General features: G+C 42.8%; 3 protein-coding genes across 7 annotated transcripts; 1 reads left to right on the top strand and 2 right to left on the bottom strand.

Moving 5' to 3' along the window:
* Nucleotides 1-7,005: 7,005 nt before the first annotated feature.
* Nucleotides 7,006-34,061, bottom strand: trmt44 (tRNA methyltransferase 44 homolog). Of its 2 annotated transcripts, XM_063045009.1 has the most exons (11): nucleotides 33,715-34,061; nucleotides 31,316-31,439; nucleotides 26,249-26,468; nucleotides 24,456-24,524; nucleotides 21,657-21,764; nucleotides 19,625-19,696; nucleotides 15,837-15,943; nucleotides 14,933-15,116; nucleotides 12,722-13,124; nucleotides 11,715-11,831; nucleotides 7,006-7,279 (listed from the first exon to the last, which is right to left on the bottom strand). In XM_063045009.1, the coding sequence occupies exons 1-11, from the start codon at nucleotides 34,046-34,048 to the stop codon at nucleotides 7,065-7,067; spliced, it is 1,953 nt and encodes a 650-aa protein (XP_062901079.1). In that variant the 5' UTR covers nucleotides 34,049-34,061; the 3' UTR covers nucleotides 7,006-7,064. The 2 variants fall into 2 exon arrangements, with proteins under 2 accessions (XP_062901079.1, XP_062901081.1); XM_063045011.1 differs by lacking the exon at nucleotides 21,657-21,764.
* A 163-nt stretch (nucleotides 34,062-34,224) lies between these two features.
* On the top strand, nucleotides 34,225-191,908 carry acox3 (acyl-CoA oxidase 3, pristanoyl). Of its 4 annotated transcripts, XM_063046351.1 has the most exons (19): nucleotides 34,288-34,335; nucleotides 42,519-42,735; nucleotides 66,758-66,944; nucleotides 70,868-71,098; nucleotides 73,007-73,081; nucleotides 79,603-79,692; nucleotides 86,270-86,413; nucleotides 89,463-89,551; nucleotides 100,279-100,375; nucleotides 102,160-102,330; nucleotides 104,313-104,435; nucleotides 108,050-108,170; nucleotides 108,654-108,776; nucleotides 111,976-112,086; nucleotides 152,639-152,754; nucleotides 186,788-186,962; nucleotides 187,646-187,713; nucleotides 189,841-189,927; nucleotides 191,772-191,908. In XM_063046351.1, exons 3-19 carry the CDS (start codon nucleotides 66,780-66,782, stop codon nucleotides 191,889-191,891), a joined length of 2,106 nt encoding a protein of 701 aa, XP_062902421.1. In that variant the 5' UTR covers nucleotides 34,288-34,335; nucleotides 42,519-42,735; nucleotides 66,758-66,779; the 3' UTR covers nucleotides 191,892-191,908. The 4 variants fall into 4 exon arrangements, with proteins under 4 accessions (XP_062902422.1, XP_062902421.1, XP_062902423.1 ...); XM_063046352.1 differs by lacking the exon at nucleotides 42,519-42,735 and having other exon boundaries at nucleotides 34,225-34,335; XM_063046353.1 differs by lacking the exon at nucleotides 189,841-189,927 and having other exon boundaries at nucleotides 191,772-191,901.
* Nucleotides 191,909-239,537: 47,629 nt separating this feature from the next.
* htra3b (HtrA serine peptidase 3b) lies at nucleotides 239,538-276,339 on the bottom strand. Its single transcript, XM_063046346.1, has 10 exons — nucleotides 275,949-276,339; nucleotides 275,290-275,772; nucleotides 269,497-269,596; nucleotides 265,544-265,769; nucleotides 263,794-263,988; nucleotides 256,497-256,529; nucleotides 256,155-256,269; nucleotides 252,398-252,455; nucleotides 242,890-242,985; nucleotides 239,538-241,257 (listed from the first exon to the last, which is right to left on the bottom strand). Exons 2-10 carry the CDS (start codon nucleotides 275,735-275,737, stop codon nucleotides 241,092-241,094), a joined length of 1,437 nt encoding a protein of 478 aa, XP_062902416.1. The 5' UTR covers nucleotides 275,738-275,772; nucleotides 275,949-276,339; the 3' UTR covers nucleotides 239,538-241,091.
* Between the last annotated feature and the right edge of the window lie 12,019 nt (nucleotides 276,340-288,358).

Genomic DNA, 288,358 nt, shown 5'->3' on the forward strand with positions numbered 1-288,358 from the left:
ATGTACTCCTGTGCCCACCCAGTACATTATGTAGTGGATGGGAGACATTGTCCAAGATGGCATGCAACTTGGACAGCATCCTCTTTTCAGACACCACCGTCAGAGAGTCCAGTTCCATCCCCACAACATCACTGGCCTTACGAATGAGTTTGTTGATTCTGTTGGTGTCTGCTACCCTCAGCCTGCTGCCTCAGCACACAACAGCAAACATGATCGCACTGGCCACCACATTCTGACAGCCATTTAACCGCTCATACTGGAAACAAGCGATTATAAATAAGAGCTTTGATCAGCGACCAATCTGGATGTCGGATGTTTGAGGGAAACAGATTCACTCAGGTCCACTGGCCGAGTAGAAAAAGGAGCAGTGGGCTGCGGCAGCATAATAGAGCTTTGACCAGCCGCCAGTCTGTGTTTGAGATTGATTAGCAGGGGCAAATTAAAGAAAAGCAGGGGCAGGCGCAAGGGCTATTTTCTGAGTGGACAGAATCAGAGTGGTGATCCTGAGGCTTTGGTGAAGAGAGGCTTCAAACAGAGAAAGCAAAGAAAAGCTTTCGGTTAAGACTTTTCCCCTTCCTTTTGTTAAGTCTGCTCAGCTAGGACAGTACAGATGCCAGGAAGGATAGTGGAATGCTGCTCTCCTGGGATGTGGGAAGGCAGGGAGACCTCTAGTGTCCCTGATGATGGGAAGTACATCCAGCTGCAACTTCTAACAATGCACTTTAAGGAGCTGGAACTGGAATTGGATGAACTCCTGTTTCATATGTGCAGGCTTCCTTATGTTGGGGGCCTTGCTGACCGGGCTTATTGAGGTAGAGAAAGCAGGAGGAATGATGCATCACTGCCTGGCTGCGAGCTGACTATCAGCCATTTTAGCAAGCTCCCCATGGTCCTTCTCAGGTGCATTAGCGAAGGTGATGTGAATTTGATCAGGCATTTGCTACATGAAAAGTTCATTACAAATAAATCAAGGATGGTGATTTCCCACGAGAGACAGCATGTGATCTATTAGCTCTGAAGGCCTAGCATTGCCAAGGCCGGGCAAGCAGAGCAGCTGTTTGGCGCGCTCAGACTCCGATAGTCCAGAAGGCAGTGAAAAGTGAGTTTTCAGCGATCGATAGTTATCGTGTTCGGGCGGGTGTTCCAGTAGACTCACCACCTTTGCAGCCCTGGAGTTACTGAGCGAAGCTACCACCTACTAGAATTTGCTGTCAGCGGTGGAGATTGCTCGCAGAGCAAACTTGTATGAACCAAGCGACAGCATTTTGCTCCCAAAACTCCAGCAGTTTCAAAGTGACTGCATTAGCCAACATGTTCAATAACTCTGGAATCATCCTAGAGCATTGGGGTCACCATGTAGGTTTTCACAATTAAAACAAAGTGAAGCATTTTATGTTTAATGAAACCAGTAACACATTTTATTGAACTCCAAAACCTAAACAGAGAAGAGCACTAAAAACTCCTTATGTAAGAAACATCACATCAGACCAGGTGCATAAAATGAAACCCCAACTCAATGTTGGTGGTTGTGAATTATGTACATTTCCCTTACAGAGTACCCCTGAGGCAATCCCCCTCAACAACAGGTATATCACTGTAGGGGGTGTAGACCTTGCAGAGGAAAGTCACAGTGGTCATGTCTCTGGCACTGAGTCAGGCTATGGGAGTCAGAAGGAAAGTGGGGGAGAAGAAGCACACTGTAGTAATAGGGGATTCGTTAGCTGAGGAATGGACAGGAGGTTCTGTGGGCAAGATTCCCAGATGGTATGTTGCATCCCCAGCCCTAGGGTCTGGGATATCTTGGATTGAATTTTTAGCATTCTAAAGTGGGAGGGTGAACAGCCAGAAGTCGTGATCTATGTTGGTATCAAAGACAAGGGTAGGACGAGAGACGAGGTTCTGTATAGAGAGATCAGGGAGTTAGGTGCTAAGTTAAAGGGCAGGACCTCCAGGGTCGTGATCTTAAGACTGCTATCCATGAATCATGCTAGTGAGGTTAGAACTAGGAATAATATACAGTTTAATACATGGCTAACGAGTTGGTGTAGGAGGGAGGGCATAAGATTTTTGGATCATTGGGCTCTCTTCCATGGAAAGTGGGACCTGTACAGAGGGGACTGTTTGCACCTGAACTGGAGGGGGACTAATATCCTAGTGAGAAGGTTTGTTGGTGCTGCATAGTGGGGTTTAAATTAGAGTTGCAGGGGGGTAGGAACTAGAGTTAGTAGAGAGGTTTTGGAGGCAAATGTTGATTAAGACCTCAGACAAAGTTAAAAATCAAAAGGTTGAGCATGGTGTGACTAGTGTCCTGAACTGTGTATATTTCAATGCAAGAAGTATCGTAGGAAAGGCAGGTGAGCTCAGGGCATGGATCTACACCTGGAATTATGATGCTGTAGCCATTAATGAGACTTGTTTGCAGGAAGGGCAGGACTGGCAACTCAGTGTTCTGGGGTTCTGTTGTTTTAGACATGACAGAGTGGGAAGGGTTAAAGGAGCAGGGGAGGCATTACTAGTCAGGGAAAATGTCATGGCAGTGTCCAACAGGATAGACTAGAAAACTCAACTTGTGCAGCGTTATGGGTGGAACTCAGAAATAAGAAAGTTATGACCATGTTAATGCAGCTATATTGCAGACCACCCAAAAGTCCTAGGGATTTAGGGGAACAAATTTGTAGAGAGATCGCAGACTGTTGCAAGAAACACGAGGTTGTTATAGTAGGTGATTTTGACTTTCCACATATTTTGACTGGGAATCCCATACTGTAAAAGGACTAGATGGGATAGAGTTTGTGAAGTGTGTTCAGGAAAGTTTCCTTCATTAGTACATAGAAGTCCCAATGAGAGAGCGTGTGATACTGGATCTGCTAATAGGGAATAAGACAGGGCAGGAGACACATGTTTGTGTAGGGGAATATTTTGCATCCAGCAACCACAATGCCATTAGTTTCAAAGTAAGTATGCAAAGAGATAGGTCTGGTCCGTGGGTTGAGATTCTGAATTGGAGAAAGGCCAATTTTGATGGTATCAGGAATGATCTGGCAAGTGTGGATTGGGACAGGCTGTTTTCTAGCAAAGGTGTACTTAGAAAGTGGCAGGCCTTCAAAAAGGAAAGTTTGAGAGTACAAAGCTTGTATGTGCCTGTCAGGATAGAAGGTAATGTTAATAATTGTAGGTATCCTTGATTTTCAAGAGATATTGAGGCCCTGGTTAAGAGAAAAAAGGAGGTGCATAGCAGGTATAGGCAAGTAGGAACGGGTGAGGTGCTTATGGAGTATAAGAAATGCAAGAAAACACTTAGGAAGGAAATCAGGAAGGCTAAAAGAAGGCATGAAATTGCCCTAAAAGACAAGGTGAAGGAGAATTCTAAGGGATTCCACAGAAATGTTAAGAGCTAAAGGATTGCGAGGGACAAAATTGGTCCTCTGGAAGACCAGAATTGTAATCCATATGTGGAGCCTAAACAGATGGGGGAGATGTTAAATGCATTCTTTGCATTTACTCGGGAGATGGATACAGAGTCTATCAAAGCAGACCAACTTCATGGACTCTGTATAGATTACAGAGGAGGGGGCATTTGCTACCCAAAGGAAATCAGAGTGGATAAATCCCCAGGGCCTGACAAGATGTTCCCTCAGACCCTACGGGAGGCAACTACCAAAATTGCCAGTCTGACATCTGTTGTGGGAAAGTTATTGGATGGTATTCTAAGGGACCGGGTATATAAGCATTTGGATAGACATGGATGGATTAAGTATAGTTAGCATGGCTTTATATATGGTAGGTCATATCTAACCAATTTTATAGAGTTTTTCAAGGAAGTTACCAGGAAAGTGGATGAAGGCAAGACAGTGGGTACTGTCTACATGGACTTTAGGAAGGCATTTGACAAGGTCCCTTATGGGAGGCTGGTCAAGAAAGTTCAGTCACTGGACATTCAGGATGAGGTAGCAATTTGGATTAGATATTGGCTTTGTAGGAGAAGCCAGAGGGAGATAGTAGAAAGTTGCCTCTCTGACTGGCCTGTGACTTGTAGTGTGCTGCAGGGATCGGTGCTGGGTTCTTTATTGTTTGTCATCTATATCAATGATCTGGATGATAATATGAATTTAATGCAGGCAAGTGTGAGGTTTTGCTTGTCAATAGGACCAACTAGGAGAGGTCTTACACAGTAGGGCATAAAGAAGTGTGGCAGCACAAAGGGATCTGGGAATACAGGTCCATAATTCATTGTAAGTGGTGTCACATGTGGAGAGGGTCATAAAGAGGTCTTCATAAATCAATGTATTGAGTACAGGAAATGGGATGTTATGTTGAAGTTGTATAAGATGTTGGTGAAGCCTTACCTGGAGTATTGTCTACAGTTTTGCCTGCCTACATGAAAGGCGCAAGCAAGTTTGAAAGAGTGCAGAAATTTACAAGGATGTTGCCAGGTCTGGAGGACACAAGTTTAAGGAAAGATTGAATAGGTTAGGACTTATTTAGAATGCAGAAGAATGAGAAGGTATTTGATAGAGGTATACAAAATTATGAGGGGTATAGATAGGGTAAATGCGAGCAGGCTTTTTCCACCGAGGCTAGGTTGGACTACAACCAGAGGTCATGGCTTAAGAATGAAAGGTGAGAAGTTTAAGGGGAACATGAGGGGAAACTTCTTCACTCAAAGGATCATGAGAATGTGGAATGAGCTGCCAGCACAAGTGGTCTAGGTGAGCTTGATTTCAGCGTTTAAGAGAAATTTGGATAGGTACATGGATAGTAGGGATATGGAGGGCTATGGTCCTGGTGCAGCTTAATACGAGTAGGCAGTTTAAGTGGTATCGGCATAAGCTAGATGGGCCGAAGGGCTTGTTTCTGTGCTGTACTGCTCTATGACCCTAATAATAAGAAGAATCAGTTCACCAGGAGATCAAGACCTGCCCAGAAGGTGCCACCTCAGTACTCCAGAACTGATCTGAAAGCATGGCCCGAGAGCACATTCAGAGAGGTGGCTCCCTGCGATTACCGCATTAGTATTGATGAATAAGAGAGATCGGTGACTGTTTGCACAGAAAAATGCATTGAGGTCATTATCGTGATTAAACACTACATTGTCAGGCAAACCAGAAACCATGGCTGATTGCAGAAGTTCGTGTTCTGCTTCCGGATCAGAAAGATGCCTTCAGATCGGCGGACAGGGTGACTCTGTCAGCAAGAGCCATGTTCTTCTGTGCTATCTGGAAGGCAAAGTGTGAGTACGCACTGAAAAACTAGGTACCTTTGTGACACCAGGGACTCGTGGCATTGGTGGCAAGATATACAAACCGTAACCGATCACAGGTCTACCTTGTGCATCAACGACAGCGACACCTCCCTTCCTAATATGCTGAAAGCTTTCTATGCATGTTTTGACCAATTGAATGATGAGACATCGAGGAAAGCTTCCTCTCTTCCTGAGGAACAGGAGCCCTGTCTGGCCGCAGCTTAGGTGAGGAGGACCCTAGCCAGGGTAAACCCCTGCAAAACTTTGGGGTTAGACAACGTAACTGGTCAGATGCTGAGGGACTGTACAGCCCAGCTAACAGAGGTCCTAACAAACTTCTTTAATATCTATCTGCACCAGTCCACTGTCCTTGCAGGCTTCAAGGCAGACTCCATCACTCTGATGCCCGTGAGAGTGATGGTAACTGGCCTAAATGATTACCGCCTAGTGGTATGAGATTCAACAATCATGAAGCACTTTGAGTGGCTGGTAATGGAGCGTATAAAATCCCAGCGTCCAACTTTATTGGACCCTTTTCAGTGTGCCTACCATTCGAACCAGTGCACTGATTACGTCCTTCTACTCTGACCTGTCCCACCTAGAAAACGATGCCTCATACACCAGGATGTTGTTCGTTGACCTCAGCTCAGCATTTAACACGGTCATCCCTCAGAGGGACTTAACACCCCTCTCTGTAACTGGATCTTGGACTTCTTGACGGAAAGACCTCAGTCAGTGCAAGTTGGCAGCAAGATCTCAAGCTCCATCATGCTAAACACTGGTGCCTGCCACCCAGGGCTGTGTGCTCAGCCCACTGCTGACTCACAACTGCACTGCCGGATTCAGCTCACACCACATCAAGTTCGCTTATGATACTACAGTGGTTGGCCTCATCAGTAACAAAGGTGAGTCAGCATAGAGAGAGAAGGTACAGGGGCTTGTTACATAGTGTGAAAACAACAGCCTGAGTCTCAATGTGGATAAAACAAAAGAGATGATTGGGGATTTCAGGAAGGCACAGGTTGACAACACCCTTTTGCACATCAATGACTGTCATGGAGTGCAGAGCACAAAGTTGCTTGGTGTGCACGTAAAAGACCCTCTAATCTGGATCCACAACACTGCCTCACTAGTCAAGAAGGCTCAGCAGTGTCTACACTTTCTGAGGGAACTGAGGCTTGGAAGGCTCCCCACCCCCATTCTAACAATTTTCTTCAGGAGCACCATCAATATCTTGTCTGGCTGCATCATGTGGTACGGAAGCTGCAAGGCATTGGACTGCAAGACCCCACAAAGAACAGTAAAAACTGCCAAGAGTCTCCCTTCCCCCAATTTGTGACATTTACCAGAAGTGTTGCAGATGAAGGGACCAAAGCACTCTTGAAAATCCCAACCACCCATCCCACAATCTCTTTGACCCACTACCATCAGGGAGGAGGTACAGGAGCATCAGGACTAGGACTGGCAAACTGGGCAACAGCTTCTTCCCTCAGGCTCTGAGACTAATGAATACCCTGCCACCACCGAGGTCTCATATCTTGTTACTAGGACAGCGAGCTGTTTACTGTTTATATATATATAGGCACACTATTGCTTGACTTGTTCACTTCGTCCTATAAGTTAGTTTTCATTCAGTGCACCACTTTCAGCTGGCACATTCAGAAGTTAAACGCGAGGGGAAACCTACCCAATGGCAGACAGCCCCGCCATATAGCTCATTACTTAACAGAAAGGAACAAGTATTTTGTATAAAATGACTCTTTATTCTTTAACTGCTTTATTCCATCCTAGTATCCAAAGGGAACAAAACACGGTCAATGATTCACTTCCTTGCTGCAGCTTGAGGTCGCAGTTCCTCTGCTCCATGTGCAAACGGGCAATTTTCAGTGCTTCGAGGACATCCATCAGGGTGGTTTACAAAGAACCAGCAGAGACGAGTCTTAAATGTATCTAATATCATTTTCCTTGCACCTGATATCTGCTTTCTAGTTTGTTTCGCCTTTGTCCAATCTCGAATCTGAACCTGACCATGGATAACTATGTATTGGAGAAAGAATAAAAGTATTTTTGTACATTTTCAACATACATCAATCTATTTTGTGTTCCGGTTGACATGCTGAATATAAGTAAAGTCCTACATTGATAAATCATAGTTCTTTTGCATAAACGTACTGTCTGTTAGATTCAAAAAGAACTAAATATAGCATATTTAGAGGTCTAAGAAACTAAGTGACTAAGACTGAATCATAAACACGGTAAATTCTGCAAATGCTGAAAATTTAAAGCAACAGACACAAAATGCTGGAGGAACTCAGCAGGTGTGGCACCATCTATGGAAAAGAATAAGCAGACGATGTTTCCGACTGTGACCCTCTTCAATCCTGAAGTCCGATTATTATTCATTTCCATAGATGCTGCCTGACCCTCTGGCATTTTGTGTGATTGAATCAACCTCACTATTCAATGGCATCGTCGATGCTGAGCTCCCACTATCAATACCCTGGGAGTCCAGAGACACCACTGGAACTTACAGTAACAGAAAGACAATATCCTACACCATAGACCAAAAATAATTCATGCTTATAAGAGATAGGACCAGAATTAGGCCATTTGGCCTATCAAATCTGCTCTGCCTTCTTTTAGTTATTGATTACTTAGATATGAAAAATGTATGAAACAAAAAACAACAAATACAGGCTGCAGAAGATCTGATTTACGGAAATCCAATGTTACACAAATTCTCCTGGACTCTGCTCTCAGGCATAGTACTCAGATCTCTTCACCAGGGGACAGTGCAGGAGCTACACATAGAGAAAGCCACGGCCTTCTCCAAACTCTTCTTTGCGTAAAGTCAAATGTTACAAACCTTGAGGCACCACTTGTTGGCACACAGTTTAATTGAACTGCCAATAACCTTCTTGCTGATTAACACCATAATACAAATGCAGGCCCCCCCTCCCCCGATGAGCTTTCTCACCACCAGGTCCCATCCGCTGACCCTGCAGGGAGGCCTTCACCTCCACCCCCCAACCCTACCCCTACTTCCTAACCCTTCACCTCCACCTCCCGACCCCACCCCTACTTCTAACCCTTCCCTCCACACCCCAACCCTACCCCTACTTCTAACCCTTCCCTCCACACCCCAACCCTACCCCTACTTCTAACACTTCCCTCCATCTCCAACCCTACCCCTACTTCTAACCCTTCACCTCCACCTCCCAACCCCACCCCTACTTCTAACCCTTCCCTCCACACCCCAACCCTACCCCTACTTCTAACCCTTCACCTCCACCTCCCAACAACCCCTACTTCTGACCCTTCCCTCCACACCCCAACCCTACCCCTACTTCTAACCCTACCCTCCACACCCCAACCCTACCCCTACTTCTAACCCTTCCCTCCACCCAACCCTACCCCTACTTCTAACCCTACCCTCCACCTCCCAACCCTACCCCTACTTCTAACCCTTCACCTCCACCTCCCAACCCTACGCCTACTTCTAACCCTTCACCTCCACCTCCCAACCATACTCCTACTTCTAACCCTTCCCTCCACCCAACCCTACCCCTACTTCTAACCCTTCCCTCCACCTCCCCAACCCTACCTCTACTTCTAACCCTTCACCTCCACCTCCCAACCCTACCCCTACTTCTAACCCTTCACCTCCACCCCCCAACCCTACCCCTACTTCTAACCCTTCCCTCCACACCCCAACCCTACCCCTACTTCTAACCCTTCCCTCCACACCCCAACCCTACCCCTACTTCTAACCCTTCCCTCCACACCCCAACCCTCTACTTCTAACCCTTCACCTCCACCCAACCCGACCCCTACTTCTAACCCTTCCCTCTACACCCCAATCCTACCCCTACTTCTAACCCTTCCCTCCACCTCCCAACCCTACCCCTACTTCTAACCCTTCCCTCCACACCCCAACCCTCTACTTCTAACCCTTCACTTCCACCCCCAACCCGACCCCTACTTCTAACCCTTCCCTCCACACCCCAATCCTACCCCTACTTCTAACCCTTCCCTCCACCTCCCAACCCTACCCCTACTTCTAACCCTTCCCTCCACACCCCAACCCTACCCCTACTTCTAACCCTTCCCTCCACACCCCAACCCTCTACTTCTAACCCTTCACCTCCACCCAACCCGACCCCTACTTCTAACCCTTCCCTCTACACCCCAATCCTACCCCTACTTCTAACCCTTCCCTCCACCTCCCAACCCTACCCCTACTTCTAACCCTTCCCTCCACACCCCAACCCTCTACTTCTAACCCTTCACTTCCACCCCCAACCCGACCCCTACTTCTAACCCTTCCCTCCACACCCCAATCCTACCCCTACTTCTAACCCTTCCCTCCACCTCCCAACCCTACCCCTACTTCTAACCCTTCCCTCCACACCCCAACCCTCTACTTCTAACCCTTCCCTCCACACCCTAACCCTACCCTACTTCTAACCCTTCCCTCCACACCCTAACCCTACCCTACTTCTAACCCTTCCCTCCACCCCCCAACCCCACCCCTACTTCTAACCCTTCCCTCCACACCCCAACCCTACCCCTACATCTAACCCTTCCCCCACCCCCAACCCTACCCCTACTTCTAACCCTTCCCTCCACCTTCCAACCCTACCCTACTTCTAACCCTTCACCTCCACCTCCCAACCCCACCCCTACTTCTAACCCTTCCCTCCACACCCCAACCCTATCCCTACTTCTAACCCTTCCCTCCACCCCCAACCCTACCCCTACTTCTAACCCTTCCCTCCACACCCCAACCCTACCCCTACTTCTAACACTTCCCTCCATCCCCAACACTACCCCTACTTCTAACCCTTCACCTCCACATCCCAACCCCACCCCTACTTTTAACCCTTCCCTCCACACCCCAACCCTACCCCTACTTCTAACCCTTCACCTCCACCTCCCAACCCTACCCCTACTTCTAACCCTTCCCTCCACACCCCAACCCTACCCCTACTTCTAACCCTACCCTCCACACCCCAACCCTACCCCTACTTCTAATCCTTCCCTCCACCCCCCAACCCTACCCCTACTTCTAACCCTACCCTCCACCTCCCAACCCTACCCCTACTTCTAACCCTTCACCTCCACCTCCAACCCTACCCCTACTTCTAACCCTTCCCTCCACACCCCAACCCTACCCCTACTTCTAACCTTTCCCTCCACCCCCCAACCCTACCCCTACTTCTAACCCTTCCCTCCACCTTCCAACCCTACCCTACTTCTAACCCTTCACCTCCACCTCCCAACCCCACCCCTACTTCTAACCCTTCCCTCCACACCCCAACCCTACCCCTACTTCTAACCCTTCCCTCCACCCCAACCCTACCCCTACTTCTAACCCTTCCCTCCACCCCAACCCTACCCCTACTTCTAACCCTTCCCTCCACCTCCCAACCCTACCCCACTTCTAACCCTTCACCTCCACCTCCCAACCCCACCCCTACTTCTAACCCTTCCCTCCACACCCCAACCCTACCCCTACTTCTAACCCTTCCCTTCACCCCCAACCCTACCCCTACTTCTAACCCATTTCCTCCACCCCCCAACCCTACCCCTACTTCTAATCCTACCCTCCACACCCCCAGAAAATTGGTCTGCATACCCCGACTCACAGCACCCATTTCCTGCATTAAACCCCTCTAACATTAAGCATAAGTAATAACTTTACCACCTTTATAAACCTAAACTTCATAACGGATGTAATGATGAGGAAGATCCCAAAGTGTTGTACCTAGATAATGAAGGCATGGGCCAGAACAAAGTGACAGGGTTGTATGACAGTGAATCTCCAGTAATGAGATTTACAAACACAAGAGGTCTGCTCCGGGGTTCGGCTCTGAGGACTCATTTTGGGTCAGAATGCTTTCGTTTGCTTCAATTGCTTGCATGGCTTGTTTTTCCCCCCTTTCTTTTGCATATTGGATGTTGGTCTTTTTACTTTTTTTTTCCCTTTTGGATTCTCTCGGGTTTCTTGCCTTGTGGCTACTTGTAAGCAAACAAATCTCAAGATTGTATAATTTATGCATTCTTTGATAACAAATATACTTTGAATCACCTTCACTCTGCCTGGGCTGCACTCAGACAAAGAACTGCCACAGATCACTTGCTGGTAAAACTGCTGCCACCTACACCAACCTTCCCTAGTCTATTTTTTGCAAAGTACCTGCACCTGCTAAGGTCTGCTGCAGTTAAAGATTTCACCTTACTACTTTTTGGAGCAATTGTTCATTTTTGACTTACAGAAAATTTGGTTTATGTATAGGGAACCCTTATTTAACCTGGCATGCCCATGTAGAGAGTTATTGTTAGTGACTCTGGAGGAAATAGCTTTGATGGAGAGTCAATAAAAAAAAATCAATGGCATCCTTTCATTATGTGAGCAAATATGAGACTTGAACAAGGTTAGGAAGAGAATTAATAAAGCTGCAACCCATACCTTCAAATACCTGACAATTGTTTCTTAAGAGAGTCTTCAAACCACCACACTCATTTTTTAGTCTCTGTAATACGCTGCTGCCTAGAAGATCTGCTACATCCTTCAGCGGCAGGCTTCCTGTGGGAAAACATACAGAGGCAGAAACTGAGAGGAAGCAAGAAATTCTTATCTTTATATGGTGTTAATCATGACTTATGCCATTGCAGTAGGTGAAGTTTTGAAAACAGTCACTGTTATGTCTAAGGAGTCTAGGGGCCTAATTTACAAACAGAAAACTTGCAAAAGTAGCAAAAGAATAACATTACACAATGTATTTGGGGAATTAATATTGACAAAGGCATAAAGATCTGCCCAGTTTTTCTTCAGACAGGGAGATGGAAGTATTTTTCTTCAGTCCTGCATCCAAAAGACAATGTATCCAACAGTGCAGTGCCTCCCTGTATCACAAACGCACACCTCTGGAACAAGGCTCAAAGAACATTCCCACCCCAAAAAAACTGTTAACGGCAACCTGGGAAAGGCAGTTTGTTATTTAGGCCGTGATTAAAACTGGAACTATTTCCCTAAAGGTGAGACAACAATGCCATCAGTTTAATGGTCTGCATTCTACTGTGACTTTCTTTACCAAATATCATGCATTTTGTGAAATTTCTCATGTGCAGCCATTTGCTCTTTGCACTTTTAAAGAGTCAGGAAACCAATCATAATGTGCTACCGATTTAAAAACACTTGTCCTATATGAAGTAATCAATATTTAAAATACTATTTTCAATTAAAAACTTTTTCCATCCGAACTACATCCCACACATAACAGATGACGTTTACAAGACAATATACTGGCCTATCAGAAAGACAGAATTACCAGTTACTACAATGGTTGATGAATGAATTAAAGCAATAAAATGAATTACTGCAATAACCATCATTGGAATCTCTGTTATCCAGAAAATCCAACAGATTCAAAGCAATTATAGAACAGAATAATGCTTAAGAACACAAAGTCCTACCTCCCTTGTTCCAATATGCTGCGCTGTCTTCAACATCACCACTTGTACAGGGGTCCTGATTTGTCTTCAAAAGTGCTTTAGCGACTTGAAGCACAACACGATCGGTGAAATCCCTAGGCAAAGAAGCACAATTCCTAATTTTTTGCACTTTCTCCCTAGGTTGGAAACCAGCCAGCCACTTGCTGGATGCAAATGAATCATCTTCAGCCTTGGTATCTAGTACCACAGAATGCTCGACATTGGAACAATGTGACACATCATGAGTAAATAAAGGAATTGCCTCACTAAAATGATTATCTTCTGTTTTCAAAGGATATCTTTCTCTAATATACAGTGTTCGTTCTTTATCCAATCTTTCTTCATTAAATTCAGGATACATTCTTTGATTACCAATCAAGCAAACCTACAAAAAAAATGCAAATCAGGTAATATTATTGCTTTTCCAACTTGGAAGACACAATGAACAAGCTACTTTTAAGCCAATAAAAATCCAATCAAATTCAGAACAGTAAATTTCTAGTCGAAGAGTATGGGTTGAACCAATTACAAACTATACAAATATTAAGGCAAGAATATATTGCTTTAAACATTTTGCTTGGCATTACAATGAATAAGGCATATATTGATAATCCATTTCTAAAAATCTGTCTTCTGCAGAGCCTTTTGAGCAAGGTTTAGATAAGCTTTGAGGTCCAAAATGTCAGCATAGGCTTTCATATTAGTACTTCATGCTGATTGACTCTATGATCAGTGCACTCTCCCCAGAACGCACACTTTTTGAAAACATGCAAAGTGTGTTAATGGCTTCACAAATATCTTGCTTGGTGTGACTTGTACATTCCAATCTTTTTATTTTACTTCACTGTTGTGCCTTCAACTTTCAAGATCTTGAGCTCCAGAATTATTTTCTTAAGCCTCTTCACTTCTGCCCGTCACTCTTAAAAACTATCCCTCTTGGTCAAGATCTTTACTCATCTTCCCTAAATCTCCTCTTGTTATATTTTGTGAACTGCCTAGGGATGTCCATGTTTCAATAAAGACATTACAGAAATAGAGGTTACTTCTGTTGTAATATGATTCTGCAAAGGCATGCTTAACACTAATAGAACAAAAAATGGAGCATTACTATTGAAGTCTGAAATTTAAGACTTCTGTGAATAATTCCTCTAAAATACACAAAATATTTTACTGTTTTTAAATTACAAACACAAATCCATAACATTTACAAAAAGGGAATAATATTTCTCCGTAAATAATTTAGTCTACCCAATTTTCTTGGTATTCTGTCAGATTACACATCATTTGTAAACAAAATGTTTGTAACAGGAACATTATAAAAGCAGTGCATGGGATCTCAACAGTTAATTACTAAAAGATTTGGACTGAAAATGTCAAATAATAGGAGGAATAGGCCACTTGGCCCCTCAAGCCTGCCCTGCTGTCCAATATGATCTGCCCTAGTCCTTATCATTTCCTCTGTGCCAGTCCAGTTCCAAATAGCTTTCAATTCCCAGGTCTTTCGAGAATGTACTGCATCAATCTCCTCTTCAAATGCCCCCAGTGATCGAGCCCTCACAACCCTCATAAGATTTGTCACCCGCAGCAAGAAACAAATTCCTATGCAGTTCAGTTTTAAATGTCCACCCCCTTATCTTGTAACGATATCCACTCATTTGAGATTCTCTCACTAGTGGAAACACCTCAACATTTATTCATTATACCCCCTTTGAATCACATTTCTGATCATCCTTATTCAGCAGGACTGCAAAGAATAAAGATCTAATATTTTTTAGCCACTGACATGTTTAGACTCTGTCAATATCACCATAAACATATTTGAAAATACAGAGAGAAGGGGGCAAGCCTACAAGTAAATTAAACACAACTATTTAAAATATTGTATTGAAATATTTTTGCAAAGTAATGTCCTTTAAGCTATTCAAAAATATTAATATTCTATTATTGTTTAACAGTGTTTGTTTTTAATCTCACAAATAATGTTAAAATACTGTATTTAACTACTATTCCAAATGTGCAAACAAAATTAATAAGAAACTCCCAGTCTTTATACGGCATTAGTGCAATTTTGAAACATGCATATCAATTTTTTGAGAAATTTTTGAAAACAAGTTCACCGCAATCATTTTGTAAAGTTCATAAAAACTCATTGATAAAACACAAACACAGAAATTACTTAAAGCTCATCCTTACCCGTTTTGTAGATGGAATCCGAAGACAGTCCTCCTCAACTTTAAAACCACAAACAGAACCCACTTCTGTAATGAAATTCAAATACGCTCTATACTGCGTGTTTGTGGTTTCCCTTCGACAGTATTTTCCATAGAAATCATAGAAGCAACACGGCAGAACAAAGTAGCAGCATGAATAGGAGGACCTGCAGCAACAATTAACCAAACTCCTTTGAGCCTTATACTTCTGCAAATGTGTTGAACACATATCGTACGTACTAATTATTACACAAGTGGCAACCAAATGCTGGAACTGTTGGGCAGTTATTTGCAATTAAGTCCTTATCGTTATTAGAGCAAACAGGGATATTACAGCAGAGCAGAACTTTGGGTGTTGAGTCAGTCAATACACGTTCTCGTAATCTGATTCTGTGAACATTTCTTTGCACTAGTAAAAGATTACCGGAGAGTTAGATTAGAACTTTAAAAATAATTCTGATTTTATACACTACTAAAAGCAGTGTTTTTACAGCATAAATTACTGCAAAAATAAATTTATTTATTCATAAAAGAAAACACATTAATAATTTTTTAATAAAAAATACTGTATTCAGGGCTCAAAATGGCTGCCACAAGAGGGCACAGGTTTAAGGTGCTTGGGAGTAGGTACAGAGGAGATGTCAGGGGTAAGTCTTTTACGCAGAGAGTGGTGAGTGTGTGGAATGGGCTGCCGGCGACGGTGATGGAGGCAGATAAGATAGGGTCTTTTAAGAGACTTTTGGATAGGTACATGGAGCTTAGAAAAATAGAGGGCTATAGGGTAACTCTAGTAATTTCTAAGGTAGGGACATGTTCGGCACAACTTTGTGGGCCGAAGGGCCTGTATCGTGCTGTAGGTTTTCTATGTTTCTAAAATGGATAGTTACCTTGCTGCAATAACAGGAATCCATGGTGTAAGCTCATCTGAATGGTTGCCAATTAGCCAATCCACATCAGGAAAAAGGAAATCTTCACTTGGAGTAAAGGTATGTTCCTATTAAAAAAGAAGCAATTTTTTAAAATTTCAATTGTTTTTTCAGCAACCACAATGATCTACTGTATGAATTTTGCATTGTTGTGTGACATTGGAGCTTTGTCTGCTACCATGGTGGAACCTGCTGGTTTTTCAAGATCAGTATCACTCAGTTTTGAGGGCTGCTCCAACCACCGATGCCTAACCGCGAGAAACAGGTGAAGTACAAATTAGTCACAGTGGGCATAAGGCTTGAAAGTTGTTGGAGTTATACTCACTCAGGCAAGTGGAGATTATTTGGTAACATATCCAATTTGTGGGCGTTAAGAAGGCTAAATTTCATCAAGGAGTGCGTTTCCACAAGATGTACAGTTTCTGACCCACCCTTACAGCTACAATATTTAGGTGGCCACTCTGAGTTCCTGATCAATGGTGACTCCCAGGGTATCGATAGTGGACAACTTGGCAATAATAATGTCACTGAAAGTTCAGGTAGTAGATTAAAAATCTCTCATTGGACATGCTAATTACCTGGCACTTTCATCATGCAAATATACTTACCACTCTATCCATCTATGCTGAAATGTTATCTAAGTGTTTCCCATTAAGGCATTGTCAGGTTTGGCTGCTTAGGGGTTGCAAATATATGCAGTCACCTATGTTATATAGACCCTCCACCCCCATTAGCCGAGAATTGGAGGAACAGTTGTGTAGACAGATTATAGAAAAGTATAGAAAACAACATCATTTTCACAGCATTGATTGGAATTCCCTTAATACAAGTAGCTTAGATGGGGCAGGATTTCTTTAGGGTTTCAAAGCGAGGTTCTTGAAACAGTAGGTCGAGAGTCCATCTACGGGAGACAACATACTGGATTAAGATTTGAGAAATGATCCAGTCCAGGTGACAGACCTGATGGTAGGTGAACACCTTGAGAATAGTGACCACAACTCATTAGGGTCTTAAGATAGTTATGAATAAGGATAAAACTGTGTCTTGCAGGAAGGTACTAAGTTAGAACAGGACTACTTGCGATAGGATAAAACAGGAGCTAAGAGGTTGTTGGAGTAGACTGTACAATTGTTATTTCTTTGTAGTTTAACTTTCTTGTGCTTGTTTATATTTTAATATAACTACCTATGAAATATATTTTGATCAGTGTATTTTTTCGTTGCAGTTGTGGGTATTGCGTCATTTGAATAGGGACTATCTGGTTGGTTAACTCTATTAAATCTATAAATGTGTATGGTATTTATTACTGTTAACAAATTGGTATAAGAAAGCTAAATCACGCTGCCTCAGCCTCTTCTGTACCTTCACCTTCTCTCACTCCTACGCTCTGCATTCATTACTCTTCTTCCCTAAACCCTTTGTTCTCTTAGCGCTTAATAAACAACATAAGCAACAAGTTTTATGCCTCATTCTTGACTTCTGAAGAACTTCTGATCAAAAACATCAGCATCCAATAATTTTGCCATAGTCGCAGGATGGTTGTGAAGATATTAAATCTCAGAAGAATCCCAAACAAAGTGGAAATTTTTAGTGCTCAAATTTTAAGAAGAGGCAAGATCCTCTTCATTTTCCAAATCGTCTGAGAAAGTGCCTGGTTCTTGCTTCAATACACCATCTAGTATAAGACTAAGAGTGAAGGAAAACTGTAATACATTGCTATTCTGAAAAAAAAAATCAGAACGGCATTGAAATTAACATTGTGCTCAAATTAAATTTGTACAAGCTGGTGGAGTACCTAAGAAATCTTCTAATTGTAATCTGGTACTTAAAAAAACATTTAGATTGCAATCAGTGAAGAAAATGTTCTCATTTGTAAACCAAAAATACCAATTACAATCCTATAAAGTTCTGATTACATTCCACAAAGTTATGACTACAATCCTGAAATAGAAGTCCAAATGCAATCTTAAAATAAAAACCCATTGCAATCCTAAAACAATATTTCAATTATGACCCAAAGAAGATAAGTTTGATCACAATCCTGTGATATATCGATTGAAATCCAATAATATTTTGACGCAATCAATGATATTTTGATCGCCGTCCAAGTGATAAAAAGTGTTACAAGAGATTGAATTAAGACAATGACCAAAATCATAAATCTTTCTACAGAAAAAGTGAGAGTTTGACCTTCAGTAGTTACATATGAACAGACGACAGGTTTTGAGTTCTTACCTGAATAAAATATTTAAATTTGTTAAGATTATTGAAAAATTCTAGATGAAATATACCATCAATGTTGAGTCTATTAAGACTCAATTATGCATGTGATAAGATGCAGAGAATGCCTGAGGGAAAGGAAAAAACTGGGAATTGTGAGTTAAAGATACAAACAGTGCTCAGTTGGATTGAAAGTGTGAATGACTGAAAAGGTTATCTGAGCAGGTGAAGAAATTTACTGATCAATTGGGAAAGGAGAAATGTAACAAACTACAAAAACAGTATGATAGAGACAGTAAAGTGTACAAAGAGTAAATAACTGAATGAGTGAAAAACAATGTGATAGGTGTGATTGAATCAAAGAGAAGAGTGCGGAGCTAAGAAGCAAACTGAAGCAGTATCAGTAAGCTCAGCAGGGACCATTAGTGATCAATTCTGCCACTGATGCTTCTTCTAGGGAAACAGTTGGAGAGACCTTCGAGACAGCCCTACCATCCAAACTCCAAGGAATTACAGCATGGACATGACACAGACCCAACAGCGGTCTCCAGTGAGGATGACAGTGATGAAAGAATTGAATAGGCAGCTCTGTCACAGCTTGCTCCAATAAAGACCAGAGAGTGAAGTCATGCAGAACTGAAGATGAAACCTATGAAAGGAGACAGATGGTTTTCCATCAAAGAGCCGAAACAGAAAAGATTGATAAATGGTCCAAGAAAGCTCCACATCCTTAAAAAAAATGTAAGTTTGAAGACTTGGGGAGCAACTTCTTCATTTTAACCAACATATACAAACTGCACCCACTGATGGCAACCAAATTTTGACTACCATGTTGCCTTTTCAGCAAATCAGACAGCTGACTTATAGAGTTGATAACAACATGGGAGATAATAAACAAAATGTACAAGATGGTTGTAACGCTATTAAGAGGTAGTTGCAAGAGCAGGCTCCAATATAGAGTGATTGGAGGAAAGTGTAGGTTGCAAGCAAAAAATTTCTGAGGATACTTCTGAGGAACGCTATGGGACAGAGTGGTTAAGTTATTCAGGAGTTCCAGGAATAAATGAATACAATATTGAGGATGCTACATATTGTCCCTTGAAGTCAACTTTTATGGATGGCTTGAAACCAGATATTGCCAAAAGCTGACAAAACTGAATTGGAGTGAAGTTGGTGTTCCATAGAGTGAGCCAGCGGAATGAGATACCGCAATCTGAGTAGGATTATTACAGGCGGGTCAGTAACCTGCTAAACAATAGCCACAGACCATGGGTCAACAGCCACAGCTGTTGGTAAGTCAACAGCCAACACCTATTCGCCATGTGTATCGCAGCAATCTCAGTCTGAGCCACACCTCCGAGGCCAATCCCCTAAACAATGCCACTTTTGTGGTAGGAAAGGACACTGGGCTGGAAGTTGTTGATAGAGGAAGCATGATGGACAACAGGAACAGGAATTTAATGTGGAGCAGAGTTAAGTGCTATATGGGAAAGGAACATATTGTACAGGTAATCAATTTTCATTCTTACCTCAAGGTGTGTCTGTGGACCATACTTGTCCCATATCTTCCGCTTTCTCACATCTATACCTCTACCAGGGTGCTGAAAGGGAAACATGCAATATTTTTATTCAAACATTATTGCTACTATCTTCTTTGCACAGTATTCTTTCCTTTTTTGACAACAAAATCCCAGAAATTGCAGCTACACATTTTAGCAACAAATTTCACAACTCATGCCAGTGATATTAAATCTGATTCTGATTTAAAATTCCGAAAATAGTATTGCATAGAGCAATACTTAGAACTTAAAAGTGGTCATTCACAACAATAATTTTGTCATTGCAGACCTAAAGCAGTTTCAGGGAATTCTTATGTCCAGATAAATTTCAGAAATATGTAATTACAAAATCAGAATACAAGCATTAAGGGATTTCAGCTCCATTATATCTCTTATTTAGTCTCCTCGCCAATACATCATACCACTTCCAATAACATTCCAAAGCTCTGACTTATAACTTGTTCTCTCACAAATCTGAGGCACTACTGATCTTCTGCCATACACTTACAATTTCAGAAAATTCTGTAGCTTTCTAGCTCTACAGAATAATTGTAAAAGCTGTTAAACTTTATAGTGCTTCTTGAAGTTCACTCTATATTTTCCAGTCAGAAGTATGTGTGGATAAATTGGCCCAGTGGGTTACAATTTTTTTTTACAAAAAGCAGTAAAATCAGCCTAGTATTTCTCAATTGAAAGAAGGCTGCATATACAGGATGGCTTGACTCAAAGATACATACCGAATGTGAATAAATTTACACAACAGAAGTTTTATGCACACTGGGACCCAAAGTTACTAATCCCAGTGTTTTATAAGAATATTTTAAAAATCATTTTTGTTTATCAAGATACACATTTTACTGTTCTATCAATGAATTATTTTTAAATGTACACAGCAAAAACAAGAGCTGTGACTTATCCAGCAGTTTTTCCAGCTGTCATGAGATTCTTACAGGATGAAATTTACAAATACAAGGCAATGCTGTTCCAAACCTTTACCACCGAGGGTCAAACCAGCTTGGGAATGCAAATTAACAAACGGCAGATCTAAGTGAAAATTCAATTAAAAATCACTACTAAGAAGAACCTCCAGGAGGCCCACAACCTTGTCATGGTTTGGAGGCTTGCGTGCCTCAATGATCCAGACAGCTATGTTGGCTGGAGTCAGGGCTTTATGCTTTGGCTCTTGGCAGGGTCACCCATGCCAAACAGGTCAAAGGGTAGAGGCCAGACTAAGACTGTTCCACTAGTCCTCCAGGTTCAGGGGTTCAACTCAGGGCTAACAATCCTGTCTGGTTAAAAAAAAACTGTTACGTAAACAGGAATAAAGATTCCTTCTACATCTGAGTGTGATAGTATTCCTGAGTCTCCACCCAGAACTTGCATGACCGACAGTAGTGAAAACCAAGAGGAAGCTACTACCACGATGAAGGAATCCTTGAACATCGCCAGAGATGGAAGACCTTCATGTTTGCCCTAAATGCCCATAACGTGCAGTAAGTAAGTACTGAGAGGAAATTCAGGCAATGCAATCCATATAGGAAACTTGTCCTGTTGAACTTAATCATACAGTGAGATAGGTGACAGAATACTATTTTCACATGTGACAGATTTTCACTATGCTTCCAATTTGTAAATAATGAACAGCAAGCATTGTTAGCCTTGTCACCTCATTTTACAGTAAAATGCAATCCATTAAATTCAGTTTCCCCTGGTGTAGCTTGTTCCTCAATTTAGCAAATCAATTGAAGAACGAGTATTAGTATGTGTGCATAAACTTCTCAATAGACTACAAGATTAGTGACTTAACCCCAACACTAAAATTTCCTTAATTGACAAAAGTAAAAATAATTTATTCTAAAATTATGTTTGCCCTAATTATATGCACGGAACTTCAGGAACTATAGTAATAATAGGAGGCTCTATTGTGTGTCTTATACAGCAAGATATCTTTAAATAATTTTCTGATACAGATATCAAATATTATTGGTTCAAATTCATTTACCCCTTCATTAGTCAAAATATGGACCAGTAATCCATTTCCACATCCCAAATCTATAAAGGACTGTTTGTCAGTCCGGCCTTTCTTAGCACGCTCATCTTCCCAAAGAATCTGAAATACAAGTTAACACCATTTCACTTTTTGGAGGGAAGTGAACTATATTTTAGTGAAAATAAATCAAAATACTAATGTAACATTTTATGCTGCTATCATATTACATATGGCAGTAGAGAATGTCTTATCATCACCAACACAGAAAAATCAATCAAATAAAGTTCAGGATCACTAAATTGTACAACTGGAGAGAGAAACCTATTCATCTCTCAAGCCCATTTTTACACCGTATCAGATCATGGCTCACATGTACCTCACCTACTTAATCATCATTACTCCAAATCATTGGAAGTCTGTAAAAACGTAAAAACTATGACTCAAGTCTTGAAAATTTCCATCTACTCAGCACTCACAACCTTGAGCAAGTGTTCTTTTTGGACAAAAATATTTCTTCCAAATCTCTAAATGCAACAGCTGAATTTTAACTATGTTCCTTTTGTTCTGGGCTTCCCATTAGATATACAAACCCTCTGGACTCATATTATTGAACTTATTATTTTAAACTTTCAATATTCATCAGATCATTTCTCAACCATTGAAACATACTGCAAAATAAGTATCAGTTAATGGAATTTGAACAACAAATAATTTGCTGGAAGAACTCAGCAGGTTGAACAGCAAACAAGAAAAAAATCTGCAGATGCTGGAAATCCGAGCAACACACCCAAAATGCTGGAGGAACTCATCAGGCCATGCAGCATCTATGGAAAAAAGTACAGTCGACGTTTCGAGCTGAAACCCTTCGGCAGGACTGGAGAACGAAAGCTGGGGAGTAGATTTAATAGGTGGGGGCAGGAGAGAGGGAACCACCAGGTGATAGGTGAAACCTAGAGGGGGAGGGATGAAGTAAAGTGCTGGGAAGTTGATTGGTGAAAGAGACAGAAGACCATGGAAGGAAGAAAAAGGGGGGGGGGAGGAGCACCAGAAGGAGGCGGTGGGCGGGCATGGAGATAAGGTGAGGGAGGGAAAAGGGGATGGAGAATGGTGAAAGACAAGGTGGTGGGGGAGGGTTGGTTGGGGGCATTACCAGAAGCGCGAGAAATCGATGTTCATGCCATCAGGTTGGAGGCTAACCAAATGGAATATAAGGTGTTGTTCCTCCAACCTAAATGTGGAACAGCATCTGTGTGAGGAAAGGAACTGTCAACATTTTGGATCAAAGCATCAGTACAAATGTAGGATTTCATCCAATCTATTGATTTCTTCCAGCAGTTTGTTTGTCGCTCAAGGTCCCAGCATCTGCAGTCTTTTGCATCTCTACGGAAACTGACCGCAAAATTTAGCCGTTCAGATATTTTGCAGTTTATTTCTTCTATCGCATTTATTTCTTTCGTATGTCAAGGCGCTCAAAAGTGAACACACGGTGTATGATGTAGATCTGAACAAGGCTAGATATGACTGAAATATAGTAACTGTTCTTCCATAAGTTCATGTCTGACCTGACAGAGTATCAATGATGCTCTTTGGAAGGGCACAACCCTCCTCCTCCATTGCGATCACACCTCAAGGAGGAGTAACATTAAAGACCCTCCCCATTTGGGATATGGCCTCTTTGTGTTACTACCATCAGAGAGGAGCCTCAAGACCCACACTCAACGTTTAAAGAGCAGTTTCTTCCCCTCTGCTATCAGTTTGCTTGAATGGTCCATGAACCAGTGATAACAAACCTGATTTGAAGTGTGAAATTATTTTAATCTCTGGTGAGTCATAGGAAAATAATACAGTCAGATAAAGTACGGATGTTACATTATTTCACTTTTAATGGTGTCACAGGAAACTAAAATCAAGTCTGAGCTAAATACATTTCCCAAGGGCAAGATGAGTTAAAAGTAAACAGAAAAATGTGTATTTGCTGACAGAAGACCATAAGATATAGGAGCAGAATTAGGCCATTCTGCCTATCGGGTCTGTTCTGCTATTCAGTCATGGTTGATATATTTATTTATTGAGATGCAGTGAGGAACAGGCCCTTCTGGCCCTTCGAGCCACACTGCCCAGCAATCCCGGATTTAACTCCAGCCTCATCATGGGACAATTTACAGTGACCAATTAACCTACCAACCAGTACATCTTTCATCCCTCTCAACCTCATTCTCCTGCCTTATCCCTGTAACCTTTGATACCCAACTAATCAAGAACCTATCACTTCTGCTTTAAACATCTCCAATGATCTAACCTCCAGAGCCATCTGTGGCAATGAATTCCACAGATTCTCTATCCTCTGGCTGAAGAAATTCCTCCTCATCCCTGTTCTGAATGGACGTCCCTCAATTCTGAAGCTTAACACAGCGCAGGAACCACACCTCCATTCATCCAAATAGGGAGGAATGACTGTGGCACCAACTATTAAGAGATTTAAATTTTTGAATTAAGTTCAATAATATTTTATTTTAATTAACTAATTTTTAACAGTTTCATGAAAATATCTCTGCAATTACACCTACTTGCTTAACACTTAACACTCTTCTATCCTTCAAAAGTTATCCTTATAGTAGGCTTTCCTTATACTTTGTATCAGTTTCATATGAAGACTTTCTGAGATTAAGCACAGGATTTTCTATCTGACTCCTAATCCTGACAAGCACCAATCCCTAGCACACACTAAGGTATACATTATTACTATCATTGATCACAATCCCCTCCAAGACCAAGATATCCAAGTTTATGAAATGCAAAATATTACCTTACCAATAAGTATGCTGCAATGGCAACATCTTCATAGACATATTTTTCAGGATTTGTAACTTCAGGCCAGATCTAATTAAAATTGAAACAAAAATATGTTAGGCGGGTGCCAATACAAAGCAATTTTTAAACACTTGATAGATAGGAGTACACAGAATGGACTTATGATGTGCTTGATGTTGTGTCAATTCTTCAACTAAGCCCAAATTGCCATGCAAAACTCCTTAATATAAGCCAAAACAGAAAATTACCCCTGACGATGAGTTTAAAAGACTCTTGATTGAACAGACCATTCTCCAGAATCTCCGAGGAGAGTGATTGCCAGGAAATTAGGCTTTGTGCAACATTGACTTTGGTTCACTGCCATTAACTCTATTGATGCATGAAAATCTGTGATCTGCTGTCAGCTGAAGCCACACATTTGCCCTACTCTGCTTTAATGCCAATGATATATCTTAATAATTGCTTTGAAAAAGTACTACAGTAATACAGCCTCTTGCTTCTTCTCTCTTATGAAAATGAACATTGATAATCATAACATTTTGTACTCTTATGTGCTACAAGAAGAGTTCAGAAATATAAATCTTCTCAGAGCAACTTTCAGTGTCATTTCAATTGAGCTATGTTCAGGAGGAGCCTCTATCTCTATTAGACAGAATAGAGATTTCCAGAATGGAAGACTTCTTTATGTTGGTCTACAAATTTGATGACATGTAAGTACATGCAGTAAGAGGGCTTATCAACTGGCTCAGCTTGATTCAGGAAAAAAATACATATGTCTATATCACAAAGAGCTTCAAATCACAACAAGCAAAGTCTTTGGAGGGTTCATTCCTGAAGATATTTGTGTTTGCTTTTTTAAAATTTATAGTTCTAGATTTGGTATAGTTTATATAGAGCATCTTCTTAAAGTGTATATGGTGAATTTCAGTTAATTGGGCCATCGGTTAATAAGGGCAGCCACTTATTTGTAACAACTCCTAACAAAAAACTAATCAAGAACATAGCCAGGATTCCCATTGTTTATTTGGGGCATTATGTCATTTAATTGGGGCAGGATTCTGTTGCCGAACAGCATCTAACTAGCATCAGATGCATACCCTTGTGTGGCTGTTAAGGCACACCACCATGCCTAGAGGAACAGGTTTTAAATTGTGTCAATTGCATGCACTTGTGTTCTAAATTTCTGTCACTGATCGATGATGAGAAATAGGCAGTAAGACAATTCAGAACTGTTGCGCTCACTGCAGTTTCAAGCATTCAGGCTTGGAAATGCCAGAAAAGCTAGGAGTGAAAATGAAAGAATTTCACTACTTAGGAACTACAAAGAATTTGAAGGTCTTCACAATCATCTTGAGTGTTATAATGAAAATGAAGATCTGGGTGATGCAATTGTCAAAAATTGTATGAAGGCAGTCCATTCATGGTGCCTGCACTGACTTTGTTCATTTACAACCAATCAAAAGAACACAGCAGCCTGGATCTGTTGATAACTATTAGGCATTAACACGGTTTCATAGTACTGTAGCAGTATTGACAGAGGTCTAATTTGATCTGTATTTCATTTAAATACATATTCTGTTACTCAGTTAACCATGTTTGTCTTTTTTTTATACCTTTTTACCCACTGCTAATAAGGCCAAAATATACTTGTCTTGATGTACCCCAATTAACCGGAATCCACTGTACTGCATTTCTCATTGAATGAAGTGACAAATGACAATACCCCACAAAATTAATTCAGGTAAACGCACACCAAGGTTATCATTATTTTAATTTTTTCCTCAGATTCGTACCTTGACTATTTCTTTGTATTTTGCTTTCAAATTATGGTAATATTCACTATATTTTTCCACAGAAATGAGAGAAAGTGTGTTCTTAAAATAACTCTTCTTGCTCTCTGTAGACCATCTCACAATCTTTGTAAGCAAAACATCTGTAAGCCATGTTGTTTTAGGATACAAAATCCCATCTGCATCCCATTCTTCAGGGTACAATATGGAAACGGAAACAGACCTTTAACACGGGGTTTAAAAAGAACTGTTAAGCATTACATAAACACTAAAAATAACAGTTTTAAAACAGAAACAATCCAAAAAATCTACAGATGCTTACTGAAACATAGAAAATAGGTGCAGGAGTAGACCATTCAGCCCTTCGAGCCTGCACCGCCATTTATTATGATCATGGCTGATCATCCAACTCAGAACCCCGCCCCAGCCTTCCCTCCACACCCCCTGATCCCCGTAGCCACAAGGGCCATATCTAACTCCCTCTTAAATATAGCCAATGAACTGGCCTCAACTGTTTCCCAGAATTCCACAGATTCACCACTCTCTGTGTGAAGAAGTTTTTCCTAATCTCGGTCCTAAAAGGCTTCCCCTTTATCCTCAAACTGTGACCCCTTGTTCTGGACTTCCCCAACATTGGGAAAAATCTTCCTGCATCTAGCCTGTCCAATCCCTTTAGGATTTTATACGTTTCAATCAGATCCCCCCTCAATCTTCTAAATTCCGAGTACAAGCCCAGTTCATCCAGTCTTTCTTCATCTGAAAGTCCTGCCATCCCAGGAATCAATCTGGTGAACCTTCTTTGTACTCCCTCTATGGCAAGGATGTCTTTCCTCAGATTAGGGGACCAAAACTGCACACAATACTCCAGGTGTGGTCTCACCAAGGCCTTGTACAACTGCAGTAGTACCTCCCTGCTCCTGTACTCGAATCCTCTCGCTATAAATGCCAGCATACCATTCGCCTTTTTCACCGCCTGCTGTACCTGCATGCCCACTTTCAATGACTGGTGTATAATGACACCCAGGTCTCGTTGCACCTCCCCTTTTCCTAATCGGCCACCATTCAGATAATAATCATAATAATAATAATGTGTCTAGATACAGTGAAAGTGGTGGAGAATAGATAGGGCAAAGGAAATATCTCTAGTAGGCTAAAGGCAGGGCTGCTGCGAGGATAGGTTAATGGAAGCAGCTGGAGGGCATGTAAAATTGTGATGTACTACATTGAAAACCTACAGAACAATACCGGCCCTTCTGCCCACAAAGTTGTGCTGAACATGTCCCTACCTTAGAAATTTCTAGGCTTACCTATAACCCTGTATTTTACTAAGCTTCCTATACCTATCTAAATGTCTCCTAAAAGACCCTATCGTATCTGCCTCCACCACCATTGCCGGCAGCCCATTCCACAGACTCACCACTCTCTGAGTAAAAAACTTACCCCTGACATCTCCTCTGTACCTACTCCCCAGCACCTTAAACCTGTGTCCTCTTGTGGCAGCCATTTCAGCCCTGGGAAAAAGCCTCTGACTATCCACATGATCAACGCCTCTCATCATCTTATACACCTCTATCAGGTCACCTCTCATCCTCTGTCGCTCCAAGGAGAAAAGGCCAAGTTCACTCAACCTATTCTCATAAGGCATGCTCCCCAATCCAGGCAACATCCTTTAAATCTCCTCTGCACCTACAACTAGCATGTTAATGGAAGGGGAAAAAAACTGAATCGTTATCACAGAAGAGCAATTTACAGCAGTGTGGAGAATTGGTGAGATCTTGGGGTGCATGTCCATAGTACACTCAAAGCTACTACGCAGGTTGACAGTGTCGCTAAGAAGGCGTATGATGTGTTGGCCTTTGTCAACTGTGGGACTGAGTTCAAGAGCTGTGAGGTAATGTTACAGCTATACAAGACCTTAGCTAGACCCCACTTGTAGTGCTGTGTTCAGTTCTGGTCACCTCATTACAGGAAGGATGTGGATGCTATTGAAAGGGTGCAGAGGAGATTTACAAGGACGCTGCCTGGATTGGAGAGTATGCCTTATGAGAATAGATTGAGCGAACTTGGCCTTTTCTTTTTGGAGCGACAGAGAATGACAGGTGACCAGATAAAGGTGTATAAGATGATGAGAGGCATTGATCGTGTGCCTAGCCAGAGGCTTTTTCCCAGGGTTGAGATGGCTAGCATAAGGGGGCATAGTTTTAAGGTGCTTGGAAATAGGTACAAGGGGGATGTCACAGGCAAGTTTTTTTTAACAGAGAGTGGTGGGTGAGTGGGGGTGGATACAATAGGGTCTTTTAAGAGCCTCTTAGATAGGTACATGGAGCTTAGAAAAATAGAGGGCTACGTGGTAGGGAAATTCTAGGCAGCTTCTAGAGTAGATTACATGGTCGGCACAGCATTGTGGGCTGAAAGGCCTGTAATGTGCTGTAGATTTTCTATGTTCTAAATGGCCATCGCTCCTACACTGTTACACAGATATCAAACGTGCACCAAAAATTTCCACCAGGATTGCTTGTCTCCCCTAAGTTGCTGATTAAATCTAAGTGTTTTTATCAATCTACCACTGGGATTACAGAAGATTGGTAACCCTCCTAGAAGCCTATCCTTCTCTAACAACTATCATACAGTGTACAGTTGCAAGAAAAAGTTGCTGAACCCTTTGGAATTACTTGGTTTTTTTTGCATTAATCAATCATAAAATGTGGTCTGATTTTCATCGAAGTCACAATAATGGAAAAACAAATCTGCCTAAAAAATAACACACAATTGTACTTCTCGTCAACACCGAGTACACCATTTAAACAACTACAGTCTTTGTTCAAAAAAGTATGCAAACCTCTGGGGTAACGCCATCCACAAACACAATTTGGAGTCAGGTGTTCCAATCAAAGAGATGAGATTGGAGGTGTGGGTTGCAGAGGTGTCCTGCCCTATAAAAAAGTCAGGTTACTGACTGAGCCTGTTCTTTAAGAAACATCTGCTTATGTGCATCATACCTCAATCAAAACAACTTTCAGGGGTCCTTAGAAGAATTGTAGAGACATATGAAACTGGAAAAGGCTATAACAGCATTTCTAAGGAACTGAGTGTTCGGACAAATGGAAGAAACTCAATACTGTTGCTGCTCTCCCTAGGAGTGGGTGCCCTGCAAAGATCACACCAAGGGCACAAGGTGAAAAAGAACCCAAGGGTAACAGCAAAAGACACGCTGAAATCTTTAGAACTTACTAAATTGTCTGTTCATGTGTCCACCATAAGAAAAACACTGAACAAGAATGGCGTTCATAGGAGGAGACCACAGAGGAAACCATTGCTCTCCAAAAATAAAAATATTATGCATATCTCAAGTTTGCCTTGGATGTTCCACAATGCTTCTGGGACAGATGAGACAAAAATTTAACTTTTTGGCAGAACTGCACACCAGTATGTTTGGAAGAAAAAGGGCAATGCATACCAACATCAAAACTTCAATGGCCAAGTCAGAATCCAGACCTTAACCCAAATGAGATGCTGTGGCATGATCTGAAGAGGGCTGTTCATGCAAGGTATCCCAGAAATACTGATAAACCAAAACAGTTTTGTCTGGAGGAACGGTCTAAAATTCCTCCTCACCATTGTGCAAGTCTGATCAGCAGTTACAGAAAACGTTTGGTGGAAGCTATTGCTGCTAAAGGAGGCTCTACCAGTTATTAAATTCAAGAGTTCACATATATTTTCCACCCTGGACTGTGAATGATTAAACAACGTGTTCAATATAAGAAATGCAAAGTACAATTGTTTGTGTGTTATTAGTATAGGCAGATGGTGTTTGTCTATCATTGTGACTTAGATGAAGATCACACATTTTATGAGTAATTAATGCAGAAATCTAGGTAATTGCAAAGGTTTCACAAACATTTTCTTAAATATTAAAATGTTTGGTTATGAACTAAAGCTGTATGGTACGTAGCCTTTCAAGGTGAAGTACAAAATGCAATACGAGCAGAACATGCGTAGGTCACACCAACCAACAAAGCTCAAGCCTAGGATACTCAAAATTAAACCATTAGCATATTCAGTTAACTTATTTAAAATATTTGAATGGTGTTGGTTGTAGTAACTAAAAAACAAGAATGAAGACCCAACTGTAGATACTAGATTCTGGAGTAACAAACAATCTGCTGGAGGAACTCAGTAGGTCAAGCAGTATCTGTTGGGGGGGGGGAAGAGGGTGAGTATATTGCAGAGGAATTGTTAAATTGCCGACATTTCGGGTTGAAACTATACATCAAGCCTGAGAGGGAGATGATCAATATAAAAAAAGGAGTGGTAAGACAATGAAGTATGAGAGAATTGGTGGACTTAGAAGGGGTGAAAGATGACAGACATGTTGAACCAGGCAGGAAAGGTAGGGTGGATTTGGGAGACAACGGCAGCTGGACGATGTTGGAGGCAAAGAGGGAGATAATGATGAGAGGAAGGTGGAGTGAGGTGGGACAAGCAGAGGGTGAAGACTGGACAGAGATACTGGAGTAAGAAGCAGGAACACAACTTGTTAGCAGTGCAGAAATCTGATAAGTAAAGGAGTGGGGCCTATGGGTGAACTGTGAGTATCTGGAACCAGGATGGTTGATGATGGGGGAGCTGGCCACTGCAGGCAGAGCACACACACCTAGTCTGCACTTGGTCATGTTGATGTGGAGGGGCACTGAATGCAGTAGATGAAGTTGAAGGAGATGCACGTGAATGTTTACCTCATCTGAAAGGGTTGCTTAGGTAACTGGGTGGTAGTGAGCAGAAAGGTGTAAGAACAAGTGTTACCCATGGTAGCTCTTTGTTTTTCCCTCAGCTCAAACAAAAAGGCACAACACAGTTGTCGAGAATTAAGACAAAATTAAATGACTACCTGCGGAGGCCCAAGAGAATGCAGATGCTAGAATCTGGAAGGAAAATTTGCTGGAGAAACTCAACAGACATTTTTGTTACTGAAGAAACACTACTACCAAGGATATCTATTTTCAATAAAATGGTATTTTTAGCCTTTGACTTCCCTTTTTCTGCAGTTCTGCTGTCTGGCTGAGAACTCACCATGATGATTCATCTCCTTTAACTTGCTGAAGTTTAAATCTGTATATATTGCTCTTCCTGAAGGTACAACTTTTTGCAATCTGCCCATCTACTGGTATAAATGTTGCTGTGTTGTTTAGGAAATCTGCAGTTGAGAAAAACATACTAAAAAATGGTTCAAGAACAAAAATGTATGAATATTAAATCACTTCAAAAACTGTTTTTTTTAGGTGGTGCATTCAGTTAGAAACCTTTTTGGTTCGAAGCATTACTTTATATCCAGTTCGTTTGTTCGTTAAGGGCCACATTGTATGATGTGGGCGATCATGGTCTTTCCGTAACCATGATTATTCTTGGCAAATTTTTCTACAGAAGTGGTTTGCCATTACGTTCTTCTGGGCAGCAACTTTACAAGACGGGAGACCCCAGCCATCATCAATACTCTTCAGCGATTGTCAGCCTGGCTTCACTGGTTGCAAAACTAGGACTTGTGATAGGCGTCAGCTGCTCATACGACCATCTACCACCTGCTCCCATAGCTTTGCACGACCCTGATTGGGTGGCAGTGGGCTAAGCAGGTGCTACACCTTGCCCAAGGGTGACCTGTCGGCCAGCAGAGGGAAGGAGCACCTTATATCTCCTTTGGTAGAGATGTATCTCCACCTTGCCACCCAATTCTATTAAGTATTCTTCTATAAAATAACTGGAGCCATTTCTGCCCAGTGAACCTCAAGCCATTTAAAAATGAATGTTGTTTAAAAAAACTTAGACTATACTAACTGATGTTAATAATAAAACAAAATGTTCTGAGTTTGGGATCAAAATACATTGCCTGAGTAATGGATAGAGCAAAAGGTTGCATCAATTCCCCACCATTTCTGTTGGAAAATTCACATGAACAGTCTGCTCCTGACCAGACATATCAGGGATAAATTTTCCATTGATTTCAATACGAAGGTATGGTGCCAAAGAGTGTATACGCACTAAAAGGTTCAGTCTGCTGTGGTCCACAAATTCCCTGTGGAGGTACCACTCATGTCCAATTTGGAAACGATAGCTCAACAACTGTCTGTTGCTGGGGATAATGAAATGGAACACACTGGGGCTATCTTCCAGCTGAACACTATGATAATAAATGAACCTTTGATTCTGAGGTAATGACAGCATAGTTCTCTTTCGGAACAGCTTAGTTACAGATTACTTACAAGACAAAAGACTCGAAGGGCATGAGGATTGTCTAGGAAAAGATCCAATTTTGTCTAGGTGGCAGTGCAAAAGATCAATTGCAATTATTGAAACGGCAGGGCAGCCACAACTTGATTGGCCTATTACTTCCCTTATTCTCATGTTGCCTTAGTTAAGTTTAGGTGGGATGAATATATCTGCAAGTCTAAGATGTCAAACATAACTGCATCATCATCACATTATGCAAGCATTATTTCAGCACCCTGCAATTTAAAGGAGTAAACAAAATTTATTCTGAAGTAGAAAGGGATTCTAATGGGACAGACACCCCAGGGGATAAATTACTAGTGAACCAGGTAATCAGGACAGCACAGCAGCCTTAGTGGTTAGCACAATGCTTTACAGTACCAACAGCTCAGGTTCAATTCCTGCCGCTTTCTCCAAGGAGTTTATACCTTCTCTCTGTGACCATGCAGGTTTCCTCTGGGTGCTCGTTTCCTCCCATACACCAAGGGACTGGTTGGTTCGTCATTGCAAATTATCCTGCGATTGGGCTGGGGTTAAATTGGGTGTTGCTAGGCACCGCAGCCCAAAGGGCTGGAAAAGCCTCTTTCACAAACAAGAAATCTGTAGATGCTGGAATTCCAGAGCAACACACACAAAATGCTGGAGCAACTCAGCAGCCCAGGCAGCATCTATGGAAATGAATAAACAGTCGAAGTTCCACACTGCATCTCAATAAATAACCCAAGATGATGGTGGGCAAGACAGGCAATCTCTGGAATGAACTGAGAGTTTTACCTCATTCTGATTTTCCTTATGTGCTTATGTATAGAAACCATACAAGTTTGTGAAAATTTTATTTTTAAGATAACATGGATGAAAAGGGCCAGCTTGGATCGAGCTCGTTTACTCATTCAACCCAGAGGCTACCTGCAGTTTGACTGCTTGCTGATCCTGGTTACATGTTGACGGCTCAGAAAAAGAACCAACTGGTCACCAGCCTCAGTCCAAGACTTTCGTGGAGGTCTCCACGAGTCAGATGAGATGCGATACTACCTATCTGATGGACATTTAAGACTGGAGACCAATCTGATCAGTCTCCCAGGAAGGGTGGACGGAAGAATTAGCACAACTTCATTCTGAATTGCGCCCACAAGGGTAACTGCGAATCAATGGGGAGGGGGGAATTCAGAGAGGAGCCTGTTCGCTCTCCCTAGCCCAGTCCACTCTACCTTGGAGAACTATCTCACTGCCAGTTGCCACCCCGCCTTTGGGAATGACAGTCCGCAACAGCACCTTGATCCGCCCGACGCCGCGGGGTACAAGCTCGTCCAGCTCCGGGGCCACCCCAGCGCTCAACCCCGGCAGCAGCTCAGCCACCACCGGCCCCAGCCCCACAACCGCGCCGCCGCTAGAGCAGGAAACCTCCCGTTCGGCTTCCAGCCGACAACCGCTCAGCCGGCGGTTCGCAACCTGCGGCTTCAGTGTCCACACATCGACCGCGGTCCAGAAGCCAGCCGGGACCGAGGCAACGACTGAACCTAGCGACAGGCAACGCTCCATCATCGGCGCCACACGAATTACGTACTTCCGCCCGCGCAGCCATGTGACATTGAGAAGAAACGCTAATTGGTGGTTACTCTGAGTTTACGGCACGCTGCGGGACGGAAGATATTGGGCTATTACGACTGAGACTGTTCGCGCAGCCACGTGACATTGGCGCAACCTGTCGCAGGTGGGAGTATCACGTGACATCTGAGAGAAACGCTGATTGGTGGCTAGTCCGAGTTCCCTCCACACTGAGGGGCGGAAGAGGCTGAGCCATTACAGCTGTCACTGTGAGGTGCTGCGCGGTGAGTAAAGAAAAGGTTACTCAGGGGCGGAGGGGAGTGCCAAGCTGCCAGCCGGTGTTCTGTAGCATCCTGGAGAGAGCTGATGCTCTAGATCTGGGAGGACTGATCATTGCAGTGAAGGAATTACTTATGAAACCAGGTAGATGGGGGAAAAAATATCAGCCATGGTTGAATCATAAACAAGAGAAAATCTGCAGATTCTGGAAATCCGAGCAACCCACACAAACGGCTGAAGGAACTCAGCAGATCAGGCAGCTTCTGTAGGAAGAAGTACAGTCGACGTTTCGGGCCGAAACCCTTCGGCAGGACTGGGAAAAAAAAGCTGAAGAGTAGACTTTAAAAAGGCGGGGGGTGGTGACAGGAGAGAGAAACACCAGGTGATAGGTGAAACCTGGAGGGGGAAGGATGAAGTAAAGAGCTGGAAAGTTGATTGTTGAAAAAAAACAGAAGGCTATGGAAGAAAGAAAAGGGGGTGTGGAGCACCAGAGGAAGGCGATGGGCGGGCAAGGTGATAAGGTGAGAGAGGGAAAAGGTGACAGGGAATGGTGAGGGGGGTGGGGGGCATTACCGGCAGTTAGAGAAATCAATGTTCATGTCATCAGGTTGGAGGCTACCCAAACGGAATATAAGGTGTTCCAACATCTCGAGTGTGGCCTCATCACGACAATGGAGGAGACCAGGAAAGGACAAATGGGAATGGGAAGTGGAATTAAAATGGGTGGCCACTGGGAGATCCCACATTTTCTGGTGGACGGAGCATTGGTGCTCAGCGAAGCGGTCTCCCAAACTACGTTGGGTCTCACTGATATACAGGAGGCCACACTGGGAGCACCGGACACTGTATATGACCCCAACAGACTGGCAGGTGAAGTGTTTGGGGCCCTGGATGGTAGTGAGGGAGGAGGTGTAGCACTTGTGCTTCCAAGGATAAGCGCCAGGAGTGAGATCGTGGGGAAGGACGAATGGACAAGGGAGTCTTGTAGGGAGTGATCTGCAAGGAAAGCACAAAGTGTTGGGTGGTGGCGGGGAGGGAGATGATCTTGGTGGTGCAATCCTGTTGAAGATGGAATTTTCGGAGAATTATGTGCTGGACGTGGAGGCTGGTGGGGTGGTAGGTGAGGACAAGAGGAACCCTGTCGAGCTGTAGTCCATCTCTTCAAAGTTCGACATGTTGAGCATTCAGAGATGCTCTTTGGCACACCACTGTTGAAACGCGTGATTATTTTAAGTTGTTGTTGCCTTCCTATCAGCCTGAACCAGTCTGGCCATTCTCTGACCTCTCTCATTAGAGCACTTTTGGCCACAGAACTGCTGCTCACTCGATCTTTTTATAATTTCTTGCACCATTCCCTGTACGCTCTGGAGACTCGTGCATGAAAATCCCGGGAGATCAGCAGTTTCTGGGATGCTTAAACACCCCATTGGGCACCAACAATCAATCTCTCCACAGTCAAAGTCACTTGGATCACATTTCTTCCCCATTCTGTTTGCTCTGAACAACAACTGAACTTCTTGACCATGACTGTGTGCTTTTATGCATTGAGTTGCTGCCTCATGGTTAGATATTTGCAGTAAGGAGCAGTTGTACAAGTGTACCTAATACAGACCACTGTATGTATCATATTTTCTTCTGGAATCGATGGTTGGGCCATTGTCCTGCTTGTCTTTATCACTCAAAGGAACATGTATTAGCTGTAAATCTTGTAATTTTTCCCCCAAGTATTAACCATTCCTATTCCATTCTGGTACCCCTACAACTTCACCCTTTTTTGATGAAAGAATTTCTCCACATCTCAGCCATATATGGATTATCCCATATCTGTAAACTTTAACTTTTATTTCCAGACTTTCACACCAATGTGAATATCATTGAGGTCAGTACCACGGTATTCTAAAGGAGTAGGCTGAGCAGACAAAAGTCATGGTACATATTAGTACCAATGACATAGATAGGAAAATGGAGGATGTCCTGAGTATAGTGTGTTGGGTAGAAAATTGAAAAGCAGGACCTCCAGAGTAGTAATCTCTGGATTGCTGCCTGTGCCACATGCCACTGAAGGCAAGACTAGGATAACTTAACAGACAAATTGGTGCAGTGGGTGGGGTTTCAGATTTCCGGATCATTGGGATCTCTTCTGGGGAAGGTGTGAACTGTACAAAAAAGGACTGGTTACACCTGAACCTGAGATGACTAACATTGTTGCGGGCAGGTATGTTAGAGCTGCTGGGGAGGGGTTGAACTAATTTGGCAGGGGGGTGGGAACTGGACTGATGGGGTTGAGGATGGGGCAGTCGGTGCACAGCCAGATGCAGTGTGGTAGAGAGATTGGGAGGAAGGACATGCAGATGATAGGACAAAATTGCAGTCAGCGGGATGAGTTGAAGGGAAATCTACAACAACAACAGAAATATCAGTGTGGGTGGAAGTGAGAAGCAGGAAGGAAGCAATACTCATTTGGGAATATTCTTGAGATGCCTCAATAGAAACAGAGACACCGAGGAACAGATCAGGAGGCAGGTTTTAGAACATCTAGTCAAAAAGAAGGTACTACTTCAGTTAAGGTTCCGGATGCAAGGATCAGATAGAACTCTTGAGAGTTGCAAGGTAGCCAGGAAGGAGCTGAAGAATAGATTTAGGAGAGTTAGAAGGTGGCATGAAAAAGCCTTGGTGAGTAGGGTTAAAAAACCGCAAGGCATTCTATACATATGTGATGAACAGGAGGGTGGCCAGAGGGTAGGACCAACCAGGGATAGAACAGGAAACATGCCTGGAGAAGGGATGGAGGTACTTCATGAATGCTTTGCTTCAATATTCACTAGTAAGAGGGACCTTGATGTTTGTGAGGACAGTGTACTGGAACATGCTGGTGTTAAGAAAGAGGATTGGTAGAACTTTTTAAAAAAAACAGTACCATAGGAAAGTCTCCAGGGCCAGACTGGATTTAACCCAAGTTATTACAGGAAGTGAGGAATCAGAATCAGATTTATTATCACCAGCATGTGTCATGAAATTTGTTAACTTAGCAGCAGCAGTTCAATGCAATACATGATAATATAGAAAGAAAAATATAAAAAAGTAAATCAATTACAGTAAGTATATATATAATACATTAAAAATAGTGCAAAAGACAAATAATATAAAAAGGGTGAGGTGGTGCTCATGGGTTCAATGTCCATTTAGAAATCGTACAGAAGAGGGGAAGAAGCTGTTCCTGAATCGCGGAGTGTGTGCCTTCCTGTACCTCCTTCCTAATGGTAGCAGTGGTCCTGGGTGATGGGGGTCCTAAATAATGGACACCACCTTTTTGAGGCACCACTGCTTGAAGATGTTTTGGATACTATGGAGGCTAGTACCCAAGATGGAGCTGACTAATTTTACAACCTTCTATAGCTTTCGGTCCTGTGCAGTGCTGCAGCCTGTCAGAATGCTCTCCACGGTGCATTTATAGAATTTTCTGAGTATTTTAGTTGACAAACCAAATCTCCTCAAACTCCTAATGAAATGTAGCTACTGTCTTGCCTTTGTAACCTTCAGGTTCAGCAAGCTGTGTTAATCCAGGGAAGACAGCCGCCGGCCCAGTCAAACTTGAGAAATCTTGTTTGTGTGAATGCTGTGTGATGTGTTCCCCTGTTACAAATCAGTACCACAAAATAACAAACAGTACACAATATGTGATTAAACAATTGAACTTTATAGTTCTTAATTTGACTGTAGGGTTAGTAAAGAAAAACTGCCCATTTTAATGAAACAGTGTAATGTGTCTAATGTGCACGTTGGAGCTCACGGTTTCCCGTCTGGTTCTTCTCCATCGATTTCCTCCAGGTGTCGTTGACAACCGACCCCATTCCAAGTCTGCTCAGTTCTGCAGTCTGTGACCTCTCCGTTCTGGCACCTTCCCTCTCCATCTTCTCTCGAACAAAAACCCACAAATTCCCTTCTCTCAGGCACACAGGAAAGAAAAACACTCCCCTCATTGGCCAGTGCACATTCCAAAGCCCCTGTTATCTCTAGTCATAACCCAAACTCTGCTGCTACAGAACAACCATTACATTAGCAGTAAAACCTTTCCCAGGGTGTTACACTCTCCCCTTCCCCCCCACCAAATTTAGTCATGTCCTTGTGACTTTGAGATAATTTGCCAACCCTTCCTGCAAAACACAAAGTCCAACCCGGGTGTAAAAGTCAGTGACATAGCTCCCCAAAGCATTAGGGGCCACATTCTGTTCCCCCAGTGCTATATAGGCCAGCCATTCCGGTGGTGTCCTGATCCTGTGAGTCCTCTATACCCTCTCATCTACCTCTTCATGTTCCAACACTACTGGGGATACTTCTGGTCTACCTGGCGAGGCCTCCCCCAGCCTATCACTCATGCTTACCTGCAACTCGACCCCTCTGTCCCTGGCTAAGTCCCACTTCATACTCTTCCAAGGTGGACCCAAACACTATGAGGTCATCCAGATACACCAAAACCTCAAGCAAGTTCATATCCCCCCACCGTCTTCTCCGTGACCCACTGGAAGGTTGCTGGGGGTCCCGATATACCCTGGGACATCCTTTTGAACTGGAAGAATCCCAGTGGACATATAAATGCCATCTTCTCTTTGTAGGCCTCACTCATGGGGATCTGGTAATATCCTCAAGTCCAGCACACTGAACCACTTTGCACCACTCACGCAGGCCAGTGCGTCTTCAATCCTCGGGACGGTATACTGGTCAGGGACGGTGTGGCTGTTTAGAGTCCTATAGTCCACACACATCCATACCTTCCCATTCTTCTTTCTGGCCACTACTATTGGGGATGCATAAGGGCTCTTGGACTAAGTGATGATCCCAGCTTCCTTCAACTTCCCCAAATGCTGCCGAGTGTCTTGCACCTCTGCAGGGGCCAGTCGCCGTGACCTCTCTCTGAACAGGTAACTCGGTCACCCAGATAGTGTGACAAGTGCTCTTGGAACATCAAACTCATCAGTGGAAAAGACACCTTCCAGCTTCAACATCTTCTCTACCAACCCGCAGGAACCGGGGAGTCCCCGAAGTTGAATGACTCAGCGGTCAACTTTCCCTCCTTTTCCAATATTTTCTCCCCGGCTTGTCTCACAGGGACACTAGATTACCGTCACCAGGAACAGATGCGCCAGGGGCATCCCCCGCTTGAAGGTGACCATTCTCTTCGTACTGTTCCTAACAATCACTGCCATCCTGTTTGCCTATACAATCGAGGGCTTCTGCAGTTCAGGACTCACCAGTATCCCAGCAGGAAATCCTGACTACCCCTCGTGGATTTCTGGAGCGTCCGCTAAGAGGGCCTCACCCTCAGGCACTCCGGGAAATTTGGGGGACCCCATCACTCTCACTACTTCCCTGGGCTGTACCACCATTGACTTCGACTGGGAGAACCACACAGTCCCTCATTTAAATTCGGTATCCAGCCTAATGCAGCCATGCACTTCCTCAAAAGCAGCTTGAAACCCCGGGTGCATGGACAATGTTCCCAGAAAGCTCTTGCCAGCCTTCTCCTTGCAGGCCCCCATGAGCCTTCTCACCAGAGGAATGTTGGTCCCCACCAGGACTGACATGCCGCCCTTCTCAGTGGGGTCTGGACAACCAGCACTAATGTATCAAGGACCTCGGACACTCCCACATTGACCTCTGAAAACTCCAGCTTCACTGACAAATAACCATCGTATGGATAATCACCAACACTGAGACCCCAGTATCTCCAGTGCACTGAATGGTGTCGATGGTAAATGCGTCAGATACCGATTGTAAAATGAATGGTACAGCAAAGTGACCTGTGACCCGGTATCAAGTATGGCCCTAGCATAAATACCCTCTATCCATAGCGATACACTGGAGCATGTCCTCACTAAGCCTTCAGGAATAGGGTCTTTCACTTTTGGGGGTTCTTTGGCATATTGCTGGGAACGTACTCCCCCAGAGACACGAGACTAGGGGGTACCGGGACCTGAGGCTCTCACAATGTCAGTTGCCCGCCCAGTCAAACTCTCTACCAATTCCTGTCGCTTTACGTAATCAGAGCACTGCCACTCATCTAACAACTGAGGAGTCTGCTCCGCCCAAGACTCATACTCCTCTTCCCCTTTAGGGGTGGCTATTATTCCACAGAATAATAATACCATAGCTGGGACTTTGAACCTGGGCATCTTTCCATTTATTCGCCAGAGAGGTAAGAGTGGATACTAACTCAGAATTCTCACTCTTCCCTGGGGGACGGGAACTAATTGGACATTCCAAATCCAACCACTCCTTCTCCTCACTCCTCAGAAATGATAGAACCCTGCCTTTGAAGTCTCCACCCCCAGCCACGGGAAACTCTACTTGTGTGCAGCCTGCTCTGCTCCCGTTACATCAGCACTAGTCTGCAGTAAAAGGATCTCTGTGCCCGCCATTTTATCGAACCTCTGCCCTACTCAACACACATGCCGGTAACCCCCGTGGATGAACACCACCGCTCCACCCCAGCAGCATCCGTACTAGCACAGACTTAAACACACAACCCACTGGTTCAATGCTCAGGGCAACCACACAGCAGCCTACAAATTCAATCCCGGATGAGCCCCCACAATTGTAACCCTCAGGTTCAGTCGGAGGTGTTAATCCAGGGGGAGACAGCTTCCGGCCCGGCCAAACTTGAGAGATTTTGTTTGGGTGGATGCTGTGTGATATGTTCTTCTGTTACAAATCAGTACCATGAAATAATGAACAGTACACAATATGCAATTAAACGATTGAGCTTTATAATTCTTAATTTGATTATAGGGTTAGTAAAGAAAACAAAAAGAAAAAGGGCCCATTTTAATGAAACAGTCTAATGTGCACTGTTTTCCTGTCTGGTCATTCTGCATTGATTTTCCCTGGTTGGCAACCCCCCACCCCATTCCAATTCCGCTCAGTCCTGCAGTCTACAACTTCCCTGTTCTGGCATCTTCTCCTGAACCAAAAGACTGTGAATTCCCTTCTGTCAGGCACATAAGAAAGGAAAACACCTCCCCTCATTGGTCAGCGCACATCCCAAAGCCCCCGTTATCTCTAGTCATACCCAAACACTGCAGCTACAGAGAAACCATCGCATTAACGGTGAAACCTTTCCCAGAGTGTTACACTTTCTTTATAGCTGCATCGATATGTTGGGACCAGGTTAGATTCTCAGAGATCTTGACACCCAGGAACTTGAAATTGCTCACTCTCTCCACTTCTGATCCCTCTGAGGACTGGTTTGTGTTCCCTTGTCTTACCCTTTCTGAACTCCACAGTTAGTTCTTTTGTCTTATTGACGTTGAGTGCAAGGTTGTTGCTGTGATACCACTCAACTAACTGGTATATCTCACTCCTGTACGCCCTCATCTCCACCTGAGATTCTACCAACAATGTTTGTATCATCAGCAGATTTATAGATGGTGTTTGAGCTATACTTAGCCACACAGTCATGGGTATAGAGTAATGGGCTAAGCACACACCCCTGAGGTGCACCAATGTTGACCATCAGGAGTGCAGATAATATCATCAATCTGCACAGATTGTGGTTTTCTGGTTCAAAAATCAAGGATCCAATTGCAGAAGGAGGTACAGAGGCCCAGGTTTGGTAGCTTATCGATCAGGACTGTGGGAACGGCGGTGTTAAATGCTGAGATAAGCTATAGTCAATGAACAGCATCCTGACCTAGGTGTCTGTATCATCCAGGTGGGCTAAGGCTGTGTGGAGAGCCATTGAGATTGTATCTGCCATCGACCTATTGTGATAGGCAAACTGCAGTGGGTCCAGGTCCTTGCTGAGGCAGGAGTTCATTGTAGCCATGACCAACCTCTTAAAGCATTTCATCACTGTTGATGTGAGTGCTACTGGGCGATAGTGATTAAGGCAGCTCACACTACTCTTCTTAGGCACTGGGATAATTGTTGCCTTTTTGAAATAGGTGGAAACTTCCAACCGTAGCAGTGAGAGGTTGAAAAATGGGCTTGAATACACCCTCCATTTAGTTGGCTCATCTAGTAGTGAAGCATCGCTGCCACTCATGCTACTGGGTTTCGCTTTGGAGGAAGTAATGTCCTGCAAACCGTGCCAGGGTAGATGTTCATCCAATGTAGCCTCCAATCTCACTTGGAATTATTTCTTCACTCTTGAAATAGCCCTCCACAAGTCACACCTGGTTTTCCTTCACAGGCCTGAGTCGCCAGACTTAAATGCTACAGATATAGCCCTCAGCAGACGGCGAACCTCCTGGTTCATCCACGGCTATTTGGGAATGTACAGCACGTGTCCGTAGGCACGCACTCATCCACACAGGTTTTAATAAAGTCGGTAACAACTGCAGTATGCTCATCCAGATCCTAAGATGAATCCCTGACTACAGTCCAGTCCACTGATTCAACACAGTCCTGTAAGTGCTCCTGTGCTTTCTTTGTCCATACCTTCTTGGTCCTCACTACTGGTGCTGTCTCTGCCTATACTCAGGGAGTAGAAATGCAGCCAGGTGATCAGACACTGATGTGCGAGCTGGGAACAGCACAGTAGTCAGTGTAACAGTGGTCCAGTGTGTTGTTTCCTCTGGTACTGCAACTGATTTGTTGTTGTGCATATGGATTTGAATAAGCCATAGTAGGGGAATTCAGAAAGTCAGGAGACATGGGATTCAGGGAGCCTTTCTGTCTAGATATCAAATTGACTTGCTCGTAGGAGGCAGAAGGTGGTAGGAGATGGGGAGTATTCTGCCTGGAGACTGGTGACTTGTGGTGTTCCATTGGGATCTGTTCTGGGACCCCTGCCCTTTTATAAATGACTGGATGAGAACGTGGAAGGGTGGGTGACACAAAGGTCGATGGAGTTGTGGATAGTGTGGAGGGTTGTTGTAGGCTGCAATGGGATGTTGACAGGACGCAGAGCTGGACTGAGAAATGACGGGAGGAGTTCAATGCGGAAAAGTGTGAGGTGATTCATTTTGGAACTTGAAGGTAGAGTACAAGGCTAATGGCAGGATTCGTAGTGTGCAGGAACAGAGGGATCTTGGGGTTGACCTCCTTAGCTCCTTCAAAAGTACCACGCATGTTGATAAAAGGTGTATGGTGTGTGTTGACCCACATTATTCAAGGGATCGAGTTGAATTGAATTGACTTTATTACTTACAACCTTCATATACATGAGGAGTAAAAATCTTTACGTTATGTCTCTATCTAAATGTGCAATTTATAATGAATAGTATTACAACAGGACAGTTAATATAACATAGAAATACAGTTGTGACAGCATGAATTAATCAGTCTGATGGCCTGGTGGAAGAAGCTGTCATGGAGCCTGTTGGTCCTGGCTTTTATGCTGCAGTACCATTTCCCGGATGGTAGCAGCTAGAACAGTTTATGGTTGGGGTGACTCGGGTCCTCAGGGATCCTTTGGGCCCTCTTTATGAAACTGTCTCTGTTAATGTCCTGAATAGTGGGAAGTTCACATCTACAGATGCGCTGGGCTGTCCGCACCACTCTCTGCAGAGTCCTGTGATTGAGGGAAGTACAGTTCCCAAAGCAGGCAGTGATGTAGCAATTATGCCCCTGTAGAAAGTTCCTACGATTTGGGGGCCCATACCACACTTCTTCAACCGTCTGAGGTGGAAGAGGCACTGTTATGCCTTTTCACCACACAGCTGGTATGTATAGAGTTCCAGAGTTGCAAGGTAATGTGTGGCTCTATAAAATCCTGGTTAGTCCACACTTGGAGTATTGTGTTCACTTCTGATCACCTCTTCAGAGGAAGGATATGGAAGCTTTAGAGAGGGTGCAGAGGAGATTTACCAGGATGCTGTCCAGACTAGAGGGCGTACCTTATGAAACTAGGTGAGCAAGCTGGGAGTGAAAGAGGATGAGAGGTGACTTGGTGAGAGGCACAGACAGAGTGGCTAGCCAGAGATGTTTTCCCAGGGCAGAATTAGCTAATACAAGGGGGTTGGAGTAAAGTATTGGGCAGATGTCAGAGGTAAGCTTTTTACATAGAGATTGATGGGTGTGTGCAACACCCTGCCAGGGTTAGATTGTAAAGGTACAAAGGAGCATTTAAGAAACTCTTAGATAGCAAAATGGAAGGCATACAGATCAAATCGTTACACAGTGCATTGAGACAGAACAAGGTAAAGTAATGCAGAATGAAGTGTAACAACTACAGAGAAAGTACAGGTAAACAATAAGGCACAAGTTCTTAATGAAGTAGATTGTGAGGTAAGGTCCATCTTAACATGCTAGGGAACCATTTAATGTTCAAAATTCAAGGCATATTTATTCTCAAAGTATGTATACAGTGCTTATTGAAAAGTATTCACACCCCTCCCCCCCCGGGAAGCTTTCATCTTTTATTGTTTTACAACATTGAACCACAGTGGATTTAATTTGGCTTTTTTGACACTGATCAATAGGCAAGACTAGTGTGTCAAAGTGAAAACAAATTTCTACACTTTGGTCTAAATTTGTTACAATTATTAAACACAAAAATAATTGATTGCATAATCGCTCACCCCCTTCAAGTCAGTATTTTGCAGATGCACCTTGGGCAGCAAATACAGCTTTGAGTCTGTGTGGATAGGTCCCGAGAGGCTTTGCAATTTTTCCCCATTCTTCTTTACAAAACTGCTCAAGCTTTGTCAGATTGCATGGGAATTGTGAGTGAACAGCCCTTTTGAAGTACAGCCACAAATTCTCAGTTAGGTTGAGGTCTGGACTCTGACTTGGCCACTCCAGGTCATTAACTTTGTTGTTTTTAAGCCTTGCTGTGTGGCTTTGGCTTTATGCTTGGGGTCATTGTCTTGCTGGAAAATAGATCTTCTCCCAAGTCGCAGTTCTCTTGCAGACTGCATCAGGTTTCCCTCCAGGATTTCCCTGTATTTTGCTGCATTCATTTTAGCCTCTGCCTTCACGAGCCTTCTAGGGTCTGCTGTAGTGAAGCATCCCCACAGCATGATGTAGCCATGCTTCACAGTAGGGATGGTGCGTTCTTGATGATGTGCAGTGTTTAGCTTATGCTTAGTCTGATGGCCAAAAAGCTCAATTTTGGTTTATAGAACCTTCCAGCTGACTTCAGAGTCTCCTACATGCCTTCTGGCAAACTCTAGCTGAGATTTCATGTGAGTTTTTTTTTTCTAACAGTGGGTTTCTGTTTGCCACTGTCCCAGAAAGCTGCGACTGGTGAAGCAACTGGGCAACAGTTGATGTCTGTCTCATCTCAGCCACTGAAGCTTGGAACTCCTCCAGAGTTGTCACAGATCTTAGTGGCCTCCCTCACCAGTCCCCTTCTTGCACGGTCACTCAGTTTTTGAGGACGGCCTGCTCAAGGCAGACTTACAGCTGTACCACATTCTTTTCATTTCTTGATGATTGACTTAACTGTACTCCAAGGGATATTCAGTGACTTGGAAATTTTCTTGTATCCATCTCCTGACTTTTCAATAACCTTTTCACAGAGTTGCTTGGAGTCTTCACGGTTCAGTTTTTGCCAGGGTTCTGACTCACCAGCAGTTGAACCTTCCAGATACAGGTGTATTTTTACTACAATGAATTGAAACACCTTGACTACACACTGTGATCTTCACTTAACTAATTATGTAACTTATAAAACCAATTAGCTGCACCAGTGATGATTTGGTGCGTCATATTAAAGGAGGTGAATACTTATACAATTACTTCTGTTGTGCTTTATATTTGTAATTAATTTAGATCACTTTGCAGAGATTTGTTTTCACTTTGACACAAAAGAGTCTTTTTCTGTTGATTGGTGCCATAAAAAGCCAGGTTAAATCCACTGTGATTCAATGTTGTAAAACAAAAAAACATAGAAACTTCCAGATAGGGAGGAATACTTTTTATAAGCACTGTATGTCACCATGCACCACTCTGAGATTTGTTTTCTTGCAGGCATTTATGATAGAACAAAAGAAAACAATAGAATCATTGGAAAACTATACACAAACCAAGACTGACAAACAACTGTGCAAATACAAAACAAGTAAATAAATTTTACCAAGAACATGAGTTGTAGAGTTCTTGAAAGTGAGTTCATAGGTTGTTCCAAGTTCAATGTTCAAAGTAAATTTATTATCAAAGTACATATTTGTCACCAGCTACAACCCTGAGATTCATTTTCTTGTGGGCATACATACTCAGTAAGTGTGGCATTTGGCGTGATGAGACATGAAGGGACAATACCCTGTCAATGGCAAAGCACTTAACAGTGTTGATGTGCGGAGGGATCTCGGGGTCCAAATCCATAATCAGAATCAGGTTCATTGTCACTGACAAGTGTCATGAAATTTATTGTTTAGCAACTGCAATACAATGCAAGACATGAAAATTACTATAAGTTACAAAATAGTGTAAGGGGGTTTCGACTTTTATATTACTGTAGAGGCTGATTAAAATGGCGTCTTTGTTATGTTAATCTGGGGAATGCGGCTTTGTTGTGTTAAACGTTGAGAAAGTTTGCGCTAGCAGCTTGTTTTTCTTTAGAGTGTAATAAGAGAGTGCTATTAACCAATTGGGATAGTTGTTATGTTTTTGGTGTATTTGAAGATACTGTATGCGCGGGGTTTTGGGGCAGAAGGCGGGAGAGTGAGACAGAGGATGGACGATGTGCTGTGAGTCCGCTAACAGGGTCGGACCCCGAGGAGGGCGTTCGGCGAGGAGATGGAGACGGACTCATGTGGAGCGTCTGGTCGACCACCGTTGTTGGTCCCAGGCGGCCAGTCGAGGTGGTCCGAGGGGGTCGCAGGGTGAAGAAGAAGGTCGTTGACCTCCAACGGTTTCTGTGCACGAAGAGATTGAACTTTGATAAGTGTAGCGCCTTTTATTTTCCTTTTATATTTTATTCTCTCTTAATTATATAGTTCCAGTAATATCTATAAACTGTAAGTCATTTAATTGCATCTGGTGTATTGTCTGTTATTTGGGTGGGGTGGGGTACCTCACACAGCATCCACACAAAGGAATTACCCAGTTTGCCGGGGCCGAGGCTGTTTCCCTAGATGACAGCGAGCCGAGCGACCCTGAGGGTGGTCGGGGGGGGGGCTACATTGTGTGGGCTTTGTCCGGGATTGAGTCTGCTGGTATGCTGTGTGGGTGCCCTATTTAAATCTGTAATGTATGTCTTTGTGGGTTACTTGCTGGTGATTGCTGTATGCATGGTGGGTGCGGTCTTTGTTCGCGTTCAGGCTGGCATTGTCGAGTTGGAGGTGGAACTCGGGGCTGCCCATGCGGTTGGGAGAGATAGGGAAGAGTGGTCTGATTTGGAGGTAGGGTCTGCGAATAAATGTTCTAGCTCTGGCAGTCTCTGCCTGGCACTTGAGATAGTGTCCACCCCAAGAGGGGCGGAGCGGATCTCTCAGTTGTTAGATGAATGGCAGTGCTCGGTTGAGGGAGAGCGACGGGGATTGGTTGAAAGTTTGAGTAGGCAGGCTGGTGACGGTGTTAGAGCTGTCAGGTTCACTTACACCGTAGTGACAACTTTCAGTTATTTGAAAGACGGGGGAAAGTTTTCAGTTTTCTCTGGCTAGTAGGGCGGCTAAATTGCTTGCAGTGCCAAGGGGATCATTTCAGGGGATCAGCCCCTCCCTCAGTTGTTCAGCTGATCAGAGAGGGATCGAGAAACTTAGTGGAGGCCCAGTGGGGAGAACGGCTTGGGGTCTCTGGGGAAGCATGTTCCCAGCAATGTACCAATGAACTTCCGAAAGGAAAAGACCCTATTCCTGAAGGCTTAGAGGGGCCACGCCCAGGGTGTCGCTATGGATAGAGGGAAGCGATGCTAAAGCCATCCTCGACCCCGGGGCGCAGGTCAAGTTGTTGTACAGTTCGTTTTACAACCGGTGTCTGAAGCATTTATCCTTGACAACTGCAAGGGCACCGGAGACTTTGGGTACTAGTGGCAGTAGTTATCCAGAAGACGATGATTGGTTAATGACCCTGGAATTCATAGGGGCATTTTCTGGGCACCCGGCGTGTCGAGTTGCTTCTGAGGACGTGTGTAGCAGCCTTGAGCCGGTACCAAATTTAAACAAGGCCCAGCAGTGGTATGGCCTGGGGAAAGTAGCTGAGGGTGAGACCCTCTTAGTAGACGCTCCGAACTACCACGAGGGAGGGGAGTTGACCGCTGAAGACACCTCAGTGAGAGACAGGTCGCGGCAACTGGACCCTGGCGGCGTGGAAGATGGAGGCAGCGTGTGTGGATTATGCGATGTGGTTTAATGTGCTGGATCTGAGGAGTGGATGTTGTCAGATCCCGAGGAGTGCGGCTGTTGAGCCGAAGACGGCCGTTACTAGTTCCCTAGGATTCTTCCGATCGGAAAAGATGCCCAAGGGCATATCTGGAGCCCCTGCATCCTTCTCGCGGGGCATGAGGAAGACCATGGGGGAAGTGAAGGCGTGTGGAGTTTTGACATATGTGGATGACCGCCTAGAGCTTGGATTCGCCTGGGGGGACTATGAAGCGAGGCGAGTGGCTGAGCCTGGGCGACTGAAGCGAAGTGTCAAATGTGGAGGAGTTTTTGGCCGGAGGAGTTTGGTGCAATGTGAGAAAAATGACCCGACATACCAGTTGAACTTCCTGGTGTTGGGACAGATGGTGGTGGACCAGGGGATGGAAACCCAGGTCGTCAATCTAACTGAGACACAGGGAAGAGAGGGGATTTGCACCACACTGTGGTCATGTACTGATGAATTAATCCAGCGAGAAGAAACAATGACCCACCTTCCAAGGGATCAGCAGAAGCTTAAGACGTCGATTCAGAACAGATTGGAAGACTTACAAGGTGGGGAAGATCAAGGAAGCGTTCTGACTAAGGTCAACAGAAAACCGAGAGCCCAGGGAGAGGAGTTTGACTACACTCCCGAGGAGGTGAAGAAATGGAAGACAGATCTCAGAAAAGGGTGGCGGACGCTTGAAAGGAAACTGAAGATGACTATCGACAGTTTAAATGAAGTGGAAAAATTGAAAGTTGACCTGGAAGACGTCATCAGGAAGAAACAACCGGAGGCTGAACATTCTTTAACTGCTGCTTTTCAGGTCAGGGTGGAAGAAGCTGGTGGGGTAACTGCGTCCCAGATTGAGATGGCCAGGAACCCTGAGTCAGAACTGCTGAGGCTGTGGCGAGAGTTGAAGGAGTCCCCGAAGAAGCTGACGTATCGACTGCAGGAGGCTGAAGATGTAGCCCCAGCTAAATGTTTCAGTTTGGAGAAACTCAAACAGCAGCTACCGATCGAGGGAATGAGGAAGAATACGGATTCGAAGGATGATGTACTGGACATGTGGTACATGCTGCCTTTCGCTAACTTCCCCGTGATTGAGGAAGAGACCTTTGGCCCTTCTCCCACTGAGTCAGGTGTAGTGGGGAGGGTTAGTCTGAGTTACGGCAGGATCAGGAAGGAGGAGAGGCGGGGCCCCGGACACGGGACAGGGGGCTCTGATCTGTAGTGGTGGCCTGACTGAGAGAGGAGTTGGCAAGCAGGCCCGAGGTGTCCCTAGTAGTGTCTGAGCCTTTTGGGTTTAAGTGAGGGGGTACGGAGGTCTCAGAGGGTTAAAAAGCTCCCAGATAGGTTGGCCTATGTAGCGCCCGTGGGACAGGAGAAAGGTCCACTGTTTGGGGAGCACTGTCACTGTGTGTATCTGTGTGTGTGTGTGTGTGTGTTGTGTGTCGGCAGGACTGGCTGGCGAGTTATTTAGAAGTCATGAGGACAAGACTTTATTTGGTGGGGGGAGAGTGTAAAGGGGTTTTGACTTTTATATTACTGCAGAGGCTAATTAAAATGGCGTCTTTGTTATGTTAATCTGGGGAATGCGGCTTTGTTGTGTTAAACGCTGAGAAAGTTTGTGCTAGCAGCTTGTTTTACTTTAGAGTGTGATACGAGAGTGCTATTAACCAATTGGGATAGTTATTATGGTTTTGGTGTATTTGAAGATACTGTATGCGTGGGGTTTTGGGGCAGAAGGCAGGAGAGTGAGACAGAGGATGGACGATGTGCTGTGATGTCCGCTAACGGGGTTGGACCCCGAGGAGGGTGTTCGACGAGGAGACGGAGACAGACTTGTGTGGAGCGTCTGGTCGACCACCGTTGTTGGTCCCAGGCGGCCGGTCGAGGTGGTCCGAGGGGGTCGCAGGGTGAAGAAGAAGGTCCTTGAGTTCCAACGGTTTTTGTGCACGAAGAGATTGAACTTTGATAAGTGTGGCGCCTTTTATTTTCCTTTTATATTTTATTCTGTCTTAATTATATAGTTCCAGTAATATCTATAAACTGTAAATCATTTAATTGCATCTGGTGTATTGTCTGTTATTTGGGTGGGGTGGGGTACCTCACACAGCATCCACACAAAGGAATTACCCAGTTTGCCGGGGCCGAGGCTGTTTCCCCAGACAACAGCGAGCCGAGCGACCCTGAGGGTGGCCGGGGGGGCTACTATAAGTATATAGTTCAAAAGACAAAGAACAAGGTAGTGCTAATGGGTTCATTGGCAATTCAGAAATCTGACGGCAGAGGGAAAGTAGTAGGTGAGTGTGGGTCTTCAGGCTGTTGTACCTCCCACCTGATGGTGGTAATACAAAGAGATGTGTCCCAAATGGTGAAAGATCTCTAATTAGGCCTGCCACCTTCTTGAGGCACCACCTCTTGAAGATGGGGAGGGTTGAGCCCTTCCTTGATGGAGCTGTGGTGGATCTTCAATGCTTTGCAGCCTCTTGCGATCCAATGCATTGGATCCTGTCACTGATTAGTTTGGTACAACATCATGGGAGGAAGGACCTGTTCTTGTGCTGTACTGTTCTGTGTTCTATGGCATTCTATTTACGTAATTAATTCATCCTTCTTATTGCAAATACTCTACCCATTGAGATGTGAAATCTTTACCTTTGCCTTTCATTATTCTTCGAACCCTAAGCATTATTTTGCAGTGTAAATCAGTTTTGCCTTGGATTTCTCTGCCTTTCCCTTTTGCTTCTCCACTTGTTGTTTCTGTCTCCCTGCATAGGTTCCCCTGCTTGTCCATTTTAGTTTTAGGTCCCCTCCCCCCAAAAGCACTAGCACTTCGTCAAGGACATCAGTCTCATTCCTGCCTAGGGTCACCACATCCAGTTTGTACTGGCGCTGCATCTGTCTATGTCCCAGTAATATGAATCCCTCTTTTAGCCATGTAATGGATGCCATCCAATGTATTTATCTACTGTATTTAGTTAGTACTGATTTACTTCACAATAGTTTAAAACACACTTGGACAAGTTACATGGATAGGAAAGGATTAGACAGAGGAATTAAGGCCAAACAGGGAACAGTGGCAAATGGGATTAGTTTAGTTGGGCACATTGGTTGGCGTGGATCAGTTGGGTTGAAGAGCCTTTTTCTGTGCTCTGTTGTTCTGACTGTATGAGCTGGCTCTTCACCCTCCTTCTCCGCAGTGTGCTGCAGCCATGCAAACGCATCCTCTTGACCCTTCGGAAGTCATGTTACCTGGTCACGGAAAGAACTGTCTGCTTGCCCTTATAAATTATTTCAGCATCCCTGGCATTCTTTTGACTCCCCCTCCCCACCCCCTTTCCTGAGCAGCAGATCTTCCTGTGAACCTGGTACTGCTGCCTTCCCCGGAAAGCCGTTAATCCCAATATCCAAAGTAGTATATCATTCAGAGAGGAGACGACAACCGTGAGTTCCTGCACTACAATTCAGTCACCTTCTCCTTTCCTGCCTGTACACTCATAATCTGTGTTGACACGACATCTTTAACTAGGCTATTCACAAACATTTCAGCACCATGGATGCACTGCAGTGAATCCACCGACAGTTCCTGCTCTGTGATGCATTTACCCAGTAGGTGTAACTGATATATTTCCTGCACGTGTTGGAATTGCCCCTGACGGGAGGATTAGCACATGGGTATGAGCTGTCCTGCCGTGATTTGCCCTTTAATTACTTGGAATTAAATTAAAGGCCACTATTTACACTTGGGGCTTACCTTACTCAAAGTATTCCCCACACAATCATTGGACATTTTCAGTCCCTGTGCCATTTTTCCCACTTTGATTAAATTCTCCCTGGGCCTCAGTTCTAGCTGTTTTTGAACTTACCAGGTCTCTGTTCCAGTTCCTCTCAAACTCTCCAACCCTCTTTTCCTACTCCTCCCACGCGCTGTCCAAGCCTTGTTTCTGCCCATTTAAAATTCCCTAAGTTTTTGGTTCCATCCTTTTTAAATCTCCTGCCTTCTGTCCAGCTTCGAGCCTCTCAGTTCTCCTTCTACCTGGATCAATGGTATCATACTGAACTGTAGCTTAACATTCAAGACACGAAAGGCTGCAGATGCTGAAACTTGCAACAACAAACAATCTGCTGGATGAACTCTGTGGGGCAAGCAGCATCTGTGGGAGGGAAGGAATTGTTTGCATAGAGTCACTGTATCATCACTGAGTTGTCCCTATGGCCACAGATGTCAGTCTACCCTCCTGACAGAGGGTAGCCTAAAGTGGAGTTTGATGGTGAGGGTGTCACAGGTTATGGAGAGATGTCAGCAGAATGGGGTTGAGAGGGATAATAAATCAGCCATGATGGAATGGCGGAGCAGACTCGATGGGCTGAATGGCCTAATTCTGCTCCTACATCTTATGGTCTAACTGATATCCTTATGCAATTGTTCTCTCCAACCTGATGACATGAATATCAAATTCTCCTTCTGGTTTAAAAAAAAATTCCCTTCCCCTCTCTGACCGGTTCCCTCTTCTCACCTGCCCACTACTTCCCCTGGTTCCCCTCCTCCTTCCCATTCTCTTGTCGTTTATTCACCTCCCCCATCAGATTTCTACTTCTCCAGCCCTTTATCTTTCACTCCAACATGGCTTCACCTGTCACCTTCTAGCTAGCCTCCTACCATCCCCCCCCACCTTTTTATTCTGGCGTCTTCCCCCTTCCTTCTCAGTTCTGAAGAAGGGTCTCTGTCTGAAATGTCAACTATTTACTCTTTTCCGTAGATACTGCCTGACCTGCTGAGTCCTGGCATTTTATATGCGTTGCTCTGGATTTCCAGCGTCTGCAGACTGTCTTGTGTTTGTGATTGTTCTCTCGTTCTTCTTCCTTCTCTCCTGTGCATCTGAACTATTTATGACGCCACGCTTCTAGTTTTGCTGCACTTCACCTTCACCTATACCCATAAGGAGTAACCTCTTAGCAAGATGTACTGAGAAGCCACCTGGACTACTCGCCTGTGCTCCTAGTGTGCCTGGCAGTCATCCATTCCATTTCTCTCTGCACAGTCTCAAACTTGAGTCTGACCATCTCCGAGAGGTATAATCCACAAAATTCCCATCCTTGCGGATCTGCTGCAGTGTTTCACACTGCTGCTCCTGCTCCGAAACTCAAGAGTTCAAATTGTGGCAGTTAGAGATACTTCTTATATGCGCAGTTGTCCATAATTTTTCACATGGCACAGGATGCACATTTTACTTGGCTGAGGTGCTCTGCCATGCCTCATCTTTACTGATAACAAATTTGTCAGAAAATAACTCTCTAGTTGCACACTGGTCAGCTGCCTCACCTCTGCCAGTGTTACTTTTGTATTGGTCCCAGTATTGAGTTGCCTGTATGAACCTTGCTCATCAACCCAGCGTCACCAACACCTTCACTTCATGGTCCGTGCTCTCCAATGGCTGTTGTGCTCAAATAAAAATTTCTTCTGATAATACCTGTAGACACAAACATTCGGATGGCTAAGAACTCCAATCAACAAATACAGTTTTCACAATAATCTATTGTTCTTGATGCTTTATCATATAGCATGAACTCAGCTGCATAATCTCTGCTTCCGTTCATTCTTGAGAGAGAGCATCTATCTTTATGCCTCTGCATTCTCTCTCTTCTTGTTTTCTAGCTGACTCCCATTCCTCTCCCTGCATTTTTCCACATTTTGGCTGTCCCTTTTGAAGGTTTAATATTGTGCCCCAACTTTCCTTCCTGTGGAATGTCTCCAAAGCCTTCAACAGTACATAACTGCTTTCAGCAGGTCTTGCTGAAAACCTACTGAACAAAGTCTAACAACAAGGTACTGGGCTGACATTAATAAATCTAAATATGCTGTTACTTCCCTCGCTGAGTCTTCAGAGATATAGAATCAGCTTCACAGATCAATGCAAGCTTGTCTTAAATCATTCAGCTCAACCTACGGTCTTCCCCAGAGCTCAACACTTGTCTTCTCCACCAACATTCTCTACGCCACTCTCAGTTAACATACCATGAGCTTTAATGACATGTTCTCAGTGAAATTAAGTATCTTTTGAAAATATAATGAAAGTAACCACTTGAGGGAGCAGTAGGCAGCACCTGGTTTTGTGCCCAGTCTCTTACGAAGTAGAATTCGAATCTCCAACCATTTGAATGCTCCCATACACTAATGCTGACAACCTTAGGAATCAGGTTTTATCACTGGTGGTCAAATCTAATGAATGGAAATTTAAAGAGGTTGAGACACCAAATTTGCACAATTACATGACAATATGTGATTTCATGTTTGGACATTCCCTAGATCATTAACATTCTATCAAGACCAAGAACTCTAAGAAATCTTACTGATTCTACTATCTTCTAGTGTGATTAGTTAAATTCTGGTGAATTGTTTGCAACATGTTTTTGGGAGACCCAAGAAAAATAGAAGGAGAAAGGTAGATTCTGAAAATGGTGTTCGAAGTTCTTGGCAGACATCCTTGGATTCCTGTTTTTCATTACTAGTTTTATCTTTCAGTCAGGGTGTGTATATGTAAAATTCTTGCTATCTATAGGTTGAGTAATTTTGGAAAGACATTAAGCCTGCATAACTGGAACATTATTTGAAGTAAACAGTTTAATAGCAAGTTGGATTACTGTGTGACTCCTAATCTAATTTGGGGAAGGAGATCTACAACTTCGGTTAAAGGCTGACGGGACCTTACACTGAGTGGATTTGATTTTGGTCAGATCAAATGAATATGCTGATAAAGCATTTGCATTTCAATGAGTCAGGCGTTGCATTGTGTCAGTCTGGCTGAGTTCTTCTTTTCCCTTGGCATTGCAGTATGTGATTAACATTTGAAATTATTGTATTTATAATGATAATTGGGTCAGGCATGGAAAACATATGTAATTGGGCTCAGATTGACCTGCATAAAATTAGGCTTTAATTTTACACTTAGATTAATTAGCAGCTAACTCTGAAGCCAGAGCCCTAACACACTTAAGTCAACACAGATAAACTGAAGAAAATTTACTCTATGCTGGTTGACACTGGAATCTTCATTAAACCCGAGCAATTAGCTGGAATATATTTAGAGACCTTCAAACCATAACACTGATTCATAGCTATACTTTTTAGAGGAATAAATGTTCTGTAAGCCTGCAGAAAGCAAGGTTGTACAGGTCCTCCAGAGCTTACTGACACCTGACTTATATTCAGCCCGCACAAACAAAAACCATTTTGGAGAACCTGCGAAATATTCAGGTTAAGAACCGTTCACAGGAATGAAACCCTGCTGTAATCTGCCATAAACCTTGATGATCTGTGGAGTGTGATCTGTAGCCATTCCCCTGAATAATAAGTTTACCGTCCTGGATACTGTTGGCGGGGACGACCGACCAGGTGTGAGCCATGGTGGCAGGGCCTCTGGCACTGAGTCTGACCCTGTGGTGCAGAAGGGTGGGACGGAGAAGAGGAGAGCTGTCGTCATTGGAGACTCTATAGTCAGGGGAGCAGACAGGAGATTTTGTAGACGTGAGAAGGACACCTGCATGGTTTGTTGCCTCCCGGGTGCCAGGGTCCGGGATGTCTCTGACCGGGTGCACAACATCATGGTACGAGAGGGAAAGCAACCAGAAGTCGTGATACATGTTGGGACCAACGACATAGGCAGGAAGAGGGATGAGGTCCTGAAGTGTGAGTTTCGGGAATTAGGCAGAAGGCTGAAGAACAGGACCTCAAGGGTGACGTTCTCAGGATTGCTGCCAGTGCTACGTAACAGAGATGGTAAGAATTGGAGGAGATGGCAGTTGAATGCGTGGCTGAGGAGTTGGTGCAGGGGGCAGGGTTTTAGATTTTTGGATCATTGGGATCTCTTCTGGGGAAAGTGGGACCTGTATAGATTGGATGGGTTGCACCTGAACTCAAGGGGGAGCAATATCCTTGCAGTTAGGTTTGCTAGCATGGTTCGGGAGGGTTTAAACTAATTTGCGAGGGGGATGGGACCCGGAGCGATAGAGCAGTGAAAGAAGTGCATGGAGTAAAGCCAGATCTAACATACAGAGAGGCTTTGAGGAAAGAGAAGCAGAATAAACGGTGTAGAGACAGTAAGGTAGAAGGGCTGAAATGTGTGTACCTCAATGCAAGAAGCATCAGGAACAAAGGTGATGAACTGAGAGCTTGGATACATACATGGAATTATGATGTAGTGGCCATTACAGAGACTTGGCTGGCACCAGGGCAGGAATGGATTCTCAATATTCCTGGATTTCAGTGCTTTAAAAGGGATAGAGAGGGCGGAAAAAGGGGAGGAGTGGTGGCATTACTGGTCAGGGATACTATTACAGCTACAGAAAGGGTGGGTAATGTAACAGGATCCTCTTTTGAGTCAATATGGGTGGAAATCAGGAACAGGAAGGGAGCAGTTACTCTACTGGGGGTATTCTATAGGCCCCCTGGTAGCAGCAGAGATACAGAGGAGCAGATTGGGAGGCAGATTTTGGAAAGGTGCAAAAATAACAGGGTTGTTATCATGGGTGACTTTAACTTCCCTAATATTGATTGGCACCTGATTAGTTCCAAGGGTTTAGGTGGGGCAGAATTTATTAAGTGTGTCCAGGACGGATTCCTGTCACAGTATGTGGACAGGCCGACTAGGGGGAATGCCATACTAGATCTAGCACTAGGTAATGAACCGGGTCAGGTCACAGATCTCTCAGTGGGTGAGCATCTGGGGGACAGTGACCACTGCTCCCTGGCCTTTATAATTATCATGGAAAAGGATAGGATCAAAGAGGACAGGAAAATTTTTAATTGGGGAAAGGCAAATTATGAGGCTGTAAGGCTAGAACTTGCGGGTGTGAATTGGGATGATCTTTTTGCAGGGAAATGTACTATGGACATGTGGTCGATGTTTAGAGATCTCTTGCGGGATGTAAGGGATAAATTTGTCCAGGTGAGGAAGATAAAGAATGGTAGGGTGAAGGAACCATAGGTGACAAGTGAGGTGGAAAATCTAGTCAGGAGGAAGAAGGCAGCATACATGAGGTTTAGTAAGCAAGGATCAGATGGGTCTATTGAGGAATATAGGGAAGCAAGAAAGGAGCTTAAGAAGGGGCTGAGAAGAGCAAGAAGGGGGCATGAGAAGGCCTTGGCGAGTAGGGTAAAGGAAAACCCCAAGGCATTCTTCAATTATGTGAAAAAAAGAGGATGATAGGAGTGAAGGTAGGACTGATTAGAGATAAAGGTGGGAACATGTGCCTGGAGGCTGTGGAAGTGAGCGAGGTCCTCAATGAATACTTCTCTTCAGTATTCATCAATGAGAGGGAACTTGATGATGGTGAGGACAATATGAGTGAGGTTGATGTTCTGGAGCATGCTGATATTAAGGGAGAGGAGGTGTTGGAGTTGTTAAAATACATTAGGACAGATAAGTCCCCGGGGCCTGACGGAATATTCCCCAGGCTGCTCCACGAGGCAAGAGAAGAGATTGCTGAGCCTCTAGCTAGGAACTTATGTCCTCGTTGTCCACGGGAATGGTACCGGAGGATTGGAGGGAGGCGAATGTTGTTCCCTTGTTCAAAGAAGGTAGTAGGGATAGTCCGGGTAATTATAGACCAGTGAGCCTTATGTCTGTGGTGGGAAAGCTGTTGGAAAAGATTCTTAGAGATAGGATCTATAGGCATTTAGAGAATCATGGTCTGATCAGGGACAGTCAGCATGGCTTTGTGAGGGGCAGATCGTGTCTAACAAGCCTGATAGAGTTCTTTGAGGAGGTGACCAGGCATATAGATGAGGGTAGTGCAGTGGATGTGATCTATATGGATTTTAGTAAGGCATTTGACAAGGTTCCACACGGTAGGCTTATTCAGAAAGTTAGAAGGCATGGGATCCAGGGAAGTTTGGCCAGGTGGATTCAGAATTGGCTTGCCTGCAGAAGGCAAAGGGTGGTGGTGGAGGGGTACATTCAGATTGGAGGATTGTGACTAGTGGTGTCCCACAAGGATCTGTTCTGGGACCTCTACTTTTTGTGATTTTTATTAACGACCTGGATGTCGGGGTAGAAGGGTGGGTTGGCAAGTTTGCAGACGACACAAAGGTTGGTGGTGTTGTAGATAGTGTAGAGGATTGTCAAAGATTGCAGAGAGACATTGATAGGATGCAGAAGTGGGCTGAGAAGTGGCAGATGGAGTTCAACCCAGAGAAGTGTGAGGTGGTACACTTTGGAAGGACAAACTCCAAGGCAGAGTACAAAGTAGATGGCAGGATACTTGGTAGTGTGGAGGAGCAGAGGGATCTCGGGGTACATGTCCACAGATCCCTGAAAGTTGCCTCACATGTGGATAGGGTAGTTAAGAAAACTTATGGGGTGTTAGCTTTCATAAGTCGAGGGATTGAGTTTAAGAGTCGCGATGTAATGATGCAGCTCTATAAAACTCTGGTTAGGCCACACTTGGAGTATTGTGTCCAGTTCTGGTCACCTCACTATAGGAAGGATGTGGAAGCATTGGAAAGGCTACAGAGGAGATTTACCAGGATGCTGCCTGGTTTAGAAAGTATGCATTATGATCAAAGATTAAGGGAGCTAGGGCTTTACTCTTTGGAGAGAAGGAGGATGAGAGGAGACATGATAGAGGTATACAAGATAATAAGAGGAATAGATAGAGTGGATAACTAGCGCCTCTTCCCCGGGGCACCACTGCTCAATACAAGAGGACATGGCTTTAAGGTAAGGGGTGGGAAGTTCAAGGGGGATATTAGAGGAAGGTTATTTACTCAGAGAGTGGTTTGTGCGTGGAATGCACTGCCTGAGTCAGTGGTGGAGGTAGATACACTCGTGAAGTTTAAGAGACTACTAGACAGGTATATGGAGGAATCTAAGGTGGGGGCTTATATGGGAGGCAGGGTTTGAGGGTCGGCACAACATTGTGGGCCGAAGGGCCTGTACTGTGCTGTACTATTCTATGTTCTATGTTAAGCATTTATGATTTGATATAACTTTCTAACGCCACCTTCTAGTCACTCCTCACTCAATGAAAAATGCAGTGGTGCACATCAACAGCAGCATCAGATACAGCAAGCCCATCCTGGTGAGGTTCAGGACAGACCATGTGTGTTGAATAACAGATTTGTATTACGGACAGAGTAGTGTTACACCTGTAGACGGATTTGGAGCTTTGAAGTTTTGCCACACCATATCCGGTCATGAATAATGGTAGTTGGTAGCAATGTGGTTATGTTATTGATTAGCAGGCTGCAATCTGGATCATTGATGCAGAGACGTGAGTTTGAATCCAATCATGGCATCTGAGAAGCTTAAATCAAGTAACAAAATATTGGAAATAAAAACATGCACAATAAGTATAAATGTACTGCAATAGATCACTATAGACTCTGTTTGATCCACGTCTTTCAGAGGAGAAAACACATGAGATTATATGTCTGGTCTGTGTGTAATTTCAGAACTGTAGTTGATTCTGAATCACATCCTCACTTCAGGAGTAATTAGAGATGAGCAATAATTGCCAGTACTGAGAATGCCATTCATATTCAGTGAACGAAGAAATGTTCAATGTGAGGAGCAAACCCCAAGAACATCCCCTCATTCAGAACAATGACAGTGCCAGTATGTGCGTCGAACAGATGAGATTGAAGTATTTCCATCAATTAAATTGAATTGACTTTATTACTTACATCCTTCACATACATGAGGAGTAAAAATCTTTACATCACGTATCCGTGTAAATGTGTAAGTTATAGTAATTTATAATAAATAGTACGTACAACTGGGTAGTCAGTGTAACATAGAAATACAGTTGTGTCAGCATGAATTAATCAGTCTGATGGCCTGGTGGAAGAAGCTGTCACAGAGCCTGTTTATGCTGTGGTACCATTTCCCAGATGGTAGCAGCTGCAGCAGTTTGTGGTTGGGGTAACTCGGGTCCCCAATGATCCTTCGGGCCCTTTTTACACACCTGTCACTGTAAATGTCCTAAGTAGTGGGAAATTCACATCTACAGATGCGCTAGGCTGTCTGCCCCATTCTCTGCAGAGCCCTGAGATATCTGTCATAAAAGCATATTGAATGAACCAGCTTGACCTCTGTTTCTGTTCTTTACCATTACTGAAGCCAGTCTTCAGTCAACCCTGGAAACAAGATATTGAAAATTAGGGGAGTGTACTGAATATGGAAATGTTCCTGAGAACGCTTGTGATAAAGCTCTATTTTCTGCTCGAAGTGCATCTTGGCCTTCTCTAATATTCAAGGTTGCTCTAATAACCAGCAAGTAATGTCATACAAGGCAAAACATGCTCCAGTAACAGAAAGTCTGACTACTTATCCTTTCTTGCATTACTGATGTCAAGTCTTTCACTGAGAGCACACTAGGGGGTTTGTCAGTGGCCAGAAACTTAGGAGGACCACAAAGATTAATACTGTGGTTGGGAGAGAGGTCTGCGAGAGTGATGTCCCTCCTGACTCCAAAGCATTTTGATCATCCTGAAGGCACAAGTTAAGTGTGGAATGAAACATCTCCACTTGCCTGGATGGACAGCTCATGGACAATGCCAGGAAGAGCAGTGCCTTAAAGGACAATGCTGCTTGGCCAGCATCCCATCTAATTGTGACACATTGTGAACTATCTGGAAGGTGCACTGCAGTGATCCCAAACTACTATTGATTACAGTTCATAATTCTGAAATCCCTTACCGAAAAATGCTATCCAACTCACTGCCCAGGCAAGCAGCTCATCGCTATCCTCGTGGGCAACTGGGGACAGGCAACAGATATTTGTCTTCTCAGCTACACTCAGGGATGCTTTGAAAGGAAAGTGTCAAAAGCTAGTTGGCTGGGTCAGAGCAAACACTTTTTCATCCATGTGTTTATCTAAGGGTCTCTTAAATGTCCCTGATATATCTGCCTCATCCACCTCCCCTGGCAGCAAGTTATACACAACTATCACTCTCAGTGTTAAAAAAAAACTTTTCTAAGTCAAAGTACATTTGTTGGCAAAGTTTGTATGGAATATACAACCCTGAGATTCATTTTCCCTACAGCCAGCCACAAAACCAAGAAACAAAATGGAACCCATTCAAAGAAAACATCAAACACCCAATACACAATAAAACGTGTAAATGGCAAAAAATGAGCAAAAAACATAGAATATAAAATATCAACATCAAACCATTGAAACAATCTGGGAATGTTCATAAAGTTTAGTTCAGTTCAATTTCTGTCTCTTTCGTTGAGTGTATGCCGCAGAGCCAGTCCATCCCAATCAAAATTAGACAACATAGCAATAAAAAAAGAGTAACCGGGCACCAGAAACACATCATAACATGAACTACAGAGCCCAATGCTTGTCCAACCTTGTGAAATGCTTCACTAAAGCCCATTTACACCACATCCACTGCTCTGCCTTCATCGATTTGTTTTGGCATTGCCGCAAATAATTCAATCAGGCCCATGAGGCATGACCTGCCCTCACAAAGCCATGTTGACTATCCCTAATGAGACTATGCTTCTCCAAATACTCATAAATCCTATTTCTAAGAATATTTGAATTGAATTGACTTTATTTCTTACATCCTTCACATATGAGGAGTAAAAATCTTTACGTTATGTCTCCATCTAAATGTTTTCCGCCACTGACATAGACTCACTGCTCTATAATTTCCAGGGTTTCCTGAACAAAGGAATAGCATTTGTCACCCTCCAGTCTTCTGATACTGCTCCTGTGGCCAGTGAAAATGCAAAGATCATTGCCAAAGGTGCAGCAATCTCTTCCTTTGCTTTCCATAGTAACTTTGGGTATAATCCATCCGGTCCTAGAGACTTAGCTATTGTCATGTTTTTCAAAAGTTCCAGCATGTCAACATTAAAAGAAGAGGGTGTTTTATGCTGCCTCGCATTCACCAGTGAGAGAGACATTGATGAATGCTGAAGCAAGGTATCCAATAAAGACCTGCTCTTCCTCTGACTCCTGGCACGTTTCCACTTTATCCCTGATCCGTCATACCCTCAATATAATTCACTTACTGTTCTTCACAGCAACAGTATGTAGAAAGCCTTGGGGTTCTCCTTAATTCTACTCACCATGGCCTTTTCATGTCACCTTTTAACTCTCCTAAATCCATTCTTAAATTTCTTCCTCCTTGTCACTCTAGACTTCCTAAATTTTAAATATGCTTTTCTTTCGCTTGACTAGATGGGTCCCATATGGCTGAAGTGCTCCCTAAACAAGCTTCACATGCATTTCCCTGATTACATCTGCTCCCACATTCCTATCAAATAGCGTCTTAATCACTCCCTCATCAACTAAATACCTTCCCAAACTGTCTGCTGCTAACCCTGTCCAAGGCTATGATAAATGTCAGGAAGTTGTGGTCACTGCTCCGAAATGCACACCCGCCAAAAGATCTGACACCTGACCAGATCTTGTATGACCTCTCCTCTGGTCAATTTCTCTACATGTTGTGTCGGGAATCTTGTTGGCAATTTTGTTTTTTTTTCGTCTTTCCAAAATCTATCTCCCGCTCTGTTCCTGTGTTGCTTTTGCTGTTGAGGGGTCTGAATAATACTCCCAAATGAGTGTTGCTCCTTTCATGACGTCCAACAACACTGACTCAGTAAACAACTCCTCCATGATGTCATCCATTTCTGCAGCTGTAATAAAATCCCCGATCAGCAATGCCACTCCCCGACTCGTTTTACCTCTTTCCCTGTCCCTTTTGAAATATCTAAACCCAGAACATCCAGCAGCCATTCCTGCTCTTGTGACAGCCAAGTCTCTGCAACATCATAGTTCCATGTTCTGATCCATACTGTAAGTTTATGACCTGTGTTCCTCATATTTCTTGCACGAAAATAGAGACACACAAATCAATCCAATTGACTGCATTTACAGTTGAAGTCAGAAGTTTACATACACCTTAGCCAAATACATTTAAACTCTGTTTTTCACAATTCTTGACATTTAATCCTAGAAATCATTCCCTGTCTTAGGTCAGTTTGGATCACTGCTTTATTTTAAGAATGTGAAATGTCAGAATAATAGTAGAGAGAATGATTTATTTCAGCTTTTATTTCTTTCATCATTTTCCCCAGTGGGTCAGAAGTTTACATACACTTTGTTAGTATTTGGTAGCATTGCCTTTAAATTGTTTAACTTGGATCAAACATTTTGGGTAGCTTTCCACAAGTTTCTCACAGTAAGTTGCCGGAATTCTGTTCCATTCCTCCAGACAGGTTTGTAACTGAGTCAGGTTTGTAGGCCTCCTTGCTCACACATGCTTTTTCGGCTCTGCCCACAAATTTTCTATTGGATTGAGGTCAGGGCTGTGTGATGGCCACTCCAATACCTTGACTTTGTTGTCCTTAAGCAATTTTGCCACACCTTTGGAGGTATGCTTGGGGTCATTGTCCATTTGGAAGACCCATTTGTGACTGAGCTTTATCTTCCTGGCTGATGTCTTGAGATGTTGCTTCAATATATCCACATAATTTTGCTTCCTCATGATGCCTTCTATTTTGTGAAGTGCACCAGTCCCTCCTGCAGCAAAGCACCCCCACAACATGGTGCTGCCACCCCCATGCTTCACGGTTGGGATGGTGTTCTTCGGCTTGCAAGCCTCACCCTTTTTCCTCCAAACATAACGATGGTCATTATGGCCAAACAGTTCAATTTTTGTTTCATCAGACCAGAGGAGATTTCTCCAAACAGTAAGATCTTTGTTCCCTTGTGCACTTGCAAACTGCAGACTGGCTTTTTTAAGGGGGTTTTGGAGCAATGGTTTCTTCCTTGCTGAGCAGCCTTTCAGGTTATGTCGATACCGGACTCGTTTTACTGTGGATATAGATATTTGTCTACCTGTTTCCTCTAGCATCTTCACAAGATCCTTTGCTGTTGTTCTGGGATTGACTTGCACTTTTCATGCCAAAGTACGTTCATCTCTGGGAGACAGAATGCATCTCCTTCCTGAGCGGTATGATGGCTGCATGGTCCCATGGTGTTTATACTTGCGTACTATTGTTTGTACAGATGAACGTGGTACCTTCAGGCGTTTGGAAATTTCTCCCAAGTATGAACCAGACTTGACATCATTTTCTGACCTCAATCTGATAGAAAATTTGTGGGCAGAACTGAAAAAGTGTGTGCAAGCAAGGAGGCCTACAGACCTGACTCAGTTACACCAGTTCTGTCTGGAGGAATGGAACAAAATTACCGTGAAAAGCTTGTGGAAGGCCACCCAAATCATTTGACCCAAGTTAAACAATTTACAGGCAATGCTACCAAATACTAACAAAGTCTATGTAAACTTCTGACCCACTGGGAAAGTGAAAGAAATAAAAGCTGAAATAAATCATTCTCTGTACTATTATTCTGACATTTAACATTCTTAAAATAAAGTAGTGATCCTAACTGACCTAAGACAGGGAATGTTTTCTAGGATTAAATGTCAGGAATTGTGAAAAAATGAGTTCAAATGTATTTGGCTAAGGTGTATGTAAACTTCTGACTTCAACTGTCTGCCCTATCCACTACCTATCCTTCCCCACAGTCACGTTACACTATCTTTACACCAACTGCTCCATCCTCTGACCTAACATTCTGATTTCTATCCCCCCTGTGAAACTAGTTTGATCCCTTCACAACAGCTCGAGTGAACCTTCCTGCAGGGATATTGGACCCCGCGAGTTCAGGCATAACTCATTCCTTTCTCTCAGATCACACCTTCCCTAGAAGAGAACCCAATGATCCTAAAATCTGAATACTTGCCCCCTGCACTGATTCCTCAGTGATGCATTCTTCTGAATATCATCCTGTTCTTATCCTCACTGGCATCTGGCACAGGCAGCAATCCCAGAATTACTACCCCTGAAGTCCTGCTTTTCAGCTTTCTACATGGCTCCCTATATTCTCCCTTCAGGACCTCATCCCTTTTCCTACCTATGATGTTGAGTTCCATGACTTCTGGCTGCTCATCCTCCCGTTTAGAATGTCGTAGACCTGAACGGAGAGAATGTACCACGTGGGAGTCTCTTTCATGACTGGACAATCTTCTGTCTGTTCCCCTAATTATTAAATCCCCTACCAGGACTGTTGTCCTTGTTTCCCCTTTCCGTTCTGAGCCACAGAGCCAGTGCCAGAGACCTGGTTGCTGCAGCTTTCCCCGGTAGGTTGTGTTCCCCTTCCAAACAACTGAATCTAAAGTGGAATACCTGCTATTGAAGGGAGTGGCCAAAGGGGTACTCTGCCTATCCCCTTTCCCTCTCCTGACTGTCTCACAGCTACCTGCCTCCTGCAACTTGGGAGTGACTTACCTCCCTGTCGCTCCTGTCAATGACCTTGTCATTCTCCCAAACGAGTCGGTCATGCAGCTTCAGATCCAGGTCCCTAACACACCCTGTAGGGAGCTGCACCCAGACAGATTTCCCACATCCTGCATGAGGAGCACACCAGTGATATGGGATTCATTCTCACTACTGTAACCAGGCACTAATAAAAAAAAATGGAAAATTGACAGAAATCTCAACCTAGCCTCTGCTTCTCTCTCCAAAGTCTCTTAAACAAACACCTCAGTTCCCTGCTCTAACTCTGTTCCACTCCAACAGCCACTCACACAACAGCTGTTCGCTTAAACCTAACTTCTTTTTATTGGTCCTTGCCGAGTGCCTAATTAACCAGTCTCTGCAGGAAGTCCTGACAGGCCCCAGTCACTGGTAATAATTGAATGTCTGTGTATATGAACCAGCTTGGCTACATTTCAAAGAACAGTCATTAATGACACATTATTACCCAATTGTGGTGCACTAGATGCATAATGCCACCAACAATGTCAACGTAAAATTTTAATTTCTATTACAGTGATATTTTTATAAAGTGCTGGGTATAGTTAGCAGGTTAGGCTGCATTGATGGGAAAAGAATTAAAGTCTATGGTTCAGATCCCAAAACCCTTTGTCAGAACTTGGAAAGGAGACAAAAGAAGCTTAACAAACTACTTACCTGCGATGTTGCCTGTGCTTCTCTTTCCACACTATTTTCTCTTATGGTTTTAGATATCCAGAAACTTCATTTTTTAATGTAAGCGATATTAATAGTGTTCTTCAAACTAATACAAATATTGGATCTAGCACTGTGTTTAACTTAAACACTCTTTAAAGCTCCAATATTATTATTTACTTCAAATTATTTGTTGTTGTAGACTGACACACCTTAAAGCAGAGATGAGCGCTACCAATCCTCCAGAAAGTGATACGAAGGAAGATACATTTGATTTTCTGCTGCCGGATTTTCCCAAAGGTCCACTGGATTTATATCGGAAAAGGACTTCCTTTAATTGGAAGGAATTGTCTGTGTTTTGGGAAGGAGAAGAGGTTATCAGAGTGAAGGTAAAAGGATACCAAGTAATAATTCCTGATCACACTTTGTCATTGTGCAGGATCAATGGGCAGAAAACCTGCAGTGTGAACCAAGAGAGAAAATGTGGGTGAAGGAGCATGAATTCTGCCCACGTGTGACTTTAATCTTTAATCACAGCATTTAGTATGTATCTCTATCCTTCTTTTACCCTGAAGTCAACATGGCGGTTAATTAACTGGACTGGTAATTGAAAGGTATCTGGAACGTAGAGACCAAATAGCGGCTGTGAATATACAAAAATATGGAATGGTACGTTGATCAAATCACAAACAAGAGAAAATCTGTAGATGCTGGGAATTCGAGCAACACACCCAAAATGCTGGAGGAACTCAGCATGCTGAATAACCTGGTTAGTTCCTTCAGCATTTTGTGTGTGTTGCTCTAGATTTACAGCATCTGCTCTCTGTCTTTGCATCAGCATCTTTATGGTTTTTTTCTGCAACCTCTCTGGATTAGACCATAAGATAGAGGAGCAGAATTAGGCCCATCGAGTCTGCTCCGCCATTTCATCACGGCTAATCGAATTTTCCTCTCAGTTCCAATCTCCTGCCTTTGTGCCCTGACCAATCAAGAATATATCATCCTCTGCCTTAAATATACATAAAGACTTGGCTCCTACAGCTGACTGTGGCCAAGAATTCCACAGATTCACCACCCTCTGGCTAAAGAAATTCCTCCTCATCTCCATTCTAAAAGAACGCCTCTCTATTCAGAGGCTCTGTCCTCTGGCCTTAGACTCTCCCACCATAGGAAATATCCTCTCCACATCCACTCTATCAAGGCCTTTTACCATTCGATAGCCTTTAATGAGATCACCCCTCATTCTTCTGAATTCTAGTGAATACAGACCCAGAGCTCTTCATATGACAAGACATTTAATCCTGGAATCATTTTCAACCCTCTGAACCCTCTCCAGTTTCAGCACGTTCTTTCTAAGGGGCCCAAAACTGCTCACAATACTCCAAATGAAGCCTCACCAGTACTTCATAAAGTTTCAATATTATATCCTTGTTTTATATTCTAGTCCTCTTGAAATAAATGCTAACATTGCATTTGCCTTCCTCACCACAGACTCAACCTGCAAATTAACCTTTAGGGAATTCTGCACAAGGACTTCCAAGTCCCTTTGCACCTCAGTTTTTTGTATTTTCTCTCCATTTAGAAATAGTCAACCCTTTCATTTCTTGTACCAATGTGCATGAGCATACACTTACTGACACTGTATTCCGTCTGCCATTTCTTTGCCCATTCTCCTAATCTGTCTAAATCCTTTTGTAGCTTCTCTACTTTCTCAAAACTACCTGCCCCTCCATCTATCTTCATATCATCTGCAAACTTTGCAACCAAGCCATCAATTCCATCATCTAAATCATTGACATATAAAAAGAATTGGTCCCAAAACAGACCCTTGTGGAACACCACTAGTCACTGGCAGCCAGTCAGAAAAGGCTCCTTTTATTCCCACTCTTTGACTCCTGCCGATCAGCCACTGCTTTATCCATGCCAGAATCTTTCCTGTAATATGATGGGCTCGTAGCTTGTTAAGCAGCCTCATGTGGCACCTTGTCAAAGGCCTTCTGAAAATCCAAGTACACAACATCAACCGATTCTCCTTTGGCTATCCTGTTTGTTACTTCTTCAAATAATTCCAACAGATTTGTCAGGCAAGATTTTCCTTTGAGGAAACCATGCTGACTACAGCCTATTTTATCATGTGCCTCCAAGTACCCTGAGACCCCATCCTTAATAATTGACTCCAACATCATCCCAATCACTAACTGGCCTATAGTTTTCTTTCTTCTGCCTCTCTCCCTTCTTGAAGAGTGGAGTGACATTTGCAATTTTCCAGTGTTCGAGACTCTGAATTTATAGTAACTTCACCCACTTCATGCAACCTGACATCTGGAACTTCCACCATACTGCTAGTGTCTTTCACAGTGAAAACTAATGCACATACTTATTCAGTCATCTGCAATTTCATTGTCCCTTATTACTACCTCCAGCATAGTTTTTCATCGGTCCAATATCCACTCTCACCTCTCTTTTACACTTTATGTATCTCAACAAACTTTTGATATCCTCTTTAATATTATTGCCTAGCTTACTTTCGTATTCCATCTTTACCTTCTTAATGCCTTCTGTTGGTTTTTAAAAGCTTCCCAATCCTCTAGCTTCTCACTAATCTTTACTGTATTATATGCTCTCTCTTTGGGTTTATGTTGCCTTTGACTTCTATTGTTAGCCATGGTTATGTCATCTTTCCTTTAGAAAACTTCTTTCTCTTTGGGATGCATATACATCCTGTGCCTTCCAAATTGCTTCCAGAAATTCCAGCCATTGCTGCTCTGTTGTCATCTTTGCCAATGTTCTTTTCCAATCAATTTTGGCCAACTCCTCTCTCATGCCTCTGTAATTCCCTTTACTCCACTGTAATACTGATACATCTGACTTTAGCTTCTCCTTCTCAAATTTCAGGGTCATTTCGCACATATTATGATCACTTTCCCCTAAGGGTTCTTTTATCTTAAGCTTTCTAATCCATTCTGGTTCATTGCACAACACCCAGTCCAGAATAGCTGATCCCCTAGTGGGTTCAACCACGAGCTGTTCCAAAAAAACATCTTGTAGGCCCTCCAAAAATGCCCCTTCCTGTAATCCAGCACCAACCTGATTTTACTAATTGGTTTTACTAATTAATCCCAAACACTGATTGGTCGCTGGTCAAAGCTCTATTGCGCTGCCGTGAACCACTCCTGCTTTTTATCCTCAGGCAGTGGGCCTGATGGAAGTCCCCTCCTCTCCAAGCTTCTGATGTCCAGACTGGCTGCCGAGTCACCCTCTCAGGCTTAATCACGTCATTCCAATAGTGTGACTGTAGCCTAAGCAATGTTTTAGACAACTGTAACAAAGCATCCCAAATCTTGTACTTGGTGTCCTGACTGTTGAAAAGAAGCTTGCAAAATAACTTCTTCCCCATAATGTTACTTTCAGAAAAATATGGAAAAAATGTGCTTGTAACCAAAGATCTCTCAGTTCAACTACACTCCTCAGGGCCTTGCCATTCACTGTATATGCCCTGCCCCAGTTTAATTCCCTAAATGCATCACTTTGCACTTGTCTAAATTAAATTGCATCTGCCATTTCTTTGCTCACTTTTACATTTGATCAATATCCTGGATGTAACCTTGTTGGTTAAAGCTGGACAACAGAGAGATGTCACCTGCAAACTCTAGGACATCAAGTTGCTGCCACATCATCCACCAAATCCTATTTCATTTTTCACTTGTCTGTTTTATAATCCAGTCTATTGCCAACAGGAACAGGAAAGGAGCCATCACCCCAGTGTTGACATTAAAGCTGTCTGACAGTTTTCCCACGTGTATGACTTTGCATGACACGTTGTAGGAATTCTTGACGATATTGATAAATTTCTGTGGTATTCCATAATGTTTCATAAGCTTTCATTGGGAGTTTCTGCCTAAGCTATCGAAGGCTTTCTCTTTATTGAAAACTTGACATAGAGAGAAGTATTCTATTCGATTGGCTCTTCAATGATTATTCTTAAGCTAGCTATCTGTTCTGTGCAGTAGCGATCTTTCCTAAAGCCTGCATGTTGCTCCCTTAATGTTGTGCCAACAGCTTGTCGAAGGCATTGCAGAATAATTCCACTTACCACCTTTCTGACCTCAGACATTAACAATATACCTGTACCTCGGTAGTTTTTACAAGCTCTTGATTAATTGGGAGTGAATGTTAATAAGCAGAGACATGTGGAACAAGCTGGGTTTGCATTGAAATGGTAAAAGAAACAACTAATTTTTTACTAATCTGTTATATCTGCTATTACAGCTCGAATAATATTAATTTTGTTCTCCTTTTTTCCATTAAACAGAAAAAAATATTTAGAGCTCTAGAAAACGATCCACTTTTTGCTCATCAGTCTGAAGATCTCTCTGTGGAAAAATATCGAGAGCTGACTTTCCTTCGCTGCAAAAGGCTGTTTGAATATGACTTTTGCACCTTAGTAGAAGCGTCACAAAACCCTCTGAGGTTTCTTGCATTTACTGAATGTTTAAATATGTATGACCTCTCGCTCGGGAGCATGAATACTCTAAATAGTCAGGTGAGTAGACTGGAATAATTTGTCATTCTGTATGTACAAGAATAAAAAGCATGGTTGCAGCTTTTTTTTAAAACCACATTGTGTCCAGAGGGAAAAATGACGCAAGTTAATGCTTCAGCAAATGAGTTAAAGGAATGTCAGAGGTTGGCATTGTTATGGAGGGTGAAGTGGGCGTTCTTGTTATACAGAGGGTAAAGATTTAGGATCAAATTTGTCATTAATATCAGAAATACAAGGATCTGCTCAGTACAAAAGTAGGTGTGGAGGAATGTGAAATGGAATAGGTTTTCAGTAGTCAAGGACTAAGGTTGCCATAGCTGGGGGTGGTAGTGGGGATTATCTCCCATGACCTATAAAGTGCTCCAAATGGCGTGCGACTCTAATAGCCTCTGATAGCCAAGTCCAACTCTTGGCCTTCACGTGTGGACTAGCTACTAGGCCCGGCAGAACTGTTTCTACTGACAAGAGAAGTGGCCAAGGGGGACCGCCAGTGCCTCAAAACCAGTGGCTTCGGGCAGGTGGAGCTCATCAGCCTTGGAGGGCTGTCCACCTAGGAGAAGGAAAACTCTAATTTTAAAACTCCACTGCCTTGCGGCCATACCCACCCATAGGAAAGGCTTTGGGAGTAAACCCCGAGGAAGAAATCTGAAGCCTGGGTCCCTAAGAAAGATTGATGTTTACAAATTCACTCTGGCAACCTCTGTGACACTGGTGCCAAGCTGTATCAGCGCTTGCCCTTCCCTTGGACTACATCAGTGACATGGAGAGGGGGGAACCCACTGAATGGGCAACAGCAGGTTCTTCAAATCTTCCTGCCCAGGCTTGCGCGCTGGAGAGGACACAGTTCACCAGCGGCACAAACCCATCATCCCTTGGGATCGACGACTGCCTACCACCGAGTCAAAGAGGGATGCAAAGGCTTAATCTTCATTCTTTAACTGCAGATCATCAAAGATTGGATCTTGGACAAGCAGTCTCACAACAGGCAGCAAATGGGTTGAAGGGGAGTGATGAGATAAGAAAAGCTGTAATTATGTTCGGCCATCCATTGTCCTAAGGATGTCCTGAATGCTTTCGTATCTAATGAAGTACTTTTCAAAAAACTCTATGGAGCTGGGAATTGTATAGCAAAGGATAAATATGTAAACCAATTACTGTTTCTAGGGTAAGAAGTATATGGGTAAATAGCTAAAGAGATGGAAAAGTTATCCCTTACAAAGAAATACACAGTGAGTGAAATTGTATTGATTTGGAAGCTCCAGGGGTCTGTACTGAGATCCCTCGTAGTGAATAAAATGTCTGGTCTCAATGCTGCTAGATGCATTTAAAAATGGTTTTATGTTATATCGGTTCATAGTAGGATTTAGTAGTCTGATCTATAGTTCATGTTATGATTTGTTCTGGTCACTCATCTTTTTGTTGTATTTTGTGCGGTTTTGATTGGGCCGGCCTCCAGGTAACAAATGGTGCAGTGCAAGACTGAACTGAAGTGAGCTGCACTGAATATGCCAAGACACTTTTGATAACTTTTCAAGTTGGTGTTTTATATTCTGTGTTTCTTGCTTATTCTTTTTGCCGTCTGCGTGATTTGTTTTTATTTGCACAAGGGGATGTTTTTATTTGCATATGGGGATGGGGGGTGGGTAGTTAATGTTTCTCTTTGAACAGGTTTCTCTGGTTTTCTTTGTTCCGTGGCTATCTGTGAGAAGGTAAATCTCAGGGTTGTATATTGCACATACAGTATACTTTGTTACCAAATGTACTTCGAATTGTTGAACCTTTGGATTATTTTGACAATCTACTCATTTTAAATTAGGTTGTAACATTTATTTCTATCAAAAGAAGAAAATAAAATGAGAAATGATTTCTTCTGAACTGTGTTCTGACCAGCATCTGTTTAAATTTTAGTTGTTTTTAGGTACCATTGTTGGTGCGGGATCTAATAGACATCATCAATGGCTACAAAAAATAAGTGATATGGAGGTAATGTCTTCGATAATTACAAGTTAATAATTTTCTGAGTGTGGCTGAGAGACCACAAGACATAGGAGCAGAATGATGCCATCTGCCCCATTGGCTCTGCCCTGCCATTCCATCATGGATGAATTATTACCATCTCTACCCCATTCTCCTGCCTTCTCCCGACACCCTTACTGACCAAGAAATGAAATGACAGGGGAGTGGAAGAGAGTGAGAGAATGGAGGGAAAAGGAGGTGTGAAGAAAAGAGCTGAGGAACTGGAGGGAGAGAAGAGGATAGCAGCGGAGAAGGGGGGAAGAATAGAGATAATGGATGAAGAAAAGCGATGGAAGAAAGGAGAATGGAAAGAGTAAGGCTGAGAAAGAAAGGGAAGGTGACAAGATAGAGAAAATGGACTGGATAGGGTACGATGGGAGGGAGAAAAGGAATGCAGTAGTCATTCCCTCCAAAGTGAGGGGAACGGACAGGAGGTTCTGTCAGCCTGATAGTGATACCCCCATGGTGAGTAGCCTCCCAGGCGCCAGGGAATGGGATGTCTCGCATCGGGTGCAGAGTATTCTGAAAGGAGAGGTTGAACAGCCAGAAGTCTTGATACACGTTGGTACCAATGACATAGGTAGAAAAAGGGAGACGGTCCTGAAGAGAGAATTCAGCGAGTTAGGTAGGAAGCTGAAAAGCATCCGAGGGTAATAATCTTGGAATTGCTGCCTGTGCCACGTGCTAGCGAGTGCAAGAATAGTGCATATTAATGTGTGGCTGAGAGACTGGTGTAGGAGGCAGGGCTTCAGGTTCCTGGATCACTGGGGCCTCTTCTGGGGGAGGTACGACTTGTACAAAAAGGACGGGTTACACCTGAACCCAAAGGGGTCCAATATCCTAGCAGGCAAGTTTAATAAAGCTGTTCAGGAGGGTTTAAACTAATTTGGCAGGGGGATGGCAACCGGAGTAATAGGGCTGAGGAAGGGAAAAACAGAAATAAACCAAAGATAGCGTGCAACAGAGATTATAGAAAGGATAAGCAGGAGATGAGCCATAATCTCACAGCCAGTGGGATGAGTTGCAGGACAATAGAGGCGTGGTGCATTTAAAACAGAAAGCAACAAAAAATGGACTGGAAGTGTTATATTTGAATGCGTGCAGTATAAGAAATAAAATGGATGATCTTGAAATTCAGTTACAGATTGGCAAGTATGAGGTTATGGCCATCTCTGAAACTTGGCTAAAGGATGGCTGCCATTGGGAGCTGCACGTCCAAGCATATACGGTGTATTGGAAAGATAGGTTAGAAGGCAGAGAGGGTGGTGTGGCCCTGTGTATAAGAAATAATATTAAATCATTAGAAAGGGATGACATAGGATCAGAAGGTGTAGAGTCTCTGTGGGTTGAGTTAAGAAATGACAAGGGTAAAAGGACCTTAATGGCAGTTGTATACAAGCCTCCAAACAGCAGCCGGGATGTGGATTACAAAATACAGCAGGAGATAGAAAAGGCATGTCAGAAGGGCATGTCAAGATAATTGTTCGGGATTTTAATATGAAAGTGGATTGGGAAAACCAGGCCAGTACTGGACCTCAAGAGAAAGAATTTGTAGAATGTCTAAGGGATGGCTTTTTAGAACAGCTTGTTGTTGAGCCCACTGGGAGATCGGCTGTGCTGGATTGGGTGTTGTGCAATGATCCGGAGGTGATAAGAGAGCTTAAGGTTAAGAAACTCTTAGGAAACAGTGATCACAATATGCTTGAATTCACATTGAAATTTGAGGAGGAGAAACTAAATTCCAATGTGTCGGTATTTCAGTGCAATAAAGGAAATCACAATGGCATGAGAGGGGAACTGGCCCAGGTTGACTGCTAAGAGACATGAGCAGGAAGGACAGCAGAGCAGCAATGGCTGGAGTTTCTGCAAAGAATGAGGGAAGTGCAAGACAAGATGTATTCCAAATAAGAAATTTTCAAAGGGACACTACCGTGGCTGACAAGTGAAGTCACAGCCAAAGTAAAAGCAAAAGAGAGGGCATACAAGGAAGCCAAAGCCAGTGGGAAGATAGAGGATTGGGAAGCTTGTAAAAACTTGCAGAAGGAAATTAAGAAGGTCATTAGGAAGGAAAAGATGAATTATTGAAAGGAAGCTGGCGACTAATATCAAAGAAGATACTAAAAGCTTTTTTAAGCATATAAAGGGTAGAAGAGAGTTGAGGGTAGATATAGGACCAATTGAAAATGACACTGGAGATATTGTAATGAGAAACGCAGAGACGGCAGAGGAACTGAATGCATATTTTGCATCAGTCTTCACAGTGGAAGACATCTGCAGTATACAGAACGTTTAAGAATGTCGGGGAAGTGAAGTATGTGCAGTGAAAATTATGACTGACAAGGTGCGCAGAAAGCTTAATGGTCTGAGAATGGATAAATCTCCTGGACCTGATGGAATGCACCCTTGGGTTCTGAAGGAAGTAGCTGAAGAGATTGCGGAGGTATTAACAATGATCTTTCAAGAATTGATAGATTCTGGCATTGTACCGGATGACTGGAAAATTGCAAATGTTACTCTGCTATTTAAGAAGGGTGGAAGGTAGCAGAATGGAAACTCTAGACCTGTTAGCCTGACATCAGTGGTTGGGAAGTTGTTGGAATCGATTGTTAGGGATGAGATTACAGAGTACCTGGAGATACATGGCAAGATAGGCCAAAGCCAGCATGGTTTCCTGAAAGGAAAATCCTGCCTGACTAACCTACTGCAATTTTTTGAGGAAATTACAAACAGAGTAGACAAAAGAGATGCAGTAGATGTGGTGTACTTGGATTTTCAGAAGGCCTTTGACAAGGTGCCACACATGAGGCTGCTTAGCAAGATAAGAGCCCATGGAATTACAGGGAAGTTACTAGCATGGGTGGAGCATTGGCTGATTGGCAGAAAACAGAGAGTGGGAATAAAGGGATCCTGTTCTGTCTGGCTGCCAGTTACCAGTGGAGTTCCATAGGGGTCGGTGTTGGGACCGCTGCTTTTTATGATATATGTCGGTGATTTGGACTGTGGGGTTAATGGATTTGTGGCTAAATTTGCCGATGATACAAAGATAGGTAGAGGAGCGGATAGCGCTAAGGAAACAGAGAGCCTGCAGAGAGACTTAGATAGTTTAGGGGAATGGACGAAGAAATGGCAAATGAAATGCAATGTTGGAAAGTGTATGGTCATGCACTTTGGTGGATGAAATAAACGGGCAGACTATTATTTAGATGGGGAGAGAATTCAAAATGCAGAGATGCAAAGAGACTTGGGAATCCTTGTGCAGGATACCCTAAGGGTTAACCTCCAGATTGAGTCGGTGGTGAAGAAGGCAAATGCAATGCTGGCATTCATTTCTAGAGGTATAGAATATAAAAGCAAGGATGTGATGTTGAGGCTCTATAAGGCACTCTTGAGACCACATTTGGAGTATTGTGTGCAGTTTTGGGCTCCTTATTTCAGAAAGAATATAATGATATTGGAGAGGGTTCAGAGAGGATTCACGAGAATGATTCCAGGAATGAAAGGGTTACCGTATGAGTAACGTCTGGCAGCTCTTGGGCTGTATTCCCTGGAGTTCAGGAGAATGAAGGGGGTATCTCATAGAAACATTCTGTATGTTAAAAAGCCTGAACAGATTAGATATAGCAAAGTTATTTCCCATGGTAGGGGAGTCCAGGACAAGAGGGCACGACTTCAGAATTGAAGGACATCCATTTAGAACAGAGATGCAGAGAAATTACTGTAGTCAGAGGGTGATAAATCTGTGGAATTTGTTGCCATGGGTGGCTGTGGAGGCCAAGTCATTGGGTGCATTTAAGGTAGCGGTAGATAGGTTCTTGATTAGCCAGTGCATCAAAGGCAGGGGAGTGGGGATGACTGGAAGAATTGGATCAGCCCATGATTGAATGGAAGAGCAGACTCGATGAGCTGAATTGCCTACTTTTGCTCCTATGGTCTTGTGATAGAAGTGGTGAAGGGGAAAGATGGGACCACCAAGAAAGTGAAAGAAAAAAGAGGATGAGTAAGAAAAAACATAGAAACATAAAAACATAGAAAGTAGGTGCAGGAGTAGGCCACTCAGCCCTTCGAGCCTGCACCGCCATTTATTATGATCATGGCTGATCATCCAACTCAGAACGCCGCCCCAGCCTTCCCTCCATACCCCCTGACCCCCGTAGCCACAAGGGCCATATCTAACTCCCTCTTAAATATAGCCAATGAACTGGCCCAACTGTTTCCTGTGGCAGAGAATTCCACACATTCACCACTCTCTGTGTGAAGAAGTTTTTCCTAATCTCGGTCCTAAAAGGCTTCCCCTTTATCCTCAAACTGTGACCCCTTGTTCTGGACTTCCCCAACATCGGAAACAATCTTCCTGCATCTAGCCTGGCCAATCCCTTTAGGATTTTATACGTTTCAATCAGATCCCCCCTCAATCTTCTAAATTCCAACGAGTACAAGCCCAGTTCATCCGGTCTTTCTTCATATGAAAGTCCTGCCATCCCAGGAATCAATCTGGTGAACCCTCTTTGTACTCCCTCTATGGCAAGGATGTCTTTCCTCAGATTAGGGGACCAAAACTGCACACAATACTCCAGGTGTGGTCTCACCAAGGCCTTGTACAACTGCAGTAATACCTCCCTGCTCCTGTACTCGAATCTTCTCACTATAAATGCCAGCATACCATTTGCCTTTTTCACCGCCTGCTGTACCTGCATGCCCACTTTCAATGACTGGTGTATAATGACACCCAGGTCTCGTTGCACCTCCCCTTTTCCTAATTGGCCACCATTCAAATAATAATCTGTTTTCCTATTTTTGCCACCAAAGTGGATAACTTCACATTTATCCACATTAAATTGCATCTGCCATGAATTTGCCCACTCACCCAACCTATCCAAGTCACTCTGCATCCTCTTAGCATCCTCCTCACAGCTAACACTGCCACCCAGCTTCATGTCATCCGCAAACTTGGAGATGCTGCATTTAATTCCCTCATCCAAGTCATTAATATATATTGTAAACAACTGGGGTCCCAGCACTGAGCCTTGCGGTACCCCACTAGTCACTGCCTGCCATTCTGAAAAGATCCCGTTTACTCCCACTCTTTGCTTCCTGTCTGCTAACCAATTCTCCATCCACATCAATACCTTACCCCAATACCGTGTGCTTTAAGTTTGCACACTAATCTCCTGTGTGGGACCGTGTCAAAAGCCTTTTGAAAATCCAAATATACAACATCCACTGGTTCTCCCCTATCCACTCTACTAGTTACATCCTCAAAAAATTCTATTAGATTCGTCAGACATGATTTTCCTTTCACAAATCCATGCTGACTTTGTCTGATGATTTCACCGCTTTCCAAATGTGCTGTTATCACATCTTTGATAACTGACTCCAGCAGTTTCCCCACCACCGACGTTAGGCTAACCGGTCTATAATTCCCCGGTTTCTCTCTCCCTCCTTTTTTAAAAAGTGGGGTTACATTAGCCACCCTCCAATCCTCAGGAACTAGTCTAGAATCTAACGAGTTTTGAAAAATTATCATTAATGCATCCACTATTTCTTGGGCTACTTCCTTAAGCACTCCAGGATGCAGACCATCTGGCCCTGGGGATTTATCTGCCTTCAATCCCTTCACCACTTCCCTACTAACATGTATTTCGCTCAGTTCCTCCATCTCACTGGACCCTCTGTCCCTTACTATTTCTGGAAGATTATTTATGTCCTCCTTAGTGAAGACAGAACCAAAGTAATTATTCAATTGGTCTGCCATGTCCTTGCTCCCCATAATCAATTCACCTGTTTCTGTCTGTAGGGGACCTACATTTGTCTTTACCAGTCTTTTCCTTTTTACATATCTATAAAAGCTTTTACAGTCCGTTTTTATGTTCCCTGCCAGTTTTCTCTCATAATCTTTTTTCCCCTTCCTAATTAAGCCCTTTGCCCTCCTCTGCTGAACTCTGAATTTCTCCCAGTCCTCAGGTGAGCCACTTTCTCTGGCTAATTTGTATGCTTCTTCTTTGGAATTGATACTATCCCTAATTTCCCTTGTCAGCCACGGGGAGTGAGGGGATTGTGGAGAGGGTGTGGGGGTGGAAGAGAGAGACAGAGACATTAAGAGAGAGAGAAAATGAAAGGAACAGAAGTACAAAGGAAGGAAATGGGAAGATTAAGTAAGGAAATAACATGAAGGAAAGGAGGGGACAGAGAAGGCACCAGGATAGGAAGATAGAGGGAGCAGTAGCGAGAGAGATGGGGTCGCGGCATGAGTGGCTGAGTAAAGAGAGTTAGAGTGACAGGAGAGACCATCCCTCTGCTCTACTTCTCCCTCTTCTCTCCCCTCTCTCTTTGTCTCTTACTCCACCCCCCTCCCCTGCCTGTTTCTGTACTCCTGTTTCCACATTCTTCTCTCTGTTTGATGTTTGGCAATAATTTTAAAATATTTTATAACATATTATTGGTCACTTCATTACACATTGATCCTATAATTTATTTCTCATTGTACGTAGATATTTGGATGCTTTGCGTTGACAGAGTTGAGCCATGGCAGCAATACCAAAGCAATTAGAACAACAGCCAAATATGATCCCGCCACTCAGGTTTGTAGCTCCAAACGTGATTGACTACGTGCTTCTTAAAGTACCTTGCTTCCATTAATTGACCATTCTGGGTTTTATCTTTTATGATGGTGAGAGGAGACCTGCAGTAAGTGCTGCTAAGCAGTCTCTAATTCAGAGTCCTGCCAAAACCCTCCATGAACTTTGGCGTTAATGGTTCCACCTTCTTGCTTTAGTTCAACTTCGCCACACATGTGGTCATGAGAAGTTGCTCGGTGGCATCAGCAATGGATGAATTTCACAGGGTATTGACAGTGGTTCCAAATTGAGAAAGTCCAAAATTTCATCTAATGTACTATGATATCAAGCACACTCAGACTTGCAGACTGATTGTTTTAATCCTTTGGCAAATACCAGTCTTTTTTAATTCTTCAGTATTTTGCTGGGGACTCACCACTCAGGTTCCATTTCAATGGGGATTTTAGAGCTTTGGCCTGTGATGAAGAGGAGAAAGCAAGTTGCAATGTTTAATCATTGAACATTACCACATTTTCATGAATTATATATTTTAGATTATTTTAATTTTTCTATATTTTAAATAATTTACTTAAAATGTCTTTAATTGCCTGCCTGAAACTTGTGTAAAAAAAATACTAGAAGTGTTTACAACAAGCAACGTTCCCAATAGACCTTGCCATTTGTCAGAGGTGTTTTGGAAACAGGATCTCCTCACTGTGCCCCCAGAGGCAGTACTGCTTTCAGCTCTCCCGGGTGGAACCAGCAAAGCTGCACCCTGACTTGGTATGTTCAGCGCTGGGAAAACAGTCATCATCCATCCCAGACAAGGAGGCCAGCCATTGAGACCTGGCACAAGAAGTCACTTTTCTCATTTTTAAAATCTTTTTTATTAATTATTATTAAAGATCAACAGAAAATATATCAAGGTAATCAACTCAACATGTCATATACAATGAAGAATCAAATTACCAAATAACTGATAGAAGTCACTTTTCTGACCTGTTCATAGAATTGAAGAATTGTGCAATTGTAAAGGATTAAACATACAGAGAATAATGCTATATTTTATCTTGAAGGGGTAGAGAGGTGAAAAAGAGAGTTATCTATATTAATAAATTATTACACTGTACTCACAATTTAGAATATTCATGGCCATCAGTGTCTTGTCATAGTGTACATATTTAAACAATCAGTAAATACAACAAACTTCGTGCATACAAAGCAAGAATATAGAACATAGAAATCTACAGCACATTACAGGCCCTTCGGCCCACAATATTGTGCCAGCCATGTAACCTACTCTAGAGACTGCCTACAATTTCTCTACCGCATAGCCCTCTATTTTTCTAAGCTCCATGTACCTATCTAAGAGGCTCTTAAAAGACCCTATTGTATCCACTTCCACCGCCGCTGCCGCAGTGCATTCCACACACCCACCAATCTCTATCTGAAAAACTTACCCCTGACATCTGCTCAGTACCTATTTCCAAGCACCTTAAAACTATGCCCCCTCATGTTAGACATTTCAGCCCTGGGAAAAAACCTCTGACTATCCACACGATCAATGCCTCTCGTCATCTTGTACACCTCTATCAGGTCACCTCTCAGCCACCATCGCTCCAAGGAGAAAAGGCCAAGTGCGCTCAACCTATTCTCATAAGATATGCCCTCCAGCCCAGGCAACATCTTTGTAAATCTCCGAAGAAACAGTGCAAAATTTTTGAATTAATGTTGACTACACTCAGTAGTGTTCATTTATTTCTTAAACCATAGCACCATTGCCACTTGTGGCCTCCTCAAGTGATACACCCTTTTAGTGTTTGAGGGACTTCCCCATCCAACTCTGCACCCCCCCCCCCACCGTGTGATGGTGGAAAGAGCCTGGATTGTGGTCCTTGCCCACAAAGCCTTAGTGCATCTCCCCCCCGCCCCAACATACTTCTGCAGCCCAAAATATGCCAGTCCACAGCATTCCCTAACAGTCATCTCTGTGGTTCACCTACAAGCTTCGAGCTGTCCAAATGGCAACTTTCACCAGGTTGAAGACCTTACAGCAGTAGTTGACGTCTGTCTCAGTTCATGCCTCTGGAAAGAGCCCATAGGTCAGAGCCCAGCATTACACAGGTGCTAGAGAGGCACTGAAACAAGGTGCTATGCGTCCTTCCCCACACTCTCTTAGCACGTCCGTAACCAGGTGTATGACCATGTCTTCGCTCCCACAGCCACCCTGATGACAGCATGTGTTAGGGACAGTATGTTCTCTGTATAGGATGGATTTGACTGAAGATTCCTCACACTGCTGGCAAGTGAGGTCTTGGTGCATGTTGGTGAGTTTTGGTGATGAGGCATTCTTGGAGGAGTTTTCTCAGGAGCCACCTCACAGTATTCATGGACTCCCTATACTGCATTGTCTGTAGGACATTCTGTGCTGACCACTGCCTGATGGACTTTGGTTGAAAGTGTTTGCTTGGACGGACTCCCACAAAGGACTGGGACTGGGACGTTGCACAGCAGTGGGGCCAGACCTGTCCACTGCAACACCAGGGATAGATCCAACCTCAGCCATGTAGTGACACTTGGTGCCCATATACTTTGGATCCACGTACAGTCTGATGCAGCTACACACAAAGGTGATCGTCAGGTTGAGGACTACTCTGGGTACATCATTACTCCCATTCCAGGAGGACTTGTACATCGTGACCCATCCGATTCATGTCACCCTGAACCCCCAGATGAACTGGATGGCTTTGCTGGTTACCAAGGCAGAGGAAGAGGGAAACGAGCCATGCCTGCATCAGGTACTGCTGCCCTGAGAGCCTTTCGGACTTGATGACCAAGTTCTTCCCAGTTGTTGGCTTTGAATGTCATTTCCACAGACCAGATTTTTGATTGACCTTTCTAATCTGCTTCTGCCGATATGTGTTACACACTTCAGCCCTTTCAAACCAAATCCCCAGCATCCTCAGGTAGTCAGACCTGGCAGCAAAAGTGGCGTTTGTTCAGTCGGACCAGTTGCCAAAGAGCACCATCTCATTGTTACCACCACTGACACTGGCCCTCGAAGCCAACTCACACTGGTTACAGATGCTGATCATTTGGCTAGCTGACTGTGGATCTGAGCAGAAGACAGTAACATTGACCACAGATAGGTTCTAAGTAACGTGCTTGTACTGCCTAGCAAAACACTTCTCTTCCTTCCTGATGGACTTGGCAAAGAGTTTTATACAGTACACAAAAAAACACAGGGGAGTGACCAACCCTGCCTGACTCCAGACTTATCTGCCTCCTTCCTGTTGACTAAATTACATATAGATATCAGTGTAGAGCACTTGAATCCAATTTCCGTTTCTCTCCTCAAAACCCACTGCCCAGGACATGGTGTATTCTCATTGCTGCCATCAGGAAGCAGGTACAGGAGCCTCAGGACTCACAACATCGGGTTCAGAAAAGGTTATTACCCCTCAAACATCAGGCTCTTGAACCAAAGGGGATAACTTTACTTGCCCCATCATTGAAATATTCTCACGACCAATGGACTCAATTTCAAGGACTCTTCATCTCATGTTCTCAATATCTATTGCTTGCTTGCTTCACTCTCTCTCTCTCTCCACCTCCCGCCCCGCTCTCACTTGTCCCCCTCTCTCCCACCCCTCCCCCCTCTCCCCTCCCTCTCTCCCCCTCCCCCTCTCTCCCCCTCCCCCTCTCTCCCCCTCTTGGAGAGTATGTCCATCATATACATTGGGGATATCCTGTCGAAGACATTCTCCTGGTCCAGGCTGACCAGAAGAAGGCAGGCATCTACCCCTATGTATTGCATGGAGATGATGGTATCTCTGAGCAGCACAGGACTGTCAGAGATAGCTGTTATCTGCTTCTGGGTCAGAGGTATCATTGCTTTGAGTACCTGTAAGAATAAGAGAACCAGACAATGCTCCACCTGTCTGCTGCCTGTCATGCTTGTGCTCAGAGTTTGAAATAGTTAACTGTTTATAGTCTTGTCCATGCGGTTAGTAATGTTCATTATAGGGAAAACTATACTTAACGGTTTAATATAGCTTTTCCAGTTACCTGAAAAAGTACAAAGATACAGAAGAAAGAATAGCAGCAAGGAGTAATTTACTGGACTCATTTACTGTCTGTATTTCTGGTCTTTAATGACTTAATCCTAGTAGGTATGGAGTTGAATCAGGATTGAGTGGGAATAGACAAGTTCTCTAATAGACATATGTAATTCAGGTTAATGTTGTGACTTGTGTGAGGAACTCTACTTCCAGAAATGAAACTTCTGTGTTTATTGGAAATGTGTTAATTAATAAATACTGTATTTTGAATTGGCATTTTGGGAAATAGTTTAGCAACAATTTGAGGGTTTTCTTAATTTCCTTTCCTTAAGGTAATGGAGATAGTAGTTATGGTTTTGGATTTCTAAGTCACAATATCTACATTTGAGGATTTTGAAAATCATCTAGGATGTTTACTGTAATCCATAAATTAAAATATTACTGAACTGGATAACCTGGATGAATCCTTTCCACTTGTAACTTATTCAGAGTCATGATGGATTCTGTCATTCACCTTTTTAAGCAGAAGATGATGACTTTTGAACAGCAAGTAGTTTTTACATAGTACCTAGCAGCTTCAAGACTTTAAGCACTTAATCCAATGATTTAAGCAATTAATACAAAAAAATGTGAATTTTGACATCTTGGATTTAAGGCTTCATCTGACAAAGACTTGGTTTTATGGGGTAATTTTCTTTTTTATGGAAAATATACACAAATAATATTACCTTAAGACCAAGGGAATAATTAAAGCTTGAATACAGTTTTTTTAAAGTGCATTCTGGGAGTTTGCTGCGCTTTGGGAAATAAAGCTTTAATTGAGAACAATACTTCTCTTAATATTCCCATAATACTGTTCTATTATATTTCTTATTTTCACTTCTGGTATCTCACATGAGCTCCCTTTTGTTCCTTTTTCTTTGTAGGAGGAAGTTTAACCTGAGGCTCTTGAATCTCTTGCTGAAATTGTTTCTTTTGATCTGATAGTTTCCAGTCCAGTTGTGCTAAATTTCTTCTCAGTCTAGTGAAATCAGGCTACCCCAAAGCCTTTATTCTTATTTTGTTTTCATTCTTTTCAAAAGTGAATTAAATCAAATTGAATTATGATCAGCACCACAAAAAACATTTGGGTGGATATCCCTTCTTTCCCTGAAACTGAATCCATAATTTCCTTTGCATTACCTCCTGTTAGGCTTTGGACTTGCTACATACTGGCTGAAAAGGTAGACCTGAATGCAACAAAATAATTGCATGTCCTTTGTTTCTTTTACTTTGAATGCATCCCAGTTAGGGGTAATTGCTCAAACTTCTTCACCTCCCCCTGCTCATTACTGTTCCATTGCTTTTTCAATCATTATATATTTGGTCGTCTGTCTCCCAGGGATCCACAGTGCACAGTATGGTTGCTTTTGTTTAGTTTGGTGGTTCAGTGCAGCCATGCTTGATCTTTTCTCAAATCTCTCACTGGTTCATAAAGTTACCCCCTTTTCAGCTTGAATTTAATCCAAAAACCTTGAAGCCATGAATGTTTACATAACAATCCTGCATTATAGACTTCGAGAGAGGGAAAGCAGAGGTCCATGAGTCAGTTCTGATCAGAGGTGGAGAGGGTTAGCAACTTTAAATTCCTGGGTGTTACTATCTCAGACCACCTGTCCTGGGCTCAGTACACAAGTGCAATTGTGAAGAAAGCACAGCAGCATCTCTACTTCCTTAGGAGTTTGTGGAGATTCTGTGTGACACCTAAAATTTTGACAAACGTCTATTGATGTGTCGTAGAGAATGTATTGACTGGCTGTGTCATGGCCTGGTATGGAAGGACCAATGTCTTGAATAGAAAATCCTACAAAAGGTAGTGCATTCAGCTTGGTACATTGCGGGCAAAGCCCTCCCAACCATTGAGCACATCTACATGAAACACTGTTATAGGAAACCGCAGTCATCATCAGAAATCCTCACCACCCGTGTCATGCTCTTTCCTCGCTGCTGCCATCAGGTAGAAGGTACAAAAGCCTCAGGACTCGCACCACCAGGTTCAGGAGCAGCTTCTTCAATAGAAAGGGATAACTACACTCACTTGCCCCATTATTGAAGTGTTCCCACAACCAATGATCTCACTTTAGGGACTCTGTATCTCATTATCTCTTGTTCTTTTTATTTATTGCTGTTTATTTATATTTGCATTTGCACAGTTTGTTGTCTTCTGTACTCTGGTTGATCCTTCGTTGACCCTGTTATAGTGACTATTCTATAGATTTGCCGAGTATGCCCACAGGAAAATGAATCTCAGAGTTGTATATGGTGATATATATGTACTTTGATAATAAAATTTACATTAAACGTTCCTAAGCCTTTTTTGGTAAGGTGTTTCCATGTGTTTATCAGTGTGTTCTGTTAATATTTCCATACAGTGATATCAATGCATTTAATTATATACCATATTTTTTGCAATAATTATAAAGTTTTCTAATGATTTGCTAGTCTAAGTTTTAAAAACTTCTGGCACAGTTACATCTGGCTCGTTATTCTGTTTCTGTTAGGAATTTATCATCAATTCTCCTGACTCTGAAGCAGCCAAATTCTGGGTTGGAAACATGGGGAAAAATGGCACACATGCTGTAGTATTTGCACAGCTTTATACGGCTGATGGAGTTTGTCATGGACTTCATGCTTTTATTGTTCAGGTAAGGCTTGTGTTTAACACTGAATCCCATTCATAATTGTTTTTATGAAGCATTTGTATGGGTTGGCGATAACATCTTCTTCTCGCTGACAGTCAACACAGGCACACTTCAATGGTGCATGATGAACTCACTGTTCTTCTCTATGCTCATGATTGTGTGGCTAGACATAGCTCAAACAGCACCTATAAATTCACCCATGACACCACACTTGTTGGCAGAATCTCTGAAGGTCCCTGTGCTTGAATGGGGCGGAGGGGTGAAACCAAGTGACGGGGAAGACCAGTGGGTAGATGGGGAAGGGGGATGAAGTAAGAAGCAGGGAGTTGATAGGTGGAAAAGGTAAAGGGCTGAAGAAGAAGGAATCTAATAGGAGAGGGCACTGGGCCATGGAAGAAAGGGAAGTTGGGGCACCAGAAGGAGGTGACGGGCAAGTGAGGAGTATGGGGTAAGGGGAATATTAAAAGATTCAAAGTACATTTGTTATCAAGGTATGTATACGGTATACAACCCCAAGGTTCATCTTCCTCACAGACAACCACAAAACAAAACTATGGAACCTGTCCAAAGAAAAAGATTAAACCCCCCCCCCATCTGAAAAAAGATCATGCAAACACAACAAAATGCCTGGACTCTTCCGATTTTGTGTTTTGTATTCTGTGTTTTTTTCCCTCAATTTTTTTGTTGTGTTTACATCATTTTTTTCAGATGGGGGGGGGGTTGGTTTGATGTTTTTCTCAATATTCGTTATCTGAAAGCTGCCCTGATTCAAAACCACCCAAAATAGCAAAAAAAAGGAGGTACCAGAAACACATCATAACATGAACTACAGAGTACAATCCTCAAACTGCATTGATTAAACCTTGTCCAAGACCTGCAACTCTGGCACCATCCTCCACCAGCGACAAGGGAGAGACCATTCAAACACAGGGACCTTCCTTCAGTAGCAGCGAGTGAGAGTGAGAGGGAGACTGTCACACACAGATACCCTCCTCCAGCAGCAGTGAGCAACACCCACTCGCCATCCACACAGTCCTCTGTGCTTTAATCAGTGAGAAATGGAATTGATTGTGGGCTTGAACCAGGCTTCCTGGCTTTGACGCTGCACACTTCGCTTGAAACAACCCCAGAGAGAGCAAAGCGCCAGATCTCTTAATCAGCCAGGAAAACACACCACAGGCTCTAACAGCAGCAGAGCCACTTTTGAAAGAAAAAGAAAATGTGAAAGAGGCAGTTTCATGAACCGTCTGGAAGCTGTCGCCCTTGGTTGTGTTGTTCACTAGCACCATCTTCTTCTGGATATGCTTAGTTGTAGGATTCTGTTGTAGAAGGCGGAAGTTATAGAGAACGACATGCTGGATGCAGAAGCTGTTGCTGTGGCTTCCCAATGATATCTTCTCCCTGTCCAGCTTCATTCCTTACATCTAGACTTGAGCATCCACTTCTCAGATTTATGACAATTTCTTGAGTGCAGTTTAGTAATTCTGAAGCTTCACAGTAACTATATTCCAGGGAATACCTGCATAATTAAAATTCAGCTATAATACTGCCTTAATGTTAATTGTATTTAAGAATCAGAATTAGATTTAATATCACCCGCCTATATTATGAAATTTGTTAATTTGACGGCAGCAGTACAATGAAATACAGATAAATAAATATAATCGTTAAGTTAAAGTAAGTAGTGCAAAAAATCAGTAATAAAAAAGTAATGAGGTTCAATGTCCATTTAGAAATCAGATGGCAGAGTGGAAGAAGCTGTTCCTGAATCGCTGAGTGTGTGCCATCAAGCTCCTGTGCCTCCTCTGATGGTAACAGAGTGAAGAGAGCATGTCCTGGGTGGTGGGATCCTTAATGATGGACACCACCTTCCTAAGGCACTGCTCCTTGAAGTTGTCTTGGACTCTGGTACCCATGATGGAGCGGACTAATTTTACAAGTTTCTGCAACTTACTTTGATCTTGTGCAGTACCCCGCCCCCAACCAGATGGTGATGCAGCCTGTCAGAATGCTCTCCATGGTACATCTGTAGAAGCTTTTTAGTGTTTCAGTTGACAAACCAAATCTCCTCAAACTCCTAATGAAACATAGCTGCTATCTTGCCTTCTTTACAGCTGGATCAATATGTTGGAACCAGGTTAGATCCTCTGAGGTTCTAACACCCAGGGACTTGAAATTGCTCATTCTCTCCACATCTGACCCCTCTATGAGGATTGGTTTGTGTTCCCTTGTCTTACCCTTCCCAAAATCCACAATCAGCTCTTTGATCTTACTAACAAGGTACAAGGTTGTCACTGCGCACCACTCAACTGTCTGGTATATCTCAATCCTATACGCCCTTTTGTCATCATCTGAAATTCTGCCAACAATGGTTATATTATCAGCAAGTTTATAGAGCTATGCCTAGCCACGTGGTCCAGTCATGGGTGTAGAGAGAGTAAATCAGCGAATTTATTAAAAATATTTCCACTGGTTTGCTCATTGGTATCCCCATTGATTAGTTTGTGGTCAAGAACAAAAAAGGTGAAATTTAATGTTGTTTCAAATATCTGTTCAGTACATTGCCATTTTTCCCCTTAATATAGTCCATATAGTTTTGTTCAATTATCTTTCTAAAATATAATCCCTTTACACAGTTGTGAGCTGTTTCAGTAGCTCTCCCCCACCCCACCGACCCCTGCTCTCCTGTAAGCCATATCTTTGTAATCATCAAAACAAATGTCCATATCTTGCAGAAGATTATTAGAAATCAGCAATTAAGATTCTGTCGTAGATTACCGTAAGATTACTGTATTGGTAGTATAATGGAATTCTTATCATAGCTCTGGGAGGGAGAAGAGTGAAGAAGGACAGACCATGAGAGGTAAGTCACTGTCACCCACAGTGAAGCAGAATGCTAGGTTCAGGAAAACAATTCATCCAAATGACTTGTATAACAGCGGCCTACATTGCCTTTCAATCTCTTAGCCTGGTTTGAACTGTAGCATTGAAAAGTCATTTTATAATCCTTTAGTCAGTTTATTTCCATAGACTTTTCTTTTATTGTATTTAGATCAGAGACCCCAAGACACTGTTTTCAATACCTGGAATAATAGTTGGAGATATTGGAAAGAAGATAGGATTCAATGGTGTGGATAATGGGTAAAGTATTGGTTCTATTTTTTTTTCCAGTTTTAATATGAATCAATTTTCTTGAACTCTTTACATTTTTTGTCATAATTAAAATGAAATAATTACAACAAACTGATCACAGCATGGACAGTCTCATTACTACTTCAACTTTATGACAAAAGGGCAAATATAACTCACAGAAATAAAAAATCAAAATAAATTTGGTCTGTGTCCATCAACTAATGTGCACTTCTCACTTAACCTATCCAAATTAAAATGTAAATATGTTTTAAGTAGCTGGAGAATTAATAATGATTTGTATCTGTATAACATTTTTAACCCAAGATGCAGCGATATACTAAGACAAGCATGGGGAATGATGTTACAAAGGAGATACAGGAGAAAGTGGTTTGTTTTTAAAGAGCAGGTGGCCCAAGACCTGAGAGTAAATGCAAGTTTAAAAAGAGTGAAGAGCCTGAGACAGGGAGAGCATAGGCAAGTTTGGAAAGAGCAGGACGTCTGACACAGTGAGAGTGGAAGCTGGTTTTGTAGGCGTGGGGGATCTGAGATAGATAGCACATCCAGAGATCTGACTTCAGTTGTAAAAAAGCAAGGACCTCCAAAGAGCTGCCAATGACAAGGTGTGACATCACAGGAAAAGGTTGAGTGACTTTGCTGTCTGTTCAGATTGAGGAAGAGTTTTAAATCTGGATCATTAGTATATCAATAGGGTACATATTTAACATAATTAAATGTAATTTATTTCATTAAGTAGAACAGAGACAGCTGGGCAGCAATGTGCTACAATTACAAATTATGGGGACTGTTGGATTCCACTATTGTTTACCATAATATCTGCAGCAGGCTTGGCTGCCTAGAGAACTTTGGCTCAGGGTTAGTAAGCAGGAGTTTGAGCTTCAGATCCTGCAACATATCTCGAGGGAGAGTTACCTGGACACTCTGTTCAAAGAGTCATGATTTTAATTTGTATATTGAATGGACTAGTCTCCTCTTGAAATTAATGCTAACGTTAAATTTGCCTTCTTTACCAATGACTCAGTCTGCAAGTGAACCTTTAGAGAATCATTTTCGAGGGCTTTCCCTTTGCATCTCCAATTGCTGAATGTTCTATCTGTTTAGAACAGTGGTTCCCAACCGTTTTTATGTCATGAGCCTCTACCATTAACCAAAGGGTTTGTGGACCCTAGATTGGGAACCCCTGATTTAGAAAACGGTCCATGCCTTTAAACCATCTACCAAATATACTTTCCTACGCTGTATTTCATCTCCTACATCTGTGCCCATTCACCCAATCTGCCTATGTCCTTCTGCAGACTCCCTGCTTCCTCTGCACTACCTGCCCCTCCAACTATCTTTGTATCATCCACTAACTTGGCCACAAAGCCATCAATTCAACCATCCAGATCATTAACATATAATGCAAAAAGAAGCAGCCCCAACACTGCCCCCTGCGGCACACCACTAGTCACTGGAAGCCCACCAGAAAAGGCTCCCTTTATTCCCACAGTATTAAAAGGCTTGGAGAAGGGGACAGCATGCGAGGCATCCAAGATCACGTTTGATAGGAAAAGAGGTGGAAGGGCATGCTACATTAGGGTTACAGAGACTCTTCAACAGGATATAGTCTACTCACTCAGTCTTGGCAGATGAGAAAAATGTGGGTAAATGTGAGTTCATGCGCTGTTGTTAAATGAAACATAGGACAGATAATTATATATGGAGAGAGATTGCAAGTAAGTGAAATATAGGGGGACCTAGGTATTCTTGAGCATGAAGCATGAAAAAGTTTGCATGCAAATACAACGTGTGGCATTTCTTACAAGGGTCTTAAGCTTAGAAACAATGAAGGATGTTGGTGAGATATACTTAGGGATATAACAAACAACAAGTAACTCATAGTAAATAAGTAAGCATGTTTATTTTCCTTGCAGCAAGGGAAGATTAACACCGCACAATAGCCAGTGATAGCTTCAAAAAAGCAGACAACATAATCACTCCTTCATACACAAGTGTTATCTGCCTGTGCCAGTTCAAAGACAGGGTACATTCTGTTAGTCTGCTTAATTAGTGTACTTAGCATTCTTCCAGAAACCAAATTCGCCTGTCTTTCTACAGGTTGTCATGTACTCAAGGTTGCACAAACACTTATCAGCAAAGCACTCTGGTACAATACAGGTTCCATTTTGTTACAGACAAAAATGCTATTTTGTTACTACATTTCCACATTCCTGCCTTTTTGTCATTTCATGACAACATTACATTTTACCAAACACAGCAATTGAAATATGCATATATCTGTATATAAAGCAATGATGCACTTTCAAAACCCTACCAAAATTCCCTTTTCTTCCATCTACTTCAATGTGTACCCATTTATTTCTTTAATATCCTCTTCTTTGTCCTTTTATTTCTCACAAAAATCATAAAAGAATAACAGCCATTATTATACTAATAGTTAGACCATAATACAGAGCAGTTACCCACCAACCTCCCAAGGACCTAAATCACCACCACCCACCTCCCGCCATTCCTTTGTTCAAGAAAGGAAGTGCGGATAACCCTGGGAATTATACACCAGTGAGTCTTATGTCAGTTTTGGGCAATCTAATGGAGAAAATTCTTAGAGACAGGATGTATAAGCATTGGAGAAGATTGATTAGGGGTAGTCAATGTGGCTTTGTGAGAGGCAGGTCGTGTCTCACGAGCCTGATTGAATTCTTTGAGGAAGTGACAAAACAAATTGATGAAAGTATTGCGGTGGATATGTATGCAGATTTTATTAAAACATTTGACAAAGATCCCCATGGTGGTCAGGAAGCATGGGATCCAAGGAAAACCGGCTGTGTGTGGATTCAGAATTGACTTGCTCACTGAATGCAGAGGGTGGTAGGAGATGGAGAGTATTCTTTCTGGAGGTCAGTGACCAGTGGTGCTCTGCAGAGATCTGTTCTTGGACCCCTGCTCTTTGTGATTATTATAAATGACTTGGATGAGGAAGTGGAAGTACGGGTTACTGAGTTTGCAGATGACCTAGAGGTTGGTGGTGTGATGGATGGTGTAGCACGTTGTTGAGGAACATTGACAGGATGCAGAGGTGTATGGGGTGTCAGGGAGGGGCAGCACCTCTGGTGGGGGAACATGTTGCGTCCTTTTCAAGGCGGTTAGTCCACCTTTGGTCCCCACCTGGCACTCAGCTCTCACCTGTGGCTCCCCGTAGCTGTTTGCATGCGACAGTGGCCACACCTCGGGCAACGGCTTCGACAAGCCAGCTAAACCAGGCGAGGGTTGCCGACGGGTCTCAAACCCTCAGTGAGATAGGGAGTTGTCTATCCCAGCATGTGAAGACAGACACTGGCGGGTTGAGCGGACGAGACCAATGGAAGGTCTAACGGCCAAGAAGGCAGTTTCTGCAAGTGTTGTGGAACGTGTAGAGTAGGACAAGACACAGAAGACGTCCTGGTCATCCACTGCGCCTAGTCCCATCTCCAGTCGTCTCGACTCTAGTCTTGCCACTGGATCCAGATGGGAATTGGGAAGAGAGAGTGAGGCTGATGCTGCGTAACTTTCCCTCACTTAAATCCAAATCATGCGCTAGTCTGGACACCATCATCATCATCATAATGGTGTTGAGGTTTTCATCGACGATGACAATGGATGAACAACAAGCAGGTTGTTGAGAGATATTGACAGGATGCAGAGCTGGGCTAAAAAGTGGCAGATGGAGTTCAATTTAGAGAAATGTGAAATGATTCACTTTGGAAGGTTGATCTTGAAGGCAGTAGACATGGGCCATAGATCCATCAGCATTGCTGTGCAAGTTGATAGGCTGGTTAAGATTGCATACAGTACGTTGGAGTTCAAGAGCCACAGGGTAATGTTACAGCTCTATGAAAACCTGGTGAGACCACACTTGGAATATTGTGCTCAGTTCTGGTCACCATATTATAGGAAGGATGTGGATTATTTTTGAGAAGGTGCAGAGGGGAGTACCTGGATGATGCCTAGATTAGAAAGCGTGTCTTAAAAGGATGGGTTGAGTGAACTAGTGCTTTTCTCTTTGGAGAAGTGGATGAAAGGTGACTTGATAGAAGTGTAGAAGTTGGTAAGAGACATAGATCAAGTTGTCAGCTAGTGATTTTTTTCCCAGGGTGGACATGGCTAATGCAATAGGACATAACGTTAACATGTTGGGAGGAAAAATACAGAGGGAATGTCAGAAGTAGTTTTTCTTTAACACACAGAATGGTAGGTGCTTGGAACACACTGCCAGGGCTGACGTTAGAGACATACGTAGATAGGCACGTAGGTGAAAGAATGGATGTCTATGTGGTCTATGTGGAAGGGAAGGGTTAGATTGAACTTTGAGTAGGTTAAAGTGTCTTCACATCATCATGGATTGTAGCTTTCTGACAGAATCTCTTTTATTTATATTTTTTAAATTTAAAGAAGGTGAAGATGTAGATGGACTGAGTTGTCAAGCAAAATAGATTCGCATGACATTTACTTGTCAACATTCCCACAGTTTAAAAAAACATTTGACAGGTGTCACTTAACTTCACAGGTGTGATACTTGTGAGGCCAGAGCTTCACAAAGAAACTATAGGAGTTAATGTTACAATGCTCAATATAACCCCCATCACCACCAGCACCATTCCAAATCACAACATATAAATGGTCCGGCCATTAGCTCTTTGCAAATTGCCAATAGGAATATATTTCTCGCTGAACCCCATTGAGGTATGATGCATGTCAGGTGAATTCTTCAAGTGAGAACACAGCTAAATATAGTGAACTGGGAGGAAACAAAGAGGAAAATGAGATTGGCAAAGATTTTAAAAGTCAATAAAATTACACTTAATATGAAAGAGAGCTCAAAAATCTTTTGTCTTTTGTATATATAGTAAAACTCCTAATAATCCAGCATCTAACTGTTTGGAAGTCCTGATAGTTGAGCATTTGACTCACTAATCAGTTCAGATGTGAGCTGGAGATCTGGAGAGTGGGTGGTGTTTTCAGCCTGAACCCTAATATGCCGGAATGATCGGCTGTGTTTTGAGTGATTAAGGAACCTAATCTAGATTGATTGTCTCCCAGATTGCTAAGGGTGCAGATAGTAGAAAGGCTTGCCATAAATTTCCAACTTTCCTTAGACATTGGCAAGGTAGCAGGTGGTTTAAAAGCAGAAATTATGATATTCTTTATTAAGAAAGTTTATAAAGAAAATAGACAATAGCAATTACAGGTTAGCTAGTTTTAAACAGTGAGGTATAAGGTTGTAGAATTAGTAATTAGCAACCAAGGTCAACAAACATTTTTGGAAATTTGTGTTAATGTCAAGACAGATTTGTAACATCTGGATTGTTTGATTTGCTAAATCTGGATTCTTTGATTTGCTTAATTATATCTTTTAATGAAGTAATAGAAAACATGATAATATTTGATCCCCTCTTGGGAAATGGGCAAGGGGTGGGGGAGTATTTTGCGATCAGTGACAGTAACCCTGTTAGCTTCAGTATCTTGAAATATTGACTTTCCCTATAGTCAAAGTCCTATTGGGGCAGAGGTCCCCAAACTTTTTTTATGCCGTAGACCAAATACCATTAAGCAAGGGGTTCATGGGCCCCAGGCTGGGGAAGGCCGATATTGATGGAATCAGACAGGAACTCACAAAAGAGAACTGGGAGAGATTGTTTGTATGTGAAGGGACAACGGGCAAGTGGAAGGCTTTCGAAAATGAAAAGAGTTCAGATGAGCATGTTCCAAGGCCAATACAATTGGGGAATCTTAGTGAATGATAGATATTATGGTCCTGGTCAACAAAAAGCAGGCAAAGGTCATGTGTAAGTAGCTGCGATCGAGTGAGTCACATGAGGTGTATAAGGGATATAGGAGTACACTTAAGAAATAGATTAGAAGGGTCAAAATAAGCCAAGCAGCATCCCTGGCAGATAAGGTGAAGCTGATCCCTGAAAGAATATGAAGAGTAAAAGGGTATCTGGGGAAAGAGTGTGGCATCTATGTGTGGAACCGAACAAAATAGGCAAGGTCTCTCATGAATACTTACTGTACTTATTTACTTTGGAGAAGGACATGGAAGCTAGTGGGTTCATGGGAAGGAACATGAGAACATGGTTAGTAAGTTTAAATATCGTGGACATATCCACATCAACATTACAAAAGAGATGGTGGTGGAGATCTTGAAGCACATGAAGGTGGATATGTCTCTGGGCCTTGACCAGGTGTTTCCCAGGATAGCATTGGAAGCAAGAGACAAGAATGCTAGGGCCTGGACACAGGCTTTTATATCTTTGTTAGCCTAAAGGGAATAGCAGGAAGCAAATGTTGTGCCTTCATTTAAGAGAGGCAGCAGGAATAAGACCAGCAGCTATACGCTGGTGAGCCTTGTATCATTTGTGGGATAGTTATTGGAAAGGATTCTGAGTGAGAGGATTTACCTGCATTTGTAAAGGATAGTTATTGGAAAGGATTCTGAATGAGAGGATTTGTAAAGGATAATCAGCATGGCTCTATGTGTGGGAAACCATCTTTCACAAACTTTTGAATTTTCTTAAAGAGGAGACCAAGAAGATTGATTAGACAGGGGTGGTACACCTTGTCTGTGTGGATTTTGGTAAGATCTCTGATGAGATCCCTCATGGTAGTCTAGACAAGAAGGTTAGAAGAAATTGACTGCAGTGTGACCTAGCCAGTTGAATACAACACTGCCTCTGTGGTGAAGAAGAAGGGGCAGTGAGGAATTTTTTTTCCTTATAGGAGGCTGGTGACCAGTACTGTGCAGCTGGAACTGGTGTTGGGTCTTCTGTTCTTCGTCATATTACTTATGATTCGGATGAGAATGTAGGCATGATGCTTAAGCTTGCAGGTGACATCAAAATTGGTGGTATAATGGACAGTGAAGCGCGTTGTCTAAGGTTACAGATTCAGATCAACTGTGAAAGTGGACAAGGGAATGACTGATGAAATTTAAGTCAGACAAGTTTGAAGTGAAGAACTTTGGATATTTAAACCAGGACAGACATAAGTGGTGGTTGGCCAGTCCCTGGGAGGTTGAACAGAGAGGTCGTAGGGAGCACAGGTAGACAGGGTGGTGAGGAAGGTGTGTAATGAGCTTGCCTTCATTGGCCAAAGCATTGAGTATAAGAATGGGGACGTCATGGTATAGTTGTACAGTATGTTGATTAGGTCCACACCCGGAGTATTGTGTGTAGTTCTGATCACCACACTACAGGGATAATATCCTCAGCAGCCAGAGGATCGTAGTTGTGTTAAGAACTACCTGCAAAGATCATATCTGTTACATTACATGTTGGGGACTGTAACAATTTGACAGATATCAGTAAGGAATTGCTGTGTTGAAGTGTACATTAGTCCCATTGCAACATTACGCCCAATAACATTACTGTGTAAAGCTGGCTGTTGCAACTCTGATCTTTATGTAACTACAAAAACATGGTTCTGATAACCTGCAGTGCAGTTTCATTGTCCACAAGTGGTATAGGGGATCTTCTAGATCCTTGCCTTCAGTAAGCACAAAAAAATTAGTTTCTTTCCTTATGGTGAACAAAACTCCCCCGCCCCTCTATTCCTCACTCTGACTTTATCTCCATCTCACCTGCCTATTACTTCCCCCGGGACCCCTCCTCCTTCCCTTTCTCCTGTTGTCCACTCTCCTCTCCTATCTGATTATTTCACCTCCAGCTTTTGACCTTTCCCATCCACCTGGTTTCACCCCCTCCCCATCTTGAAGAAAGGTCTGAGCCCAAAACATCAATTGTCTACTCTTTTCCATGTATACTGCCTGACCTGCTGAGTTCCTTCAACATTTTTGTGTGCGTGTTACTGTTTTTTGATCATTTTTAACATGCTCAATAGGAGTAATTGGATATGCTTGTGTTCGAAGAATGTGCTCATTTTTTTCTTCTTTATTGAGGAAGGCAATGCACAAGATACTGATGTTGTCTTTGACACTGCATTATCATGATCAGTGAAAACTGACCACCAGCAAGTCAAATGTCATTGTGCCTCTGAAGTAGAAATGCACATTGACAAAGAATATTAAATGTGTGCAAGTATTCCCCCCCACTGGTTATACCCTCCTGTGCATATTCAGCTTTGATGTGCAGTTCTGAATATGAGGCTGATATTCAAGCACACTTTCATCACCAATGACAAATTTCTACCCCACTGTGCGTCCTCGTCATGATCTGTTCATTCAGTGTAATGAAACTTGTACAGATAAACATGACTTTTACATAATTATTCTCTTGGCATCCATTGGTGAAATATCTCTTTATAAAGTGTCTTCCATTTAAGGCCCAATCACTAACATTAAAACATCTGTTCAGCCAGTAGGTGTTGTTGATAAGTTGCAGAATCTTAATTTTCTAACCGTTGTACAAATATACACTGGACATAGAACTCAAGCAAATTTACTGCATATGAGACTTGTCCAGTGCATTGAGCCTGGTCAAGTTGACCTTACCTTTCTGCATGGTCTGTAACTTTGAAGATTATGGATTATCGTGTTTGCAAATAGCAAGAAATGCACAGAAAATAGAAATATCTATTCAATTAACATTAAATAGTCCTTTACCAAAATGTCTGTTTTATTGCTGAGGGAATTAGCAAATTTGCAAGTTGGCAGGAGGAAACAACATTTTAAGGATTTCCCTTTTCCCAAATTGAGGTATTGCACATGTTGGGTTATATTTGAGTGCTATCTTCCATCTTGCAATTATCATTAACGAAAATTTATGATGGTACAATTTTATTCATATAGAGAATTTTATTAATAATGTTTGGGTCCCTGGCCCTTACAGTGGTTTGTATTTGGTTATATGGAATATTTATTTCCAGATGTCTACTTTATTTCCCATTGAGGTGAACTGTTCTTGTAGAGTATTGCATCGAAGAAGCATGTCAAAAAGAATTTCACAATATTCAGTTCAACCTTCTGCAGGTAGTCATATACTACTTAGGGAAAATATTTTCAGCTTTACTATGTCCACCACATGTTTAGTTTCTGCCAGAAGAAATTGCTGTTTGCTCATATGCATTCAAATTCCTATGAATTTACTTTTTGAGATTTTGTAAATAATAAAATGTAATAAAATACCCATAAAATAGTGTCTGGCTGCATCACTATTTGGTGGTGGGGTGGGGCTACTGCACAGGATTGAAGTAAGCTGCAGAGAGTTGTAAAATTAGTCGGCTTCATCATGGGCACTAGCCTTCGTGGTGTCCAGGACACTTTCAAGGGGCATGTGCCTCAGAAATGTGGCTTCCATCATTAAGGACCCCATCAACTAGGACATGCTCTCTTCTCATGGTTACCACTAGGGAGGAAATACAGAAGCCTAAAGACACACACTCAACAATTCAGAAGCCGCTTCTTCGCCTCTGCCATCTGATTTCTGAATGGACATTTAACCCAAGAACACAACCTCTCTACAATATATACAGATATTATAGGTGAAGTCCAAGTTGGAAGGGTGAACGATTCACCCTACTACAAACTCTCAGAAATATTGTATTTGTTTTTTTAAATAACGTTTATTTCTTTCTGTAAAACAGTAGTTTAGTGGGAACAGCAAATTTCTATTTTACCAATAACAATTCAGCAAACTTGTCATTGCACTGGGTAGGAATAATGTTCCAGATTGAATCCAATGTTGATGTTGTAGTTAAAGGACTAATAAAATTTAGAATACCCATTATAAGGCATCCAAATAGACTTTTACCATTTGAAAAAAAAAATGGCAGTTGCTGCTTCACTTTGAAATTTTATAATGCAGAAAAATATAAACTTTGTTTTGGACTCTCGTGTGATACTAGTGAAATAATAAATTTTGTTTCATAAAAATGGACTAAGCTGCTGACTGGATGTTTCCAGCAAGGTGTAAGGCTCACATGAAGTTCTTTATTATACCGTATATTTAGCACTCATTTGATATGATTTGACGAGGCAAATTCCTATTGGTTATAAATACAGCCATCTGTTTAAATAATGAACGTAAAGTCAATTCTCGTTCTGAACTTGCATTTCTTTGTGGAAATCCCAGGTTCAGTGCAGCTATAGTTTAACCAAGCAACTACTTTGCTGATTTATGCTGCTAGCTCCCTAAATCTAACAGGACAATGCAAACTCTTAAGATTTCTCTGCTCTTGATTTTGAAAATCTGGCTGCTGAGCAGTAAATGAGTAGGTTGAAAGGCTTGCTGAAAGAATGGAAAGCAGACAGCTTTATTCTATCTGATTCAGGAAGTTTAAATGCTCAGAGGATGTATGTTTTTACTTTTTAAGGTATTAATTTTAGTCTTTTTTAAAATACTTTTGTTACTCACTGTGACACTCACAGAGCAATGCTATCAAGGCTTTTATAGAAGCGTAGTCAGCCAGTTCTGCCTGCAGAATACATGTGTTGTATTTCTTTAGCCCTTGCTGGGTAGTTGGAAGCCAGCCTTTCAAGAGCAGACTGAACCCAGGTCCAGTCTGGAAGAAACAGAATGGCCCCAGTGCAGTTACATGCAAAACTTATGCTCAGCACAAGATCCAGCCTTTTAGCTCCAGTTTTGATGAGCGTAAACTTTCTTTACACATTTTCGGAGAATTTTCCTGAATCGTGCAGTGAATTCCCAACCAATTACAGTGTAAGTGACAATATAAGAGCTCACGGATTTTAATTCAGAATCTTTCATATGATTCTGTTTTAACAGATTTTGTCTGTTCAACAATGTTCGAATTCCTCGGGAAAATCTGCTCAACAGAAATGGAGATGTGACGCCTGAAGGAAATTATGTAACTTCGTCGAAGGTGATTCCTATTAAATTAATTATGGTCTGTAGGTTGTTATATTTCCTCAGCTCATATTGGCTTTCATTAAAAGCATTGATAAAGCAATCATGGATGACCATAGCTCCAATTTTCTATCTGTTGGCTCTGGACATCTACTGTACTCTTTATTGTGCTTAAAAGTCTCTTTACAATCAAGAATGGTATTTTAATGAAGGGTTCTCCAGTACAACAGGTTACTACGGCCAACGAGGCTCAGTGCTTACATAAATAGTCACTGCTAAAGAGATTAGTCCCTTCACTTGAGTCTTGACTGGCTAATGTACAGATATGGCTTTTACATCTGTTAATTTTTATAAAGTAAATTTTGGAAACTCCTTTTTTCAATGGCCATAAAGTTGTTCTATCTGCAGTATGTTAGTATTCTTGTGGCTCTCAGTGTGTATTGAGAGCATTGAAATAGTTAACAAAAATATGAAATTGTACTACTTTTGGTTTCGGCCCAAAGTGTCATCTTTTCATTCCTCTCAATAGATGCTGCCTGACCTGCTAAGTTCCGGCAGCATTTTTGCACGTGTCACTGTAGAGAAATGCTGCTGCTTCTGTGTATTCCTTCATTTACACTTCATTGCTATCACAATCATCACGGTTCATTGGTTTGGTTATTTGTACAGCCAGTTAGCTTTGCTTGTCCATTTTCATCACATCTTCCACCTTCCCTGGAGTAGCTATTCTAACAAGCCATTGCCACTGCCAGCAACCACGCACGGTTGTTATCTTGTGTGACACTACAGTCAGTCTAGTTACAACATTCCACAAAGTTGAAGAAATGTGTTCGATCCTTTATTAGTAACTAGCAAAACATTCCATCTTGAAGTGATGCAAATAAACATAATTAAGTGCATGTTAAACAAAGCTCAACTGTAACTAAGCAGATTTAAGCTGTCAACAAAATAAATGACATCCGTTGGTCACCAGCTCCAAACTAAGCTGCCCAGCACAAAGCAGGAATACGTAACCACTTTTACCATGCACCCCCATCTCCCATGTGACTGGTTACCATAGTAAACACACGTCAAAGAATACAATGCAGATCAAAAACAGATAGATGGCTCCTACTTTCCCCTTCTCTCTGGCTTTACTGTATTATTAACTTTTCTCATGGGCTCTTCTGCTTTCCTTTGAACAGCTTCAAATCAAGGCACTGTGCAGGGTAATTTATTGGGATGAAACCTTAGCACCCGGAGGAAACCCACACCATCACGGGGAGTACATACAAGCTCTTTACAGGCAGTGGTAGGAATTGAGCCCAGGTTGCTGGTATTGTAAAGCATTGTGTTGACCACTATGCTACCGTGCCACCCCAATAAATTTAAACTGACAGTTTAAATTATTACCAATTAATAAGTTTTTCTTGAGGGTAATTTATTTAATTTTATTTATTGATTCTATTTGGTAATAAGGGCGGAGTAGGCCTTTCCAGCCTTTCAAGCCAGGCCCCCCAGCAATCCCACAACTCCGATTAACTTTAACATATTCTCGGGACAATTTACACTGACCAATTAACCTATCTGTTTTGTCTTTGGACTGTGAGAGGAAATCAGATCACCCAGGGAAAACCCTTGCATTCCACTGTGAGGTCATACAGAGGCTCCATATTGAGTGGCACCTGAATTAAACTTTGAACTCTGGAACACCCGGAGCTGTAATAGCGCCACACTACCCACTACGCTACCGTGGCAACCAATGACTTAAAAATTTTTCCAGAAACTGCCATAGTTGTTTATATTCCTTATTCTCATCAGGACTCTAGTCATCAGTTTGGAGGACTGTCTTTCGGTAGAGTGGGAGTAATGGGAGCAGCTGTTGCACATCTTAAGCTCAGCCTGACAATTGCTATTCGCTACTCGGCAGTACGTCGTCAATTTGGGCCGACGGATCATGAAGAAGTACCCGTGCTTGAATATCAAGTGCAGGTATGTGACATATAATAATATTGTATGTATATGACATGTAATATAAGTGCAGATATGTGACATAATAATATTATAGGTACATGACATGTAATATAAGTGCAGGTATGTGACATATAATAATATTGTATGTATATGTAACTCTCGGTTCGGCTAGCAGCTTAATCTAGGGAAACACAGCCCTTGGCCCGGCCAAACTTAAGAAATCTTGTTTGGGTGGATGCTGCGTGATGTGCCCCTGTTACAAATCAATACCATGAAATAACAAACAGTACACAATATGCGATTAAATGATTGAGCTTTATAATTCTTAATTTGACTATATGGTTAGTAATGAAACAAAAAAAGGGCCCATTCTCATGAAACAGTCTAATGCACAATGTTGGAGCTCATGGTTCCGTTCATCTGTTCCCCGTCGACCTCCTCTGAGGGTAGCCAACCTTCGGACCCTTACTCCAAGTCCACTCTGTCCGGCGGTCTACCAACTCTCTCCATTCACGTCTTCTCTCCTCATCGCTCCTCAGCAAAAGACCACGAAATCTCTGCTCCCAGACCCACAAGAAAGATAACATCCCTTTCATTGGATAGCACACAATCCAAAGCACCATTATCTCTGGTCATAACCCGAACATTGCTGCTGCAGAGAAACCATTAACTTAGCAGTGAAACATTACAGCGTGATACATATACGACATGTAATATAAGTACAGGTAACTGACATATATATGACATATATAAGTTATTGAGTAGCCATTAACTGCAACATAACCAGAAAAATTGTGCCGTAGAAAACGATTCATTTCCCTTAGTTATTTCTTATTTCATAGAATATTCCTAATTAAAAAATACTAACTAAATGCAAGTTGATGTTATCTTTACCACTGTTACATGAAGAATATAACACGTAAAATACATGTTATTAAATTTACCTATTGGATTTGAGGTGTATCTCATAACTTTTCACTCAGTCAATGAATAACTGCGCTTCATTTGCTGGAAGCTGACTGCACTTTCATGGACTTGTCCCTTTATGTGTAATCATGAGTGCCACTGGGTCTGTATGTAGGTGATCAAAGTTCAAAGTGCATTTATTATCAAAGTGTTTATAAATTATACAACCTTGAGATGCGTCTCCTTACAGGCAGCCACAAAACAAGAAACCCAAAAGAACCCATTAAAAAAAGACCCACTGCGCACAGAGAGAAATAAAACACAGCTCATGCAAACAATAAAAGCAAGCAACAGCACTCAGAACAAAAGTGAGTCGGCAGACAGGAGGCCTGGAGCAGGCCCAGAGCCTCAGCCTCAATTCCTCACACAGTGAAGCAACAGTGAGGTTGCAGAGACGAAGCTCAGAGCAGCTGGATCCGGTCACAGTCTCAGCCTCAGTGCCACAGGGAGCAGAGTAAACGCCAGGGAGCAACGAGCAGAACTGGCTGCACCTTGCCTCCGGTCCCAGCACCCAACCCAGAGTTTAGATTGTCCAGGCATCGATGTGTTTGCCATTTCAAAGGCACATACCCTGTCACATTGTTTCATTACAAAGCATCATCGACAGGAAGCTTGGGAAAGTGACAGGAACTGCATTATTTCTTTAAGATCGGACAATACTTCAGTCGTTCATTTGGTCATCACTCACAGCATGGAGTGTGCCCTTCCAGCCCTTTGAGCCAGGACGCTCAGCAATCCCCCAGTTTAATCCAACCTAAACACAGGGCAATTTACAATGACCAGTTAACCTACCAACCAGTACCTCTTTGGAGGAAATCAGAGCACCCTGAGGTAACCCACATAGTCACGGGGAGAACATACAAGCTCCTTACAGGCAGCAGTGGGAATTGAACCCAGGTTACTGGTACTGTAAAGCGTTGTGCTAGCCACTGCACTACCATGCTGCCCCAATAAATTTAAGTTATTGCCAATTTAGTAGACAGTAGTTTTTCTTGACTCATATATATTGAGTGAAATATTTTCTTCTATTTCAGCAATGGCGTCTTATTCCCTATCTGGCAGCCACCTATGCACTGGACTTCTTTGCCAAGTCACTTTTCATGACCTGCGCTGAATATCAAATGAAAAACTTGATGAAGTGCAAGAGTAAGAAACAGGTGATTATTCAAAGTTCAAAGTAAATTTGTTATCAAGGTACATATATGTTACCATATACAACCCTGAGATTCACTTTCTTGTGGGCATTCACAGTCGATACAAAGAAACAGCAGAGAATTGGTGAAAAACTGTTCAGAAGAAGATGGACAAACAACCAGTGTGCAAATACAAAAAGAAAAAAGACAATAATAATAATAAATAAATAATGAATAAATATCATAAGCATGAGGTAAAGAGTCCTGGAAAGTGAGCCCATAGGTTCGGGAACATGTCAATGATGGGGTGAGTGAGGTTGAGTGAAGTTTTCCCCTCTAGCTCAAGAGCCTGATTGTTGAGGGGTAATATCTGTTCCTGAACCTGATGGTTTAAGTCTTGTGGCTCCTGTAGGTCCTTCCTGATGGTAGCAGTGAGAAGACAGCATGGCCTGAATGGTGGGGATTCCGCGTTCCTTGTAGGTGCGCTCATTGGTGGGGAGGTCTTTACCAATGATAGACTGGCGTATATTCACTACTTTTTATAATCTTTTCCATTTCAAGACCATTGATGTTTCCATGCCTGGCTATAATGCAACCAGTTATTACACTCTCCAGCACTTACCTATAGAAGTTTATCAAAGTTTTAGCTGACATGCCGAATCTTCACAAACTTCTAAGAAGATAGAGGCACTGCTGTGCACTTCATCGCTACTTCTATTTATTCATGCCTGTTCCTCCGTTTGTTTGATCATAGCTGATTTCTTACCTCAGACTACTTTCTTGCATTAAGCATATCTCCTCAATTGTTATGATCTCAAAAAAGAGTATTAATTAATGTTATATTTGTTGGGAATACATAACGTTCTTCAAAAGATTTCTAATTTCTAATGGTGATAAGAACAATGTTTAATTGCAAAAGCATTCAACACAGAACAGTACAGAACACCACTATTAAACTAGTAATTATATGCCTAACTAAAGTAACTACTCTGCCTAAAGAATTCAATATAACCCACCCCCCCACCCCATTCTCTGCAAGTTCCTGTGCTTAAGAGTCTCTAAGCACACTCAGTGATTCAGGAACAGCTTCTTCCCTGCTGCCATCTGATTTCTGAATGGACATCAAGCCCATGAACACTACCTCACTTCTTTTATTTTTGTTTTTGTTTTTGCACTATTTATTTAACTTTTTACTACATAATATATTCACTATAATTCAGTTTTTTTCTCTCTATTACTATGTATTGCATTGTACTGCTGCTCCAAAGACAACAGATTTCACAACATATGCCAGTGATATTAAACCTGATTCTGATTCAGATTCTTATACACCTCCATTGTACTTGCTTCAGCACCACTCCCCAGCAGCACGTTCCAGTCACCCACCACTGTCCAAAAGAAAACATTGCCTCACATATTTCCTTCCAACTTACCCCTTCTTGTCTTAAATGTGTGCCCTCTCCTATTAGACATTTCAATGCTGGGAAAAAGATACCGACCATCTATCCCTCACATGATCTTACAAATTTCTCTCAAGTCTCCCCTCAGCCTGTGCTGCTGCAGAGAAAACAACCCAAGTTTGTCTAATTTCTCCTCGTTGCACATGCATGTATACCACTCTGCAGAGCGTCATCAGTTTAGACCAACGGGTCATGAGGGAATAGCAATACTTGAGTGTCAAGTGCAGGTATATGACCATTGTAAATTATTATAGAATAGCCATCAACTGCAACATAATTGGTATAAATTTAGCTACATATGTTTAGGGAGCTGTGGACTTGGACCCTAAGATTACTCTGTACACCAACACTCCTAGGGGCCCTGACCTTAAAAGTGTATTTTACAAAGACGACTGTGCTGCCCAAAAGAGCGCTATATGAGGTAATTCTTAGCCTCTACAATGAGTCAACCTAGCTGAGAAGTGATGAGCTCCTCCTGTTAGACTGTTTGAGGCAACTTATTTTTTATTCTTTCTTACTTCTTTTCTAATATTGGTATATTTGTATGTCTGTGCATTTATAATGTTACTGTGACACTAATTTCCTTTGGAATCATTGAAGTATCTATCTATCTATCTATCTTATCCTTGTACATTTGATCTCCAAAAGTGCAACACCTCACATTTGGCTGGAGTAAGCTCCATCTGCCATGTCTCCACCCATACCTGCAAGTGATCTATATCCCGCTGTATCCTTTGGCGATCTTCTACACTGACCACAGCACCAGCCAATCTTTATATCATCTGCAAACCTATAACTCACCCGTTCACATTTCCATCCAGGTCATTTGTATCTATCACAAACAGCAGAGGTCCCGGCATGGATCACAGTGGAACACTGCTAGTTAGGGGCCTCCAGCCAGAATCACTCTTATCAACTACTATCCCATGTCTCCAATAGGCAAGCTAATTCTGAATCCAAGCAGTCAAGTCACTGTGAATGACATGCATTGTAACCTTCTGCATGAACCTACCATGAGGCACCTTGTCAAAAGCCTTAGTAAAGTCCATGTAGACACACGTCTACCTGTATCAGTCATCATCATCACTTATTTTGCATTTGGTTTAACAACCGTACATTAGAGCTGGTCATGATAACTTGGGTAAATGAGAAAACTACCTGGTCCTAAAGAAGTCGCTTCAATAGCATACTGTACCTTGGAGCCATCTTCAAGCATATCTCCACTAAATGGGTGAATGACTTTGGATGTGTGAGTGACCAGAATTTATCATTGGAATTCTTCCAGGATAACAAAGACTGAGGGTTTTTGTCAAACCAGCCAATCATCTGTGTGTCAACATAATTAAAGAAGACTATGTTATCAGAAGAAATACAGTATTTTCAGTACTTTCATTGTGAGGAAAAAGAATGCAGCACTTCCAATGGTTCAGCATTTTATTCCTCGATAACAGCAGACATTTCCACTTGGTCTTAAAAACGAACTGGGAAATGTATAATTCCATTAACGTTCTGTTGATAACGATAAGGGTACTAACTACTGTTGGGAGCATCGCCTTAATTTTCTATTAGTCCACTGTCCACCATTAATTAAAGAGAATCAGAATCAAGTTTAATATCACTTGCTTGCATTGTGAAATTTGTTGTTTTGCGGCAGAAGTACTTTGCAATGCGTAGGGAGACTGGACAGCTGATTTTCTTCTGGAAACTTTTTCCATCTTTACTTGTTGCCATTGAGTAAGTCATTGATATCATGGGCACAAGATGATGCAATTAAATTCAGTCTGAAGTTCAATGACTTCCATTAATTAGGAACACTCTCCATTCAACAGTATCTATAATGCAGTTCGATATTGAGTCTTGTCAGGTCTCAAATATCAAAATTTACTGCTGCATTTTGCATAGTTTTGCTACCTAAACAGAAGTTGGAAATTTAGAGGAAGGTGAAAAAGTCTTACATAAATCTTTGGCAAAATACATTCAGTATTTAGAAGAAGGAAGCTATAACTTCTTCAGATTGTTAGACAAAAACTAGGTGGACTATGGTAAAATATCTGGACTTATCTAAATGATAGAGCAGATTCCCTGTTAAAGTGATCCAGCTGCTCAGCATTTCTTGTTTAAAAAATCATAAATGATTACACATTTGTCATGCTTTATCTTCAACTTTAATTTTTATAGGTCGAGGTTGGTAAAGAAATCCATGCATTGTCCTGTGCAGCTAAACCTCTCGGTTCATGGACAGCTCAGCATGGCACTCAGGAGTGCCGCGAAGCTTGTGGAGGTCATGGCTACCTTGCCAGTAAGTGCTAGGTTGGTGCTATTTGTCAAAAGCATCAAAACATATGGTGAAGTGCATTCTTTTACATCATATCAAATCAGCAAGGTTTGTCTGAGGTCATATGGTGCCAACATAGCGTGTCCACAACTGGCTGACCCAACCGTATGTCATTGGAATATGGGAGGAAACTGGAGCACCCAGAGGCGACCCACACGGTCACATGGAGAACATACAAACCCCTCACAGGCCGTGGCAGGAGCCAAACCCCAATCAGTAATCGCTGTAAAGCGATGCACTAAATGTCATACTATTGTGATGCCCCGATATATATTTGCTAACATACTTAATAAAATCTAAGCAATGATAACAATTCAGATTTGAAATTACTGATACAGTTTGGCAAATATATCTTCATGTGAAATATTTCTAAATTATTTCTAAAAAGAGGCTGAAGTATAATAGTGTAGTGATATAATTTATCTTCATATCTGTTTTCCATTGCAGTAAATCGTCTTGGGGATGCTAGAAATGACAATGACCTCACCTGTACTGTTGAAGGTGACAATAATGTCTTACTACAGCAAACAAGTAACTACCTTCTTAGCTGGATGAAAGATAAACAACAAGGTTAGTTTCATGTAATATTTTACTCATTGATTGCCTTTAATCCTCATAAAATGTTTTTTTATTTATTGTGATGCAGTACAGAATAGGCCCTTCTGGCACTTCAAGCAGTGTCACCCAGCAACCCCTGATTTAACCCTAGCCCAATCACAGGACAATTTACAATAACCAATTAACCTACCAACCGGTACATCTTTGGACTGTGGGAGGAAACCAGAACACACAGAGGAAACCCACGCAGTCACGGAGAGAACATACAAACTTCTTCCCACTGCTGCTTTGGAAATGTATATGAAAACTCTTTAGATAACTTCTACATGTATTAAAATAGGAAGATAGTAATGATCTCCTGATCGCAGAAAATAAATGCAAGAAAGTGATGTTAGCCTAGAAATTCTGGAAAGCAGACTCTAGGTTGACAGTACAGCAGGGGGACCTGGGTGCAGCAGAAGGTAGCAGTGACAATGCACCATATGGTCTGGATGCAGGTCAGTGAGACTCAGCAGATTAATAGTTCAACACAGACTAGGTGGTTTGAAAAGCCTGTTTCTATGCTGTGGTTTTCTGTGACTATAGATAGATCAGAGGTGGAGCTTTTGTTTGCATCCAAAGTTTGGGGAAGATGGATTGATGATTACAGCAATGATGAGGCTAGTGAGAGTGTGGGAAGAGAGTTTGCAGATAGCCTCTATGGGGGGCTGTGGCCTATATTGGGTTGGGAGAACTTAAGCCTCGGCTTCAGTAAGTCAGATGTTGGGAAGATGGTAGAGATATTATGGCGGGGGGGGGGCAACAAGCAAAGCAATTGGAGAAAATCAAGTGATTAGCAGTTTGGGTGTGCTGGATATCCTGGAAGTTGACAGTGACATTTGAGCTCTTGGAGATACAACTCCATCTCTTTCCTCCCTGACCTTACTCCTTTGCCCATGATCAGCCCCTGTCTCAACCCTCCCCTTTTCCTCTGTGTACCAGTTATCTTCCCACTCCATTCTCAGCCCTAATACAAGGTCACAACACAAAACATGGTTTGATTCTTTCTCTCCCACCAATACTGTTCGACCTACTAAGTTCCTCCAGCAGTTTGTTGTTTGGAGCACTTGAGCATTCTTATAGTGGATAGGAATGCTTGTGTTTGACAGTTCAATCTAACACCAGCTCAAGCAGCCATTTTGTCATATTAGATTAGATTAGATTATGAGGACACACAGTCCTCTTTTATTGTCATTTAGTAATGCATGCATTAAGAAATGATACAATGTTCCTCCAGAAAGATATCACAGAAACACAAGACAAACCAAGACTAAAAAAACTGACAAAAACCACATAATTATAATATATAGTTACAACAGTGCAAAGCAATACCGTAATTTGATGAAGAACAGACCACGGGCATGGTAAAAAGAAGTCTCAAAGTCTCTCGAAAATCCCATCATCTCATGCAGACGGTAGAAGGAAGAGAAACTCTCTTCCTGCCATGAGTTTCCAGTGCTGCAAACTTGCCAATGCAGCATCCTGGAAGCACCTGACCACAGCCGAATCTTGAGTCCGTCCGAAAACTTCGAGCCTCCGACCAGCCCTCCGACACTGGAGCACTGAGCACCATCTCTGCTGAGCGCTTTGAACCCGGCCCCAGCAACAGGCAATAGGCAAAGCCGAGGATTTGGGGTCTTCCCCTCCAGAGGTTCTCAATCACACAGTAGCAGCGGCAGCGAAGCAGACATTTCAGAAGTTTCTCCAGATGTTCCTCCGTGCTTCTCATGTCCATCTCCATCAAATCAGGATTGTGCATGGTACCTATTTGACAAATACGATATCTTTTCGGAGCGGCCGCGCATGTTGCGTCGCGCCGCCATCTTCTCCTCCCCTCCATATAAATCTGACTACATCCGAAACTGTACGTTGCCTAAAAACAAGAAAATTGGACTGAGACACCACAAATGCTTCAGTGAGAGTAAAATTTGGGTAACATTTTTTTTTATAAAAAGGGCTGCAGAGGGTTCTAGACCTAGCCAGTTTCATCACAAGCACGTCATGGACATCTTCAAAGGGTGCTGCCTCATCCACCATTAAGGACCCTCACCATTCCGGACATGCCAACGGAGAGGAGGTGCAGGAGCTTGAAGACCCACACTCAGTGTTCTAGGAATAGCTTCTTGCCTTCTGTCATCATATATCTGAATGATCCATGAATCACTATTCCTCTCTTGCACCATTCATTTATTTATTGTAACTTCTAGTAAGTTTTAGGCTTGCACAGTACTGATGCCATTAAACAACAAACTTTGTGACAAACATCAGTGATAATACGTGCGATGGGTTCTGGCCTTTGATGTCTGAGAGTTCTAACGAATGTAAAAAAGAAGGGACCAGAAACCTGACAAGCTAGTGAGCAGTGGAAACAGAGGCACATATCAAAGAGAAAGGAGAAGGAAGTAACGAGCGAGGCAATGATAACCAGCTAGAGAGTTATCAGAAAGGGCAAGATGCAGCTACACAGTCAGCTTAAGGGAAAATAATGAGATGAAATTAAAGTGTCTTCATTTCAACTTTCAAAGTTGGATAAACTAATAGCACAATAGAAATAAACAGATTTGATCTGAAAGTCATTACCAGGGATAAATCCCCAGGCAGGGTCTTGGCCTAAAACTTTGACTATTTCTTTGCCTCCACGGGTGTTGCTTGACCTGATAAGACCTTCCAGCAGCTTATTTGTTGCCACAGGGACTAGGCTACTAGTCGACCAAAGTGTAAGATTGAATGTTCAGGGCTATTTGCCATTTAGAAACTGTAGATAGAAAGAAAAAGAGATGCAGTAGCCGTGTTAATAAAGAATGAGGTCACAGCATGTAGCAGGTCATTGCATGTGGAACTTCTTTCCAGTACCAATGCTGTTGTGATTCCTTTAAACCCTGATGTATAATGTGATCTTAAATGCTCCCTTAGTGGAGTATGTCTTCTAAACCCACAAAATAAGTAGAGATTGCTGCCCTTCCCCATGAAAACTATCCCCCTCTCTAGCCCCCTTCCCTCAGTACTCTCCCCATATGTTTAAGCCTGTGTGCTGGCCAAAGTTGGTTAGATCTTGAAATATAGTTGTGTCCAAGCCTCAGATCCACTCCATTGCTAGATTGTCAGTGTTGATGAGCTTGGACCGATCAAGACTAGTTTGCCTAATTCTTTGGAAAATCTTATTACTTTTTAGAGAATGTTGTCATCACATCTCCTTTGCAGTCTGTCGACTTTCTGGAAGATTTCAACATTATTCTTGGTCAAAAATTCACATCAACTACAGCAGAGTGTCTGGATTCTTCAGGTGAGTTGCCAAGTTTGTGAAAGGCTTGATTTTCAACCATGGCTGTTTGGAGAAAGTAACTGCAGTGAATTTCTTTTTTTAATTAAAAATGACCATGTTCATTATTACTGATACCAACCCTTTATCTGTTCCACCCGACCCTCCCAGATTTGTAATTCATCTCCCCCTCACCCACCCGCCCACCTACCCACCTACCCCTTCACCTGGCCTCATTTATCACCCGCCAGCTGTGCTTCTTCCCCTCCTCCACCTCCTTATTCTGGCTTCTGCCCCCTTCCTTTTCAGTCCTGATGAAGGGTCTCAGCCTGAAACATCAACTGTTTATTCCCCTTCCTGTCTTGCTGAGTTCCTTCAGCATTTACGAGGAAATCTGCAGATGCTGGAAATTCAAGCAACACACACAAAACGCTGGTGAAACGCAGCAGGCCAGGCAGCATCTATAGGAAGAAGTACAGTCGACGTTTCGGGCCGAGACCCTTCATCAGGACTACCAAAAGAAGAGATCTCTTCTTTCAGTTAGTCCTGACCAAGGGTCAGGGCCCAAAACGTCAACTGTACTTCTTCTAATGGATGCTGCCTGGCCTGCTGTGTTCACCAGCATTTTGTGTGTGTTCCTTCAGCATTTTGTGTGAGCTGCTTCATATTCAGTTTTCCAGTACTTGCAGAATTTGTGTTTGGATTATCCCTTGTGTTATTGATTTCACGTCTTTCACTCTTTCACTCTTGATTAGTGAAGGAGATGCAAAGTGCTTTGACCATTTCCCCTCTTACCGATGTCAGCCGCTTTTGCTTTTGAAAGCCTTACAGGATGCTGTTTGATAGGCCAGACAGTTAAACATTGGAATAGTCATGTCTCACCCAGCAAGTGCATAGCTAAGGAGTTCATCAGTATATTTCCTGATATAGTGGCAGCGATAGATAACATTACTGAGCTAGAAGCAGATGGTGGAATAGACATGTGGTCAAAAGTTCATCTTAACTTCAAATGAGGAAATTAAGCCTCAGAATATAGCCACCAAGAGCAGTAGACTAGTTGGATTTCATGGTGAGCACTAAAATTTACAGTGGTTAATGGAAAGAAAGACTGGATATTGAACAAGTGTCAGTGGTTTTGGAGAACGGAGAGGGAGGGAAGGGAATTAGTGATTGCCAGTGTTAAGAACAGCAGTCAGGAGGTACAACTGGGTGTGGTTCATGTACATAGAAACATAGAAAATCTACAGCACAATACAGGCCCTTCGGCCCACAATGCTGTGATAAACATGTCCTTACTTCAGAAATGATCTAGGGTTACCCATAGCCCTCTGTTTTTCTAAGCTGCATGTACCTAACCAAGAGTCTCTTGAAAGAACCTATTATATCCGCCTCCACCACCGTCGCCAGCAGCCCATTCCACACACTCACCACTCTCTGCGTAAAAAAAACTTACTCCTAACATCTCTGTACCTACTTCCAAGCACCTTAAAACTGTGCCCTCTTGTGTTAGCCATTTCAGCCTTCGGAAAAAGCCTCTGACTATCCACATGATCAATGCCTCTCATCACCTTACACACCTCTATCAGGTCACCTCTCATCCTCTGTCGCTCCAAGGAGAAAAGGCCAAATTCACTCAACCTATTCTCATAAGGCAATCTCCCCAATGCAGGCAACATTCTTGTAAATCACCTCTGCACCCTTTCTATGGTTTCCACATCCTTCCTGTAGTGGAGTGACCAGAATTGAACACAGTGCCCCAAGTGGGGTCTGACCAGGGTCCTATATAACTGCAACATTACCTCTCGGCTCTTGAACTCAGTCCCACTATTGATGAAGGCCAATACACCGTATGCCTTCTTAACCATGGAGTCAACCTGCACAGCAGCTTTGAGTGTCCCCAAGATCCCTCTGATCCTCCACACAGCCAGGAGTCTTACCATTAATACTATATTCTGCCATCATATTTGACCGACCAAAATGAACCACTTCACACTTATCAGGGTTGAATTCCATCCAATATTATAGGAGTTCATTCATATGAAGAGGTGAGGGACAGCCTGCATACATTTCAGGAATTACCCTCAGTTGTCGCACTGGGCTTTACAGCTGTGGAATTAAATTGAGAGAGAACTCTTTCATTGGTTCTGTTCTTTCACCTGTGTTTTGGAGGATATTACAGAACCACCATTGTTTGTATCTTTCCTGTGCCTTGAGGACCCACTGAAGGAGTTCAGGTCTCAGAGGCATAAAGATCACTACTACCCGTCTATAGGAGATTTCATAGTCAGAGGAACAGAGACAGGATACTGTGGGCATGATGGGTATGTTGTCTCACAGGTGCCAGAGTCAGGGATGTTTCGGATCAGGTCAACAGCATTTTTAAGGGGGAGGGTGAGCAGCCAGAAGTCTTGGCACATATTGGCACCAATGACATAGACAGGAAAGATGAGGGGGTCCTAAAGAGAGATTTTAGGGAGCCTGTCAGAAAGCTGAAAAACAGGACCTCCAGGGTAGTAATCTCTGGATTGTTGCCTGTGCCAGTGATGGTAAGAATAGGATGATTTGGCAGATGAATGTGTGGCTGAGGAACTGGTGCAGAGGGCAGGGATTCAGATTTGTGGATCATTGGATTTCTTCTGGGAAAGGCATGACTGTACAAAAAGGTTGGGTTACACTTGAACCCAAAGGGGACCAATTTCTATGCGGGCAGGTTTGCTCAAGCTGTTTGGGAGAGATTAAACAAATTTGGCAGGGGTTTGGGAACCGGAGTGATAGGTCTGATGATGATTTTGAACGTTACCTGGCAGTATTTCTCTGGAAGGTGAATTAACTTGAATTCACTCATCAACATCCACAGAATCATGCTTGGTATCATGCCTGGAAGGAAATCTTGGGAAATATTTAGAAAAAAATAGTAAGAAAATAAAGTGAGAAGCAGGGTGAGAGTCAGTCAGTCATCCCCTTGAACTGACTCCAACACTCAGTAAAATTGTCACTTATCCAGTTGTAAGGCCACTTTCCTGTTCTCTCCGCGTACTTCCTGTCTCCCTTGTTGTTGAAATGTCTGTCAAAAGCTAGAGTTCTGCGGAAGTATTTAGGATCATTTTGTGGTATTTTCATAGTGCACACTTAAGTGTGTGGATTTATTAACCTAAGCAATCGAATTACCTCAGCTCTTCTTTAAGAACTCAGGAGGCAAAATGATCAGACCACTTACTTCCAGAAAAGATTTGAGTCCTTTATTCGCATTGCACCTTCGGTGACTGCTTCCCTAGTGAATAATTTAGGATCCAAAATTTGCTGAGGGAAGTCATGTTTCATAGAACACGATACCATCACTTGTCCAGTATAATTCTTTTTACTAATAAAACTTATTTTTGCATATCACTCCTGATATATGTGCTGATATTTTCCAAACAAATAAATAACTTGCTGCTGGTTTTGAAAACTTTCCAATAGCGTTTCATCACATTAATATGATGCTGAATTATTTTATGGTTTTGTTGTATCCTGTCCGCAAGTACCTCAGAATCCTCTTTCCAGACAGCTGGAACCAACTGAGACGGCCATGCCCTTTCCTTTTCTGGCATAGAAGTATCTAATTAAATACACCAGAGCTGCTTCTAAATTCTAAATTTGTAAATTGTACTGGGTCATGGTCCTATGATGACTTTTACACATCATTATTTTAATGCTTCTAAAGTTAGTAGCCCAAAATATGCCAAAACCCAGCCCACAACAGAATTGCATCCTCCAGTCTCTGCATGTGAAGGGCCAGTGTTCTTCCAGTGGTATGAGTGCAAGAAAAACAAAAATTAGTTAATTAAAGTCACCTTAAAGCTTGTAAAAATGATATCCAATTCCTATTTAGAGGAGTGCACATGAGTCATCAATGTTGAAGCTAAAATTCCCCAACACAGACAGCAATTAAAAATAACCTTATTGTAAAGACTTTGTGCACTTTCACAATCATCTGAAAGTTGATACAAAGCATCAGTTATTGGAAGGGAAGGCCCATAAACTGCGCTAAGTATGAAGGATCATTTTAGAGGTGGAATGAAAGGTTGGGAGGTAGAAATGTAGTGAGCAGGTTCAAGAGCTTATAAGGTACAATGGCTGAAGATGCAGCATGCACTGATGGATCAATTATTTTCAGCTGATTAAGAGACAAAAGTTTAAAGTGTGCAACTATTTTTCTTGAGTAGAAAAGGGCAAGACCTCCAAAAAATGTGAAATTAAGGCTAAGAATATTAAGATTGAAATATAGATCAACAAGTTTACAGTGTAAATAAGCAAGCACATGACCACACTGTTTTTATTTGAGGTTAAGTTCAGCAAATTGGGCAATTGGAGACCACAGTTCATTCATTCATCCATCATGCAACGTTAAGAACCACTCTAGTCATTTGCGATTTGTAGGGGCTGGACTTGTCTGTGGATACACAGGTGGCTGTAAAGGCCAAACCACACTAAGAATGTTCTTTGGCAGTGTGGACAAAAGATAGCAGCCACGTTAGGTTGGAGATTGCTGGCTCGGGCTTTCCTGGCCAGCGTACATCTCTCTCAGCTGCATTTGTCCTTTCTACCTCACACTGCACCCTTATGGAGGGAGAAACGCCACTCAATTCGATCCTGGGTTGATGCCAAAGGCTTTTACAGTCAGGCCCCGTGTAGTGCTGATTCGTTACAGTGCAGTTATTCAATTCTATATTGAAATTTTTTTAAATGACATTCCAAAAACTTAAAACTTCTCGTGTGGCTGCCATTACAGTAGACATTCAATCAGCCAATGAGAGTGCTTTTCATACGCTCTGAGCCACTCACAGCCAATCACATATTAGTTCACACTCTGCCTCCCCTGCATGTGAAAACGTTCTTGCTCCCTCACCAATTTATTCCATTTTTTTCACCCATAATGTCTGGAAAATGACCTGCAACTTCCAGTGAGGGTGGTACATCTAAGGTGACTAGGAAAAGCCTTAGCATGGATGTGAAACTGCAAGTAATACAGTGTTTGGAAACTGGTGAGCACCAGGTTGATGTTGAAAAGCATTCTCATGGTGAAAGCCTTAATAACTAAGAGCTTTGAGAATTGGCAGAGCAATACACCCTGGGTAAATCTGAGGACATGGATAGAGAAGAGAAAATACCAGCAAGAGACCTCACTACAAAATTCCTCAGTACTAGCAGCACCTCAATCACACAAATCATGGACCAGTTCATTGATAATGACCCTGACTAGGGTGAAGCAATAAGGCAGAGACAGGTGTTCCTGACGCGATTTCCTGCTACCGAGAACTGCTTCATGAGAGGAAACCTAAGAAAAGGCAGTCAAAACTTGGAGCCTACTTGAAGAAGAGGCCAAAGTTGGAGGAGAGCCCACAGCATGGTCCTTTGTCTAAGATGTAACCAGCGCCGGCTTCGCTCCACTGCTGCAGCTGCCATGTGTTGCTGCTCCACTGATGCACAGCTTAGGCCTATTTCCGTGTTTGTTACTCCATGAATTACTGTGTATACATAAAATAATATATATCTCAGGTTTGATTTTTTTCTTAATCAGGCACACATGTCCATAATGCTATAATGACCCCACCTAGCGCTGCTTTACAAAGCGCTCCACCTCCGAGGAACACATCCTCAGTGTTGAGCGGGGTCTGAGTGTAACAAATTTTTCAGGGTGTCTCACAACATTTCCTTTGGCCTCTGCAGTACGCTTTCCTTTCCGTAGTTTGCCCTGAAGCAGACTCTTGGGCAGCCGATGGTCTGGCATACGAGCTACACGGCCTGCCAGTGTAACTGGGACTGCATCAGGATGGTGTAGATCCTGGGCAGACCCACCTTGGTAAGTACCTCAGTGCCAGGGATTCTGCCTTCCCATTTAATGATGAGGAGCTTTCTGAGGCAGACTGTGTAGAAATGTGAGCAACACATACAAAATGCTGGAGGAACTCAGCAGGCCAGGCAGCATCTGTGGGAAAAAGTACAGTCGACGTTTCGGGCTGAAACCCCTTGGCAGGACTGGAGAAAAAAGCTGAGGAGTAAATTTAAAAGGTGGGGGGAGGGGAGAGAGAAATGCCAAGTGATAGGTGAAACTTGCAGGGGGAGGGATGAAGCAAAGAGCTGGGAAGTTGATTGGTGAAAGAGACAGAAGGCCATGGAAGAAAGAAAGAAAATGGGGGGGGGAGGAGCACCAGAGGGAGGCAATGGGGGCAAGGAGATAACATGAGAGAGGGACAAGGGGATAGAAAATGGTGAAGGGGGGAAGGAAACTGTACTGGAACTTTAAGAAATCGATGTTCATGCCATCAGGTTGGAGGCTACCCAACCAGAATATAAGGTGTTGTCCCTCCAACCTAAGTGTGGCCTTATCCCAACAGTGGAGGAGGCCATGGATGGACATAACGGAATAGGATTAGGAAGTGGAATTAAAATGATTGGCTATTGGGAGATCCCGCTTGTTCTGGTGGACAGGCCATAAATGCTTGGTGAAGTGGTCTTCCAATCAGGAACACCAAACACAGTATTGACCCCAGCAGACTCACAGGTGAAGTGTCACCTCACCTGGAGGACTGTTTGGGTTCCTGAATGGTAGTGAGGGAGGAGGTGCAGGGGCAGATGTAGCACTTGTTCCGCTTGCCAGGATAAGTGCCAGGAGGGAGATCGGTGGAGAGTGACGAATGGACAAGGGAGTCATATAGGGAGCGATCCTTGCAGAAAGTAGAAAGTTGGGGGCGGGGGAAGGGAAAGATATGTTTGGTGGTGGGATCCAGTTGGAGGGGGCAGAAATTTCGGAGAATTATGTGCTGGATGCAGAGGCTGGTGGGGTGGTAGTGTGGCGGGAGGATGGGGTAAGAGCAGATGTGCGTGAGATGGAAGAAATGCAGTTGAGGGCAGCATTGATGGTGGAGGAAGGGAAGCCCCTTTTTTTAAAAAGGCAGACATCTCCTTCGTTCTAGAATGAAAAGCCTCATCCTGAGAGCAGATTCGGCAGAGTCGGAGGAATTGAGAGTAGGGGATGGCGATTTTACAAGTAGCAGCAGGGTCAAGATATGTGGAAATGGTTCAGTTTCTTGGCATGCCGTGGGTACACTGTCCATGTTTCACAGCCGTAAAGCAGAGTGGGAAGAACTATGGCCCAAGACACCTTCAGCTTTGTCTGTAGACTTATGCCTCTTCTGTACCAGGTGTTGGTATAAAGTCTGCCGAAGGCTACTCTTGCTTTGGCGATCCCAGCATTTACTTCATCATCAGTGACGATGTCCTGGGACAGTGTGCTGCCAAGACTCATGAACCTGGACACTGGGTTGAGCCTTTGACCGCTGATTGTGATGTTTGGCTCAGCAGGTGATTTTCCTGAAACTGGCTGATGCATTACTTCAGTCTTCTTGGTGTTGATGGTAAGCTCAAAGTTGGTACACACATCAGGAAACTTGTCGAAACAGCACAGCTTCTCATCTTTTGTACCAGCATTGAGGACGTGGTCACTGGCTGGAAGGAAGTCTCTGATGATGTCTGTCAGAACCTTAGCTTTTGCTTGGAGCCTCCTGAGTTTGAACAGTTTCCATTGGTACAGAATCTGATGACGATGCCTACGTCACCGTCTCTGAAGCCTTCAGTCAACATGATGGAAAACATCCGACTGAATAGCATTGGTGCCAAGGTGCAGCCCTGGTTGACCCTGTTTGAGACAGGGAAGGGCCTGGACATCTCACCATTTTCCTGATCTCTAGCGTGCATGCCATCATGGAATTGCTGCTCCATAGTGATGAATTTCCTTGGACATCCGTGCTTTACCATGATCTTTCACGGAGCCTCTCTGTGAACAGTGTCAAAAGGTCATGGTCAGATCGACGTAGCAGGAGAACAGGTCAGCATTTTGCTCCTGACAGTTCTCTTCCAGCTGCCTTGCAGCAAACATCATATCGATAGTCCTGCGCTCTTTCTGGAATCCACATTGGCTGTCCGGTAGGAGTCCCTGGTTAAAGTGTGATGTGAGATGGTTGAGAAGAAGCCTAGTGAAGATCTTGTCTGTGACAGGCAGCAAGGTCCAATACATGAGGCCGCTTACCAAGTTAAGAGCCCATGGTATTACAGGAAAGTTACAGGCATGGTCAGAGCATTGGCTGATTGGTAGGAGGCAGCAAGTGGGGATAAAAGGAACCTTGTCTGGTTGACTGCCAGTGCCTAGTGCTGTTTCGCAGAGGTCAATATTGCAACCGCTTCGTTTTATACTATATATCAGTGATTTAGATGATGGAATAGATGCCTTTGTTTCCAGGTTTGCAGGTGATAGGAAGATTGGTGGAGGGGCAGGTAGTGTTGATGAAACAGGTGAGCTCTAGAAGAACTTAGACAGATTAGGGGAATGGGCAAGAAAGTGGCAAATGGAAAATGCATGGTCATGCACTTTGGTAGTCCAAATAAATATGCAGATTATTCTCTAAACAGAGAAATTCAAAAATCTGAGATGCAAAGAGACTTAGGAGTCCTTGTGCAGAACATGCTAAAGGTTAACATGCAGGTAGAGTTTGTGGTGAGGAAGGCAAATGTAATGTTAGCACTCGTTTCAAGAGGTCTTGTATACAAGAGTAGAGATGTGAAGCTGAGGCTTTATAAGGCACTGGTGGAGTCTCACCTTGAGTATTGTGAACAGTTTTGGACTCCTCATCTAAGAAAAAATGTGCTGGCATTGGAGAAGGTTCAGAGGAGGTTCACAAGGATGATTCCGGGAACGAAAGGGTTAACATATGAGGAACATTTGATGGCTTTGGGTCTGTACTCGCCGGAATTCAGAAGGCTGAGGGAGGATCTCATTGAAACCTTTCGAATGTCAAAAGGCCTAGAAAGAGTAGATGTGGAAAGGATGTTTCCCATGGTGGGAAAGTCTAGGACAAGAGGGCACAGCCTCAGGATAGAGGGTTGTCCATTTGAAACAGAAATGTGGATAAATTTCTGAATTCAGAGAATGGTGAATTTGTGGAATTTGTTACCACAAGTAGCTGTGGAGGTCAGGTTGGGTGTATTTAAGGCAGAGATTGATAGGCTGTTAATTGGATACAGCATCAAAGGTTACGGGGAGAAGGCCGGGGAGTGGGTCTGAGGAAGGGAACAAAGGTTCAGCCATGATTGAAGGGTGGAGCAGACTCGGGCCAAACGGCCTAATTCAACTCCTATGTCTTATTGTCTTATAATATTCCCTGACAGTTATTGCAGGACTGTCAGTTTCCTTTTTGCTTATACAAGTGGGTGATGGATATGTCTTTAAATGTCTGTGGGATCATCTCTTGCTGCCACATGAGTTGGAAGAGCTGATGGAGCTTTCCTGTTAGCATTGCACCTCCTTCCTTGTAGGCCTCAGCTGGTATTGTGTCTGATCCAGGTGCTTTGCTACTAGAGAGCTGATGTATCACTTTCTGGGTCTCGGCTAAGGTTGGTGGACCATCCAGTGCTTCATCGACAGTTACCTGGGGCAGGCGATTGGTGGCCTTATAGTCGAAGGATGATTCAGAACACTGTTAAAGTGCTCAGCCTATCTATGAAGAACTTTCTCTTTGTCTATATTCAGTGTGACCCCATCAGTACTAAGGAGAGAGGATGACTCTAATGATGTGGGACTGCGGTCTCATTTTAGTGCAGCATAAAAGTTCTTTCAATCATATCTGTCTGCATATGGATGGATCTCATCAGCTTTGTTGCTCAGCCGGGATAGTTTGCATCTGGCATAGTTTGTGATGTATGTGATGTATGTTATTGAAGGTGTCACTGGGTCACTGAGGAAAGCTTTGTGTAGATGATGTTTCTCATCCAGTACTTGTTTGATGTTGACATAGTTCTCATCAAACCAGTCATTGTGTTCTCTGGTAGCAGGCCCGGAATCTCTGTAGCTGTGTTGTAGATCAATAGGAGAGGATAGAAGACCATGGAAGAAAGAAAAGGGGGTGGAGTGCCAGAGGGAGGCGATGGGTAGGCAAGGACATAAAGTGAGGGGGAAATGGGGGTGGAGAATGGTGGAGGCTGGGGGGGGGGGTGTAGGAGGCCATTGCCAGGAGTTTGGGAAATCGATCTTCGTGTCATCAGGTTGGAGGCTACCCAGACGGAATATAAGGTGTTGTTCCTCCAAGCTGAGTATAGCCTGAGTGTTTCCCTCTGTGTCCTCTCACATCAGATTCCCCCTTCTCCAACTCTGCATCTTTTTCACCAACTTCCCAGGTCTTTACTTCACCCTTCCCCCTCCCGGTTTCACCTATCACCTTGTGTTTCTCCCTCCCTCCCCCCACCTTTTAACTCTGACTCCTCACCTTTTATTCTCCAGTCCTGCTGAAGGGTCTCAGCCTGAAACGTCAACTGTACTCTTTTCCATAGATGTAGCCTGGCCTGCTGAGTTCCTCCAGCATTTTGTGTGTGTTGCTTGAATTATTTTGTATTCATCTGAGCATGTGGACACTGATCTATGGGTTTAACTAAGACATTTATTGTGGAATAAAACTGTAGGATGTTGGAATCCCTGTTTTAAATGTTCCAATTCTGCATCTGAAATAATTATTATGGTCTGGTCATGTGATAACCTCCCCCCCACCCACCCCGCAGAACAATGGTAGAATTTCCTGGTCCTTCTAGGCCAGGTGGAGGGGTGGAGGCAGGTTTAAACCCTCAGGTGTGGAAGTTGGAGAATAGTTATATTGGAAACTTAAGGACAAAGTGTGTTGAGGAGGAAGTCTCTCTGTATTTCTAAGTTTTTGTACATTTGTTTTCATTTGTCTATTTGTCAATACTTTTTCTTCACAACTTTTGGACAGGTTTGCTCTCTTTTCCACCTGGCACTAAATAAAACCCCTTTGTACTAATGTGCTGTTGAGGCTTACCGTCTGTTTTTTTTTTCCGACTGGTGACTCTCAGTACACTTACCCACACCTGATACTGAGGTATGGCAGAGGCATTTACGCAGGTACATAAACAGACAGGGGACCAGGGAAGGTGTGGGAATATAGATCTTGTGCAGACAGACAGACTTATAGAGTCATAGAAAAGTACAGGCCAAACAAACCCTTCAGCCCATCTAGTCCATGCCGAACCATTTAAGCTGTCTGTTGCAGCGGAACTATAGCTCTCCATACCCTTACCATCCGTATACCCATCTAAACTTCACTTAAACTTTCAAATCGAGCTCGGATGCACCACTTGCGCTGGCAGCTTGTTCCGCACTCTCGCAACCCTCTAAGTGAAGGTTCCCCCTCAGGTTCCCTTAAATTTCAACCTTTCACCCTTAACCTATGATCTCTAGTTGTAGTCCCACCCAACCTCAATGGAAAATGCCTGCCTTGCATTTACCCTATCTATACCCCTCATAATTTTGTCCTACCCTATTCAATCTTTCCTTATAACTCAGGTCCTTCAGGACCGGCAACATCCTTGTAAATGTTCTCTATTTTTAGTTTAATGTGGCAACACAATCATTGCAGGCACAAAGAACCGAATGGCCTGTTCCTGTGTTGTAGTATGTCCTAAACGTGCCTTCTTCCAGTTTAAATGGAGTGCAGGCATTCGGTCTGCTCTACAGAATTACGTCTGTCATAGAAGCACCACAGCGAAAGTTTCTTGGAGTGAGAGGGCTCCTTCCAAAAGTGAAAGGGACTGACTAGAGAATGCTTCTGTTGTGTGAAATTCAGATGAACGAGAGATGGTCTCATTTGTTGTTGAGAGGTTGTCTTGCTTGCCAGAAAATTTAAAACAAGGGGGCTTGATCTCAGGAAAAGGGGTCAGTCATTCGGGTTTGAAGTGAAGAGGAATTTTATCACTTGGGACTGGAAATCCTTAGAGTTTTGCATCTCAGAGAATTGTGGGTGCTCGACTATTGAGCACGTTCAAGAATCAGACCAACATATTTTTGTAATCCATGGATCCAAGTAATCGAGTGTCAGGCAGGAATGTAAAGTTGAGGAAAATATCTGTGACGACCTATGGAATGGTAGAGAAGTCTTTATATATACGTGTATATTCTAATGTTCTTTTTGTTTTTAAGCAAATGAGAGCAAGGAAGGCCAACATGAAGCAATTGTCTTTACTGTATAGCCTGCTGGTCGGGAGATGAGTGTGTTTCCTGGGAATCTGATGTTCTTGTCCATCTGTCATGTTAGTTTCACAAATATCTAAATGTCTATACAGTGTCAGTAATACTTAGCAGTACTATTAAGTAGTACTAAGTAATACTTAGTAACACTCAGTTTCATGTAGTTATTTATCTGGAAACATGGTGAATTTATTTAACGTCATCACTTTTGATGTTCTACTCTTGATTCTGCCACTGAGAGATAGTTTGTTAAAAAAAAACCTTTAAAGTCCCCCTTTTTTAAAAGAAAACCTTCTCCCTCTGAAGTCACTGTCCTCCACTCCCTCCACACCAATCCCAACCTTACCATCAAACCCGCAGACAAAGGGGGTGCTGTCACAGTGTGACAGACTGACCTTTACCTTGCTGAGGCCGGGCATCAACTCTCACATGCCTCCTCTTACTTACCCCTTGAAAAGGACCCCACGCCAGACTATCAGAAAACTGTCTCCAACACCATCACTGACTTAATCAACTCTAGAGAACTCCCATCCAAGGCCACCAATCTCACAGCTTCCTTACCCACACTGAACTCCTACCCAAGATCCACAAATGTGATTGTCCGGGTAGGCCCATTGCCTCTGCCACTCCTTCCCCACTGACGGAACTTGTGTCCTCAAGCCTCGACTCCAGTCTATCGCCTTGGTTCCGACCTTTCCCAACTACATCTGCAATACTTCTCATGCTCTCGACCTCCACACGAACTTCAAACTCCCTGGCCCTGAACCCCTTATTTTCACCATGGATGTCCAGTCTCTACACACTGCTATCCGCCATCGAGAAGCCTCTAATGCTCTCCACTTCTTTCTCTGTAAAAGAATCAAGCAGTTTCTCTCCACCACTACTCTCCTTTGTCTGGCAGAAATGGTCCTCGCCCAACAATTTCTCTTACGGCTCCTCCCACTTTCTCCACACCTGAGCATTAGCCGTGGGGCCCAGCTCTGCCTGCCTTTTTATTGGCCATATGGAACAGTCCACATTCCAAGCTTTCCCTGGTCATGTGCCCCTACTCTTCCTCCGCTACATTGATCACTGCATTGGTGCTACTTCATGCTGAGCTCATCAATATCATCAACCTTGCTCCCAATTTATAAGAACATAAGAAATAGGAGCAGGAGTAGGTCATCTGATCCATCGAGCCCGCTCCACCATCCATAAGATCATGGGTGATCTGGCCACGAACTCACCTCCAATACCTGCCTTTTCCCCATAACCCTTAATTCCCCTACTATGCAAAAATCTATCCAACCTTGTCTTAATTATATTTACTGAGGTAGCCTCCACTGCTTCATTGGGCAGAGAGTTCCACAGATTCACCACTCTCTGGGAAAAGCAGTTCCTCCTCATCTCCATCCTAAATCTACTGCTCCGAATCTTGAGGCTATGTCTCCTAGTTCTAGTCTCACCTACCAGTGGAAACAGCTTTCCTGCCTCTATATTATCTATCCCTTTCACAATTTTATATGATTTTATAAGATCTCCTCTCATTCTTCTGAATTGCAGCCAGTACAGTCCCAGATGACTCAATCTCTCCTCATAGCCTAACCCCTACATCTCTGGAATCAACCTGGTGAACCTTTTCTGTACCGCCTCCAAAGCCGGTATATCTTTCCTCAAGTAAGGAGACCAGAACTGCACACAGTTCTCCAGGAGCAGTCTCACCAGTACTCTGTACAGTTGCAACACAACCTCCCTGCTCTTAAATTCAATTGCTCTAGCAATGAAGGCCAACATTCCATTTGCCTTCTTAATAGCCTGACTTCCACCCTGCCCTTAAGTTCACTTGGTCCATCTCTGACACCTCTCTCCTCTTTCTTGATCTCTCTGTATACATCTCTGGAGACGAATTTTTAACCAACATCTTTGATGAACCTACTTGTTTCCACAGCTATCATGACTATCCCTCTCCCTCCCCGCCTCCAGTAAAATTGCTATTCCCTTTCCTCAGTTCCTTCTTATCCACCGCATCTGTTCCCAGGATGAGGCTTTCCTTTCCAGACATCCGAGGTGCCCTCCTCCATCAAAGAACGCCGTTTCCTTTCCTCCACCATTGATGCTGCCTTCACCTGCAGCTCCTCCATTTCCTGGACATCCACACTCACCCCATCTTCCTGTCATACCTTAACAATGATAGAGTTCCTCTTGTCCTTTCCTACCACACCATGAGCCTCTTCATCCAACACGTCATCCCCTGCAACTTCCACCATCTCCAAAGAGATCCCACCACCAAACTTATCTTTGCCACCTCTCCCTCCTTTACGCTTTCCATAAGGATCACTCCCTCTGAGATTCCCTTGTTCATTCGTCCCTCCCCACTAATTTTCCTCCCGGCATTTATCTCTGCAAGTGGAAGTGCTACACCTGCCCATTCACTTCCTCCCTCACCTCTATTCAGGGCCCCAAGCAGTCGTTCCAGGTGAGGCAACGTTTCATGTGCAAATCTGCTGGTGTCATCTATTGTATGCAGTGCTCCAATGCAGCCTCCTCAACTGTGGTGAGACCCCTCGTAAATTGGGGTCCTCCGCACCTCCGAACCATCCGCCTAAAGTGAAATTTCCTTTTTAACTCTGATTCCCATTCTCAGTCCATGGAGTCCCTCAGGGTGGAAGAGCAATACCTTATATTCCATCTGGGTAGGCTCCAACCCAGTGACATAAATATCGATTTCTCCTTTCAGGGGTAAAAAAGAGATTCCCTCCCCCTCTCCTCTTCTATTCCCCACTCTGGCCCCTTCCCTCTTCTCACCTCCATAACACCTGCCCGTGGTGTCCCCCTTCCCTTTCTCCTTTGGTCCACTCTCCTCTCAGCCCAAAACATTGATTCTTTTTTCATTTCCATGGATGCTGCTTGGCCTGCTGAGTTTTTCCAGCATTTTGAGTTTATAGCGTTGGATTTCCAGCATCTGCTGGATTTCTTGTGTTTGAAAAAAGAAAGACCCGTTTTTTAAAGAAGAATTTTGATATTGCTTTCCCCTTTGCTTTACCCAGTATGATCAGAATGAAGAAGGACAAGAGGAAATGGGTGACAGAGACTAACATTCCCATGCTATGGTTCGGTGTTGGTCCTCTCAAAAAAAAATTGAGAACTAAAAGTTGAATTTTGTCAGATAATCAAAAGCTTTCAGTCAAATAGTTTAACGTCAAAGTGATAGCAATAAATAATGAGACCATTTTTGGAAAGTGCTCTGTGATACAATTATACTACAGCTGTACAAGCAACCAGATTAAACAATGCCCAAGTAACCTTCACAACTGTCTGAGAGAAGTCTCATTTGGACAGCTGAAGTTGGGTGTGTAGGGTCTTGTTTTCCCAACCTCATGAACTTTCTGTCCATTTGGAACATTTTTCTACTTGACACCGTAATGTTGACATCTCAAATCATCGGACATTAACGTCAGAGGAAATCTTTAATGGATACCAGCAAACAAGAGTTCATAACACAACGAAACGTTAGCACAATATTTTTTGAAGCTTTCCAATTTCACAGTTGTGATGTCAACAGGACAATGACTTCCTTGCCCTGGCCCATTTCTCTTGCTTTTCAATCTTCTCTTCCTAGCACATTCTTCTAATTTGTCTCTGATTCATTTCCCTCTTCACCTTTCTCAGTGACCTTCTGCAATTGTCTCTTTGAGAGCTTTGTGACCTGTTCTCTTCAATTTCAGTATATTTTGTTTAGTTGTTCGCCAAGTTGTGTTTAATAACAGAGCATATCTTTGTCATCACATGGTTTCTATTGTGAAATTATATTCCAGGCCTAGGATCAAAAAAAGAGAATAAAAATGTGATGAATGTAATTGTACAATAATAATTGCTACCCGATGGGGTAGTTTGTAGCCAGCACACACACCAAGAATTCAATAACACATTCAGGATTTTCATTGCACAGAGCAAAAGGCTTAAAGAGGTCATTAGGCAGTCAGAAGGCATTAGGCAGTCAGATTGTTATTTTTCAGTCCCTGGTGGCCAAGACATTGTACTAAAACAGCAACCTCATCAAAACTGTCTTGAAAATTTTTACTAACTTTTTTCTAATTAACATGCATCACCCTTAAAAATCCTCATTGCATAGAGCATGTAAGAAAATTAATGTGAAAGGAATTGCCTTTTATGGAGATATTTTCGTAAAACTATAATGGAGTATAGTCCAACTGATTAAACCATTTATTATTACAGATTCTACTTGGCATGAATAGGTTAGAAACAGGTCACTTGGCCCATTTCGTCTGCATCGTTCATGCTCCTATAAGCCGCCTCCCTCCGGCTGCCACCCAGCCCTACTGCAGACTCCCCATTTATTTATACAGATTGCCTCTAATCCATGCTACTCAGCTAATATTTACTTGTGCTCCAAGCCCAAAAAAGAGGACTGACAAACACCCAGTGTGCAGAGAGAGAGGAAAGAGCAAACCATACCAACGGTAAAAGTAGGCAAATAGCATTTAGAGCGAAAGTGAGCCTTCAGACATGAAGTCCAAAGTAGCTCCTGTAGGCCTCAGCTTCAACCTCAGTGTAGCAGAGAGCAGGGTAAATGTCAGAGAGCCACGAGCAGAACCGGCCCAATCCTCACCTCTGGTCCTGACACCCGACCTTTTCAATCCATGTGGCCCAGCATTTAGATCGTCCAAACATCGGGTTGTTCTTCGCTCTAGGACTTGGCTCGGGTCATATCGACATGCTCCGGGCCTGTAGCCTGCCGCCACATTTCGGCCTGTACCTGGCCTTTCCAAATTGGCCTAGCACTTAAGTCAATCAAACCTCGTTCTCGGTTTAGGTGGATGGGCCCCAAATCTGCCTCTCCTCTGCTCTGACTTTGCTTCCCTCCACTCGCCTCGAATGTGCCTCGACCTCACCCCAACAACATTCAACAATGCAACAATATTCAAATTAGGTTGCCAAATTCATGTCCAATCGCTTCGTAATTTTTTTTGGAAATTGCACCATCTTGAATCGCAAGACCCTGCAGCAGATAGTGAGGTCAGCTGAGAAGATCATCGGGGTCTCTCTTCCCACCATTAGAAACATTAACACTACAGGCTGCATCCGTAAAGCAAACAGCATTATGAAGGACCTCACGCACCCCTCATATAAACTCTTCTCCCTCCTGCCATCTGGCAAAAGGCACCTAAGTATTCGGGCTCTCACAACCAGACTATGTAACAGTTTCTTCCCCCAAGTCATCAGATACCCAGAGCCTGGACTGACACCAACCTACTCTCCACTACTGTGCCTATTGTCTTGTTTATTATTTATTGTAATGCCTGCACTGTTTTGTGCACTTTATGCAGTCCTGGGTAGGTCTGTCGTCCAGTGTAGTTTTGTGTTGTTTTACGTAGTTCAGTGTAGTTTTTGTATTGTTTCATGTAGCACCACACCATAGTCCTGAAAAGCGTTGTCTCGTTTTTACTATGTACTGTACCAGCAGTTATGGTCGAAATGACAATAAAAAGTGACTTGACTTGAATGAGAAAGTGGAGGGATGGGTTAGCAAATTTGCTGATGACATAAAGGTTGGAGGTGTTGTGGATAGTGTGGAGGGCTGTCAGGGGTTACAGCGAGACATTGATAGGGTGCAGAAATGGGCTGAGAAGTGGCAGATGGAGTTCAACCCTGCTAAGTGTGATGTGGTTCATTTTGGTAGGTCAAATATGATGGCAGAATATAGCATTAATGGTAAGACTCCTGGCAGTGTAGAGGATCGGAGGGATCTTGGGGTCTGTGTCCATAGGACACTCAATGCACAGGTTGACTCTGTGGTTAAGAAGGCATAAGGTGCATTGGCCTTGATCAACCGTGGGATTGAATTCAAGAGCTGAGAGGTAATGTTGCAGCTATATAGGACCTTGGTCAGACCCCGCTTGGAGTACTGTGCTCAGTTCTGGTCACCTCACTACAGGAAGAATGTGGAAGTTATAGAAAGGGTGCAGAGGAGATTTACAAGGATGTTGCCTGGATTGGGGAGCATGCCTTACAAAAACAGGCTGAGTGAACTTGGCCTTTTCTCCTTGGAGCGACAGTGGATGAGGGGTGACCTGATAGAGGTGTATAAGATGATGAGAGGCGTTGATCGTGTGGATAGTCAGAGGCTTTTTCCCAGGCTGAAATGGCTAACATGAGAGGACACAGGTTTAGGGTGTTGGGGAGTAGATACAGAGGAGATGTCGGGGTATGTTTTTTACGCACAACGAGTGGTGAGTGTGTGGAATATGCTGCCGGCAACGGTCGTGGAGGTGGATACAATAGGGTCTTTTAAGAGGCTCCTGGATAAGTACATGGAACTTAGAAAAATAGAGGGTTATGGGTAACCCCAGGTAATTTCTAAAGTAAGTACATGTTCGGCTCAGAATTGTGGGCTGAAGGGGCTGTATTGTGCTGTAGGTTTTCTATGTTTTCTATTCTTGTTTGTTAATATGATATTATACTTTATTATTTTCTTCCTCAGTGTTACCTATTAATATTTCATTACCTTTCAGTATATATATCTACTAAATAGTTAAGTTGAAATAAGTATTGCAAAATTTACAGAAATAAAAGTAGTGAGGTATTCTTCATGGGTTCAATGTCCATTTAGAAATCAGATGGCAGAGGGGGAGAAGCTGTTCCTGAATCGCTGAGGGTGTGCCTGTCCTTAATGATGGATGCTGCCTTTCTAAGGCACCTCTCCTTGCAGATGTCTTGGATTTTATGCAGGTTGGTACCCATGATGGAGCTGACTAATTTTAAAAGTTTCTGCAGCTTATTTCGATCTTGTGCAGTAGCCCCACCCCCATAACAGATGGTGATGCAGCCAGATTTTCTTCTTCCTCAGCCCTTTGTCCCTTTCACCCACCACCTCCCAGCTTCTCACATCATTCACTTTCCTTCCCCCCCCCCACCTTGCCTTCTCCTCACCTGGATTCACCTGTCACCCACAAGCCCGTGCTCCTGTATCTCACCTGATCCTTTTATTCTGGCCTTAGGCCACTTCCCAATTTGATGAAGGGTCTCAGTCCAAAGCATCATCTTTTCATTTTTCTCTATGAATGTACCCTCACCTGCTGAGTTCCTCCAGCACTTTGTGTGTGTTGCTCATTTTTCTAACAGTTCTGCTAATTAATAAATTATCCACATGTTTTGGTAGGTCTCTCTCTCTCTCTTTCTGTTGACCTGTCTCTCTCTGTCTTTCAACTACTGTCTTAAATTATTCCTTATTCATCTATCCTGATAACAATGCATTTTGGAGAAAATATCCCAAGAACAATCATTGCACTGATTGTGTTGTCAGCAGTCAAAATGAATGATTAATGCTAAATCAATGACGGGTTTGGAGGAGTACCTTCAAAGATTCAAAGTTCATTTATTAACTAAGTATGATGCAGTATTCAACCTTTGGATTTGTCTTACACAAAACAAAGAAAAACATCAAACCCTGCCCCTATGCACAAAAAGATGCAAAGATTCAAGATTCAAAGATTCAAAAAACTTTATTGTCATTCTAACCATACATCAGCTCTGCAGGGCAGAATGAGACAGCGTTCCTCAGGGACAGTGCAATCATAACATAACAAATGCAACACTAAATATAAACATAACAATAAATAGTAAAACACAACAGCCATATGTCAGTTAAATCAGTTATAAGTGAAAAATAACAAATTGCACAAACGGCAAAGGAAATGAGTGAAAAGCACAGAACACCAAACTACAAAGTTGTTGAAACAGGTCAGTTCAATGTGGTGCTGTGTCATTCATTGACCGTAGGCCGCAGAGCCAAGCCGCCCCGATCAAAATCGCACAAAATGGCCACGAGAAAAGGAGCAACCAGAAACCAGCAACACGTCATCACGTGAACTACAGAGTCCCATCCCCAAAAGGAGAAAAGAAAAGTAAAGAGACAAAGTGGCTTTGGATGGGTCTTAATAATGAGAGTTACACTATAAGTGGTACAGCAATTAAATTCATGATAATCAAGAACCCAACATTGGACGAGCACAGAAGTTTTAAAGTTAGAAAATATTGACATTGTAGAGAGATTTAAAAATAAAGATGTGAATTTTAAAATCATGTGTTGTTTAAATACTGGAGGTCAATGTGGAATGAGTGGTTAGGGAACTGTGCTTGCAATGGGGACCAAAGAAAATGCTCTGTGCATTTAACCCAGAATGCCCAGTCATAATATTTTCAACAAGCAAAGCGAATAAAGGGAACCACGAACGACTGAAGAAAATTGTACATATTAAAACAACCATAACTTCATCAAACTTGTTAGGATCCATTGAAGGTTAAAATGTAATTTCCTTTTTTCAATCAGATTGACACATGAGTGCTTACTCAGTGCTGCCTGGACCTGGGTGTTGTGTGGGAGTAGTCTACACTTTCTCCCCATGAACACGTTCGACTTCACTGGGTGCTGTGGTTTCCTCCCTTTTCCCAAACATCAACTGATAGGTTAATTGGTTTCTACAAGTTACCTCTAAGTAGAGGTAAATGGGTAAAGAATAAGAGGGTATTGACAAACGAGAAAATCTGCCGATGCTGGAAATCCAAGGCAATGTACACAAAGTACTGGAGGAACTCAATAGGCCAGGCAGCATCTGTCGCATCAGTGTTGTGGGCTGAGACCCTTCATTAGGACTGGAAAAGAAGAGAAGTTAGAGTAAGAAGGTAGGGGGAGGGGAGGGAGTTGATACGGGATTCAGAATAAGTTGCAGAGATATAGGGAATTAAGAAAAGGGGATAGTTCAATCAAACTTGCTGATTAAAGCAGCGAGGAAGATTGAAATCAACGAGAAGGAGAGCAGAGGGTGAGTGGGTGTTCAGTGCCATCTGTCTGGGAGTGATCTCTCTTGCCCTCTCTCCCCCTCGTGCGCGCGCTCTCTCTCTCGCTCGCCCTCACTCTCACCCTCTCTCCCCTTCGCATGTGCTCTCTCTCCCCCCCTCATGCACGCTCTCTCGCTCTCTCTCTGTCTCTTTCTCTCACTCTCTCGCCCTCTTGCACACTCCCTTGCCCTCTTGGTCACTGCTTCCAAAGGAAAGGGGCCTATGTGTGATCAGTCTATCTCTCTCTTTCTCTCTCACTCACTCTTGCTCGCTGCTTCCAGAGGAAGGTGCCTGCATTTGATTGATATCTCTCTCTCTCTCTCTCTCTCTCTCTTTTCTCTCTCTCTCTCTCTCATTTCTCTCCCTCCCCTCTGCTGGAGGGAAGCTGCCAGTGTGTTGGGGTTGGGTCTTGGCTAGGTTTAATCGATGCTGTTTGTGTACTAGACTCTGTAGTTCAGGTTATGTGTTTCTGGCTCTGGTTGCTGTTTTTATTGTTACTTTGTGGGATTTTGATCAGGGTGGGCTGGCTCTGTGGCCTTCAGTCAACAAACAACACAGCATTAGATCGAACAGAACTTGGCTGAAGCTGAGCGCTCCTGGACTGTTTCATTGACTTTGTGGTTTGATGTTATACTTCGTGTTTTTCACTCGTTTTTTTTGCTGTTTGCTAAATTTGTTCTTTTTTTTGCACGTTGGGGGTTTAATGCACTGTGCAGCACCGTGAGGATCATGTTTTTTGCTTTCTTGAGAGCCTTCAATACCATACAGCCCTCGTTGCGGGGGGAAAAGCTCCGTTCAATGTATCCTGGATAATGGACTACCTGACTGGCAGACCACAGTTTGTGCAGCTTCACAGCTGTGTGTCAGACATGGCTAAAAGCAGCACTGGGGCCCTACAGGGAACTGCATTGGCTCCCTTTTTGTTTACCCTGTATCCCTCAGACTTTAGATACAACACTGAGTCATGTCATCTGCAGAAATTCTCTGATGACTCAACAATAGTTGGGTGTATAATGGGAGGACGAATACAGGGCCCTATATTCAAAGGAGGACTTTGGCAAGTGGTGAAGGATGAATCATTTGCAGCTCAGCATCAGTAAGACAAAGGAGATGGTGATGGACTTTAGGAAGGCTAAGCCTGCACTGCTCCCTGTTACTACTGATGGTGAGGCCATGAGTGTGGATGATAAACTTCAGTGGAGCACCAACACAGAGGCTGTGTACAAGAAGGGCCAGAGTTGCCTTTACTTCCTGAGGAGACTGAGGTCCTTTGGAGTATGCAGGCCTCTCCTTCACATGTTCTACCACTCTGTTGTTGCCAGTACAATCTTCTATGCAGTGGTGTGCTGGGGCAATGGCATCAACTCAGGCGATGTTAACAGGCTCAGTAAACTGATTAGAAAAGCTGTCTCTGTTATAAGAGTCAAATTAGACACAGTGGAGGCTGTGGTAGAACAAAGGACCCTACGGAAAATCCTGGCAATTCTGGACAATGTTTCTCACCCTCTGCATGCCACCTTGGCTGATCAGAGGAGCAATTTTACTAACAGACTAAGACAACTGTGCTGCTCCAAAGAGCACTGTATAAGGTCATTCTTACCCTCGGCCATTAGGTTCTGCAATGAGTCAATCTATACAACCAGGGAAGTGATGACCCCCCCCCACCCCCGTTAGAATGTTTGAGATAATTTATCATTTATTCTTTTTTACTTCTCTTCTAATATTTGTATATCTGTGGACTTGTACTGCTACTGTGACACTGTAATTTCCTTTGGGAGCAATAAACTTTCTAACTATCTGATGTTTAACTTTGAATGGGTTCCAGTGGTTTTCTTTGTTTCGAGACTGTCTGTGAGGAGATGAATCTCAGGCCTGTATGCTGCATACTTTGATGATAAACATACGTTGAAGTCCTGAAGAAGGGTCCTGACCCAAACATCAACTGTTTACTCTTTTCCATAGATGCTGCCTGACCTGCTGAGTTCCTCCAGCATTTTGAGTGTGTTGCAATATACAGGGGTACTTTGAATCTTTGAACTGCTCTGTTGGGAATAATAGTAAATCTGTGGGATTGAATAGCCGATCCGTGTGTCATAGGAAATAAGCAAATAGCATATTCATGTCTGTTATTGGTTAGCGCTTTCATCACCCCAGGATCACTGGTTGCTCACCCCTGGGTCACTCTTCCTTTCAGTGGGACCCAGGCACAGTCCTTAGCAGTTCTTTTAACCCTCATTACTTCTACTTGCAATGATGGCATTATGTTTATTTTGTTAGATGAGATGTATAATTGATATTAAATTAACTATATGCTCAGTTTGTTGTGTTTCTAATCAAAATGCTAATTTTCATGGTACTTGTACCCTGTGTGCGTGCCCGTGACAATTAACTTGACCGTGACACAGCTGCCCCAGCAGAGCCTACTTTGATATCAGGTGAGACCCCCCACATTAACTCGCCAAAGCTGGGTTTGTCAATGAAGGTTTGGAAAACTACTTTCATATCAAGTGAGACCCCCCACATTAACTCACCAAAGCTGGGTTTGTCAATGAAGGTTTGGAAGAGCCTCTGATAGGATATCTGCGTGAGGGAAAAGCAAAATAAGGAAGTATATGTGGCTTTGTTTTAGTTGGTGAATGTGAGGGAGGGAGCAAAGCTGAAAAAAATATCAATGTCCATCTGTCAGTCAGTTTGGAGGGAAGATAAACTGGAGGTGAATCGTCAGAATCATTTCAATATCACCGGCATATGCCGTGAAATTCGTTGTCTTTGCAGCAGGACAAAGCAATACATAATAAAAGAGGGGGAAACCTTGAATTAAACGTTAAATTAAATAAGTTGTGCAGAATTAGAAATAAAAGTAGTGAGGTAGTCTTCAAGGGTCCAATGTCCATTCAGAAATCAGATGGCAGAGGGGAAGAATATGTTTCTGAATCACTGAGTGGGTGCCTTCAGGCTTTCTACGTCAGGATGCTGTTCATCGACTATAGCTCAGCATTTAATACCATCATTCCCACAACCCTGATTGAGAAGTTGCAGAACCTGGGCCTCTGTACCTCCCTCTGCAATTGGATCCTCGACTTCCTAGCCAGAAGACCACAATCTGTGCAGATTGGTGAGAACATATCCTCCTTGCTGATGATCAACACTGGCGCACCTCAAGGGTGTGTGCTCAGCCCACTGCTCTACACTCTATATTGTTACATGCTCAAGGAGATCTGTTTTTTTTGTGAGAATGATGTAATGGTCTTTTGGAGGTCACCTGATGTGATTTTCCCGCCGATGTGAGGTCACGTGATGACATGTGCCCCGTGACTATATAAGTGTCGACCCAGGTGACGCAGGGGTTTTTTTTTGGTTTGTAGATTTCCAGGTAGAACGTGCTGTATCTCCGTTTCTGTTGCCTGTTTGGTTTTGGTGACGCAGTTTCATTTTTAAAATGGACTATGCATTCTGTTGCAAAATACCATATTATTTGGACTGGAAATTTTTGCTAGATGTGTTGATTGACTCAATTCCAACATTAGAAGGGAGAGTGAAGAAATTACCGAAGTTACGGGATCGAAGGATCAAGAGGAGTCGGCATCGTTTGGCAGTTTAATGAAGGGTCGACCTTATTGAGTCTTCGTTGGAGGAGTAGCTACCTGCATCGAGATAACTCTTGCCAAAAAGAGCAAGGAGTTCATGTAAAAAGGTGCTCTCTCTCTCTAAAGGAATTTAAAGTCAGTTGATTTAAACTGTTTATTTTAGGCATCGTGAATCCTGTGGACAGAACCAGCAGTAAAGTTGTGTCTGTGAAGAAATCGGTCTCCAGAGAAGTCCCTCCCAATTGAACTGTAAATCTGATGGACTTTCGAAGTTGTCGCTTTAAGAACTATATCTGACTGTATCACTTTAAGAACTGTTTTCGCATTTGATGCTTTAAGAACCAGAGCCGAGTGGCGAGTTGGTGAACGGCTGTATACCTGTTTACTTCCGGTTAAAGTTTTTGTTTGTTTTTTTTTCCTTATCGTTTATCTGTGTTTAATAAATGTTTGGTTGTTTTTATATAACCTGTCTCGATTGATATTCATTGTTGCCGTTTACGTAACAATATACACATGACTGTGTGGCTAGGCATAGCTCAAATGCCATCTATAAATTTGCTGATGATACAACCATTGTTGGTAGAATCCCAGGTGGTGATGAGAGGGTGTACAAGAGTGAGATATGCCAACTAGTGGAATAGTGCCACAGCAACAACCTGGCACTCAATGTCAATAAGACGAAAGAACTGATTGTGGACTTCAGGAAGAGTAAGACGAAGGAACACATAACAATCCTCACAGAGGGATCAGAAGTGGAGAGAGTGAGCAGCTTCAAGTTCCTGGGTGTCAAGATCTCTGAGGATCTAACCTGGTCCCAACATAACGATGTAGTTATAAAGAAGGCAAGACAGCAGCTATACTTCATTAGGCGTTTGAAGAGATTTGGCATGTCAATAAATACACTCAAAAACTTGTATAGATGTACCGTGGAGAGCATTCTGACAGGCTGCATCACTGTCTGGTATTGGGGGTTGGGGGAGGGGCTACTGCACAGGACCGGAAGAAGCTGTAGAGGATTGTAAATCTAGTCAGCTCCATCTTGGGTACTAGCCTACAAAGTACCCAGAACATCTTTAGGAAACAGTGTCTCAGAAAGGTAGCGTCCATTATTAAGGACCTCCAGCACCCAGGGCATGCCCTTTTCTCATTGTTACCATCAGGTAGGAGATACAGAAGCCTGAAGGCACACACTCAGCGATTCAGGAACAGCTTCTTCCCCTCTGCCATCCGATTCCTAAATGGACTTTGAATCTTTGGACACTATCTCACCTTTTTAATATACAGTATTTCTGGTTTTTTGCATTTTTTTCATCTATTTAATATATGTATGCTGTAATTATTATTTTTTTCTAGATTATGTATTGCATTGAACTGCTGCTGCTAAGTTAACAAATTTCACGTCGCATGCCGGTGATAATAAACCTGTTTCTGATATCTGATTCTGTACCTCCTTCCCGATGGTAACAATGAGAACAAGGCATGACCTGGGTCATGGGGGTCCTTAATGACAGGTGAATCCTTTTTGAGTACTGCTCCTTGAAGATGCCCTGGATGCTATGGAGGCTGGTGCCCACCATGGAGCTGATTAATTATTTTTGACCAAGAGATGTGAGTAGTTGGTGTTGAGAGTAGAGTTCCCACTTTCATTTATCTTATAAAGTTATGTCATTTCTAAATCTGCTTTATTTCTTGGTAGAATCATATAGCACGGAAACAGACCATTGAGCCCAACTTGTCTGTGGCAACCAGTGGGCGCCTTCCTTAGCCACCCCATTGCTCAGCCCTCCTCTGCCTAAGCAGTTCATCTTAGAACTTCTTAAATGCTGCCAAGAACCCATCTTCGAACCACCTCTCGGATAGTGCACTCTGGTGCACTTTGCTCTCTAGGTGAAGAAGATCCCACTCATAACCATCGACCGGGTGCCACTCCTGCGCATCAGTTCTTGCCCGTCGCTCTGAATGACCTCGGGGGCCCCCTGACACGTGGAACCTCTCTCCTGTTGGGAATCTGCCCCGTACCTATTTCCAGAGCCCTACTGGGGAACCTGGGAGCACACTTCCTTCACTCTCCTATCTCTTTCATCCATTTTCCAATCCTGAATACCGTTTAACAGTTGCTTTAGTGGTGCGTAGGAGTGTGAGTATTGTATGGTTCCTTTAAGCTGCACTGCTAAATGCTGGCAACTGCACAACTTTGTTTTAGATGGTTGACATATGAGAACATATAAGCAATAAAAAATGCTTGCACTTTTGTAAGAGGATTGAGAAGGGATTTGTGAGCCTTTTGCTGCATTCTCAAACAGCATTAATGCCACAGTTATTAATATAACAAAACTGGAGCAGAAGATTTTCTGGGCCAATAAATACTCACAAACGATGGGGGAGAAAGGGATCTATTTGCAGAGACATGGTAATGCATATGCATTTTAATGTTTTAAATATGTTTATGCTATTGAAATGCATAGTAATGAAAATATTTCTTTCCCCTGTGGTCGTACTTCATGCTTTGCACTGCTGGTCTGAGACAAGTTGGAAATGGATATCTTGAGTTTTAAGGTCCCCTGTGGTGAAGTGTTTAAGTTTCATTCAGATGACATCAGTTTTAACTTGACTAAAATCTCTTGGGGTCTATTTGAATGCTCTCAACACATCAGTCGTTGGTTGGTGAGCAGTGCGAGGTTTAAAAAGAGCATAGAGCCTTTTGGAACTTTTCGGTGGGCTGCAATGATAACGACCTCCGAGGCTGTTGGCAGGGACCAGTAAAAAGAAGTGAGGTGTACCTGGAGCAGTCATTATGGAGGGGCCTTTGTGTGAGTGGTGCGTGGCCAATTGGTTAGGGCATTAGGCTCACGATCTGAAGGTCATGGGTTCGAGTCTCAACCAAGGCAGTGTGTTGTGTCTTTGAGCAAGGCACTTAACCACACACTGCTCCAGTCCACCCAGCTGAAAATGGGTACCGGCAAATGCTGGGGGTTAACCTCGTGATAGGCTGGTGTCCTATCGGGGGTGGGGGGGGGGTAGTCTCGTATTCTTAGTCGCTTCACGCCACAGAAACCAGCATAAGCACCGGCCTGATGGGCCACAAGGCTCAGGACAGACTTCAACTTTAACTTTTTGTGTGAGTGGACATTGTCAGGGTGGCCAGGCTTTGGTTCAGCAGGCGCAGGTGAGAACTTAAGTCTGAGAAGTTAGAAGTATAACAGGTGTAGTCAAGATGGTAGCTCAGGAAGTGAAATGCCCCTCCTGTGAGATGATCTGTGAGATACCTGACAGACTCCCTGATGACTACATCTGCGGGAAGTGTATCCAGCTGCAGCTCCTGACCAACAAGGTCAAGGAGCTGGAGCAGGAGCTGGAAGTACTCAGGACCATCGAGGAGGCTGAAAACCGTAGCGATGACACACTTAGTCAGATGGTCACAGCCTGAGTGCAGGCTTCAGACAGTAGGTGGGTGACCACTAGGAGAAGTAAGAGGAGTAAGCTGTTGGGCATCCCGCTGAGCAACCGGTATACCTGTTTGGACACTGCGGGGCAAGGTGACCTATCAGGACACAGCAGCAGCAGCCAGTCACTGAGGCTCAGCAGGGAAGGGTAAAGTCAGGCAGAATGATAGGGATAGGAGACTCAATAGTTAGGGGGACATAAGATTGGAAGATGGAGAACCCTTGTGGGTAAAGTTAAAAAATTGCAAGGGTGTAACGACCCTGATGGGAGTCATGTACAAGACTCCAGACAGTAGCCAGGATGTGGGCTATAAGTTACAATGGGAGATAGAAAAGGCATGTAAAAGGGGCAATGCTGTGATACACATAGGATTTCAGTATACAGGTAGACGGGGAAAATCAGGTTGGTGCTGGATCCCAAGAGAGGGGATCTGTAAAATGCCTTGGAGGTGTTCATTTTTACAGAAGCTTCTTGTTGAGCCCACCAGAGGAAAGGAAATTCTGGGTTGGGTGCAGTGGAATGGACCAAAATTGATTCAGGAACTTAAGGTAAAGGAACTCTTATGAGACAGTGATTTAATATGATAGAATTCACCCTGCAGTTCAAGAGATCGAAGATAAAGTCAAATGTATTGCAGTGGAGTAAAGGGGGTTACAGAGGGATGAGTAAGTTGCTGGCCAAAGTTGATTGTTCGAGAACACTAGCAGGAATAAGAGCAGAACAGCAACGGTTGGGGTTTCTGAGGGCAATTCGGAAGGTGTAGGATAGGTATATCTCAAAGATGAAGAAGTATTCTAAAGAGAGGATAAGGCAGCTGTAGCTGACAAGGAAAGTCAAAGGCAGAATAAAAGCAAAAGAGAGGGCATACAGTTGAAGTCAGAAGTTTACATACGCCTTAGCCAAATACATTTAAGCTCAGTTTTTCACAATTCCTGACATTTAATCCTAGAAAACATTCCCTGTCTTAGGTCAGTTAGGATCACTATTTTAAGAATGTGAAATGTCAGAATAATAGTAGAAAGAATGATTTATTTCAGTTTTTATTTCTTTCATCACTTTCCCAGTGGGTCAGAAGTTTACATACACTTTGTTAGTATTTTGTAGCATTGCCTTTAAATTGTTTAACTTGGGTCAAACGTTTTGGGTAGCCTTCCACAAGCTTCTCACAGTAAGTTGCTGGAATTTTGTTCCATTCCTCCAGACAGAACTGGTGTAATTGAGTCAGGTTTGTAGGCCTCCTTGCTCGCACATGCTTTTTCGGTTCTGGATATATTGAAGCAACATCTCAAGACATCAGCCAGGAAGTTAAAGCTCAGTCACAAATGGGTCTTCCAAATGGACAATGAGCTCAAGCATACCTCCAAAGTTGTGGCAAAATTGCTTAAGGACAACAAAGTCAAGGTATTGAAGTGGCCATCACACAGCCACTTTCAATCCGATAGAAAATTTGTGGGCAGAACTGAAAAAGCATGTGCGAGCAAGGAGGCCTACAAACCTGACTCAGTTACACTAGTTCTGTCTGGAGGAATGGAACAAAATTTCAGCAACTTACTGTGAGAAGCTTGTGGAACACTACCCAAAAGGTTTGACCCAAGTTAAATAATTTAAAGGCAATGCTACCAAATACTAACAAAGTGTATGTAAACTTCTGACCCACTGGGAAAGTGATGAAAAAAATAAAAGCTGAAATAATTCATTCTCTCTACTATTATTCTGACATTTTACATTCTTAAAATAAAGTAGTGATCCTAACTGACCTAAAACAGGGAATGTTTTCTAGGATTAAATATCAGGAATTGTGAAAAACTCAGTTTAAATGTATCTGGCTAAGGTGTATGTAAACTTCTGACTTCAACTGTATATAGCAAGTATTAGCGGGAAGTTAGAGAATTGGGAAGCTTTTAAAAAGAATAAAAGAGGGCAACTAAAAAAAGCTTAAGGAAAGAAAATGTGAAATATGAAGGTAAGCTAGCCAATAATATAAAACAGGACACCAAAAGATTTTCCAGGTATACAGTACAAAGGGTAAAAGAGAGATGAGAGTAGATATCAGACTGCTGGAAAGTGACCCTTGGAGAGGTAATAATGAGGCAGAAGAAAATTGCAGACAAACTTAATAAGTATTTTGCGTCACTCTTCACTGTGGAAGACGTGAACCGAAATTCAAAACTGTTGGGATGGGAGTAAGTGTAGTTAATCTTACTAAGGAGGTGGTGTTTCGGAAGCTGGAAGGTCTGAGGGTAAATAAGTCATCTGGGTCAGTTGGACTACACCCCAGGGTTCAGAAAGCTGTAGCTGAAGAGATTGTCGAGTTACTAGTAATGAAATTTCAAGAATCTCGTGATTCTGGAATGGTTCCAGACAACTGGAAGATTGCAAATGTCACTCCACTCTTCAAGAAGGGCGGGAAGCAGAAGAAAGGAAATTATAGGCCAGTTAGCCTGATTTCACTGGTTAGAAGATGTTGGAGTCCATTGTTAAGGATGAGGTTTTGGGGTACTGGAAAGCATGTGATAATGTAGGTCAAAATCATCATAGTTTCCTTAAGGCAAAATCTTGCTGACAAAACTGTTGGAATTCTTTGAGAAAATAACAGGCAGGATAGACAAAGGAGAGTCAGTATGTTGCTTACTTTGTTTCTCAGAAGGCCTTTGATAAGGTGCCGCACATGTGACTGCTTGACAAGATATGAGTCCCTGGTATTACAGGAAGGATGCAGCATGGATTGAAGATTGGCTAACTGACTGGAGGCAAAGAGTAGGAATAAATGAACCTGATTGGGTTGGCTGTTGGTGACGTGGTGTTCCACAGTGTTTGGTGTTGGGACTGCTTCTTTTCACACTGTATGTCATTGATTTGGATGACAGAATTGATGACTTTGTGGCCAGGTTGGCAGACTATACAAAGATAGGTGGAGAGGCAGGTAGAGTTGAGGGAGCAGAGTGTTTGCACAATGACTTGGACAGATTAGCAGAATGGACAAGGAAGTGGCAGGTAGAATTTAGTGTAGGGAAGTGTGGCCATGCAGTTTGGTAGAAGGAATAATGGTATAGACTATTTTCTAAACAGGAAGAAAATTCAAAAAAAACAGAGGTACAACAGGACATGGGAGTCCTTGTACAGGATTCCCTAAGGTTTAACTTGCAAGTGGAGTTGATGGTAAGGAAGGCGAATGCAATGTTATCATTAATTTCGAGAGGATTAGGTTACACAAACAAGGATGTGATCCTGAGGCATTAAGGGCATTGGTCGACTGCACATGGTGTATTGTGAGCAGTTTTGGCTCTTTATCTAAGAAAAGATGTGCTGGCATTGGAAAGGGTCCAGAAGAGATTCACAAGAATGATTCCAGAAATGAATGGATTAATGTATGAGGAGCGTTTGATGGCTCTGGGCCTGTAGTTACTGGAGTTTAGAAGAATGAAGGGGAATCTCATTGAAATCTATCGAACATTGAACGGCCAAAAATACTAGATGTGGAGAGGATGTTTCCTATAGTGAGTGAGTCTCAGATCAGAGGGCACAGCCTCGGAATAGAGAGGTGTCAATTTCGAACAGAGATGAGAAGTAATTTCTTTAGCCAGAGAATGTTGAATCTGTAGAATTCATTGCACAGACAGATGTGGAGGCCAAGTCATTGAGTATATTTAAAGAGATGGTTGATAAGTTCTTGGTTATTCAGGGTGTCAAAGGTTATGGGACGAAGGCCAGAGGAGATATACCCCAGGCAACTGTGGGTGGCGAGGGAGGAGATTGTTGAGCCTCTGATCTTTGAGCAATGATCTTTGCATCATCAATGGCAATGCAAGAATTTCCAGAGGATTGCAGAATGGTAAGACTCCTGGCAGCGTGGAGGATCAGAGTGAACTTGGGGTCCATGTCCATAGGACACTCAAAGCTGCTGTGCAGGTTGACAGTGTGGTTAAGGCAGCATACGGTGCATTGGCCTTCATCAAATGTGGGATTGTGTTCAAGAGCCAAGAGGTAATGTTACAGCTATATAGGACCTGGTGAGACCCCATTTGTGCTCAGTTCTGGTAATCACACTACAGGAAGGATGTGGAAACCATAGAAAGGGTGCAGAGGAGATTTACAAGGATGTTGCCTGGATTGGGGAGATTGCCTTATGAGAATAGGTTGAGTGAACTTGGCCTTTTCTCCTTGGAGCAACGGAAGATGAGAGGTGACCTGATAGAGGTGTATAAGATGATGAGAGAAGATAAGATTGTGTGGATAGTCAGAGGCTTTTTCCCAGGGCTGAAATAGCTAAAATGACAGGGCACAGTTTTAAGGTGCTTGGAAGTAGGTACAGAGGAGATGTCAGGGGTAAGTATTTTACGCAGAGAGTGGTGAATGCATGGAATAAGCTTCCAGTGGCGATGGTGGAGGCGGATATGATAGAGTCTTTTAAGAGACCCGTGGACAGGTACATGGAGTTTGGAAAAATAGAGGGCTATGGATAACCCTAGGTAATTTCTAAAGTACGTACATGTTCAGCACAGCTTTGTGGGCTGAAGGGCCTGTATTGTGCTGTAGGTTTTCTATGTTTCTAAGGCAGGAGAATGGGATTGAGAAGGATAATAAATCAGCTTTGATGGAATAACAGCACAGACTCTGTGGGCCAAATAGCCTAATTCTGCTCCTTTGTCTTATAGTCTTATTTTATCATGTTGCTGTTACAGAAATTGTACACACTATTCCTATTCCTCATTTGTCTCAGTCCAGCAGGTTTATATGATTAATAAAGTAAATACCATAAGTGAGCTATTGCCATTCTTTAGATGTTTTAAGGAGGAAATAGTTGTCTTAGACTCTGCCAACAGCCCAGGTATAGTCAAGTGCTTTAGCTAGTGCTGAGGAAGAACTCACACATCCTGCAAACTGTCTTAAATACATCATAAATATTTTTGTGTAATGTTAGCAACTAAGATGTTCACTTCTGCAGCTTTAGATATCTGCACAGGTTGGGTCTGATACCATGTCTCTGCAGCTTCTGTTTTACGTCTTGATTATGGACCTTCTAAACTGAAACATAAGAGACAGAAAGATTATGCAGAAAGGTGAAGTGTCTCTACCTTTAAAATACTGGCAAGCCAAGAGGGGATGATGTAACAGGCCACCTCAGTAATGTTGCAATTATCTCTGGACAGCTGTCCACTGTAGAAATACACGGCACTAGTTGTTTTTGCCTTTAAGTTTATCTCCTTGGTACAAATGTGTTCCTTCGGTAGGTGGACTTGTGAACTAACATCGTGAGGATTAGATCATCAGGACTCCAAGGCATTATGAACACATTACTTGTCTCTGCCTCTGATTTATCAATGGCTTCTCATTCCGCTTTTGGTCAATTCAAGCAATGGTGAAACGAGTAGTGAGTTCACAGACTTAATATAATTGTAGAAACATGTAACCTTCTCGGGTTCTTTGTGCCCACCCAGTTTCATGGAGGAAGTTTTATGCCTGTTGTTAGTAACATTGTTTGGATTGATCTGATGAAAGTTTGATATGAGAAACCAAGTATCTGAGGCCTCACCTTCTACTACTTTATGATGAATAAAATGTTATTTGAATTAAAAAGGATAAGACTGGGTATTGTAAATTTTGTCACAATGCTGTTGTTGGACAGATACCAACATTGGCAAGGAAAGAGAAGAGAAATAGCAGATGAGCAGAGTATTGGGACAATTCCTTTGGGTGGCAACATCAGCGTGTTTATAAAGTATGTACTTATCGTTTCTAATGAAATTGTATGCATGTGCATAAAGGCATTTTAAATTTTAGTGAAGTACTTCACTTGTCTTTTTTTTAAGAAACTCTTTAAGGTAACATATACTTCAAAAATTGGCAATTGAAGACCAGAAGTTGCAAGGAAACAAATAACAACTGAAAGCTGAAGCGGTCTCTGAAGAGATTAAGAAAAAGTTATACAAAATAGTTAAATTTAGTACTAAATCAAAGGCTTGTACTGTATGCAGATGATCAGTGAGGTGCTGCTCTTCGAGTGTACTTTGGGCTTCACTGAAAGCTCAGTGACAGAAATGTCCCAATGGGGCAGACACCTCACCAATTTCATCAGGGATTTTAATCTTGCCGTTCAGGACGGGAAGCTGTTTCCTTCTTAATTGTTTTCTTTTATGTTCATAAGTATTTCCTGAAATATTTCTGTGTATTTTTATCTTATGTATTTAATTAACTTTTCCAGAAAGAATTTTTTCACAAGTTTTTAGAAGTCTCTGCATGTTTTCGAGCTATTTAAAATTAATTTTAAAAACTGCACAAAAAGTGTTGCCGTCTACCAAAACCATTCTACCAAAGCCACACCATTCGGCTAGTTACCAAGCTTAGCTACCCATACATTCAAGGGTTCAAAAGATCATAAGGTTCATCCCTTGGCATTTGGAACTGAGTGTGGGTCCGTGGGTAGAATAGAGAACACTTTTGTGCAATAGAGCAGGTCCAGCAAAATCTGCCCCATTAACTTTTAATACATTGATTAGCAATGGCCTGTCTACATTCTGATCTTGAAGTGTGGCCATGAGCTCTCCAGTGTAAATGCCCTCCTTGCCTCTTAGACAAAAACTATATTTTAGATTTGGAGTAAATAATCTTTATTTGTGCTTTAAAATATTGTCTGCCTTCTTTCAATTCAGATGGTGAGAGTGAAACTTACAGTGGGAGTCCTCAACAGTACCATTTTTTTTAGATAGTCACGATTATCTGTGTTGTGCTAATCTTACAAGCTCCCCACAATTTAAAGATAGAACTCTATCATGTGTGGAAGTGCAAACTTATGTCAGCAGTTTGCAGCAATATGAAAAAGTATTTTCTGTATGGAGAAGCAATAAATCGCCTAGTCTTAAATAACAGTTAAAGTTGAAAAGCAAAATAAAACTGCAGATGCTGGGAATCTGAACTACTTGAAATACTTAGCAGATCAGCCAGCATCAATGGAGAGAGAAACAGCTAACCTTTTAGGCCAGTAAGCCATCATTGGAATGAAGTTATCATGAGATGTATCGTATGTTCTCAGTAAAGGAGGACTGGACAGCACATTTTCACATATAATTTAACAGATTTGATCTTGGCCTTTTGTGCTCATTGTTGCTTAGAAATTCTGGTGATGCTTAATGAGCCAGAAAAGTTAAAAGTCACCTAACGAAAAAGTCATTCAAAGTCACGCCCCATTATAAGACTTTGTTAGGTATAGTAACTATGATTTTCAGAATATCTTATTCATCACTTGCTGGTGCGCGGTCCTCAAAGTTTCAAACAAACTGTCATTGGGTGACCAAAATACTCTTCAATATTAAAATCAGTCTGTTTAGTTCTAAGTGTTTGTCAAAGAAATAATTTTCTGAATTTTAGGCTATGTTTATGTTTACAATTCTATTCTACTCATTTTTTATTTACTTTATCAGCTTAAAGCCGCAAATAGAAAGGTTGTGTGTGGTGGTAATAATCTTCTGCGGTGTATATATTTCAATGCTAGGAGTATTGCGGGGAAGGCAGACGAGTTGAGGGCATGGATTGACACATGGAATTATGACGTTATAGCAATACAGGAAAGGTATGGCCACATTAGTGAGGTTGTATTACAGAGCACCCAATAGTCAGCGAGAATTGGAGGAGCAAATCTGCAGAGAGATAGCAGGCAACTGCAGGAAACATGAAGTTGTGGTGGTAGGGGATTTTAATTTTCCAAATATTGATTGGGACTCCCATACTGTTAGGGGTCTAGATGGGTTAGAGTTTGTAAAATGTGTTCAGGAAAGTTTTCTAAATCAATATATAGAGGTACCAACTAGAGGGGATGCAATATTAGATCTCCTATTAGGAAACGAGTTAGGACAAGTGATGGAATTATGTGTAGGGGAGCACTTTGGTTCCAGTGATCATAACACCATTAGTTTCAACTTGATCATGGATGAAAATAGATCTGGTCCTAAGGGTGAGGTTCTAAACTGGAAGAAGGCCAAATTTGAAGAAATGAGAAAGGATCTAAAAAGCGTGGATTGGGACAGGTTGTTCTCTGGCAAGGATGTGATCAGTAAGTGGGAAGCCTTCAAAGGAGAAATTTTGAGAGTGCAGAGCTTGTATGTTCCTGTCAGGATTAAAGGCAAAGTGAATAGGAATAAGGAACCTTGGTTCTCAAGGGATATTGCAACTCTGATAAAGAAGAAGAGAGAGTTGTATGACATGTATAGGAAACAGGGAGTAAATAAGGTGCTTGAGGAGTATAAAAAGTGCAAGAAAATACTTAAGAAGGAAATCAGGAGGGCTAAAAGAAGACATGAGGTTGCCTTGGCAGTCAAAGTGAAGGATAGTCCAAAGAGCTTTTACAGGTATATTAAGAGTAAAAGGATTGTAAGGGATAAAATTGGTCCTCTTGAAGATCAGAGTCGTCGACTATGTGCAGAACCGAAAGAAGTGGGGGAGATCTTACATGGGCTTTTTGTGTCTTTATTTACTAAGGAAACTGGCATGAAGTCTATGGAATTAAGGGAAACAAGTAGTGAAATCTTGGAAGCTGTACAGATTGAAAAGGAGGAGGTGCTTGCTATCTTGAGGCAAATTAAAGTGGATGAATCCCCAGGACCTGACGGGGTATTCCCTCGGACCTTGAAGGAGACTAGTGTTGAAATTGCAGGGGCCCTGGCAAATATATTTAAAATGTCGGTGTCTACTGGTGAGGTGCCGGAGGATTGAAGAATGGCTCACGTTGTTCCGTTGTTTAAAAAAGGATCGAAAAGTAATCCGGGAAATTATAGGCCGGTAAGTTTGACATCGGTAGTGGAGGGAGTACTAAGAGACACAATCTACAAGCATTTGGATAGACAGGGACTGATTAGGGAGAGTCAACATGGCTTTGTGCGTGGTAGGTCATGTTTGACCAATCTATTGGAGTTTTTCGAGGAGGTTACCAGGAAAGTGGATGAGGGGAAGGCAGTGGATGTTGTCTACATGGACTTCAGTAAGGCCTTTGACAAGGTCCCGCATGGGAGGTTAGTTAGGAAAATTCAGTCACTAGGTATACATGGAGAGGTGGTAAATTGAATTAGACATTGGCTCAATGGAAGAAGCCGGTGGTAGCAGAGGATTGCTTCTCAGAGTGGAAGCCTGTGACTAGTGGTGTGCCACAGGGATCAGTGCTGGGTCCATTGTTATTTGCCATCTATATCAATGATCTGGATGATAATGTGGTAAATTGGATCAGCAAATTTGCTGATGATACAAAGATTGGAGGTGTAGTGGACAGTGGGGAAGGTTTTCAAAGCTTGCAGAGGGATTTGGACCAACTGAAAAAATGGGCTGAAAAATGGCAGGTGGAGTTTAATACAGACAAGTGTGAGGTATTGCAGTTTGGAAGGACAAACCAAGGTAGAACATACTGGGTAAATGGTAAGGCACTGAGGAGTACAGTAGAACAGAGGGATCTGGGAATACAGATACAAAATTTCCTAAAAGTGGCGTCACAGGTAGATAGGGTCGTAAAGAGAGCTTTTGGTACATTGGCCTTTATTAATCAAAGTATTGAGTATAAGAGCCGGAATGTTATGATGTGGTTGTATAAGGCATTGGTGATGCCGAATCTAGAGTATTGTGTTCAGTTTTGGTCACCAAATTACAGGAAGGATATTAATAGGGTTGAAAGAGTGCAGAGAAGGTTTACAAGGCTGTTGCTGGGACTTGAGAAACTCAGTTACAGAGAAAGGTTGAATAGGTTAGGACTTTATTCCCTGGAGCGTAGAAGAATAAGGGGAGATTTGATAGAGGTATATAAAATTATGATGGGTATAGATAGGGTGAATGCAAGCAGGCTTTTTCCACTGAGGCAAGGGGAGAAAAAAACCAGAGGACGTGGGTTAAGGGTGAAGGGGGAAAATTTTAAAGGGAACATTGAGGGGGTGGTCTTCTTCACACAGAGAGTGGTGGGAGTGTGTGGAACGTGCTGCCAGACAAGGTGGTACATGCAGGTTCTTTTCTAACATTTTAGAATAAATTGAACAGATACATGGATGGGAGGTGTATGGAGGGATATCGTCCGTGTGCAGGTCAGTGGGACTAGGCAGAAAATGGTTCGGCACAGCCAAGAAGGGCCAAAGGGCCTGTTCTGTGCTGTAGTTTTTCTGTGGTTTCTATGGTTTCTAAATAAAGATCAAAATGGAGCTAATGTAGTTTAAACGTGTTTCAGAGTTTGTTATCACATTCAAATTGGTCTTCATCCATTCTTAAAGCACTAAACTGACGCTATATTTAGCCTTAAAGGCTATGTGTGGCCCAGGCAAAAGTTGTTATAGTGGTGACATTTCCCCTTATCATATTGTTTGTTTATTTTTTTATTGATTGATTAGGCCCTTCCAGTCCTTTGAGCTGTGCCACCAAGCAATCCCCCGATTTAATCCCAGCCTAATCACAGGACAATTTACGATGACTGATTAAACTACCAACCGGTACGTCTTTGGACTGTGGGAGGAAACTGGAGCACCCGGAGGAAACCCATACAATCACAGGGAGAACATACAAACTCCTTACAGGGAGCATTGGGGACTGAACCCAGATCATCTGTACTGTAAAGCATTGTGTTAACCACCATGCTACCATGCCACCCTTATTGTGATTTTTCACCAATAGTATTTTTATTAAAACACTGCCTTAATGCTTCCTAATGGCTGCAGTATGTTTAACTCGCAACATTTGCGAACTGAACTCGAGGAAGCAAAGCAAATGGTTACGGTATGTTTTCCATGCAGACATTGTATAATACCTTAAGGATAATGGAGACAAAGGGAAACCACGGAGAGGAAATGGGGACAGTGTGGATTTGTGGGATTAGGCATGTGACGGCCTGGCCTGATAGGCTTTCATGCCAGAAATGTCACTGTGAGGCACAAGACCTATAAGGAACCAGTGACTGAAACATCTTGCCCTGAAGTGAAATCTCTAGTCTAGTTGTGATCTCTCAGTGTTGCCCGTGTACACAGTGCAGGGCAGAAACGTGGTTGTGGCGGAACCCTTGGCAGAAACCTCTTAGCTTGCGTCTGGAAGGTGACCTGCTGAAGAAATTGGTGCCCCTTCTGTTGTCACTCATTGTTGGTACAATTTCTGTCACGAAGGCACACATGATTGTTGTCTACACTGATGTCATCAAGTGTGAAAGTAAAGCTAAATAAACAGCACCTTCACTTAGACAAATAATGCCACGCTGGAGGTCTCCCAGTCCCTTAAACAATAAGCAGGATTTACACTGGATATGGGCACATAAATATTAAAACATTCATAAATATTCATTGCACATCCTTAATTACCCCTTCAATAGAACGGATTGCTCGGCCATTTTTAGAAAGCATTTTAAAGAGAACCACATTTACATGAGTGTGGAGTTACGTTGTGGCCCGGTTGAGAAAAGGGTGATGCATCTTTGTCCCTAAAGGTCACTAGCGAACCAGCCAGGTTTTAATGATGACTTTAAAAACAAGAAAGTCTGCAGGATGCTGGAAATCCAAAGCAAAGCACATAAGATGCTGGAGGAACTCAGCAGGTCATGCAGCATCCATGGAAATGAAAGAAAAAACAACTGGCATTTCAGGCTGGGATTCTTCTTCAAGACTGGAAAGGAAAAGGGAATGACAATTTAATGACAACTTGGTAGTTTTGTGGTCATCATTACTAACAATCGCTGTTTTTTCAATTCCATTGGATTTACTAAGCGAATCAAATTCCACAGCTGCTATATTGGGATATGTGCTTTTTTTTAGATTATTGGTTGGGATCTCCAGTAACAACTATTGCACCACCACCAGCAGCACCACCATCTACTTCCACTTACCTACTTTGTGGCATCATTGATAAAAATATTTCATCCAGGAAACAGAGTTTAAGCATCAGCTTCTTTCCCTTTTAATATTTTCCTTAATGTATATGGAGGTAAGAGAAATGGGGAGAAATTAGTTTAAAATGAGTGGAATAGTTATTATTAAATCTATACTTGCTCAAACAAAAGATGATTATTCTAACCAGAGATCAAACTATTAGGTTATGTAAAACATAATTCGGTCTAAAAGGGAAGAGTCAATACACTGATTGCAACATTGCTTCTCATCTCTGATACACATACAAGCAAATAATGACTGCTTCTTAATGTCCATCCATTGCAACTGAATTGACCAACTCAGTCCTGCCTCAACAGTGAAAGAAAATGCATCAAACGTAACTGAAGGCAAAGACACACTCTTGAATCAGAGAGCAGAAAATTAGAAATGTCAAAATGAAAGTGTGCAGTGGGTTACTTCACTCTCAATTGGAGCATTTAAGATATATTCTATGATCATTTCTAGCGGACAGCCCTTCGTGTATATTCTTGCAGAGTCTACTTTAAGCTTTGCTGGAATTTAGTTTAAAGCCATTGTGTCACTCTGTCACTCTACACCGGGTATTCCCAGTCTGGGGTCTGTCGATCCCTCGGTTAATGATGGGGGAGGGGGGTCCATGGCATAAAAAAGTTGGGAACCCCTGCTCCACACTTAGAAAATATCTAAAGTAAGGAATTATGGAAGAAAATTATAGTTCAAGCTCCAATGAAGGAAAGCCAGGCCTTTACTGGGGAATGTTGTTTCCTAAATGATTTACACTTTTCTTTCAGTTGCATTGGCGGCATACAAATGGCTAGTCTGCTATCTATTACGCGAGAGCTGCATAAAACTAGATGATGAAAGGAATTCAGGGAAATCGGACTTTGAGTGCAGAAACAACTGTCAGGTAAATGATTCTCAGGAGCAAATTATTAAAGTGATTAGTCCAGAACTTTGGTTTGGTAATTGTTAAACATTATTGTATCTATTTATTGTGTGATTGCTCTTACATATTGATTGATGTATCATCTGCTACTCAACAACAGTATTATCCAGCAATCAGTAAAATTGTCAGTTGTTAATATTCACAGAACAGTTTCATGTTACGCAGCAATATGCAATCATGTCGTGAAAAAATACTTCCTTTAGATGAAAATCATGGAGTAATAAGGAATGGAAAAAGGTCCTTAGACTCAGCTCAACTGTGTCAACTATGGTGCCCACCAATACCCCTCTAAACTCCTCTATGTACTTATCCAGTTTTACTCTACCTGCCTCAACTACTCTCTCTGGAAGCTCCTCACATGGTAGAGGGTGGGGGGTGGGGTTCAGTGGTTCTGCTGGCACGGGCGGAGGTGGAGGAGGTTGATGCTGCTTGTGCGAAGGAGGGGGCTTTGTTGCATCAGATTTCTTTGTTTTGTGGATGTCTGTGAAGAGAATGAATTTCAGGTTGTTTACTGTATAGATACTCGATATTAAGTGTACCTTTGAATATTATTCCTATAGCTGCCTCACCTCCTCCCTCCATCCCTCAACCACTCTCTCTCTCTGTACCTGCTTCACCCCTCCCTCCCTCCATTCCTCAACTACTCTCTCTATACCTGCCTCACCCCCTCCACCCTCCATTCCTCAACCACTCTCTCTCTCTACCTGCCTCCCCCTTCCCTCCGTCCCTCCATCCCTCAACCACTCTCTCTCTCTGTACCTGCTTCACCCCCTCCCTCCCTCCATTCCTCAACTACTCTCTCTATACCTGCCTCACCCCCTCCGCCCTTCATTCCTCAACCACTCTCTCTCTCTGTACCTGCCTCACCCCCTCCCTCCCTCCATCCTTCAACCACTCTCTCTCTATACCTGCCTCACCCCCTCCCTCCCTCCATTCCTCAACCACTCTCTGGAAGCTCATTTCATAAACGTACCACTCCCTGCATGAAGAAGTTGCCCCTCAATCTCTTTCAAATCTTTCACCTCTCACCTTAAGCCTCTTCCCTGTGCCCTTTCCCTTGGAAAAAACAGAGTGTGTTCACCCTTTCTCTGTCCCTTATAATTTCATGTACCTCTGTGTACATTTTTTGTGCACTTTCTCTGGTGTCTGTTCTCATTAAGATGTGGAAATGGTTCATATTTTCATCATAGATTGGTAGTGGAGTTTTGTTGTGCAAAAATAAGCCCTTTCTCTGATGTTCTTTAGTGAATGAGATGATCACGATGAAATTCAGCACCACCTTCAGTGCACCAAAACACACCTTGGCCTCCCGAGGAAAGAACATTTGAAGAACCTGGCACAAGATTTATGGGCTAATGTGCAACCATGATGCATCTGTGCCATGGAGTAGTGACAGGAGACACAGCAAAGCACTGGAGAAATAACACCGGTGCTATCTCCGCATAACCTTTAAATCCATTGTGAAAATAAATGAACTATAATTTACACCTTTTTCCAAGTCAATTCTCACAGTAACTCCATGGTATCTGCAGATAAACAAAAGAGAAGACTCGGCGGTGTTCTCAAAGTTTCTTTGAAATAGTGTAACATCAATACTCGTTTTGGGAATTCCTGGTCTGTAACCCTTCAGATGAAAGATAAGCATTCAGGATGTGATTGACAGTCCATTTGTCAGGAGTCCAGAGTTCAGAGGCCCAGCATAGCTAATGGAAGATGGGCATCACTTCCAAACCAATCCATCTGCCCATCCATTCAAGGACTTCCTGTGCGTGTCTGCAGGTCCCACCTCAGTTTAATCAGCTTCTGCAGAACCCCAGGAAATGATTGGGAGCAATTCCTCCACAATCTTGAAAGAGAACCTGAGGAAAGGATTTATTGTTATTCAGTCCAAAAATCATTTTAAGTGCAGGATTTAAATACAAGTGTGCCAGGTAAACTTTCAAGGTGATCCACAAGTTATTACACAGTTCACAAAGAACATTCAAGCCCAAGCTTGGCGTAGCAGCTAGGTTGTTGAAGGAATTCATCGTTGATCATTTGCACCTTTGTGCAAGTATATTGGCAGCTGACTGGACTTTGCACAAGAGATTTTGCAGATCATGCAGATCCAGAGCAACACACACAGAATGCTGGTGGAACTTAACAGATCAGGCAGCGTCTGTGGAAAAGAATAAACAGTCGATATTTCAGGCTGAGACCCTTCATCAGCACTGGAAAGGAAGGGAGAAGATGCCTGAATAATAAAGTGGGGTGGGAGGGGAGGATGGATGACTAGCTAGAAGGTGATAGGTGAAGCCGGGTGGGAGAGGAGAGTGGACTATGGGAGAAAGGGAAAGAGGAGGGGCACCAGGGGAGGTGAAAGGCAGTTGGGGAGAAGAGATTAGAGGCCAGGGTGGGGAATAGAAGAAGAGGGAAGGAGTGAGTTGTTGGTGTAGAAAGGAGGCTTGCACTATTGGTTCAATAACATGAGTTTTAAACTCAGGAAAACAGCCGAGAATTTCTGGTGGAAGAAGCTGTCCTGGAGCCTTGTTTTTGCGGCATTGAAGGAGAGGCTGTTTTCTTGACACCACTGTGTCAGAAAGATAACTTCTTCCCTGTAGGCCACCTCATTACTGTTTGAGATGAGGCCAATCAATGTAGTCATCAGCAAATTTAATTAGCAGATTAGAGCTATGGGTGGCGACGCAGTCATGGGCATACAGGAAGTAAAGGAGGGGACTTGGTACACAGCCCTGAGGGTCACCTGTGTAGAGGGGCAGAGGTGAGGGAGCCCACTCTTACCACCTGCCAGTGATCTGACAGCAAGTCCAGGATCCAGCTGCACAAGGCAGGGTGAATGCTGAGGTCTCTGAGTTTCTTGTCGAGCCTGAGGAGGGAATTATGGTGTTGAACGCTGAACTGTAGTCCAAGAATAGCATTCTCACATTAGCATCCTTCTTCTTCAGATGTGTAAGGACAGTGTGTAGAGCTGTGGTTATTGCGTCGTCTGTCGATGGGTTGTGTCTGTGGGCAGATTGTAGGGGGTTCAGTTTGGGTGGTAGCAAGCTGCAGATGAAGTCCTTGACCAGCCTCTCAAAGCATTTGCTTATTATTTATCTCATTACTCAGGGAATTGGACTTCCAGTTCACCTTACATAAATGTATATACCTTACTGAGATATTACCACATTCACTTTTCCTCTGAGGAAAACATGTCCAGCTGGGGCAACCCTTCCTCTTAGCTAAGTCTCTACAGGTCATGCTACATCTTCATAAATCCGATCAACAACTTTCCCACTGTAAACATGTCCTTCCTGTAGTGTGGCCCTGCAAGTATTTATAAAGTTATAGTGTGACCTTCCTACTAGTGCATTCCACGCTTTGGCCAGTGACGACAAATTTCTTAACCAGTTTGACTACGAATCTGCCTACCTTCAAGGATCTGTGCTCATGCATTCCAAGGTCTGTTTATTCTTCAACACATTTTGTATCCTACCATTTAAATATATACTCTGTTTCCTCATTTGATTTTTCCACACTTATCCTTCAGTGTATCAAAGTAACATTTTTACATATATCCTGTAACCTGTTTATTGATGTCTTGTTCCTCCCTCATCGGCAGCATGGTATCACCTGCAGTCAACTTCTGTGTTGAAATGGAAACTCATCCTGCTGCTTTTCAAGCAGACGTTGGTGTTTTTGTGTGAGTATTCAAAGAGCTCGGCAAGTTGTTGAACAATATATTACAAAATTTACCGAATCATTAATGACTCGAGCATTTTTCCTTGCTGAGGTGCAAGCAGGAGAATTGTTCTCTGAAGACCCTTAGTGGATATGCTCTCCTTCTGAGAGACCTTCTCCTCTCTTCCCTTCCTCTCGTGCAGTGATGGTTCATCCTGCTTTTCGTGTCCCCTGTTGTATTCCACGAAATGTCCACCAAAGCATCTGTATCTGGTAGCAACTGTATTCTGCAAAGGTCATGGTTTGGACCATCTCCTTCAGCTATTGTCATGTAATTCTGTGAAGATTTTAGCAAAAAAGCACCAAGCACTAACTGGCTTGAGGTAAAAATCATTCAGCAGCGATCAACAATTACACATAAATTTTCAGAAACACATTAATATCTAGTGTCCAAAGTACGGGCACCACATAACTCAGCTCTGCAGCTCCCTGTCTCATTCCTTTTAACAAGAGCCTTACTTTACAAACTCCATGCAAAACCATATTTGGTCTTGTTATCTGGAGCCTGTCTATTTGTGAGTTTCCACTCAGAAGTCTCTGGGCAGTTGTAGGAACAATGACAGACGGGTCCTATCATTTTCTGCGATGTATCAGAATGCATCTAACACTCTATACAAGTCAAAAATACTCAATAGCCATTTATAAATAATTAAACAACTTGTTTTTTTTTATTTTAAAATTACTTCGGGATTCCCTCACATCTTCATCTACCTGAATTGGATGCAGGAGTTTATTTTACAGACTGTGTACCTTGGACCAGGGGGTCCAGATGGTCAGACCCACATGTGGGAAGATCTCAGATATATCTCATTATGCTTTTGCCATGCTGCCTTGAATAATTTGTTCTGCTGTGTTATTGAACTTGAACTCATGACAGACAAATACATACTTCCATCTAGTGGTTTTGAAACATTTAATCCATCTTGTTATCTGTCTGCAGCTCTGTGTTTCTTTCCATTAGTTCATGAATTTTGAACATTATCAGCTCAAGTATGATTTATTACCCATCAGTAGATATATCTAGAAGGGTGGTAAGGGGCCACTTTCTTTTTTTGAAGCATTGCAAGAATTATAGTGAATGTGCGACTACAACTAGTATGTTTAAGAATATGCACCCAGAAACTCTCCCATATATCCAAGTGTGATTGTGTACTTTACCAGTATTTGCATTTCCGCGCATCTCCCGACCTTATCCCTCCAGGTGGTAACGCTTATATGCTGCTGAAGGATGGCTGATGAGGTCATCAGTGAATCTGAAAGCCACAGTCGTTGAAGAAGTGAATACTTAAACCGACAAATGAGATGAACAAAAAGAAATCTTTAACCTTGTATTGTACACATAAATTACACAGATGAATTTTCCTAATTTTTTGATGTACTTTCCGTTTCCTGTTGAAGTCCTGCCCATCAAATAATTAAATTGTGAACTTCCCCAGCAAGTTTTGCAAATCTGATAGTACCATCAAAAATTGGATCAAAAGATCACAGTTACACAGAAGGCAGTCACCATAGAAGACTTAACAGGTCCTTGTGTTGGGTTTTGCAACTCTAAAACTTAAAACTAATTGAAAGAAAATCAAGGGAGCCCAAGAGACGAGTGTAAACTTCGTTTTTACTTTTAGCGATGTGGTGGTGTAGTGACATATGCCATTCATGTACTTTCCAGTCATGCCATCCACTCCATAATGGATTATTTAAACAAAGAATGCTTAATCATATATATAATATATATATGCAGTATAATAGATAATACAGCTACAATACAGACATCCATAGCATAGTAAATTTTTAAATTATCCCATTCAGGCCTAAAGATTTAATGGCTGTGGAGAATTTCTTTCTCTTTGGGAGTAATAACTTTCCTGACAAAGAGAGTCACCTGCGGCAGTAAAGGAATCTCAGGGTCTGGGGCCTCTTCTGTGGTGGTTGTGGGAGTTGACTTTGGGGCTGCTGGGTAAGGTTCTGACAGCCCAAAATGCCCTTCTTCTCTAACAATTGACTCTGCGCCCCTCAACTGATTGATGTGTCATCTCCACATGACATCAAGCACAATCTCCACTTGTGCAGGAGAGTGGAACAGTTCTATCCTTAATCTTGCCAAGTACCCACTGTACCTCTGTACCCCCTCAGCAAGACTGCTTGACCAGGAGTGAAACATCGAACCTCCTTGTTTGAGGAGCCCTCAGCTTGTCTCAGCACTTTGTCCTCCATATTCCTTCTGAGACTGGGATTGTGAGATCCAAGCATGAGTGCAAGGGTTGTTGGTTGTGGAGCGTGTTGCATTGTGAAATGCAAGGAGGAAACTGGTAAGCTTCTGATTCAGTGTCAGCACTTCCATGATTAGTTGTCCCCTTACAATTCTGTCCTTCAAGAAACAGAGCCCATCTCTGCATTCATGCCGCTGTTATTAGTGAAACACACTTCTGTGGATTGAAAATGGACACCAGTAGATGTTGGTCATCAGTAATGACGATGAACTCTCTCCCATATAAATACTGGTTGAAACATCTTACACACCAAACCAGACTTGAGACCTCACTGTCAATCTGTGTGTAAGTTTTCTCTGCAGTGGTAAGGGAATGTAATGCACAAAGTCTATGGGGTGTTCACTTCCATCACAGGCAAGCTTCACTGAATGATGTGAATCATTATGTGTGAGTTCAGCGCCTGGCATCACCATTTCCTTTATCCTTTGGATAGACACCTCACACTGCTTTGTCCATTGCCATTTCTTTCCGATCTGTAGTAATGAGTTCAAGGGGTGGAGCCCTAGCCAAGTTTTGCAGGAACCTGCTATAGTAATTGAAGTATCCTAAAAAGGACTACAACTGTAACAGCTTTGCGGCATCCACCATTGCTTGAATTTTTCTAGCGTGCTTGTGCATCAATAAGGTGACCACAGTATGTGATGCTTGGTTTAAAGATCTCGCACTTGTTGTGCTGTGCTTTGAGCTCTTAATCTTCGAATCTTTTTAAGACTGTCGTAAGAATTTGGAGACGTTCCTTGTCATCCTTACTGGTAACAGTGATGTCATCCAGGTAACACTGTCCAGACAGACTTGCAGCACCTGGTCCATAGCTTTATGTCAGAGTGTAGGTTAGGTGCAGATGCTACCCCTCACAGACCCATTCTTGGCTGCTGGGACCGCTGGCATTGCCCGAGGGCTCCACTCCACCTTGGAAAGAATTCCTTCAGCCTCCATGTGATCCAGCTCACCGGATACTTTATCATGAATGGTAAAAGGAACTGGACCGGCTTTGTAAAACTTTGGTGTGGCATTTTCATTTAACGCTATCTTACCCTTCATATGTTTGAGTTTTCCAATGCCATCCTTGAACACTGCTGTGGCATCATCCAGTACCTTTCTGAATTCACTGTCAGTTGACTCAGTAGCAAAGGATGTGGCATGCCAATGGTACAGGGATCTCCAATCAAGTTGTCACAACCTATCATGGCCCCACAATGCTGCTCCTCCTGTTTTTACCACATACAAGCCCGATGTGGCTTGTTGGTTGTTGCATTTCACTGTTACGAATTGGAGTTATTTTTCTTCACTTTAAGTTCATCGTTGGGTATCTGCAGGCTTTAGTTCAGTATCTTTGAAATGTCATTCAAATACATTTTGTGGAATGACTAAAATAGCCAAGCCAGTGTCCAATTCCATTATAATTAATTTCCCATTCATTTTGGTGTAAGCTATATTGCTTGCATGCTGTTAGGTTTCACGTTTAAATCTCAAGGCTATTCAGTCCTGTGTCACTCTCATCATTATCAGGTTTTTCATCAACATCATGCAGATTACTGCTCTTTTTGAAACTGCAACTTGACTTTTTATCTTTTTCTTTTCCCTGTGCAGTCCATTTATTCTTGTCTGTCCAACATGCTCTTGGTACGTGCCCTACTTTGTTGCATTTTCTGCAAGTTTCACCTTTGACCCTGCATTGGTTTGGTGTAAGTGAGCCCCTGTCACAACATTAACAGAATTTATTCAGCCAGGCCGATTTTTGTTTAAGACGTTGCACTTTTGTTCACACTCACTTTCATTCCTGATTGCAACTCATTTATATCTCTGTCTGCTGTTCCATTGATACAGCAGTTTCAACTGCTCTTTTCATTGTAAGTTGTGCTTCAGTTAGCAGCCATTTTGAATGTTTTCTTGTAGGGTTCCACAAACTAAATGATCTCATAGTACATCACTAAGCCCATCACCAAACTGACACTGCTCAGCCTGTACTTCCTATAGATGCTGCCTTGCCTGCTGCATTCACCAGCAATTTTTATGTGTTCTGCTCAGCCAACTTCTTCAATTCATCACTGAGATGGACTCTCCTTCCTTTTGATTCCACTTATGAAACCTAAAGCATTCTGCAGTCAGCAATGGTTTTGGTTCTAAATGTTCCTACATTCTTCCATGATGTCAGCAAAGCTGATTTCAGCCGGTTTGGTTGGAGCACTTGAATTTCTAAGCAAACTATACGCCTTTAAAACCAACACACTCAACAAAACTGACATTCACTTTTCATTAGCTATTTCATTTGCTTCAAACTACTGCTCAATCTGCTCAATACACTATATCCAGTTATCTCTTGTGCAGTCAAACGCATCTGTTTTCCTTGTAGCCAGCCATTTCTGCGTTTTTTATTTATTATCACCCAGTACTCACTATTCAGGAACCTGTGAATTTGTCTGCCTCTTGCCTTTTTTTTTTAAACTGGACTGTCTCCGTGACCTTGTTGTAGTGTACAAAGTTTTTAAGGGGCTTGACAAGAAGAGCAGATGCAGAGCTGATGTCTCCCTTATTAAGGTGTCTAGTACCAAGGATCATATTCACAACATAAGGTTTCAGCTTTTCAGGGCAGTGAGGGGGAGAAATATGTTCATCAGTCTTTAGAATTTTCTATCCATAAGCAACACTGGGCTCAATCAATGAGTATATTGAGAGATAAATGGATTTTTAGATACTAAAGGAACCAAAGGACTTGCCATTAGTTTGGCTGGTGACAGCCCAGTAAAAGATAAATAATGATCTTATTAAATAGGAGAGCAGACACAAAGGTTTGAAAGGCCTACTCCAACCTCGATTTATTATGTTGTATTCATTTCCATGGGACGTTCTCTCCATCAGTCACTTTCTGCTACGGTTCATCATAAGACCATAAGATATAGGAGCAGAAGTAGGCTATTCGGCCCATCAAGTCTGCTCCGCCATTCAATCATGGGCTGTTCCAATTCTTCCAGTCATCCCCACTCCCCTGCTTTCACCCCATACCCTACGATGCCCTGGCTAATCAAAAACCTATCTATCTCTGCCTTAAATGCACCCAATGACCTGGCCTTCACAGCCACACGTGGCAACAAATTTCACAGATTTATCAGCCTCTGACTGAAGTAATTTCTCCACATCTCAGTTCTAAAAGGACAACCTTCAATTCTGAAGTCCTGCCCTCTTGCCCTAGAATCCCCTACCATGGGAAATAACTTTGCCATGTCTAGTCTGTTTAGGCCTTTTAACATTTGGAATGTTTCTATGAGATTCCCCCCTCATTCTCCTGAACTCCAGGGAATACAGCCCAAGAGCTGCCAGACATTCCTCATACAGTAACCCTTTCATTCCTGGAATCATTCTCGTGAATCTTCTCTGAACCCTCTCCAATTTCAGTTTATCCTTTCTTAAATAAGGAGCCCAAAACTGCACACACTACTCGAAGTGTGGTCTCACAAGTGCTTTATAAAGCCTCAGCATCACATCCCTGCTTTTATATTCTATACCTCTAGAAATGAATGCCAACATTGCATTTGCCTTCTTCACTACCGACTCAATCTGGAGGTTAACCTTTAGGGTATCTTGCACAAGGATTCCCAAGTCCTTTTGCATCTGTGCATTTTGAATTCTCTGCCCATCTAAATAATAGTCTGCCCGTTTATTTCTTCCACCAAAGTGCATGACCATACACTTCCAACATTGTATTTCATTTGCCACTTCTTTGCCCATTCCCCTAAACTATCTAAGTCTCTCTGCAGGTTCTCTGTTTTCTCAACACTAACCGCTTCTCCACCTATCTTTGTATCATCGATAAATTTAGCCACAAATCCATTAATCCCGTAGATCAAATCATTGACATACATTGTAAAAAGCAGCGGTCCCAACACCGACTCCTGTGGAACTCCACTGGTAACCAGCAGCCAGCCAGAATAGAATCTCTTTATTCCCACTTTCTGTTTTCTGCTGACCAGGCAATTCTCCACCCACACTTGTAACTTCTCTGTAATTCCATGGGCTCTTATCTTGCTAAGTAGCCTCGTGCAGCACCTTGTCAAAGGCCTTCTGAAAATCCAAGTACACCACACCTACTGCAAACCCTTTGTGTACTCTGCTTGCAGTTTCCTCAAAGAATTGCAGTAGGTTTGCCAGGCAGGATTTTCCTTACAGGAAACCATGCTGGCTTTGGCCTATCTTGTCATGTGCCTCCAGGTACTCCGTAATCGCACCCTTAACAATCAATTCCAACAACTTCCCAACCACTGATGTCAGGCTAACAGGTCTATAGTTTCCTTTCTGCTGCCTCCCACCCTTCTTAAATAGCAGAGTAACATTTGCAATTTTCCAGTCATTCGGTACAATGCCAGAATCTATCGATTTCTTGAAAGATCATCATTAATGCCTCCGCCATCTCTCCAGAGTGGTGTTTTTTCCCAGAAGCTTTCCCCACATCTAATGAGGTCATTGACTGCCATTAGTAAAATAGCAAACAAAGTTAGATCAAAAGGCCTTTGACAATGTGCTGCACATGGGGCTGCTAAACAAGGTTAAGAGCCCATGACATCACAGGAAATATGTCATCGTGGCCTGAAGGCAAAGAGTGGGTGTAAAGGAGGCCTACTCCGGTTAGTTGTTGGTAACTAGTAATGTTCTGCAAGGGTCGGTGTTAGATCCTTTAAACATTATATGTTAATGACCCGGATGTTGGAATTGATGGCTTTGTGAGCAAGGTGGAAGTTGATTGTTTCCAAACAATACGTTGAGAAGGCAGGTGTATGGGGTTGATGGGATCCAGGATCAGCCATGATGGAATGGCAGACCAGATACTATGGTCTGAATGGCCTAATTCTGCTGCTATGTCTTATGGTCTTATGAACCCTCTCTAATGCCAGTACATCCTTTCTTAAATATGAGGCCAAATACTGCTCACAACACTCCATATATGGTCTGACCAGTACCTTATAAAGTCTAAGCATTATATCCTTGTTTTCATTTATTTTTTGGCGTGTGCCTGCATGCGTGCAAGTCTGTGCGTGTGAGTACACAAGCAGTACACGGATAGGTGGATGGGCAGGTATGCTGAGGAAGCAGGGAGTGAGCAAAAGGACCTGGAGAAATTAGAGGAATGAAGATATAAGAGTGTAGGGAAATGTATGATCGTGCCCTTTGATAGAAGGAATAAAGGCAGAGACCAGGGGTTCCCTACCTTTTTTATGCTATGGACCAATACTATTAAGCAAGGGATCCGTAGACCCCCAGGTTGGGAACATCTGGCGTAGACTATTTTCTAAATGGAGAACAGGTTCAGAAATTGGAGGTACAAAGGGACTTGCGAGTCCTAAGGTTATATTGCAGGTTGATTAAGTAGCAAGGAAGGCTAATGCAATGTCAGTGTTCATTCCCAGAATGTGAAAGCAAGGAGCCGGCTGGTGGCACAATGGCATCGGCATCTTACCTGGGAACGGAGGGTCCCGGGTTTGAAACTAGTCGGGCCCGCCCCCGATTGCGCTTTCCATCTGAGCCGGGTCGAGTGTCGAGATCGCAACTCAACCTCGTAAAATAAAGGGAAAATACTGCCATAATGTCTGTGTGAGGAGTGGCCCGTCACACAGTCTCTCTCTCACTCACTCCACGCCTTGTAAAAAAAGCCATGAAAAATCCATCATCACAAACGCACACGCAAGCAGACTCACACGCACACGCACTGACTCACACGCACACGCACTCACACGCACACGCAAGCAGACTCACACGCACACGCACTGACTCACACGCACACGCAAGCAGACTCACACGCACACGCACTGACTCACACGCACACGCACTGACTCACACGCACACGCAAGCAGACTCACACGCACACGCACTGACTCACGCACACGCAAGCAGACTCACACGCACACGCACTGACTCACGCACGCAAGCAGACTCACATGCACACGCACTGACTCACACGCACACGCAAGCAGACTCACACGCACACGCACTGACTCATACGCACATGCAAGCAGACTCACACGCACACGCACTGACTCACACGCACACGCATTGACTCACACGCACACGCAAGCAGACTCACACGCACACGCACTGACTTGCACTCACGCAGGCACACGCCAAAAAAAAAATGAAAACAAGGATATAATGCTTAGACTTTATAAGGTATTGGTCAGACCATATATGGAGTGTTGTGAGCAGTATTTGGCCTCATATTTAAGAAAGGATGTACTGGCATTAGAGAGGGTCCATAAGACCATAAGACATAGCAGCAGAATTAGGCCATTCAGACCATAGTATCTGGTCTGCCATTCCATCATGGCTGATCCCGGATCCCATCAACCCCATACACCTGCCTTCTCAACGTATCCTTTCTGACCCTGACCGATCAGGAAACAATCAACTTCCACCTTAAATATACCCATGGACTTGGCCTCCAATGCATTCTGTGGCAGGGATTCACTACTCTCTGGCTAAAAAAATTCCTCCTTACTCCTGTTCTAAAAGTTTGCCCCTCATTTTTGAGGCTGTACCCTCCAGTTCTGTCAAAGATTGCAGAGAGACATTGATAAGATGCAGAAGTGGGCTGAGAAGTGGCAGATGGAGTTCAAACCGGAGAAGTGTGAGGTGATACACTTTGGAAGGACAAACTCCAAGGCAGAGTACAAAGTAAATGGCAGGATACCTGGTAGTGTGGAGGAGCAGAGGGATCTCGGGGTACATGTCCACAGATCCCTGAAAGTTGCCTCACAGATGGATAGGGTAGTTAAGAAAGCTTATGGGGTGTTAGCTTTCATAAATCTAGGGATTGAGTTTAAGAGTCGCGATGCAATGATGCAGCTCTATAAAACTCTGGTTAGGCCACACTTGGAGTACTGTGTTCAGTTCTGGTCATTTCACTATAGGAAGGATGTGGAAGCATTGGAAAGGGTACAGAGGAGATTTACCAGGATGCTACCTGGTTTAGAAAGTATGCATTATGATCAGAGGTTAAGGGAGCTAGGGCTTTACTCTTTGGAGAGAAGGAGGATGAGAGGAGACATGATAGAGGTGTACAAGATAATAAGAGGAATAGATAGAGTGACACACATCAAAGTTGCTGGTGAACGCAGCAGGCCAGGCAGCATCTGTAGGAAGAGGTGCAGTCGACGTTTCAGGCCGAGACCCTTCGTCAGGACTAACTGAAAGAAGAGTGAGTAAGGGATTTGAAAGTTGGAGGGGGAGGGGGAGGGGGAGATCCAAAATGATAGGAGAAGACAGGAGGGGGAGGGATAGAGCCAAGAGCTGGACAGGTGATAGGCAAAAGGGATACGAGAGGATCATGGGACAGGAGGTCTGGGAAGAAAGACAGTGGAGGGGGGACCCAGAGGATGGGCAAGGGGTATATTCAGAGGGACAGAGGGAGAAAAAGGAGAGTGAGAGAAAGAAAGTGTGTATAAAAATAAGTAACAGATGGGGTACGGGGGGAGGGGGGCCTCAGCGGAAGTTAGAGAAGTCAATGTTCATGCCATCAGGTTGGAGGCTACCCAGACGGAATATAAGGTGTTGTTCCCCCAACCTGAGTGTGGCTTCATCTTTACAGTAGAGGAGGCCGTGGATAGACATGTCAGAATGGGAATGGGATGTGGAATTAAAATGTGTGGCCACTGGGAGATCCTGCTTTCTCTGGCGGACAGAGCGTAGATGTTCAGCAAAGCGGTCTCCCAGTCTGCGTCGGGTCTCGCCAATATATAAAAGGCCACATCGGGAGCACCGGATGCAGTATATCACCCCAGTCGACTCACAGGTGAAGTGTTGCCTCACCTGGAAGGACTGTTTGGGGCCCTGAATGGTGGTAAGGGAGGAAGTGTAAGGGCATGTGTAGCACTTGTTCCACTTACACGGATCCAGGAGGGAGATCAGTGGGGAGGGATGAGGGAGACGAATGGACAAGGGAGTTGGTAGGGAGCGATCCCTGCAGAATGCAGAGAGAGTGGGGGAGGGAAAGATGTGCTTAGTGGTGGGATCCCGTTGGAGGTGGCGGAAGTTACGGAGAATAATATGTTGGACCCGGAGGCTGGTGGGGTGGTAGGTGAGGACCAAGGGAACCCTATTCCTAGTGGGGTGGCGGGAGGATGGAGTGAGAGCAGATGTACGTGAAATGGGGGAGATGCGTTTAAGAGCAGAGTTGATAGTGGAGGAAGGGAAGCCCCTTTCTTTAAAAAAGGAAGACATCTCCCTCGTCCTAGAATGAAAAGCCTCATCCTGAGAGCAGATGCGATGGAGACGGAGGAATTGCGAGAAGGGGATGGCGTTTTTGCAAGAGACAGGGTGAGAAAAGGAATAGTCCAGATAGCTGTGAGAGTCAGTAGGCTTATAGTAGACATCAGTGGATAAGCTGTCTCCAGAGATAGAGTGGATAGCCAGCGCCTCTTCCCCAGGGCACCACTGCTCAATACAAGAGGACATGACTTTAAGGTAAGGGTGGGAAGTTCAAGGGGGATATTAGAGGAAGGTTATTTACTCAGAGAGTGGTTTGTGCGTGGAATGCACTGCCTGAGTCAGTGGTGGAGGCAGATACACTAGTGAAGTTTAAGAGACTACTAGACAGGTATATGGAGGAATTTAAGGTGGGGGCTTATATGGGAGGCAAGGTTTGAGGGTCGGCACAACATTGTGGGCCGAAGGGCCTGTACTGTGCTGTACTATTCTATGTTCTATGTTCTATGTTCTATACCCTCACACCCCCCCCCCCCACCACCGTAGGAAACATCCTCTCCACATCTACCATATCTGGTCCTTCCAACGTTCGGTAGGTTTCAATGAGATTCCCATGCATTCTTCTACGTTCCAGTGAACACAAAACCAAAGCTGCCTCATATGCTAAGCTCTTCCTTCCTGGAATCATCCTCGTGAACCTCCTCTGGACTCTCTCCAATGACAACACATCCTTTCTGAGATATGGGGCCAAAATCTGTTGACAGTACTCTGAGTGCACCATGACTAGTGTCTTATAAAGGCTCAGCATTATATCCTTGGTTTTATATTCTATTCCTCTTGAAATAAATGACAACATTGCATTTGCCTTTATTACCATAGACTCAACCTGTAAATTAACCTTCTGGGAGTCTTGCACGAGGACTCCTAAGTCCCTCTGCACCTCTGATTTTTGAGCCATCTTGTCCCCATTTAGATAATAGTCCGTGCTATTGTTCCTTTTACCAAGATGCATTATCATACATTTCTCAAAAGGTGGTTCACTAAAATGATCTTGTGATTATTAAAGGGTTAACATATGCATGGGGAGCATTTGATGGCTCTGAGCCTGTACTCACGGGAGTTTAGAAGAATGAGGATGGATCTCATAGAGGCTTACCGAGTATTTGAAGGCCTGGAATAGCCTGGAGGTGCAGAAGTCCGTTACAATAGTGGCACATCCTCAGAACAGAAGGATGTCTTCTTTAGAACAGAGATGAAGAGGAATTTTTTGAACTAGATGGTGGTGAATCTGTGGAATTCATTGCCACAGACAACTGTGGTGGCTAAGTCATTGGATATTTTTAAAGTGAAGGTTGATAGGTTACTGATTAGTAACTGTATCACAGGTTATTGGGAAAGGCAGAGAATAGAGTTGAAAGGGAAGATATATTACACCATGATTAAATGGAGGAGCAGGTTCAGTAGGCCAAATGGCCTAATTCTACTCATTTGTCGCATGGTTCTAACCCATGGTCATAACTTTTTTACCTGAATTAAACCAAGTGCAAAGCTTGCAAAAGTAGCTAACGTAGGTGATTTACATTTTCATGTTGTATAAGTCCACCAAATCAGTCATTCCAGTGTATTAAATGTCGGATTACCTGCAGCCCTGATCCCTGATTGAATAGTCCTAGTCTGTAGTTGAGATACTGTTGCTGTCTATGGTAGCATGAGTTTCTCAGCAAGGGTGTAACTGGTCTTCTGTCGGTGTCATCTAGTCAGGTCCATGTGCAGTCCCATGTGCTGTAGCTCATCTCCTACCCCTTCCTCCAGTCTCCTGTCATCCACTGCTGTTTATCATCACTCTCCCTACCTCCTCCTCTCCTCAGGCTGACCTGCTCCTTGCCAGTCTGTGAATAAATGATGTGGCAGCTACCTATTTAATCACTCAGGTCAAATTTAACATTTCTTGAAGGGAAGACGCCATTATAGTAACTTTTTAAAGCAAGAGTTTAACTTTTTTTTCTTTTGTGGCATCTACATTTTCACATTAGGGCGAACAGTAGTGCTATTTTTGTTCACCAAAAATGGATCCAATCAAATTTAGAGGTGTGCATATACTTAAGAGAAGTTTGGACAGGGACTCAGATGGTAGGGGTATTGAGGGCTATGGTCCGAGTGCAGTTCGATGGGAGTAGGCAGTTTAACTGGTTTGGCATGGACTAAATGGGCCAAAGGGCCGTACTTTTCTATGACTTAATGACTGCTTTGGCTCAGTCATGATCGATGGCTTCATCCAACTAATGAAATGGGGATTGTTGCTTTGGAGTTTATTAAGCCAATATGACACCAAAATGGAAGAACTGAGACCCATGACTCAGACGTTAAGTAGAAATTTAAAAAGATAATTACTGAATACATATTTTTATTTCAGCCCAAACAAGATGAATATTTTAATGCAGTCTCAACATCAACTGCAGCCAGTTTCATACCAGTACAATGGGTTAAATATTTGACTTCACTATGGTGTTTGCTGCTATGCAACACAACACACACATATTTCCATTTTCAATGGCTGGGTTAACATTCTCCTCAGAACTTTTTCCTTGTGAGGTCAGAGGAAAAGAATGAATCAATTCAGCTGTTGCTCACAATGCAACAGAACAATGGCCAAAAGGAATCTGTTAATAGTTGGATGATGTATAGCGATGATGTTTTGAAAAATGTTCTACCTTTGTAAGTTTTATAGCACATATGATGTATATATTAGCTGGAGACATAATTGGAATAATTGGATTTAAAGTTTACATTTGAATCTATATTTTAGCCTTAGACAATATCACTGCTGTTTCCTATTCATGTGGCTTTACTTTTTTGGTGGTAAATTCCATTGTAGAAGTCTCGTTATCAGAATGCCTTTTTGATAGATTGAATGTTAGGGTTAGGGGTAGAGTTAGGATTAGGTTGAGAGTATGCGGTCAGTGGGCAAATCAGCCCTCTTGTGCTTTTTGATCTCCTCACTTGAGATTCAATTTCGCGCCACCCTGCAACTTTCATCTGGCCCACACCTTCATTAACCAGGTCCAACACTTGCCTTTCTTGGATCTTGCCCCTCATGACAAAGGTAATTGGGTTTGTGGGGGTGTGGCCAGGGTTAGTCGGGGTGTGCCTAGGGTTTGTGGGGGTGTGGTGAGGGATAATCGGGATGTGTCTAGGGTTTGTGGGGGTGTGTGCCCCCTTGGACATTAGGATTAGGTTTGAGTGTTGGGCTGGTGGATGCATATGTGTGACTGAGAGAGGTATGGCTGCCGAGTTTTGAGTAGTCAGGTATGAGATGCTATGGCGGATAGGCTCATGTGGTGAAGCCAGGTTAATCTGGCCCTCGTATTAAGGTTAGGGTTAGGGCTAGGTTTAGGGTTAGGGCTTGTGTTAGGGCTAGGGTTAGGGTTAGGGGTACGGTTAGGGGTAGGGTTAGGATTAGGGTTAGGGCTAGGGCTAGGGCTAGGGTTAGGTTTAGGGTTAGGGCTAGGGTTAGGACTAGTGCCAGGGTTAGGATGCGAGTATGCGGGCAGTGAGCAAAATATCCCTCTAGTGTTTGTGGATCTCGTACTGGAGATGCAGTATCACTTTACCCTGCCACTTTGTTTTTGGCCCACATCATCGTCATCTCGGTCCCCAACTTTCCTTTACTGAGATCTTCCTCCTCTTCAACCTCCATTCTGGAGTTTAAGTTACAATAGTGGAGTTATTGCCTATAGGTAGTGTTTGGATTTGGGGTCTTTTTTATAGAGACTGTGTGCTGTGATCTGGGGGTTGTGCGGTAGCTAATTGAGGGGTGTTGTGGGGAGGGACATGCCCGGGGGTAGAGTTAGGTAATGGGGGTTGAGGATTCACGGCGAAGGGAGGTGGGGTGGGGTGGCAATTGGCATTGCAGGGGTGGGGGTGTACCCTGCAGCAGGGGGGAGGGCTGAAATAGGAGCCTAGCTGCTGGTGATATTGGGCGAGTTTGGCCCCTTGATGGGGTAAGGGCTTGGGTTTATGGGGGTGTGTAGCAGGGTTGGAGATGTTAGGTTTAGGGCTAGGGTAAAGGACTGTTATATAAGCCCTTTAGTGTGATGTGGTTTGGGTTATTTGGGGTGCTGTCCGATTTAGTTGGGGTGCGCGGTCCATTGGAAGTTAGGGTTAGGGTTAGGGTCAGGGCTGGGGTTAGGATGCGAGTATGCAGGCAGTGGGAATTTGGCCCCTTGCTGGGGTGAGGGTTTGGGTTTATGGGGGTGTGTAGCAGAGTTGGAGGTGTTAGGTTTAGTGGTAGGGCAAAGGACTATTATATAAGCCCTTCCGTGTGTTGTGGTTTGGGTTATTTGGGGTGCTGACCGGTTTAGTTGGGGTGCGCGGTCTCTTGGAAATTAGGGTTAGGGTTTAGTTGAGGTGTGTGGTCCTCCGGATGTTAGGATTAGGTTGGGGGGGTAGGGTTGAGGGGGGCCCGCTGGGTGGCGGGAGGTATAACTGGTGATGTGGGGTGAGTTTGCCCCTCTGGCGAGAAGAGGATCTGTGTTTATGGGGTGTGAAGATGTTAGGTTTCAGGGCAGGGTCATGTGCTAGGGATGTATTCTTCCCCATGGAGGAAGCTGGGAAGTTGGGGCAAGTGCTGTGTCTGGATTAAATCGGTCATTACGCGTCTGTTCTTCCTCGTGGTTATCTCCTGCAGCGTTATAGTTTCTAGTTTTACTACTCTCTACTTGGGGAATTAGGTTCTGTTCTGGGGCCTAGTTGTTAGGCTCTATTTCCAAAGTAAGACGAACCTTTCCTATTTAATGGTCCCCTGTCTTAACTTGTTTCAGGGTGGGTGACTGAAGGGGATCTTCCCCTTCTTCCCTACTCTAATTTTCTCAATTTTTTTAAAATTATGGGGTGCAGTGTTGGCCCTTCAGTGAGTACATTTTATGTTGCTGGCCTGGTTTTTTAGGCCTCGTTTAGGCCGTTTGGGGAATGCGTCTGTAGTCTTTCAATCCATCTCCTCTCTGCTCTTTTTCTTTGGAGCTTTGACCAGTTTATGTTGGTTTCCAGGCCCAGGATTGCTAAGGAGTACATTCCATGCTCCAGGAAGTGCCTACTAACTGGTCTGTTTTGGTTTCCTCTTGTGATGTTACTGAGGTGTCCTGTGAGTCTGGTTCTCAGGCTGTTGCCTGTCTCCCCTCTGTATATGATATGGCATTGTTTACACTGGATTGCATATACTACATTCTTTTGTTCGCAAGTTATCCTCTGCTCTATCTCAGCCCACTTCCCTGTAGCTCTGTTGTGTATGCTTTTTGAAATTCTGATGTATATGCACGCCCTGCAGTTTCCCACCTGGCAGTTTGGCGCTGTTCGTACTTTGGTACTGACTAGTATGTCTTTTAAGTTTCTACCCCTTTTGAAGGCTGAAACTATGGTGTATTGTCCCAGTGTCCCCCCTTCCTCCTTTAGATTTTCAAAGTGTGTTTTGACTGTCTTGTGGATATTCACTGCCATCCCACTGTATCCTGTTATCAAGGGTAGTTTCTGTGTTGTGTTGTCCCGTGGTCAGGGATTTGTGATACTTTTTAAAAAGTCAGATTTGATGTGTCTGAGTCTCCGTCTGCTGTAGCCCCTGTGTCTAAGTGCAGAGAAGAGGATAGTAGTGGCTTGGTAGAAGTCCTCTGCCCTGGTGCAAATGCGGTGAAACCGGGTCAGCTGTCCTTTGACAATGCCTCTGAAGGTGTGTTTGGGATGGTGGCTCCCTGTGTGTAGGAGGGTGTGTGTGTCTGTGGTTTTAAAGAATACTTTGGTGGCTAGTTTCTGGCTGCCATTTTCTGGTGCTTGTTTAAATACCGTAGTGTCCAGGAAGTCAATTTTCTCCCTATCTGTTGCGGCCTTAACCTTAATGGATGGATGATGAGTGTTTAGGATTTGAATACATTCCTCTAATTCTACCTCCGAGTGTGTCCACACTCCCCAGATGTCATCCAGGTATCTATAGAGACACATGGGTTTCTTGGGGCAGTTTGGATGAACAATTTGCTCCCATTTTGCCATGTATATATTGGCATAGGCTGGAGCAAACTTCTTTCCCATCGCTGTGCCCTTGACTTGTAAGTAGAATTCATTATTGAATTCAAAGTCATTTTTAGTTAGGCTGAGGTGAAGGAGTTCTATCAAGGCCTCGTCTGGTCTCTCTAGCTGAGGGTTCTCCCGAAGGATATCCCTCACTGCCTCTATACCCCTGTCCGTTTCTATATTGGTGTACAGGCTTTAGATGTCCATGATGAAGAGTATGGCCTCAGGGGGCACTGACATGGAATTGACTATCCGGAAAAAGTGGTACGTGTCCTTGATGTAGCTAGAGTGTTTCTGCGATAGTGGGTTAAGGAAGGCATCAATGTATTCTGCTATCCTGTATGACTCACTGCTGCAGTCCGACACGATGGGCCCGCCGGGTGGTATTTCTCCCGGAACAGTCCATGAGTCTGGGTTCTTGTGTATTTTGGGGAGGATATAGAACTTTCTTGCTCGTGGCTCTATCCCTGTCAGGTACTCCACCTGCTTCTTCCCGAGGTAACTAGTCCTTTCTAGTTCTCGCAGAATGTTCCTGATTTCTGAGTGTGTTTCCCAGTATATGGGTTCCTTTAGTTTAGTGTAGGGCTCCGTGTTGTTTAATTGCCTGTGTGCCTCAAATAGATATTGCTGTTTGTCCATGATCACTATGCTGCTCCCTTTATCTGCTGGTTTGATAACAATATCCATATTTTCCCTCAATTCCTTCAGGGCTGCTCTCTCCTTCCTAGTTAGATTGGGTTTATCCTGTACCTCTCTCTCCCTCTCCATTATCTCATCCAGTGTGCTCTCAAATTGTAGGACCGCTTCTGACCTGTATCTCCTCTTGGGCATCCAGTCTGAGGGTGGGGTGAAAGGGGTCTTTCTACGTTCTGTCTCCCCAAAAAAGTCAACGAGTACCACTCTCCTGTAGAACTTATCCATGTCCCCCTCAATCTGGTCCTTATGGAGTTTTGGATTCGGTACAAAAGTGAGGCCCCTGTTCAGAACCTTTTGCTGGGTTTCTGTAGGGATGAATGTACGGGAGAGGTTCACGATGGTCTCTCCCAGTCGTGGACCCTGCCTCTCTCGGCTTTGTCTCCACTCTAGTTTAAAGACTGCATCCACCTCTTGACTATGGTCAAGGCTGTGTTTTCTGTCCAGTGGATGTGGTCTGTGTCTACCTTAAACTGCCTCGCTGGGATTGCAGGGATATAATTCTTAGTTTTAATAACCTCATTTAGTTGGCCCACGGTTGGTTGTTCTGCCTCTGTCAAACAGTGGCTAAAGTTCAGCTCTGGCACCCAGATACTGGCACTGGGAAATTTTATATGGGCCATTCTTAATAATTGCTGAAGCTGTTTAGTCGCTGTTGCTGGTTGATGTGACCTACTGTTTATTCCAAAGGAAAGGATAACCTTCTTAGTTTCCAGTTGTGGTTCTAACTTTGTCAGGATAGCAGTGACATGGGTGAATTTGGCTCCCGGAAAGCTGTCCAATTGAACATCCTTATTAGGACATCTTTTGATCCTGGAAATGTTAGAGTCGCCTATAATTAGTATAGGTTTAAGGGGCCTTAGTTCCCAAGTTACATTTTTCTGTTTAGAGTGAGGATGCCTCGTTATTTCACCCTCCTGGTTGTTGCAAATAGAGGTTACCTGTCCTCTTGTTTGTCCCATGTCCTCCGACTCTCGGGCTGTGTGGTTCCCTGGGGTGGAAGACTTGCTCGGTCCTCGTGTACTGGCTCCCCTCGTCTGTGTGCCCATCCGCACTGGTGTGGGGTGGGGTGCTGATTCTTCGGAGTCTTGGGTCGGGGAGGCCGTGGGGGCGGTGGGCTGGGGCTCCCCTGCTCCTAGGTTGGATTGCGTCCTCTCCGAGGGGCTCATGGGTGGGGAGGGGCTCACCTGGCGTCTTCTCTGTTCCTGTGACTGGGGCAGTGGGGCCGCATCGGCGTCGAGTGGGTTAACTAGCTCCAGCGCCCTCCGGGTTAGGGTTAGGGCTAGGGCTATGGGTAGGGGTAGGTCTTAGGCTAGGGGTAGGGCTATAGCTAGGGGTAAGGTTAGGGTTAGGGTTTGGATGCGAGTATGCGGGCAGTGGGCAAAATATCCCTCTAGTGTTTGTGGATCTCGTACTGGAGATGCAGTATCACTTTACCCTGCCACTTTGTTTTTGGCCCACATCATCATCATCTCGGTCCCCAACTTTCCTTTACTGAGATCTTCCTCCTCTTCAACCTCCATTCTGGAGTTTAAGTTACAATAGTGGAGTTATTGCCTATGGATAGTGTTTGGATTTGGGGTCTTTTTTATAGGGACTGTGTGCTGTGATCTGGGGGTTGTGCGGTAGCTCATTGAGGGGTGTTGTGGGGAGGGACATGCCCGGGGGTAGAGTTAGGTAATGGGGGTTGAGGATTCACGGCGGGTGGGGTGGCAATTGGCATTGCGGGTGTGGGGGTGTCCACTGCAGTAGGGGGGAGGGCTGAAATAGGAGCCTAGCTGCTGGTGATATTGGGCGAGTTTGGCCCCTTGATGGGGTACGGGCTTGGGTTTATGGGGGTGTGTAACAGGGTTGGAGATGTTAGGTTTAGGGATAGGGTAAAGGACTGTTATATAAGCCCTTTAGTGTGGTGTGGTTTGGGTTATTTAGGGTTAGGGTTAGGGCTAGGCTTAGGGCTAGGGCTACGGCTTGGGTTAGGTCTAGGGCTAGGGTTAGGGGTAGGGCTAGTGTTAGGGTTAGGGCTAGGGTTAGGGTTTGGGTTTGGTCTAGGGCTAGGGCAAGTGCTCGTGTTAGGGTTAGGTTTAGGGTTAGGGTTAGGGCTAGGTCTGGGATTAGGGCACGCATTAGGGGGCCCTATTGCCCCCTAAGCATTAGGGCATTAATGCTTTCTTTTGACTTCCTCATCTACCAGGCACACGCACAGCTATAGTTCCATCTATTCACCAATTACCCTTCGACATCAGAAGTTACCTGAAGCCAGTCACTATCCATGTGACCTAGTTCTCTCAGGTGTATTCTAGTCCCGGTTCATTTCTTACTTGACCTTTCTCTTCTATCCATTGTCAACCCAAACAACAGTCATGGGTATTTTTTAATTGTTATAACAGGAAATTTAGGATTTATTTGTAAAACTGTCCAAAGTATTAGAAAAAATTAAACTTTTAGAAATACTTTAAGAACAATTTGCTGCAGGACATTGGACAGCTTCCAACCAGGATTAATTCAATATAGGCTATGTGCAGTTTATAAAGCTGTTATTCAGGTGGCTAGACATAGCAGTTCAATTTAAAATGACATTATTTCTGAAAACAGCAATATTAAATGAAAGGGTAATAAGCTATCCTTGGGACCCCTTAAAGTAATGGACTGGCTGAAGGCCAAGCAGATTAACAGTGCAAACTTGCACTGCAGGAACAGAAAGGTTATGAAAAAACCATGGTAACATCCTGAATGAACTCCACTCAGCAAATCTCGAGAAAGGAGGGAATTAGCAAGCAGTAAGTCTGTATCTGATGCAAGACATCTAATATAAAACAGTTAGTAATGATAAACTAGAGAAAATCTGCAGATGCTGGAAATCCAAGCAACACACATAAAATGCTGGAGAAACTCAGCAGGCCAGGCAGCATCTATGGAAGAAATTACAGTCGATGCTTAGGGCTGAAACCTGAAGTCCTGCCAAAGGGTTTTGGCCCAATACATTGACTGTACATTTTTTCCATAGTTGGTGCCTGGCCTGCTGAGTTCTTCCAGCATTTTGTGTGTGTCATTGGGAATTATATAAAGTATTTATGGACAAAGCTCAAATTAATAGTATAATTTGTCCTATTCTTCACTTATCATCCTGGAATGGTGAAAGAAAGATCATCTATTTATATATCCCACTTCTCTTCCTCTCTTTGGCCAAACCTAGTCATTAATTTTAAGGACACTGTAAATTATACAAATGACTCGGGGAGAGACATTTTTTTCATTTTGTTTATGCCATTCTGCAAGATTATAAGATATGGAGATCTTACTTTGATCTGCATGTTTTCTGAAAGCAACATTTTGTTCTTAATTGAATTTGGGCTCCGTTTATCCGTTTGTCTCCTCTTGCTTTTTATTTGGTGGATATTCATCCTGCACCCCTCGCGTGTGGCTTCGCTAGGCCCGGTAGCACCGTTTCTGCTGATGGGAGAAGGGACAAAGGTGAGTTACTGTCACCTTAAAACCAGCCCTTCTGGCAGATGGGGCTCATCAGCCGTGGTTGGCAGCTTATCTAGGAAAAGGAAAACTCTGATCTTAAACCTCAGCTGCCTTACGGTTATACCCACTCATGGGGAAGGCTTCAGCAGTAAACCCCGAAGAAAAGTCTGGAGCTGAAGTACTTAAGGCCGTCCTACGTTGAGTTCAATCCCGACTGTCAACCCCTGCGATGCTGCTGGTGCCAAACGATATCAGTCTCTGCCATTCCTTTGGATTCATTAGCTTCATGGAGATGGGGAGTCTGCTACGTGGGCAACAGCTTTGTCTAAATTTTGTACTGCCCTGACTTGAGTATCACATAGAAATTAGGTTGACCCTGACAACTGGAGGGGCTCATCTGGCATACAGTCTACATGTGCTCTTTAATAAATCATTAATCACATCATTTGCTTTTCTCAATGGTCCCACCCAGCACATAATTGTCGGCCCGATTGCTGATTGCATTGCCTCTGATCTGGGCCGTCAATTACATGTTGGGCAGCACCTAATTAATTAGCATGTTTATTTCGGCATTTTTGTTAAAGATGTGCTGTGTGCCTCCCGGCTATGGCTGCATTTTCCATGAATCGATATCTGTCCGCAGCCTGAGTGTTGGGGTGGTGGGACACTGGGGTATCATCTCGTCGTCTGTTTCCAGTAGAGCAGGCAGCTCATCTTCTCCTATGACTGCCGGCCTTGATGTCGAAGGTCAAGGTTCGTCGTCTGCTGTGGCTGATGTGGAAGGCTTGCTTGACTGCTGAGCCTCGTGCATTTTTCTATCATACAATTCTTTGTAAGCACTCAAACCATCCTGCATATGCCCTAAACCTACGTACCCTTTCAAAATTAAAGTCGTACTTTATCATTACTCATTCGGTTTCGATTGTTATCCTTTCCTCTTCCAATTGCATCAGCTCTACATCTATCAGTTCTTGGTCATGGGATGCCAAAACCTTTTCAACATCATCTTCATCAGCTTCCACAAGCCAAACTCACGTTGTCCTTACTTCGTTCACCACGATCAAAACGTTTAATTATGTCTAGTTTTTACACTAAGTGTAACACCCTTATGAGCTCTTTCAGGCTTTTCCGATACCATAGAACTCATCTTGCAAACGGCTGCTCACAGGCACGTGTTTAAGCAATGCCGGCAAGAATGCTGTTCCGAATCCGGGGGAGAGCTGCTACTCGGGGCGCGCGCTGCCTTTTATCGCGCGCTGATTTTTTTTAATTGGGCGCTACTTTTTTCGTAACAGTGAAAACACCTTCTGTTAGCGAAATCAGCATACCAATGTAGGTCTTTCGTAACAGTGAGGTTTCGTAAAGCGAACGTTCGAAAAGCAGGGGACACCTGTACAATGTTTCTCCGGAGTGATATCACAGAAAACAAGACAGACCAAAGACTAACACTGACAAAACCACATAATTATAACATATAGTTACAGCAGTGCAAAGCAATGTCATAATTTGATAAAGAACAGACCATGGGCACTGTAAAAAAAAAGTTCTCAAAAGTCCTGAGTCGATCGACTCCCGAGTCCCCGATAGCAGGTGGCAAAAGGGAGAAACTCCTTGCCATAAACCTCCAAGCAGCATCAACTTGCCGATACCTTGGAAGCAGCCGAACCTGAGTCCATCCGTCCGAAAACTCCGAGCTTCCGAGCAGCCTCTCTGATACCGCCTCCCGAGCACCATCCTCTGCCGAGCGCCTTCGACCTCTCCCCGGCCACTGAAACACGCAAAGCCGAGTTTTTCGGGGCCTTCAGCTCCGGAGATTCCGGTTACCACACAGTAGCAGCAGCAGCGAAGCAGTCATTTCAGAAGTTTTCCAGATGTTCCGCTGTGCTCTCACGTCTGTCTCCATCAAATCAGGATTGTGCACGATCCCCTGCTTGACAAGTAACAGATATTCATCACCGAAGTGGCCGAACGCACTGTCGTCGCACTGCCATCTTCTCCCCCCTCCCGGGAGGATTTACCCTATTGGATGAGGTGAAGCAGAATCCCAAGGTCTTCTGCAAATACAGTACTGTGCAAAAGTCTTAGTAACATATACATAGCTAGGGTGCCTAAGCACAGTACTGTATTTGTTAATGTGGAGTAGAGAGTGAGTTTGTGGATTTAGTTGTAGGAAAGGATGTTGGGACTGATGGGGATGAAACGCTGCAGGAGGGGTGTGGGACAGGTGGCAGAGAAGGAGTGCCAGGGTGGGGATGGCATGGGTGCAGGACACACCCAGCCCTGAGACACCAGGCAAGGTCACTGGATTCTAAACAGTTGGTTTATTGATCACTGTAGAATGTCTCTCTGGTGCTCCCACTCTCTTTCCTCTCCCTTCGCCTTTTCCCAACCACGATTCCCCTGTCCCTGATCCATTCCCTCTCAGTCCACAATAGGGACCCATATCAGAATCAGGTTGATCATCACTCACATGTGTCATGAAACTTGTTTTCTTTTGTTGCAGAAGTACAGTGCAAGACATAAAGTTACCACAGTACTCTGCAAAAGTCTTAGGCACCCCAGCTATATATGTGTGCCTAAGACTTTTGCACAGTTCTGTATATTAAGAGCAAAAGGATAGCTAGGGACAATGTGGTCATCTATGCATGGAGCCAAAAGAGATGGCGGAGATCTTAAATGGATTCTTTGCATCTGTACTTACTCTGGAGATGGGCACCGAGTCCGTAGAGCTGAGGCCATGAACCATGTCCAGATTACAGAGGAGGAGGTGTTTGCTGTCTTGACGCAAATTAGGGTAGATAAATCCCTAGGGCCTGACAAGATGTTCCCTTGGACCCTGTGGGAGGCAAGTGCAGAAATTGCAGGGGCCCTGGCAGAAGTATTTAAAACGTCCTTGGCCATGAGTATGGTGTCAAAAGACTGGAGGATACCTAATGTTGTTCCATTGTTCAAAAAAGGCTCCAAAAATAAGCTGGGAAATTATAGGCCAGTGAGCCTGACACCATTGGTGGATAAATTATTGGAAAATATTCTAAGGTACAGGACAGTAAATACTTGGAAAGACAGGGCCTAAGTAGCTTTGTGCTGGTAGATCTATGTCTAACCAATCCTGTATAGTTTCTCAAGGAGGTTACCAGGAAGGCTGATGAAAGCACGGTAGTGGATGTTGTGTACATGGACTTTAACAAGGTCTTTGACAAAGTCCCTCATGGGAGTCTGGTCAGGAACGATTAATTGCTTGGCAAATTGGATTCAACATTGACTGCGCGGGAGAAGTGGTAATAGATGGTTGCCTCTCTGACAGGAGGCTGTGACTAGTGATGTGATTCAGTGATCAGTGCAAGTGTGGAGCGAGCTTCCAGCAGAAATGGTGGATGCAAGTTTGATGGCAACATTTAAAAGCCTTTTGGATAAGTACATGGATGGGAGGGGTAGGATCCCGGTGCAGATCAATGAGACTAGGCAGAATAACAGTTTGGCATGGACAAGATGGGCTGAACAGCCTGTTTGTGAATTGGAATTTGGCAAGTTTTGTTGGGCCGAAAGGTCTGTTTTTGTCAAAAATTTTCTAATGTTCCGTGCTGTAGTGCTCTGTGACTCTATGTCACAGCCACCAGTACCCAGAGACCCTTGTATTTCCATTTCTGCCCTGGTAAATGACCCAAACATCACTGCCCTCTCTTGAATACTTTAGCGGTAACAATCATACAGAAAACTGTCCTTTCATATTCTTTCCCTGAAGCCAAGGCAGAAGTCACCTTGTTATCCAACAGTGAACATTTGTTTTCAATAAGTATGATTTCCCAATACATCCATCGATTTCCAGCTGACTAAAGAGAGATTGCTGGAACGCAAGTGTGCATATGCATGTGAGTATCCAACATTCATGAATCAAACATTTAATTAGATATAATCAAATTCTGGAAGGACTGACTTCCAACAGTTTTTCTTTTGTTTATTGCTTATTACCCAGCCGTACTGTCTGGATGGCTGACTGTCATGCTAATTGCATGCAGGTCTTTAGATTCATTCTCTCCTTCTCCTCCTCCTCTGCATTTGTTTACCTGGAGGCTGGATATGATTGTAAGGATTTTATTTACAATGTGGAACAGGCCCTTCCAGCCCTTTGAGCCACACTGCACAGTAATCCCCTGATGAGCCTGATCACAGGATCAGTTACAATCACCAGTTAACCTACCAAACAGTACGTCTTTGGACCGTCAGAGGATATCGGAGCACCCCAGGAAAAAACCCCACACGGTCACAGGGAGATTGTACAAACTCCTTACAGGCAGTGGCAGGAATTGGACCCAGGTTACTGGCACTGTAAAGTGTTGTGCTAGGTTGCGAAGAACACAAAATCTTCAGACCTGCTGGAATTAGTATTGCAGGCTGGTTCATGCATGAATATGCCAGTGGTCTTCTATATCAGATTTTTTTTCTGCTAAGTGCCAATTACTGAACAGATGGGTTGATGGGTTTCACACTAGAGTTCAGAGTCATGTGGTTAGTGAAAAGTCTTTGTCACATAGAAGTCATCTTTGAGTTTGTGCTGTAGCCTCAAATGCAGATGCGAAGCTGAACTGATGACAGGCGAAGGTTATCTCTGCTCCTAGGGTGCGGAACATTAACCATGTGACGGACTTTGTGTGGTCACATCATTACTGACTGAGGAAGTGGAATCTTACAACACGACCTGGATTAACATGTAGATAAGAGTTTCTGCAGCTGCTAGAAACACTGACATTATGCTGGAGGAGATCAGTAGGTCAGGCAGCATCTGTGGAGAGGAACAGACAGGCCTGATGAAGGGCCTCAGCCTGAAAGGTGAACTATCTATTCCTTTCCATCGACGCAGCCTGGCCTGCTGAGGTCCTCCAGCATACTGCATGTGTTAACCTGACTAACCTGTCCCTAAAATATGATGCATAGTATATATTCCGTTAGAGCCTTCATGGAGAAGCCTGGAGTGTCCGGTGACAACTGTGTTTGTTCTTACTGCTGGTTCTTATCTGCGGTTCTCCATGGATTGTCACCTTGTCGTGGTGGAGAAGCTTGTGTGGTCCTGAGATCCCGAGAGCGATGCCGTCTGGAGCTATGCTCCTGGTAGGGTTACCCATGGCGGTAAGGTCGAGGGTGAGGTCCCTGACAAAGAACAATCCAACCAAGACCACAACAGTGGAACAGACGGACGAAATTACTTCGAACTCAACGGCTGTGAAGGCGGATGAAGGCTGCAACAAATCCATCAGCTCCAATCATTGTGGTTTCCATGCCATTGGAATCAGTTGGTTGATTTGTGAAGTATCGTGTGCTTCTTGGAGCGCAACATCAAATACACTTCCAATAAATACATGCATAGGTGTCTTTGCTCTGTGGGCCACTTCTTCAGAACGAAGACCATCATCCTCGACCTCGAGGGATAGCCATGACGAGGTTCCTGTCCAGAAAGAATGGGATATGTTCAGAATAAGCCTTGAGTAAGGCTGATCTGTAGAAGTCAAGGTCACCATGACCTTCCAAAGGCCAACAGGGAAAGAACATTTGCTGTCTCATTAGACGTGGCTGAAGCAGGTATCACATCTCAGTGAAGACCTTTTCTGAAACACAGATGTCCTTGCACATTCTTGAATAAAGTATGGCAGGAAATCTCCTCCCTTGACCCTGGATGAACATGGTCTCCTTCTGGGAATCCTTTTCTACCTCCTGCCAAAATACTGAGTGTATTACTGCTGAATTTTACATCCTCTCCGGTCACATTTGGTTTCCTGACACTTCATTGTGGAAGAATTTTACATAATGTTGACCCTTGTCTATAAACAGCTTGAATTGGTTTGTCATCTGTTTTACTTAAATTGTTCTTTCCTGTTGTATTTTAAGTTCATGTACCCTTTAACCTTTAGGATCAAAGTGCAACATTAACTTACCATCAAAGTGCAAATATGTCACCTTGAGATCCATTTCCTTGCGGACATTCCCTGTAAACGCAATCGAATCAATGAAACCTGCACACAAGATGGACAACCAGTGTGCAAAAGACAGCAAACTCTACAAATCCAAAAAGAAAATAAAAGAAACAAAATATTAATAATAATAATAAAAAAGCAATAAATATCAAGAACTTGAGATGAAAATTCCTTGAAAGTGATTCCATAGGTTGTGGGAACAGTTCAGTGTTGGGGTGAGTGAAGTTAAGTGTAGTTATCCCCTCTGGTCCAAGTTCCTGATGGTTGAGGGGTAATAACTTATTAGAGAATTATGTATTCTTTAGATGATAATGGGATTCAGGAAGTATCTGATAAAAACCAGATAATCTCACAGATACAAAGCATTATCAGGGTAATCATTCTGAGACAGTGTGCATCACCAGGCTACATTTTTCTCTACTCAAACAGCTGTCAAACATTTTTAAAAATTAATACCTCTCATCATATCACATTCCCAATGTATATCACTTTCCTAGTGGGTAGCAAATCATGAGGATATGTATTTACAACTGACTTTCAATATCTAGATCTAGGAAGTGCCATAGACCCAGAGATAGAGCACAGAAACAAGCCATTTGGCCCATCAAGTGAGTACCAGCCATCATTCACCCATTTGCACTAATGCTATTTTGCTTAATATTTCTCCATGTTCCCATCAATTTCCCCCAGGTTCTACCACATACCTACACGCTAAGGGCTACTTACAGTGACCAATTACCCAATTATTACATGTCTTTTGGATATTCTTTTACCCGAGCAGTACAGGAAAATTAGCCTTACTGTTTATTCAGTTGTAAAGCTTGTAGCCTCCATAGACCGCACAATTGAAATTGAAAATAGTTAAGTACTATACCTTGAATCAGGCCTTCATGATGCATTTTGAGTTCTAATATATTGTCAATACATTGGGAATCAGCTTTCCTTCGGCTAACTGGGAGAGTCCTGCCCACAACTGTGCAGTCTGTGTGAAGAGTTGCCGACAATAGCAGCCCATCAGTGAGTCTGCGAGCAGAGATTGCTCCAACCTCCACTGAGCAAGTGAACAGGTAACCAAGTGGGAAAGTTTGCTACAACTGCCTCTTCGTTCACAAGTGCCTTTGACTGAATATGTCAGATCTCCTCTCACATACCAATATGTTGGATTGAGTTTCACTTTATCGTCCCTTTGAAAGGTCTGCACCAATGTAGCCACGTACCTCTACCTCTGCAGTTTAGAAAATGCAAAATATCATGAATGCTGGGTATCCATCATCAGAGACCACAACCCTCCAGAACACACCTTCTCCATACTCTTTTCATCAGGCCCGTGGTATAAGATCCTGGAGGTTCAAGAACAGCTGCCATCATGAAAAGCTGTCACAATGACATTTCTTGTTCTTTCTCTCAACTTGTGTTAACTTGTATGTATAATATACTGTGATGTTGCTACAAAAAGCTGATTTTCAAAGATTCAAAGTCTCTATCGAAGTGTCTATGCCGTATACAACCCTAGGATCTATCTTCCCCACAGATAGCCATGAACCAAAGAAAACCATGGATCCCGTTCAAAGAAAAACATCAACCCTGCCCCCCCCCCACCCCACCAAGCACAGTTCAGTGTTCATTATCTGCAGGCCACCCCGATTCAAAATCACCCAAATTAGCAACAAAAATAAAGCAACCAGAAACCAGAAATACATTATAACGTGAACCAGAGTCCAATCCACAGACCGCGTCTATACCTGTCTCATGTATGCCTACATCAATGTTGAAACTAGAAACACACACATGAACTAGAATATTTGAGGACAGGAGAGAAACTGATTCAGTATAGCCGTGCTAATGATGTGAAACATTAACACTCTTAAGTATATATCTAACAAAGACATTCCTGTTCTATTTCACATTTCCAGCATCACTTTACTTTTGAATAATTATTTAGTTCGGTCCCAGGCAACACAATACTACCACGCGTGGAGCTGCTACCTCCAACAAACCTGAGATAAATACTGACCTCCAGTGCTCTTTGTGTGGAGTTTGCACGTCTTCCCTGTAACTACTTGGTCCACATGCTCAGGTTTCCTCTCGTGTCCCTAATATAAAAGCAAGGATGTAATGCTGAGGCTTTATAAGGCACTGGGGAGGCCTTACTTTGGGCCCCTTATCTAAAAAAGGATGTGCTAATACAAGGGAGAGTTCAAAGGAGTTTCCCGAAAATTATTCTGGGATTGACAGGCTTGTCATATGAGGAGCATTGATGACTCTGGGCCTGCACTCACTGGAATTCAGGAGAATGGGAGGGGGCGGGATCTCATTGAAACCTATCAAATGGTGAAAGGTCTCAATAGAGTGGATGTGGAGAGGATGTTTCCTATGGTAGGAGAGCCTAATGCAGAGGACACAGCCTCAGAATAGAAGGATGTCCATTTGGAATGGCGATGAGGAAGAATTTCTTTAGCCAGAGAGTAGTGAACCTGTGGAATTTGTTGCCACAAGCAGCTGTGGAGGCCAAGTCATTGGGTATATTTAAGGCAGAGGCTGATAGAGTCTTCTTTAGTCAGGGTATGAAGGGATACGGGCAGAAGGAACGAGATTGGGACTGAGAAGAAAAATGGGATCAGCCATGATGAAATGGTGGAGCAGACTCGATGGGCTCAATGGCCTCATTCTGCTCCTATATCTTATGGCTTATGGACAGGTTGGAAAACCTTTGGAAATTTTCCCTCGCTTATAGCTGAGTGAAGGAGTGACATAGAGTTGAGGGGAATAAAATGCAATTACTGTAGATGGATGGTGAACAGTCTGCATGGATGTGTTGGGCCTGAATTCCTGTATCCTTCCTGTGTGATGCCATGATTCTATGTGCACTTCCAGGAATGTCTTATCTTGAAGAGTTTCTATGGCAGGATTGCTTTATCATGTTTCCATAGTTTCCAGTTACATTACATTTGTTGCTGAAACCTCGTCCAAAATTCACTTTCACAGTCCAATCTCATTCTCGCCCATCCATTCTCCTAACTCAGGCTGACTCTAGCCCATGCTCCACCCAGTGCAATTTAAAACTTATATAGAACAGATTATTCCAAGTTGTGGCAATTTAAAATATTAACTCTGCATTGATGCTGCCAGAATGACTGAATATGCTCAGCAATTTCTGCTTGGTTTTGCATTTTACCCTTTGTGATGGTACTAACAAAACTTTTTTTATTAACAATAGAAGAGATATTAGCCACAGCTCTGGTAGATAACACTTGCTGTATATCAGAGTTAATAAAAATGTCTATTTGTTGGCTGGAATAATGTTGCTTTTCGTTGTAACTTGAGTTAAGAGGCAGCTAACGAAGTAACTCTGGTTACTGAAGGTGGATAGGAACCAACAGCTATGATGAATTATAGTAGTCATTATGGGGAAACTAGATCCAGCCAAGAATGAGTAACAAGAAAAACACATAAAGCAAGGAAACTGAAAGCTCTTCTAGTACCTAAATTTCAGCATCAGCAACAGCTTACACTCTGGAAAACTCGCAAACACACTTGCTGCTCTGGAAAGTGTCCTCTGTCAATGCACTAATTAAATTAATCTAACTTCTTTATTCTACTCTCATATGAATTCATTGTCTTTCACCCCTCTAGGTGTATTATTGTAGATCACTGGCAATAGCCTTCATCGAGCACAGCGTGTTGCAAAAGTTCCATGATTTTGTTCATAGTACCAGCACCCCAGTTCATTTACAGCCTGTGTTGAAACAGCTGGCATCCTTATATGGTCTTTGGTCTCTTACCAAACACGTAGCCGTCCTATACCAAGGTGAGTTTTACTGGAAACGCCTCTTTAGACTAATTTCATATGCCCACGTTTACCATGGGATTTGCTTTGATAAAGTTCTCAAGATGCAATTGTTCTGTAATAATGCCGAAATCTCGATATGTATGTATCGTTTCAGACATGATTGTGAACAGCTGAGAGTACCGTTTCACTGTGGATTTTAACTGTTCCTTCCCAGTAACCTTTCATGTTTCATCATCAGAATGTTGGTGCTGCCAGAAATGTTGTCATCATTTTAAGATATTACAGTTTAGGGTGAAATTCTGCAACTTTTTCATCATGCTGCACAATAGAAATGGAAATCTTACTCTTGAAAGATGCAAGTTTTTGTTCAAAATAGGAATAAAAGGGTCTTTTTTTCATTTATAATCCCAGTGGGTGGTTCAGCACAGGCAATCTGTGAAAATATTTCTGAGTGTTTATTGTAGAACATTAAATCCGTTTAAAGCAGAAAGTTCTGTAAGTGCTTTATACAACCTGTCCTTTATAGTTCATTATGTGTAAATTTGCCACTTGCGTGGAACTTTTGTTTACCATATGTCAGGATCACAATGGAAACGAGGCATTTGTAAATTATTAGTATCTACAGCTTTTACCTCAAAGTACGGTAAACTGATGCTATAATTTGCAACAGCTAATCAGGTCAATTCATTGTTTATGCACAGGGGGATATTTCTCAGGTGACAAGCCCGCAAAGAGTGTGCAGAATTCTGTTTTAGACCTCTGTGCTCAGGTAAGTTGTGAGCATGATATGAACAGGTTGAAGTGTCTGCACCCGTTTCTGATGGAATCTTGGCCCGCCAAGGAGTTGTGCTAGGCACCTTCATTCACGTTTCACCCATTTTAATATAGGAGAGATCCCTTGTCTCAAATGGGTATCCCTGTTGAATCTTGGAGCCTCTGCACTGTGGATATTAGAACCAATGTCCCTGTTTGACAATGGCAGCAGCAGCCCAGTAGCACTTAGGGTCTGAATAGGCTGCTCACAGGCAAGGAGGAGCCATCCCCCAACTCCGCTTTGCACATCCTTTCTCACACTTCCCCACACTTCCCATCAGTTTCCCTCAGTATCACCTTCACCCTCCATTTTCTGCCATTGGCTGCTCCCACCCACTACAAATTTTCCAGCTGCCGCACAGAGAGAGTGCAATGGCTCTATCAAGCTTCTCAATGGATAGCACTTGAATGAGGTAGCAGTTACAGGCTCGGGGGACTGCTGATTTCTGCTTGTATAAATGAAATTCAGGTGTTGTTAAATGGGAGAAGATCACTGTGTCAGCAGCTTCATAAAACAAGGATATCAGTTTAACAACTTGGCATTACGGCAAACCACTGTGCACCAGAACTGCATGAAATACAGTTTCTACGTACAAGTATCTTCCTCTAGAACTTGACTTCTTCCATGTACTGGCTGTTAGGTTCCTTGGTGAAATACTGTATATTGGCATAAAATAAATCCACTTCCAAACAGGCATTGGCTGATGAGAAAAATAAAATCTATCCAAAATTAATCGTACTCGAGTATTCACGAGCTGGAAAAATGCCACACTAGAAAGAGAAATGTTCTTTGAAACTGAAATAGTGATGTAACTTTTTGGTGCAAAAATGATGAAGCCACCTTTTGTATCTTAACGGTGGTACACGTAACCAATTATCTTTTAAATGCTGAACCAGGTGTTGCATACCCAAATTGCCGTGATAAGATTTCTGTTGATCAGCAGGAGTTTGCTTTTCTCTGTATAATTTCATAATTATAAAAAAATCAGAATAACGATTAGATACAACACTGAGTCATGTCATCTGCAGAAGTTCTCTGATGACTTAGCAATAGTTGGATGTATGAAGGGAGGACGGGAGGACGAATACAGGGCCCTGGTGGAGGAATTCATCAAATAGTGCAAGCTGAATCATCTGCAGCTCAACATCAGTAAGACAAAGGAGAAGTTGATGGACTTTAAGAAGACCAAGCCTGCACTACTCCCTGTTAGTATTGACGGTGAGGAAGTGGATGTGGTGAGGACCTACAAGTACCCGGTTGACAGACTTAAGTAGAACACCAACACAGAGGCTGTGTACAAGAAGGGCCAGAGTCACCTCTACTTCCTGAGGCCTCTCCTTCACATGTTCTACCAGTCTGTTGTCACCAGTACAATCTTCTATGCATTGGTGTGCTGGGTCAATGGCATCAACGCAGGTGATGCCAACAGGCTCAATGAGTTGATTAGAAAGGCTGTCTCTGTGATAGGAGTCAAACTGGACACACTGGAGGCTGTGGTAGAACAAAGGACCCCACGGAAAATCCTGGCAATTCTGGACAATGTTTCTCACCCTCCAATGCCACCTTGGCTGAACAGAGGAGCATTTTTAGTCATAGACTAACAACTACGCTGCTCCAAAGAGCACTATATGAGGTCATTCTTACCCTTGGCCATTAGGCTCTACAATGAGTCAACCTATAGCTGGGGAAGTGACCCTCTCCTGTTAGACTTTTCATTATTCTTCTTACTTCTCTTCTAATATGTGTATATTTGTGCACTTGTAATGCTACTGTGACACTGTAATTTCCTTTGAGATCAATGAAGTATCTATCTATCCAACTATGCTTGTGCAAGGTGGAAGAGTTATACATTCACAATTAATAATTATAATGCATTGTAATAAATATTTGGTGCAAAATACTGAGCAAGTACTGTACTCCTGAATATAAAAAATACTATTAAAAAATGGACCAATGAAGATCAAAATAAACCTTTGTTTTCCTTTCATGCTTAGAGCAATATCCAGTTCAATTGTTGTTTCACAGTAAAAGTAAGATTGAAAGTATGACTATTGAATATGTTAATTATTTGTGTTAAAATAGCTGAAAGATGATTCGGTGGCATTAGTAGATGTCCTTGCCCCACCTAACTTTATTCTGAATTCGCCAATTGGAAAAGCAGATGGAGAGGTAAAGCCAGATTTGATTTTTATTTTGCTCTCTTAGTTACAGTAGTTTGTGTTTTTTTTTAATTGCACCTTTATATTTCTGAGTGTGCTATTACGAAGAAAGACCTGAAATAAGGTTTATCATATTGCAAGGCACCTGCTGTTGTGCTGTTTACTGAACAATTTCAGATTTATGAGCAACACTACTCACAACACTGGTCAACACAGAGAGAGAACAGAGCAGTGAAACGTATCTTTATTGAGCATTCGAGACCACGGTTTTAAGACGAGTTCTAAAACTGTGAGTATAAGGTTCACAAGGAGGTTAATACTTGTGGCAATTTCCCAGCTACAGCAAAGGCTTTTTCAGGTTTACTTTGAACTTTGCATGAATATTATTTTGTGTAATAATATATAAAACAAAAAAACAATCCCTTGCATTTTGATATCTACAACCTGAAGTGCCCCATTTTCCCCATCCCAGCTTGCTGGCTTCACTGCACTTCTTCAGTATGCCAAGTTAATCAGCAGGGAGCCTCTCAGCCTTTGTGCAAGTCATCTGATACTGTTGATCTGTCAGTCTTTAGGTCTGTGAGCTTCTCTAATACTTTCTACCTTGGGGTTGGATTTTTTTTTACAAGTTCTCCCTTATTTAAAATTAGCCCATCTTTTGTCCTAGGTATAGTATATTTGCAGTTTCCTCAGTGTGATACAAAAAAGTTGATTCAACCCACTGGCCATTTCTTTGTTTCCTGTTACTGATTCACCAGCCTCTCTCTCTGCAGGCCTCACACTATAACTTAACTGGAAATATGGTCTTCACTTGCTGATCACCACTATAAAAGTCAGGGACTGATCATCATTTGTTATATACATAGTTTGTGTGAAATCATCTTAAACAAAACAGTTATTATAGTTCCATCTCATACTATGCTTTAGTTTTTTTCATGGAGAATCAGCAGCCAACACAATATTTCAATGCTTTTTACGTACCTGTGTCAGTAAGCTTCATATTTATTTATTGAGACACATCACGGAGTAGGTCCTTCTGGCCCTTTGAGCCGTGCTGCCGAGCAACTCCCAATATATAATCCTTATCCAATCACAAGACAATTTACAATGACCAATTACCCTATGTCTTTGGACTGTGGGAGGAAACCAGATTACCTGGAGGAAACCCACACAATCTTGGGGAGAATGTACAAACTCCTTACCGGCATCTGCGGGAATTGAACCCTGGTCACTGATACTGTATAAGCATACCACCCTAATTACATAGAGGATATGCAGTAGATACATCTGCCAATATTTGAGACCATTAAAAGCTACAGATTTAGGTTTTCCTGGATTGAATAAAGCACTGAATAGGATTTACATATTCCCTCATGTGCTCCCTTTATGTTATGAATTTATGCAAGATTTTCTCTCTAGCAAAACTAGTCCTAAATAATTATTTTTCTGTCCATCAAGTTTGTTCCAGTCTGCAGAGAGTTCTCTCCTGTCCCATTGCCCCACTTACTTCCCGGTAACATTTTATCTCAAACACCCGTCCACTGTTCCGTGATTCACCTCCCATCTATCGACATAAGGAGTAACCCTGAAGCAGCAACTAATCCATCAGTCAGTCTGTCTTTCGGACGTGAGGGGAAACCAGAGGATCCCGGGTAAACTCGGACATGCTAACCCCAGGCCTCACCGGAGGTCAGCATTAATCCCAGGTGTCAGGAGCTAGGCAACTTATTGCTGTGACAGTTTGCCACCCAATTAATAAACCACAAATTAGTATGTTTGCCATTATCTGCTGGTTCACTCTGAAGTTTTCAATCTTGTAAAGTATGGATAAATTTGCTTTTTCTGTCTGTTCAGATTTATAAGAACCTGTGGGCAGCAGTTCTTCAAGGCAAGAATGCACTTGAGAGACCACGGTGGTGGGCCGAATTTTGTTCCAATAAGCCTTCTGTTGGAAGCTTGAAGTCCAAACTCTAATAAATCTTTCATTAAAAACACACATCAATAAACCAAAGCGTAGTGTGACATCATGATTATCATCTTACATGATTAGTCTGTGATTAATTGATTACATTCATAGAAGATTTATATGAGTAATGAAACAAAGAGTACATTGTGCAATAACTACTCCATAAGACCCCAAGATATAGGAGCAGACATTGGACATTTAGTCCATTGAATCTGCTCTGCCATTTCATCATGGATAATCCAATTTCCTTCTCAGCCTTCTCCCCATGATCCTTCACACCATGACTAGTCAAGAATCTATCAATTTCTGCCTTAAATATATATAAAGACTTGGCCTCCACAGCTGCCTACTCCTCAGGGAAAAGACTGCAAGGCTTGGGAGTATCAATTTGTAAACTTCTCAACCTTACATTGGTTGTAAAAGAAAAAAAATTCTATTGTGAAGTGTTGTTGTTCAGGTGAGATGTAAATTAGTTATTAGGTTAAGTTGGGTATCTGGGATCCCTTAGCAATGCATAAGGAATGGGAAAAGGTTGACTACTGCATTCAGATTAGTTGCTGCAGTTTTCTAATTAATGTTAACTGAGTGGCTTTGAAGTACGTTAGGATCTCACACCCAGAATATTTTGGGAACTTTATGCTCTGGTGGGAAGTATGTGAACAGTAATTGTTGCAAAGTAATGCAAGTCTGTTCTTTTGCATTTTCAAACAACCTCAATATTTGTAACCATTGCTAACATGAAGATCAAGAATATTGTCATTTAAAGAGCAAATCTAACTGCATTTTCCTATTGTAAAGCATTTTATATTTGTTTTTCTGTTTGATTTTGGATTTGTGGTAAACTTTTACAAAGCTTGTACTTTGTGTGCTAAACATACTACAACAATTTGAGGGGGACCAATATTCTTGCAGGACCAGTTTACTAAAGCTGCTGAGAGTGGATTAAGCTAATATGGCAGGGGGATGGGAACAGGGATGATAGAGATGAGGATGAGCCAGCAAGTTTACAAGTAGCTGATGGGTGTAACATGAATGTAAGGAAGGACAAGCCAATGATTGGATAAAAACACAGTCAGAGCAAAGGGTTAAATTGTACCACAGAGGCAAAATTCAAAGGCACGAAGTATGCAGAACTGAAGGTGCTGTATTTAAATGCCTGTAGCATTCTGAATAAGGTGGAATAACTCATGGTGCAATTGGAGATTGATTGATATAACATTGTGGACATCATTGAGTTGTGGCTGAAAGAAAACCACTTTTGGGAGCTTAATCAGGTCAGGTCAGGTCACAGATCTCTCAGTGGGTGAGCATCTGGGGGACAGTGACCACCGCTCCCTGGCCTTCAGCATTATCATGGAAAAGGATAGAATCAGAGAGGACAGGAACATTTTTAATTGGGGAAAGGCAAATTATGAGGCTATAAGGCTGGAACTTGCGGGTGTGAATTGGGATGATGTTTTTGCAGGGAAATGTACTATGGACATGTGGTCGATGTTTAGAGATCTCTTGCAGGATGTAAGAGATAAATTTGTCCCGGTGAGGAAGATAAAGAATGGTAGGGTGAAGGAGCCATGGGTGACAAGTAAGGTGGAAGATCTAGTCAGGTTGAAGAAGGCAGCATACATGAGTTTTAGGAAGCAAGGATCAGATGATTGAGGAATATAGGGAAGCAAGAAAGGAGCTTAAGAAGGGGCTGAGAAGAGCAAGAAGGGGGCATGAGAAGGCCTTGACGAGTAGGGTAAAGGAAAACACCAAGGCATTCTTCAATTATGTGAAGAAAAAAAGGAGGACAGGAGTGAAGGTAGGACCGATTAGAGATAAAGGTGGGAAGATGTGCCTGGAGGCTGTGGAAGTGAGCTAGGACCTCAATGAATACTTCTCTTCGGTATTCACCAATGAGAGGGAACTTGATGATGGTGAGGACAATATGAGTGAGGTTGATGTTCTGGAGCATGTTGATATCAAGGGAGAGGAGGTGTTGGAGTTGTTAAAATGCATTAGGACAGATAAGTCCCCGGGGCCTGGCGGAATATTCCCCAGGCTGCTCCACGAGGTGAGAGAAGAGATTGCTGAGCCTCTGGCTAGGATCTTTATGTCCTCGTCCACGGGAATGGTTCCGGAGGATTGGAGGGAGGCAAATGTTGTCCCCTTGTTCAAAAAAGGTAGTAGGGATAGTCCGGGTAATTATAGACCAGTGAGCCTCATGTCTGTGGTGGGAAAGCTGTTGGAAAAGATTCTTAGAGATAGGATCTATAGGCATTTAGAGAATCATGGTCTGATCAGGGACAGTCAGCATGGCTTTGCGAAGGGCAGATCGTGTCTAACAAGCCTGATAGAGTTCTTTGAGGAGGTGACCAGGCATATAGATGAGGGTAGTGCAGTGGATGTGATCTATATGGATTTTAGTAAGGCATTTGACAAGGTTCCACACGGTAGGCTTATTCAGAAAGTTAGAAGGCATGGAATCCAGGGAAGTTTGGCTAGGTGGATTCAAAATTGGCTTGCCTGCAGAAGGCAGAGGGTGGTGGTGGAGGGAGGACATTCAGATTGGAGGATTATGACTAGTGGTGTCCCACAAGGATCTGTTCTGGGACCTCTACTTTTCGTGATTTTTATTAACGACCTGGATGTAGGGGTAGAAGGGTGTGTTGGCAAGTTTGCAGATGACACAAAGGTTGGTGGTGTTGTAGATAGTGTAAAGGATTGTCAAAGATTGCAGAGAGACATTGATAGGATGCAGAAGTGGGCTGAGAAGTGGCAGATGGAGTTCAACCGGGAGAAGTATGAGGTGGTAGACTTTGGAAGGACAAACTCCAAGGCAGAGTACAAAGTAAATGGCAGGATACTTGGTAGTGTGGAGGAGCAGAGGGATCTCGGGGTACATGTCCACAGATCCCTGAAAGTTGCCTCACAGGTGGATAGGGTAGTTAAGAAAGCTTATGGGGTGTTAGCTTTCATAAATCGAGGGATAGAGTTTAAGAGTCGCGATGTAATGATGCAGCTTATAAAACTCTGGTTAGGCCACACTTGGAGTACTGTGTCCAGTTCTGGTCGCCTCACTATAGGAATGATATGGAAGCATTGGAAAGGGTACAGAGGAGATTTACCAGGATGCTGCCTGGTTTAGAGAGTATGCATTATGATCAGAGATTAAGGGAGCTAGGGCTTTACTCTTTGGAGAGAAGGAGGATGAGAGGAGACATGATAGAGGTGTACAAGATAACAAGATAGAGTGGATAGCCAGCACCTCTTCCCCAGGTCACCACTGCAAAATACAAGAGGACATGGCTTTAAGGTAAGGGGTGGGAAGTTCAAGGGGGATATTAGAGGAAGGTTTTTTACTCAGAGTGTGGTTGGTGCGTGGAATGCACTGCCTGAGTCAGTGGTGGAGGCAGATACACTAGTGAAGCTTAAGAGACTACTAGACAGGTATATGGAGGAATTTAAGGTGGGGGCTTATATGGGAGGCAGGGTTTGAGGGTCGGCACAACATTGTGGACCGAAGGGCCTGTACTGTGCTGTGCTATTCTATGTTCTGTGTTCTATGTTAATATCAAAGGATATACTTTGTATCAAAAGGACAGACAGGAAGGCATAAGCGGTGGTGTGGCTTTGTTGGTAAGAGGTGGAATTACGTCTTTAGAAAGAAGTAACAGGTTCAGAGAATGTTGAAACTTTGTGGGAGGAGTTAAGAAACTGCAATGGTGAAAAAGAAACATTGTGGGAATCATATATAGGCCTCCAAATAGTACCAAGATGTGGGGTTGAGATTGCAAACGGAGCTGAAAAAAGCAGGTAATAAGGGTAATGACACAATAGTAATGGGGGACTTCAATATGCAAGGGGATTGGGAAAATCAGGTTAATGTCAGATCGCGAGAGAGGGAGTTTGTTGAATGCCTATGAGATGGCTTTTTAGAGCAGTTTGAGCTTGAGCCTTCTCTGGGAGAGGCTAGTTTAGATTGGGATTTGTGTATTAGGGAGCTTAATGTAAAGGAACCCTGAGGAGGCAGTGATTATAATAGGATTGAATTCATACTGCAATTTGAGATGGAGAAGCATGTCACATGTATCAGTATTGCAATGGAATAAAGGGAATTACAGAGACACGAGAGAGGAGCTTACTTAGGTGGATTGGAGGAGGATACTGACAGAGCAGAAATGACTGAAGTTTCTGGGGATAGTTCATAAGGCGCAGGATAGATATGTCACACAGAAATCGAAGTTCTCAAATGGCAGGGGTATCAAACCGTGGCTGACAAGGGAAGATAAGGACTGCATAAGAGCCAAGGAAAGGGCAAATAAAGTAGCAAACGTGAGTGGGAAGTTGGATGATTGGGAAGCTTTTAAAATCCAACAAAGGGCAACTAAAAAAGTTGTAAGAAGGGAAAATATGAAATATGAGGGCAAACTAGCCAATAATATTAAGCAGGATACCAGAAGTTTTTTCAGTTATATGAAAAGTGAAAAGGGAGGTGAGTGTTAATGTTGGACCACTGGAAAATGATGCTGGTGAGGTAGTAATGGGGGACAAAGAAATGACAGATGAACTTACTAAGTACCTTGTATCTGTCTTCACTGTGGAAGACACTAGCAGTGTGCCAGAGGTCTGTGAGTGTCAGGGAGCAGGAGTGAGGCCATTGCTATTACAAAGGAAAATGTGCTAGGCAAACTCAAAGGTCTTAAGGTAGATAGGTCACCTGGGCCAGATGGACTACATCCCAGAGTCCTGAGAGAGGTTGCTGAAGAGATGACTGATACATTGGTCATGATCTTTCAACAATCACATGATTCTGGCATGGTCCTGGAGGACTGGAAGAGTGCAAATGTCACTCCACTCTTTAAGAAAGGAAGAAGGCAAAAGAAAAGAAATTATAGGCTGTTAGGCTAACATCCATGGTTGGGAAAGTGTTGGAGTCTATCATTAAGGATGAGGTTTTGGGGTACTTGAAGACCAATGATAAATAAGTCAAAATCAGCATGGTTTCTGTAATTGGAAATCTTGCCTGACAAATCTGTTAGGCGTTCTTCAAGGAAGTAACAAGCAGGGTGGACAAAGGAGAGTCAGTGCATGTCATTTACTTGGATTTTCAGAAGGCATTTGATAAGGTGCCTCACATGAGGCTGCTTAACAAGATAAAATCCTATGGTGTTACAGGAAAGATACTGGCATGAATAGAGGAATGGCTGACAGGCAGGAGGCAGCAAGTGGGAATAAAAGGGGCCTTTTCTGGTTGGCTGCCGTTGTCCAGTGGTGTTCCTGTGAGGTCAGTATTGGGACCACTACTTTTCACATTGTTTGTCAATGATTTGGGTAATGGAATTGATGGCTTTGTAGCAAAGTTTGTGGATGATACAAAGATGGGTGGAGGGGTAGGTAGTGCTGTGGAAGTAATGCAGAACTTAGACAAATTAAAAGAATGGGCAAAAAAAGTGGCAGATGGAACACAGTTTGGAAAATGTATGATAATGCATTTTGGTAAAAAGAACAAAAGTGCAAACTATTATCTAAATGGGAAAAAAATTCAAACATCAGAAGTGCAAAGGGACTTCAGAGTCCTCCTGCAAGACTCCCAGAAAGTTAATTCTCAGGTTAAGTCTGGTAAAAGAAGGCAAATACAATGTTGGCATTTATTTCAAGGGAATAGAATATAAAAGTAAGGAGATAATGCTGAGGCTTTATAAGACAATAGTCAGGCTGCACTTGGAGTATTGTCAACAGTTTTGGGCCCCATTTCTCAGAAAGGATGTGTTGTCATTGGAGATTATGGGAATGAAGGGGTTAACATATGAGGAGCGCTTGGCAGCTTTGGGCCTGTACTCACTGGAATTTAGAAGAATGCAAAGGGATCTCAGTGAAATCAACCGAATGTTGAAAGGACTAGATAGGGTGGATGTGGAGAGGATGTTTCCATGTTTCCTGTGGAGGGGGTATCCAGAACTAGAGGGTACAGCCTCAGAATTGAGAAGTGACCTTTGAGAACAGAGGTTATGTGGAATTTTTTTTTAGTTCGACAGTAGTGAATCTGTAGAATGCTCTGCCACGGACTGTGGTGGAGGCCAAGTCCATGGGCATATTAAATGCGAAAGATGATCATTTCCTGATCGGTCAGAGTATCAAAGGATATGGCAAGAAGGCAGGTGTATGAGGTTCAGTGGGATCCAGGATCAGCCATGATGGAGTGGCGGTGCTGACTTGATGGGCTGAATGGCTGAACGCTGCTCTATGTCTTATGGTTTGCTGGTTTTTAACACTTACTGGGAGTAACAAACAAAGGGTTATTATTATTTTGTTAAAGCAATAGTGTGCTATTCTGTTAGATAATATCATTGTTGGTTTAATATGCTTATTAAAGAATATACTTCTATTAAACTAGTTGGAAACTAAATGATTGTTATATGATCTATATGATTGTTACAAAATTCAAAATAAAAGTCTGTCATATCAAGTCAAGTTTATTGTCATGTACCTGTATACCGCCAAACGAGACAACATTTCTCCAGACCAGGTTTAAAGCACAGTAGTACACATAACCCACAATAAGTGAGGAAAATAAGAATTAATCTATTAGTAAATTATGCATAGATAAACAAAGTGAAATGCATAAATTAAATATTGTAGGGTACAATACAAATGGTTTGGCTGGCAGCGTTAGTCTAGGGGAAGACAGTCTTCAGCCCTGCCAAACTTGTGAAATCTCGTTTGTGTGAGTGCTGCGTGATGTTTTCCGTTACGAATCGGTACCTTAATTTGACTAGAGGGTTAGTAAAGAAAAAGCTCCATTTTAATGAAACAGTCTAATGTTTCACGACTTTGCTATCCATTCGTTCTCCATCGATTTCCCCCGGGCGTTGTCAACTCCTGACCTCTTTCAATGTTCACTCCGTCCTGCAGTCCACGACCTCTCCATTCTGGCATCTTCTCTCTCCATCTTCCACCAAACAAAAGCCTATGAATCCCTCAATCTCAGGCACACAAGAAAGAAAATCACTCCCCTCATTGGACGCTGCACATTCCAAAGCCCCTGTTATCTCTAGTCATAACCCAAACACTGCAGCTACAGAGAAACCATTACACTAGCAGTGAAACCTTCCCCAGGGTGTTACACGAATTATCCAGTGACACTTCAAATGTGATGCAGCATGAAGTTCAGAAGCCTAATGGCTTGAGGGAAGACACTGTTTGCGGACCTGACCGTTCTTGTTTTTGTCGGAGTCTCCTGCCTGATGGTAGAAAGTCAAAGAGGATGCTAGATGAATGGGTGGGATCCTTGATAATACCAAGGGCTCTGCGTATGCAGTGCTCCTGATAAATGTCCCCACTGGATAGTAGGGAGACCCCTATGACCCTCTCAGCCGTTCTCACAGTCCCTTGTGGGGACTAACTGTCTGATGCTCTGTTGCTCTCATACAAGATGGAGATGCAACTTGTCAGGATGCTCTCAATGGTGCTCCTCTGAAATTCAGTTGTAGTGGGGGGGGGGGAGCCCTGCTTCCCCGCACCCCCCCACACCCTCCAATCATAACAGGTAGTCCCCTAGTTAAACAAGGGATCCATTTGCTGAAAACTTTCTGTAAGTCAGCAATGTCCTTTTTCTATAACTACCGATCCTCCAGGTTGAGGACCTTTCAATGTATGTATTTGTGTGTGTGTGTGTGTGTGTGTGTGTGTGTGTGCGTGCGTGTGTGTATGGTACTGCCCTTTTCCCGAAAGTTATCCTTTCTTTAAAGACCTGTATAACTGCACCAGCGTTAAAGCTGTCAAATTAATGGCTGCCAACTTCATACTGTGGTGGAGTACCTGCTTCCTAGAATAGGTTTGCTTAGCACTCCACTCCATCTCTGCTAACCGAAAGTGGACAGATGAGGTGTTTGACATGGTTGTAATTTTAAACAACAATCACCTATTTTGGTTTACGAGTAATTTTTGAGAACTTTCTGAAAACTGTTCAGAGATCCCAAATCAGCTGGTTCCTTTTACATGTTCTTCTACTCCAATGCATTGGTTAATTTTAAATTATTTAGAGATACAGTGGGGAATAGGCCCTTCTGACCCCTCAAACATGCCAGTCAGACACCCCCTATTTAACCACAGGACAATTTACAATAGCCAATTAACCTAGTAACCAGTACACCTTTGAACTTTGGGTGGAAACAGGAGCACCCGGCGAAAACCCACGCATTCCCCAGGGAGGAGGTACAGACTCCTTACGGATGGCGTCTGCATTGATCTCTGAACTCCTATGACCCGAGCCGTAATAGCTAACTGCTACGCTACCATGGCAACCACGATTTAATTGAATAAACCCATGCTGCCTCTGCACATTAGTAATCTATTTTCTCAGTGTTCTTTTACCAATTTTCAGCCTTTTCTCCACTATTGATGTCAGTCTAAATGTTCAGTAGCTGCCTTTAGTTCCTTCTATAACTCTCCCCATCCTTTAAATATTGGGGTTATGTATTCTACCTTCCAATTGCTGGGAACTGTTCAAACACATCAGGAATCTTTGAAGATTTTGACCATAAGACATTGGAGCAGAATTAGGCCATTCGGCCCTTCAGTTCTGCTCCACCCTCCATCATGACAGACAACTTTATTCCTTCTACCAAAGTGCATGACCTGACACTTCCCTACCCTGTATTCCAACTGCTGCTCCTTTGCCTGTTCCCCTAATCTGTCTAAATCTTCCTGCAGACTCTCTGCTTCCTCAGCACTACCTGCCCCTCCACCTACCTTCATATTATCTGCAAACCTGATCACAAATCCATCAATTCCGTCATCCAAATCAGTAACATTTAACATAAAAAGCGGTACTCCCAATACCAATTTCTGCACAATACCACTAGTCACCGGCAGCTAATGAGAATAGGCCCCTTTATTCTGACTGTTTGCCTGCTGACAGTCAACCAGTCCTCGATCCGTGCTGGTATCTTTGCTACATTGCCATGGGCTCGAATATTGTCTGGCAGCCTCTTGTGTGGCACCTTGTCAAAGAACTTCTGAATATCCAGGTAAACAAAATGTACTGACTCTACACTACACCCATTTCAATTAAAAACCCTGGTATAAGACCATAAGACATAGGAGCAGAAGTAGGCCATTCAGTCCATTGAGTCTGCTCTGCCATTCGATCATGGGCTGATCCAAGTCTTTCAGTCATCCCCACTCCCCTGCTTTCACCCCATACCCTTTGATGCCCTGGCTAATCAAGAACCTATCCATCTCTGCCTTAAATACACCCATTGACTTGGCCTCCACAGCCACTCGTGGCAACAAATTCCACAGATTTACTACCGTCTGACTACAGTAATTTCTCTGCATCTCTGTTCTAAACGCGCGTCCTTCAGTCCTGAAGTCGTGCCCTCTTATCCTAGAATTCTCTACCGTGGGAAATAACTTTGCCATATCTAATCTGTTCAGGCCTTTCAACATCTGGAATGTTTCTATGAGATTCCTCCCTCATTTTCCTGAACCCCAAGGAATACAGCACAGGAGCTGCCAGATGTTCCTCATATGGCAACCCTTTCATTCCTGGAATCATTCTCGTGAATCTTCTCTGAATGCTCTCCAGTGTCAGTATATCCTTTCTAAAATAAGGAGCCCAAAACTGCACACAATATTCCAAGTGTAGTCTCACAAGTGCCTTATAGAGCCTCTACATCAGATCCCTGCTCTTGTATTCCATTCCTCTAGAAATGAATGCCAACATTGCATTTGCCTTCTTCTCCATCGACTCAACCTGGAGGTTAACCTTTAGGGTATCCTGCACAAGGACTCCCAAGTCCCTTTGCATCTCTGCATTTTGAATTCTCTGCCCATCTAAGTAATAGTCTGCCTGTTTACTTCTTCCATCAAAGTGCATGACCATACACTTTCCAATATTGTGTTACATTTGCCACTTCTTTGCCATTCCCCTAAACTATCTAAGTCTTTCTGCAGGCTCTCTGTTTCCTCAACACTACCCGCTCCTCCACCTATCTTTGTATCATCTGCAAATTTAGCCACAAATCCATTAATCCCATAGTCCAAATCATTGACATACATCGTAAAAAGCAGCGGTCCCAACACCGACTCCTGTGGAACTCCACTGGTAAATGGCAGCCAGACAGAACAGGATCCCTTTATTCCCACTCTCTGTTTTCTGCCAATCAGCCAGTGCTCCACCCATGCGAGTAACTCCCCTGTATGTAAGGCTTTCAATCCTGGAAATAAAAATCATAACCTGCAGGTGATGGAAATCTGAGATAAAAACAGAAATAGCTGAAAACACTCAGCCAACATGTTTCATGTAGTTGTAGTTTGCGAGTTTTGATTTATTCAGATTTAACCCTGGTCTCATATTGAAGCAAATCACTTCCAATTTTTATATTAAATTCTATCATGTTATATTCAATATTCCCTAGAGACCCATCAATTAGTAGGTTATTAATATACACATCTAGATCTGAATAGCCTGTTCTCTGATGTGTTTCTCAATTAAATGTACCTATTGAATTTCTACATACTGGAATTCTCTATCTTCGCAAACATCCACAAAAACAGATGAGTGCCCCAATAGAATGAATGATAGTTAAAATGTTAGAACCCCAAAGCCCCCCCGCAGCTCCCCCCTCCTATGCACAGACAGCAATGAGACAACAACCCTCCCCACCCCCCACCAGCAGAAAAGGCATCGGCACCCTCCACTGAGTGCTCAAGTGTGCAGCAAAGCATCAATAAAGACACAGACTTACAGTACACCAAAAACTACTTGTTCACCCGGTAATTCGACATACCACAGGCCCTAATAGGGGGAAAAGAGATGTCCCCATTTCACAGTGAGAGGGGAGACATAACAAGCAACTCACTGATTACAACATTTGAAGTCTGTGGCATCGCTTCTTCCGATCTCCAAGCCCAGAGAGTCAGCCCAAAAAGGCACAGCTCTCCAGACACACAACCCCCGGCAGTGAACCCGCTGCTCCCGATATTCCGTCTTTTCCCGTGACGCTTCAGTCAGTGGCACCGGCCAAGAATCAGCCCATCCCCAGAGCCACAAAATCCCAGAACCCCATAGGCATGCTCGCCTTCCAGGCTGCGTCCTTGGGATATCAAGGACATAGTGACTTTCTCAAGATCATGACTGAGACTGTCACTATTAATCCCCTCCATAGATACTGCCTGACCTGCTGAGTTCCTCCAGCATTTCGTGTCTTACTGTTATATTGGTTTGCCTAGTATGTATGTATAGTGTTACGTACCCGTAACTGGGTTGCCAAACCAGCAGAAATGGATCACTCAGTTGGAGTCTGGATTACTAGAACTAAGAAAGTTTTATTAAAGAAACAAGCAACACAGTAATCGAAAGGATAATAAATGCAACAGTTCAGCAATGATAAACACACATGTGCACAGAATTAAGATAACAGGATCAATCAAGCTCTATCGTTGTCTAGGGGTAAATGACCAATTTCAAAGTGACACAAAGTCCAGTTCAATTTAGTTCAGTTCGCAGTAATCGTTGCCATGGCGATGGACAATGTGGGGGGAGGGAGAGAGAGAGAGAGAACGGGAACGACTGATCATTCAGACACGGCTTCACTCACAGACCGGCAATATTGCTCACAAGCAGCTTTCGGGCGGGTCCTTTGTGATGTCACCTGAGGTCACCGACTGTGACCCCTCCTCCAGATGCGGTCGATCCTCTGCAGTGAACCTGGCACCCAGGCAAGGGTGGACACACACCGGGTTCCCGCTGATCATACCTTTCCACCCTGTGCGTTTGTGGCCCGATACTTCCCACCGACTCGTGAGAGGCGCACCACTTCCAGGGTCTCGTTACCTCCAGTGTCGTGTGTGTCGCCTTAGCGAACCTGTCCCTTTTTATCCCCCTGCTGGGGTATCGCCTGTCCATCACTTCAAACAGTTCAAGGTTCAAAGGGGGAGTCGCTCTTGACAATACCCAGACTGATGGCTCCTTCATTAACACCTCCAAATGCTGCTTTATTGCGTGCCTTATCTCTCCCTCCCCTGAGGACAGGTGGCAGACCACTGCTGATGCCACTGGTGCAAGCCCAGGCCAGCAAACATCTTAATTTATGTGTATTCTCGTCACAATAGGAATGTTCCCCATGCAAATATCCTTCTTATTTACACTTCTACTGTATTCCTCAACTACTGTATATTGCATGTACCTTAGCACATAGAACAAAGAACAGTCCAGCACAGCAACAGGCCCTATGGCCCGCAATATTGTGCTGAACCAGCTAAAAAGCTAATCAAAAACACTCAAACTCTAATCCCTCCTACCTACACCATGTCCATATCCCTCCATCTTCCTCACATCCATGTGCCTATCAAAACACCTCCTAAAAATCTCTAATGTATTTGCTTCTACCACCATACCAGGCAACGCACTCTAACTAAAACAAACTTACCCTCACACCTAGCCAAGTACTTACGACCTGTGCTGATAAACTGGCTGGTGTGTCCACTAATATCTTTAACCTCTCACTTCTGTAGTCCAAGTTACCCACCTGCTTTAATTATACCAGTGCCTAAGAAGAATTTGGTGACCTGTCTCCATGACTATCGTCCAATAGCAGTTAGATCCATTGTGATGAAATACTTTGAGAGGCTGGTGATGGAACATAGAAACATAGAAAATAGGTGCAGGAGTAGGCCATTCGGCCCTTCGAGCCTGCACCGCCATTTATTATGATCATGGCTGATCATCCAACTCAGAACCCCGCCCCAGCCTTCCCTCCATACCCCCTGATCCCTTTAGCCACAAGGGCCATATCTAACTCCCTCTTAAATATAGCCAATGAACTGGCCTCAACTGTTTCCTGTGGCAGAGAATTCCACAGATTCACCACTCTCTGTGTGAAGAAGTTTTTCCTCATCTCAGTCCTAAAAGGCTTCCCCTTTATCCTCAAACTGTGACCCCTTGTTCTGGACTTCCCCAACATCGGGAACAATCTTCCTGCATCTAGCCTGTCCAATCCCTTTAGGATTTTATACGTTTCAATCAGATCCCCCCTCAATCTTCTAAATTCCAACAAGTACAAGCCCAGTTCATCCAGTCTTTCTTCATATGAAAGTCCTGCCATCCCAGGAATCAATCTGGTGAACCTTCTTTGTACTCCCTCTATGGCAAGGATGTCTTTCCTCAGATTAGGCGACCAAAATTGCACACAATATTCCAGGTGTGGTCTCACCAAGGCCTTGTACAACTGCAGTAGTACCTCCCTGCTCCTGTACTCGAATCCTCTCGCTATAAATGCCAGCATACCATTCGCCTTTTTCACCGCCTGCTGTATCTGCATGCCCACTTTCAATGACTGGTGTATAATGACATCCAGGTCTCGTTGCACCTCCCCTTTTCCTAATCGGCCACCATTCAGATAATAATCTGTTTTCCTATTTTTGCCACCATAGTGGATAACTTCACATTTATCCACATTAAATTGCATCTTCCATGAATTTGCCCACTCACCCAACCTATCCAAGTCACTCTGCATCCTCTTAGCATCCTCCTCACAGCTAACACTGCCACGCAGCTTCGTGTCATCCGCAAACTTGGAGATGCTGCATTTAATTCCCTCATCCAAGTCATTAATATATATTGTAAACAACTGGGGTCCCAGCACTGAGCCTTGCGGTACCCCACTAGTCACCGCCTGCCATTCTGAAAAGGCCCCGTTTATTCCCACTCTTTGCTTCCTGTCTGCTAACCAATTCTCCATCCACATCGATACCTTACCCCGAGTACCGTGTGCTTTAAGTTTGCACACTAATCTCCTGTGTGGTACCTTGTCAAAAGCCTTTTGAAAATCCAAATATACCACATCCACTGGTTCTCCCCTATCCACTCTACTAGTAACATCCTCAAAAAATTCTATGAGATTCATCAGACATGATTTTCCTTTCACAAATCCACGCTGACTTTGTCCGATCATTTCACCGCTTTCCAAATGTGCTGTTATCACATCTTTGATAACTGACTCCAGCAGTTTCCCCACCACCGACGTTAGGCTAACTGGTCTATAATTCCCCGGTTTCTCTCTCCCTCCTTCTTTAAAAAGTGGGGTTACATTAGCCACCTTCCAATCCTCAGGAACTAGTCCAGAATCTAACGAGTTTTGAAAAATTATCACTAATGCATCCACTATTTCTTGGGCTACTTCCTTAAGCACTCTAGGATGCAGACCATCTGGCCCTGGGGATTTATCTGCCTTCAATCCCTTCAATTTACCTAACACCACTTCCCTACTAACATGTATTTCGCTCAGTTCCTCCATCTCACTGGACACTCTGTCCCCTACTATTTCTGGAAGATTATTTATGTCCTCCTTAGTGAAGACAGAATCAAAGTAATTATTCAATTGGTCTGCCATGTCCTTGCTCCCCATAATCAATTCACCTGTTTCTGTCTGTAGGGGACCTACATTTGTCTTTACCAGTCTTTTCCTTTTTACATATCTATAAAAGCTTTTACAGTCAGTTTTTATGTTCCCTGCCAGTTTTCTCTCATAATCTTTTTTCCCCTTCCTAATTAAGCCCTTTGTCCTCCTCTGCTGAACTCTGAATTTCTCCCAGTCCTCAGGTGAGCCACTTTCTCTGGCTAATTTGTATGCTTCTTCTTTGGAATTGATACTATCCCTAATTTCTCTTGTCAGCCACGGGTGTACTACCTTCCTTGATTTATTCCTTTGCCAAACTGTGATGAACAATTGTTGTAGTTCATCCATGCAACCTTTAAATGTTTGCCATTGCATATCCACCGTCAATCCTTTAAGTGTCACTTGCAAGTCTATCTTAGCTAATTCACGTCTCATACCTTCAAAGTTACCCCTCTTTAAGTTCAGAACCTTTGTTTCTGAATTAACTATGTCACTCTCCATCTTAATGAAGAATTCCGCCATATTATGGTCACTCTTACCCAAGGGGCCTCTCACGACAAGATTGCTAATTAACCCTTCCTCATTGCTCAAAACTCAGTCCAGAATAGCCTGCTCTCTAGTTGGTTCCTCGATATGTTGGCTCAAAAAACCATCCCGCATACATTCCAAGAAATCCTCTTCCTCAGCACCGTTACCAATTTAGTTCACCCAATCTACATGTAAATTGAAGTCACCCATTATAACTGCTGTTCCTTTATTGCACACATTTCTAATTTCCTGTTTAATACCATCTCCGACCTCACTACTACTGTTAGGTGGCCTGTACACAACTCCCACCAGCGTCTTCTGCCCCTTAGTGTTACGCAGCTCTACCCATATCGATTCCACATCTTCCCGGCTTATGTCCTTCCTTTCTATTGCGTTAATCTCTTCTTTAACCAGCAACGCCACCCCACCTCCCCTTCCTTCATGTCTATCCCTCCTGAATATTGAATATCCCTGAACGTTGAACTCCCATCCTTGGTCACCCTGGAGCCATGTCTCTGTGATCCCAATTATATCATAATCATTAATAGCAATCTGCACTTTCAATTCATCCACCTTATTACAAATGCTCCTTGCATTGACACAGAAAGCCTTCAGGCGCTCTTTTACAACTCTCTTAGCCCATATACAATTATGTTGAAAAGTGGCCCTTTTTAATGCTTGCCCTGGATTTGTCGGCCTGCCACTTTTACTTTTCTCCTTAGTACTTTTTGCTTCTACCCTCACTTTACACCCTTCTGTCTCTCTGCACTGGTTCCCATCCCCCTGTTGTGAACTAACCTCCTCACGCCTAGCCTCTTTAATTTGATTCCCACCCCGCAACCATTCTAGTTTAAAGTACCTCAGTAGCCCTCGCTAATCTCCCTGCCAGGATATTGGTCCCCCTGGGATTCAAGTGTAACCCGTCCTTTTTGTACAGGTCGCGCCTGCGCCAAAAGAGGTCCCAATGATCCAAAAACTTGAATCCCTGCCCCCTGCTCCAATCCCTCAGCCACGCATTTATCCTCCACCTCATCGCATTCCTACTCTCACTGTCTGAGAAGTGACTTGGATTTCCTCCAGTTTGCCCACCAGCACAGCTATGCCATTTCACTGGCTCTTCACTCAATCCTGGAACATCTGGACAACAAAGATGCATACATCAGAATGTTCTTTATTGATTACAGCTCAGCCATTGATACTATCGTCCCCTCAAAACTAATCAATATCCTTCAAAACCTTGGCCTCAATACCTCTTTTTGCAGTTAGATCCTTGATTTCCTCCCTTGCAGACCCCAGTCAGTTCAGATTGGCAACAACTTCTCCTTCTCAATCTCCATCAGCACAGGTGAAGCACACAGCTGTGTGCTTAGCCCCCTGCTCTACTCACTTTATACTTATGACTCTGAGGCTAAGCACAGCTCCACAGCTATACCTAAGTTTGCTGACATCAACACTGTTGTTGCCAAATCCAAGATGGTGACGAATCAGAATATAGGAGAGAGATATAAAATTCAGGCTGAGTGGTACCACAACAACAACCTCTCCCTCAATGTTGGCAAGGCAAAGGAGCTGATTATTGACTTCAGAAGGAGGAAACCAGAAGTTTATGAACCGACCTCATTGGGGGATCAGAGGTGGAGTGGGTCAGCAACTTTAAGTTCCTTAGAGTTATCATTTCAGAGGATCTGTTGTGAGCCCACAGCATCTTGAAGAGGGAGGAAAAGCAGTCAGATGTCCTGGTACATACTGGTACCAATGACATAGGAAGAAAAAGCAAAGAGGTCCTGAAGAGAGAATTTAGAGAGCTAGGTAGAAAGCTGAGGAGCAGGACATCCCGAGGAGTAATTTCCGAATTGCTGCCTGTGCCACACGCCAGTGAGGGTAGAAACAGGATGATCTGGCAGATTAATGTCGGGCTGAGAAGCTGGTGCAGATGCAGGGGCAGGGCTTCAGGTTCTTGGGTCATTGGGTTTACTTCAGGGTACTTTAGTACTATGACCTGTATTAAAGTGTCATGTTGTTCCTGAACCCGAGGGGGACCAATATTCTCACAGGCAGGTTTGTTAGAGTTGTTGGAGAGGGTTTAAACTAATTTGGCAGGGCGTAGGAACCAGAGAGAAGAGACTCAGGTTAGGAAGGATGGTAAAAAAGCAAAGATAGCGTGAGTCAGACTGTCAGCAAGAACAGGCAGGATGATAGGACATAATTGCAGCCAGCAGGGTGGGTATCAGTGCATTAGGGGTGCAGAATCAAAAGGAGTAGCAAATGCAGCACTCAAAGTGTTATATCTCAATGCACGGAGTATGAGAAATAAAGTGGATGATCTTTTTGCACTTTTACAGATTGTCGGGTATGATGTTGTGGCCGTCATTGAATCATGGCTGAAGGATGGTTGTAGCTGAGACCTGAATGTCCAAGGTTACAGCATTATCAGAGGGACAGGAAGGTTGGCAGAGGGCATGGCGAGGCTCTGCTGGTAAAAAATGGCATCAAATCAGTAGAAAGATGTGACATAGGATCAGAAGCTATTGAATCCTTGTGGGCTGAGTTAAGAAACTGCAAGGGTAAAGGGACATTGATGGCACTTATATACAGACCTCCCAACAGTATCTGGGAGGTGGACCACAGATTACAACAGGAAATAGAAAATGCGAGTCAAAAGGGCAATGTTATGATAGTCATGGGAGATTTCAACATGCAGGTTGATTGGGAAAATCAGGTTGGAAATGGATCCCAAGAGAGTGAGTCTGTTGAATGTCTACGAGATGGCTTTTTAGAACAGTTTGTTGTTGAGCCTACTAGGGAAACAGCTTTACTGGATTGGGTATTATGTAATGAACTGGAGGTGATTAGGGAGCATAAGGCAAGAGAACACTTAGGAGGCCATGATCATAATGTGACTGAGATCATCTTGAAATTCGATAGAGAGAGAGTAAAGTCTGACAAAGCGTTATTTCAGTGTGGTAAAGGAAATTACAGTGGTATGAGAGAAGAGCTGGCCAAAGTAAATTGGAAGGAGATGCTGGCAGAGCATGAGCTTCTGGGAGAAAATGAGGAAGGTGCAGAATAAATGTATTCCTAAAACAAAGAAATACTCAAATGGCAGAATAGTTCAACCGTGGCTGACAAGGGAAATCAAAGCTAATGTAAAAGCAAAAGAGGGGGTGCAAAAATTACTGAGAAGAAAGAGGATTGGGAAGCTTTTAAAACCCTACTGAAAGAATCATTAGGAGGGAAAAGATGAAATATGAAAGCAAGCTAACAAACAGTATCAAAGTGGATAGTAAAAGCTTTTTCAATTATGTAAAAAATAAAAGAGAGATGAGAGTGGATATAAGACCACTAGAAAATGAGGCTGGAGAAGTACTAACAGGGGCCAATGAGAAAGCAGATGAACTAAATGAGTATTTTGCATCAGTCTTCACTACAGAAGACACTAGCAGTTTGCCTGATGTTGTAGTGAGTGAAGGAAGAGAAGTGGGTGCAGTTACTATTACAAGAGAGGGTGTGCTCAAAAAGTTGAAAGGCCTAAAGGTACATAAGTCACCTGGACCAGGTGAACTGCACCCTAGGGTTCTGAAAGAGGTAGCAGTAGAGATTGCGGAGGCATTATTAATGATCTTTCAAAAATCATTGGACTCTGGCATGGTGCCAGAGGACAGGAAAATTGTAATGTTACTCCACTGTTTGAGAAAGGAGGAAGGCAGCAGAAAGGAAATTATAGACCAGTTAGCCTGATCTCAGTGGTTGGGAAGATGTTGGAGTCAATTGTTAAGGATGAGCTTGTGGAGTACCTGGTGATACAGAACAAGACAGGACAAAGTTTGCATGGTTTCCTTAAGGGAAGGTCCTGTCTGACAAACCTGTTGGAATTTTTGAAGGAGGTTACACGTTATAAAGAGGATGCAGTGGATGTTGTATATGTGGACTTTCAGAAGGCCTTTGACAAGGTGCCACACATGAGGCTGCTTACCAAGTTAAGAGCCCATGGCATTACAGGAAAGTTACTAACATGGTTAGAACATTGGTAGGAGGCAGTGAGTGAGAATAAAAGGATCTTTTTCTGGTTGGCAGCCAGTGACTAGTGGTGTTCCACAGAGGTCAGTATTGGGACCGTTTCATTTTATGCTGTATATCAATGATTTAGATGATGGAATAGATGGCTTTGTTGCCAAGTTTGCAGATGATACAAAGATTGGTGTAAGGACAGGTAGCATTAAGGAAACAGGCAGGCTGCAGAAGGATGTAGGCAGATTAGGAGAATGGGTAAGTAAGTGGCAAATGAAATACAATGTTGGAAAATACATGGTCAAGCACTTTGATAGTAGAAATAACTATGTGGACTATTTTCTATATAGGGAGAAAATCCAAAAATCTGAGATGCAAATTGACTTAGGAGTCCCTCTACAAAACTCCCTAAACATTAACTTGCAGGTAGAATCAGTGGTGAGGAAGGCAAACGTAATGTTAGCATTCATTTCAAGAGGTCTAGAATACAAGAGCAGGGATGTGATGCCAATGCTTTATAAGCACAGGTGAAGTCTCACCTTGGGAATTGTGAACAGTTTTGGGCTCCTCATCTAAGAAAAGATGTGCTGGCATTATGGGTGGTTCAGAGGAGGTTCACACAGATGATTCTGGGAATGAAGGTATTATCATACAAGGAACGTTTGATGGCTCTGGGTCTGACTCACTGGAATTTAGGATGAGCGGGGAATCTCATTGGAACCTTCGAATGTTGAACGGCCTCGACAGAGTAGATATGGAAAGGATGTTTCCCATGGTGGGGAGTCTAGGACAATAGGGCACAGCCTCGGGATAGAGGGGCATACATTTAAAACAGAGATGGAGAAATTTCTTAAGCCAGAGGTGGTGAATTTGTGGAATTTATTACCACAGGCAGCTGTGGAGGCCAGGTCATTGGGCATATTTAAGGCAGAGATTGATAGGTTCTCGATTGAACGCAGCATCAAACATCATGGGGAGAAGGCTGGGGAGTGGAGCTGACGAGAGGCATAAAGGATTAGCCCTGATCGAATGGCAGAACAGACTCAATGGGCCAAATGGTCTAATTCTGCTCCTTTGTCTTATGGTCTTACAAGTACAATTACGAAAAAAGCAAGGCAGTGTCTTTACTTCCTTAGCAGTTTGTGAAGACTCTGCATGTCATCTAAAATTTTGACGAGCTCCTATTGATGTGTGCTGGAGAATATATTGACTTCTTGCATCACAGCCTGGTATGGAAACACCAATGTTATGAACGGAAAATCAGACAAAAAGTAGACGGTATGGCCCAGTCCATCACAGGCAATGCCCTCCCCACCACTGAGCTCATCTACATGTGGTGCTGCTACCATCAGGAAGAAGGTACAGGAGTCTCAGGACCCACACCACCAGGCTCAGGAATAGTTATTACCCCTCAACCATCAGGCTCTTGAACCTCTGGGGATAACTTCACTCAACTTCACCCCCATCACTGAACTGTTCCCACAACCTATGGACTCATTTTCAAGGACTCTTCATCTCATGTTCTCAATATTTATTGCTTATGTATTTATTATTGTTATTTCTTTCTTTTGCATTTGCCTAGTTGTCTTTACACACTAGTTATTTGTGGGTACAGTCTTCCATTGATTCTATTATGCTTCATGGATTTACTGAGTGTGCCCACATGAAAATGAATCTCAGGTTTGTATATGGTGACTTGTTTGTAATTTGTTAATAAATTTTCTTTGAGCTTTGAACCCAACCTCCTTTTGCATTTTGCCTTTCTCTTCCAAGATTCAAGACTAAAGTTTGTTTCTTGTCATTCTTCAGTACAGGAGTGTAAAGGAGACCAAAATGTTTGTAACTCCAGATCTGATGCAGCACAAAAAAAATCCCATAAGCACAAAGAGTACAATTTTAAAAAAGCACACACAATAAATATAAAAGAATTCCCATAAAATACAACTTCAAGTGTGGCTGTACATACAGACGATTAGCTTACATAGACTGATGTATGTGCTTGAAGTGTCACTAGGTGAAGGAGCATGTGTACAGAAGGTGACTGACAAGGACTGATAAAGTGACAAAGTGACTCTTCACAAGAGAAACTCTTGTAGGTACAGGAGGGCATATAAAACCACCACTGGACAATCACTGTGTCAGTGTAGGTGTGAGGTGTGGAGTGTAAGCGTGGAATGACAATGAATAGGGATGACGAGTGTTGTGGGGCTGTGGAGAGGAGTGAATGATGTGTATGTAGTGTGGTGGAGCGGGTTAATCATCGATGCATGTGTTGATCAGCATGATGGCTTGGGAGAGCTAACTGTTTTTGAGTCAGGTGGTCCTGGTGTGGATATTGTGTAGCTTCTCCCCTGATGGAAGTGGGACAAACAGGTCATGAGCAAAGTGGGTTGGTGTGATGTGTTGGGTGGTTTTAACTAACCACTGTAGAGTCTTCCTTCATGATATTGCTAGCCTTTTTCCAGCACCTTTCTGTGCAAAAGTCTTAGGTGTATATACATATATATAGACTTTTGCACAGTACTGTATATTGGTTGAAATGGGAAGGCGGCTGGGAAACAGAAATAAGAGTACTTAGCTTTGTTTAAGCTTAGGAGTAGCAACTGTTATCTGGTACTGGAAAGACATAATATACAGAACTGTGCATATACTGTATGTGTCTAAGACTTCTGCATAGTACTGCATGTCCTTGATGACGTGTAGACTGATGCCAGTGATGTGCTGGGTGGTTTTAACTAACCGTTGTAGGGTCTCCCTGTCTGCACTGCGCAGTGTCATACCACAGAGGGATGCAGCACGTTGCAATGCCTTCAACTGCACATCTGGAGAAGGTCATGAATACTGATGTGTGTAGGCTTACTCTTTACAGCATCCTCAGAAAATGGAAGCGTTGGTGAGCTTTCTTGAATGCAAAGGATGTGTTCAGGGACCATGAGAGGCTGTGCAAGATATGCACTCCCAGCAGGCTTCCTCTGCTGTGCCTCCAATGTAGAGAGGGATGTTAAGGGTACAAGTTTCATGAAGTCAATAACCATCTCCTTTGTCTTGTTGATATTGACCAAGAGTTTATTTGCTTGCTACCAGGCCTTGAGTTCTTCCACCTCCTCTCTGTAGAACGTCTCATTGTCGTTGGTGAATAGCCCCACCACGGTCGTGTCATTAGTGAGCGTGACAGTGTGATTGCTCGGGTGTTCACCCGAGCATTCATGTGTGAGCAGAGCGTACAACAGTGAGCTCAGCGCACCACCCTGCAGGGTGGGGGGCACCTCTGTTGACCATATTGATTTTTCAGGGTCTTTAATTTAATTACAGGTTTTGCTCACTCTGCAAGCACAGCTCTACAACGGATATTAGTTCACACCCACCATTGTCTGTTTTTACCACTGACACACCTATGGTAGGGATGCTCTACTGATTTAGATAAGGAGCCTTCAGCCTTGTCTTGCTACCATCTTTCCCAGCTCCAGTTCAGTTGGGAAATATACCTTTTCATTGTATTCTTCACTTCCCACAAAACTCTCTTTATCATTATCCTTTTAACAAACACTTTGTCTTTTATTTAAGATTTCTAATTTGCCCCTCACCAGAACACACCATGTTTCACTACTTAGTTTAAAGCCTTACTGACAGAGTGTTTCTTCACTCACCAGAGCATTGGATTTGACACATTTCCCGCAAAACCACATCACAAACAAACATCTCCCACTTTCCTCAGCACTGGTGCCATCACTCTGTTAAGGAGCATTCTGGAATTATGGAATGCAGCAAATATTAATTTCAACAGCAACCAGTCTTCAGATCTGAATGTGGATTGCAGATTGAATTTAAAATGCAGCTCAGAACAATGGTGTAGACTGAGGTTGATTGCAAACCGGGAAACCCCTCTTCGATCTGAGATGTCTGCATATGCATGAATGCAGATAGTGGTGATTAACATTCTATCTCGGGTCTTTGGAGTGTTGTTCTGAGGACTTAGGTGTTTGAAAATTATACGTCACTTAAATGAAGCATCGTCAACCCAAAGTACTGTGGCAAACAATGTCATTGTAACCATTGAAACTGTATTGAGTTACCATTGTCCTGAAGAGTATAAAAATGTGATGTACTGTACTTTGAGTTTAGGAGCCTCTCCTTTCAAGTGTGTCTCCAGAATGATGCCTGCTTGTTGCGTTGAATAAAGACTTCAATATCACCAGCTTCAGTGTCTCTCCGGTGGCTTCATTCACAGTCACAACACACCCCACGAACTTAAACCCCACACCAGTGTCTGACTCGTGCATTTCTGTATCTGAATAATTTGCCCTGTACAAATATGCATGTGGCATGGGTCCAGTCCAAAACGTGTTAGCTTTGTGATTCTACTTCTATGGCTGCTACACATTTCTTTGCCTTTTCATGTCACAGACCACAACAACTGAACCTTTCCCTCCATTGACATTGACATAACAAATGTTCCTTTCACCCCAATTTCAAGAAGATATCGTTAACCTTGGTATCATACAAGCAACACAACATTTGCCACATGATATGGTTGCAGAGATCGTAGAATATAGAAGAGTATACTACAGACAATCCATTCAGTCCACTAGATCCATGCTGACCGCACTGACAAGTTAAACTAATCCCATCCGCCTGTGCATGGTCCACATCCCTTCATTCCCTGACTGTCTTAAACATTCTTGTCATACTTGCTTCCACCAGCTCCCATGGCAGACTGTTCCAAACACCTACCATTTCCTTTGCAAATAAACTCTTGCCTTGTAAATCTTCTTTAAACTTTCCTCCTTTCATCTTAAACCCATGCCCTTAAATATTTGATGTTTTCCACCCTGGGAAAAATACTCCGACTGTCAACCTGTCCTCATCTCTGATAATGTTGTAAAATTCTGTCAGGTTGCTCCTCAGCCTCTGACACTCCATAGAAAGCAATAAATATTTGTCCAACCTCTCCTTATGCCTAATACCCTCTCCTCTCGGCAACATCCTGGCAAGCCTCTTTTTCACCTTCTCCAAAGTTTCCACAACCTTCCTATAATGCAGAGACCAGAACTGAACACAATACTCCAAGTGTCCCGAACAAAAGTTCTAGGCAGCTGCAACAGACTTCCCGGCGTTTATATTCAATACCCCAACAGCACAAGGCAAGCATCTACATTCACCTCTTTTATACCCCATTACTTGTGTTATCATGTTCAGGGAGCCATGAACTTGCAATCCCCTATATATACTATATACCTGTTACCACCACAATTCTTTACACTCCCCAACATGAATGGTTCCTTACACCACAATGCCCCGATCACTAAGCTTATCCATCAGAGATCATAGCATTGTTCTCTCATCCACAGGCACCAAAAACCTCTTACCTTTCTGACAAGTGTGAGGACTGATGTTGCACCAGCACTACCTCCTGAGTCCCTATACCAGCCTCAAATAGCCATCCCCTTGACGACCAGTGATTAATCGCAGGTGTGGCTATGCTCTGGAACCGGAATCCAGGTAAAATTCTACCTCCCCGATGAATCACAAAGGTCATTACATATTAATTTATTTCTCTCTAATTGGTATTTAGTCTTGCAGTTGGTGGCAAGATTATTCAAGACTCTTGTGTCCCACAAGGCTCCTACTCTCGCCACCTTACGCACAAACTGCATGGCAGACTCTCCTCCAACCGCACCCACCAATTTGTAGGTGGTGTCACTCTAGCGGGCCCTATCTGAAATAACCACAGGTCAGAGACCAAGAAGGAGACAGAGAGCTCAGTGACATGGTGTCATGATGACAGCCATTCAATGACAAAACAAAAGAGCTGGTCATTGAGTTCATGATGGGGGTGCGGTGCACGTGCTGCCTACATCAATGGTGTTGAGGTAGAGAGCTCCCAGCTCCTACAAGTGAACATTATCAATAGCCTGCCCTGGTCCAACCACATTAATGCCATGACCAAGAAAGCTCACCAACATCTCTACTTCCTGAGCAGGCTAAATAAATTTGTATGTCCCCATTGAATCTAACCTATTTTTATTAATGCACCACAGAGGGCACACTGATTAGATGCATAAAGGCTTGGTATGGCAACTACTCTGCACATCACTGCAGGAAACTGCAGAGAATTGCTCGGCATATCACATGAAAATTATTCGAATATGCAGCATGCAAGAGAATTCTTAGAAGCGTGGTTTTCCATGAACAATTCTATCATCAAACACTTAGACATTGATCCTATTTATGAGCCAATGCGGGCAAAATTCCCCACCACAACACGTGAAGTTCGTCACACAGCCAATCAGCAATGAGATCTCCTCCCCACATCACAACAAAGTTTCTGAAATGACTGATTGAGCTGATTGAGAAGTATATAAAGGCTAAGTATTCAGAGGACACATCACAATTGACAGTGCATTGACAATGTCTTCTCAAATAGTGATGAAACATTTGCAAGTAAGTTGGAAAGATCGGAGAACAGCTCAACCCAAACATCGCATGAACTATTGTACTGTTCCCAATCTTGGTTCTCTTGGTATTTGTATATGTAATCTGTTTGAAATAGTGTAGTTTTGTATATCTACAATGCTGTTCCAAAGTAATTAGTTTTTAAAAATGTGTATGCACCAGATATGATGAAACTTTAGCAATCTCCCCGAGGCCATCAGGTTACCCATTTGTTCCTCAGCAAAAGTGCCACTTCCACCTGAACCCCCCCAGGTTTATAAACAACCAAATCTTTACCTAAAATTTAATAAGGTAAAACTGCTTTCTCTATCTTGCTGCATCCAAATCTTCCCAGCGTAGCAGTTAGCACAATTGATTTTCAATGCCAGTGATCACCATTCAGGGTTCGATTCCCACCACTGACTGTAAGGAGTTTGTACGTTCTCCTCGAGACTCTGTGGGTTTCCTCCCATGTTACAAAGATGCACATTTGGTGTTAGTAAGTTTTGGGCATCCTTTGTTGGTGCAAGAAGTGCGGTGAAACCTTGCGGGCTGCCCAGCGTAATCAAATCCTTGCTGATTTGATTTGACACATATGGTGTATTTTACTGTACATGTGACAAACAAATCTCATCTTTTCTATTTTCTATGACAATTGCTTTAAGAATTAGAAGATTCATTAAGTACCCAGCATTTGACTTGCTTGATTCTCATATATCAACATAAAGGGGCAAATCAAGTTGTATAAGGTAAAATTAGATTACAAACTGGCCAACATTTTCTACCTTACTGGATTTGGTGTCTACAGTTTTCAGCCAGGCAGCTGAACCATCGTAAAATTTCATATGAATGAACTCTTACAGCCAGCAGACTTGAAATTATATTAAATATTGACCCATGATTGACCTCAGCAAACATGACAACACAGGAACTGCCTACATACATTCCCAGACTTCACAGCATTTCGGATGAATGTGGTGCAGTCAAGAGAATTAAAGAATGCAACAACCAACCTTTTAACCACATTTTAAATACTTTGTTTGAATTGTAATATCATATTGCAAACTTTTAGACAACCTGCTTGGGAAGTCTAAAGAAACTACAAGAGGAGCTGCTTTAAAGTGAGAGGAGTGAACTGAGGTCAGAAGACTCGCAGCTGACACTTGGTGCTGATGAAACAAGGCAAATGATCATTGTGTCCAGTGCTTCCAATGCAGCCTCTCCTACCCACTCAGACTCATCAGAAATTGGGGGACCACTTCTTCAAGCACCTCCGCAACATCTGCCACAAACGGGACTTCCCGGCGGCCAAACATTTTAATTCCCATTCCCATTCCTGTTCCAAGTCGGTCTACGGCGGCCAAACATTTTAATTCCTATTTCCATTCCCGTTCCATGTCAATCCGTGGCCTCCTCTTGTGCCAATATTGGGTAGCCTCCAACCTGATGGCATGAATATCAGTATCTCCTTCTAGTAAACTAATTCCCCTCCCCCTTCTATTCCCCATTTAAACCTTTCACTTGTTCTCACCTGCCTATTACTTCCCCTGGGTCCCCTCCTCCTTCCCTTTCTCCTATGATCCACTCTCCTCTCTTATCAGATTCCTTCTTCTCCAGTCCTTGACCTTTCCCACACACCTGGCTTCACCTATCACCTTCCAAACTAACTTATTTCCCCTCCCCCCACCTTTTTATTCTGACATCTTCCTCCTTCCTTCTCAGTCCTGAAGAAGGATCTCGGCCCAAAATGAAGACTATTTACTCTTTTGCGTAGATACTTCCTGACCTGCAGAGTTCCTCCAGCATTTTGTGTGTATTGCAAGTGATCATTGTAGAGCTACTGAGAAGGCGATGAATACCCCAGACTTCTTAATGGCAGCAAAGGTCAGCTCAGGCTTCTATTAAGCAATACAGAAATAAGCCTCAATCCTCAATATGCCAGACTGTGCTAATTTTAAATCTTGGATTCACTTAAATATTTTGTACAGGTCTCACCAAAGGGTGCTTTCTATGTCATTTGGTGTCACTGCACTGAACAGGGATAAGGAAACAAAAATTCTGAAGTGTTACTGATGCACTGAATTTTTTACTCACTGACATGTTGACAAGGACGGCAGTTCATGAAGAAGCTGTTCCCACCATGGTGTTTGGGAGGGAGATCCAGGATTTACACCCGGCACCAATGAAGAAAGGGCAAACAAATGGAAAACAAACAAAATGGTGGATGGTGGAATCCGAAGCAAGGGTCGAAATGTTGGAAGACCTGAGCCAGTCGTGAAAAGAGAATCCAGTTTAATGTTTCAAGCTGACCTTGTCTAGTCTGGACTAGATTTTCTAATCTAGTCAACTGTATTTGGTGTTCACAATGTGGCTCCTCTACACTGGAGAAACTGATCGCAGCCAAGGTGACCATTTTTGCAGGGCACCAGATCACAGTCCACAGGAATGGCACTGAACTTCTGGTTGTCTGCTATTTTCATTCACTATCTCACTCTGACTCCACCTTCTCCGTCCCTGCATAGTTACAGCCAGGCCAATGAAAGTTCTAGGAAATACAGCTCATTTTTCCTCTGGGAACACTGCAGCTTGCAGATTTCAAGACTGAATTCTTCAGCTTCAGATAACTTGTTTTGCTTTCCCCCCTCCCTACTTGTGTCTGCAACAGCAATTAGTGTTCACTGAGGCACCAAGGAGTGTGATCAGTTAAAGGGACCTGGGAATACAGGGCCATAATTCATTGAAAGTGGTGTCACATGTAGATAGGCTTGTAAACAAAGCTTTTGGTACATTGGCCTTCACAGATCAAAGTACTGAGTTTAGCAGTTGGGATGTTATGTTGAAGTTGTATACGATTTTGCTGAGGCCTAATTTGGAGTATTTTGTGCAGTTTTGGTCATCTGCCTACAGGAAAGATGTAAAAAAGAATGAAAGAATACAGAGAAAATTTACAAGGATGCTGTTGGGTCTGGAGGACCTGCATTAGAAGGAGAGACTGAATTTTATTCCCTAGAACATAGAAGATTGAGGGGAGATTTGATAAAGGTATACACAATTATGAGGGCACTAGATAGAGTAAATGCCAACAAGCTTTTTCCACTGAAGTTGGGTGAGACTACAACTAGAGGTCATGGGTTAAGGGTCAAAAGTGAAAAGTTTAAGGGGAACCTGAGAGGAAACTTCTTCACTCAGAAGGTGGTGAGAGTGTGGAACAAGCAGCCAGCACAAGTGGTGGATGCATTCTGATTTCAACATTTAAGAGAAGTTTGTATAGGCACATATATGGGAGGGGTACGGAGGGCTATGGTTCAGGGACAAGGTAGTTTAGATTGTTAAGCATAGACGAGATGAGCTGAAAGGCCTGTTTCTGTTCTGTAGTTTTCTGTGACTCTATGACTCTAAGTTTCTCATCCTCTTTTTCTCTTTCAGTTTTAAATGACACCTCCCAGTAACCCATCAATCATAACATTAATGACACCTTATACAGACAAAGAAGCTTTAACCATCTCTCCCATCTGAAACTTTGTCTATGGTTACCTTCCCATAGATGTCTTCTGATCTGCTGAATATTTCCAGCAACTTTCTGTTTTTGACGTAGATTTTGGCATTTGCAGTATTTTGATATTTCCACTTAAAGGAGCTTAATTCTTCATTCAAGAGCTGCCCATCATTTCTATTCCTCACATTTCCTTTGCTCTCCCCCACACTGTTCTTTGCATGGACTAACTTACTTTCTCTCTCTCACAGCTCTGATGAAGTGTCCTGAAAAACATCAGCTGGTTTCTCCCTCCTCAAACGTTGCCTGCTTAGCTGAGTTTGTTCAGTAACTCCTTTTCTAGTTCATGAAGGAAAGGCATATTATTTTTAGTGCACTGGAATGTACTGCCTGGTATAGAGATGGAGGCAAATACATTAGAGGCTTTGAAGAAGCATTTAGATAGGTATATGAATATGATGAAAATGAAGAGATATGGACATTGTGTAAGTAGGAAAGATTCGTTTTTGGATTTTTTAATTTACTTTTTAGCTGGTTCAGCACAACATTGTGGCCGAAGGACCTTTTTCTGTGTTGTACTGTTCTATATTCTATGTTTTAATAGTTGGGCATCTGCAATGGATCTTGTAAATGGTGTACATCATAACCATAGCTTGCATTGTTTGTGAAATAAATAAATGCTCAACATTGTTGCGAATCGTGGGTTGTTTTGTGATTGGATGGTGTCAAGTTTCTTCAGCCAAATTCCGCATTGATCCATGCAGGTTGTGGAATTATATTCAAATCTTTGAGATATTTTTAATGTATTTAATCTTATAATGGAACAAAATGGAACCTATAATATCCCATAGTGCTTTGCTATACACTGAGTATTTACATGACATGAACTATATAATGTCCTTGATTGTTATTCATTGTGTAACTAAGGGGAGGTTGATCTTCTGCGGCCTTGAGAAGTACAGCTTATTGAAGCAGAGAATCTGCCTGCTGAACAGATTACAGCCAAAACATAGCCTGAAAACTGGTATAAAAAATGAACTTTGTAAGCTGCAAATAAGAGAAAGCCTCCAGCCATAGGGAATGGAGATGCTTCTCATTATTGCTAGCAATTAACATGTCTTTGAACAGTTCCACTCTGTGTTTTTTGGTTCTTTGTTATAAGACCCAGGAAACGCTCCCTGACAGGGTGTACTGTAGACTATTTCATCAGCTAACTGACTTATGCCCTGCAGATTTTGGAAAGATTCTGGGTAGTCAGGCAATGAGTCACTTACTGCAAGATATCCAATCTTGTAACCTGTCAGTACCTCCAGTTGAACCCTGTCTTTATGTGTGTTTCCCCCTAGCTGTCAGTCTGTGGTTCTGTATTGCCATGTGCCCCTGTCCCCGCTCCTGCTCTACTCCAGCCCCTGTATTACTGAGTACTCCGTCTCTCATCTGTTTCTCATTATTACCTGTTTTGCTGCCACCTGTGTCTCATTGTGCTCCACCTATCGTCTGCCTCTCTGTTTATTGATCAGTGTATTTCAGTCCTGTGTTTTCACCTGTTTGTTACCAGATTGTGCCAGTAAATTTTCCTGAGCCTTTCCAGCATTTGTATCTGTACTGTCTGTCTGAGTATCAACTCTGCCTGTTTCCCGATTTAGGTTTTTGGATTTCTCTGGCTGCTTTGATCTCTACCTGAACTTTGATGCTGACTTTGTTTCTACCTCAGGGTTTGTTACTCAATTAATATCACTGTGTGCACACTACTGGGTCTGCGATTGGATCCCTGCTCCAGCTCCCTGACATAGCCACAGTTTCTTTGTGTCTGGTCCAATTAAGATGTTGGTCATTGGTGCTCCCATGATTTTTATGGTGAGGGACTCAGCATGAACATTAGAGATCAACTTTATTTGCCATCTATACACTAAGTGGCCACTTTATTGGATACCACCTGTACCTAATAAAGTGGCCGCTGAGTATATGTTTGTGGACTTCCGCTGTTATAACATATCTACTTAAAGCTTCAACATGTTATGCATTCAGAGATGTTCTTCTGCACACTACTGTTGTTGTTTAATTTCCTGTTGTCTTCCTGTCAGCTTGAACCAGTCTGGGCATTCTCCTCTAATCTCTCTCATTACCAAGATGTTCTCACCCACCGAACTGCTGCTCATTGTGTTTTTTTGTTTTCTTTTACACCATTCTCTGTAAACTCTAGAGACCATTGTGCATGAAAACCTCAGGAGGTCAGCAGTTTCTGAGATATTCTAACCACCCCGGCTGACACCAACAATCATTCCACAGTCGAGGTCACTTAGATCAAACTTCTTCCCCATTCTGATGCTTGGTCTGAACAACAACTGAACCTCTTTGCCAGTCTGCATGCTCTTATGCATCAGGTTGCTGCCGCATAATTGGCTGATCAGATATTTGCAATAACGAGCTGGTGTACAGGTGTACATAGTAAAGTGGCCACTGACTGTATTTACAGAGTATTAGGAAATTGCTGTGGTGTGCAGTGTGTTGAAGCTACATGCTACAAAAAATTACAACATTCAACAATTAAACTCAATAAAGAATTATATACAGTAAAAATAAAGATTATACAGTAAAATAAAAACCACACATGCATTGGTTGATTTACACGGGCTATGGTTGTTTCCCAGCACCTGCTGTACAAGTGTTACTGATCAATCTGTGCCATGTGTTACTCAGGTCTTCCTACAAGCAAGCATAGGTTACTTCATTTTCTCTAAACTGTTTAGGAACAGCATGTTATAGAACCATTACTAAATGTTCCAACTTATGTTTTTATGATTGATGGAGGGCCACTGATAAGTTAACAGATGATTGTTAGGCCTATAACAAAATCAGAATGTCATCGTCGTAGAGTTGTACAGTAGAGAAACAAGCCCTTCGACCCAACTCATCCAATTCAAACAGAGTCTATCCGAACTGCTCCCATCTGCCTGTCTTTGGCCCACATTTCTCAAATCTATTCCTATCCATGTTCTTGTCTAAGTGTCCTTTCAACATTGTAATTTAACCTACTTCTACACTTCCCCCGGTGGCCCTTAGGAACAAGAAACAACAATGAACTTGGACTAAGATAATTGCCTTCCACCATCCTAAACTTTTACATTATGTAAGGTTTCACTGCAACCTTGGAGCGTTTTCCCTTGGTGCCATTCATTTCCCTTTTACTGGGACATCTTGATGACGTAATCAGTCAATACTGCATTGAAGGGCAGTCACTCTCATGTGCATTTGGAAATTATTTTAGACCAAGTGTCTGATTAGGTCAGGGTTAAATGGCTCCTGTGGAAGAAAACCTAAGCATGAGTGTGCTGTTATTGGTGAGTTAGTGTCACTTGAACATCCTGTGCACAACAGCTTCTATCACTTTACTGTTTAAGAGTAGACTTATCAAATGGAGAATGACAGGATTGGACTTCTGGGAGTCATCGAATCATACAAAAGTACAGCACAGAAACAGCCCATCTAGTCATTACCAAACCATTTAAACTGCCTCCTCCCATCGACCTGCACTGGGACCATAGCCCTCCATAACCCTCCCATCCATGTACCTATCCAAACTTCTTTTAAACATTGAAATCGGGCTCACATGCACTACTTGTGCTGGCAGTTCGCTCCACACTCTAACGACCTTCTGAGTGAAGAAGCTTTCCCTTATGTTTCCCTTTAACATTTCACCTTTCACCCTTAACCTATGACCTCTGATTGTAGTCCCACTCAATCTCAGTGGAAAAAGCCTGCTTGCATTTGCCCAATCTATACCCTTGTAATTTTGTATATCTCTAACAAATCCCCTCACAATCTTCTATGTACCAATGAATAAAGTCCTAACCTATTCAATCTTTCCTCTTCCAGACACGGCAACATCCTTGTAAATTTTCTTTGTACTCCTTCAACATTATTTACATCTTTCCTGTAGGTAGGTGACCAAAACTGCGCACAATAATCCATATTAGGTCTCACACATATATCACATTCTACTTCAACATAACGTCCCCTCTCCTGCACTCAGTACTTTGATTTTTGATGGCTAATGCACCAAAAGTTTTTGTTACAGCCCTAACTACCTGTGACACCACCTTCAATGAATTATGTACCTATATTCCCAGATCTCTTTGTTCTACCACCCTCCTCAGTGCCCAACCACTCACTCTGTAAGTCCTACCCCAGCTGGCTCTACCTAAGTGCAACACCTTGCATTTGTCTGCATTAAGTTCCATTTGCCATTTTTCAGCCCATTTTTCCAGCTGGTCCAGATACAGCTGCAAGCTCTGATAGTCTTCCTTGCTGTCCACTACACCCCCAATCTTGGTGTCATCCTCAAATTTGCTGATCTAGTTAACCACATTATTTTCCAAATCGTTGACATAGATGACAAAACAACAACAGAACCAGCACCGATTCCTCTGGCACTCCACTTGTCACAGGCCTCCAGTCAGAGAGGCAACCATCTACTACCACCCTCTGGCTTCTCTGGTTAATCCAATTTACTACCTCATCCTGAATACTGAGTGATTGAACCTTCATGACCAACCTCCCATGTGGGACCTTGTCAAAGGCCTTACTAAAGCCCACGTAGACAACATTCACTGCCTTGCCTTCATGAACTTTCCTGGTAACTTCCTTGAGAAGCTCTATAAGATTGATCAGACATGACCTACCCTATTATGCACGAAGCCATACTGACTATTCTTAATCACTTCCTGTCTATCTAACTTTCCTGAACACACTTAACAAACTCTATCCCATCTGGTCCTTTTACGGTATGGGAGTCCCAATCCATAAATGGAAAGTTAAAATCACCCTCTATAACAACCTTATGTTTCTACATAGAAACATAGAAAATAGGTGCAGGAGTAGGCCATTCGGCCCTTCGAGCCTGCACCGCCATTTATTATGATCATGGCTGATCATCCAACTCAGAACCCCGCCCCAGCCTTCCCTCCATACCCCCGATCTCCGTAGCCACAAGGGCCATATCTAACTCCCTCTTAAATATAGCCAATGAACTGGCCTCAACTGTTTCCTGTGGCAGAGAATTCCACAGATTCACCACTCTCTGTGTGAAGAAGTTTTTCCTAATCTCGGTCCTAAGAGGCTTCCCCTTTATTCTCAAACTGTGACCCCTTGTTCTGGAATTCCCCAACATTGGGAACAATCTTCCTGCATCTAGCCTGTCCAATCCCTTTAGGATTTTATACGTTTCAATCAGATCCCCCCTCAATCTTCTAAATTCCAACCAGTACAAGCCCAGTTCATCCAGTCTTTCTTCATATGAAAGTCCTGCCAACCCAGGAATCAATCTGGTGAACCTTCTTTGTACTCCCTCCATGGCAAGGATGTCTTTCCTCAGATTAGGGGACCAAAACTGCACACAATACTCCAGGTGTGGTCTCACCAAGGTCTTGTACAACTGCAGTAGTACCTCCCTGCTCCTGTACTCGAATCCTCTCGCTATAAATGCCAGCATACCATTCGCCTTTTCACCGCCTGCTGTACCTGCATGCCCACTTTCAATGACTGGTGTATAATGACACCCAGGTCTCGTTGCACCTCCCCTTTTCCTAATCGGCCACCATTCAGATAATAATCTGTTTTCCTATTTTTGCCACCAAAGTGGATAACTTCACATTTATCCACATTAAATTGCATCTGCCATGAATTTGCCCACTCACCCAACCTATCCAAGTCACTCTGCATCCTCTTAGCATCCTCCTCACAGCTAACACTGCCACCCAGCTTCGTGTCATCCGCAAACTTGGAGATGCTGCATTTAATTCCCTCATCCAAGTCATTAATATATATTGTAAACAACTGGGGTCCCAGCACTGAGCCTTGCGGTACCCCACTAGTCACCGCCTGCCATTCTGAAAAGGTCCCGTTTATTCCCACTCTTTGCTTCCTGTCTGCTAACCAATTCTCCATCCACATCAATACCCTACCCCCAATACCGTGTACTTTAAGTTTGCACACTAATCTCCTGTGTGGTACCTTGTCAAAAGCCTTTTGAAAATCCAAATATACCACATCCACTGGTTCTCCCCTATCCACTCTACTAGTTACATCCTCAAAAAATTCTATGAGATTCGTCAGACATGATTTTCCTTTCACAAATCCATGCTGACTTTGTCCGATGATTTCACCGCTTTCCAAATGTGCTGTTATCACATCTTTGATAACTGACTCCAGCAGTTTCCCCACCACCGATGTTAGGCTAACCGGTCTATAATTCCCCGGTTTCTCTCTCCCTCCTTTTTTAAAAAGTGGGGTTACATTAGCCACCCTCCAATCGTTAGGAACTAGTCCAGAATCTAACGAGTTTTGAAAAATTATCACTAATGCATCCACTATTTCTTGGGCTACTTCCTTAAGCACTCTAGGATGCAGACCATCTGGCCCTGGGGATTTATCTGCCTTCAATCCCTTCAATTTACCTAACACCACTTCCCTACTAACATGTATTTCGCTCAGTTCCTCCATCTCACTGGACCCTCTGTCCCCTACTATTTCTGGAAGATTATTTATGTCCTCCTTAGTGAAGACAGAACCAAAGTAATTATTCAATTGGTCTGCCATGTCCTTGCTCCCCATAATCAATTCACCTGTTTCTGTCTGTAGGGGACCTACATTTGTCTTTACCAGTCTTTTCCTTTTTACATATCTATAAAAGCTTTTACAGTCAGTTTTTATGTTTCCTGCCAGTTTTCTCTCATAATCTTTTTTCCCCTTCCTAATTAAGCCCTTTGTCCTCCTCTGCTGAACTCTGAATTTCTCCCAGTCCTCAGGTGAGCCACTATCTCTGGCTAATTTGTATGTTTCTTCTTTGGAATTGATACTATCCCTAATTTCTCTTGTCAGCCACGGGTGCACTACCTTCCTTGATTTATTCTTTTGCCAAACTGGGATGAACAATTGTTGTAGTTCATCCATGCAACCTTTAAATGCTTGCCATTGCATATCCACCATCAATCCTTTAAATGTCATTTGCCAGTCTATCTTAGCTAATTCACGTCTCATACCTTCAAAGTTACCCCTCTTTAGGTTCAGAACCTTTGTTTCTGAATTAACTATGTCACTCTCCATCTTAATGAAGAATTCCACCATATTATGGTCACTCTTACCCAAGGGGCCTCTCACGACAAGATCGCTAATTAACCCTTCCTCATTGCTCAAAACCCAGTCCAGAATAGCCTGCTCTCTAGTTGGTTCCTCGACATGTTGACTCAAAAAACCATCCCGCATACATTCCAAGAAATCCTCTTCCTCAGCACCTTTACCAATTTGGTTCACTCAATCTACATGTAAATTGAAGTCACCCATTATAACTGCTGTTCCTTTATTGCACACATTTCTAACTTCCTGTTTAATACCATCTCCGACCTCACTACTACTGTTAGGTGGCCTGTACACAACTCCCACCAGCGTCTTCTGCCCCTTAGTGTTACGCAGCTCTATCCATATCGATTCCTCATCTTCCTGGCTTATGTCCTTCCTTTCTATTGCGTTAATCTCTTCTTTAACCAGCAACGCCACCCCACCTCCCCTTCCTTCATGCCTATCCCTCCTGAATATTGAATATCCCTGAACGTTGAGCTCCCATCCCTGGTCACCCTGGAGCCATGTCTCTGTGATCCCAACTATATCATAATCATTAATAACAATCTGCACTTTCAATTCATACACCTTATTACGAATGCTCCTTGCATTGACACATAAAGCCTTCAGGCGCTCTTTTACAACTCTCTTAGCCCTAGTACAATTATGTTGAAAAGTGGCCCTTTTTAATGCTTGCCCTGGATTTGTCGGCCTGCCACTTTTACTTTTCTCCTTAGTACTTTTAGCTTCTACCCTCACTTTACACCCCTCTGTCTCTCTGCACTGGTTCCCATCCCCCTGTTGTGAACTAACCTCCTCACGCCTAGCCTCTTTAATTTGATTCCCACCCCCCAACCATTCTAGTTTAAAGTCACCTCAGTAGCCCTCGCTAATCTCCCTGCCAGCATATTGGTCCCCCTAGGATTCAAGTGTAACCCATCCTTTTTGTTCAGGTCACGCCTGCGCCAAAAGAGGTCCCAATGATCCAAAAACTTGAATCCCTGCCCCCTGCTCCAATCCCTCAGCCACGCATTTATCCTCCACCTCATCGCATTCCTACTCTCACTGTCGCGTGGCACAGGCAGTAATCCCGAGATCACTACCTTTGCGGTCCTTTTTCTCAACTCCCTTCCTAGCTCCCTATATTCTCCTTTCAGGACCTCATCTCTTTTCCTACCTATGTCATTGGTACCTATATGTACCACGACCTCTGGCTCCTCACCCTCCCACTTCAGGATATCTCGGACACGATCAGAAATATCCCGGACCCTGGGACCAGGGAGGCAAACTACCATCCGGGTCTCTGGACTGCGTCCACAGAATCGCCTATCTGACCCCCTTACTATCGAGTCCCCTATCACAACTGCCCTCCTCTTCCTTGCCCTACCCTTCTGAGCTACAGGGCCAGACTCTGTGCTGGAGGCACGGCCACTGTCGCTTCCCCCAGGTAAGCTGTCCTCCCCAACAGTACTCAAACAGGAGTACCTGTTGTTAAGGGGCACAGCCACCGGGGTACTCCCTATTACCTGACTCTTCCCCTTCCCCCTCCTAACCGTGACCCACTTGTCTGCCTCCCGTGGCCCCGGTGTGACCACCTGCCTGTAACTCCTCTCTATCAACTCCTCACTCTCCCTGACCAGACGAAGGTCATCGAGCTGCAGCTCCAGTTCCGTAACGCGGTCCCTTAGGAGCTGCATCTCGATGCACTTGGCGCAGATGTAGACGTCCGGGAGGCTTGGAGACTCCAGGGCCTCCCACATCCGACACCGAGAACAGCAAACTGCCCTCACACTCATACTGCCCCTCTCCTCAAATAACAACAGAAAATGAATGCCAAACCTTCCTCGCCTCGCCCGTTTCTGCCTAAGCCCGTTGAGCCGAAGTCCTTAAGTCTTCACTCTGCTCCCGGCTCACTCCGCCGCCCGCAAACTACGCTGCCCGCTCTATGAGGCTCTGTTCCTTTTAAATCTGCCGCGCTGCACTGCCCGACGTCACACGCCTGCGCAGTCCCGCCTCTCAGAATGCCGTTGGAGAAAAAAAAATAACGATCTGTTTCTTGTGATCTCTCTGCAGATTTGTTCCTCTAAATCCCTTGGATTGTTGGGTGGTCTGTAATATAGCACCAGTAACATGGTCATACTTTTCTTCTTTCTCAATCCCACCCATAACCCCCCACTTGATGAGTTCTCCAGTCCGTCCTGACTGAACACTGAAATGATATTTTCCCTGAATAGTAGCACCACCGACCCTCGCACTCTATCACGTCTAAAACAACAGGACCCCAGACTACTGAGCTGCCAGCCCTGTCCCTCCTGCAACCAAGTCTCACTAATGTCTACAATATCATAATTCCGGGTGTTGATCCATGCCCTGAGCTCACCTGCCTTTCCTACAATACTTCTTGCATTGAAATATATGCAGCTCAGGACACTAGTCACGTCATGCTCAACCTTTTGGTTCCTAACTTTGAGATGTGACCTCCACAATCTCTCTCCACAGCCTCTCCACTAATTGTTCTGGCACTCTGGTTTCCATCCCCCCACAACTCTAGTTTAAACCCCACTGCGCAGCGTTAATATACCTTTCAGCTTCCCAGTTACCGTCTCCTTAGTTAATAGCAACTACACTCACTTCTGCCCCTGACACTGTTGAATTTCTGGCATACTGCTAGTGTCTTCCACAGTGAAGACTGATGCAAAATACTGATTAAGGACGTCTGCCATTTCTTTGTCTCTCATTATTACACTGCAGCGTCGTTTTCCAGTGGTCCCATATCTACTCTCACCTCTCTTTTATTCTGAAAAATGTTTTGGTATCATCTTTTATAATAGTGGCCTGCTTACCTTCATATTTCATCTCTTCTCTGCCTTATGGTTGTTTTTAGTTGCCTTCTGTTGTTTGTTAAAAGCTTCCCAATCCTCTAACTTCCCACTAATTTTTGCTATGTTATAATGCCCTCTCTTTTGTTTATTTCCTGCCTTTGACTTCCCTTGTCAGCCATTGTTACCTCATCCTCCCTTTAGAATACTTCTTCATCTTTGGGATGCATCTATCCAGCACCTCCAGAAACTCCAGCCATTGCTGTCCTGAATAGAATATGGAATAGTACAGTACAGGACTCACAATATCTGCACAAAAACGATGTTAAATTAAACTAGTCCCATCTGCCTGCACAAGATCCATAACCCTCCATCCATTGCCTGGTCATATCTCTATCTAAATACCTCTATTATGTCGCGATCTTAACGCATCCCACCACTTCCTGCAACATGTTCCCGCCATCTACCACTCACTGTGCATATTTTAAAAAATCCTGCCTTGTAAATTATTTTCAGCTCTCCCCTGTTTCCTTAAAGCTATGACTTGTAGTATCTAAAGGTTCTACTTCTGGCCAGAAAGGTTCTGTCCACGCTATATCTGCCTCTTGTACTTTTATGAGATTCTATCATATCTCCCTTAGCCACTGATATACCAATTTTGTACAGTACATCAGTATGTATAGATCATTACAATTGCATGATAAATGTAAAAACTAATCAAAAAATAAATGGACTGCTGCCCCTTATAGACAGAGGACTGTCATGCAAGATGTTAGAAATTACAAAGCTCCATTTAACTACAACTTGAATGTAATGTTCTTCGCTTGGTAACACATTAAAGGCAGGCTATATCCATCCTGGAATGCAATGTAATTCCAGCTGCAGAGAGAGCACACAAGTTAGGAATCTGTTCCCTGGAAGTATAATTGTTACTTTTATGTAGCCCAAGTAAGGCTTATTTCACACACAAGAATGCAGCAAATCAGCAAGGGACAATCACTGTTCCTTAAATAGTGCCAGTGCAGCTAGAAGACAGTAATAGTTTTCCTTAAAATGAGCATCCTGCAAAGCAACTTCAACTTTTACTAAAGACTACTGAAGTATCAGCCTGGATGTTACATTTCTTTTGCAGTTGATCTAGCTCCAGGGAAACGATCAAAGTTCTGATTGACTAATGTGGACATAACAGAGTGAAGCTGATGAGAGCCTTTTTCCATTTTCTGTAACAAAGGAGGCAATTACCCTGTGCGACTTGATCCATTTAAGCAAAAGTCACACACCTGTGACTTCACAATCTGATGTGATAATAGACAGAGTTATTCACCTTCTAGACTCCTGCAAAAGAAATACAAGAACATACAAGTACAAGCTGAAGAAATTTTTCATCAGTTTTCTTCAAGACGCTTCTGCCTTAGAAATATAGAAACATAGAAAACCTACAGCACAATACAGGCCCTTCAGCCCACAAAGTTGTGCCGAACATGTCCCTACTTTAGAAATTACCTAGGCTTTACCCATAGCCCTCTATTTTTCTAATCTCCATGTATCTATCCAGGAGTCTCTTAAAAGACACGATCGTATCCACTTCCACCACCGTTGCCGGCAGCCCATTCCACGCACTCACCACTCTCTGCATAAAAAAAACTCACCCCTGACATCTCCTCTGTACCCACTCCCAAGCACCTTAAACCTGTGCCCTCTTGTGGCAGCCATTTCAGCCCTGGGGAAAAGCCTCTGACTATCCACAGGATCAATGCCTCTCATCATCTTATACACCTCTATCAGGTCACCTCTCATCCCCCGCCACTCCAAGGACAAAAGGTTGAGTTCACTCAACCTGTTTTCATAAGGCATCTTCCCAATCCAGGCAACATACTTGTAAATCTCCTCTGCACCCTTTCTATGGTTTCCACATCCTTCCTGTAGTGAGGTGACCAGAACTGAGCACAGTACTCCAAGTGGGGTCTGACCAGGATCCTATATAGCTATAACATTGCCTCTCGGCTCCTAAATTCAGTTCCACGATTGATGAAGGGCAATACACCGTATGCTTTCTTAACCACAGAGTCAACCTGCACAGCAGCTTTGAGTGTCCTATGGACTCAGACCCCAAGATTCTTCTGATCCTCCACACTGCCAAGAGTCTTACCATTAATACTATATTCTGCCATCATATTCGACCTACCAAAATGAACCACCTCACACTTATCTGGATTGAACTCCATCTGCCTTGAAAATATATGTGTGGTGTGGGGGTCGGAGTGGGGAATGGCTACACTTACAGCTGTTAATCCTTGCATGTTGACTAATTTGTATTTAAAAATGCAGCACTTATTTCAAATTCTAGTCTAAAGTGCAAACTGTGCCAAAACTATTTATACTCTGGGCCAACTCAGTTGGCTTGTTGTGCACACAATCTTGGCTTCGTTCTGAAAGCCCAAGATCAGCCACAAAAATAAAACTCCTTTTGTTAAATTTTCTTCCTTATATGAAGTGGGATGATTATCAGTATTGCAGAATATGATTATGCAATAGATATTCTATTTCACATTGTTGTTGGTAATCTTCTAAAGGGATGCCCATCACATAGTATCTGAAATTGTCTAATATCCTGTTAGTAGCTAGAAAACAACTGCACTGACTTGCAAAGTACATTTCTTAATTTACAATGGAGCAGATAAGATGCCTTAAGCGATTCAATTCTTTCCCAGAAGAATAAATATGATGGCTTGGAATTTTTCAGGCTCCTAAATTCTTTCAGGCTTTGCAATACCTTTGAGCTTCAAGAGAAATCCAATGTGCTGAAAATGTGTACTCCAGAACTAAAATGTGTCTTGCCAATCTCTTCCTCTGCAGTTACCATAATGCTGTCTTATCAATAAAATGGAAAAGTGGTAAATTTGTCCAGACTATAACAAGCATCCTAAAGGGTTGATAAATTCGACATAGATAGGGAGGCAGTTACACCCAAGGTGCAGGACACGGGAGACTGGGTGACAGTCAGGAAGGGGAAAGGGGTTTAAACAGCCTGTGGCCATCCCCCACAACAACAGGTACATCACTTTGGATTCTTGGTCTGTTGCATGGTCCAAATATCCAAGATCGTCTGGTGTGGGAAGGATCTAAAACACCATCCAACTCCAATTTACCTGGGCATGATACTGGATAGACGCTCTCATTTGCCACCCACATCCAAAAACTCCGAGGGATAGTTGGCTCTCGCAATTCCCTCTTGAAAAAATTAGCAGGCATGAAATGGGGAGCTAATGCTCACACACTTAGATCAACTGTCCTGGCAGTCTGCTGTGCACCTGCAGGATACTGTGCACCTGCGTGGGGCAGATCAGCCCATGCGAAGAAAATAGATCCGTTGCTTAACGTAGTCTGCTGAATAATCACAGGCACACTGCGCCCCACACCCACTAACATCATTTACAGACTTGCCGGCATTGCTCCCCCAGAGATCCAAAGACACACTACAACAAAAATTGAAAAGGGTTAAACAGAACTCGGATCCACAGCACCCACTACATCATCATGTGCCAGTTTCCAACCGCCTAAAATCAAGGAAAAGCTTTGCTACAGTGGAGGAACTACCACACGGAACATCCAGGATTGACCTCTGGCAACAAACCCAGAACCCCACAAAACAATACAGTGCAGGACCCCACAGAAATGTTACCAGACGGGGAACTACTTGACAGATGGAAGTGGTGCACTCTCAACAGAGCGAGAGCGGGAGTTTGTAGGACGGGAGACAATATGGTGAAGTGGGGTTTAAAGATCAGCGAATCCTGTGAGTGTGGTGAAATGGTGCAGAACGTTGAACACGTTCTGTGCATCTGCCCACTCTCACCTGATTTAGCTGATACTGTCCTGCTCAACATCAACCGAACAACACTAGAGTGGCTGGCTGTCTGGTGTGACAAGCTATGATGATGACTTTGGGTACTGTTGTGGGGAATGACCTAGCAGAGGAAAGTCACAGCAGTCAGGTCTCTGGCACTGAGTCTGGATCTGTGACTCAGAAGGGAAGTGGGGAAAGAGATAAGCTGTGGTGATAGGGGATTTGTTAGTTACAGGAACAGAAATGAGATTCTGTGGACGAGAATGAGATCCTTGGATGGTATGTTGCATTCTCGGTGCCAGGGTCCAGAACATCTTGGATCGAGACCTCAGCTTTCTTGAGTGGGAGGGTTAACAGCCTGCAGTTGTAGAGAATGTAGGTACCAATGACATTGGTAGGAAGAGTAACAAGGTTCTGCAAAGTGAGTTCAGGTAGTTAGGTGCTAAATTAAAGGGCAGGACCTCCAGTGTTGTGACCTCAGGTTTGCTACCAGTTCGACGTGCTAGTGAGGCCAGAAGTAGGAAGGTGATACAGTTTAACGTGTTGGTGTAGGAGAGACGGCATCAGATTTTTGGACCATTGGGCTCTCTTCCAGAGAAGGTGTGACCTGTACAGAGGGACAATTTGCACTTTAACCAGTTAGATGTTTCCTATAGTGGGAGAATCTAGGACCAAAGGCCACAGCCTCAGAATAGAGGGACATCCAATTAGAGCGGAGATAAGAAGAGATTTCTTTAGCCAGAGACTGGTGAATCTGTAGAATTAAGTGCCACAGATGGCTCTGGAGGCCAATTCATTGAGTACATTTTAAACAGAGATTGATAGGTTCTTGGTTAGTCAGAGTGCCAAAGGTTACGGGGAGAAGAATGAGGAAACGGAACTGAGGAAAGTATGCTGAGTTCCAGGTACACTTGAAAAGCAAAGCCATTAGACCACAACTCCTGACTGGTGATTGTACAGTCTTTAAAAAATAAAATTTTAGACCTCAGAGCAAGGTTGGAATACCAGAGGGACATCAGGGACTGTGCTATACTTTGTTTAAAGGAAATATGGCTCACCTCGGCCATTTTGAACTATCTACCGTAAAGACAGAATAGCCCAATCTTTTAAATGTTAAGGAGGTGGAGCTTGCTTCACAATTAACTCATTATGGTGCACAGACATGGCAGATCTGTCTCAGTCCTGCTTACCAAAGCTGGAACATCTAGCTGTCAAGTGTTGTCCACTTAATCAGCCAAGGGAGTTTTCTGCCATTATCCTGGTAGCGGTATAGATTCCACCTCTAGTCAACATCAGGCAGGCACTGAAGGAGCTGAGTACCATGATCAGCAGTCATGAACCTGTGCACTCTGATTCTGTTCTGATCATTATGAGGAATTTCAACAGGCCCAACGTGAAGAAGTCTCTGAACAACTACCACCAACTTATCACTGTGGAACCAGAGGAGCCAAGCCACTTGTACCCTGTTACACCACTATCAAGAACGCTTACTGAGCCACCCCACACCCACACTTTGGAAAGTCCGATCACCTGGCTGTACTTCTGCTCCCAGTGTATAGGCAGAGACTGAAGACCACAGCACCAGTGGTGAGGTTCAAGTAAGTATGGTCAAGGGAGGTGAAGGAATGCTTATAGGGCTGCTTTGAGTCAATAGACTGGAAAATATTCAGTATTTCTTCTTCAAATCTGAACAATTACACCACAGTTGTATTCTTCAACTCCATCAAGACTTGTGTAGATGAGTGCATGCCTCCAAGAACATGCTGGACATATCCAAACCAGAAGCTGCGGATGATCCAGGAGATTCCTCGTGTGCTGAGGGGTAAATCTGCAGCACTTAAGACCGATGATCCGAACTGTACAAGTAGTCCAGGTACAACCTAGGGACAGCTATTTTAAGAGTGAGAAAACAATTTTGATTGAAATTAGAGACAGAATCGGATGCACACCAGCTCTGGCAGGGGTTGCAGGCAATTACTTCCTACAAGGCAAAACCTAACATCATGAATGGCTGTGATGCTTCATTCCCAGATGACTGCAATCCCTCCTATACTTGCTTTCCAATGGAGAACTAAACCACACCTCTGTGAATCCCTGCAGCATCTGGTGACTTGGTAATCACCGTTTTGGGAGGCCGATATCAGAATCTCTTTCAAAAAGGTGAATCTCTGCAAGGCATCAGCTCCTGGTGGTGTACCTGGTAGAACACTGAAAACCTGTGCCAATCAACTGGTGGGAGTGTTCAACGACATCTACAATTTCTCACTACTGCAGTTGGAGATTGCCAGCTGGTTCAAAAGGGTGACAATGATACCAGGCTCAAGAAGAACAAAGTGAGCTGCCTCAACAATTGTTGTGCAGCTGCTCTCACATCTAGTCATAGTCATACTTTATTGATCCCGGGGGAAATTGGTTCTTGTTACAATTGCACCATAAATAATTAAATAGTAATATGTAAATTATGCCAGGAAATAAGTCCAGGACTAGCCTATTGGCTCAGGGTGTCTGACCCTCCAAGGGAGGAGTTGTAAAGTTTGATGGCCACAGGCAGGAATGACTTCCTACGATGCTCTGTGTTGCATCTCGGTGGAATGAGTCTCTGGCTGAATGTACTCCTGTGCCCACCCAGTATATTATGTTGTGGATGGGAGACATTGTCCAAGATGGCATGCAGCTTGGATATCTATTGTGATTTAGTGCTTTGAGAGGTTGGTCTTGGCCAGAATTAAATCCTGCCTATGAAGAACCTGGACCCACTGCAATTTGCATATTGCCACAATAGGTCTACATAGGATGCAATCTCACTGACTCTCCTCTTGGCCTTGGATCACCTGGACAATAAGCAATACCTACATCAGGGCTGTTGTTTATTGATTACAGATCTCCGTTCAACATTATCGGAGTTCAAAGTGAATTTTATTATCAAAGTACAAGGGGTGATTGATAAGGTAGAAGGAGATGAGTTATACAACTCCCCCCTTGGAAGGTCAGACACCCTGAGCCAATAGGCTCGTCCTGGACTTATTTCTTGGTATAATTTACATATTACTATTTAATTATTTATGGTTTTATTACTATTAATAACTCATCTTCTACCTTAGGCCACGAACTTATCAATCACCCCAGCTGTGGACCACTTTCTGGAGGTCCAAGATGCCCACTTCTACAAAGAAGGGATCCGTATGCTCCACGACCGCTGGACTGAGTGTGTAAATGTAGGAGGGAACTATGTTCGAAAATAAATGTGCTAGGTTTTCTAAAATTGACTCCTTCTACCTTAGGCCACAAACTTATCAATCACCCCTTGTACATATATATCACCATATACAAACCTGAGATTCATTTTCTTGTGAGCATACCCTCAGTACTAATCATCCAGCTGAAAAATCTGACCTCTGTACATCCTTCTGTAATTGGATCCTTGACTTCCTCATTGGGAGACAATAGTTAGGGAAGATTGGAAATAACATCGCCTCCTTGTTGACAATGAGCACTGGCACACCTCAAGGATGTGTGCTTAGCCCACTACTGTACTCTCTCTACACGCATGACTATGTGGCTAGGCCCAGCTCAAATGCCATTGCTAATAATAATTGAGGCAGATTCTCAGGTGGTGATGAGGAGGAGTACAGGAGTGAGACAGATCAGCTGGTTGAGTGGTGTTGCAACAACAACCTTACACTCAACATCAGAATGATCAAGGAATGGATTGTGGACTTCAGGAACAGGAAGTCAAGGGAAAACAGACCAGTCCTTATCGAGTGACCACTAGAGGAAAGGGGGAGCAGAGACAAGGTCCAGGGTGTCAACATCCCTGAGGATCTAACCTGGGCCCAACATATTGATGCAATTACAAAGAAGGCATGACAGCGGCTATATTTCAATAGGAGTTTGAGGAGACTTGGTATGTCGCCAAAGACACTCTCAAATTTCTACAGATGTACTGTGGACAGTTTTCTAACTGGTTGCATCACCATCTGGTGGGGAAGCACTGTACTGGATAGGAAAAAGCTGCAGGAAGTTGCAAACTCAGCCAGCTCTATCATGGACACTAGTCTCCCAGCATCCAGAACATCTTCAAAAGGCGATGCCTCAAAAAGGCAGCATCTATCATTGAGGGGCCCCTGTCACTTAAGACATAACCTCTTCTCATTGCTACCATCAAGGAAAAACAGATGCCTGAAGACAAGCACTTTATGTTTCAAGAACTTCTTCTCCTCTGCCATCAGATTTCAGAATGGACCTTGAAAGGCATGTACACCACCTCAATATTTTTTTTCTTTCTTTGCTCTCTTTTTGCAATATGTATATGTATATTCTTACTATACCTCTGGAATTCAGCTTCCATTCAACTTGGGACCATGTTGTTGTCATGGAACCAAAACTGATCACCCATGGAAAGATTATTGGTGACATGCTGCTTAATGACACTCCCAATTATATCGTCAATCAATTTGGTGACAGCTGGGAGAAAGCAATGAGCAATTGGTAACTGGTCAGATTAGGCATCTCCTGCCTTTTGTGAACAGATCTCACCTGTATAATTTTCAACTTGTTATGAATGTATGTGTTGTACTGAAACCGGACCAGCTTGGCCAAAAGTACGAATGGTTCTCAAACATAGTTGAGGCCTTTGAAAGGCTATCTAGCTTGATCTCAAGTAATCATTTGCGGAGGTGATTGATTGCCTTTCGTCTTGAGCAAGGGTTACCAACCTTTTATACATCATGGGCTTCTACCATTAACCAAGCGGTCTGTGGGCCCCAGGTTTGGACCACTTGATTGAGAGAGACCAACTCCCCCCAGAGCTGAAGACTGCAAGTTTCCTTTCTTGGCCAATCTTTCTCATTTTCAGGTGACACAGGGCTTATCTTCCAATTCTAACTCCTCTTCACAGCAAGACTCAAAGATGCATGACCCAAAAATAGAAAATGAGGATGTTTGAAGCTAAAGGCAGTTACTTGTACATGAGTTTTCACTGTAACATGTCAAAGGAATAAATGTGAGTATAAATATGCATGGCAAATTCTCCAGTCACTACAGATTTATTATTTATGGTTAATGATTTTCAAAACTGTGGCAGTTCAATTGTTCACAAATAACTCTATCACAATTTAAACCTGTCATGTTATCTGATTACTGCACCATCACATCAGATAGTATATCTGCTCTATGCACTGCAGTATTGATTTGTTACTCAAAAACATGCTTCTTTATGAATGCTTACAAATACTTCACATGCTTTCTGTAGATGCTGTACTTCCGTATACACAACTTTCAGTTACAATTAACAATTCAATCAGTGTTTCAATATAAAATACAATATGATCATTATTTAACATAACATTTTAAAACACGTTTTATAAATCTATGGGTTGCCTGAGGAATGCGAGTTTAATCCTTTGTAGCCTGCATCAATTTAGTGCTTTACAAGTGTTCTTAAGTTAATAAACTAGAATTTTAAGGTTAGTGAACTTTCAGCTAGTCAAAAAACTGATTCCACTCCAAGGCCAATTCCATCTTCCATTTTGTATTAAGGCAGAAAAACTATTCTAAAGGCAGGTCCACAAATGCCCCAAACTAGTCAGGGTGCCTGCTTGCTCAGAGACAAGATAACCCAGCTGAACATGGGGAGTGTGGACAAGAGTGGAATTTGGTGCGAGAAGCAATGGCAGAATTCCATGTAAATTCCATGTGAGTGGTTGTCATCAGTCAGTGCAGTGTTAACTAGGGACAATCAGTGGGAACCCATTGAGATGATTAGGTCGGGCAAGGAGTTGTAGTATTGCTGTATACTATCAGGGATAGGATATGAAGGCCCCGGCTTTCAAACGGTTTCTTTGTGATGTCTAGAATAACAATCCTGTTTCAGATCCACAAGGAAGTCCAAGACTAACCTCAAACTTTTCTATTGGCAAAATCTGGTCCATAATCTATTTCTTGATTGGTTTACTGAAGAGGAAATCCGGCACTACTTCTCTGCATGTGTTTTTTTTTAAAAGTAAAATCACAAATGTCATCAAACCTACACAAAGTTCTAGGAGTTTTCTACTCAAAAAATGGGTTAGGATTGGGACAAGACAGTAAAATAGTGTGCTCCAAGGAATTAAGTGGCAGCTCACATCTTAAACTCTGCCATATGGTATCCACTAGGCAGGGGCAGTTATAAATTGGGCTCCTTGATTTTCACGGCAGATATGGAAGAATTTTGATGCTCTTATTAAAATAATGACATTCTAATACAAAAGAGCAGCTTTAACTGCACCAAGTGACATAAGTTTGCAGTTAAGCAATTTCTCTCTAGTAAAAAGTACTAAAGCATTCATACAAACTGAAGACAAGAATGCAAAGAATAGCATTTATCACTTGGAAGCACTAAAGATTTTAAATCCAAGATACTTTTGATCAGCCCCTTCTAGCGGATGTAATCTAGAAGGGTGCCTTTCTCTGTGGATGACTTGTACCATTGTAAACAGCTGTTTTGCTCCACTTAGCTCTCTGTTCCAGTAACTTTAATAAAGAAAACAGTTACTGTGATTACTTCAGGCTGGAAAGGGTTAAATATATTGGCCATGTTTCAGTCACATAATTATTTCAGGTTCAATGTTGAAAAGTATGTCTTCATTTCCCCTACGGATTTCAAGCAGCAGGGGAAATTCGTTCATCACAGCTTCCTGCAAATCATTTGTTGTCTTCATTGGGATTCCATTTACTTTGACAATCACATCTCCATCTTCGATTCCACCCCTGATAGTAAGAGAATAACAGATTAGGAAGCTACAACAAGCCTATTGTTAAACATTTATTTCAACTGGAACGAGATCTTAATGTGTAGACATCCGACATGAAGTTCAATCCTAGTGGACACTGAGATTGATGCTAATAATATCACTCAAGTGATTTATTTATTTATTGAGATACAGCGTGGAGTTGGGCCTTCAAGCCAGGCCACTCAGTAATCCCCCAATTTAATGCTCGTCTAATCACGGAACAATTTACCTACCAACCAGTACGTCTTTCACTGTGGGAGGAAATCGGAGCACCCGGAGGAAACCCACATGGTCACGAGAACGTACAAACTCCTTACAGGCAGCAGCGGGAATTGAACCTGGGTCATCTGTACTGTAAAGTGTTGTGCTAAGCACTACGCTAATGTACCGCCATGCGATATGCCAGAGTACTTTACATGTACAGTGGCACATCGCACGCTTGGTGTTACAGGTTCAACAGCACAACCAAGGCTTGCTGTATGGACAGTGGAATAATTCTGTTGCTCGTTAGTGCAGTTTCATGGGTACGAGCAGACACCATGGCCTTGATTTCAACAGTCAACAAGCTAACCTCCCCAGGCGGTGGCAGCGAGCGGGAGATCAAGCAGACCAATCCCAATTCCTCTTGCTTAAATTTTTCAAACACAGACCACTTCATTCCACAGACTTCTCAATTGAAGAATATGTAAAGGTGGCCCACTGTCTGTCAATCCCTGAGGCAGGAAGATGAATCTGGCAAACACAAGCACTGAAGATCTCCCCAATGCCCTTTATGTGCCAGCAGAAAGAGTGCTCCCGTAGGCCTTCTCCAAACCAAATTTAGCTCTGATATCCTACTTCTTTGATAATGGCTCACTTATGCCCATCAGTCTCCTCAATCCTGATCTCAGTCCAGACACCAGTTTGTTTTGATAGCTCCAAACTTGCACATCTCTGGCTGGGGCTTCCACCTACCAGCTGGACCAAGGGTATGGCCATCTATTTGCCTCAGAGATTCTAATGTCAATCTTGCATCCCCACCCCACTCATACTGAGTAACAAGGGCTCCTACAATCTTTAAAAGCGATTGGTCACTTCCCATGCCCCCTACTTTCATCGTAGAGCTGAAAAGTACAGCAGAAATGGGTAAAAGGAAAACTAAGTTAGGTATTCTGAATGACTTCAGATTTATGGAAGGTAAAGTGAGGGAACCTAACCAGGACATCTGCAGCTAGCAAAGGCAATGGGTGAGCATTTCAACAGCAAGCAAAGTATCCCTGGTCCAAATGCAAGGGACGTTACAGAGGTGGAAAAAAAAATGCAAACTTAATGATGGAGCATGTGAGCATGTGGTCCAAAACAGTTCAAATTCAGGCAGAATCTCATGAAAAAGGATGCATGCAAGGGCCTGGAAGGAGGTGGGAACAAAGACCATGTTTAGTTGGGGGAAATTTCTATCCATTCAGTGAACCAATAAAACAACCTGACAACTTGAAATGGAATTTTTCAAGCATGTTTAAAGTATAATTCCACAATTAGAACAAGTAAGCAGGGGCTGCATCCGCCAGATTATCTGTTCCGTTTCTCCATCCTTTACCATAGGTAATTTTACATTGAACTCTAACCGTACCTGTATGCTGGTGAATCTGGTATCACTTCATGTACATAAATGCCAGAATTGACATCGGGGAAGTCAGGGTTTCTTTCCTTCAATTCTTCTATTAGACTGGAGAAAAATAAAATCAGAAATAACTAAAATACACAGAGAACACATAAATCATTGACTTTTTGTCCAATTTCCTTTTAAATCTATGAGAAACAAGTCTTCAGAATGTACAAAATTAGTGTCAATGGAGTCCAAAGGCTCTCTGATTAAAATTTACCAGTTATCATTTTTAGTATATTGGCACCATTTATGTTGTTAATGTACAACTCTAACTATGTGCTGAGAAGTGCAGGATTCCTTCCTGCCAATGCCTCCACTCTCACCAATAACTCTGTGGCCTTCATCTGCTTATCTGAGCAAGCAAGAAAGAAGCAGTGAAGAGAGTGTTGTTGGTTTACCAACAGATCAACCCAAAAGGAAGTGTAATCAGCTTTGGGAGAGGTCCCAAAAAGGGAAAAATCAACTGTTTCTCGGATTTCCTCTTGTAACCTGAAATCAAAGTAAACATCACAGTTCAGTAGGCTCACCCTCCGTCACGTCCAGCTGCCATTCCCAGCACTTGCTAAGCCCTCCACAATCATGTCTCCAGAGTACCTGTGCAACATTGCGTTCCCACTTACTCCCAAGCTGCCACCCTCATTGCGTCGTATAGAACAGAAAGAGACCATTCCAGCCATAAAGATCCCATCTACTTCAATAGGTCCTCTTTGCCATGGCTCTTCAATTGCTCATTTAAATAGATGTAGGGGGAGTACCAGCCTCAGCCACCCTGCCAGGTTGATAGTTTAATGGCATAAAATATCCTTCCTCATACCCTCTCTAAAATTCCGAGCCCTATATCTTAAACACATGCCTTCTGGAAGAGGCATCTTTGTTAGGAGCAGGCTTTGGACTATATACAGTACTCCATCGATAACCTTCAAAGTTTTATACACCCAATTAGATTCGCCCTCCGCTTCTTCAACTCGAAGGGAAACAAACCTGACCCATCAACTCTCTCTCTCCTCGTTTGGGATGGAATTTTCAATCTCGTCTGCACCCTCAGATCTCACTCACACTCACACACCAGAATGCCTCGGTCATTTGTAGCACACAAACAGTCTACATGATAATCATGAATATAACTGTATATACAGTGCCGTGTGCTTAACAACAGGGTGGTACGAAGATGTTAGTGCAAAAAGAAATGCAGAAGTGACAATGGAATGACTGAGAAAGCATGGGGTGCCACAGTAGTGGAACAGCACATTGCTGCAACAGCTCAGGGCATCAGAGTTCAGTGTTCAGTTCCCGCTGCCGGCTGCAAGAAGTTTGTACATTCTTCCCCGTGGCCGTGTGGGTTTCCCCTGGGTGCTCTGGTTTCCTCCCACAGTCCAAAAACATACAGGTTAGTAGGTTAATTGGTCATTGTAAATTGCCTTGTGATTAGACTGGTGTTAGTTGGTATTTTGCTGGGCAGTGCGGCTCATTGGGCGAAGGGCCTGTTCCACACTGCATTTCCAAACAAAAATAAATAAATAACCGTTGCAGCCCCACCAGGAAGGGAACGTAAATGAGGGAGATGGTTCAGATGTCTGATAGTAGAGAGGAAAAAACTGTTCTTGAGCCTGTCATCTGGGTGTTCCAAGATCTTGTACCTTCACCCAGCAGGTAGAGGAGACAACTGTGACGATGCTATTAGCTTTCCTGAAACAACACACCATGAAGATGAACATCGCTGGAGAAAGTAACAAGCCAGTGATGGACTGGGCAGTAACTCTCTGCAGGTTCTGTCAGTCCAGACTAGAGCAGCTGCATTACCAGGGCAGATAACAGACCAAATCATGGGTTCATGAAGAGAGTGCTGACTGTTAATAAGCATTGAAAAAAGACCAGAAATGGCTGGCTACATCAGATAGAGGTATTTTATTGCTCAACAGATAACTGGCTCATGTATACCCAAGCTAATTAGACAGTATTTTGTTGCAAATGAAAGAGCCAGTAAGAAACACATACCAAGTTTGCAGAGTGCATTGGGTTTACTGGCACACGGTTTGCTTCAAAGTTTGACTGCTGCAACCAAACTCGCAGAAATGAGCTTTGCAGATGCTGTGAAAGTAATGCAGGAACACTTGAACCAAAGCCATTGTTGATTGCAAAGCGCTTTAGATTTCATAAACAAAATCAAAAGGAAGTGTAGTTCATTTCAGTGTATGTGACTGCATTGAAGAGATTGTCTGAGCAGTGCCAGTTCAGTGATGAGCTTAATAATACAGAGTGATTATTTAGTTTGTGGAATCTTACAAGAAAGCATTCAAAAACAGCTCCTAACTGAAGCATATTTTTATTATCTTCTTTTGCACTGCTGGCGTTTAGAGCAGCAATGAAGGTCCTCCATCTCTCTGTCCTTGGCCATCTTCTCTATTGTGCCCCAGGTGTGGTTCAGGCGTCCTCATTCCTGCCTCTACGGTACAGTGCCAAGTTGTCTTTGGTCTCCTGCATTTCCTCTGCTCTTCAGGGGTCCAATGAAGGGTGGTCTTGATGATGGCGTTTGGTTTCTCTCCTCATCACATGCCCAATCTATCTCCAACACATCCTCATGATGATTGTGGCCATGCCATCCTGGTGACACTGAATAAGTAGAGTGTGTTGGAGATCTTTCTCCGCCCAGAAATAGTGAGGTTCTTCCAGAGGCTAATGGTGTGGAATGACAACAGCTTGGCAAGATTGTTCTCTGTCACACACTAACATGCTGACCTATACAAGAGTGCGGACAGAACACAGCTCTGGTACAGCTTCACCTTGGTGTGTACACTGTACTTGGTAGATTCCCATATGTTGCTCATGGATCTGAAGACGTTTCCAGCTTTGCCGAGTCTGTACTGGATGCCATCCTTGGCCCCACCATCCTGCTGAATGATGCAGCCCAGGCAGGTGAACCTGATGGTGCTGGGTAAGTCAATGCCACAAGTCCTGAAAGGAGGAGAAGACTCTACATTGAGGGTCATGATCTCGGTCTTCCTCTAGCTGACTCAGAGTCCAACCTGTCCACAAAGGGTGCACAGGCACTGAGTTTTCTCTTGCATGTACTGGTGTGAATGTGACAGTAATGTGAGGTCATCTGCCAAGTCAGGGTCTTCTAAAGTAGAGAATAGAGTCCACCTAAAGCCTCTCAGCTTATCTTTCGTTGTTTGCCTCAGAACCCAATCAATCACCAGATTAAATAATATCGCTGTCATCACACAGTCTTGCCTGACTCCTGTCTTAAGTTCAAAATTCAAATTGTAGTCACCAACTGTGCAGGTGAAGCTAGCAGAGAAGCTCTGGACAATTTTGGCAGGGATCCCTCATGATCTGAGAATTCACCAGAGGCTCTCCCTGTCGATGCTAACAAAAGCCTTTTCAAAGTCCACAAAACTCACACGCAGTTGTCTCTGCCACTCTGTGATGTTATGCAGTGTGAAGATCCGGTTGACACAGCCTCTGTTTCTCCTGAAGCCAGCTTGCTCTTTCCTCAAGCACACATCGACAACATCTGTAATCCATTGGACAATGACATTGGTGAGAATCTTGCTGGGCACTGACAAAAGTGTGATGTAACACCAGTTGTTGCAATCACTTAGCGCTCTTTTCTTGGGAATCCTAACAATAACTCCCTTTATCCAGTTCTTGGGTGCTTGTCCCCATTCCCAGATTATTGTAAACAGTCACAAACAAAAGAAAATCTGCAGATGCTGGAAATCCAAGCAACACACACAAAATGCTGGAGGAACTCAGCAGGAAAGGCAGCGTCTATAGAAACGAGTACAGTTGACGTTTTGGGCTGAAACCCTTCATCAGGACACATGAAGAGTCTCAGGCCAAAACATCGGCTATGCTCTTTTCCACAGCTGCTGCCTGGCTTGCTGAGTTCCTCCAGCATTTTGTGTGTGTTTATTGTAAACAGTGGTTGCAGGATGGCTGCTGCAACTTTTGGTTAAGCTTTGAACAGTTCAGTGTTCGGGTTGTCATATCCTGGAGCTTTGCTGTTTACTAATGATTTAATCACAGCACCAATCTCTTCTTTCTTGGGTGGATCTCTGTTGATGTTGGGGTCCTCTGCTGCCTCTTGTATGTCCGGTTCATCATTTGGTGGTGGTCTATTCAGTAATTCTCTGAAATATTCTGTCCATCGTGATTCTTGCTTCTTTCTCAGTTGTCAAAAGCAGACCATTCTTATCTCTCATTAGACCACTGGATCAGGCCGGGAACTTTCCACATACCGATTTTGTAATCTTGATTATATTTCCCTGATCACCTCAATTGGCTGCTGCTTTGGCCTCCTCTGCAAGGTCTTCTATATAGAGCCTCTTATCCTTTCTTACAAGCCTCTTCACTTTCATGTTAGCTTCAATATATGCTAATTGGAAGTTTCTCCTTAATTCATGTTGACTTTGCATTAAACACTTTCTTATTAATTTTTTGTCGTTTTTTGTAAGGCTGTCCATGTTTCCGGCTGTATCCATTCTTTGTTCTCTTTTCCTGGACAAGGCTTACTGCTCTCCTTGAGGACTGAGGCAATCCGTTTCCACATTGTGTTGATCCCGTCTACTGGCATATCCTCATTAAAGTCTTTCAAGGCCTGGAATCTGTTCTTAAGTTGAAAGGTGAAGGCAGATCTCACACTGGTGTCTCTGAGCTTCTCAATGTCAAAACGTCTTTATACATGTGCTCTGGTCCCAGTGCTTCTCAGCTTGAGTTTCATCACTGCTACAACAAGGCTCCTGTACATCCTGCAAGGATCGTCGCCACGTACCTTTGATCATTAAATGGTCGGTCTGGCTCTGACCATGTCCATTGGGTGAGCACCATGTCAGATTGTGGATTTCACTGTGTGGAAAGAGGTCCTCCTATGACCAGATTGTTCATGGCACAGAATTCTACCAGTCTTTCATCACTGTTATTCATCATTCCACATCTCCATGTGTGCCCATGACCCTAGTGAAGTGTGGGTTGTTATCTCCCACTTTGGCGTTTAGATCTCCCACGATGATGATTATGTCATGGTGTGACGTTACCTCTAACTCCGGTTGCAGCTCTCAAAGAAAACATCCTTTTCATCACCGTCACTATTGCTAGTTGGATCATAGCACTGGATCACAGTCATGTTCACTTGCCTCCCTTTCAGCCTGAGTCTCATCAGCCTACTGTTGATTGGTTTCCACTCCAACAAGCACTTTTCAATCATTGTCTTTCTTCAGAGTGACAGCTACACCATCATGATGCTGAGCACCTTCCCTTCCCGGGTATAAAACTGTTTCACTAGTTTCTGCCCTTAGTCTGCCAGACCCTGCCCATCTGCTTTCACTGATACCCAGTTGTAATGTAGGTTGTAATGACACATTTCTGCAGTTATTTGTGCTAGCTTGCCAGTGTTGTGCATGGTTCATACATTCCAAAACATTATTTGGTCTTGGTCTTGACAGTGTTTAGGGCTTCCTTCATCATGACAGTAGCTTCGTTTCAGTTTTCACTACTGTCATTCGTATCCATGTGAAGATTCGGGAATACCATCACACACAGATAACAGATTGCTGTTTTCTGTAACAATTGTTTTTGAGCAGTCAGTGTTGTTAGCCCCGAGCTGAACCCCTGAAGCTGGGGGACCAGTGGACCACTCTTAGCCTGGCCCCTACCCTTTGACCTGTTTGGCATGGGTGTTGATGAAAAATCCGGTAATGACGAGAGTGAAACAGGACTGGGCACTCTTGAGATTTATAATGGGAAAGCTAACAACAGGCAGCACAAGTGAACAGCAATTAATTTAAATGGAATTGGACCCTGGTTCAGCTATTTCAGTCATTTCACAAAATGAGTTTGAACACCATTTCAAAGATAGTAAAGTGAAGCCCGCAGATATCCCACTAAGAACTTATACTGGAGGAAAGATAACTCCTGGGGGAATGACATTTATAACAGTGAAATACAACAATCAAGAAACCATATTTGCTAGTATGTGGATAAAGCAGGAGAACTAGCATTGTGGGGTCGTGATTGGCTGATTCAACTACAACTTGACTGGAGATCCATCCACCATTTGCATGTCATATCCCCTGCAATGAAGCCAACTGAAAGCAAATTAAGAAACATACTGGATGATGCCACAACTGTCTCCATACTGTACACCATGAACCATGGCCCAATAGAGGGAAAACAAGTGTTGGCGCCAAGCTCTGTGCCCCTGGTTTGAAAGCATATTGGAACAAGGAAGGACCATGTTGCTCAGCGGAATCATGGAAGTGACAAAACCAGCGATCCGACTACAACAGTTTTTGTAGAAACACAGCTGAGAAAAAGCTGCTGATATGTTAATCAGACAGTTACTTGTGAAATGTGGGTTGGTTTTAAGCTGGATGAGATTTCAGGGAGATTTAGGGAAGTTGCAAGCATTCAGCTTTTGTGAGTATAAAGAACAGGAATGTACTCTGCGTGCATTAAGGTTATTGCATGAACTTCAAGTGGGAGACAAAAAGCTGCTTGTAAAAGTAGATGCAAAGACCAAAGCCCAGCCGGATAAATGGAAGGCCAAAAAGAGAGGAGTCAATGGAGATATGAAAACAGAGGATTTGTTAGATGATATTGTGGAGAGATCAGGTCGTAAAAAGAGCAATAGATGGATTAATAAGAGAATATGTCAGTGAACTAAATGGGCCTTCCCGAGATCAAGATGGACATCCTAGAAAGAAGAAAAAGAAAAACAAAGAGCATCAAAGTAGATCCCGAGAGAAAAGGAGAAGAAAGCTGTCCAGAGCCATCAGAACCACTTCCTGCAGTCCCGGAGTCTACTCCTACAACCTGCAGAGGAAGGTGGAAGCCCCAGAACCTGAACCTGAGATTGCTTCACAGTCACAGCTCTCACCTGCCAAGTAGAGTGATCACCCTTGTCAGGAAAGACAGTACCCCACAAGAGTAAGAAAGCCTCCACAGTGATTAAATCTTTAGGCTGAAAATGGGACACTTTAAAATGTACTCTGCTGTGGATGTCTGTATATAGCAGATGCATTATATAGTATCCTGTGTATATAGATGAGATGCATTCTATGTTGAGTTGGAGTTTTTAGCTAAGCAGGGAGGAGTGTTGTGTATTTACAATCTCAGTAATATTTGAGTAATCTTGTAAATATGTCATTGATTAAGCATTCCTGTTTGTTTAAATAATTCACTGCAGGTTATATATTAAAATACATGAATTTAATACATCATAATTCTCCCACCTGATATGCATGTGCCTCGCTTAAAGTAAACATGAAGTTAGTCCCATATTTTGGACTCCTGTGTTGTATCAGATTAATGTTTTGAAGTTACAAAACAGAAGATTAACCGTCACCCAGCTGTGCTGCTGCCTTCAGAGATTCTTGGCCATGTTCACCTCACCAAGGACTTGCTGTTCCTCAGTGTGTCTTCAGTACCTATCCTCATCCTAACCTCACTGTTCCCGAAACGTATTACTTCATACCTTTTGAATTATGTCCATCTTACCCACTGATGAATATCACCCTGCAGCCAAGGACTACCCTCAGTATCCACAACCTCACCAAACTTTGTGCCCTCTGCATTCAAACCCTTTATACTCACGTCCAGATCATTAACATTTATAACAAAACACGACCCCTAACCTCTTATCACTAAGCCAACGTTAAATCCAGTTTGCCAAATTGCTTTGGATTCCGCAAGCTCTTTTTGGGTCAGTACCTCACAGGGGCCCTTTGCATCCATCACACCACACTCATCAATACAAGGTCTTGCAGAAAAAAAAATGTCAGTCAGACAGCTCCAAACCTTTAAAGCCATACCAACTATCCCTGATCAATATCTGCCTCTCCAAAAGCACATTTTACTTGTTCCTCAGATTTTTTTTCATTAATTTCCCACCCACTTATTATTATGGCCCATAACAACCTTGTTTATCCCTCTAGCACTTTTTGAATAAAAATACCACATCTGCTGTCCTACAGTCATCTAGCATCTCACCTGTGGCAAGTGAAGAATGGAAAATCTATCAGAGTGCCAGAAATACCCTCCCTTGCCTCCATACAACCTCATCGGGCCCTGGGTATTACTCACCATACCATTAGCTCCTAAAGGGAAGATGAAGAGCTTATATGGGGCTTCATTGGAACAGTTTAAGAGGCCAAAGAAAGGTCAGGGTGGGAAAGGGTTAAAGAAACAGACAGGAAAATGGAAACTTAAGATCACCTTTACAGACAGAAGTCTGCAAAGTGGTCACCCAGTCTGGGAAATAGTCTGTGCTATGACACCCCCACGACTGGCTATAGATGTATAATTATAGGCTGACAAGTTTACACAGCTATTTCATTTTCACAGCATACACAGGGATTTATAAACAGCAAAAGAGCAAGGCAGCAGCAAAAAATGTAAAGTAAACATTTATAGATATAAAGTTCCTCTCAGTGCAAAATATTTTGATGTCTGTATATCATTAATAAATGTTAAAATCACATCATTTGTGCAGATCTAACATACAGTTCTCAGTGTGGTGCACAGGATGCTCAGCCCACTAAAGCAGATTTGTTTCCAATGACTATAACTCAGCAAACAAGTGTCTGAGATTTTCACTGAGAGTTCTTTAACAAGACTAATTTATGCTTAAAAGTAAATATTAATAGTTTACTCAACAACAAATTTCTTTGCCAAGTTACCATTTACTGCTACTGAGAGTGAATATTTGAACGAGTTGGCAGGTGTATTGATGAGGGTAATGCAGATGATTTCAGTAAGGCCTTTGACAAGCTCCCATATGGAAGCCAAGTCCAAATGGCTAAAGTCCATAGTATCCATGACAATTTGGCAAACTGGATCTGAAACTGACATAATGATTAGAGGTTGTTTTTATGATTGAAGGTCAATGATCAGTTGAGTACTACAGAGATTGAGCAGTTATCCTTGCTGGTTGTTGAGGTCATTAACAATCTGGATTTGAACATAGAAGAAAGAGTAGAAAGTTTGTAGATGACATGAAGTTGGGTAGTAGCATTGTTAGTGAAGGTGCTGCCTTCAGCATCTGAACAATGTTAGAACAACAGCAGGAAAGAAAGAGAAATAGATGGAGTTTATTTCTGAAAGCCACGAGATGTTATATTTTGCAAGGTCTAACAGACTAAGATATACACAATATATGGTAGGACCCCAGGAAGTACTGAGGAACTGAAAGGCTTTGGTGTACATGTTCACAAATCTCTGGAGGCAATAAAATAAGCAAGGCAGTTAAAGAGACCCATGGGAAACTTGCTTTTGTTAGCCAGGGCTAGGGGAAGAAAAATAAGTTTGGTATAGTTTTATAAAATAGCATAGCAGAGTGTGCAATTCAAGTACTATAGGAAGGTGTTACAGTGAAAGTTAGTAAGTCAAGTATTCTTAAATCAAGAAGCTACTGAATTGAGCAGATGGAATGGATTTAGAAAGGCTAGTAGCTGCAGCAATAAAACAAACTTACTTAGGTGTTACTGTCAGCATCCTCACACCAATGAAACGTTTCTTCACACCTCTGACATCTTAATTATAAGCACAGATAAAGTTACAATTACAGTGAATTATAATGCTGAAATGATAAATTAATAACTACTTTTTATTACAAACCAATATTTACAATAACATCGCTGTCACACTTACAAGTGACAATTATCTTTATCATGTTATTATTTCAGAATATCAATTAGACTGAAGGGATCTGACTAGGATTGATCTCCTCAGAGAACTGAATGAGTTTTTTTTTTCAGCTGTTTTATGCTGTACAGTTTCTGAATGATTAGTGCTGGCACCCATCAGACGTCCCGGTTTGGCTGCATTATCAGTACGGGTTCACTGTGTTCCAAGCTATCAGTTTCAGAGTACTGTACCACACCGAGAGGTAATAACTCAATAAAAAGTTCATATTTTCACTTCACCTTTTTCTGGACTAATAAAAACTATTATTCACCTTTCTTTTACTTTAAGCATTGTTGTTCTATCCTTGGTATAAAAGTATTTTTAACAAATCAGCATTTATTGCCATTGGCGGTGTGTTGGCGAGCTGCATGCTGGAATGGTGAAGGTGCTCCCATGGGGCTGGTAAGTAGGGTACCGCTACCTTTGTCACCCAGTAATGAAGGAACAATGGTACATATAAAGCAGGATAGTGGATTTCTTGAAAAGGCAAATAGGAGATGCTATCCCCATGTATCTGTTGCCCTTCTCCTACTACGTACTGCTGGGCACAGAAGTAATACATTACTAAAACGAGGTCCAAGATCTAACTTGGTGGGAGTGACTGTTTATATATGCATACGCACACATATGCATACTGTATACACACACACGTGCGTTTGCGTGTCTATGGTACATGTGCGCATGTGCATACATATATGTATATGTAATATTCTCAAGTGAGAAAGGCAAAGTCTGCAGAAGAACTGTGGCAAGTTTTCCAAGATGCTTGGAACAACCTACCAGTTCTTATAAAACTGCATGACAGTGTACCTGAGAGAATTGTTGCAGTTTTAAAGGTAAAGGGTGGTCACATCAAATATTGATTTGATTTTGTTTTTTTACTGTTCACTGCTCACATGTACAGTATAGCTGCCTAAGACTTCTGCACAATACTGTAAACAGACACACACACACACACACACACTCACACACTCTTACTTAAACTACCACCTTGGAGTTTGCCCGGTGTGAATCATCTTTCTGGAGGAAGTGAGGGACCAACTGATAGATTACAATGGAGTAGAAGGGTTAGATTGGCCTGTACTCCTATGATCTATGATCTCTTGTCTAAAGTGGATAGAGATATTGTGAAGTTGCTTGTCAATAGATCAGCTTCACACTTTCAAACAGGATTAGTGTGTAGAAAAACTTCTCTTCCAAAAAAACAGCTGTTGTCAGCAGCTTCAACAGGACAATTATATAATCAAAATAGTGACCAGTTTTACAAAACTTCTGGAGACGAGCGACGACTGATGCTAGAATCTGTAGCAAAAAGAAACAGTGAGGGAGGAACTCAACAGGTCAGGCCATAACTGTGGAGGGAAAGGGGCAACTGACATTTCAATTTGAGACCCTTCATAGATAGGAGACAGCCATTATAAAGACATGAAGAGACCTCCTCTGCGAGTGAGAGCAGACACAAACTAGGCAATTGCTTTGCCCAGCATCTGTTGGGTGACAGTGGGAAATGTGAGGAGGATGTTATGAGAATGCAGGGTGACTTGGACAGGTTAGGTGGGTGGGCAGATGCAGTTTAATGTGGATAAATGTGAGGTTATCCACTTTAGTGGCAAGAACAGGAAGGCAGATTACAATCTGAATGGTGTCAAGTTAGGAAAAGGGGAAGTACAACGAGATCTGGGTAACCTTCTTCATCAGTCACTTAAAGCAAGCATGCAGGTACAGCAGGCAGTGAAGAAAGCTAATGGCATGTTGGCCTTCATAACAAGGGGAGTTGAGTATAGGAGCAAAGAAGTCCTTCTGCAGTTGTAAGGCCCTGGTGGGACCACACCTGGGGTATTGTGCACAGGTTTGGTCTCCAAATTTGAGGAAGGACATTCTTGCTATGGAGGGAGTGCAGCGTAAGTTCACTGGGTTAATTCCCGGGATGGCGGGAATGTCACATGTTGAAAGATTGGAGTGACTGGACTTGTATACTCTGGAATTTAGAAAGATGAGAGGGGATCTGATTGAAACATATAAGATTATTAAGGGATTGGACACGCTAGAGGCAGGAAACATGTTTCAGATGTTGGGGGAGTCCAGAACCAGAGGCCACAGTTTAAAAATAAGGGGTAGACGATTTAGAACGGAGTTGAAGAAAAACTTTTTCACACAGAGGGTTGTAGATCTGTGGAATCCTCTGCCACAGAGGGCAGTGGAGGCCAATTCTTTGGATTCTTTCAAGAAAGAGTTAGATAGAGCTCTTAAAGATAGCGGAGTGAAGGGATATGGGGAGGAGGCAGGAACAGGGTACTGATTGTGGATGATCAGCCATGATCACAGTGAATGGCAGTACTGGCTCAAAGGGCCGAACGGCCTACTCCTGCACCTATTGTCTATTGTTCTTCACCCACCAGGCGCTCTCAGTTGCCGTACATCTTAACTCCTCTCCCCATCCCCACACTGGCCTGTCTCCTCCACAGCCAGTGTGAGGCCAAATGAACAGACGAACGGCAACTCATATGCCACCTAGGTGGTCCACAACCCCTTGTAGATGACCTGCTCACCATCTGTCCCTTTTCTCTCTCCTCCTGGTCTGGTCAGTTCCTACACACAGCCAATGCCACCACCTCAGCCCCTGATCACCCTGTCTCTCCCATAGCATCTGCCCATCACCCATATACTCCAGCCAATGGATTCTATCCCCACCTCCCTTGTTTGCTTCCATGCTTCGTCTCCCTTTCCTATCAAATCCCATCCCCTGTAGGCTTTGTCACCTCCCAGCCTCTGTTGCTATTGGTACTATTCTCTCCGCCAGCAGCCAATCACCACTCCTCAGCTGGATCCACCTACTGCTCGCCAGTTCCTGCTCCACCTCTTTAACCCAGCTTTCCCCCCTCAACTCTTTCAGATCAGATGAAGAGTCTTGGCCCAACATGTCGACTGTCCATTTCTCTCCACAGATGCATTCGAACCCGCTGAGTTGCTGGACCAGTTTATTACTTTTGTGCCCTAATCTCTATTCATGACGATGCTAATGCTGCTATTTGAAGAAAACTTGTTTGGCCGTTTAATGAGAGTTATGAGGCATTAGCATGGTTGCGTCATTTACCAAAGTATAAACGATTGTAACTGTGGATATAATCAATTATAACTGCCGGATTGAAATGCACATAACTCAGACCCAGCTGTTCATGCTGGTCTGGGCCATGGAGCTTCTACATTATCATACACATTACAAACATCCTACTTTTTTTTTTGCTATGCTTGGGATAATATGTTTATACTACAGTATGTACCACACTTCTACAGATGTACCCAGTAGAGCATTCTAACTGGCTGCATCACCTTCTGGTGTATATGTGCTCACACACACACACACGCACACAAACACATATAAACATATATACACACACTTCTGACTGTAATTCAGTTTTTATTGCTATGTATTGCAATGTAGTGCTGTTGCATAGCAACAAATTTCATGACATTTGCTGGTGATATTGAACCTGACTCTGATTTTAAAATAAATTGCCTTAATTTGTGCGATGAAAACCTCGTACCTTTGGCTTCTTTATCCAGAAAATCAGAAAGAAACGTTGTGATGCGATCTGAAGGAATGGCAAATGAAATTCCTGCAGTCACCTTCAGTGTATTTATTCCAATCACTTCCCCATCCTGCAGTTTAGATGTATTTTAAACATATGAAAACATTGTCAGCATGTATTATGCATGTTACCATTTGCTGTATATGCTGGTTAGATTTGGAGAAAGAAATGCGTTTTCAGGTTTTGCAGAACACTTACTTTTATAACAGATATGGTTATTTAAGAAAACAATTTAACAACTTACAAACGTTAGTTTGGAATGTAAAGGAAGATAGAACCAAACAGAATCCGACTTACCAAATTCACCAGCGGGCCTCCAGAGTTCCCATACTTCGAATACGTGCGATAAGCAGAAAAGAGAATAGATAAACAACATTTATCGCATTGTAGATTTGGAAGATTTAATAGTACTAAATGATGTGGCTCTATGCACAAGTTACTGTTAACTGCCATTATCTCAAATACCATTTTAGACCAGCATAAATAAGAAGTTATTAAGAGGACTATTATTTCACTCTCAAACAACAGGAATTCTGCAGATGCTGGAAATTCAAGCAACATACATCAAAGTTGCCGGTGGAACGCAGCAGGCCAGGCAGCATCTATAGGAAGAGGCACAGTCGACGTTTCAGGCCGAGACCCTTCGTCAGGACTAACTGAAGGAAGAGTGAGTAAGGGATTTGAAAGCTGGAGGGGGAGGGGGAGATCCAAAATGATAGGAGAAGACAGGAGGGGGAGGGATAGAGCCGAGAGCTGGACAGGTTACCTCTTGCCCATCCTCTGGGTCACCCCCCCACTTGTCTTTCTTCCCGGACCTCCTGTCCCATGATCCTCTCGTATCCCCTTTTGCCTATCACCTGTCCAGCTCTTGGCTCTATCCCTCCCCCTCCTGTCTTCTCCTATCATTTTGCATCTCCCCCTCCCCCTCCAACTTTCAAATCCCTTACTCACTCTTCCTTCAGTTAGTCCTGACGAAGGGTCTCGGCCTGAAACGTCAACTGTACCTCTTCCTATAGATGCTGCTTGGCCTGCTGCTTTCACCAGCAACTTTGATCTATTATTTCACTCTCCTAGTTTTCTCTTCTTACTACTTTATGCCAGTGATTTACAGTATTGTTCCCTAACAGCTGACCTCCCTGGTACTTCCTTGTAGAATTCACTATTTGAAAACTGAATAGGCATCTGGTTTAATTTCTATCCTGCCTTTATTTGTCGTTAACCTTTGTGTAAATTTGCCTCAACAGTAACTGATTAAATAGCAGAACAGTTCATATCCGTTGATAAGCAGCAGGTTAATACATTATTTAATGTTAAATGCATGAATAAAGACAACATGCAAATACAAAACTGATCTTCCATTCAGCTTCATTCAGAGCACTAACATCTGTTACAAAGGTTTAATCTTTGCAAAGTAACACTTAGAACAGTAAATTCAGGACAAAAGTTCAAATTAACATCCATTGACTACATCAAAAACACTGATGAGTTGCCCAAACTTTCCAGATACACGGCCTCGACACTCACCCCTTTGTTTTTGCTGTTCCCCAAGCATAGCCTTCCACCTGGAAGCCAGATACCAGTGGTGCAGAGGCCTAATTTCAACAGGTAGCCCCAGCCCGGGAGTTCAAATTTCAAAGTAAACTTCATTATCAAAGTACAAATATGTCACTATATACAACCCAGAGATTCATTTTCTTGTGGGCATACTCAATAAATCTATAGAATAATAACTGTAACAGAATCAATGAAAGACCACCCAACATGGACGTTCAACCAGTCTGCAAAAGACAACAAACTGTGCAAATACAAAAAGAAATAAATAATATTAATAAATAATTTTTTTAGCGTGTCGCACCAGACAGTCAGCCATTCTTGTCTGGTGCGTAGTGTCAGGATTGGTCTCCTTTCAGATTAACTGGGTCACGTTATGAACATTCCTGACTTGACCCTTTCTTTTTTACGAGGCCAAGTGGCTAGCTCGACGCCCAACCCGGCACGGATAGAAAGCGTGCTCGGGGGGGGGGGGGGGCGTGACTTGGATTCGAACACAGGTGCCTTTTATTTATTCTTTATCTATAAGGAATAAATAACAAGAGCATGAGATGAAGGGTCCTTGAAGGTGAGTCTATTGGTTGTGGAACATTTCAACAACGGGGCAAGTGAAGTTGAGTGAAGTTATCCCCTTTGGTTCAAGAGCCTGATAGTTGAGGGGTAGTAAGTGTTCCTGAACCTTGGTGGGGAGAGTCCTGAGGCTCTTGTGCCATCTTCTTGATAGCAGCAGTGAGAAGAGAGCATATCCTGGGTGGTGGGGGTCCTTGATGATGGATGCTGCTTTCCTGCAACAGCGATTCATGTAGATGTGCTCAATAGTGGGGGGGGGGGAAGACTTACCCTTTTTGTAGCCCAATCCCAGATTCCCTATCAACACTGTTAAGATGATTGAATATCTCAGAACATCTTTGACATTACCTTCGACTTAATCTTATCTTTCCAATCAATTTTACCCACAGAATTCAGCGGGATGATTGGGCTTTCAGTTCTAATCAGTCACAGGTTCACTATCACACTTGCAGGTTTGCTCCCCCACTTTAATGTTCGAGTCGTCAACACTGGATAACAACTGTCCCAACAATCTAATCAGTCTAGGACCAGTTTAAGATTTCTCTCCAGAGAACTGAAATCTTTCACTATTATTGAGGTAAAAGCCACCCATTTCGAGCAGACTATTAACTACTGCAACACACATCATAGTTGCTGGTCAATGCAGCAGGCCAGGCAGCATCTCTAGGAAGAGGTACAGTCGACGTTTCGGGCCCAGACCCTTCGTCAGGACTGACTACTAACTACTGATGTGGATTCTAATATCGTTGCAGGCAGGTTAGCTAGAACTGTTGGTAATGTTTTAAAGTAATTTGGCAGCAGGATGGGAAACTCAGTGTTAGGGCTGAGGATGGGGTAGATGATATACAAACAGAGGCAGTGTGTAATGAGACTGTCAGGAAGGACAGGCAGGTGATAGGGCTAAATTGCTATCAGTGGGATGAGTTGCAGTGCAACGGGGGACAGAATTGAAAAGGGTGATGAATACAGGACTGAAGGTCTTATATATTTTCATGCATGCAGTATACGGAATAAGACAGATGACCTTGTAGGGCAGTTAGAGATTGGCAGGTATGATGTGGGCATCACTGAAACGTGACTGAAAGAGGATCATAGTTGGGAACTTAACATCCAAGGATACACAGTGTATTGAGAGGACAGGCATGTAGGCAGAGGGAGTGGTGTGGTAAAAATGAAATCAAATACTTAGCAAGAAGTGACATAGGATCAGGAGATGTACAATTGTTGTGGGTGAGTTAAGAAACTGCAAGGGTAAAAAAAAACTCTGATGGGAGTTATATACAGGCCCTCAGACAGTAGCCAGGATATGTAATACAAGTTACAACCAGAAATAGAAAATGCATGTCAAAGGGTCAATGTTACAATAGTTATGGGGAATTTCAATATGCAGGTAGATCGGAAAAAAACAATTTGATGCTGATTTTCAATCCCTAGAGAGAGAATATGTAGAATGTCTAGGAGATGGATTTTTAGAGCAGCTTGTAGTTGAGCCCACCAGAAGATCAGCTAATCTGGAATGGGTGTTGTGTAATGAACCGGATTTGGTTTGGGAGCTTGAGGTACAGGAAACCTTAGGAGACCGTCATCATAATATCATGGAATTCACCTTGCGATTTGAGGGGGAGAGCTAAAGTCAGATGTGTCAATATTACAGTGAAATAAAAGAAATTGCAGAGGCACAAGAGAGTCAGATGTGTCAATATTACAGTGGAATAAAGGGAATTGCAGAGGCATGAGAGAGTCAGATGGCCCTAGCAGGGATGGGGCAGAGCCGCAATAGCTGGAATTTTTGGGAGCAATTCAGAAGGCAACATAAAAGCAAAAGCGAGGGAATACAGCAAAAATGAGTGTGGTTAGAGGATTGAGAAGCTTTTAAAAATCAATAGAAGGCAACTAAAAAGCAATAAGAAGAGAGAAGATAAAATGAAGATGAGCTAGCAAATAATATCAAAGAAGATACCAAAAGTTTTTTTTTCATATCTATAAAGAATGGAAGAGGCAACAGTAGATATCGGACTACTGGAAAATGGTGCTGGAGGTAGAAATATGGGAGAAGGAAATGGCAGAGAAACTGAATAAGTATTTTGCATCAGTCTTTACTGTGAAAAACACTAGCAATATCTGGACATTTGAGAGGTCAAGTGGCAAAAGTGAATGTAGTTACTATTACGAGGGAGATGGTGCTTGGGAAGCTGAAAGGTCTGAAGGTAGTTAAGTCACCTACACTAGGTGGACTACACTCCAGGGTTCTGAAAGAGGTAACTGAAGAGATTGTGGAGGCATTAGTAATGATCTTTCAGGAATCGCTAGATTGCCGAATGGTCCCAGAGGACTGGAAAATTGCAAATGTCACTCCACTCTTCAAGAAGGGAGGGAGGCAAAAGAAAGAATATTATAGGCCAGTTAGTCTGACCTCAGTGTTTGGGAAAATGTTGGGGTTGATTGTTAAAGATGTGTTTTCAGGGTACTTGGAGGCACAGGATAAAATAGGCCAAAGTCATCATGGTTTTCTCAAGGGAAAATCTTGCCTGACAAACTTCTTGGAGTTCTTTGAAGAAATAACAAGCAGGACAGAAAGGAGAATCAGTAGCTTTTCAAAAGGCCTTTGACAAGATGCTGCACTTGGGACTGCTTAGCAAGGTAAGAGCCCATGGTATTATAGAAAAGATACTAGCTCAGATAAAGCACTGGCTGATTGGTAGGAGGCAAAGAGAGGGAATAAAAGGGAGCCTTTTCTGATTGGCTGCCAGTGACTAGTGGTGTTCCATAGTGGTTGGTGTTGAAACCACTTCTTTTTACATTGTATGTCAATGATTTGGATAAAGGAACTGATAGTTTTGTGACCGCATTTGGGAACGATATGAAGATAGGTGGAGGGACGTGTAATGTTGAGGAATTAGGGAGTCTGGAGAAGGATTTAGACAGATAGAGAGAATGGGCAAAGAAATGGCAGATGGAATATAGCATAGGGAAGTGTATGGTCATGCACTTTAGTAGAACGAGTATTTTCTAAATGGGGAGAAAATTCAAAGGTGCAAATGAACTTGGGAGTCCTCATGCAGGATTCAGTAAATGTTAACTCGCAGGTCGAGTTGGTGGTGAAGAAGGGAAATGCAATGCTAGCATTTATTTTGAAAGGAATAGATTATAAAAACAAGGATGTAATGCTGTGACTTTATAAGGCATTGTTGAACCTCACTTGTGTTGTGAGCATTTTTGGATCCCTTATCTAATCTCTATTCCATGGAATTTATTACCAAAAGTTCCTTTCTACTTTAACAAAAACGAAGTTATATAAAATATGTAGAATCTGTTGTGAATCCCATCTAAGCATGTGATTATTATAATGTAATGAGTGGGTTTACATGCCCACCGGTGTTAATCAGGTAACTTCGAGCCAGGTAATCTCTGGCTGTCCAAGGAAACAAAAGCAATTGTGGAAAGTAAATGTTCCCTAAAGAATAGTAGCTGTGAATATTTGGAGAGATATTCTGGAAAAAGGCATCGAAGTCAAAAGTCAAGAAGTTATGTTGCAACTTTAAAAAAACTCTGGTTAGGACACATCTGGAGTATTGCATACAATTCTGGTCACCCTACTGTTGAGGATTTGGAGAGGGTGCAGAAGATGATTATCAGGATGCTGCCCAGTTTAGAGGGCATGTGCTAACATGAGAGGCTGGATAAACTTGGGTTGTTTTCTCTGGAGCAGCAGAGACTGAGGGGAGATCTGATAGAGGTTTATAAGATTATGAGAGACATAGATAGATCACACAGGGAGTATCTGTTTCCCAGGGTTGAAATGTCTAATACCAGAGGGCATGCATTGAAGGTGGGGGGAGGGTAGGTTCAAAGGTGATGTGAGGGGCAAGTTTTTTACCCAGAGAGTGGTGGATGCCTGGAATGCACTGCCTGGTATGATGGGAGAGGCAAATACATTCGAGGCTTTTAAGAGATGTATAGATAGGCACATGACATATGGATTTGTGTAGGTAGGAGGGATTAGTCTCTGATTTACTCTTTAGCTGGTTTGGCACAGCATTGTGGGCTGAAGGCCCTGTCCCGTGCTGTACTGTTCCATGGTTTATGTCTAAAACTGAGAACAGTAAGCATTTATATTAACCTTCCCTGTGCCATGAATACTGATGACAGTATGGCTAGCCTTTAAACTTCCAGATGTAGCAGAAAAAGGACAAACTTATGCGAGCATCAATTTACAAGTTACTCCCAGGTTACAAATGCATCTTCTATATTTGTGTATTTTCTATAAAAAGTGAAACCTGTTCAGTACCCAATATGTTAAAGGACATTCCTAATCATAAAGAAGGGCTCACTAAGGACAGATTTAAGAATATTGAGACCAGTAGTTGCTCATTTAGAACCAGCTGTCTGGAAGCGGTAACAAGAAGAAAAGGACATGATGTGAAACTGAGAGCATCTGACGTGAATTGCAGGGGAGCCCGAGGCAAGGGCACTGCACAGAAAGGTGAAAACAATGCATATAGGAATACCTGTAGGAGTCTGTAACTTCAAATTGCAGTTTCCGCATAAAAAGTGGATGCCAAATATGGAGCTCAGAGAAAACCAGTAACCTTTACATGAATCTGACCAGTTCCTCGTGCAATTACTTTGAACTTTAAAATTGAGTAAATGTTAGCTTAGGCTAGGATTTGCTGTTTGAATTGATTACCTAATGATCATTCTTAATTATAACCGTAATAACATTAAGAGTGTCAGAAGTTATATTTAACGTTAAAATTCTTTGCTTTGATAAAAGGACAGAGAATCCTAAAAGGCAGTGCTAGGTAAGCTACACTTCTCAATGTCTCTTTTTGATTCCCTGCATCTAATTTCTTTTTGATATGGTTGATTTCACATAGAAACCTACAGCACAATACAGGCTCTTCGGCCCACAAAGCTATGCCGAACGTGTCCTTACTTTAGAAATTATCTAGGGTTACCTATAGCCCTCTATTTTTCTAAGCTCCATGTATCTATCCAGGAGTCTCTTAAAGACCCTATTGTATCCACCTCCACCACCGCCGCCGGTAGCCCATTCCACGCACTCACCACTCTCTGCGTAAAAAAACTTACCCCTGACATCTCCTCTGTACCTACTTCCAAGCACCTTAAAACTGTGCTCTCTCGTGCTAGCCATTTCAGCCCTGGGAAAAAGCCTCTGATTATCCACACGATCAATGCCTCTCATCATCTGATACACCTCTATCAGGTCACCTCTCATCCTCCGTCGCTCCAAGGATAAAAGGCCGAGTTCACTCAATCTACTCTCATAAGGCATGCTCCCTAATCCAGTCCATTCACATTGGCAAATGCAGCTGCTCTTACTGACAATAGCTCAGGGAGCAGATATTATTAATGAACTAAATCTGCACTTGCACCACCACAAATGTTGTAAGCTGAATGTCACAGGCTGTATTCATCATGCTATGAAAGTACCCTGAAGTATTGTGCTTACATTGATTATAGCATCGGTTTGGATGTAGTCCATGTCTGAGTCTCTTAGACCCAGTTCCTTCCCATCTCTCTGAGCACTGCTGACAATTCCTGTTGTTACTGTATTTTGCAAAGCAAAAGGACTTCCAATTGCGACTACAAATTCTCCTGGTCGGAGGTCAACTGAGCGACCCAGTGGCAGCACGGGTAGTTTTCTCTGCAAAATATCATACATTTATTTTTTTATTTAGAGATATGGTGCAGAATAGACCTTTCTGCCTTTTCAAGCCACACCACCCAGCAACCCCCAATGACCCTGATTAATCCTAACCTAATCATGGGACGATTTACAATGACTAATGAACCAACCTGGTATGTGTTTGGACTGTGGGATGAAACCAGAGGACCCGGAGAAAACCCATGTATTCCACGGGAAGGATGTACAGAGACTCCTTAGAAAGGATGCTGGGATTGAGCTCCAATGCCCCAATGTAATAGTGTCATGCTAACAGCTATTTATATATACTGATATACAAGTATGTTATTTTAACAAATAACATCTTATTTCCTATGGTCTAAATGGTAAATATTAACATTAAAATTGATCTTCCCAATTTCTGAAGTTTCTTGGGTTTGACTTTGATAGACCCAAGTTCAGCCCATTTGGGAAAATCCAAAACCATCTGTTTGTTTACATCTTTTGCTGCATCTTACTCTTAAGTAACTACCATTTACAATCAAAGCCTTTTGATGGATTCTGATTGTAAAACAGGAATTGAGTTCAGCAATTTGGTTACAAAAAACATCATTCAAAAGTCTATCTTCATTTTCAGGACTATTTCTTATAAAATTACTGATTTCTCCATGCAGCTAGAACAACAATATTACTTCCATATAATTTATAGGAGTAATAGTTCTGGCATAGTGGAAATTGTCTGGGTAGGGTGTGAATATGCAACACAACACCTTGTGGACAAATTAAGGATAACTTCTTCACATTCTGGCACAGTTCTCAGCACAAAGTGCACACAGCATATGGTCGCATCACCTTAAAGACAGCTGATTGTCTTTAAAGTGAGAGATGGAAGCTGCAGCACAAATACTGTCAGCAAAAAGCACCCTTCTGACATGCAGCTACATGGGTCCTGCTACTGTCTATATGGAAGAAAAGGGCAATTGACAGAAACCTCGGAGGAGATAAGAAATGAAGTACATTCTGCTTACTCATGACCTGTTCCTATGATCTGATAAGTGAGACGCTTGTTAAGACTTGAGAAGATCAGATACACTTTGCTATAAATTTTAAGCACTAAAAAAACCCAAGTTATCACTTTCAATGCAGCTGGCACTTCTCCACTAGAGACCCAATGAACACACAACTGGTGTCAGCCCGTGAAAACGTGGATCAACTGTGCCTGATATGCATTGTTGGAAAGTGCATTCCCCTTAGGCTTTAACCAGAATCTGTAATTGTGATTCTCTAATTGTTATGTCTTGAGATGAGATTGGGTTAGCAACTACTTTCTTAAATTTAATTTATTTATTTTAGCTTAGATGTCTAGTTTAAATACTGAGGGCGAAGTTTGCCTTGGGAGATATCTCACATGATTCACTTCTCTGATTTGCATTTCCACAGTTAGCTTCACGCAGGTATTACAGGTATGGATTCTGATCCAGCCCTCCAGGCAGAAAAAAAATTCTCTCTCTCTAGTGATAATTAAGAATAAAAGTACTAATATAAAACTTATTTTCCAATTAAAAGGTTTACTCACCTTAGGATTAATCTTTATTGTTGCTATATCTGACTTTGTGTCAAGATCTTTTATTGTTGCCTCGTAGACTTTTCCATTGTGTACCTGGACCTTCAGCAGTTGCTGACCTGATAATGCATTGTTTTTGGATACTACTACATGGGCATTGGTCACAATCAGCCCACTATCTGATATTATAAAGCCAGAGCCACTCGACAGTGGGATGCTTCGTCTTAGCAAAGGATGCCTAAACAAATGAGGAAAATTGAAACAGCGTCAGGACTTTTTCTTTACATTTTTTCGAGAAAGCAATGAACTTTTTATGTTGCCAACATTCAAACTTCACTAAATCTGCATGCTTGCTAACATCTTAATGTGTTAAACATCATCAAAGTGCGAGAAAAGTACTAGATTTTGACAAGAAATAACGTATTTCTTCAAATTTCACATTTGATTCAACTGTAATTGTCACTTATTCCGCCACAAAGTAAAAAATATACCAGGAATACTTGGAATTCTGTACATTTTCTGAGTATATGTGTTGAAATTGATAGTTTTTTGGACAATAAGGAACTCAGTGGAAAGAATGAATCAACAAGGAGCATTTCAACATTTTTATCCTTAGAAAGTGTTTTTATGACCTCATCGTTCAAACCTCTTGCAAACAACCCCTGCGCAATGACTCCTTCTGCAATTCCTGATCTGTAGCCTACTGCCCAGCCTCTCTGCTTCCACCCAAAATTTGCTAGTCTCCAACCCTTGCACAAACCAGATATAGCTTTATCTGAATTTTTTGCAACGGTGAAGCAAATGAAGAAAAGTCTTTTCCTGTAATGTTCTGTTCAGTGAAGCACGTGGACCTCATATACACCTAATAAAGTGGCCACTGAGTGTATGTTCATGGTCTTCTGCTGCCGTGGCCCATCCACTTCAAGGTTGAATGCATCGTGCTTTCAGAGATGCTCTTCTGCTCACCACTGTTGTAACACGTGGTTACATGAGTTACTGTCACCTTCCTGTCAAGCTTGAACCAGTCTGGCCATTCTCCTCTGACCTCTCTCATTAACAAGGCGTTCTTCATCTACAGAACTACAAATCTCTGAATGTTTTTTTTTGCTTTTTGCACAATTCTCTGTAAACACTAGAAACTAGTATGCATGAGGAACTCAAGCGACCAGCTGTTTCTAAAATACTCAAGCCACTCCATCTAGTACAGTCACAGCCACTTAGATTACATGTCTCCCTCATTCTGACTTTGGTCTGAAAAACAACTGAACCTCTCGACCATGTCCACGTGCTTTTATGTGTCAAGTTGCTGGTTAGATATTTGCATTAATGAGGTGTACAGGTAGGTGTACCTAATAAAGTGGCCACTGAGTGTATGACTTTATTTCCCATATTTGGGCATTTGTAAGAAGCTTTAATTGGATCACCATGAGCTCCCGCTGATGTGCATGGGGAGAGACATTTCAATTTCTAGAGAGCTGACAACTGGAAAAGCTGGGAAAATGGGAAGACATTACAATAAGTGGAATAAATGCTAATAGGAGTAATAATTAGTGGTGCTGAATTCAAGTCCACTTCATACTAAAACTCAGATTATATTCATGAACAATGCACTAACATAACTTAGAAGGCTATCCAAAAGGTTGATTAGGTTATAATGTTTAACATTTATCTATCAACCCCCTCCTTTGGGCACCTGGAAATGGAAACAGAACAGAACGTCGCTCTTTCAAGGTATTCTCATGTCCCAGGAGAAAAAATGTATTAATGAATTTAATCAAGTACACTGTGCCTTGGGTAAGAGCATAAAACATGGGACCAAAATCAGGCTATTTTGCCCATCAAGTCTGCTCTGTCATTTGATCGTTCCATCTCAACAGCATTCTATGATGTATTTATCATTTACAGGGACAGCACAGTAACAGGGCCTTCTAGTCCAGCGAGTCCACACCAACCTATTAAACCCATCTGACCAACTAACCTACTAACCCACAAGTCTTTGGAACGGTGAGAGGAAACCAGAGTAACTGGAGGAAACCTGTGCGGTCACTGGGAGAACACGCAAACTCTTTACAGACAGCAACTTGGTTCCTCCCTTCTCCCCGTAAGCTTCACCTCTGCTTTAAGTAGATCCAAAGACTTGGTCTCCACAGTTAAAAGCATTAATGAATTTACCAACATCTGGCTAAATAAATTCCTCCTCATCTCTGTTCTAATAGAAGTATTTAGAGGCTGCACCCTCTGGTCATAGGAACTCCCACTACTGGAAACATCCTCTCCACCTTCAATTCATTCACTGTTCAGTATGGTCCAATGAGATTCCCCCCTCATTCTTCTAAACTCCAGTGAACACAGGCCCAGAGCTATCAAACGCTCCTCATACATTAATCCTTTCGTGTCTGGGATCATTCTGGTCAACCATCTCTGGACCCTCTCCAACACATTCTTCTATATACAGGGTCCAAAAATATACAAGGTCCAAAAATGCTCACCATACTCCAAATGTTTGGCCAATGGTTTATAAATTCTTATCAAGTCCTTGATTTGTACCTGTGATTTCTGAATTCCCTCCCCATTTAGAAAGTAGATTATACCTTTATTTCATCGAGCAAAGTCTATGACCTTACATTTCCCAAGGTGTATTCCATTTGTCACTTCATTGCCCATTCTCTCAAGTTGTCCAGGTTGATCTGCAGACTCTATTTCCCCAGTGTTACTTGACCCTCCACTTTTTTTTTATCATCTGCAAACTTGGCTGCAATACCATCAGCTCCATCATTCAGATCGTTAACATAAAGTGTGAAAAGTAGTGGACCCAACACCGACTCCATGGAACAACATTGGTCACCATCAGCCAAAAGGCCCGCTTTAGTTCCACTCTTTGCCTCCTGCTAATCAGCCAATCTTCTATCCACACTGGTACCTTTCATGTAATGCTCAGGGTCCCTTCCTCCTTTAGCAACCTTGTCAAAGGCCTTCTGAGAATCCTAGTAAACAAAATCCACTGATGCACCTTTATCCGTCCTACCTGTTATTTCCTGAAATAATTCCAACAGATTTATCAGGAAAGATTTCCCCTTAAGGAAACTATGCTGACTTCAGCCTACTTTATTTTGTGCCTCAAAGTACCTTGAAAATTCATCTTCAATAATGGACTCTAACATCTAACCAATTACTGAAGTCAGGCTAATTGGCCTATAATTCCTTGTCTTTTACCTCCCTCCCTGCTTAAAGGATGGAGTGACATTCACATTCTCCAGTCCTCTGGATCCATTCTTGAGTAATGATTCTTGAAAGACCACTACTAATGCCTTCACAATCTCTTCAGCTACCTCTTTCAGAACCCTGGGGTGTAGTCCATCTGGTACAGGGGACTGATCTACCTTCAGACCTTTCAACTTCCCAAGCACGTTCTTCTTAATAATAGTGACTACACTCACTTCTGCGCTCCCCCCCCGCCCCCCACCACCACCGGAATTTCTGGTGTACAGCTGGTGTCTTCCACACTGAACACTGACACAAAATACTTATTCGGTTCCTATGCCATTCCTTTGTTCCCCATTACTACCTCTTCAGCGTCCAATTCCAGTGATCTGATGTTCACCCTTGCCTCCCTTTAACTTTATATATCTGAGAAAACTCTTGGTATCTCATACTATTGGCCAGCTTACCTTCATACTTTATCTTTACTTCCCTTAGTGTCTTTTAGTTGCTTTCTCATGGCTTTTAAATGCTTCCCAACCCGCTAGCTTCCCTCTAGTTTTTGCAATATTGCATGCTTCTTTTTTGTTTTTGTACTGTCCTTGACCTCTCTTATCAGCCACAACGACATCATCCTCGCTTTAGAATGCTTCTCTGGGATGAAATGATCCTGTGTATTCTGAATTACTCCCAGAAATTACTGCCATTGTTCCTCTATCATACCTTCATATGCCAGTTTCAAAGCACTTTATTCTCATGATGCTTACCTTAAAACTAGTTCAATGTGAACAACTGCAGGTGCGATCTTTTCCACAACATCCGCGATAAAATTGAATTTATATCTTGGACTGTTTGGATGTGAATGATCTATACTAATCAGAAGAAATGTTGGATATTATTTCTGAAATTCGCAATAATCCTGACATCTAAAGTCAGACACACCCATTTAAGTAGCAAGAGGAGCTACTGTCTATATGCTAAGATGACACTTTTCTGGGAATGTACCCACTGCAGTCCTCCAGGAGGACCACAGCCTTGTCGTAGTTTGGAGGATCCTGGGCCTCAATGACCCAGAGAGCGATGCTGGCTGGAGTCAGGGCTTTATGCTTTGGCTTTTGGTAGGGTCACCCATGCCAGGCAGGTCAAAGGGTAAAGGACAGACCACCAGTCCTCCAGGTTCAGGGGTTCGGTTCAGGGCTAACAACGCTGACTGGTAAAACAAAATTGTTATGGAAACAGCAATGAAGATTCCTTCTCGATCTGAGTGTGACGGTATTTCTGAGACTCCACCTGGGATTTGAATGGCCGACAATAGTGAAAACTAAGAGAAAGCTACTGATGGGATGACGGAAGCCCTGATCACCGCCAGAGATGGGGGACCTTCATTGCTGCCCTAAACACCAGTGCTGTAACAGGCGGTAAGTAATCCCTTGCATTACTGCAGTTCATACAAGAGAAATTCAGCCTTAAAGAAATCTAAATCACTACCAAAAAAATTTGAAATACAGACTGACAGTCTACTCTTACAATGTTTAAACACAAAGTAAAAAACATAAAATTTTGTAAATATTTGCATCACGGAAAATTACAATACAGACAATTTTCAAGGACCGCAAACCCTCTGTGATGCAGCGGTATGCTGTATAGTCCATCAGGGAAGATCATTTGCCAAAAGGGTACATACACAACTAAAAGATGAGAGTAAATTGGTAGTTCTCAAGAGTGACAACATTTAGAAACTATGCTTTCTTTCCACTGGGTGGTTTGGATCTGAAATATCACAATTTATTTTTCTGAGATAATAGCTCAGTGTAACCTTCAAGTGCTACTAAATACTGTATCTGGTTTGGAATTCAAATGGGAGGGTAAAAGAACAGCTAATCACAGATAATTAAAGGATCAATTTCCCAGTACTGTTCAGACTGACAAAGGATCACTCATGCAATGCAGATGGTCAGGACTGAGTACTCCTGGAAATATTGAACTTGCATCCTGGAGTTTCACCCAGTTACTTTTAGTGGCCAAGTGAACATTCCGAGTTTGGCTCTAGTCACTCTCCACTACAGGAAAATATTTGGAATAAAGGAAAGGGTGCAGTGGATATTTTGGAGCTTAACATCGAAAACTGCCTCTTTAGTCTTGATTGGAAATATGAATGCACCTCACTGGAGCAGAAAAGCTGGACAATACATCAGGGACACAGGAGATTCTGCAGATGCTGGAAATCCAGAGCAACACACACAAAATGCAGGAGGAACTCAGCAGGTCAGGCAGCATCTATGGAAATGAATGAATTGTTGACATATTGGGCCGAGGCCCATCATCAGGACTGGAGAGGAAGGGGAAAGATGCCCAAATAAGGTTTGGGGGCGGGGGGGAAGAGGACAGGCTGGAAGGTGACAGATGTGGCAGCTGGTAGGAAAGGTAAAGGGCTGGAGAAAAAAAGTCTGATAGGAGACAAGAGTGGACTATGGGAGAAAAGAAGAAGGAGTGGCAGCAGGGAGAGGCAATAGGAAGGTATGGATAAGAGATAAGAGGCAGAGTGGGGAGTAGAAGCTGAGGGAAGGGGCAGGCGAAAGAAAAAAAAGGAAAAAGACTAACAGAAGGAGAAATCAATATTCATGCCATCAGAATGGAGGCTGGATGGAACACAAGGTGTTGATCCTCCTCCCGGAGAGTGTCCTCGTCGTGGCACAAGAGAGGGCCATGGACCACAGATCAAAACGGGAATGGGGATACGAATTAGGCCACTGGGAAATAACACTTTGATGGATAGAGCAGAGGTGCTCAACAAAACTGTCCCCAGTTTATGTTGGGTGTTATCAATGTAGAGGAGACCACATCAGGAGCACCTGATAGAATAGTCGACCCCAACGGATTCGCAGGTGAAGTGTTGCCCCGCCTGGAAGGACTGTTTGGGGCCCTGATTGGAGCTGAGGGAGTAGATAAATAGGCAGGTGTGGCATTTCTCCCATGTGCAGGGATAAGTACTGGGAGGGAGATTAGTGGGGAGGGACGAATGGACAAGGGAATCAACGATGGAGCAATCTATAGAAAAAAAGCGGAGAGTGGAAGAAGTAAAGATGTGTTTGATGGTAGGATCCCATCGAAGGTGGCGGAAATTGTGGAGAATGATGTGTTTGATGCAGAGGCTCTCGGGGTGGTAGGTGAGGACAAGAGGAACTCTGCTAAGGCGGTGGGAAGATAGGGTGAGCGCTGACATCCGGAGGAGATGCAGGTGAGGGCAGAATCAATGCTGGGAGAAGGGAAACCCTTTTATCTGAAGAAAGAAGACATCTCTGATACCCTGGAAAAGAAAGCCTCATCCTGGGAACTGATGCAGCAGAGGTGAAGGAACTGAGAAAATGGAATAGCATTTTTACAGGAGACAGGGTGACAAGATAACCATGAGAATAAGTCGGTTTATGAAAGATGTCAATCGACAGTTTGTCTCCAGAGATGGAGACCAAAGAGATCTAGACAGGAAAGGGAGGTGTCAGAAATGGACTGGTGTATTTAAGGACAGGGTGGAAGCTGGAGGCAAAATTGATGAAATTGATGAGCTCAGCATGGGTGTATGAAGCAGCACCAATGCAGTCATCGATGTAGTGGAGGAAGAGTTGAGGAGCATAACCAGGAAAGGCTTGGCAAATGGGCTGTTCTACCTAGCCAATGAAAAGGCAGGCATAGCTGGGGCCCTTAGGGGTGCCCGTGGCTACCCCGTGAGTCAGGAGAAAGTGGGAGGAGCTGAAGAAATTGATGAGGGTGAGGACCAGTTCTGCCAGATGGAGGAGGGTGGTGCTGGGGAACTGGTTGGGTCTTTTGTTGAGAAAGAAGCAGATAGCTTTAAGCCCTTCTTGGTGGGGGATAAAATAGCAAAGGGACTGGACATCCACAGTGAAAGGCAGAGCCAGGGAATTGAAGGTTGTTAAAAGAGATCGAGAGCATGTGAGGCACCACGAATGTATGTAGCTGGGAAGGGACTGATTCAAGGGGGGGTAGAATGGAGTCAAGTTATGAAGACATGAGTTCAGAGGAGCAGGAGCCAGCAGAGACGATAGGTCTACATAGACAATCAGGTTTACTGATTTTGGGTAGGAGCTAGCAAGGAATATTGTGGATAAGGGAGTTATGAGTTTGGTGGCAGTGGATGGGAGATCTCCAGATTTGATGAGGTAAGTGACAGTGGCCTGGCGGTCCAGAGTGAAGTCCTTTTCAAGGGGCAAGGAAGAGGAGGTGTCTGAGAGCTGCCCCCTGGCCTCAACAAGGTAGAGGTCAGTCCGCCACATTTGTGGGTTTGATGGTAAGGTTGGTATCGGTGCAGAGAGAGTAGGGGGGCAGAGCATCTAGAGGGGGTAAGTTTCAACCAGGGCGGAGAAGTGCCGAAGGTTAATGTCTCATTGGCAAGTCGAGACAAAAAGATCTGGTGTGGGGTGTCCAAGAGGAGGAGGAAGGTTGGAGACTGGAGAAGTCCTCAAGTGGGGTGGGGAATTCTTGCCAAAGAAGTGGACTATAAAAGCCAAATCAAATCAATTCACTGTTATGAGCATGCTTGTACTTCCAGGAGAGGGACCAGGAATGGTGACTGGAAATAAAAACCCACTCTTTATCAAAGGTCTGAACATCAGCTATAACATTCCAGTTGCTGCCTTATATACAGTTCTTCACATGTAGCGGAGACATTATACCACCTGGGAACACCACTTGAATGAGCTCTCTCCTAAAAATGCAGCTTCACTGAAACACCAATATAACACAATTCCAAGTTTGTAAGATGATCTACCTTCCGAAGAGCATTCTGCAACCTCTACGGATAATCGTCAAAACACAACTTATCCTGGGGTAGATAATCATTCTTTGTCTGTCTGCTAAGTGCATATTACAACAACAGCTGCATGCTATTCTGCTTCTGAAATTCTGTTCCATTCACAGCCTTCAAGGCAACAAGCTAAATTACACCTTTCAAGTATTGGATTTTGCCTTCATGGTGAATCCACCTCCACTTTCATTGTGAAATTCAATCATTTATTAATAAACTCATGGCAGAAAGGTTGACCTTCCCAAGTTCCAGTCACCATTCCCCTCTTCTCCCACTTCCACTTTTTCTTTTCCCCCATTCTGGGGGCCTCTCACCTCTTCTCTTCCCCTCCCTTGCCTTCATGACCTGCCCATCACCTCCCTTTGGTCCATTGTCCTATCCTTTCAGATTGCATCTTATTCAGCAGCCCTTTAACCATTGAACCTATCACCTCCCAGCTTCTTGGATCATATCCCCCTCTCTCCCACCCTCCACCAACCTTCACCTGGTCTCATCTATCACCTCCCACTTCAACCCCTCCTTCCACCTTCTCATTCTGGTTTCTGCCCCCTTCCTTTCCAGTCCCGATAACAGGTCTCAGCCCAAAACTTTGACTGTTTATTTCCCCCCCGAAAGACGCCACCTAACCTGCTGAGCTCCTCCAGCAATTTGTGTGTATGAATTACAGCTGGCTACTTATTTACCTGTCTGGTGGTAGATGTAAAGTTTTTGGTAAATTGATGGGAGTTTAATATTTTTCATTAATCAGAAGCAAGAGTTTTAGTGTACTAATATGCCTCTATCACTGTGAGAGCAAGGAATTCCAATATTTTAATGCTAAGTGTCAAAGTCGGTGGGAAAATGCATCAATTTTCTCTCACTGAAGAAATCCTTTCTTAGCATTATCTTGGCCCTGAAAGAAACAGGAAGCAACCTTACTCCAATAATAACTACCTATGAGCAAACCTTCCTCACACAACAATGGATTACATTCAGCAAAAAATAATAACCCACGGTGACTTCTTGCAATCAGTATAAAGTTCCTTCAGAATTCCATAATAAATCCATTTAGGCACAACTGTTTTAGGAATTACGGAATCGCACTGTAGAGAGCGAGAACATTTTGCTGTGCCAATTACATTCCCACTTTGGCATTCCTGCTGAAGACGTTATAAACTACTTACAACATCTGGTATTACAACAATGATGCACTTTAATGTAGTAAACAGCTGCATTTCAATCAAGTAGCAAATGAGGAAATATCATTAAACTGACAGAACCTAACAATAAAAGGATCTCAAATATGGAGAGTTTCAATATGTATTTAGTATTTATAGGAAACTGGCAGCAAATCTAATATATAGCAGTGAACAAAAACATTTAATGCAAATTTAACATCTTTCATTTGTTAAAAATGTCCACTAGATAAACCATACCCTATACTATTTTCAAATTAACCAATTATAGTAAATACATAGGAAATTCAAGCTGTAGTTTTGATTAACTGATCAGTGCTTCAGAATAAGTGACAGGTATTTCATGAGCTTTGAACCATCCCTAAATTTGTATGAAAGTTTGCATAGGTTTATTCTGGGCGTTATAAATTGTGAACCGTTTATTATTTACATGCAATGATTTGATATTGAAAGATTATAATACATTAATAAATGATATCTGTTAAGAACTTTTTAAAAATTTGCTGGAGGTAGGAAGCGGTGCTTTAACAGAGCCAGTGGCTGCGGGATATAAAAGCAGAGCTCACCTGGTTCACATTCGCCTTTCTTAACCTGCACTATCGCCTGCAGCCGTAGCTGCATGGCTCTCCTGCTGGCTGACTTGAGTCTGCATACGTTATCGTAGGTTTTGCCGTCGCTGCCGCACACTCTGTAGTTGAACTTGCACCGGCACACGCCCGGACCCTTCGCCGCCCGCTTGCCGAAAAGCGGTTTGCACTCCATACCGTCGCCGCAAGCCACATCGCGCGCGCTCCCGCAGACTTGTCCCTCGGCGGCGGCGCACACCAGGCAGCAGCGGCAGGCGTCGTGCACGTAACCATGGAAACAGCTGGGGCTCGGGCACGTGGACACGTCGCAGCGCTGCGGGCACGCGGGCTGGTCCGTGTCCGGGAAGTGCACGGGTTCGGGGGCGACCCTGCAGCTGGACGGGAGCAAGCAGGTGGCCAGCAGCAGAGGCCAAAGGTAGCTGGCCATTGTAGCAGCAAACTTTACTGCGTGCGCTGGGAGAGCTGAAACAAAAACAAAAACAGGAGACTGACCTGAAAAGATACTTCACAAAAGTATATTTTCATTGATTCTTCTGAGATAAAACGACGAATTACAAACTACGCTTTAAAAAATACAGTATAAGAATGGTTGTTACAAAGTGAAGATAATGCAAAAGACTGAAAAAAAAGTTTAAAACCTGAGCGTTTTAGAAGTACAGTATTTAAAATTTGCACGAGTAAACAAAGGACGTCAAACCGCTGCACCCAAAACAATTACACGGAACGAAAACTCGAAGCATTAGAAACTTTTCTAATTGTAAAATGTTAATCTCCCCCAGAAGTAAAAAGCGGTTATCCGAGGGTGGAATCAGCCTCCGAGCCGCTGCTGAAAATGATGTACAAGCCTTGAAAGCAAGTAGTAATAAAGAAGCCTTGATGGGATTTCCGGCTGACTCACCAAGTTTTAGCCAATGTTTATGAAATTGGAGCGTTATTCCAGATCCCAGCAGCTGGACTGACCCAACCTACAATAACACACTCATACCAAATACAGTATTTGTATCTAATCTATAATCTTGAACATGCTCTTTATTTATCCGCATAATTCTGATATGTAAGTACTTCTCAAACCAACTTCTCAACTCTTATATGCAACTTTCATTTAAAGACTTGACCAATTTCGGGAAGGTTTATACACAAAAGACAATTATATATAACTTTAAAAAGTGGGCAAAAATAATGAGGTTCATTCTCCATTCTGAAATCTGATATACTGGTTGTACTTATTTTAGTATACAAACTGGTTCACTGAGCAAAACAACTTGGAAAGTGAATGCCAAAGTTAGGCAGCAAGTATATCTGGATTACACATGTAACTGAGTGAAATTATTATATGCAGTTTATTACTGCTTTTAGGTTGTGTGGGGTGAACAGGAAGGGGTGCCACCTCTGGTGAAGGGGCTTTTCGTATCCATTCTGGGGCAGCCCTCTCACCTTTGGTTTCCCCCCCGCCCCCCCACCCGGACACAGTCCTCACCTGTGGCTCCAGGTAGCTGTTTGCATGTGACCGCAGCCACACCCCGGTACACTGCTTCACCAGGTGGCCTAAACCAGGAGAGGGCAGCCGATGGCCTCTTACCCTGGTGAGTTAGGGAAATGCCTGTCCCAGCACGCAAAGTCAGCTCTGGTGGACTGGGCGGAAGAGATCTACGGTACCATCCAATGGCCAGGAAGGTGGTTCTGCAGCGCTCTGCGGAGGGCGAAGAGCACAACAAGGCACAGAAGACATCATGGTCATCTGCTGCAACCAAGGAAGACCCCAGTTTGTGATGCTTGTTTGTACCACTGGACTTGGACTTCTGGGCAAAGAGAGTGACTTCCCCACTTTAAAAATTCTCCCACAGAGGTTCTGTCATTGTTGGACACGACGGACAACTACCAAAGCTCCTTTAAACTGCACATGGAGTAATGCATTATTTACCGTATCTCCCGGGTCTTTAAAGAAAATTAATAAAAGAAATCAGTTCTAGATATCCCAGAATACAATATAAGCACCAAAATTTTTGATTTTCCATGCAAATATGTTACAACAACTTGTATTTTAGCATCATTAAACAACTTGAGGGTCTTCCCAAGAATTACCAAAGAAATTCTTACAACTTGCATTTACTTCTACTTGTAACAGAAGTGACTTCTGTGCCTTTGCCTACATGTTGTCTAGAATTAAGAAAGGCATGAATGAATATTTCAGCAACAAGTGAATCTGGGCAGAGTGAGAGTTGAACAATGTTACATTTAGAGATGAGAAAAAGGAATGGGGAGAGTGTTGCAAGGACAGATTCCTGGGGATCTTCAAGATTATAGTTTAAATGCAGGAAAATATTTTTCTCTCTGCCCACAAGAAGATAGAAACTGATTAGGCTCTGACAGTCAGAGAGAGAGAAAGGGAATCCCAAATGCAGATATCGTTTACTAAGATAACATTACCACATGCGTGATCACACAGTTTAACTCAAATTGACACATTTTGTGCAACCACATGGAAATAATTCAAGCTGTTTCTTTGTTCATCATATGCAGCATAAAAAAAACTTCAGCAGCATAATTTTAAATCTTAAGGCTTTGATATTGAATACACAGTTGGTGATCACAGCCAGAAGCAACTTATTGGAAATGGATTTACTATTCAGATAGATAGAAAATTCAGAAAAGAACTAACTCCCACCACTGCCAGCTCCAGGAAAAAGACTTCCATTTTGGTCAAGCTTTTCAGAGTTTAGGATGTCCCAAAATGTTCTGAGGCTAATGTAGGAACACAGCAGTCTTTTTCTAGATGGCAAACTCGCACAAGCAGCAAAATACTTAAAACCAGAAACTGCAGGGCAATGGAGTAGAGCAGCTACCAGAGACCTGGGTTCAATCCTCAATCCTGACTGTGTATGAAGTCTGCAAGTTTTCCCTGGGCCCTTCAATTACCTCCCATATTCTAAAGTAGATTCAGTGGCCACTATAAATTGCCTTTAGTGTTTATTTTAAATGCCACGGATCCCGCAGATGCTGGAAATCCAGCACAATCTGTGCAGATCGGAAGTAACATCTCCACCTTGCTGACAATCAACACCGGTACGCCTCAGGGATGTGTGCTTAACCCACTGCTCTACTCTCTCTACACGCACGACTGTGTGGCTAGGCACAGCTCAAACACCATCTATAAATTTGCTGATATCACAACTATTGTTGGCAGAATTTCAGATGGCGACGAGAGGGTGTACAGGAGTGAGACAGATCAGCTGGTTGAGTGGTGTCGCAACAATAACCTGGCACTCAATGTCAGTAAGACCAAAGAGCTGATTGTGGACTTCAGGAAGGGTAAAATGAGGGAACACACACTAGTCCTGTTTGAGGGATCGAGGGAGCAATTTCAAGTTCCTGGGTGTCAATATCTCTGAGGATCTAACCTGGATTCAATCTATTGATGCAGCGAAAAGGAAGGCAAAACAGTGGCTATATTTCATTTGAAGTTTAAGGAGATTTAGTATGTTACCAAAAACGCTCACAACTCTCTACAGATGCACCATGGAGAGCATTTTGACTGGCTGTATCACCATCTGGTATGGGAGGGGATGGGGGGGCTACTGTACTGGATCAAAATAAGCTGCAGAGACTTGTAAACATACTCAGCTCCATCTTGGGCACTAGCCTCCATAGTATTCAGGACATCTTCAAGGAGCGATGCCTTATAAAGGCGATGTCCATCATTAAGAAGCCCATCACCTAGGACACGCCCGTGTCTCATTGAAACCATCAGGAAGGAGATACAGAAGTCTGAAGGTACATGTTCAACGATTCAGGAACAGCTTCTTCCCCTCTACCATTGGATTTCTGAATGGACATTGAACCTGTGAACACTACCTCACCACTCTTTTATTTCTATTCTTGCACTACTTATTTAATTTAACTAGTTAATACATATACACTGACTGCAATTCACATTTTTTCTATTATTATGCATTGCTTTGTACTGCTGCCGCAAAGACAACAAATTTCACAACATACACCGGTGATATTAAACCTGATTCTGATTCTGACACACACAAAATTCAGGAGAAACTCAGCAGGTCAGGCAGCGTCTATGAAAATGAATAAGCAGTCGATGTTTCAGGCTGAGAACCTTCATAGGACTCAGTTTCTATTTGATTGGTCAAATCTGGAGGAAGTTGCAAAGAATATGGGAACATTTTTAAACATGGGATTAACAAAGGATTAATCTCAATGGTCTGAAAAGTCTGTTTCCATGCTGTGTGACAGTATATTGATTCTGAATGAGACTAAGTATCAGTAAGTAATATTGTTATGTTTTGTACCTCCAGAAACTACCTTTATTCTCTTTCCACTGCAGTCCATTTATTTTTGTTTGCCTGACATGTTCTATGTATGTGTCTTACTTTGTTGTGCTTTCTGCAGGTTTCACCTTTAAAACTGCACTGATTTGGTGTGTGTGAGTGCCTGCAACAGTGGTAACACAATTTGCAATTTGTTCAGCCAAGTGGAGACAGATTTGGGCAGATTTCTGTTTAGACATTGCAATTTTGTTCACGCTCACTTTCATTCCTGACTGCAACTCTGGCTACTGTTCCCATTGATACAGTGATTTCAATTGCTCTTTAAAATGTGAGTTGTGCTTTAGTTAGGAACCATTTTTGAATGCTTTCTGTAAGATTTGACAAACTAAACAATCTCTCAGTGCATCACTAAGCCCATCATTGAACTGAATACTTGGACAATTTCTTCAATTCAGCCACATAAGCTGAAATTGACTCCCCTTCCTTTTGATTCCATTTATGAAACCTAAAGCATTCTGCAATCAACAATGGTTTTGGTTCTAAATGTTCCTGCATTGCATTTACAATATGAGTATATCTCATTTGGCTGGTTTGGTTGGAGCAGTTAAACTTCTCATCAAGCTGCATGTTTTTCCACCCATTGCACTCAGCAACACTGGCACTCACTTTTCATCAGCTATTTTGTTTGCTTCAAAATACTTCTTAGTTCATAGAGTAGACGTCATCCAGTCTTCCAGACAAAGCAGTGGGCTAAATACACATCCTTCATTACCAGCGAGGAGGATATGTTATTCCCAGCAAGGAGGCTGATGATCCAGTTGCAGACAGAAGACCAGTTTTAAAAATTCTGGGATTACCGCTGAGAGGATGATGCTATTGAACACAAAGCTGCATCTGATAAACAGCAGCCTAACGTCTGTATGTGTTGCTATTGTTTAGGTGCACTAAAGCGGAGCAGTGAGCTAGTGAGACTGTGTCTGCTGCAGACCTGTGCAGCAGTAGCTGAATGGCATCAGGCCTAGTGCCCTTGCCCAGGCAGGAGTTAATTCTAGCTGGCATCAACACTTTAAAGCTTTAGATTGGATGTATGTGCTACCTGTCAGTAGTCAGTGAGGGAGCTCACCGTGCTCAACACCAGCTTTCAGTACCTGGCTAGGTATACCACTGTGGCTTGTGGCCTTGCAAAGGTTTAGTCTCTTGAAAGATATTCTGACGTTGCCCCTGAGACAGAGATCACAGGGTTGCCAGCGGCTATGGGGATTTGCACAGGTGTAGTATTACTCTCCCTTTCAAAGTATGCAGAAATGGTATTCAGCCCATTTGGGGATGAAGCAATGCTGGCATTGATGCTGTTCAGTTTTGCCTTATTGGAAATATTGGCATGCAAAACCTGCCACAGCTGGCCTGTCATGCATCTGATTGTGCCTCTAATTTCACATAGAATCATCCTATACTTCCATTTTCTCTTCTCTTCTATCAATTCTCAACTATATATTTGCATGAAGCTTCCATGTGTCATTTAAAAAAAGTATTATGTGAATATGTAACTGAATATGAAACCAGATGTTATCCACAGGGTGAAGATGAAATTTCTCCTGTCAAATCAAGATCATGATTTCTTTTGCAAATGCTAATGGCAGAAGGAATATTATCTGAATTTTAAGTTTCGTGTATAGAAAAGTTGTAAAATTATATGTTATATCTTACTGCAAGAAAATACTAACATGGTGTTTCTTTATACAAGCATGCTTTTATCATACCGACATTTTCTGCTTAATATGCTAGATTTAAATTCATATGCTACTAGAAACACTGTGTGTGTGTATATATATATATATCCATTCAGAAATCGGATGGCAGAGGGGAAGAAGTGATTCCTGAATCATTGTGTGTGTACCCTCAGGCTCGTGTACCTCCTTCCCGATGGTAGCAATAATAACAGGACATGTCCTGGATGATGGGGGTCCTTAATGATAGAAGCCACTTTTTTGAGACATCACTCCGTGAAGATGTCCTAGATACTACAGATGTTCGTGTCCATGATAGAGTTGACTAAGTTTACAATTTTGCAGCTTATTTCAATGCTGAGCAGTAGCTGCTCCCCCCACCATACCAGATAGTAATGCAGCCAGTCAGAATGCTGTCCACGGCATATCTGTAGAAATTTGTGAGTGACTTTGGTGACATACCAAATCTCCTCAAACTCCTAATGAAATATAGGTTGTTTTGAGAAATGTTAGCATTCCAATTGGACTGAATGAAATGACATTGTATAATTTTTAGCAATGATATGAATTTACAAATTATAAGTAGATATTCCTCATTAAGTCGAATCTAGAGTAGATCAATGGTTGCTCATAAAATTGCAGAATAATTTGATCTTTTGACAATTTCAGTAATCACTGAGAAGGAAAGCTAAAGAGCCACAGATTGACATTACCAAGATTAGGAAAATATAAAATGTAAAACAAAGCATTTTGATCAGAAAACATCAAATTTATCTACAGTTAAAAACAAAGGAAACAGTGAAGGAAGCATAAAGCTCCTGGGAATAAAATTAGAAAGAAATCTCAAAGAGAGCCCGGTAGTAAATTTTCAAGCACAAGCTGCAACAGAAGGTTTGACTTGGCTGGACTGCATATTGAAAAACGATTTTTTGGGGGCTTCCAGTCCGTTGAAATCACTGGCAGAAATGAAATAGAGGCGACATGCCCACAATGTTGAAAATACACTGGCATCTGGTGAGGTCATCTCCTATGTATTCAAAGACTACCCCTTTGATCCCAAAATGGTTCGATGCACTGAGGAGGGGACTGTGGGGAAATTTGACTCTTGTCTCAAAATGAGCAAAGTGCAAATGTATATTAATGAATGCTCTGCAATTGTTACAACAGACAGCCAAGTTTTGTGGGAGCTATTGCCCACTTCTTGTGAAATATATGTGAGTGCTCGGAAAGAAACAATAAATTGAATGAGAGCAACACCCCGAAAAGTTTGTATGTGTTACTTGCATTTCCAGCATCTGCAGATTTTCTCTTGTTTGTGACTCAAGTGAATGACTTCGTTTAACATTGATTCCTACAGACTTAAAGCAGAAAAAGTGGTGGAGAATACCCAGCTTTGTAAAATCAACAATAGGGATGAACAATTATTGTTAATGATCAAAACTCTTAAAACTATCTTGTAAAACATGTAAAACGATCTGTTGAAAATGTAAAATTTATTTGCAGATGTTTGATATAAATTCAAAACCTGACCTCTTTGGTGGAACTGATCAGACATATTTCTGTCATTTTCTTTACATATATTTCTACTATTGGAAAATAAACTCTACAAAGTGGTGAGCATGGACTCAATATGTAGGTGGAATTTTCCCTTACTTATAACATAGAAATGCGAATTTCAGCTCGAACTTTCAGACAGTGACAGGTCAGAGGATGTCGAGGTTAGAATCAATATAGACAGTTTCTGGTGGATCACACAATATACCAGTAATAGAGAAAAAAGTGGTTAGACTGAAAGGAAGGCATTCATTACATCTTCTGGTTAAGTATTACATTGTTTATTTAGGGCATTTGGATTATATTTACAAAGATACTACTGTTCATTTAAACCTGTTTCTTCTTCATCCTATAAAAGGAATATTGATTTAAGATTTTTGTTTAATATTGCTTAGAACATGAAGAAATACTCTCCGGCTTTTACACAACCAATCCATAAGCATATTCCTTATTGAATGTGTTAATGAATATAATTAATAGGAAAGTTTTTCCCAACTTTATGTGTACATTGATAAGTAAAGGTACAAGATAAGTATTTTAATTTTATGTTTATTTTCATGCTATTTTTCCTCTCCTTCTTTATCATAAACTTTGGTAGTTTGTGGTTTTCAAAGACTTCTGTCAGTGAACTGCAACAACCTGCAACTGGTCATTAAGTACAGTGCCTTCAAAAACTATTCATCCCCCACAACTATTTTCACATTTTATTGTCTCAATTTCTAAATTTAAAATAAATTGAAGTAGGATTTTTTTGAGCTAATCTACAAGGCATCATGTCAATTCAGAAGGAAAATTCTAAAACTTCTCAACAATTTACTAAAAATTAAAAATCAAATTTGTGAGCCTGAAAAAGAATTCATCCTCTTTGTAATTACTACGCTAACTCTCCTCAAAGGCAATACTGTATATTACCTTACCAACTCACCCAATTTGTTGATGGAGAAAATTGGAGGATCACCTGTTTTCAATGAATTCGTAAGAATAAATAACCCCCGCTCCCTGTAAGGTCCAACAGTACGGTAGATTTTCAACAGACCAACCCAAAATGAAAACAAAAGAACATTCAAGGCAAGTCAGGAAATGATAACAGCAAAGCACAAATCTGGGAAAGGTGCAAGACCATCTCAAAGGCACTGAACATACCTCAGAGGTCAGTGCAGTCCATTAGGAAGAAGTGGAAAAAGCCACACTGTCTAGGTCAGGGCGCCTCTCTGAACTTCATCACCAGAGCAGAATGGCACTTGTAAGAGAGGCTACTGTGATGGCAACAGTCACTCTGTGTGAGCTGCAAAGGTCAGTGACTGCCATTGGAGATGGAGTTCATGGTTCCACAATCTCTAAGGCCTTGCACGAGATGGATATATATGGAAGAATGGCAAAGAAGCAACCCTGGCTTTAAAAAGCATATCCTTGCCTGTAAAGACTTTGCAAAGCGTCACTTACAGGATACTGTAAAGACATCGAAGAAGACCTTGTGGTCGGATGAGGCTAAAGTGGAACTTTTTGGCCTCAACACCAAGCAGTATGTGTGGCATAAATCTAATACTGTGCATCAGCCAGATAACGCCATCCCCACTGTAAAGTATGGTGGAGGTAGCATCATGCTATGGGGACACTTCCAGCGGCACGGACTGGAAATCTGATCAGAATTGATGGAAAGGTGAATGCTGCTAAATACAGAAAGATCCTGGGTAAAAACCTGCTAGCCTTTGCCTGGAAGCTTAAACTGGGGAGAAATTTCATCTTTCAGCAGGACAATGACTCAAAGCATACTGACAGAGCAACCAGGGTTTCAAATAAAGAAAATTGATGTCCTTGAGTGGCCCAGTAAGAGTCCTGACCTTAACCTGATTGTACACCTCTGGCAAGACTTCAGATAGCTCTCCACCATCACTCCCCTACTAATATGGCACAGCTTGAGCAATCTTGCAAGGAGGAATAGGCAAATCTTGTTCTATCATGTTGTGCTAAGTGAATAGAGACTTAACCAAAAAGACTACTGGCTGTAATAGCTGTGAGAGGTGGTTCAACTAAATTCTGAGCGAAGGGGGTTGAATACTTTTTAACTGCTGACATTTCAGTTTTTGAATTTTTAGATCTTCACGCTTTACAATTTTCCCTGTTTTTTAGACTCTACTGTGAAAAAAATGAGTGAGTGATTCACAAATAAAATTCTCAGTTAAATTGATCAAAAATCTCTGGTTGTAATAGTCATTTATGTGTACAAAGGGTTGGGTGCTGAGTACTCTTTTCAAAACTCCATATGCTTAATTTAAAAAATCTTTTTTATTAATTATTATTAAAGATCAACCAAAAAAGATACATTAAGGTAGTCAAGTCAACATGTCAATATGTACAATGAAGAATTAAATTACCAAATAACTGATTAACAAAGCTAAACAATATATCAATAATAATAAGAAAAAATAAAGTGTTAAGAATTTTTTAAGGAAAAAAAGAAGGAAAAAAAGAACCCTACTAACTAAAACAAAAAAAACCCAGCTAACAAAAAAAAAGAAAGAAAACCCCATTGGGAGCACAACCCCAGAGCTATACGCCATACAAGCTTCCATAAAAGAAAAACATCAATCCGCCAACTCAAATCCATTTAAACAAGAATCAGAAGGAAACCATCTTAATTAACTCAAATCAGATGATAGTAGCGGGCAAATGAACCTCACCTTTTCTCAAAGTCAAATCAAGGATCAAAAGTTCCACTTCTAATTTTCTCCAAACTAAGACATAGCATCACCTAAGAGAACCATTGTATCGAAGTGGGAGCAGAGGCTTCTTTCCATTTCAGTAAAATAGCCCTTCTGGCCAATAATGTAACAAATACAATTACATGTTGGTCTGATATAGGAATACCATGAATATATTGAGGGATTATACCGAACAAAACTGTCAATTTATTAGGTTGTAAGTTAATTTTTAAAGCTTTAGAAATTGTAGAGAAAATAGATTTCTAAAAATGTTTCGATACAGAACACGACCAAAACATATGTGTCAATATAGCTGTCTCAGTTTTACATCTATCACACTGACTAACAACATTAGGAAACATTTTAGACAGTCTCTCCTTTGTCAAATAGTAATGATATACAATTTTAAATTGAATTAAAGAGTGACTGGCACGGATCGAAGAAGAATTATCCAACCTCAAAATTCGCAACCAATCCTCTGTTATCAAAGTCATGTTAAGCTCTCTTTCCCAATCTTGCTTAATCTTAAGTGAAGGGTAATTGTACTGTTGTAACAGTAAATTATAAATTTTCCCAATAAAACCTTTCACTAAGGGGTTCATTTTTAAAATAATATCTAACAGGTCAGAATCCTGTATATATGGAAAATTACTTAAATATTCTTGTAAGAAATGTCTGACCTGAAGATATTGCAGGAAATATGAATACGAGAGAGAGTATTTAGTTACTAATTTCTCAAAAGACATCAATCAGCCTTCTTGGAACAGATCCATGAAGGAATAGACTCCTTTATTCCTTCAAAGAAGAAAGGTAGGATCACTTAATGAAGGTTTAAATAAATAATTTTGATAAATTAAACTAAGAAGGTTAAATTTTTTGAGATTAAAAGAATTATGAAACTGGTACCAAATTTGTAATGACTGCTTAATCATAGGATATAAATTTAGATTAGAAATTTTGGCCAGTTGTACAAGTAAAGAAGCTCCTAATAATGAGGTTAAGTAAAACTGTTTCACAGCTTTCAATTCCAAATCAGCCCAAGGTGGTTATTCATTTTTATCAGCGCAATATAACCAAGAACACATATAACATATATTAACAGCCTAATAGTATATTCTTAAATTAGGCAGGGCAAGACCTCCATCATTTTTTAATTTTTGTAAATGATATTTTCTAATTCTTGGTCTTTTATTATTCCAAACAAAAGATGAAATAATAGAATCAACCTGATCAAAAAACTTCTTAGTTAAAAAAAAGGAATATTTTGAAATACATATAAAAATTTTGGTAAAATCATCATGTTAACTGCATGAATTCGGCCAGCTATCGAAAGTGTAAGTAGATTCCATCCACAAAATAATTGCTTCATAAAATCCACTAAAGGAACCAAATTAGCTCTATAAAGGTCTCTGTGATTTTTAGTGATAATAATACCTAAATATTTAAAAGGGTCAACTTTAAAAGGAATGTCATCATATATAGAAGCAGAATCATTTAGAGGAAATAATTCACTTTTATGAAGGTTTAGTTTATATCCCGAAAACTTTCCAAATTCATTTAATAATTTCAATAAACTGGGAATGGATCCTTCAGGATTTGAAATATAAACTAAGAGAACGTCAGCATAAAGGGAGATCTTATGAATAGTCCCATTTATGAAAATTCCATGGATATCTTTAGCTTCATGAAGTGCAATGGCCAAGGGTTCCAACACAAATTAAATAACAGGGGACTTAACGGACATCCTTGTCTCGTACCCCGCAAGAGTCAAAAAAAGGAGATCTATAATTATTAGTAATAACAGCAGCAATAGAGCTTTTGTATATCATTCCAATCCACTTATTAAAATTAATACCAAAGTTGAATTTCTCTAAAACGTTAAATAAGTATTTCCATTCAACTCTGTAAAATGCCTTTTCAACATTGAGAGAAACAACACATTGGGGAGTCTTAGAAAGGGATAAGTATATAACATTTAACAGTCTCTGAGTATTAGAGAAGGAATAACGGCCCTTTACAAAACCTGTTTGGTCCTGAGAGATAATTTTAGCTAGAATATTCTCCAGTCAATTAGCCATTATTTTTGAAAGAATTTTAGCATCCACATTTAATAATGAAATAGGTCTATATGAAGCACAGTCAGTAAGGTCTTTATCTTTCTTAAGAATTAAAGAAATAGAAGCTTCATTAAATGTGGGAGGTAACTTCCCTATCAAAAAAGAATCTTTAAGTGTTTCCAACATATATGGAGCACACCTTTCATTTAATGCTTTCTTTGGACTGCAGGAAGAGCGCTGAACCTGGTTACAGTTATCTCCGAATAATCCTGGATTCAGTATGTTGGAATACTAAACCACAGAGCTATTGTGTTACAGCAAATATATTATTATAGTACAATTTTATAGTTTCCTTTTTAATATTATGCTTAGGAAATGGAATGCATTCTGTAAATCACAGACCTGTATGTTAGATATTCCATCTTCCAACTCACATTGCAATGACAAGCTGCTGGAGTTATCATTAATTCTGCTATCCAAAATTCTCCATCTATGAAATAATTGAAAAGCTAACCAAATGTGAAAGTCATAGTGTGAAATATATGCCTATTTGTACAATCAAGGCAGGACCAGCTCAGCAGGTCAGACAGCATCTCTAGAAATGAATAGGTAGTTGACATTTCAGGCTGAGACCCTTCTTCAGGGCTGAGAAGGAAGGGGAAGATGCCAGAATAAAAAGTTGGGGGGCAGGGGATGGAGGCTAGCTGGAAGGTGATGGGTGAAGC

This window comes from Mobula hypostoma, chromosome 4, assembly GCF_963921235.1.
Source record: "Mobula hypostoma chromosome 4, sMobHyp1.1, whole genome shotgun sequence".
Taxonomy (NCBI): Eukaryota; Metazoa; Chordata; class Chondrichthyes; order Myliobatiformes; family Myliobatidae; genus Mobula; species Mobula hypostoma.

What these genes read in the sequence shown, in the direction of transcription:
- acox3 (XM_063046352.1), top strand. Translation starts at nt 66,780, where the DNA reads ATGAGCGCTACCAATCCTCCAGAAAGTGATACGAAGGAAGATACATTT. An exon ending in TGAATACTCTAAATAGTCAG is followed by an intron (nt 71,099 to 73,006) that starts GTGAGTAGACTG and finishes TTTAAATTTTAG; the next exon opens with TTGTTTTTAGGTACCATTGT. An exon ending in GATGAAAGATAAACAACAAG is followed by an intron (nt 108,777 to 111,975) that starts GTTAGTTTCATG and finishes ATTACTTTTTAG; the next exon opens with AGAATGTTGTCATCACATCT.
- trmt44 (XM_063045009.1), bottom strand. Translation starts at nt 34,048, where the DNA reads ATGATGGAGCGTTGCCTGTCGCTAGGTTCAGTCGTTGCCTCGGTCCCG. An exon ending in AAAGGAGATGAATCATCATG is followed by an intron (nt 26,469 to 31,315) that starts GTGAGTTCTCAG and finishes CCCGTGTTAAAG; the next exon opens with GTCTGTTTCCGTTTCCATAT. An exon ending in ATTCCTGTTATTGCAGCAAG is followed by an intron (nt 15,117 to 15,836) that starts GTAACTATCCAT and finishes TTGTTGCTGCAG; the next exon opens with GTCCTCCTATTCATGCTGCT.
- htra3b (XM_063046346.1), bottom strand. Translation starts at nt 275,737, where the DNA reads ATGGCCAGCTACCTTTGGCCTCTGCTGCTGGCCACCTGCTTGCTCCCG. An exon ending in CAATAAAGATTAATCCTAAG is followed by an intron (nt 263,989 to 265,543) that starts GTGAGTAAACCT and finishes GATATTTTGCAG; the next exon opens with AGAAAACTACCCGTGCTGCC. An exon ending in AAACCGATGCTATAATCAAT is followed by an intron (nt 256,530 to 263,793) that starts GTAAGCACAATA and finishes ACGTATTCGAAG; the next exon opens with TATGGGAACTCTGGAGGCCC.